Below are 236,431 nucleotides of genomic sequence, written 5' to 3'. Positions count from 1 at the left end.
TAGAAAATAATGCATCACCGTATAATCCGTCCTTCAACAGGAGTTTGTTGGCCCGTCGAAAACTGTTTCTTTCATAGGACAACTTATCATGTATTTGAATCGGTAACGCTTGAACTCCTCTGTATGGGAAAAAATAATTTGATTTTGCATGGTATAAAAACGAATACTTTTACGTCGAAGTACAAAGAAATGAAGGTTGTAACGCAATTTCAGTTTAAACATGTTAACGCTCTCTATACGTTTTTTTATATGAATTATGTAAATTTAAGTGTTCAAACTGGGATAGCGTATATGTACGGCCTTGAAAACTGAAGGACGCACATTTGATATGTTTCACATTTTAGTGACGTTGGTCAATTTCATAATTGTCAATAAACAAGGGCAGATCTAGAAGCCGAGCGAAGCGCGAAATGTTTGGACAATTTTATGTTACAAAATCGTTTAAAAATCGTAAAAACATGATGTAATAATCTGTTTTGGCCAATTAAGTGGACGTACGCTCTATTCGCCTCTTGGATCCGAAACTGATATATTATATTACATATCGTATACCAGCTTAAAGTTTTATAAGAAACGAGAAAAACAGAGACATCCGCCAAAATTAGATGTATGTGAATTGGATTAATTTTCAAAATATTTTGGTCTTGTCGGAATGCGAGACCAAGGGATGCCAATTCTTGGCGACTTAAACTATTTGTATAAAACAGCAAATAAATCCAGACTATTCATTGCTTTTGTTTAAAGCAGCTGTAACAGTAGATGAGTTTTCATGAATAAGCTCGTATATATTGAATTTCTTTCAACGGAAAATATTCAGATCCGTGTTAAAGTTGCATTCATAAATGGTTGGTTTTAAAAACTAAAACCGGGTTCTATAGAAAGACAAAACCGGGTTCATATGTAGCAAACAACATTGACAAAACCTGATTCTTCCATATTGACATGACCCATTTCTTCGATTCCCTGAGCATTAATACAAGCATTGAGATGCTCAAAGTGACTAGTCTTGCAATCTCCACGTTAATCATGTTAATATATTTCTTTCCGTACCTTTCTTTCGGTACAATGTGCACAATTTAACGCTTAAATTAAACAAATTCGAGGCATTGATTTACTCAATTCAACATTTTGACGTGTCTTTTTATTGATTTCTCCGTTGATCTAGAACGGTTGAAGAAAATATTACATCTCACAATCGAAAATAGTTATGTGTGTATTTATTTTCTTAAATATCATAAACGTAACAAATAACTAAACAGATATCATACCTTTTCTCTGTCTGTTGATGGTCCGTCACCGTACTGGATATTAGTAACCATTGAGTCCAAACATGTTTTGCCGGGGTAGTTTAGACACAGTACAGGTATTTATATCCAAAGTTAATGGAGTGACTTTTTATCACCTTTTTATTATTCTTCTGGCAATTAGGATATGTAGTAGAAGCTTTGTCAGCAGTACAGGACGTCTTAGGATTTTATGTTTTAAGTAATAAAAAAAAAGATATTTAATAAAAAAAAAAGAAACCAACTAATGTAAAATGGTTTTAATATGAACACTCGAATTACAATCATATATTTATATATATATAGTTCCATCATGCAAAAATCACTATTTAGGCATTACGGATTACTGCATTATCCTCGCAATGTGATAACATCTTATAAGATTATTGTACCCGAATAAGAAGTGTTAAAAATTAATTAACATTGAATGTATAAAAGTTGATGGTTCAACTTAATCGCATCCTTTATGAAATACACCTGAATTTCAAATGTCTGTAAACAAGGGTATGTGAAGAAGGTTTGTATATATTTTAATGAATATTTGGTAAATCTTACTTCATTTATCCATGTCAACATTATTATTATTGCAATTATGATTGTATTATTATCATTTTCATTTTTTATATTGCTTTAAATTTTATGAATATATTATATATAATATCTGTCCCATTGTACTGCGTTTTCATATGTCAGTACGTTAAACTCATATATGTCCATCCTCTACGGACATTATAAAGGAATTTCTCCTACACAAAAACTATTTCAACAGATTCATGTCGAAGAATGACAAATTTGGACAGTTCTATTGTATAACGGACCCTTACAGTTCTTTCATAGAACAGTTTTGCCAAGTTGATTCCTAGAAAAACTTCTGTCTTCTCAACACTAGAACAGTTCCAAAGTAGAACTGTTTATTTTGGGTTTTTTTCTAGCTTAGAACAATAATTTGAATGACAGATAATTATGACAGTTCTAAGGAGAGGTTAAAACTGGATCAAACTGTACAAAAACTATTATGCTGATATGACATGTGAAGAATATCATCTTTGTAACTACCTTTAAAAAGTGTAACAGAATTTGTTTCTAGGAATCTTAATGCGTGCACCAATTTTGTCATTTTTTGTTATATTTCTAATAATTTATCAAGAATAATTCATTCACCTAGAATTGAGTCAATCGTACTTGTATACTAGTACAGCACAATGAAATAAATTTGTTTATGATTTTACACTTGAATTTGATGGCGTGCATGCTACAATTTAATTGTTTTTTTTTCAGATTTAATCAGTTAATAAACTTGATTTATCCCATTATTATGTGCAAAATGATACCGATTAATAAAACGCTCCTTCAGCGTACATCGTATGGTTTAACATGCTTCGTTTCGTTGAGCGTACATCGTACTGTTTAGGATACATCGCTTCGTTTCGTGTACATCGGTTCATCTAGCGTGTATTGTAAATAGATACGAATTAATCGTTTTCTGTTAGAATCTGCAGCGATATGTTTTGCTAGGTAATCATAAGATAAGCGTTTATATTTGATGAATATTTCTATTTTTTTTTTTTGTCATCTTTCAATTAATTATAATTTCACTGGTTCATGCATATTCAAATTTTTATCAAAAGATAAACAAAACAACACTTAAATCAATGTAAATACAGGATATTTTAGTGATGACCTTAGCCTTTGAAATACGTACTCATATTTCACTATTCAGCCCCATTCTTCTATTAAGTCAGACGTCATGCGGTACCCTGATATACCCTGTCTTTTTTGTTTTGTCCCCTCATTTTGAAGGTAACGTATTTTGTTGGGTACTTGATACGGGTGGCGCTTGACGCCTTGAGCCGAACAGTTTTATCATTTTATCTTTTTACTTGATTCAATTTCTGTGTGCTGGTTCATATTCTGGACGCCAATCTTTGCTCCTTTCTATTAGAAATACGTATAAAAAAAATGAAACTCAGGAATGGAAAAATACTCAATACCAAACTTGTTCAAAGGTTATCTACACGTCTCAATCTTCAAAACCGCTTTTCTAAAAATACCACAATCGCTTATATTAATAATAATACAATTCGTGGTTGCCCTTCTATCGATAAGTGTCATGCCAAAAAATTACTAACATGTCCCCGTCTTTCCATCATCAATACGGTTAGGTCCACGTTTAATGGTCGCACATTTTTCTTAAATTTTGAAACTGATATCAATTGAAAAACTAAAGGTATTATCTATTTGCTTACATAAAACAAACCGTGATGCGGTATTCAGTACGTAGGTGAAACCGGATGCTGTTTATCTAAACGCACACACGAACATCTTTATCGTTTTAAAAGACCGTATCAATTTAAAAGTATCATTAGTCAACACATTAAGAAGCACAACCATTCTTTTAAGGATGTACTTAGGTGATCTAAGGTAAAATTAGATGAATCAAGAAATCAAAATTGATACTTTAAGCTGGAAGAGTATAAGTTAAGGATAAAAATAAGCTAGAAATATTGATAGGACATGGAACTCCTTTTCGAGATATTTGATTTATAAAATATGGCGGAAAAAGGCTGACGCGGAGTTTTACCTGATATTTGCATTAGTATTATTTGGGTCTCAAATCAAAAGAAAGGAAATCAAGAATCTGCTTAAATTTTGTCAAATGACCTTTTATGAGCTATTAAGTCTTATGCTAAAAGATAAATAGGTGTTATGGGGCAAAATGTTTTACCTTCTATAGTATGGAAAAACACCAAGAAGTCCGAACATTTGACACTTGTTCCAAAACCTCACCTAAGTACATCCTTAAGTATTAACAGTTCATCCTTTAGAATTAGTAAATAATCAACCAGGGGAATCTCATTCAAAATTTGTACGATCACGGAAAAAAATTAAATGAAATTGAATTAAACAAACACAGATAGTCTATCCTCTCGGTCTAAATGATAATATCATTGGAATTGGTAATGTATCAAGAAACGATTCTGTAAACATTTTGAATATAGTTTATAAAACTGATCGTAAAAACCGTTCTCATAGACGTAGAATAAATCGCAATCAGAGGAAATTTCGTACTAACAATACAAATGTTTCAGACCTAATTACTATTTCAAAACATAAAGGCTGACATTATCTGTTAACCAAGCTCTGATCTTTACCTGTTAATGAATTACATCAAATATTGAAGGGTTGCAACACAATTCAATATTGCAGACCCAAGTACGAAATCGTCCAAGTTATAATTGTATATTGTTATTCTAAACAGTTTCCCAAAATTGATCGCCCTGAAGACTACAAAAAATAATTCATTAAAATCCAATATAAGGTTTTATTTTGTAAATATGATCATTCCGTAAAAGAAAATTTATTAATTCTTATTTTGATAATACTGAGCTCCCTCTAATTTGTTATGATTATTAAAGATCTACCCTGAAATATGTGTTTAATTATAGCGAGGTGTGTAAAGATGTTAATATCAGTGACAATACACCTACGTCATGAAATTGTAGTCATTCCAAATACATTTATGGCCCAATTCTAATGTTATGACAGGAGACCTTAACAGTGTCCAGGACCGAGAGTTGAAATCATTCCTTAGTAAAGGACCTAAATATCGTCCCTCCGTGAATTATTAATTGAAATGATTGTCGTAACATCATCCACGACTTACCCCGTACTTATTGCACGAAATGGATAAAACGAGAAAAAGCTAGCAAAACATCCTTAGATTCGTTTTTTAATTCAGTAATGAACATAGTTGATATTCGTATAAAACATTTTAAAGAACATTTTACTCCTAACAACTATAATAGCCTAATTTCTCGTATCAAACATAAGCTAAAAGAACTCACCAAGGAATTTGTTTTGTCTCGGCTGATAAGGCTGCCAATAATATCATTATTGTTTAAAATAAATTTTACATTGAGGTTCTGCAAAAGGAAATCACGAAATCACGAATTCACCAACATTTAAACTGACTCCATTTTCGGAAAATGACATCTGTAACAAACACAAACTTTTAGCTATCTCTTTACAAGCAGAACCAAATACGATGAAAGTTCCAGCTATGTACTGGCCTCGGAAGCTGCACAAAACACCTTACAAATACAGATTTATTTCGTCTTCAAGCCATTCTTCCATTATTAAACTGTATATTCTACTTACTAGTACACTTGGTGCAATCAAAAACCTTGTAATAAATAGTTCAAATAAGGCCTTTGAAAAAAGTGTAAATAATTACATTTGGAGTGTCAAAAATTCGTTGGAAGAACTTGATAAATTGCATGCTTATATTGGTGACTGCGAATCTGATCAAAGTTTTGATTTTGCTATCCTATATAGCACTTTGCCTCATAATTTTATTAAGAAAAAAATCACACATCTAATTAAATGGGCATTTATAAAGTCAGAATGTGAATATATATGTTCAAACTCTTTTAGGTATTTTTTTAGTAATAACAAACAAAAGAACTATGTCAATTGTATTTGCTTTGATACGATAACTGCACTTGAAGTTTTACTAGAAAACATTTTTGTTCGCTATGGAGATTCCGTATATCGTCAAGTTATCGGAATTACAATGGGGACTAACTGTGCACCACTTATTGTGGACCTGTTTCTGTATTGTTATGAATTACAATTTATGACTAAAATCAGCAAAGACCCATCGAAACAACATCTGATACAAAATATGATAACACTTTTAGATATTTGGCTCTTAATAATGACGACTTCAGTATGTACACTAAAGAGATTTGTCCTTCTGAACTGACTTTGAGTAAAGCTAATACTAACAATGAACACTGCCTTTTCCTGAATGTTGATATTTATATCTTTAACGGGAAGCTGAATACCAAAATTTACGATAACAGAAATGATTTTTCATTTTCTATTGTTAATTATCCATTTTTAGATGCTGACGTTCCCTTGTCACCATCTTATGGTGTTTATATATCTCAGCTTGTTCGATTTGCTCGTGTATGTAACAACGTATTTGATTTTAACGAAAGAAATCTCTGTATTACTGCAGAATTATTACACCAGGGTTTTTAATATCACAAATTAGTCAAAACATTTACTAAATTTCATCATCGGTACAAGGACATCATTCGTAAATATAAATCAACATGCAGACATTTTATACGTTCAGGTATTTCACATCCAATCTTTTATGGTAATATTCTATACAAAGCACAAAAATGTCGTCATTCACTTTAAAAGCTAACTAAACCTTTCAACAGACTTATTTAGAAGGGTTATAGTTACGATACTGTTGTCAGGTCATTAAAGAAGGCAAATTTTGGAATTAAAATTGATTCACTCATAGGGTCTTTGCATCGGAAATAAACACATTTATTTTACAAACAGTTATTGGCATTATACGGGTTATGTGCTTTTCATATATTTTATGATGGTATGATACTAAACCCCTAACGGGAGGAATAGTGCTTGATTTTCATATGATGAAGACATAATCTTTCAATCAGTTTAGTTGAGGTCTAGAGCTGGCATGTCAGTAATTGCTAGTAGTCCTTTGGTAATTTATGTATCATTGTCATTTTGCTTAGTTTCTTCTGTTACCTGTTCCGACATCAGCCTCGGACTTCTTTTAAACTGAGTTTCACTGTGCGTATTGCTGTGTAATTGTTTGTTCTCCATTGGCTATATGTATAGGGGATGGTTGAGATCTCACAAAACATGTTTAACCCCGCTGCATTTTTGCGTCTGTTCCAAGTCAGGAGCCCCTGGCCTTTGTTAGTCTTGAATGTATTTTTTTTAGTTCTTTTATATGTTTCAGAGTCTAGTGTGACATCCATTTCTGAAATAGTACACATTTTTGTTTAAGGCAAGCTGAAGCCCGCCTCCGGGTGCGGGATTTTCTCGTTGTGTTGAAGACCCATTGGAAGCCTTGGCCAGTTTATTGTTCAATGGTCGGGTTGTTGTCTCTTTGACACATTTCACATTTCCATTCTCAATTTTATCAGTGAATGTGCTGGTAAAGCAAAGTCAAAAGTACAGATCAGAATATATTCGGTAAGAATTTTCTGGAAATAACCTAAAGTCAACAAATTCCTTTCACAAGCTTTTATTTATAATATGCAATAAGAATATTATAGTACTGTTTTTACGTGAAATGCGAATAACAAGTATTTTGGTGACAAACTTCACGTTCTATATACGATAATTAAACTTTTATTAAGAAATTTAATTTGTATCAGTCCGACATGAAACTCCTTTGAAAACATGCCCATATTCATATATTTATAACTCAGACAAAACGCTATACGATACAATAAACTATACGCTGAACGAAACGCTAAACAATGCCATATACCGTACTCTAAATGATAATATATACCATACGCTAAACGATACCATATACCATACGCTGAACAATACCATTTATATCATACGCTATTCAAATGATGTACGGATGATAGCCGAACGTTGAACGAACGCTATAGAATGGTTTACGGACAATACGAGAACGCCAAACAAACGATGACCGAACGATGTACGCGCCGTATATTCGAAAGCCCGAATTTGGTTATATTTTGTTCAGTTTTGGAAAGCAATAGACCGTCGATTATATAATTAAAAAGAAAAAAGAATACGAAATGCCTATGCTCGACTGATTAGATTGTTTAAGTGTTGATAATGTATGTGATTTCGAAAAACCCATATCATACACATATATTATACAAGAAAACAATGTTTTAATGAAGCCTGTTTAGTAAAAGTTTGATTAAGACTATAAAACCGCTACTAAAGCAAAAAAACAAAACCGAAATCCAAGGAATAGTCAAAACGGAAAGTCCCTTACCAAATGACAAAATCTAAAACTGAAACACTTCAAATGAATGGAAATGGAAAACAACTGTCATGTTCCTGACTTTGTACTGGCATAAAGAAAATATGTGGCAAATCAGTAGATCCGTTGCATTCGTCGGAAATTCATCTTTCCATTATTAATGAATCATTAACCAGTCAAAACAACAGTAAAATAAAGGTTCTGTATGGGTTGATAATACGTTCTAGTTTGTGCTTAAAACAACTAGCTCTATGTGTATAGTTTGCATTCTTTCTTATTGCTTTAAACTATCCAATATTTAAATTGGAGCTTTTATATACACATTTTTGTTTTGTTTACAGATATCAGTATGAATCAAAAAGATGCTATTTCCGCATGGATGAAAGATTTTATGCAAAGCGTTCACGACTTGCATGCAGTCCAATCAATACAGGAAAGCAGATACTTTTCTCCAAAACAAAGATTTTCTGTGACCACACAAATCTTTTATATATATATACGTTCAACCAGTTATCATAACAATGATTATAATATGACAAGTACTGTCATTAAAGCTTCTTTGGATCAAAGATTTCACGAAGAAATATGGACTTATGACAGCATACACTTGTCTTGGTATACTTGCATTTATAATGCAAGACATGTTCTTGGTCATCTTTCTTTCAAAAAAAAGAGAACTATGTGCAATATGGATGATGCTATGCTTTTGAGGTTTTTACACAACATATTCCTGGATGTCTACACATGCTTGCAACATGGTTAAAATTAGGACAATCAATACGCATGTTTCTTATTTTCCATAAGCCATTGCACGTTAAAATTATTCTTAGTAATTTCAAGATAATGCTTTATGTTCTTTTATCAGTCGTGATTTCTTGTATTTTAAGTGTTGGATCTTTTAAAACTCGAGTCACTTTCGAAAAAGTAAAATGATGGACAGAACAACAGGGCAGATCATAGAAGTCTGTAAGGATGAAAACTTCTTTAAAATGCAGTCAGAGGATAGCACGCGCTCCACACAAGCAACTGCTGTACAAATTTTGTTCGAGGTTTATAAAGGTATTATGCCGAGTTTAATCATGGTACTTCTCACTGGAGGAATTTTTTTCTTGCTAAAAAGACAAGAAAATTCACCAAGCGATATTAACCGACAACAAACAAACAGAAGAAGCAGATGAAAGGCTGGCTAAGGTGACAATTTTAGCTACTGTTACATACACAATAGTAGCCTTACCATTGCTGCTAGTTTATATCCTTTTCAATGTTCAGTCAGGTTCACAGACACTGCATTCCAAAACAATATATGAAATTATGTCCGTATTACACGAAGGTTTTGTAATACGCAATGTACCGATCACGTTCATTGTATATTCTTGGTTATCGAAAGATGTTAGAGAAACATTTTATAATCTTAAGAAACGTATTTGTAAATACCTTTAGACTAATATACCTCGTCGTCAATGTCCTGTCGTTGTCGACGACATAAACTTGTGACTCTAAAATGTCACTGCTCTTTTGAGCAGTGTAAATGCATTGACAGTTCATCTGTATATGGTATACAATTAATGATCGTATATTCTGTAACTACACATTTTTAACACAAATTGTTTTCCTTTGTCAATTGTAGACTGGTTCTATACCGAACAAAATTGACTGCTGCCAATGCAAAACATAATAAATTGCAAATGATATAAAGGCGTTGAAATCAAATCTCAGAGAAAAATAAATACTGATGTCAAAAGTGTTTAGCTTAACAAAAAATAAATGTTATTAAAGATTTGACAAACTTTTAGTCTTAGATACATGATTTTTTTTATTATTTGATATTGGCTTTGAACTAGCTGTCAGTAACTGCGAGTACTCCCATATCTGTACTTAGTGTCATTTTTGTTGTTAGGGATGAGGGATGGATAAATACCTTGCCACGTCCGGTCTGTGTTGTTGTTTTTCTGCTTTTTATCGATTTGATGAGATAAGCCTTGTTCAACTGATTTTTATAGTTTGTTCTTATGTTGAGCTGTTACACCACTGTCCCAGGTTAGTGGGAGGGTTAAGCGCTCAAAAACATGTTTAATCCCGCCACATTTTGTTTGTGTCTGTCCCACGGACTGTTGATGAGGTCTTTATGCTTAATCCGTTGAATGTGTTCTTGTTGAATCTTTAATCTTGGAAAGCCTGATTTTTTTTCCTTTGTTGTTGTTATTGGCTTTCGAGTAGCTTTTAGTAAATGTGTGGTGCACCCTTAGATCGGTATGTCGTGTCTTTATGGTAGTTGTTAATTGCTTATTGTGTTAACTGCCACATTGATGAGTTTAGTAATTTCCAATTGCTTTTTACAGTTTATTCTTTTGTTGTATTACAGCACTATCTACTGTTAGGAGGAGGGTTCGACGCTTACAAACATGTTTAACCCCTCCAAATTTTATATATGCCTGTCCTAATTCTGGAGCCTGACATTCAGTGATTAGCATTATTTTCTTTGTTATATTGTTTTCGTTTATTGTTTTGAAAATTATCAGGCTAATATCGTTAGCTGTTCACTTTTTTTATTGGTTCACATTTTGTCATGTCGGGGCTTTTTATAGCTGACTATACAAGTGCTTTTGTATTTGTTGAAGCCAAACGGGGACATATACTTACTCAAATCCTCCATTTTTGGACTATGCTTATAGTTGTCCAATTTGCAATCCTATCACAACCCCTTATTGTATACTGTTTAATACAGGAGTTCGCTTATTAAAGGCGTAAATTCTGTCTTTTCATGACAAATGCATACAGAAACCAGTCATAGAGTTGCACTTATGACAAGGAATTTGTAAAAGTAAGACACAATACATTTCAAATGTAACAACTAGGATTGATGTTTAGGTGCGTGCTGGCCAATCTTCACGCATCCAGATCTGTGTAGGTAAAAAGGGGATCTTTTCTATGTTTCTTTATGTCTAACGCCAATCGCTATGAGCAGTTTGCGGTTGTCAATTCAGGAAACTACCAGTGTTAATCTTTTAAAGAAATTTTTTACGCTTACTTTTTTAGATTGTAGTTAATTATTTTTTATGAAATTTATACAGTAATGTTTTAATTATGAATAAACTTAATTCAATTCAATGGTAGTTTCTCCTTGTGCTATATATGATGTTTGAAATCTACCGTTCCTCTATTGTTATCAATGTCTTTTAAAATGTATGTCATATCAAATGTAAAGTGTAATGGTCGATTAAATATTTTGTCAACTGTATTACCTTCTGAAAATTAACAAACTTATTCTTAACATTATTCCTATTATTTTACAACTATCAATATCAATATCATTACTATAATACTAAAATCAATACAACAAATTTTCACAATATGGCGAGTTATTAATCGTTCCTGTTACATTTGGGAATGAGTTTAACAGAGACAATCAAAGAAATGTCTTAAACCAATTACTTTAAAGGACGAGTGGTGTAGTTGGTCGTGTGGTCTACGTAGTCAAACTACTGCATCACTAGCCTGTCAACACTGTTGTTGTTAGGTCGAGTTTTACTATCGATTATTGGTGATTTTCTTCGGGAACTCCGGCTTCCTCCACCAATAAAAACTTACCGCAACGAAATAGCGCAATAGTGCTGAAAGAGGCGTTAAAACCAAGGAATCTATTAATCAATCAATTAAGAAATCTGAATGATAAAAACCATTAAGATATGACAAAGTACATTGTCTGACGATATTTTTGACGGGCATATGAAAATTTGTTTTACGAATTCCATTTTGAAATTAAAAGAAATATTTTCATCTACATCACATCTACTTCGTTTGAACTTTGGTGGATAGTTGTCTCATTGGCAATCATATCACATCTCTTTATATCTATATCATTTCTATTATATATCAATATAAATATCAATATTATAATTATGATACTATTATCAATTACATATTTACACAATATGTCAAGATATAAATCACACCTTTTCCAGATGATCATGAATTTGACAGAAACAATCAAAGGTCTGTCACTTAAAACTATTTCTTTACATGACAAAAACCATTAGGATACGACATGAATTAAGGCAACAGTAGTATACCGCTGTTCGAAATTCACAAATCGATTGAGAAAAAAACAAATCCGGGTTACAAAATAAAACTGAGGGAAACACATCAAATGAAAGAGGAGAACTAAGACACAACAGAAACACAACATTAGAATGTAACACACACAGAAACAAACTATAATATAACAATGGCCATTTTCCTGACTTGGTACAGGACATTTTAAGAAACAAAATGGTGGGTTGAACCTGGTTTTGTGGCAAGCCAAACCTCCCGCTTTTATGGCAATGTTAAATATAACATTAAAATGAAAACATTACATGAAACATTGTCTGACGTTGTTCCTTACTGGAGGTACCACGTCTTTTTATTGGCTGAAAGTGTTTTATCTATCAGCTCATAGACATACTTTTGTCATGTGACCAACGGGGGGATTTTGTATTGCTTATCTATTAAACTACAGCGTTTGCATTGCTGTTCATGGTCACAAAATCACAGTTTGCCATCATTGAGGAAGAAAAAACCTCCAACACACTGTAATTTCAGTTTTGTCAATTTTACCTGACCGAGGAGAAGAATCCTATGTTGATTATCACAATACATTTGTTCATAGATGCGAGGTAATATAAGCAAATGCAAAATCATATTTGGAGGAAAATTAACAAATATTTTCATAGATTTACGATGAATCATACCGTAAAATGGAGATATTTGTCTTTATAGTGCAAAAGTAAACCCCGACAGGTTATGCAAAACACAACAAATCAAACAAGGTACAAAGAACGTAACAATAAAAAAAAAAACGTGGCAACTAATACTGACAAAGAAACTAGAGATTCTAAAGACCATGTGTCTCACACCTAGGTCTATGTGGATCCTCAACAATGAACACTATTCGACATTGTCAACTAGAATATAATGCATGACAAACATCTTGATCTTGTTTTGTTTGCAGATCATTTTTTTATAGTTTATCTCTATCTTCTTTAAATATTGCCCAAACCACAAAGGTTAAAAAATAGTGAATTTAGGGCAATTACTCCTTCAAAAAGGCTTGCTGACAATTTCGACAATATGACATTTTTGTAAATATTAAAAGTGAGATGGAAACAGGGAATGTGTCAAAGAGACAAAAACCCGACCATAGAGCAGAAAACAGTCCAAGGCCACCAATGGGTCTTCAACATAGCGAGAAAATCCCGCACCCGGATGCGGGCTTGTCTTCATCATTTTTGCTATTTTAACTATCTATGTATCTTTTATAGCTTTCAAAAAAATATGTAAAATGGCAAACAAAAGGTAAAATTTGACAAAACAGAGCTTGAACTCAAAAAAAAGAGTCGATTGACAATTTCGGCATAACAGAGCTAGAACTCAAATAAAAGGTCGATGGACAATTTCGGCATAACAGAGCTAGAACTCAAATAAAGAGTCGATTAACAATTTCGGCATAACAGAACTAGAACTCAAATAAAGGGTCGATTGACAATTTCGACCATGTAACTTAGATCTTGTCCTGCTGATTATTTGTTTTTTATTCAAATTGTCTATATATCTTTTAAATTTTCAAGATAATTGGCTAACATATTATGAATTGTTCAAAATTGTCACTAAAGAAAAATAACTCCAATTAGGAGTTGACTGACAATGTCGGTCATTATTATCATTTGTAGATTCTATCTTGCCGAATGCATTTGCTTTTAAGGTCTCTCTTTATCTATTTATGTTTTTGAAATAAACATGATAAAAGGAAAAACACTAAAATAGTACAAAATAGTGACTAAAGACCAATAACTCCAATTAGGAATCGACTGAAAATTTTTGCCATTAGACTTATATGTAGATCCTATCTTGTTAATCACGTTTGCCTTCAAAAGTTCTTTTCATTTATCAAAGTTTTTAAGATTATAGGCTAACATGAGAAAAGAAATGATAAGATTCGTCATTTAAGGACAATTAATCCGATCGGAAGTCGAATGTTTGTTTTGCTGTTAACTCCAATCTCTCTTGTTGCCTCATTAACGTATACATTTTTGCCAAATGTATTAATGCCAACATCTGTAGCTATAGATGTATATCTAGATACATGTGTTTATTGCCAACATCAAATTGGAATAAAACTTTAATATTAGTAGATTTGTTCCATCATGACATATACATCTATAGCTACATGTGCTAATGCCAACATCAAATGAAATAAAGCTTCAATATTAGTAGATTTGTTCTATTATGACATATACATCTATAGCTACATGTGTTAATGACAACATCAAATGAATACAACTTCGATATTAGTAGATTTTTCTTTGATGACATATACATCTATAGCTACATGTGTTTATTGCCAACATCAAATTTGAATAAAACTTCAATATTAGAAGATTTGTTCTATAATGACATATACATCCATAGATACATGTGTTAATGTCAACATCAATAATAAAACTTCAATATTAATAGATTTGTGCAACTGTGACATAAACATCTGTAGATACATGTGTGTATTGCCAACATCAAATTAGGATAAAACTTTAATATTAGTAGATTTGTTCCATTATGACATATACATCTATAGCTACATGTGTTAATGCCCACATCAAATAGAATAAAACTTCAATGATAATAGATTTGTTCTATTATGACATATACATCTTTGGATACATGTGTTAATGCCAACATCAAATGAAATAATACTTCAATATCAATAGATTTGTTTTTATTATAACATATCCATCGGTAGATACATGTTTTTAATGCCAACATCAAATGGAATAAAACTTTAATATTAGTAGATTTGTTCCATTATGATATATACATCTATAGCTACATGTGTTGATGCCAACATCAAATGGAATAAAACTTCAATATTAGTAGATTTGTTCTATTATGACATATACATCTATAGCTATATGTGTTAATGCCAACATCAAATTGAACAAAACTTCAATAATAGTAGATTTGTTCTATTATGACATATACATCTATAGCTACATGTGTTAATGCCAACATCAAATGGAATAGTACTTCAATATCAATAGATTTGTTTTATTATAACATATACATCTGTAGATACATGTTTTTAATGCCAACATCAAATGGAATAAAACTTCATTATTAGTAGATTTGTTCTGTTATGACAGACACATCTATAAATACATGTGTTAATGCCAACATCAAATGAAAAAAAACTCATTATTAGTAGATTTGTTCTATTATGACATAACATCTATACCAAAATGTGTTAATGCCAACATCAAATGGAATAAACTTCAATATTAATTGATCTGTTCTATTATGACATATACATCTTTAGATACATGTGTTAATGCCAACATCAAATGGAAAAAAAACTTCATTATTAGTAGATTTGTTCTGTTATGACAGACACATCTATAAATACATGTGTTAATGCCAACATCAAATGAAAAAAACCTCATTATTAGTAGATTTGTTCTATTATGACATAACATCTATAGATACATGTGTTAATGCCAACATCAAATGGAAAAAAAACTTCATTATTAGTAGATTTGTTCTGTTATGACAGACACATCTATAAATACATGTGTTAATGCCAAAATCAAATGAAAAAAACCTCATTATTAGTAGATTTGTTCTATTATGACATAACATCTATACCAAAATGTGTTAATGCCAACATCAAATTGAATAAAACTTCATTGTTAGTAGATTTGTTCTAATATGACATATACATCTATAAATACATGTGTTAATACCAACATCAAATGGAATAAACTTCAATATTAATTGATCTGTTCTATTATGACATATACATCTTTAGATACATGTGTTAATGCCAACATCAAATGGAATAAATCTTCAATATTAATAGATTTGTTCTATTATGGCATATACCTCTATAGATACATGTGTTAATGCCAACATCAAATGGAATCAAACTTAAATATTAAAAGATGTGTCATATTATGACATATACATCTATAGATACATGTATTAATGTCAACATCAAATGGAATAAAACTTCAATATTAATTGATTTGTTCTATCATGACATATACATCTTTAGATACTTATGTTAATACCAACATCAAATGGAATAAATCTTCAATATTAATAGATTTGTTCTATTATGACATATACCTCTATAGATACATGTGTTAATGCCAACATCAAATTGAATCAAACTTCAATATCTATAGATTTGTTCTATTATGACATATACATCTATAGATACATGTGTTAATGCCAACATCGAATGGAATCAAGCTTCAATATTAATAGATTTGTTCTATTTTGACATATACATCAATAGATACATGTGTTGTTAATGCCAACATCAAATGGATTAAAACTTTAATATTAATAGATTTGTTCTATTATGACATATACATCTATAGCTACATGTGTTGATGCCAACATCAAATGGAATAAAACTTCAATATTAGTAGATTTGTTCTATTATGACATATACATCTATAGCTATATGTGTTAATGCCAACATCAAATTGAACAAAACTTCAATAATAGTAGATTTGTTCTATTATGACATATACATCTATAGCTACATGTGTTAATGCCAACATCAAATGGAATAGTACTTCAATATCAATAGATTTGTTTTATTATAACATATACATCTGTAGATACATGTTTTTAATGCCAACATCAAATGGAATAAAACTTCATTATTAGTAGATTTGTTCTGTTATGACAGACACATCTATAAATACATGTGTTAATGCCAACATCAAATGAAAAAAAACTCATTATTAGTAGATTTGTTCTATTATGACATAACATCTATACCAAAATGTGTTAATGCCAACATCAAATGGAATAAACTTCAATATTAATTGATCTGTTCTATTATGACATATACATCTTTAGATACATGTGTTAATGCCAACATCAAATGGAAAAAAAACTTCATTATTAGTAGATTTGTTCTGTTATGACAGACACATCTATAAATACATGTGTTAATGCCAACATCAAATGAAAAAAACCTCATTATTAGTAGATTTGTTCTATTATGACATAACATCTATAGATACATGTGTTAATGCCAACATCAAATGGAAAAAATCTTCAATATTAATAGATTTGTTCTATTATGACATATACCTCTATAGATACATGTGTTAATGCCAACATCAAATTGAATCAAACTTCAATATCTATAGATTTGTTCTATTATGACATATACATCTATAGATACATGTGTTAATGCCAACATCGAATGGAATCAAGCTTCAATATTAATAGATTTGTTCTATTTTGACATATACATCAATAGATACATGTGTTGTTAATGCCAACATCAAATGGATTAAAACTTTAATATTAATAGATTTGTTCTATTATGACATATACATCTATAGCTACATGTGTTGATGCCAACATCAAATGGAATAAAACTTCAATATTAGTAGATTTGTTCTATTATGACATATACATCTATAGCTATATGTGTTAATGCCAACATCAAATTGAACAAAACTTCAATAATAGTAGATTTGTTCTATTATGACATATACATCTATAGCTACATGTGTTAATGCCAACATCAAATGGAATAGTACTTCAATATCAATAGATTTGTTTTATTATAACATATACATCTGTAGATACATGTTTTTAATGCCAACATCAAATGGAATAAAACTTCATTATTAGTAGATTTGTTCTGTTATGACAGACACATCTATAAATACATGTGTTAATGCCAACATCAAATGAAAAAAAACTCATTATTAGTAGATTTGTTCTATTATGACATAACATCTATACCAAAATGTGTTAATGCCAACATCAAATGGAATAAACTTCAATATTAATTGATCTGTTCTATTATGACATATACATCTTTAGATACATGTGTTAATGCCAACATCAAATGGAAAAAAAACTTCATTATTAGTAGATTTGTTCTGTTATGACAGACACATCTATAAATACATGTGTTAATGCCAACATCAAATGAAAAAAACCTCATTATTAGTAGATTTGTTCTATTATGACATAACATCTATAGATACATGTGTTAATGCCAACATCAAATGGAAAAAATCTTCAATATTAATAGATTTGTTCTATTATGACATATACCTCTATAGATACATGTGTTAATGCCAACATCAAATTGAATCAAACTTCAATATCTATAGATTTGTTCTATTATGACATATACATCTATAGATACATGTGTTAATGCCAACATCGAATGGAATCAAGCTTCAATATTAATAGATTTGTTCTATTTTGACATATACATCAATAGATACATGTGTTGTTAATGCCAACATCAAATGGATTAAAACTTTAATATTAATAGATTTGTTCTATTATGACATATACATCTATAGCTACATGTGTTGATGCCAACATCAAATGGAATAAAACTTCAATATTAGTAGATTTGTTCTATTATGACATATACATCTATAGCTATATGTGTTAATGCCAACATCAAATTGAACAAAACTTCAATAATAGTAGATTTGTTCTATTATGACATATACATCTATAGCTACATGTGTTAATGCCAACATCAAATGGAATAGTACTTCAATATCAATAGATTTGTTTTATTATAACATATACATCTGTAGATACATGTTTTTAATGCCAACATCAAATGGAATAAAACTTCATTATTAGTAGATTTGTTCTGTTATGACAGACACATCTATAAATACATGTGTTAATGCCAACATCAAATGAAAAAAAACTCATTATTAGTAGATTTGTTCTATTATGACATAACATCTATACCAAAATGTGTTAATGCCAACATCAAATGGAATAAACTTCAATATTAATTGATCTGTTCTATTATGACATATACATCTTTAGATACATGTGTTAATGCCAACATCAAATGGAAAAAAAACTTCATTATTAGTAGATTTGTTCTGTTATGACAGACACATCTATAAATACATGTGTTAATGCCAACATCAAATGAAAAAAACCTCATTATTAGTAGATTTGTTCTATTATGACATAACATCTATAGATACATGTGTTAATGCCAACATCAAATGGAAAAAAAAACTTCATTATTAGTAGATTTGTTCTGTTATGACAGACACATCTATAAATACATGTGTTAATGCCAAAATCAAATGAAAAAAACCTCATTATTAGTAGATTTGTTCTATTATGACATAACATCTATACCAAAATGTGTTAATGCCAACATCAAATTGAATAAAACTTCATTGTTAGTAGATTTGTTCTAATATGACATATACATCTATAAATACATGTGTTAATACCAACATCAAATGGAATAAACTTCAATATTAATTGATCTGTTCTATTATGACATATACATCTTTAGATACATGTGTTAATGCCAACATCAAATGGAATAAATCTTCAATATTAATAGATTTGTTCTATTATGGCATATACCTCTATAGATACATGTGTTAATGCCAACATCAAATGGAATCAAACTTAAATATTAAAAGATGTGTTATATTATGACATATACATCTATAGATACATGTATTAATGTCAACATCAAATGGAATAAAACTTCAATATTAATTGATTTGTTCTATCATGACATATACATCTTTAGATACTTATGTTAATACCAACATCAAATGGAATAAATCTTCAATATTAATAGATTTGTTCTATTATGACATATACCTCTATAGATACATGTGTTAATGCCAACATCAAATTGAATCAAACTTCAATATCTATAGATTTGTTCTATTATGACATATACATCTATAGATACATGTGTTAATGCCAACATCGAATGGAATCAAGCTTCAATATTAATAGATTTGTTCTATTTTGACATATACATCAATAGATACATGTGTTGTTAATGCCAACATCAAATGGATTAAAACTTTAATATTAATAGATTTGTTCTATTATGACATATACATCTATAGATGCATGTGTTAATGCCAACTTAAAATGGAATAAAACTTCAATATTAATAGATTTGTTTTATTATGACATATACATCTATAGCTACATGTGTTAATGCCAACATCAAATGGAATAAAACTTCAATATTAATAGATTTGTTCTATTATGACATATACATCTATAGATACTTGTGTTAATGTCAACATAAAATGGAATAAAACTTCAATATTAATAGATTTGTTCTATTATGACATATACATCTATAGATACATGTGTTAATGCCAACATCAAATGGAATAAAACTTCAATATAAATAAATTTGTTCTATTATGACATATACATCTGTAGCTACATGTGTTAATGCCAACATCAAATAAAATCAAACTTCAATATTAATAGATTTGCTCTATTATGACATATACATCTATAGCTACATGTGTTAATGCCAACATCAAATGGAATCAGACTTCAATATTAATAGATTTGTTCTATTTTGACATATACATCTATAGATACCTGTGTTAATGCCAACATCAAATTGAATTAAACTTCAATATTAATAGATTTGTTCTATTACGACATATACATCTACAGATACATGTGTTAATGCCAACATCAAATGAAATAAAACTTCAATATTAATAGATTTGTTATATTATGACATATACATCTATATATACATGTGTTAATGCCAACATCAAATAGAATAAAACTTCAATAGTAGTAGTTTTTGTCTCTTTAACGTTAACATTTGTTGTACACACATTTATATTATAAAATGCGTACTATGTTTTTTTTTTTTTTATAAATGACAAATGTATCGGGCGTTATACGGTATTAATCTTGTTTATGTCATTTTAGAAGTTTTTTGCTAATTAATGAATTTGTTATTTCATGAATACTGACTACAAATTCCATATTTTGGAAATGTACTTTTCGATGATACACGATAACATCTTCTTGCACTATTCATGACGGTAGTGCATGCAGTAATCGACATATTACAACCATCAATTACCACTATTTCCTATATAAGTTAATGCCTGTAGCAAGTCAGTTTCGTTTCATGTGTTTGAGCTCTTTTTTTTTTTGCCATTTTAAAAGGGACTTTCCGATTTCAATGTTCCTTGGAGTTCTCTATTTTTGTTATTTTAATTTCTACTAGTATGTAAGAAATCATGATTTTTAAAGAAATAGTTTAGGTACTTTCATTTTGTCCAAAAATAATTCAGTGTTTTTGTTGGTTCTAGCCCAAAATTTCTTAATGTAAGGAGCTTTTCTCACTTGAACTAATTGTACTGTTTTAGTCCGTTTGTTATTCAAATGATCAAATTACATCTTGTTTCTGTTTGTAACACCACAGTCGTAATGTAAATTTTCAAATGATCAAATTACATCTTGTTTCTGTTTGTAACACCACTGTCGTAATGTAAATTACAGTTCTTACCTGATTTAATCATACTTTCTCAATACGTTTGTTTTTCTTATCACGTAGGTAATCTAGAACGGGGAGGCTGAGAAGTCAATACCTAGTGCAGCCCGCAACATGTTCAGGTGCATTTCTCAAATTGGAAATCTTCTTAAACATTGTGTTCATTTTTGTCAGAATTGTTCGATCCTTTAGGAAATTTGCTGGTTATGCAGAATTCGGTTGGTTCCAATTGAATTTATTCACATCTCGACCGAACGCATAGCCATTTAAGGGCATACGATGCAGAAGCAAATGCAGATCATAATGAATCCACATTTACTGCGTTGTTTTCGGAACGTTGGTATCGATAATCATCCAAATTTCGCAGACACATCAGTACCGTTATCAAATCTGTTAAGTTGATTTTTGAACGTTTTTGTACAAAAAATAAGAACAAGTACAGTTATGCACATTGAATCTATTGCTGGGAAGGACACTTCGATTCATATGACTTTTTACTTACCTATGACTAATATACTCGTATATGACAGAAAAACGTATTTCGTTTTGATGTACAGCGGGAATTACTGCATGCGGACGTTGCATTAAGAACACATTGCAACGTAATTTAGCACCTCAAAATGAAAATTACATCGCCAGCATTTGTAAAACGAAGTTTTCTATTTCAAACAACCAAAATGGATCCGTATTTTTTTTTTGTTGAAACCCCTTTGAACAGCTTCATGAATGTTGTATTAAAACTGCAATAAATAGACAACGGATTTTTTTTCTGTATGCACTGTATTAGCCACAAAATGGTTACTGATATTTTAAAGTACAAATAGTTGTATGATTTCGTAATATTTTCATCGTATTAAACCTTCATTTTATGAACTTAATAAAAAATAATAAATCAACTATTGATCGTTCCTGTATCGTATGCCCTTAAATTTTGACAAATTGTTTGTATAGCTTGACTCAAACTTCAAGAATTTAAACTATCTTAAATCAAAATAGATATAGTTTTTTTTTCAGATATTGTGGTTTTTAATTAAGCAATCCATAGAGTTGCGTGAGGTCCAGGTTGGTCACTTATCTCTGTACATTATAATTATCATTCTAAACATTGATATATGGTGTTGTTTTTACAATTTGTATGGCGGCTGTAATTAATGCACTGTATATTTAATTAGCTTGTGTTTTTTATAACGCGCCAGGATTTACATTTGCAATAAAGTCTTACATTTCGTCGTGTGAATCTCATAATGATGTATTTCACATAATAAAAATGGTAAACTTTTAGATTAAAGTTTAAAAGCGCAATATATTTTAATATTTGACTGAGACATAAAAAGCTATTTTATGTACACGAAGAGTAACTTTATGTTCGATTATTTCTTCTAATAGACAAGAAAGTAAGATAAATTAAGCACCCCCTCTCTAAGGATTGAACACTTCACTACAGACAATGTTGTTTTAGAAATTTATCCCTATATTTCTATTGGAGAGATTGCAAACAACTTAAGCATAGTACATGTACTACGAAGATAATTTTGATATCAAATTATTTTGCACCAAAAAAACTCGAACAATGGAGGAAATACAACACTATTTTAGTATTTTTCTCTGAACTAACTAGATGAATAAGCTAATATAATCCAACGGGAGTGTGGCTATAGTATTGTATTCTAGTTGTATAGGGAGATAGACCATTGTACTTTAATGTTAAATATATAGCTATCTTCGTTTGTATCAAAAGTGGACACATAACACTGCAAGATTCACATGACGATTACTTTCTAAATGTAGGCATCATCAGACCATTTAAACTCTATATTGAAGTGGAAATATTATCTTATTAAATCTGCTCACCATTAACGATCTGAATACGAAATTGTAACTTCATTTCAATGCAGTTAATTTCTTATCAGATCTTTTTTTATATCAGCTCAAGGATTGTGATTAAATGACAATTTTATCTAGTCAGAGTAATTCAGCATAATACTTTAAAACTGTTCTATGATACAACTGTCAAAATCGGTTCTCTAGTAGCAGAGCTCTAAAATAAAATGCAATGACAAAAAAACTCCAAGGTAAATTCAAAAAGGTGAAGTTCATAAAATCTGACAAAAACAAAACGTACGACCATATTAAAAATTAAGCAAAATATATCAAAGGGACATTCAAATTCATAAGTCGAGAATAAACAGACGACACCATTCCAAAAAAATAAAAAGACCAAAAGACAAACAATAGTACACAAAACACAACATAGAAAATTGAAGACTGAGCAACTTATACCCCACCAAAAACCGGGGGTCATCTCTGGTGCTCCGGAAGGGTAAGCATATCCCGCTCCACATGTGGCACCCATTGTGTTGCTCATGCAAGTACAAACCCGGTGATAAGTCTTATTCAGAAGGTCACATTACACATCTGAAAGACTAGAAAACAACTGTCTTGTTCCTGACTTGGTACAGGTATTTTTCGAAGAAACTTCTAGGTTAAGTTTGGTTTAACAACTTCCTGAACTTCCAACTTGGAAGGATAAACTAAAGCAGCTCTCTTGTGATGTTTTAAAACAGTTCTTTTACTAGTTTATGCGGTTGAGTGGCATGTACCCGGAATCTTCATTTAAAGCATATTTAAATATTAAATTCTTTGGTGAGTCTTAGTTCTGTTATTTCTTAAAGTATATGATTAATTTGTCATCATAATATGTTCATGTGTATACTAATTCTCGTGTAAACGTCAAAAATAAACAAATTACCTGTTTTAATCACGATGAGAGTAATATTTTGTTTAAACGAACAAAACCTAAATAAACAAACACACACCTGCATAGATAAATGAGAAAACAAATAAATAAATAAATGAATAAGTTAATAAATAAATATATAATACCAAAAAGAGAATATAAACAAATAAGAAACAAAAAGAATAAATAATGCAATTTAGTAATACTATAATTCATTGAATTGATAAATATTAAATCTTAAAATGAAACAAAAAAATAGAATAGATACAATGTATTTGAAAAAAAACCGAATAAAATATTACCAATCAAGTAAAATAAACTAAATAAAAAGAATATAAATAAAACAAATAAATTAGATAAAGTAAATAAAATTAATGAAAAAAAAAATAAATAAATAAAACAATAAAGTAAATAAAACAAATAAAATGAATAAAATAAATAAAATCAGATAAATAAACAAAGTAAATAAAATATAGTAAATAAATAAAATAAATAAAATAAAGTAAATAAAAAAAATAATGATTAAAATACATGTGTAAATAAATGCACCAATTGATAACTGATGTCAAAATCTTATAAATCGATTAATCAGTTTCATTCAACGCATCAATCTCATCGAACTTGAAATAAAGGATACAACAGATACAGTTAAGTCTGCCTCATATCTGACTAGGGGCCATCTTAAACTTGCAGTTAAGTGAGAGCTTTTTGCTCCGTGTTGAAGGCCTCATTGTGACTTTGAGATGGAGAATACCAATAAAAGCGCTGTTCCTTTGCTTTTTTGTGTGTTTTTTGCTGTGCATATACTCATTTTGTGTCATGGATGGATACCCCATATCCTTTGCTTTCTATTATATCTAGAAATTGACAAATTAGGTTCTGTTGAGAAAACACTACAGACAAAAAAGGTGATTACAGCTTCTTAATTGTTGACTTTCCATTTCTATGTAGCAACATTCCAGCAACGCCTGCTCATGGAGTATATATCTCATATAGTACGATATTCCAGGGCTTGAGTTTTCTATTATGATTTTCTTGAAAGAGGGTTACTGACCATGCGATGCCCTCTTAGGTAGGCAAGGTCGTTAACAACAACAACCCCTTTTTTTTAGTATCATAGATGTATGCTGCTCACATGGAAGCTATTAAACCAAAAGTTCAAAGTGGTGAACTACCCCACCCATCATAGCTGTTGTGTACGCCAGACGGTCGTTCCGTGTACAAATTATTCATCAGTGACGCTCAAATAAATTAAGCTACAAAGGTCAAATAAAGAACGAATTTGAAAAGCATTTATGACACAAATTTCCAGAAGGTTTTGCCGAAAACTGCAACATAGAAAACTAAAGACTGAAGATGAAATTATCCCTTCGAATATTTTACGGACGCCATCACGAGTTAGTTGATCGTTATGAAATATCTGTTTCACCGATGACGAACGATATGTTCCTATCGTCGTTACCACAATCCCGTCCTGCTTTCTCCGAATGTGATCTTTCTAATTAGACTTATGACCAGGTTTTTGTACTTACAAGCGCAACACGACGTATGCTAATCCTTCTGGAGCACCTGAGATCACCCCCGGATTTTGCGGAGTTTGTGTTGCTCAGTCTTTTATTTTCTATGCTGTGTTTTGTATACTATTGTTTGTCTTTTTGTCTTTTTTATGTGTCAGTTAATGTCTGACTTATGAGTTTTAATGTCCCTTTGATATCTTTCGCCTTTCTTTTAGACTAACAAGTATTGATCCTGCCACGTGCTCAAGCTAGTTTGTCGATTGTGTAAATGGATGGTCATAACTCTAGACAGAATATATATATATACATGGATTAAAATATACACATACATATACAAGGATTCTTCTCGCCTAGATTTCATGACTGCTTACTTTACACTCAAGCTTTGTCTTGTCTGTTGTAGCATATGTCTGTCCAGAGTCTACACTACAATTACTGCTCCTGGCATGTTACTCTTGTTTTGAAACTACGCTAAGTATGAAACGATCATTAGAAAATAAGGAAATGTGGTACGATTGCGAATGACATAACTATCCATTGGAGTCCAAAAGACTGTTATCAATCACAGGCCACCGTATGGTCTTAAATAATAGGCAAACACATATTTAGAAATGCGAGCTTTGCTTTATTGGTTGACATTGTTGCTTTCTTCAAATTCAGAATAATGTTGGTTTTCATAAAACTGCTTTTCTTTTCTTAATTGTTTCACACGTTGTAATGTCGGGGCCTTTTACAGCTTATATGGTATATGTACCATTTTTGAAGGCCGTACAGGTACTTCAAATTGCTTAAATCCTTATTCTTTGATCTCTACTTGTGGATAGTTCTCATTGGTAATCATACTACATCTTCTTAAATTTACTAATCACAGATTGTTAGACTTGGTCTAGTCAATTTAGTATATGCTTTTGTCTAGAATAGAAAGTTCTTCAATGGACAATGCGTTTATCAATCAACTTAGAATATGCTAGAAGTATCGCCATAAAAAAAGGCTGGACGAATATGCTTGGCTTTTTGTTGAACAATTATTCACTTATTATATTTAAAACCATATTTTTACAAACATTGACAGACTAAAGTCTATTTTTTCTACACATGTTAATGCACACATATCCTGTATAGTCATGTAACATATCTATTTTAAAGCAAAACATATATAAAAAAACAATATCTTATATACATTAAGGTGGTTTGATATGCTTGACGATGAGACAATTATCTACGAGAGTTTAAATGATGGGGACATAAACAGCTGTAATAGGTCCCCACAACAATTAGCAAAACCAATACCAAATAGTCAGCTATACAATTTTCGATACGACAAAATGTGGAACGATTAAAATGAGAATACTAACCGACTGATTTATGATAAACATCAAACGAAAATAATAAGACAGACAGACAGACAGCAACCAATAAAAACCACTGAAATGCTGGGTCCTGACTTTAAACAGACACATGAAGAATGTTTCAGGTCAAACAAGTTTGTTCGCGCTTCATCCCCCCTCCCTAACCTGGGACATTTTATGTCAGTTAATGTTTTGATTGATAGAGATGATTTTATTATCACGATGATCACCTTGCTTGCCATTTTACAGTTACTTGATTTATTATATCATATACAATACATCATTTGTAATATTTTACATCATTGTTTAACATAATTATTCTATTATAACATGTATAGTGTGTAGCAATTGTTCGAATATATTTGCGAGGATCATTATATCATTATGAACTTTAAACGTCATACATAATTCGAACTAATCAAAGCTGATTTATTTAAGGCAATAGGTGTGTTTATACATAGCGTAACATTATTACACTGATTTGACCAAACCTGAGGCAAAGGCTTAGTAAATCTAGTGCTATAACTTAAAAAGCTTAACTTTGTATATGCATGAACAAAATATATCTATGTATTCAAGTGCAGACGTAAGCGATTTACAGAGAGTTATGCACATACAATTAATCTCTAGTTCTTCAAAAGGGATTGACTAAAACAATTCAACCAATAGTTCTGCATTAATTTCACATTCATCAAATACCCGGATATTTAAACTATTTACATAATCATTTAAGGTTACCTTAAAGGGGTTTTTATTTATACATATAAGGTTGTATTGTCAAACAGATCTTCTATCTTTTTTCCTTCGTATTATGAAATAACCACAATACATTAATGTTAGTACGTGTTTAAGCTGGTGACAAACACCGTTTTTAAGATCTTACAAAGAAGAATTAACCGTATCATACATTGACATATTCAGCTATCAATGTCCAAATTGTTTTATAGTATGTGGTGTGGTTTAGTGACCTTCTCATCATTACACTGAACTTTATTATTTGTTTTTGTATAATTTGTCAATGTATTTAGCAGGTAACATTAAATTACGTATAATGTATAATCATATGTACGTGACAGTGTTGCATAAGTAATTTAGACATTCCCTATTGTTCTGTGTGCTTTACCTTTAGTTTTAATCAAGTTGTTGTTAACATGATCATAAAGACGATGAGTTTTTCTTCAATATTTGTTGTGTTGTTATTTCCTTTACTGTTTGTTTTAGGTAAGTGTATTATTTATATTTACACAAAAAATACATAAAAAAATAAACATAAAATTCCAAGTACAAAAGAAAAAACTACAAGCGCTATTCTTTTGCTTTTTCTGTGTTTTTTTGCTGTGCATGTTATGATTTTGTGTCATGGAAGGATAACCTATATCTTTTGTTTTTTCTATTAAATTGAAATAATGCGACAAAAAACTTAAATACGGAAATGATTTTAATCCATATATATATAAAATCTATTTTTTTTTGCAATTTAAAGTCATGCATAGATTTTTTAAGGCGAAGAATATATTTTGTAAGATAATGTGATTTCTTTAATTCTTAGCCGATTTCTTCTTTCCCTTGCCGGTTGATTAATTTTTGATGATTAATTGTTGATTCGTTTGATTGGTACAAATCAAATATGTGACCCTCCATGACATTTCAAGGCTGATGGAGGTATAACATCATTGTGAGAAAAACGATAAACATGACATCAAATTATGTATGGGGAAATACCAATTTATTTTCATACTGAATTTAAAGCCTCGATGCTTTTTAGAATGAAATATGAAACTTTTTTTTTATTTTTCGCTTAAACATTAGATATAATCATATTGTTCTGCAATATGAAGTTTGGTATTTTTTGCACATTTTACTTCATCTCCGTCTTTAATACGTGAAATTTTAGCAAAACATGTTCTTTTTTCAGTCCGTATTCTTTACATTAGTACATTGTACATAATATTTTCTTATTACCATCTATTCAATAACAGCCGACAATACTATAATACTATTTTATTCCAAAATCTGTTCATACTGTTTGTGTTTATCTTCTATTATTTTCAACGATTTAATAGTACACCATTCCGGTGATTATGACGTCAAATTGTGCTAAGTTCCTCTAAATTTGCCATTGTGACGCCAGACAAGCATTGCGAATTGTAAACTGTCCTGAGAAGGTTTCTCACTAACTATATTGTAATATAATCTATATTGCAATAATCAAATACAACAAACAATCTTAAAAGCCTTCCAATTTCGTATGCTAGACGCGCGGTTTGTCTACAAACGACTCATTAGTGACACTCGAATAAAAAAAACTTACAAGGCCAAATAAAGTACGAAGTTTAAGAGTAGGGAGGTCCCAAAATTATGAAAGGTTTTGTCAAATATAGCTGAAGTATTCTATTCCTGGAATACAAAATTAGTATTTGGAAAATTTCAAAGTTTAGAAAACAGTTAATATATGATTATGATCATATGAATGTTAATTGAAGTAAACATAGAAGTGTTGACTACTGTGAATATAATTACTAAAGGTTATTTCATATCGACTTAATTGATGTGTTCACCACGACCTACACTCACAACTTTTCAATCTTTGTTGAAAAAAGTTATTTGTTTTCATAGTGATTAAGGTTATAACACAATGTTGACTGCTGTACCCCAATTTTTGACCTTTTCACCTATTATGTCTATTTGTTTTGCTCACACATTGTTGTCAATATAATGGAATTTTATAAAACTGTCATACAAGTGTAGGGGATAGCTAGCTATAAAACCAGGTTAAATCCATCATTTTCTACATAAGGAAATGCCTGTACCAAGTCAAGAATATGTCAGTTTTCCATTCGTTTGATGTGTTTGAGCTATTGATTTTGCTATTTGATAAAGGACTTTCCGTTTTGAATTTTCCTTTGGAGATCGATATTTTTATTATTTTACTTTTCGTTAACAAAACAGACATAAGAACTTTATTCAGTTTGTGAGTGAGTCGGTCGAATTTACATATCAATATACTCCTTCAAAATAACTTTTATCACAATTATAATTCATTGTAATAAATATCGATTGAAGCATAGTCTGTATTCTAAAATCAATGGCTAAATTAGGAGCAACACCGTTTTTGTCAACCGTTAACAGAATCATAAGACTAAGGTTATATTAAATTATTATTTACAGCATTCTTATATATTGTTTAAATCATTGTTGAATTTAAGTTGTCCTTTATTTGTTTTTGTTTGTTTGTTTGTTTGGGTTTTTTTTTGTGGGTTATGGTATTGGTTGTATCTTGATTATAATTTGATAAAAAATTATACTGAAAGAAAAATAGTGGAAAAATCAAGTTTAATTAATGGAATTATGGAGAATGTTTTAAGGTGGCTTCAGAGCAGACGATACGCACCCTTCCATGTAATGATTTTTTTATCACATGTTTAGTCTATGAAATAGGAATGGGAAATAAGAATAAAGACTAAGTCTTAATTTCATTTGTTTGCTTTTATTTTTTTTTTTCTCTTCGTCACATTTTATAACAATTCGATAATTCCTAAGTAATTCCAGTAACCACACCTGGTCTCTGGAAATCAATAAATCTGTAATGTTTCTAGCAACAACATAATAAAGGACGTAACTTCAATAAAAAAGATAAATTCATTTCTTTGAACGCTTCGCTGTTCAAACAGTTTTATAAACGGCAAGGTTACAAGTAAGTCTCAAAGATTGTACATGAATCTCCAAAATGAAAGAGGATCGATATGGATTTTACACTTAAGGGCTAAAATGGCTCTGCCATTGAGATTGTATGTAAAGTCCATATTGGCCCTAGTTTTTCAACCGGGTTATATGACTTAGGCAATTAAGCGGCTATTATATTTCTAAATCCCAATGTGTTCGTAACAAATATGTGATAAATGTTTGTTTATCTATTTTGCATTTTTTCAGTTGATTCACTATGCAACTTTCCATGCTCTGTCCGAGAGAGACAAACATATACCAGCCAATATGGGACATTTAAATTTTGCCGCTATAATTCCTCATATCTTATCAGAGGTCGTGGAAATAACAAGGAAAAACAGGAATGTTACAGCAGAAGCGGACCATTCACTGTTCTAAGGTATGAATAGCATGCACAAAACTATTTTATGATATTTTATAAATTTTTAAATTACACCGTACACAAGACTTCCGTCACGATATTCCAATAGTACCTTCAAGTAGGATTAAAGACTAACAAACAAACGAACAAATTGGTAAGCCATGTACGGACGATACAATGAAAAGTGTAAGTGATAGATTATCTTATAAGAAGACCGCAAATCACACAGTTATCAACACTATTTCATTATAAGAACCTTGTATTTACAAACGCAAGTAATGTCGTAATGATGAGGGATAACTCATGTACAAATTAGGAGGCTAAATAAGGTAATTCGCAGATGAATGGTAGGGTTATTCACCTCTCATTGTAAATGTTTACGGTTATCTGTCATTTTTTACATTTAAATGCAGACTACCTTAATTATTTCACATCACGTAACTACGTTTAATAACCCTAATAATTGTTTATAGTCGAGTGACATTTATTTAAACAAACAGCTTAATTAACAATCTTAATGAACTTACAATACTTAAGCCTATTCAATCTACCATCCAAAAGCTTATAACCCGTAATGTCTGATTTGCCTTGTCAACATTAAATAGTGCAGTGCAATTACTGTTAAATCAATATCAAGGATGAACAAATATTTTGCATGCATTAAACAAATGTCCTTTTCTGGTTCTTGTGGGATAATTTTTCTTCTAAAAATAAACATAATTTGGTCTCTTGTGGAGAGTTGTCTCATTGTCTCATCTTCTTTTTTATATAAACTGTTTAGAACAGAATATGATAATATCAAATCGATTGCAACTTAAGAAGTTAATTTCGCAATGATTCCAAACATTGTAATTCTAATACAAATCCTGAAAAATATTGATAAAAAACATTACAGTAAAACCTGGATATTTCTTAGGAATGAATAAAGGCAACAGTAGTATACCGCTGTTCAATAGTCATAAATTGATTAAGCGAAAACTAATCCAGGTTACAAACTAAATCCGAGGAAAACACATTAACTGTAAGAGAAAAACAACGGAACAATAGAAACAAGTTTTTTTTAAGGGCAAGCAATATTTAACAGCATTCTAAACAGCAACAACAGGTATTCTAAATTGGTATTAATATATTAGCTTTTTCTATACGACATGGATTCTGAATAAAGCGGCATATTCACCCAATGAAAAGTGATTTTCAACGCACTGAGTGTGACGTGCTTTACATGTTTGATTATGGTAATATAAGTGATGTAAGTACAGTTACATTTTTAATAATTGGCTAAAAACTTATTTAATCTTCGAATATTGGATAAAATGATTATAGTCGGTTTTTTCCGGTAATTTGTTGATAGATTGAAATTTTAAAACAAACTGATATTCATCTCAGCAATCAATTTTCCAAAGGTCAATAAAATCACGTATATACATCATCAAAATACAGGTATTGTACAGTATTCCTTATTGGTGTCATTTAAGTAGGGTTTTACATATAAATTGGATTTTATATCAACCAGTATATTCACATACAGAAACGTTTACATGGTAAAATGTTTGATTTACAATTGGTTTTAGTAAAAATTGCTATACATTTCCCCCTTGGAATATGGATCATAACAATGTCTGTCATTTGTCATTTGTTTCTGTTGTGGTTTAACTGACTTTATAAAAAAAAACTGGTGTTGTTAAATCGAACACTTTTACCTAACCGACTACTTAGATATATTCTTTCGACCGATTGACTGGTTAAACGGTACTAAAGATGATGCCAAAAGACAACGATTGCAATACTTTACGAATACATTGTAATATGATACAATATGTTTGAAGTCTATCGTGACATCCTTTCCTAAGTCATTCGGTATTGTTCATTTCTACCTGTGACTGGTACCACCAGCAAATATATACACTAAATTTGCATTTCACAATTTTGAATTGCCATTTCGTTTTAATTATGACTTAGACTTGGATGTTGAAGGTTGACACTTTTTTAATATAAAATCAAAATGAATTATTGATCGTCTAAATCGTCAACTTAATTTTGATCAGATTGTAATTGTTCAATTTATTTTACACGCCGTACACGTGTAAATGATGTTTCCTTAATATTCGCCAATGCTGATGAACAACGTGTATTTGTGCTCATTAATTGTGTAAAATTGGAATGTTTTCATTGAAAATCAAGGAATTAATATACTGGATAATTGATTTCATAAAGTACAACAATGATCATTTTAAAATTTGATATTGCTGTTTATGATTTCAATCAGATTTACATCAAATTCATTAAAATTGAAAAACATTCGATTAACCGGTTCACGCTTTTGGTTTTCGATTGTTGGTCCTTACGACGGTTAATCGGTTATTCATTGATTATAACACCATATACAAAACGGATTTTTCAAAAAGGTTAACTGAAATAACGGTGAGTAAAAGATTTTGCGATCTATACACAACAATAACATTGACGGTACCAATTTTACTGCACAAGATGTGCATGTCCACAAACAATGTTATCTGAGTGATGAATAAGGCCAATGTATTTGAATTTAAAACCTAATAAGAACGTTGAAGAGCTGATCAAACCAAAAACGACTTACATTATAATCTAATCTGTACAAGGAATCAGAGCTTTTCATGAGGAAAATGTATTCCTTGATTTAAATTTATTTCAAATGTTTATGACCTCAAATTTCAGTCAAATAATATCCGTATTTCCATTCCACTACCGAAGTACTGGCGACTTAGATGGGTTTATCTAAGACTGCATCAGTAGAGGTATCAACGCAGTGGAAGTACTAACATTAGATCTTCCTATTCACTTTTGGGGTTCAATCTAAAACGCCAACAAGATCTGTCGCCTTCATCTGTGCCAAAATTGATATCAGTTACTTACTAATTGAAGCATTTAAGTGTCCATTGCATGATATCAACTTAGCAAAAAATATGCTCCTACTAATTTGTTTTAAGTGTTAGTCATGTTGACATGTTTAATCTCGTTTAATATTCGAATAAATACTATTTTCAACGTTAACGTGTCACAAATCCTTATTGTTTATGTAACCAATTTGTAGTAGTTTTCTTTTTTTTAATATAACTAAGGATTAATATTGTGAAAATTTGAAAATACTTCCTCCGTGACTTTAATCTCAATCGGCTTGCAGTAATGTTCTGTTTTACAGTGTTATCTTATTTTTTTTAACTGTTGTATCTGTGTGTGATCTTTTTGCTTTTGTAATAGCGGTATATGTCTTTCTCTGTCTTATGGGTTGAGATTGTCTCCTTGGTATCTTTTGCTTTATTCAATCAAATAATAAATAAAATTTTAAATACATGTAATAATGAATAAAATTTTGAATACATGTTATGATAAATAAAATTTTAAATACATGTAATAATAAGTTGTTACTATACATGGTATAGATTGCCACAAAAAGAGCACACGGAAGAATTTATTATGCTTCAAATACGCTTGTACGACTTTTAAAATATGTTTGTTGCGATATATCTTATCGTGTGATTTACTACATACAACTGTAACATTAAATTTTAAACATATAAAAACTATCAAATTATAATGTTGCTACAAAACAATTCCTTCAATCAACATATTCATGTTCTTGAGTTGTTCCTTTTCCTATTATTTATTACCGTTATTATAATTATATTAATACTTATTATTCTATCTATTATATTTTTTGTATATATATTAAACCAAATAAGATGTATTATTTTAATCTAGAAGAGGAAATAACACGCAACAAAATAAGGTTTGACAGTCAGAAGATTCGTCACCTCTTAATCGATTTACGATATTTGAACATCGTTAAACTACTAGTGTCTTTATTATTCTCAGACTAGTTTTTGGACAATTCTTAGTTATACCGATGTATTTTTAATATAACATAATTGCATATTTGAAATCTTTTGGGTGTGTCATGATCAAAATGATTTCAAGGCTCATAAGATTATGAAAATAATTCTTCCATTTGCCTTTTTCTTTGAAATCAATAGAAACATCTATTTTCTACACGTATTTAGTATTTCACCTGAACTTTAAGGTGAATTCAGTTAGACAATTTTACATGTGCGTCGTCAAGATCAGTTCTTGCCAAAGACAGGATTACAATTCTTAATTCCATTACAATATCAAGTCAACTCACATATTTAAAAGCATGAAAAGGCTCCACGAAGAAGCATAATGCTTTATCGATATAATTGTAAAGGAAAAAACAATTTTGATATACTGAGACAACCTTAATCAAGGACTTTGACGTCCGAAGTTTACTATAAATTTAAGAATTTATCATATCTTATCCACTTTCAAAAACATCACTCATGACTAGTACTTTGGAATTCATAATTTCGCAAATAAGAAGACTATGCCGTACATCTACCATATAAATTAAATGTAAAAGTGTGGCAAATATAAAAAACATGAAAAATAAGAAAATGTGGTATGATTTCCAATCAGACAACTATTCACCGGTGACTAAATTACGTAGAAGTTAACAACTGCAGGTCACCATACGGCCTTCAACAACAAACAAAACACATATCGCATAGAAAGGGTTCCTAAAGGTCAAATATAAAACGAATGCCCTGATGTATTTACAAGATAATAAACAACAAACAAAAATGATAAACAGCAAATTAAGTACTTTGGCCTCAAAATGTTAAAAGATATTTATCTTCAGCAACAGTTTTATTTATACAAATTGCTTTGCTTGCTTTGAAAGAGTAACATTAACATTTGAAAAAACTTTTGATAAGTGACTGTCAATTTTATGTTCTGAAAGTTCTCTTTTGTCGTACATTTTTATTATTATACCTAAGACAAACTATGCAATAACTGTCACAACCTAAAAAAAACCAAAATGGCTTTATTTAATTATGACAAATATTAAAGACAAATTTTAGAACTGTCATAGAAACGTTTTTTGTGCTGTTAATTAAACGTGTTATGAATTGGATGATGCACGAGTAGGAGACCCTTAATTGGTTCGTTACATTGATGAATCACTACTAATTTGACTTCCGAAATTTGAAAATCGATAAACTACAGTTGCCTTAATCATTAAACGATTATTCTTAAGACGAAACTAAGTTATCCGGGTGCTCAATTCAAAAGCATTCTTCCGTCTTCTAAATTGATATTATACATATTATTTACTTTAATAAAAGCTCTATACTCATCATTGATGTAATGTAAATGATTTATTTAACAATAGTAATGGTAATTAAATACAAATTAACGCCAAATGAAAAGTTATTTATCCTTCATTTACTTTTTACTATTTTTTTTTTTTTAAGTTTTGCACTTGACTTGACTGGAAGATATCCTGAATATTTGAAAACGGGCAAAAATGATAGTACAGTTGATATGATTTCGAATGTTTATGTTAGATGGGTGCACTAAAAATTAAATTTTCAATAATGTTACGCCAATTGTATTACTTATAATGAGTCACAACATATATTAACAGTATTATTTTTCAGTCGAAATGGCAACCAGTACCAATGTGTGAAGGAGGTATCACTTTCAGGAAAGATCACGTGGGTTTACGAGAGCAAATTTAGTACGTATCAATTTGAAGGAAAATTTCGACATGAACATCTTCATTTAGGCGCTTTTTTGAGTTATACTACTACATTCACTATTGTTGCAGGCATTTCTTCCATGTAGTCTAGCTGTTGTACAATGTAACTGTCCTCCTCAGGAAATAGTCTTATAGCTTGTAATGCGGTATGGGTTTTCTGTTTATTGTTGTGGTTACTTATAGTTGCTAACCTTCTACGGTACTTGGTCTCTGGGGGAGAGTTGTCTCATTGCCAATCATACCACATCTTATTTTTAAGATAATATGATCTACAGTAGTCGTAAAACTTAGTTCTAAGTTGATCAGTGCAACCCCATTTTCAGAACCTTCAATCAACAACGTAAAATAATTACATGCAATAAACTGCTTCGTATTTCAAACATGTTTATTTGTTTCATTTATAGATTTTTTTCTATTTTTACATTAAGATAATTTTTTGTCCCTAAATTCATGCTTCAAATTAATTTCTTGTATATGATATACGAAAATGATATATCATTTTCAATCATATAATATCATTTTTAATTCAATTTTACTCAGTAATGACAGATGAGGACGTACAAGCTAGGTAAGTCTTGCCTAGGCGGTATACTTTTCATGTAAAATTATAGAAATTTGTATTTTAACAGCGAGTACTCTTAATTCGGTGTTTTGTCAATTGCTTTTTGTAAATTGCTTTTTGTGCTTCGTACCGATCGTTTGTGATACGCCATTTACAACTGATTCTTACAGTTTGTTCTTATGATGTGCTGTTACACCACAGTATCAGGTTAGGGGAAGGTGGAGGGCTTACAAACACGTTTTACCCCGATATATTCCTAATGGGCCTGCCCAAAGTGAAAATCCAGTTATTCAGTGTCATATTTGTATTGAGGAAATACATCTTGCCGTTATTTTTCTCCTTTGAATTGATTCTCATTTTTCACGTCAGGATCTATATAGCTGACTTTACAGTATGGGCCGTACGGTGACGTTTCATTACATTCAACTTTGGTGGATAGTTGTTTCATTGGCAATTATCACATCTTCTTTTTTATATCCAAAGATGTTTAAACTTTTAGAACTTCATTTGCATCAAAACGAAAGTTTGAAATTTTTGCATACGCTTTTTTTTTAATGTTCACGGATTTCTGGTCAATCAAACAAATTTTAAGAATGAATATTTTCCAACGAAACACATTCTATATAGTCCCGGTCTTAACTCGTTCTGGTGGTTGATAAAATTTGATTTTGTCAGTTTTTATGAACTTCCCTTTTATTTAATATACATAGGAGTTCGGTATTTTTATTATACATGTATGTATACTTAGTTTGATATTTTTTGTTTTTTTTTTTAGAAAAATACAAATATCCTCCCACCATCTGTTCCATTTGTTCGCCAAAGCTCATGAGACCAGTAGTTTATGTAGGTTAGTATGTATAAGCTTCATGTTCTTAATTTCAATATACCTAAGTTTATGTCAGAACATTAAAAGTTACAATGACATTAACTGTTACGTAGATAATTACACGACATTCCTACATATTTGATTTTTAACGAACATAGAACGAAGGTCACAACCAAATCAGACTATGTTAACAAGGTTTAAGGATGTTCGTTCCTCTTGTTTTTTTTGAATTTTTGTCAGATATTTGGAATCCTCTGGTTTTAGTCATGTAGTGCCATTAAAAAAATTTGAGTGCTAACACCTACTTCTCTTTTCATAGTTTTATGACGTATAGTTTTAAAAGCCATATTTGAAAATCTTAAAAAGTCCTTGTTATTTCTTCATAGTTTTTGAAAGAAAACAGGTGCCAATGTTAAAGGTATAAAAAGTCTAGAGAGAATAATTTCCCGCAAAATTTTCAATGCCTTATATCTCGAAAACAAGTACACAGACCCTTCATTTTTTTCTGCTTTTTTAGTTCCTTTATTCATATACTATCAATTTATAACAAACTTCTGGAAGGTTTGATATTTTGAAACAGAGTAGCGAACATCCTTAACACATGAAAAACAAGAACAGGAAAATAAAAAGTAAATATGTTATTTTATTGATTCCTAAGGATTGATGAGGCAACTGAGGAAGGGGGAATTGGACGTGACACAGAATAATAAGAAATTTACTTATAATTGGCAAAGCAAATGCATATTTAGATAAACTCATCATAGATACCAGGATAAATATTTTGTGCGCAAAACTTTAGAACGAGACAATTTTAATGTTATATAAATATTAACCATGCGTTGTACTTAACCGACATACTATTCTGACTTAGAGCTGACCAGTATTTGCTATTACTTCTAAATGCCACATGTTTGGCACATGTTTGGCGGAGGAGCAGCAAATATTCAATTCTTAGTTTGACTTGGACGGAGATCGAACACATGACCCCGCGCACACCAGCAAAGCACTTTACATGAAGACAACCGAGAAGGTTTATCGACGTAACTGCGATCGGAAAGACAAATAAGTAGAATGTAAAAAGGCTGTTCCGGAAAAGTTATAAGAGAATGATTTCTACGAGACACAAGAGAAGGGGGAACGGTATCACTGTTTATTTCGTTAGTTTATTGGATAATGTTATGCTTACTATGTTTATCATCTTCAAAATGCAGTTGAAATAAATACAACGATCTAAACATTTTCTTTTTACATTTATGTACTGTATATTCAAAAATTATTCCTTGTATTTATCATTGCGATATTTGTGGAAAGGACAAAAATGCGAGATGAGTTATTGCAATTAATGGAAAATCTGCATACAGTTATATATATCTGATATCAGAATACGAGTTCTTATTATTGCGATACTCACTCATTCGCATTATTCGCATTAATAAAACCCCCGGAATAATTTCTGAATTTACAGTAATTTTTGTGTATGCTTACTTTTTTCACTTTTTTCTTTAGTTAAAGGAGTATCACGTGAGTACACTTTTTATGGTTATGTAGTTTGTACGTGTTTTATGTATGATAATAACATTGTTTATTATGAAGTTATTTGCATGGCGCTTAATGACAGTGTATTTATGATTGCCGTTCAGGATATTTATATATATTAGTCACTCTGTGTTGACAAGTCATTGACCAATAGTGTATTTATATATGGAACAATCTAAACGAAATTATACTAATTGTCGTTTGTTGGTGTGGTTCATAAGTGTTTCTCGTTTTTTATATAGATTAGACCGTTGGTTTTCCTATTTGAATTGTTCTACACTAGTCTTTTTGGGGCCCTTTATAGCTTGCTGTTCGGTGTGAGCCAAAGCTCCGTGTTGAAGGCCGTACTTTGACCTATAATTGTTTACTTTTTACACATTGTGACTTGGATGGATAGTTGTCTCGTTGGCATTTATACCACATCTTCTTATTTATAATTACAAACATAAGCCCGTTACAATATTTATCAACTCTTGAAAAAGGCGTTCTTAATTGGCAGCTTTTAACAACTCAGTTCGTTAGATACCTTTCAAGTTTCTTGGATGATTTCACGATTTCATCAAATTTAGTCATTTAAACTTAAAGTTTTGAAAAGAAAATTGGCCGTTTGAGCTAAACGGAAACATATATTAAACAAATAAGACATGTTAGATAAATGTTTACAGTTGACAATTGACAAATGAGTGTCGAGACTTGAGACATTTAAATAAAGAATCATCTCAAAAGTATGAATGTAATTTCAATTACATCGGTGCACTAGCGGTTTTTCTAACACTGCTACAAATAAATATAAAACAATTGTTAATGAATGTTTTTCTAACTTTTCATAGTTCTTTTTTTATGATTAAATGTATGGATTTCATCACGTGACAGGCTCTTACTATCGACTTGTTTTTTTGGTTAGTTTGGAGGTAAGAAGGTAAATGATTGATTGATTGATTTTTTTTTCCATTTTGTAAAGTTTGACGTTTTCACATTCAATAACAGATTAAACGGTTGATTTAATTGGTTGGTTGGCTAGTTGATTGACAGTGTGCACAACGTAAAGAGACGCAAATTTCATATTAAATAATTAATTGATTGATTTTTTTGTGTTACGCCAAGTGGTTCATATTTAAGGCACATCTTTTACTCGGTGAAACAGGTTAAATACCACTTCCCTCAAAAATAAGAGACAGGGCTTGGACCACTTCCTCGATTTAATACACGGGGTTGAGTCTTCAAGAACAAACCACAAAAGGAATCTTAAGATTCAAACTGGATAAGAAAATTGCATCATATATATTTATCTAAAAGTTTAGAAACAGGTAAAATTTCCCTACAAATGCAGAAAAACTGCAAGGTTAACAAATGAATAAAACATTACCTACAGTGGAATGAGGATAATTTATAATGGAAGATGCATGGAGATTGTTTAAATTTTACGGACGCCATCACGAGTTGGTTGACCGTTATGGAATAACCGTTTCACAGATGGTATCGGATATGTTTCTTTGTCGTAATTACAATCCACTTCCTTTTACTCACCACGAATGTGACCTACCGAATTAGACTATTTACCGGATTTGTAATAACATGAGCAACACGACGGGTGCGACATGGGGAGCAGAGTCTGCTTACCCATCCGGAGCACTTGAGATCACCCCCAGTTTTTTGTGGGGTTCGTGTTGCTTAGTCTTTAGTTTTCTATGTTGTGTCTTGTGTACTATTATTTGCCTCTTTGTCTTTTTATTTTTTAGCCATGGCGTTGTCACTTTTTTTTCGATCTATGAGTTTGACTGTTCCTCTGGTATCTTTCGCCCCTCATTTAGAGGAGATTGATTATCCCTGTATATTTCCATTGAAAAATTAATGAATGATAACAGTTATCATTTGGCCTCTGAAATTGATAAAATAGTAAAATTACTTAAGCCTTTCAAAAAAATGTTTACTAGTATGAAAATCGATGAGGTGGACATAATATGGACAATTTACAGCAGAGATATCACAGGCTTTGTACAATGCTATCTTAACATGTCGAAATTGACAATAGCAAGTCATGCCTGGACCAGGATATATATAGGGAGATGGTGTTAACGACGAGTAAAAAGGAATCGGCCAACTTTAATTGGTAACGAATTGACAAAAATCTCACCTGTATATTTAGTGATATATGTCTCTGCCTGAATGCAAGTTTTTTCGATTATTTGTTTAAGAGGTACGATGGAATGATTGAGATTGTGAGTCTGTAGTAGTACTCATATTCACAATTGCAGCAATTTTGCAAAACATAAGATAAGTGCGGAAAATGAGATTTAAGTGGTGAAAAATTCACTGTATATAAATGTGGTCAGCCGAGAGGCCCAATCAAGTGTACACGACAGAGTTAAACGAAGAAATGACAAAACAAATAATATTAAAAATAAAGAACATAAGACACTGCTGAGTCATGAAATTAACACGAAACATATTTTTCATTGATATCTATAAAGGTATTCCATTTTCACGGCGTTACAAAAATCATGATTTCCGTAGCTACTGCCTGTTTAAGTTTAATGATCAAAATGTATAGACATTATTCTGCACTTTAATGGAAATTTTGATGAGATATTTTTCTTTGATTTGAACCCTGTTTACAGTCAATCCGTACTTAGGTCTGACATATGTTCTATATCTAAGAAGTAAAACGTTTTCCATTTCAGATCAGTTTAAACATTTTTCCATAGCTCTTTTGTATAGTATTGAATTGTCTAGTTGCAAGAGAATGTCTCTTTCCTCGTCTCATATACATTTTCTTATGTTGATTTTTTAAACATCGTGGTCTATCTATGAATATAATTATCCTCCAACTTCTCGACGGAATTTTTTTTTAGCATTTTGTCAAACCCTGACCTTATTGCACAATGTTTAAGGCCGGCCGATCACAAGTACTTGTTTACATTTTCGTCCACGGTCTTTGGTAGATAGATGTCCTATTTGCGATCATACCACATATCTATTTTATTTGTATTCCAGAAGGGTCGTTTCTTTAGGCTGGCAAACAGTTTTATTGCATTATTCATGTAGTTTTAGTCTCATTTTCGTCCAATGTTATCACAACGTTTGTATTCAGCTATTCCTATATAAATCAAACTATATTAACATAATTCAGCCAATACATATTTGCTTTTTTTTAATTTTCAGTGGAATTAGCGAAATGTTGTAAGTATTTATTTGATATTTTTACTGATTTTTTTTTTTTCGACTGTCCACAAGGTTGCTTCCTATTTCGAACTTTTCATAAACCCACATGTGTCACAGACTATGTTTTATAGGTTCAGGGTCATTGCTAATTGATAAACTTGTTTTGCTTAAAAAGATTCTGCCAAATGGAAATTGCCTGCTGGTAATATTTTTTTTTAAAACTTATCGTATATGAATGTATATATTGTAGACTTTTAAAAATAATAACAAACAAATTTTATATATTATTTACAAGTAAATAATACTTTTTTTGAAATTTTTAGGACAACTGTTTTGCCCAAACATTTGTTTTCAAAGTTGAGAATGGATCATCTTTATTGTACTGTGATTTTATTTGATTTTTTTTTTTAATTTGCAGTGAAGCCACCACGTAAGTACTCAAAGCGAAAACAATGGAATTAGTATCTCAAAATATCTTAGAAGTGTTAATGCAAAACAGAAGTATCATTTATTTTAAAGTTTACTTTACAAACGACCAGTGAGGACATTGTTGTTGTTTAAATTTTCCATTTCAAAATGATATTTCTCATTTCAAACTTGACATTTCTTATTTCAAACTTGATATCTATAATTTTTTTCGGAAACGTAATTCTGACTGAGTCAGCAACACACATTCATTTGTTCAGTATGTCCCGGTTGGTTTGGAACTTGAGTACAACGTAATAAGATCTCAAAAACTGAATTCCACGATTCATATTTGGATAAAATCAGATAAAACAAGGCGTTTCGAGGTATGTGTTGTTTTATTTTCCATACTACTGTAGTAATCGATCATGTGTTGATCCACCAATTCAAAATGGCGGGTCACTCTTTAGTTACGGCATGACAACTGTGGATTTGATGGTAACTTTTAGCCAATGAAAAACAAATTTTACATATATTTTGCATTAGATTGTCTATTTTTCTTTGACTTGTGATATTTGATTGTCGACTTGGGATCTCCCTCTAATAATCTAACATAATTCTATGAACAAAATGTTTCTATCATATTTTTTTTCTAACAAATATCTCTAGACAAATCTTATTCCTGTAGTCAGCCCAAAAATAATATGATTACATAGGTTAGCAATCAGAAAATATAGCAGTCAGTATAAGTTGCTACGGTGGGTTGAGGATGACTGTCATAGGTTTTTATATTTAACCATTAATAATTATGACGTTTACTTTGAGAGATGTTCCGTAAATATTCGGCTAAGAGTGTGACTGGCTATAGTGTGAAGTAGGATATATCGTACATGCTTGAAACATAACTTGACGTGATAATGCATGCATCAATCCTAGCTCGAGTTTGAATTTCATATACTCAAATTAAAATTATATCACTAAGCTGAATATTGTATGCATTTGTGCATATTTCTTTTTATTTGTTTATATATATCATATATATTGGGTGTAATCGACCAATGAATTGTCTTGTTACTAATGTGTATATTTTTTTTATTTTCCTATTCCTTAGCAATGGGCTGTAATAGACCAATGAATTGTCCTATTACTGATCGCAGAGACGTTCCATGTAGTGGTTGCGAGAAGTACGATGATGGTCAGTGTTGTAGTGTACCACTACCACCACCAGTGCAAACATGGGCGTACGCCCATGCAAGTGCTGGGTCCTTTGGATTCAAATAAGAAGTATTGTTCGTAGTGTTTGAACATGTTGAAGAATGGAAGAAATATATCACACATTGTATATATACAATATGTTTCCTTTATGTAAGAAATGATACAGTGATGGCGTATACTTTTTCCGATTAGAAGTTCAAAATATAATCTTTTAATTAAAAATGGTGTCAGAGAAGTAATACAATTTGTGTGTGTTTTTTAAATCTTTAAAATATTAAAGATAGTGCCCTATAATTACGTAGAAAGGTGGGAATCAGCAACTAGACTGCACGTATTCAAAAGTAACGAGGGATTCAAACTGTTTTGTAAAATTAGGAATAAAACCAATGAGAGGAGATACAGAGTATACGTTAATAAGATAGCAACTTAATGACAGATATAATATAAAACATCTTTTTTTTTCAAAATACAGAAACCCCTTGTTAACAGTACAAGTGTACTGATGTTCTAATGGTAAGCAGTTCATGGTCCAGTTATGACTCACTTCTATAATTATGATATAATATATAGATAACAAGAAGAATGTGTGTTCATAGGACAACATGCAATGCTCGCAATATTACATCTCCATAAACTTGCACTCATCAATCCAGGTCAAAACTGTAGTAACTTCTGTAACACAATACAGGACGACGGATGCAAAAACTGGAAAATGCAGAAAACGTATTGCGGTTGGGAAACAAAACCAAAAACCACGTAAATGATGTACAATATCAAACTTTAATTACATGTAGCACGTGTAACGTATACATAGGTGTCAGCTACCGAATACCGACAATTACATCACTTCTGATGGAAAGAAGGTTGTTTTGTATATTTAAAAATTACATGTGACTCCTGAATCATAGGACTCTAATAATATTTTAGAATGAACACCTATACTGAAGTTTGAAACAGTTCTTCACTGCATTATACTGATAAGGACACTTGACAGATCGAACAATAAATACTGTTTCCAATGCAGACTTGCCTTGCTTTTGACGAATAATCATTGAACCGTTTCACTGATAAACTGTTCAACATCTTATTTTCTATGCTTTAAATGAAAGTCAACACAACATTATGATACCAGTTCTGTTTCTTGTGTATTACCTTTATATTATGTAACGTTATGAATATACATAAAAAACAAATGTGATGAAAAAAATATATGCATGAAAATAGAACTGTTCCAAAATTATTTAGGAAATACTTGTCTACATTTCTATTTTGATTGGTGCGTAGATGATTTCTTAGCATCCGTGTCTATTTTCATCTCAAATTACTGAAACCTTTTAACCTGTATGGTGTACCATGGCTTTTGCCATTAATCTATCCGTTAAAGGGGAATTCTCTTTCAAACATTTTCTTTCGACCAATAATTGTCTGAAAAAAATCAAGACTTTGCATCATACACTACACATATACAAGAATTAAATCTAAATGTGAGTGTATGTCGTATACTGTTTACACACAAATATGAACTCTTGAATAAAATCGTACGACACACTATACATATTAAAGTAAGACATCTTGACTGTAATTGTCGTAATCACAATCCTGTTCCCATTTTCCTTAATGGTGATAACACCATATAAGAATTATCAACATTTATCGGTTTGTTATGCTTCAACGCATTTTATCAACCTGTATTGACCAGTAAATGGTTTTATATATGGTACATTCTCTTTTCGGATACAATTGATGATAAATATAGATGAACCTTTATTACAATAAAATATTAGTTTCTTTGTGTAATTATTTTTGGTTGTTTTTTTTTCTGTTGGTAGCACTTTTTATTATCTTGAAAAAACTTTTTATAGTTCGTACTATATAACTTACCATTTATTTATAAAAAAAAAGGATCAATACATTATTTTCACTATCACACTACGAGAAAAGTAAGAATGTCAGTTTTAACGCGGTGTAAGTTAATCGGTAACATGCATATACATGTACATTGTCTTCTTTTACGTTTTGTATATCAATAATATAAACGTTTTCTTTTTGTTCGTTCATGTTTGGGAAAGTACACAATAAATTGTGTCTTCGAAATATTTCATTCATGAAATTCTGCAATAAAACAATTGCTCCAAAAGTTTGTTACAATCTATAAATACTATAATTGTGGGAAAAATCTTTACGCATTGCGGCAATACATATACATGTACATGTACTGACATGGTGCAGACAATTAGATATTTCCAAACTGATGGACTTAATAAATTACAAGTTAAATATAGAATATTCGGCATGTTCAAGTAAAGTAAAAAGTTATGATTTGATTTAAATACATTTCTATCATGGTCAATTTATCAGCAGTAGGAAAATATATTTAAACGGTGTGAACAATCAGAATTTTGTAACTTCGGGATGAAAATATTAATTGACTTGAGAAATAATTAATATGAGAACTTTTTTAAGATCCGTTTTAACTAAAGTAAATAAATCATAAAATTTAAAAAAAGTAGAAATAACTTTTTAATAAGCATGTACTTATTTCTGGTCCTTCCATTCTAATGTGGTATTTTAATACATATAGGCAATAAAACCAAGGTGTTAAATTGACACAAGTTGTCAATCCCTTTATAATTTAATTTATGACCGGATGTTATACACGTATATCGTACGTAGTTCAATTGATTGTCGATAGAAAATAGGTGCATATCATTTCATAAAATGTGTAATCGTTTTTTTTTTTTTCATGTGTAATATTAGACAAAAAGTCGCTTGGATTTTCGAGATTAACAATCAATGCCACTGATCAAAATTATAGTTATATTTATATACTGTATATATATTTATAACTATTATTAAGATGTAATTGATCCTTCATTTTTATTATTATCGGAAATACAAGAGACTATGTATGAACTTTTAAAAGGTTGTCTTCGTGGTAAACGTTCAACTCAAATTGTATAATGGTAAGAATAGGAATGAAAATAAGATTTTTTTTCACCAAAAAATAAAATGAAAACAAATTCGTAATCATAACCAACTGAATAACCTGAACACTAAACACCATACAAATGAGAAAAAAAAATGTCTTGAATTAGCTGAACCTGCCACTAGACGTTAAACCAAAAAATGAAAACAACACGTTATAAATTTCATGCATCCGAAGCTCTTTTCTGGATTTGCCTTCATCGGGAACGCTCAAAGCCGAATATTTGAAAGCCAACCATACATCCAACAACAAAGTCTATATTTGTATTTACGAAAAAGGTGATGCACGTTACGCTCGTGCATGTTTAAATAATCAGCTTTCACTAAAGGCAACATTTCCTGAAGCAGGATTACGACGAAGAACGACTGACACGTATTTTCAAGAGATTAATCAATGGTCATCATAACGAATTAGTTGACAGATACGATATTTATGTTCTAAGATCCTACGACGCTTGAATAATAGTGCAATATGAAAATGTACCGATTGGGTCCTAGAGGTCTAATTCAGTTTGAAATTCTTCGACTTTCTAACATTTTCGTTTTTTTTGTTCTGTTATGGTTCTTTTTGTTTATAAATGTCCTAACGTTGCAGCGTATATACACATCCCTGCCTTTGACTCGTTTATGTGTGAGCGTTCCCGATTAAAGTTAGTCCAGAAAAACACCTCGGACGGGTGGTGCATAATAAGATATCGATAATTATACCGTCATCCGAAGATGTCTGAAATAATTCGTGAAACATTTTTAGTGATGAATGACAGAAAGTGTGATCTATCATTAAAGCCTCTGTAGTGTAATATTCGGACATAAGACACTGGTGAAGTGGGTATGTTACTACTCAGGAAAGGAACTTTATTATTTGCTTCTTACATGATTTATAAGTGTCAATTACCTTGCAAGTTTGTTGTGTTCTTTTGTGTCTGATTTCATTGCACAGTGAATTAGAAACTGATTGAATATATCTCTCTGAAAACAAATAGTAGATTGATTGATTGATTGGTGTTTAAATATTGTGCTATTTCGTGTCGATTAGTTTTGATCGGCGAAGGAAGCCGGAGTGCCCGGAGAGAACCACCGACCTCCGGCAGGAATAACAAATAGAAGAAAGACCTTCATAAAGTTCATGTACTAATAAGAATATTCAAAATAAATCAGTTAAACTTATTTGATACCTTTATTTACATCATAAATAGTAATGCCTTTGTTTATTTCTTTAATTATGTCAATCATGCACTGAATATAATTTAAAAATTGATAATAACCATCATCACTGTAGGCTTTTAATTAGTTTATGTAAATACAATTAATTCATTAATTCATTCAAAAATAAGAAGAAACAAATACTTTTTTTTATTTTGATTTTTCTGATCCACAATGGAAACTTCATACTAAAGTTATCGAAAATGGAGCAATATTTCGTTCCCATTTGTCATTATGTGATCAGCGAAGTTCCTTTGATCTGACGTAGAATGTTCATACTTCCAAAACCCCGGTATGCATGTATCTGAAGTGAGGCCTTGGATTTCAAAACTCTTAATTTATGCTAAACTTGTAAATATTGTATCAAACATTTCTTTAAAACAATTACGAAAAAATGTACTTTTATAGATACCGATTTGGTACTCAAGTTAAACTGTATCTGTATAAATCATATTGGAAAAGAACATCAAACCTCAACTTTATTTTTATGTTGTTTAAATGGCTCCCAAACTAAAGGAAGATCCATGTAAACTTACATAAGTCTTTTTAAATGTTTTCTTTATAAGGTAAGGTCAATTTACCCTGTATTTGGGTCAAAATCTAGAAATTGTCAAATCAAATTGAAAATTGAATTTAAAAGATATGTGTACTGTAAGGTTCTAGCAATATAATTGCTGATTTCTAAATAGAACACCAAATTATAATCCTGAAGGTATCCTAAAACCTCAATTTGATAGATTTTTGCAAAATTTGATTATCTAATCCATAAATATATTAACAAAGAATGGAAGTAAAGTAATGTATTGTCCCTCGGATTCACATGCAATTATTTTGGTTTGCGACGTCCTTCGATGCAAAATTTGATAAACATATTTCTAAAGTGTTGTAAAATTCAATTTCCAGCAGGGCTTGAAAGATACATTCCATACATAAATATAACCTAACGATATAAAAACCAAAAGACATGTACATATATACATGGATATTGAAAACGTTCTAGCACAACTAAAGATAGCATACCGCGTAGAAATGTCGCTACCGGAATTAAGTCAGTATCAACCATATACGCGAGGGTTACAGTTTACAAATTCATAAGGATACCATCATTCAGAAAAATCAAGAGAAATGTTGACATTAGTTTTCGTCAAACCAGAAAGGCTACACAAACATACCTGAGCATGACTTCCACCAATCTTAATTGCTTGGTATCTGACTGGACTAACTAGGTCCACAGCCTTGCTATAGTCCCCCTTATCATAGGCTACTAACGCTTCACAGAGAGCAAGTCCAACTTCTCTTGTTATGGCACAATTGTAACCCTTTCCATTTCTGCAAAGTATTTTATCTTTATTTTTGCTTCATAGTTCATTGGGAATCATTGTTTCCCAGAATTATGTTATATGTCCATGATAATTATAAATAATTTAATTTTGGATGTAACTCGTCTTCTGATTGGCTGAAAGTTTTTGTCTATCAGCTCATAGACATAATTTTGTCATGTGATTATGACGTCATCAACGTTTTTTCATGATTTACTCCTTAAACATGGAATTTAGAATTAAGATATAAGGACTGACTGTAAAAAAAATTCTGTCTATTCGAAATAAACTCAAAAATGTGGTGCACGTTTTTAAATAAGCCGCTACGCGGGTTATTCAGTGTGCACCACATTTTTTATGTAATTTCTTCATAGAGAGAAAAAATATTACTATCATTCCTTAAATATTGCAATATCCTTTAACTTTACGTTCCGCTATATAAATAATACAAAATTTGGTGACTATGTTGAACGAATCTATCCCATCGAACTAGAGATAAAGGATACTACAGATACAGTTAAGTCTGCCTCATATCTTGACTTACATCTACAAATCGACAATGAGGGTCGGTTGAAAACAAAACTTTACGACAAAAGAGATGATTTCAGCTTCCCAATTGTAAACTTTCAATTTCTATGTAGCAACATTCCAGCAGCGCCTGCATACGGAGTATATATCTCCCAATTGATACGATATTCCCAGGCTTGTATTTCCTATCATGATTTCCTTGATAGAGGATTGCTGCTCACAAGAAAGCTATTAAACCAAGAATTCCAAATGGTGAAGTTGAAATCATCCCTTCGTAAATTTTACAACGCCATCACGAGTTGGTTGACCGTTACGGAATAACCGTTTCACAGATGATATCGGATATGTTCCTTATGTCGTAACTACAATACCCTTCCCTTTTCACGAATGTGACCTACCGAATTAGACAATTTACCGGATTTGTAATAACATAAGCAACACGACGGGTGCCACATGTGGAGCAGGATCTGCTTTCCCTTCCGGAGCACCTGAGATCACCCCCAGTTTTTGGTGGGGATCGTGTTGCTTAGTCTTTAGTTTTCTATGTTGTGTCATCTGTACTATTATTTGTCTGTTTGTCTTTTTATTTTTGGCCATGGCGTTGTCAGTTTGTTTTCAATCTATGAGTTTGACTGTCCCTCTGGTATCTTTCGTCCCTCTTTTATGATATTATATATAACCCTATGTAGATTACAAATAAGTCTTGTGGTGTCTAAGGAGAAAGCAGTATTTTAAACGATGTGTATACAACTTTAATGAAAATAAAGAATAGAAAAACATATAATTACACAAACATAATAAATAGTTTCAGTTTACTGACTGATTGATTGTTGCTTACTAACGTGTAGAGGCAATCATAATACTAAAGGTAAAGCCATGCATTTAAAAATTAATGTTTTGCTTGTAAAAACCGACTCTTGATACACAATTCTTGATAACAAACTATTATAAACATAAATATGGCCTTTAGTTTTCTGTTTTTAAACTGTTTCACGTTGAGTGACAGAGTCCTATACGGTATTGGTTTTGCTCATTGTTGAAGGCCGTACAACGCCCTATAGTATTGATTTTGCTCATTGTTGAAGGTCGTACAGCGCCCTATAATTGTGTATACGGTATAGGTTTTTGCTCATTGTTGAAGGCTGTACAGCGCCCTATAGTTGTATACATCTTTGTCAAACTCAAATGGAAAGTTGTCTAATTTGCAATCATAGCACATCTCCTTATTCTTGTATACTTTTAATCTAAGTCAAAGATCATGATTAGCTTATTCAATCAAGTGTCAAAAACACGTAGCAATATTTACTTAACAAAACTTCTCATTGATTCCAGCAACTTTTCTGTAGAAAGTTTATCGCCTGATCCTATGCAGGACATCATGCAATGAGCATCGTTGAACGCCAACACGTGATCATCCAGATGTTGTCTGCATACTTCCTGGATGTCTTTATATCTATCTCCAACGTTTACACCTTAATAATAATATGAAATAATTATCATTATTACTAGATTTTGCCGATTGTGACATTTTGACTGGGTGTTGATTATCATTGCGAGTGACAGGAGACGGTTACCCTGTCGACGCATCCGGTCTCGTTTCTTCCAGAGTTCATGGGATTCCCTCATTTTGAGTGTGTCACCTTGGTTTGTCTTTTAGTCGATTTGTGAAATTTGAACGTCGGTACACCACTGTTGCCTATGTAGATCTAGTTATAGAATAGATACTATTAGTTAAGAAGAGTTTTAATTTTATATTCTCTAAATTTACTGTTAATGAAACACGTGCATTAAAATTTGTTGGCTTCTTATTTGTTTCCAAAGTTAATTTACCGTTGTGTGTTCTTATAATTATGCTTATTCTCACCTTCAAGCTGTAATCTGTACAGCAATGAGCATGCGTCAACCATATCTAACATTGCGCCAGATTTTGCCGCTAGAGGTCCTACCTTCATAAGACAATATATTATGTTGTACCTTTCGCAAAACTAGCTCAAAGAAAATCATATTATCTATTGTTAAACAAAGTTAGTTTTATGAAGAACTAATCAGACGCATGCAGTATCCCAGGGTATTGTATATTATAAATAACACTCCAAAAACGATGATGTTATCTTTTGGAATTCATGACATGCAGTGCCACTTGAAAACAATATGAACTTAAAGAAAGTTTTAAACTTCATCAATTAAACAAATAAGTTGTTATCTTTGCTTACTTTGTTTTACTCATTCCAGTGTAAATGTATATGTATATGGTGTCTTGTTTTCATTCTGGTTTAAAAGTTTTATATACTTGACTTGTGCAGCCAAAATACATAGTAATATCGATTTTCATATAAACATTGTTACAAAATGTATACTGCAAAAGCTCCCTTTAAAAACAATATATATATGTGTTCATTTTCCATCATGTCCTGGGAAATATGATCTATATTAAGCTTTCCTCTCCGAGAAACTTAAATGGTATATATAAGTCCTACCTGAGTATCATACAATCCTACAGCATCAGAGTAGTTCCCCTGAAATAAACATTTAATGTATGATTCCATAATGAACTTAACTGTACAACAAATCAATTACTGTAACATATTTTACAATTAGAATGAAGAACACATAAAATAGAAAGATATGGTTGCAAATGTGATGACTTTTTGCTAGATCATAGGACTGAAAAACTTTAGACGAACGAATGGTCTTCAACAGGGAGGACGGATCAACACGTTCAGTGGCAAATAGTACATGCATTCAATATGGAGAATAAGTTAATTTGAAATTAACCCTGTTTGTACTAGACCGAAACACTGAGTCTGTTTGTTAATGTCACAGTCAGGGGACATGTCATGCCTACCGGACACATTATTACGACTCCGACCCATCAGTCTTTACTCTGGTATTTAAATGTGTGTGCTTGTTAGAACTCTTGGATATATCGTGGCGGCTGGTGTTTATTGGTGGAGGAAGTCGGAATAACCGGAGATAATCACCAACCTTCAATCGGTAGGAAAAATGGCAATATTATTCAATAATGATAGGAGGCTCCTGCCATGAGTGCGGATCGAACTGTCAGCCTTATTAGCATGATTAGTGACAGGCTTGTGTTAACTGTTGATAAACTAGTTAGACTATTTTGCCAGCGAGGCCCAGAATTAAAGCGAAAACTCATTTCTTTTAACATCAAGGAACAGCAACCCCTAGACAGCTAGTAATTGGCAATGTAGACATATTGAGGAAAGGGAACGGGTGCTAGTATACATTGTCGCCTTCGGTCAACCGCCCTTACTTTTGTGTATTAAAAACAAGCGGTAAAATCATTGAAATTATCTTTCAAATATGCATTTTATTTGTGACACAGGCTACCTCAAAGGAACAGCGTCAGCGTCATATTCAGTACGTGGGTTGACATTCCAAGGGTTGGTTACGTATGGAGATACAGGGGGACACGTTGAAACATTCAGTACACAAAATGTATGTATGTGTCATTTAATATAATGAACTTCAAAGGTTTAATAAAAAAAGTTCTAATTTCAGTCTTAACTTTAATAAACTTAAATTTGCATTGAACAAATACGGCCATTGTGTTAAAACGTATTTCCTCCGAAGAAATTAAAAAGTTTTTTTTTTTTTTTTTTTTTTTTTTTGCAATATGATAAGGGATATGTTGCTACACTTGTGGTTTCTTTCTTGCGTGTTTTTTTAAGAGTGACTCATAAATATTTGAACCTCGGTGAATATACATGTACATTGTGCATTGAAACTTAATCAATGTTCGAACAGTTTATTGTTGTTTTGACAATATATGGACATTTATAGTTTACGATGAGTGAATAGTATCAACTTATGTATCTACAAATGCTTTTCTGATTCTACCAAGCAGTTTTACTTTAGTCAGTTCTGATAAATATCATTTTTTTCGGGTTGCTCAATGTTATGTTTTCTGTGTAGTGTTTTATAAACTGCTGTTTGTTGTTTGCCTGATTTTCGTGAGACCATGACCTATTTACAATTTGTTTGACTTATGTTTTTTTACCACGTTATATTTTTTTGTCGTATATGATATATTTTATTGCCAGTCTTAGATATCTTGATGAAATTATAAATAGTATACAACAAATACATTAATAAAGACATAAGATACTGGAAGATCTAAGATATGTAAAAATCTTTCTTTAAATTGCTAAATTCATTTGAGAAATAGGTGAAAATAAGGAAACTAAAAAAGCTCAAAATGAATAAATATAAAAATAAGAAGTGGTATGATTGCAAACGCGACAACTCTCCGCCAGAGACCAAATGACATAGAAGTTAACAACTATAGGTCACCATACGGCCTTCAACATTGAACAAACCCATACCACATAGTCAGCTATAAAAGTCCTCGAAATGACAAATGTAAAACAATTCAAACGAGAAAACTAACAGCTTGATTTATGTACAAAACAATGAACAAAAAAAAAATATGATACACAGCAACAAACAGCAACCACTGAATTATACGCTCCTGACTTGGGATCGCCAACTACAGAATGTGGCGGGGTTAAACTAGTTTGCTGGCGCCAAACCCTCCCCCTATCCTGGGACAGTGGTGTAGTAGTACAACATTAGAACAAACTATAAAAAAATCAGTTGAAAAGGGCTTACGTCATCAGATCGATAACAGCTAACAAAAACATAGATCGGACGTGACAGGATATTTATACATCCCACAACAAAAACGACACTAAGTACAGATCTGAGAGTATTCGCATTTACTGCCAAACCTAATAACAACTAATAAAAAAATCATGCATCAAAGACTAACAGTTTGATTTCAGGTGTCATAGGAAAATAAAAACAAACTAACCATTACTAGTATATAACCAAAGAACGACAACAACAAGTCTGGAGAAGAAAAAAAAATAAAACGGGACCCTAATTCAGCGTACAATTCAGCAGTACCAATGTGATTGCACCAGATGAACATTTCAACAATTTCATTAATGGTTTGTCAATGGTGATGATGAACAGGGTCAATCTATTTGAAAATTATTCAAAATCAAATACAAACGTCTTTATCAAGAAGCATATTTTTTTTTCTAAATATATCTACCTTTTCAATATTATAAAGAGCGTAATGCCAGTAGTTATGACATGCTATCATTCCACAAATCTGAAACAAAACACATAAACGTCAATCAAATGAGGAATTAGTATTAGATAATAAAACTAGCTAAGTTATTGATCAGTTATGTCAGATTTTATCTTCTTTTTTTATATAGTTAAGAGAAAACAGGTCAATTTTAAAGAGGTAAGATCAATCTCCTTGTATTTATTTCACACAAGGGTAAATTTCTCCTGATTTTATTTCACACAAGGGCCAATTTAAAGATGTCCTTCAAATTTTACTTGGATTCACTTTTGTACAGCTGCGTGTTATGATGCATAATACATCATAATATCGCCAATTCCAAATAACTAAAGTTCGTCACAAATCAATAATCTATTTTGTCACTAGAATAAGTTTTATAATCTCGTATACAAGACAACTAAATACACTCACAAAATACGTTTGTATAAACTTTAGGAACAACATTCACGTATCTTTGTACTACAACTACTAACATCCCAATGATATACTTGTAACTCACACCTGTATCTTAGCGCATCGGCAATTAACATAACAATGACGTACTTGTAACTCACACCTGTATCTTAGCGCATCGGCAATTAACATAACAATGACGTACTTGTAACTTACACCTGTATCTTAGCGCATCGGCAATTAACATAACAATGACGTACTTGTAACTCACACCTGTATCTTAGCGCGTCGGCAATTAACCTAACAATGACGTACTTGTAACTCACACCTGTATCTTAGCGCATCGGCAATTAACATAACAATGACGTACTTGTAACTTACACCTGTATCTTAGCGCATCGGCAATTAACATAACAATGACGTACTTGTAACTCACACCTGTATCTTAGCGCATCGGCAATTAACATAACAATGACGTACTTGTAACTCACACCTGTATCTTAGCGCATCGGCAATTAACATAACAATGACGTACTTGTAACACACACCTGTATCTTAGCGCATCGGCAATTAACATAACAATGACGTACTTGTGACTCACACCTGTATCTTAGCGCATCGGCAATTAACATAACAATGACGTACTTGTAACACACACCTGTATCTTAGCGCATCGGCAATTAACATAACAATGACGTACTTGTAACTCACACCTGTATCTTAGCGCATCGGCAATTAACATAACAATGACGTACTTGTAACACACACCTGTATCTTAGCACATCGGCAATTAACATAACAATGACGTACTTGTGACTCACACACGTTTTTTAACGCATCGACAATTAACATTACAACGATATACTTGTAGCTCACGCACGTATCTAAGCGCATCGACACTTAACATTACAATGATATACTTGCAACTCACGCACGTATCTAAGCGCATCGACACTTAACATTACAATGATATACTTGTAGCTCACACACTTTCTAAGTGCCGCAATTACTTACATTATGATAAGATACAAAGATACATGTCACTCACTCGCGTATCTTAGTGCCGCATGCAGTTACTTAAATTCAAATGAGATATAAAAATCAAAGATACATATTACCTACTCAGGTATCTCATTACATCGGTTACTTACTCACATATCATAGTGCATCAGCAGCTTACAATCCATTGAGATACATGTAAGGCAGTCATAGATCATTGTGCATCGTAACTTATATTTTAATTAGATAAAATACAAATAACTCGTTCACGTATCATAGTATTATTTACTTACATTCCAATCGTTCTCTGTCGCTGACATGAATTGCAGTCCTTCATTTTGGCGCCCTCCCATCTCGAACACATGCGCCATAGCATGGGTAGCCCAAGCATCGTGTCTATTTATGTCAAGGCTCTATACATAAAAAAAAAAAAACTTATTTTCATTGTTTTCTTACTTTGTGTTGGAATTTATTTTTTGTTTTGATTTATAAATAAGAATTGAATGATCCTTTTGTAATCTTGTTGTGGTGTCAAAGGGTTTACTGAAGCACATTGTGTATGAAGCGCTAAAGCGGTTCGTACTAAATATGACCGCACAATCAACGCTTTTCAAGCCCTTAAAAATTACAAAAATAAGCATCCAATACTTATAACTACAGTTTCATGCCACAACCATAAAATTACGAAATTAAATCAAGCTTCCGTTTGTTTTTGTATACATTATTCTAACGTTGTCACAGAGAGTATGTGTAGTCATAAATGGTGCATTTAATACGGAAATAAAATATAACTTTTGAAATGCCTCGGCCAATTATATAACGAAATCGTATGGACCTTCTATGTAATGTGATTATTCATATTAAAAAACAAGACTAATACCGTGTCTAGACCTGTGTCGCTGTATGCAGTTGATTGAGGTGACATGTATACAAAAGCATATAACTGTTAATTTCCTTCCATTGAAGCCAAGAAAAATTGACAAAATATTATCTTGTACAGAGAGTGTTGTAAAATTTCAAAACTATAAGCAAACAACATGTGGTTGCACCGATAATGTAAAGATTGCACGTATAATCAAGCTCCATACCAAATAAAAAAATATTTCTTTCCATAGAAACCAAGAAAGGTTTTGACGAGAGTTGTTTGTCCAAAGTCTTTCGGACGGACGGATGGAGTGAAGCGGTTACTAGACCCGCGGTGCTTTCACCAATGTCAACGCAGATAATAAGCAATTGAGGTATATTTGCGACTATGATGAAACAACATATTACTGTCCACAGACAAAGATTTTAATGTATAACCACACCATATCTTTTCTTTTCATTTATAATGACAATATTAAGTTGCATATATCAAAATCCAGTACCCTTCTTGCCGTCTTTTCTGCATGATCATACAAATTTGTTTCTTCTAATCCAAAAGCATGCATCCCAAGTAGATACCTACAAAGAACTTATTCAATAAGTCTCTCTTTCGGCAGTCGATATATCAAATAATATGTTCAGAACAGTTATAAATCATTACAAACCAACAAACATTTTTTGCAAAAAAACATTTCATTCAAGCAATTAAGATACATGCACTGATATGTACTATAATCAGTCATTTGTAATTATATTTGTAAACACATGTAGATGCAACATATATTACCTTTAATGTCACTATTCACCAATAACTCAATCATTTAAAGATAATTCTGTATAAGTTTATTTTTAAAGTGTACTAGACACAGGCCTGAATTTTCAATCAATCAAAACGAATTGTATGTAAACCACTATGTAAAACTTGCTGTAGTGTCTAGACTTTTGTCATCTTAAGGAATGACTGTAATATTTTTGTTCTGTCTATGAAGAAATAACATAAAAAATGTGGTGCACACTGAATAACCCGCTACGTGTGCACCACATTTTGTTATGTTATTTCGAATAGACAGAAAAAATAGTACAGTCTTTCCTTATAATATAATTCTAAATTCCATTTGTAAGGAGTAAATCATGAAATAAACAGCTGCACCATGAGCGCATGATACGTCCGTTGCTTTTTCAATAGATATAAACCACTCACCAAAGTTTCATGAAACTGCTCAAGGCATTTTTGAGTATTTGTCTGAAAACTGGAAATTCCCCCTTTTTTAATGTATAAAACCCCATAACTCGGAAACGTAAAATCTAAAATTTATTGAATTCGAAAGGGAGCTCACATCAATAGACATAAAGAATTCACCAAATATTCATGAAAACTGCTCAAGCCATTTTTGAGTAATTGTCCGAAAACTGGAAAAGCTCCATTTTTTTAATGAATAAAACCCCATAACTCGGAAACGTAAATAAAATTTATTAAAATCGAAAGGGAGCTCACATCAATAGTTATAAACAATTCACTAAAGCTTCATGAAAACTGTTCAAAGCATTTTTGAGTTATTGTCCGAAAACTGGAAAATCCCCCTTTTTTTAATAAATAAAACCCCATAACTCGGAAACGCAAAATCCAAAATTTTTAAAAATTGAAAGGAAGCTTACGTCAATAGATATGAACAATTCACCAAAGTTTCATGTAAATTGGTTAAAGCGTTTTTGAGTTATTGTCCGACATGTTGACGACGGACGGACGGACAGACGGACGGACAGACGGACAACGGTATACCATAATACGTTCCGTAAACGGGCGTATAAAAACGTTGATGACGTCACGGTCACCGCGGCATGACAAAATTATGTCTATGAGCTGATAGACAAAACACTTTCAGCAATCAGAAGACGTGTTACATCCAAAATTAAATTATATGAAATTCGAAAATACATAGATGTAGCTTCATTATTTCCAAAATGAGGATCTGGTAACAAAATTTCATTTACATCACAATAAGTATTTTCCAAAGGGAAGCGACTATAAATAATCTTCATGGTATTTACATGTGGTTGTGTGTTATACCTTGATTTATAATAACTAAGTTACATCATTATTTGTATATACATAATGAGTTAACTTAATCCTTATACAGTTGATATGTGTAATTTTAAATAAGAGAAGTCCCCTTTCCAAAAGAATGTGTCCACATAAATCTAAACACCATCTTGGAAAGTTATTTCTATTGAACAAATTCAACACTAGAACATGCAGCTTTTTCTCTCGCTTTGGTGATAATGTATAGTATGTGGGATTTCTAGACAAAAGTAGACAAAAACTGTGGGCTGGTTTCAAAATTATACAAGTTCTTATTAGCTTTATTGCATACATGCTTGTACAACACGAATGCGCTAAATAAAAGGTTAAAAGCACGGGAATGAAACAATATGTGCTTTAAAAGTATGTGCTTTTTAAATATGTTTTAGTGCATTGGATGAAAGTGCAAAAAAAACGCATCCCATGCTTGATATTGGGATTCAATATAACAAAAATTGAATGCAGGAAATCAATAAGAACAAAAAATCTTAAGTAGAAAATACGACTATTGAAGATAGCTTCTGGTCACGAGGTACCTCCGTGGTCCTTTCCAGTTTACCTGTGGTTAAATATTTGACAAATTATAAATTGCAGCTGAAACACAAAAATTTAGTTGCATAATGGACATACATTTTCCATACTGGGAGCTACTTGGAGCTACTGCATGGGAGCTCTAACATGAACTGATAAATTGTCCGAAATGATGCATACATATCAGTCTTTGGTTTTCTATGTTGTTTTGTGTACTGTTGTTTTTCTGTTTGTCTTTTTCTATTTTAGCCATAGCGTTGTCAGTTTATTTTCGACTTATGAGTTTGAAAGTCCCTTTGGTATTCTTTGCCTCTCTTTTAACACAATCATCAAACATGTTTTCCGTCCTCAAACTTGACACATACCCGTATAACGGCATCGACTTTTTCCAGTATGGCATCACTCTTGCTATTCCATCTCTCATCTGTGGATGATACGCCAGATAGAAATAAGAGTCATGAGCAAACTTTAGAGCAAGCATATCAAGTGGATTGTCGAGCAAGATGTCCTCCCAAACATCACACGCTTTTGACGTCTCCCTGAAATACATTAGCAGAAAACAAGATGTTCTCCCAAACATTATAAGCTTTAGATGTCTCTTTGAAATACAAAATATTCGCTCAGACATCACAATAGATATAGGAAGATGTGGTATGAGTGCCAATGAGACAACTCTCCATCCAAGTAACAATTTATAAAAGTAAACAATTATAGGTCAAGGTACGGCTTTCAAAACGGAGCATTGGCTCACACCGAACAGCAAGCTATAAAGGGCCCCAAAAATTACTAGTGTAAAACCATTCAAACGGGAAAACCAACGGTCTAATCTATATAAAAACGAGAAACGAGAAACACGTATGAATTACATAAACAGACGACAACTACTGTACATCAGATTCCTCACTTAGGACAGGTGCAAACATTTGCAGCGGGATTCAGGGGCGTAGCTAGGTATCCAATAAATTGTAGTCACAAATTGCGGCCGGGGGTCTGGGGGCCGCCTAAGGCCCCCAGCAGGTCAAGGGCAGAGACGGAAAACGGTTTTCAGCATTTTAGTTGCAAAATTTTTATTTTTGGTCATTTTATCATGATAATAGACATGAAAAAAATGTCGAAAAAATAAACATAATTCTACAATTTCATCTGACTGATGAATTTACCGGCAGTACAATCGGAAATATAAAAGAAAATCAATATTTCCAATATGCATTGCCCAGCGTGGATCAGCGTAGCCCTTTATTAAGCAGCACAACCTGTTTCTAATTGAGTATAATTGATATATACGTCAATTGATAGTACATATTGACGATCCTACATTAAAAAAATAGGCACGTAAACACTGCATGAGACTACTACATAATAATACTAACTTTAGGACTACGCATCGACCATACATCTTTTAATTCTTAAACCTTCACCCTCCCCCGGCCACACAAACACACACACACACACACTCGATACGTCATGCAGAAGTTCTGATCTGTTCATACTATTTAACAAAATTCAAGAAATTTATATTTTTTTATATCCTGTACTGTAAAATCCCCACCTGCTTAGGAATTTGAATAATTATGTTCATTACACGTAGATCTGAGAGTACTCGAAGTTACTGAAAGCTAGATGATTGGTTGATTGATTGCTAAACGTCTAGTGGCAAATAGTTCATGCATGTTCAGGACTAAAACAAATAGGGGTCGTCCAGGATGAAGGTCTAGAAATTTGGAAATGCCATTAATTGGAAAATGAGGGTTTATTGGATAAGAACAGAAATTTGCCTTTCAGTAGACGACCTACGAACCCCTCAAAGAGTTGTTGCAAGTTTCTTAACGTGCAGAGAGCGTGGCATCCTCTCTACACTAGACATCGGATTGAACTTGGGCCAACAACAACTAATTAAAAAAAAATCGTTTATCTAATTTGAGGTTCATTCAGGTATTTGTTGATAGAAGTGAAATGATCTGAACCAATTAAAGTTCTAGTTTTTAGTTTCTATATAAGGTGGGATATAATGCCATACAGTTCCAATACTCCACTGATTCACTAAGGATGATACACTAGTGTACAAATGACATTCGATAGTTAAAGAGTTTTGACGACTTTACATGCATCTACAGATAACATTGTTTATTATTTTTCTTAATAAAAAAAATATTTGTGAAAAATTATGTGTAGGCACGTGCCTAAAGTGACTAACGGCAGCTACGCCCCTGGGATTAAACGTTTTAATGGTACTCATTAAAAAAACTAAATTGTTCGATAAAGTTTCCACAATGAGCAAACTCATTGTATATTTGCTGAGATTGTCAGGGAATAAAGACTTTAATACGCGTTAAACAGACTGAAATTATTTGGTGCTTTCGTTCATAAACAAGATTATTAGTTAGGTATGATGGTAAAATCGATAAAAATTGGTTATATTTAGAATAAACATCAATATGTTTACTGAATACTTACACATGTCTTATTTGTGAAAATCACTAAAATAATTTCATAATTAAAAAAACACCTTACGAAAACAAAACAGGAAAAAACAGTAAATAATGCAATGAATCAACTTAAAGTTTTCAAAGCTGATGTACATGTTGTAAATGGTTCCAAATGGTGAAGTTGAAGTCATGCCTTCGTAAATTTTACGGACGCCATCACGAGTTGGTTGACCGTTATGGAATAACCGTTTCACAGATGATATCGGATATGTTCCTTATGTCGTAACTACAATACCCTCCCTTTTCACGAATGTGACTTACCGAATTAGACTATTTACCTGATTTGTAATAACATAAGCAACACGACGGGTGCCATGCCACATGTGGATCAACACATATATGTCAATGTTGTGTAATTGTTAATGAGTTATAATGTGTTTCTTAAATATTTTCATTTAATATTTAAACAAACCCTTCTGCCCATAATTTCACTGCAGATACATGTTTTCGTTCCCTGGAAGAAACTTTCTGTTGTTCAGCAATTTTTCCCAAACTGTATATGTCTTTTTTGAAATCTGGGTCCAATTCGATTGTTCTACCAGTTCCGAGTAAATCTAATCCGTTCTTAATCACATGACCCATTACTGAAAAAAGCAGTCTTCATTAGACATTTAAAAATATAACACAAATATTTTATCAATCTCTCTTTTATGAAACTGGTACGCAGCTGCAATATCGTATGTATATAGGCTGTTCTTTTTCCCTTTCTTGTTAAAATAAGAAGATGTGGTATGATTGAACTATCCACCAGAGACAAAATGACGTAGATGTAAGCAACTATACGTCACCGTAGGGCCTTCAACTATGATCAAAACCCATACCGTATATTAAGATATAAAAGGTCTCGAAACGACCAAATGTAAAACAGTTCAAATGAGAAAACTAGCGGCCTGAAGTACATGACGATAAACGAGAAACAAATATGATAAACAACGACCAACGACAACCGCTTAATTACAGGCTACAGACTTGTGATTTTAGTGGGATTGTAATACGATGACACGAAGTTCTCCGTAGAGTTAATCCAGCAATTAAATAATTTGGGTTACAAATAATTTATTAGTTACCAAAGTTCAAATCGTAGGTATTCTGATTTGGGAGAATAACGTCCAACAGGAAGCAGTTCAGAACGATATAAAACTTGAACATCAAACGGGAAATTAAAGCTTTGATACAAACTGAGTAAACTTTCGTTAAGGTTTTACTACGAACTATTGTTCCTCTGCCGATGGATTAGAGTGTGTACAAAAAACTGGTTTTACCCCCGTCCCATAGTGAGACAGTATTAAAACTGATCAAAGACCTAAGTCAAACTATACTGGACCGTTTGTTGTTCAATGTTGTTTGTCATTGATTGTGTGTGATTTTTGTTTGTTTGTTTTTTTGTTGTTGTTGTTGTTGTTGTTTTTTTGTGTTTTTTTAGGGGGGGTGTGATGTTGGTGGTTTGGACAGTTGTGCAGCTTTACAACCCTATAAAATTACTAAAAGAGGCATACATTCCTTATGATTACATTTTTACTCTAAGACCATGAAAAAAAATGTTATCAAGTTTTTCTTTTATATACCTGTGCACTTTCTTGTGGAAGCACGTATCATTACGAATGTAACATTTCATTTTGATATGAAGGTTAACTTTTGAATGACGCGTGATTGTTGTTAGCCAATACGGATTCTCGTGAAACATACATGTAATGTAATTATTAGTTTTACATTTGGATCTTAAGAACATGTATATGTTTCATGATATGTATGTGTCTCATAAGCTGAATTATATGGCTAGGGATTGATTATTTTATGTATGTTTTAAAGTTCATGTGTAAAGTATACCAATTATTCATTTCTTTTTATATATCTATCAATATCAATATGGTCAACTAGTAACAAATAAAAAAAATATATATATACAAATTAATGATTACCAAAGTTAGGATCAGCTGCCATCATCTTATCTAAACTGACCTCAATACCACCCACAGAGCTCTCATCGTACCAGCCAACATACTAAAAACATAGTATATAAATAATAATAAAATTGTTCATATATTAGAGTCTGGATGGGGTTTACAGAATAGAGGATAATGGCCAAAAACAAAAAAATAATGAAAAGACAAATGAGCCCCAAAAAATTATAAAGAATAGAAAATAATGGTGTGTACATCCTATACAGTCACATAGACGTCCCACTTTAGCAAGGGTTTACTGTCTGACGGGAGAAGTACAGGAATGACTGTATGTCTATCCCCATTCAACCCATGGTCCATGGGGTTCAAGGCATTTATAGTTAGTCCTTTAAAACTTTCGGAGAATCATGTTTATCTGATATAGTTTCTGAGTGTTTTTTACTGAAGCATTTAATTAAAAGATGACAATTGCGATCGATTCTGACATTTTATTGACTAAAAGAATATGTGAATTATATACGTCAATAAGACAGCAATCCAACACATCAAGAAATGTTTAAGACTTTAAAATCTTGTAATATAAAGGGAAGTAAAACGGTGCGAACTTTTAACGTAATCAATGAATAGATCTTATATGAACACTTTTATATACACTTTCAGATAAGTTGGTAGAGTGGTAAATGGGTCTCGCACCCCGAAGTAAAATTGTGTTTTTCGCAAAGGATTTCAATTTTTCATCCTCTTATTGGTGCATATATACAAATGAAAAGGATTATTGGGTCAAACTCTTCAAAGGTGCGAGTGAAGAAATAACATCAAAAATGTGGTGCACACTGAATAACCCGCGTAGCGAGTTATTTAAAAGTGTGCCCCACATTTTTGACGTTATTTCGAATAGACATAAAAAAATATTACAGTCATTCTTTATAATTTGATTCTAAATTCCGTTTTTAAGGAGTAAATCACGAAAATAACGTTGTGACGTCACGGCCACACGACATATTTATCTCTATGATCTGATAAACTTTCAGCCAAATAGAAGACGTGTTACATCCAAAATTAAATTATAAAAAAACAAAAAAAAAAACATAAAAAAAACGAACATTAAAAAACTTCTATGCACTAAATTGTGTGGGTATACATGTACATATCATGAGTGTACGAAATAGCTACTATCACATGACTTTGGACCTTCAATGCAGGCTTTTGACTTTTTAATTCTATATAACTCTGTAGAACTATTGGTGTCGTTTTCATGTGTTAACTTTCGTGTCCTTAGTCGGCCCAGGAATAAACATGTTAATTTCTTATTATAACTGTCTTCAGTACAACGCATCAATGTATCAATAAAATAAATACTAACCTGTGTCAATACCGCATCGTACAACTTACAAGCTTCATCACTCGTTGTACTAACCTGTGTCAATACTGCATCGTACAACTTACAAGCTTCATCACTCGTTGTACTAACCTGTGTCAATACCGCATCGTACAACTTACAAGCTTCATCACTCGTTGTACTAACCTGTGTCAATACCGCATCGTACAACTTACAAGCTTCATCACTCGTTGTACTAACCTGTGTCAATACCGCATCGTACAACTTACAAGCTTCATCACTCGTTGTACTAACCTGTGTCAATACCGCATCGTACAACTTACAAGCTTCATCACTCGTTGTACTAACCTGTGTCAATACCGCATCGTACAACTTACAAGCTTCATCACTCGTTGTACTAACCTGTGTCAATACCGCATCGTACAAATTACAAGCTTCATCACTCGTTGTACTAACCTGTGTCAATACCGCATCGTACAACTTACAAGCTTCATCACTCGTTGTAGTTAGAGGTGTTCCGAAATCAATCCAGTCCTTAAAATAAATGAATGAAGAAATGAATTACAATTGTCTAGTGAATTAAACACATATGTGACCCGCCATGACATTTCCAGGCTTATGCATGGGGGTAGAACGTCATAGTTAGAAAAATGCCGTTAACTATTAGATATAAACGTTATGTAAAGGGGTAGGTCCGGTAAGACCCCTTTTTGGCCCCATAATATAGCGATTTTACAAAGTAGTTAAAAATGTCACTTGTAGCTATTTATTGGAAAGTAGAATACTTGTGTTACATAAATATGGGTTGTTTTTGACAATACAATGGACATGCATCATGGTACTAGCATCCTTTTTTCATGCAACAATACTGAAATCGTCACAATTTGTGTTAATTTTAAGACAGTTTTTGTCTAAAATGGAAGTGACCGCACTTGTGTTCAGTCTTAATATTTAAATATATGTTGTATTTAATGATAATACATAACATATATAAATGTTGAGACTGAACACGAATGTGGCCACTTCCATTTTAGACAAAAGCCATCTGAAAAGTGACGTTTTATGGCATATTTGATAGATTTTTTCATATTTAAGCTAGAATTTGAGCGTCTTTAATGACCAAATTGGTTAAAATCTTTAACATAGACTAATTGAATCGACTTAAGTTGACACTAGAGTGTTTAAAAAATGTCAAAAATCTTTTATCAGATGTACAATGTACTCTGAATTTTAGGCCGAAATTAGCCCTTATCGGACCTTCTCCTTTCGTATTTCTATTCTAAATCTATGTTTTGGATGTTTTTTACCATTGCACATGAAATTTATATAAGCTTTTAGCTAAAACAAGCAAACTAATCGTAAATTGATAACAATTTGGGGTCCTTTTTTCAGTTGAAGGCCGTACGGTGACCTATAGTTGTTAACTTTTACGTCATTTGGTTTCTGGTGGAGATTTTTTTCATTGGCAATCATACCACATCTTCTTATCTTAAAGTCATAGCCACTTAATAGCCCCCTCCCATCATTTATTATTTTAAACGCTCTTGTTTACATAAATTTGTCACGAACTGTAAAATATTGTAGTTTACATAAGAAAACAAGCTTCTGAAATGGATTTAACGAAACAAAATGCATTTATCTATACAAGGGACAGTCGGTTGGTATAAAACGATTGACGTGAATATATGCGATGTACAGTTACTCCATAGATAAGTAAAGAGACCAGACACAGTATTTATCATAAAAGTCCAAAGATGTCGTAAAATAGGTTTGCATCGTAAATTCAATTTATATTAGTAATTAACTTCTAGTTGCAGTTCAAAGATTTTGAAAAGGGTGGGGTACTATGACAACGTTGGGAGTGGCAAAACTTTATGATATACCATATATGTAGCTGCGGCCCAGCACCCCAAAACTTAATAAAAAAGAAAAGAAAAGAAATCTATATAAAAATCCGCCTCTGACTTCATAAGTTGAAGCCCTGTAAAACTAATATATAAATTGAAAGTAAATCAATCATTTACATATATATTTATAACTGTTTTCGGATGTTTCCTTTAACTTCCTCGAGATTCATTTGAATATTAAGTATTTGTGAAGAAGAGATAAACACTTTACCTTGGCTTCTTTTTTTTTGCTGGTACTGAACTATAAATCTGAAGAAATTTTAAGTTATCGTTTGAAGTGAAAAATATTTGAATCTACATACATAATTGATAAAAAAAATCTAAATTATTTGCTCTATAGATTTTCATAAATGGAGTCTAAAATATATCCATAATAAATGCACCGTATCAAATGCATACATGAGAGCAACTTCTTATAAACTGTAACGCTTCGTATGCTATGTGGTGTAGATACATGCATCATAAATCTAAGTTAAAAGACAAATCAAAAAAAATAATTCTAAAAGCTGTCTTTGACAAATTTGATACTAACTTCATTACAACAAGTTTAAATTACATTTTCTAAAAGAGAGCTAAGAACTGTTTGTATAGTAGTAAATTTAATTCATTTGAAATTTGTATTCAAATACGCTTTGGGAGATTACTAATCGCCAATAAAATACAATAATTTTGTATTTTATAGATTATTACCTTCAAAAATAAAAAAGTCGTCATTGAATAGTCTCATTATGCCGATATTCAAAAAGACTCGCTTCATTGTTATTACAACAAATAAGTCATAATAAGACGACAGAGTGTTTTGTTTCAGTATGTTGTAGATAAATATAAAAAAAGCAAATTTTTAGACAAGGTACCCCCATAAGCCTGCAAATGTCATGGCTAGTACCCCTGTATTAGTGTAGTAGAAAGGCCGATTGCAGGATAAAAAACCCATCCAGACCCTCATACATGTACAGATTAATCAATATTGGAATATCATTGTAAAATATAGCATTATTGGTTTAAGGGATAAACTCTTAAAATAGTAGTACGTTATCTAACACTTACGTGGTCTCATGGTAAACGTTTACTATTCTATATCTACCACTTTGGTGGTCTCATGGTGAGCATTTACTATTCTATATCTACCACTTTGGTAAAATTCTCATCTAACAAAGAAAGTCCAGGGATGACCATATTTCTATATCTCAGTCAATCCTTGGGGTATCGGTCAGACTAATGTATCCACGTTAGATTACATGTCTGTCTGCGTGTAATAGCTACCACAGAACGTAAAACGGCAATATATTCACTCACAATGTCAATTTCATCTCGGATCACTTTTTCCACAATCAGGGGTTCATTTAGGGATGTAGACAAGTTTATAATTGTGTTAAAATTTAAATAGCTTTCAATCTTTTAATTTAAGTTGCAGTATAAAAACAATATTTAGTTAATGTCAGAAAAATGTAAACTTTATTTTATTCCGCACAAAACTGGGGAAGGCCTTGGTAAAACCTCGCTCTTCTCCAGTTTCTCAGCATCTTACGAAAAAGTTTATATTTTTCTGACATGACATTGACCTAATATTGTAATTTAGACAGTATTCTTTAAAGCCTAGTTTTACACAGTCTATCACTCAAATCTAATACATCATGCATATCGAAATACACCATATTATACAGGAATGTCTCGTATTTGTATGTTATTCAATGTTTATAAAAAATGTATGTTGTAAATTATCTGAAAACAAGTAATTTATAGATTATTCAATCGAGTGAACAATCTTTCACCTGCCAAAGTCCATTGTTACCCCGACTGGTATATTGTCTCGCTTTATCAATGGTCCGTTAATAAACAGTTTATAATGCTTGTTTAAAATAAAATTAGCTTACTTCCTTGAAACATAGGTGTACGATAACATTAAATCCAATGGACCTCCTTAAATTTAACAGGTTTTAAACAAAATATAATACCTTACATCCTCTCCAATTAGATCGTTGATTCTTCATAGCTTGTATGTTGTCCTATATAATAATGAAGTGTGTACATGTATAAAATAATTATCTATAAATAGAGCTATACTCAACAACCAAAGAAACGTTCATTATTTAAGATCGTGTCAAAGAATTATACCATACCTTTGGGACAAATAGATTTTGGGGTATACAGATATGGGATTATCTAATACTGAGTGATACATTCTATTCTGCAAATCAGCAGCCCTTGATTTCAGTGGCGGATCCAAAAAGGGGGAGGGTGTGGGAGTGTTCCGGGGGTTGGAACCCCCCTTTTTGACGATCATTCAATGCTTTTGATTGGGGACATATAGTTGGAACCCCCCTCCATTTTAAAAATGGCTGGATTCGCCCCTGGATTTATACTCCTAAACGGCGATGAGCATCCAATTATAAATCAATCAAGAGAAATGATTAAGTATGTTAGTATACCGGTTCAGTAGTATACCATTTAAATCATAACGTTTCGGGTTACAGCATACAAACTTATTCATGCATAGAAATGCTAGTAGACATATGTAAACAAACTTCAGGTCATGCAAGGTCAAGTCAACGAAATAGGATTGATTAATTGATTGATTGTTATTTGCTTAACGTCCAGTGGTAAATATTTCACGCATGTTCAAGACGAGAACAAATTAACAATAAATACAATTGGTATTGCGGGATGAAGTTCGGGGTAATTTAGACTGTCACTGGAAAATGAGGGTATAAGGGTTAAGGACAGAAATTTTGCATTGCTGCAGGCCACCATCGAACTCCTAATAGAGTTGTTACAAGGGTTCTGAACGTGCAGAGAGCGTGGCCATCTTTCTCCACGAGGCAAGAAATTAAACGTCCACATTTTAACCTGGTTGTGTATTTATACATCCCGCACAGCCAAATGTAAAATAGCAAAAATACCAAATGAACGCCCCATTTTAGCAAGGTTTTACTGCCGTTCGGAAGAAGACCAGTAGTGACCATATTTCTAATTTCCAGTCACCCTTTGGGTCAACGAAATATGAAAACATGCATGAAACAAAACATGCAAGAATAAAATGAAATAAACATGAGCATTAGCATGAATTCTAAATGAATACCAAAATATATGTAACATTAGATTAGTGACAATCGGCTGAACAGGTGTACCCACTGGAGGTTCCTTTAAGATGTGAATTTAAGAATAAGTAAGTATTTGTTTATTAAAAGCAGAAAACGAATATCAAACAAAACGATTTTGACATACATGTACTCATAGAAAAAATAGATTTTTTTTCTCTCTCTAATATTTTGATGGTGTTTCTGTTTTATTCATGATGTTATGGTTGGTAAAATTACCTTTGTATATCTAAAACAAATGTAAACGACTGGTGTTCTCCAAACAAACAAAACACTCTTAAACCTTTGGCCTAGCTTGTATTTGATACATGTATCTTGTTGTGTGTAAAATTATCGAAATCTGTGAAAGTATTGGTAAGAGTCTCACATTTTTTCTATAGTTAGGAAATCTATATTTGATTATGTCAGTTTTCCGACAATGATACGGAACTTTTTCTTTACATCAAATATTCGAATGTCTTCTTTATTGCCACACATTTGTTCATTAATTACAATGATATTGTAAAATTTCGTCGTTGCTGAATGATGAATGCAAAGTGATTATCACAGACGCTATGGGCATGCAGGGGCGGATCCAGAACCTCGATATCTGGGGAAAGGGGGGGGGCACCATGAAACCAAAATTAAATATTTGTTAAGACATGTATGTATGTATGCGAGTGAGTGGTGATGGTGTGTGTGGGGAAAGTGGTTTTCTTTCTACTCTTTGATCTGCCAATCATTCTCTATATATTTGGCGCCCATTTTTCTTCTCCTACAATCTTTACTTTTTGAGCATTATTCTAATCTGTGAACCCCATTTATACCCTCATTCACGGTAACCCTTTTATACCCTCATACATCAGTGGTAATTGATACAAGTAAAACATACTTATATTACTGTATTATGATATAAAGTAGGTCTATAAAAGTAGCATTTTATAAATGATTAGTATTAGGCACTGATCATTCATATTTTGTGGAGGGGGAAGGTATTTTTATTAAAACAAATTGTTGGTTTCCATTTAAAATAAGGGGAAAAGAAACACGACATTCAGTTTTAAAAAATAAATGTTTCTGTATGTTAATGAAAAATGTATCTTGTTGTTTAATAAAGTCCGAGAAAGATATATTCCCCAGAAACCGTATACAATGTGAGTGTTTGGTAATAAAGGCATATCTCATACGGATACCAACATTATTGACACTAAACATCTATGTGTACCTATTCTTTAAAGACCGATTCGTTGGAAGATTTCATTTGTTAATCAAACCATGGAAGTATTCCTTTTACTTCCATGATCAAACTTAATCCCACTGCTTAATCCTGTAATATTGTATTAGAAACCAATAGACATATTCGTATTTCAAGCAGCATGTACATGTAGTTTACATAAATGCTTTTGGATATAGGCATTACACATAGGTGTCATTATTTACTCACCCATTGATAAGTTATTATAAATCACGCATGTTGAAGCTGGGGTTAATTAACGGCCAGTTGAGGAAGTCAAATCAAGCTGTAACTTAATCTCCGATCTAGATAAGAAGATTCAGTAGCAATAAATTTATGTTTGAACATTTTTTGGTGACCATGACTGGGGGAGGGCACGTGCCCCCTGCGCACCCCACCCCACCCCCGCTAAATCCGCTACTGGCATGGATCACTTTTTCGTTTCGTTTTTTCTTCATTATAACTGTAGACTGTAGATTACACAAAACCGTTTACGGGATGTATTATGGTGTAGCGTTGTCCGTCTGTCCGTCTGTCGTCGACATGTCGAACAATAACGCAAAAACGCTTTAACCAATTTGCATGAAACTCAGTTTGGTGATTTTTTTTTATATCTATTGACGTGAGCTCCTTTTCGATTTTCATAAATTTTCGATTTTTACTTTCCGAGTAATCGAGTTTTATTCATTTAAAAGGGGGATTTTCCAGTTTTCGGACAATAACTCAAAAGTGTTTTGAGCAGTTTTCATGAAACTATGGTGAATTGTTTAAATCTATTGACGTGAGTTCCCTTTCGATTTATATAAATTTTAGATTTTACGCTTCCATTTTATGGGGTTTTATTCATTAAAAAAGGGGGATTTTCCAGTTCTCGGACAACAAAACAGAAGTGCTATATGCAATTTTCGTGAAACTTTGGTTTATTTCTATTAAATTACCTCCTTTAAGTTTTCTTTTTTTTTTCATAAATTTCTGATAAAACATTTAAAAGTTATGGAACATTATTCTTTGAAAAAGCAACGGGCGTATCGTGCGCTCATGGCGCAGCTCTTAATTTATTGCTTTCTTTGTCACATCGAATCTTTCATCTATCTGAAAGTTTAATATGGGTTTTATGGAAATTATACATGCAATATTAACTTTCAACATATACAAATACTCACCATATTTCTAGTTCTGTATACACCCCGTTCGTATTTGATACTTTCAAAAAAAATATTTATTTTCCTACTAAAATTGTGGATCTCTTTATAGCGCCCGTAACGCATGTTTCGTATATTGAAGAAAAACGTGTCATATCAGTTAAATTTACAATTAGTTTAAACATATTTTATTTACTCAAAGTAAAATGGATTGGACACAAGTAAACCATACTTATGAAGTCCGCTCCGAATAACAATAAATTACAATACAATATTAATGTGAGCATGCAATAATTCAGAATATACAATACTATAAGAGTCTATCTATTGAAAAAAAAAGATAAAACAATAATAACGGAAAAATTGGTAATGATGATGAGGATGATGACGTGAATGTACCGCAAATACACTATTAGTATCATATAACAAGAAATCTCTCAGACCTTTTAATAAACTCGAATACATGTTTAAATATATTGACGTTTTGTTCATACGAAAGGTTTGGATTACCAGATGTTAGTAACTTAACATTTGATATAAGGTCATCAGGGAGCCATCTTAGATTGTTCATCAAAATTTCTCTCTGGTGTGTATATAAAGAACAGTCGAAAAGGAAATGGTGTACAGTCTCAATGTTGTATTTACAAAAACAAGATGGGTCAGAAATTATATTGACTCTAAACAAGTCATAGTTCAAGAAAGATGAATAGCATCTGAATTGTGTTAGAATCATATTTAGTTTCCTCGGTCCATATGAATAGTGCTTCGGTACATCTTTATTTATAGTATTTAGCCTTTTTAATTGGATTTTAAATTTTGAGATAGAGTCTGATTTTCGAAGGGACAAATCGGTATGATTCCATAGTCTAATAGTTGATGGTATAAAAGATTCTTTAGTAAGGGATAATCTACAAAAGGGAACAATAATATCATTGCCATTTCGCAAGGGATATACAGTTGTGCTCTGTACACTGGGTGGAACTAGATTACATAGATAATCCGGAGCATGTTTGTATTGAATGTTATAAAACATTTGTAATTTTCGTCTTTTCCTCCTGTCAGCTAAAGTTTCCCACCCAACTTCCTCATACAGATTTTCAGATTTTGTAAATATAGGCAAACCAGTAACTATTCTAGCAGCTTCTAGCTGCAGACTTTCAAGTTTATTAGCATATCCTATCCCACAATTATCCCAAACCTCAGTTGCATATTCAAAAATTGGTCTTATAAATACTATATAGAGTTTTTCTAAGTTTTTCCTACAAAGTTGATACTTGATTTTTCTCAGTATATTTAAATGTTTCGTTACACTAATAATCAAATTGTCTATATGGCTTTTCCACCGAGCATCAGAGCAAAACGTTACCCCAAGGTGTTTGTGACATTTTGTAATAGGAATTTCTTTGTTATTTAAGCAGAATTTTAGATCTGGAGCGTCATTATTTGAAAAAATCATTATTTCTGTTTTGTCTGGATTAAAGGACATAAATTTACAATCTTTTAACTTGACCTCGATTTTGAGGTTACTGTATATATTTCTTATTTCCTTTACCAGTTAATCTTCGGCATAATGAATTGTACGTTGGAAAAAGTAAATGTACTAACTGTTTTAATTTTACTGTTTTGTAATTGTGTTATTGGCAAGGATCCAAATTGTTCTGATTATAACAGTGTTGAATCTTTTAAGGGAGAATTCCTTGGAAACAAACAAGAGGCCCTACTGGAGAGAATACTTTAGATCGAAAAGCAACTTCAGACCTGTCAACATAACAATGCCGTTATGGAAGAAAGAATTCGCAAATTAGAGGATAATGAATATGGTAGATACTTTAAAGATTAGTTAAAAGTGTATGTATGAGTGGGACGTTAACAAAAAGAACAAACTTAAAACAAAACTGAACAAACAAAAACACAAACAAAATTGTTAGTTGTATTAAATAACTTTGTTATTTTCTTTAATTGCAATGGTTCTCATTGCTTGTCATGAATTATCGCTCCTTTGTTCTTTTGTGTAGTTTTATTTTTGTGTTTATCATAAAAAATACCAGTAGTTCAATCCACCATGTTTTACTGGCGTAACACAAAAACACGTGTATACCAATGCCAAAAAAGTCAAAAGTCTGTGTGGACCATATACCTATAAACCAATTTGCCACTGAGGTCCATAAAAAGTTGCACTGAGTTTATGTACATACAGATATCATTTTGTTTAAACAAAAAAATATATGTATTAAAAAACATTTCCGTATTACAAGTCGGTGAGAGGTCCTTTACAAATTCTACGTTTTACATTGTAAATTCAATGTATATATTACTGAAACAACGAGCAAAATAAAGAGACGCGGGATATTTTCCAATGAAACAACTAGCAACATTAGACCAAAGAAACAGATTTTTAAAAAAACAACAAAAAAACTACAACGTTCATTTTGCCCCCCTTTTTTTTCTTTGCTTGCTGTTTGACATTTCTTATTAAACAAATAACGGTTATACTGCATGACTTATATACATATTGACAGATTCTGAAAGAGGCCTTAACCGCCCTGTTCGTGCAACCACTCAAGTTGCTTTCCATGCCAGACTGAAGAATGACCTTACTTCTATTGGTATGAACCAACCAATTGTCTTTGATGACGTAACGCTTAACAATGGAAACGCATATAATTCAGGAGATGGAATTTTCATCACACCGGTAGCTGGAGTTTATGTTTTTGCATTGAGCATTATGGTGGTTCGAGAACATCATATTCATATAACCTTAGCGTCGACAGACGGCGTGATTGGTGACATATACGTAGATGACGGACAATTTACCTTCAACTCGGCATCAAATGTGTTCCTGGCCAGGTTGAATAAAGGTGTTCATGTATGGGCAAGGAAAGCCGAAGCGAACGGAAATTTTCTTCATGGCGGCTTTTCGACAATTTCAGGATTTTTGTTGTTTGAATAAATTGATCGCTTTTTTTTCATATTCAAAAGACTTTAAAATGCTTATGTATCTCTATTTATTTCACATACGACGTTTTTGAAAACATTGTTCAATATTGGAATGAAAAGTGGTATACTATAGTACATGTATGTCAGTGAGAAACAACAACACTAGTTCACCAACAGGACATTTCAATATAGAAATTAAATGATGTAGTATGATTGCCAATGAGACAGCAAACCACCAGAGATCAGGACGTAGATGTAATCAACTAAAGGTCACAGTACGGTGTTAAACATAGACAAACTGTTTAGACAAACTGTATAGACAGACTGTATAGACAAATTGTACAGACAAACTGTATAGACAGACTGAATAGACAGATTGTACAGACAAACTGTATAGACAGACTGTATAGACAGACTGTATAGACAAACTGTATAGACAGACTGTATAGACAAACTGAATAGACAGACTGTATAGGCAAGCTGTATAGACAGACTGTATAGACAGACTGTATAGACAGATTGTATAGACAGACTGTATGGACAGACTGTATAGACAGACTGTATAGACAAACTGTATAGACAGACTGTATAGGCAAACTGTATAGACAGACTATATAGACAAACTGTATAGACAGACTGTATAGGCAAACTGTATAAACAAACTGTATAGACAAACTGTATAGACACACTGTATAGACACACTGTATAGACAAACTGTATAGACAGACTGTATAGACACACTGTATAGACAAACTGTATGGACAAACTGTATATACAGACTGTATAGACAAACTGTATAGACAAACTGTATAGACAGACTGTAGAGACAAACTGTATAGACAGACTGTATAGACAGACTGTATAGACAAACTGTATAAACAGACTGTATAGACAAACTGTATAGACAAACTGTATGGACAAACACGAAATCGTCCAAACTCTAGTGAAGCAAATACAAAAAAGTTATCATTAAATAACTTCTTAAAAAATGTAAAAAAAAACCAACAAAAAACGACGAAAAACAATATGACGACGAGAATCCCAAACCGCCTAAAGGACTGGTATGATTACTACAGTGGGCCAACTAATTTTCCTGAGGATTAGGCTCTCCTTACATGTAGCTTTTCAGATTGTGAAATAACAAAAACGTACAAATAAGTCGAAAATAGGACAATGCAGAGATGAACATGATATCGTGTTAATGAATGCAAAGTTACTTAATACTTTATCTCGGTGCTGATTCGAAGTTCTGCTCTCATAGTGTGACATCGCTGATATGTTCTGCTAGCACATGTATTGTGACAGCGCCGAAAAATTCTGCTCTTACACTGTGACGTCACTAGAAAATTTTATCCTTACATTGTGACGTCGCTTATATTTTCTGTACTCATCAATTCGTTAAACGAGAAGTAGGGAGTATTGAACAAGATGATAAAGGTGCCGGAAAGTACGATAATGTGAAACACTTTAATATCAGCCTGTGAACTTCAAAGTAGATTCCATACAGTTACGCGAAGAATGAATATTGTCTTTATCGGTACTTACATTGATTTTTTTTTAATAAATTAAAACACATACATTAATACATATTGCTATACAGTTATGAAGGTTTATGCTCCTACATCAGGCTACGATGTTTTATTCTTGTATTACACAAGGTCGTGCTCTTCTAAAACTTTACACTAAATCCGTTAGATGTGTAATGATTGCTATTTAAGTCTGAGAAACTGTATATATTCACTAGTAGTAATTGGCTTTGAACTAGCTTTTGGTGATTGTGAGTACTTTGTCGGTACTTTGTGTCTTTTGTCTTTTTGTTAGTGTTCGATTATGTTTTGTGTCGGTCTAATAAGTCAAGTCATTTCTAGTATTTTTAGTTTTGAAATAAAACTGTGCACCGCTGTCCTATGTAGGCTAATTGGTGGAGATTTGAGAGTTCACAATCATGTTTGCATGTAATCCCGCAACATTCGGTAAGCCGGTGCCTGTGCAAATTAATTCAGGAGCCTGTAAATGGATGGTTGTCTTCTGTTGCTGCCTGCTACAGTTGATGTTTTGTTTTTCATTGTTTCACATTTTGCCATGCTGGGCTCGTTTATTGCTTTCCTTACTATGTATACGGTAAATGAGTTTTGCTTATTGTTGAAGGCTGTGAAGCAATCTATTGTTGCTTACATTCATTTCACTGGTCATTGCAGTGGTGGATAGTCGTCTCATTGGCAAATATACCATATCTCCTTATATTTACATGTGCTATTTAATATATACGTTAACGAGAATCTTACCAATGACACATAAAAAAGACATCTAGAAATTAGCAGATTATATTCCACAAAAGACAAGTGTATTCACAATATTTAGTGCCCCTTATGATCCTTATAAACAACAATGTGTCGTGTCCTTAATCACTATGAGTCTAGAAAAGTTACCAATGGATTGAACAGAGACTATCCTTGGACATATCTGCCATTAACACCAAACTCCGTAAAATAAATGAAAAGAAAATCAATATAAAAAAGGACAGCAGGGAACAGTAATTTTAAGCTTGCCTTTGAGATTTTGTCGAGCCGAAACAGTTACACTGTGTTTATACCAGCATTCATTCATTATCTTATATTACTCAGTAATACAGTGCATGACAGGTGTTATTAATGTGTTAACAATATATAGGAACATGCGATGAAATCTTGAGTAAATAAAACGGTGACGCAAGATGACATAACATGATGTATTAGTGATATATATAGTTTCATCACTTGATGCTTAAGTTAACTAATATCTTAAGCTTGTGATATGCGATGAAGTCTTGATGTATTAGTGATATAGTGACGAGTTGGTGTCTTAGTAATACGGTGACACCAGTTGGTGTCAGTAATACGTTGAAAGTGGTGTCAGTAATACGTTGAAAGTGTTTCCTACAGTTTCTCTGCATACAATTAGTGAAACTAATATCATAATCTCATGACATAGCGATGATGTTTTGAGTAGATAATACGGTGACACAAGATGACATAGCATGATGTTTTAGTGATATAGTGACACCACTTTATGATTTAGTAAACTAATATCATAATCCTGCGACATGCATGAGATGATATCTAGATAAAACAATGACACAAACAGTCTGATTAAAATCAGCCCCCACTATACACTTGCAGTTATCTCTTAATTCTAATGCAATTCTTTTGTATCAATGGTTCTGATTGGATGGGGGCTTTTACGCAAGTGTATAGTGGGGCCTGGTTTTAATCAGGCTGTGACACAAAATAATGTTTTAGTAATACCGAGACATCAGTTGATGAGATGATAAATTAGTGGTATTGTGACACTATCTGATGTATTAACAATATGGTGATACCAGTTGAGGTCTTATGTACAGAATCATATAGTTATTTCGTACCATAATCATTTCGTACCACCCATTTCGTACCATAACAAAAACCATTTCGTACCATAACCATTTCGTATCACCCATTTCGTACCATATGGAAGATTATAATGTATACCATTTCGTACCATATGGAAGATTATAATGTATACCATTTCGTACCATATGGAAGATTATAATGTATACCATTTCGTACCATATGGAAGATTATAATGTATACCATTTCGTACCATATGGAAGATTATTGTTTACCATTTCGTACCATATGGAAGATTATAATGTATACCATTTCGTACCATATGGAAGATTATAATGTATACCATTTCGTACCATATGGAAGATTATAATGTATACCATTTCGTACCATATGGAAGATTATTGTTTACCATTTCGTACCATATGGAAGATTATTGTTTACCATTTCGTACCATATGGAAGATTATAATGTATACCATTTCGTACCATATGGAAGATTATAATGTATACCATTTCGTACCATATGGAAGATTATAATGTATACCATTTCGTACCATATGGAAGATTATTGTTTACCATTTCGTACCATATGGAAGATTATAATGAATACCATTTCGTACCATATGGAAGATTATTGTTTACCATTTCGTACCATATGGAAGATTATAATGTATACCATTTCGTACCATATGGAAGATTATAATGTATACCATTTCGTACCATATGGAAGATTATAATGTATACCATTTCGTACTATATGGAAGATTATTGTTTACCATTTCGTACCATAAGGAGGATTATAATCTATACCATTTCGTACCATATGGAAGATTATAATGTTTACCATTTTGTACCATATGGAAGATTATTATGTATACCATTTTGTACCATATGGAAGATTATAATGTTTACCATTTCGTACCATATGGAAGATTATAATGTATACCATTTCGTACCATATGGAAGATTATAATGTATACCATTTCGTACCATATGGAAGATTATTGTTTACCATTTCGTACTATATGGAAGATTATAATGTATACCATTTCGTACCATATGGAAGATTATAATGTATACTATTTCCTACCATATGGAAGATTATTGTTTACCATTTCGTACCATATGGAAGATTATAATGTATACCATTTCGTACCATATGGAAGATTATTGTTTACCATTTCGTACCATATGGAAAATTATAATGTTTACCATTTCGTACAATTGTATGCTTTTTTTATATGTATTCATAATTCAGTACTGAAGGTTAGTTTTCTATGTTTAATTGCCTACTATTTGATAGAATGTGCGTACAGGAAACTTCCTGATTGGAGATGAGAAAAGAACCCGAATTTAGTTAAAACTAACAACATAAGCTTAAGAAATAGACATATACAAGTACCATTCTAAAACGAATTATCAGAGACTATTAAAATTATTATATACAGTATGCTTTACGTAATTTTAAAATATACACCAGTATATATAATATTTTATACATTTCATTATATATATACAACCATTTAATCACTAGACAACATATAAAAACACTAGATATATATAAAACATATTTATAAAAACGAACTGAGTCAGTATAAGGGAAATTGCCTATTAAAACAAAATTTTCAAAAAACAAATTCCATACTAATATTCCCATTCAAAACTGAATATTTTTCATGTACCAAGTATGATATGGTAAAGTTCAATTTTCATGTGGAACGAAATGATACGAAATGATACAGCATTTTTCCCATATGGTACGAAATGGTAAAGCATGTTTCCATATGGTACGAAATGGTAAATCTTTTTTTCCATATGGTACGAAATGGTTTATGTTCATGGTACGAAATGGCAAATTCAGGGTACCAAATAGTAAATTTTGGGTATGAAATGACTGGATACCGTTATACAGTAGCATGAGGTAATGGCATAGTAAAACAGTGGTACAGGATAATATTCTAGTATAATATGGTGACACCAGTTGAGGTGTTAGTAATACGGTGACACAAGATGCATTGATGATATGTGACGAGTTTATCTTTCAATAATATGGTGACACGAGATGTTATCTTAGTTATATGGTGACACCAGTTGATGTCTTCGTAACATGGTGACACAAGATATGTTGGTGATACAGTGACACGAATTTTTGTCTTAGTAACAAGGATATAAGAGTGATGTCTTAGTATTATGGTGACAAGATATGTCGTCTTAATAATGCGGTGACATGAGTTGGTATCTGAATAATATGGTGACACAAGTAGGTGTCTTAGTAATATGGTGACACCAGTTGGTGTCTTAGTATTATTGTGACACCAGCTGGTGTAGGTAATATGGTGAATAATTTTGTTGCTTCAAATGTTCTTTTTTAAAAACAGATCTATAAAGGTATGAAAAGATTGTCAAAAGCAGCAATTACTCCTATAAGTAATAGACTGGTATTTTCCCCCATGTTGACATTTAAGTAGGTTTTGCCTGTTGAACATTTATGTTTCCTACAATATTTCTGTATATAAAATAGTTGCCACAAAAAAACCCACAGATATGGGTAAAATCTTCATTGAAGGGCAATAATTTCTATAAGAAGTCAATTGACTATTTCAGCAATGTTGACTTATTTGTAGACAAAATTGACAAAAATTGTCATTCAAGGGGAAGTACTGTTTTAAAATATTAAATGAATTTGTCTGACATGTTGACTGATTAGTAGATCTTGCCCTGCTTATATATGCATTCATTTGCTCTCTATTAACTTTTAAAGTTTCTGTAAAAAACAAAACTATGGGTAAAAATTGTTAATAAGGTCAATACCTCCTTATTATAACCTGTAGCATGACAACTTCTGCAATGTCGACTGTTTTGTAGATTTTGTCTTGCTGATCTTTTTTTTTTATATTATCAAGTTCTCTCTCTATTTTATATAGTTCTACAAAAAAACTAAACAAATGGCAAAGTTGTCATTTAATGGCAATAACTCATTTAACATGTTTAAGGAGTCCACTGATGTCGTTTGCCATGTTGACTTCTTTTATTTAAAAATTGTTTAATCTGTTAAATATAAACATGATAAAGTCTATTATTAAATATAAAATATATCATTTTTTCCTAAAGTCAGCATACACTGAACCTACATTTCCAGTGGTCACAAAACTTGGCATGTAAAGAACATAGTAATAAAGCAAAGACTCTAATCAAGGAGCAAATAAAAAAAACTGATAGCAAAATTACAAGTTATTTCAATTTATTTAGTTCACTGGCAACTCCTCGTAGCCATATAGCTATTTCAGCAGACTGGTCATATTTGTCAATTGGTTCAAAGTCTTTACCAAACAAACCATTTTCCATTTGAATTGACAGTAAAAATTCACAAATTCTGATTGCCATTTCTTTATATTTCTCATTTTTTGTTTCTGTCGCAACCAGTGCAGCGGCATAGGCTACTTTATGACTAAAACTAAACGAAAATATGCTTTCGTGACAAGTCAGAGCAAAGTCTAAGATTTGAACAGCACTGTCAAGAAATCGTGTATCCTGTGTTGCTTGGTACAACTTGGTCATAAAAATACCATGGTAACCAAGAAAGAAATAAAGTTGATTTGGACTTTCCTTTTTGATTTTATAAAAAGGCTCCATATTGTCAGGAACAACTGTAAGCAAGGAACCAGTCTTAGCAGACATGCGTAGCAATAATTCTTTTTCAATGTCAGGCTGTGCTTTAATGAAATTAAGTAACGTTTCCCCACAATCTTTAGCAGTATTTATATCTGAAATATAAATTAATTGTTGGTAAAATGATCAAAGATCATACATGTGAATTCAATTTAATCTAATATGCTTAGAAAACAAATTTCCATTATCTAGTTTGCTTTGAAATATTTAACAGAAATTACCAATTAGATTGATTATAATTTATATATCAACCAAATATGTTCTGATTTATAAAATATAAATTATAATATGATGCTCTACATGCCACATTTGAATTTACAATCAGTTAATTGTTTTTTGCACAAAGTTGGGGATAAAGATGAATATTTCTATGGTGACTCTTTCACCTTTGATATTCTATAAAGAACAAATAATAAAACTTGAAGGGGAGAACACCAAACGACCACCATATACATTTCCATTTTGTTTTTCTCAATTATTTTACAATTAACTTTGTGAATTTAAATGCAGTTCCATGTTAGATAGCTTTATATTTGTTTGTCTGTTTTTTTAAGCCATGGTTTTGTTTGTTTTTTTAATCTTACAGTTTTTGACAGCACCAATGTCTCTTATTTATAGACTGTCCATGGTTTTAAAAATAAAGGGAGATTTTTTACTTCATACTCATTGTTGGGCTATGATATGTAGAACATGAGATGTGGTCAAGGCTATAACAGACAGGAGATGAGATGTAGTCAAGAATCTTCCCAGAGTTTAAAGACCATAGATAACCTGTTTATCACTATTTTCCATTCTCAGCCAAGTAGCTTGATTTGGAAATTATCACACAAAAAGATCAAAGCAAAATTTAAGAAAATAGCAATAATTTGTTTTATTATCAACAAGGGACGGAAATAAATATATTCAAGAGGTAGCCCAGCCAATATTCAAGAGGTAGCCCAGCCAGTATTTTTGGTAGCCCAGTGTAATATGATTACGAATAATAATGTGGAAAAAATTAGCAGCCCAGCTCAATTGATGGGACCACAGACTGCTAAGTGCCTGCAAGTTTCCTTCCCTGTAAACTATAACTGACAGTCAAGCCGACTAAATCTGGTATTAGCTTTTACAAGAGAAATACAATAAAAGAAGAATGTGTCTGTGGACAAGAATGCCCCTGCTCAAGCTTCAAACAAACGAAATCGGGAGGGACAGACGGAAAGTTGGAAGGATGGAAAGACGGACGGCCAAGGGTTACACTTAATGCCCCAGTCGCCTACAGCGGGGGAATAAAAAGAGGTTTATACTAATAAATGTTATCTATATCCTAACTTTACCTCCCATATAAAGTGAAAGTAGACCAAAATGTGCTGTAGACAGACAGTCCATAGTAGATTCCTCTGTAATCTCTGAAAACTTTTCTGTTACACAGACTGCTTTCTTTTCTGTGTTATAGAAAGTTTTGGAAAAATTATATGCTGGTACTGAAATATCAAATCTGGAAGGAGAAATAGAACAGTTCATTGTATTATAAAAATTTTTTTATTTTATATAGGCATTTTTTGCCATACTTATAAAAACAATGGACATAACGTAGAAATTATAATAATATCTATCATTTTAAAAGTTAGGTAACAATAAAAATTTTGATCACTGATTAGATAAAGCAGTAATTTCATATAAGCTTTAAATTGTCCTAAGTCAGGAATCTGATGTACAGTAGTTGTCGTCTGTTTATGTAGTTCATACGTGTTTCTCGTTTCTCGTTTTTATATAGATTAGACCGTTGGTTTTCCTGTTTGAATGGTTTTACACTAGTAATTTTTGGGGCCCTTTATAGCTTGCTGTTCGGTGTGAGCCAATGCTCCATGTTGAAGGCCGTACCTTGACCTATAATGGTTTACTTTTATAAATTGTTACTTGGATGGAGAGTTGTCTCATTGGCACTGTCATACCACATCTTGTTATATCTATTTAAAAAAACCTTAAAATATGATGCCAATAATACACATCAAACCTCCACCTGCAGGTCTCTGAACGAATGATACGTACCTAGATATGTAGCAAAAATATACAGAAGCACCTGATGTGTATTAGTTTAGTTTAAACCTTCATTGATTGTTTCATCAATGATTGCTGCTGTGAAAATGACCTTTGAACTTGTGTCTTCAAAGATAAAAGATGTTTTCATCATTACATTTGGCATTTTCATACCAAGTTTGGTAAACGCAGGACAGATGGTATAAAAGAAAACAAGAGTGCACACGCTGAAATGTCTCGCCTTCTTTACTAATCATTGATATTATGTTGATAGTCCTAAATATAAAGCTTTATTACAACTGTCACATAAACTTAACATTAACCAAGTAAACTAAACATTGACCAATGAACCATGAAAATGAGGTCAAGGTCAGATGAACCATGCTAGGCAGGCATGTATGGCTAACAATTCTTCCATACAACAAATATAGTTGACCTATTGCTTATAGTTTAAGAAAAACAGACCAAAACACAAAAACTTAACACTGAGCAATGAACCTTAAGAATGAGGTCAAGGTCAAATAAAACAAAAGTCGCAGGCTCGACAAAAATCATGAAACCAAAATCTGGCTGCTGTTTTAGTCTATCAATTGCTGCTGTGACCATCACCTAGGACTAAGAGATCTTAAAATTAATCAGCCTTCCTAACTTCCAGAGGTTTTATTTTTGGTAAGGATATTGTTTATAGCTAAGGAATTTTTTTTTGGATCCTTGAAAAGAAATGTTGGTGATGTCCTAATAACTACTAGACAGCTTGACAGAATTCATCATATTGTAAACCAAGTTCAACTCTGGCAAGGAAAAACGCATGTAGGTGGTATAGTATCTGATGGACACCTATACACTTGTTCTTACCTTCCAGATCTTTGTGCTCCCATTGCTATCCAGTTATTCATGTAAACCCAGAAGTGTGTCATTGGAAAAGATGAACTCTTTCTTTCTCTCCCCGACTTTTCAGGAAATGATACAAAATCACCATCATTCTGCGGATAAAGAATGTAATGTCATAGGTAAGGTAATTATTTATTTATTGTATGCAACAATTTTAAATAAGAAAGAAGGTGTGGCTTGAGTGGCCCTGAGACAACTCTCCGGCAGAGACCAAATGATGTAGAAGTAAATAACTATAAAGTTATCGTATGGTCTTCAACAATGAGTTAAGGGAACTACCATTTGATTTTTTATGGGGCTAGGATGAAAAATTTTGTCCTGCATTTTGTTTTTAGTTGTAATCTCTGTCCTGCATTTTTTTTTAGTTGTAATCTCTGTCCTGTCTTTTTATTTTTCTCTCTATTCGGGCCTGCCTTTTTTTATTAGTTTATCCTGACTTTTTTTACATAGATTGTCATCCTGCCTTTTTTTTTTCCAAGTTGCTCATCCTGCCTTTTCTTTACTCAAAACTCCTGTCCTGCCTTTTTTTCAAATTTCATCCTAGCCCCCATAAAAATCAAATAGTAGCTCCCTAAACCCATACAGCACATACAAATCTGTTTCAAAACAGCAGGTGAAACATTTCAAACTAATGTTTAGGAGCAGTACTGACAGTCATAAAGTATTTGACTTTTGTAATACCTGGGTAATTTTTATATCACTACAAAATTGTTGTATATTTCCATGGCTTTTCAATTTTTTTTAGCTATTTAGAAACTAAGCAATTCATTACTGAAACAATTTGTTCCTAAACATTGCTAAATATGAAAATGTGCAAGTTTATCTCATGATACGGAATTTTAAACTTTAAACTAGACCTTCAACTGGGTTTCAGCCTTCAGGATCCAACACTGGACAGTCTGATCCCAGAAGGTTTATCATTGAACATTCCTATTTTGAGAAGTCACGTATTCAAAGAACAGTACAAATATAGCATTAGTTTGTATATCTTTTATCCACTTTTTTTCATAAATTATAAGTACCTGAAGAAAATCTTTCTTTATCCTCTCCATTAACCTTTGACCTTCTACATTATGTCCACTAATGAGCAGAAGTGTGACAAGTTTGTATTGAGAACACAGGTCACCACTTACATTTTGGTCAAATAAAACACCATCTGGACCAACCTGGCTAGCAAGATACTTTGTGGCTTGGTCACTGGATTGCAGAAATTTTTCTAAACTCATAGTAAATTCACTTTTCTTCTTTGTCTATAAAAAATATAAAAATCTATAAATTTTAGATTGTATACAGAATTGGCCTACTCCAATGACAAGATGCTACATTTTATCCTGCAATCAGCCAACTATTGTACAAATAACATTTTTTTTGCTTTATTTGTACTAATGTTCAAATCAAGTCTCCAGTTTTCCAGCTTTCGTGTTGAGCATGTTGAGTAAGTGGTAATATGGATATTTCTTTTTGTGTAACAGTTCATTTTGGAGTCCTCTTTGCAGTCCGTGTTTAAACTAATATAAATAAATGAAGAATGTGTCTATGGGCCACAGATGCCCCCACTTGTAAATATGCATGAGTTGACTTCCACAGACAGATGCAGGATTAACATAGTTAAGATTGTTTTTGATTATAAGCATTGTTTATAAGTTTCATAACATTTGGTTGAGGCAAACTAAAGTTAGAGAATGGAAACGACAAATTTAGCAATTTTTCCATTTATAAAGGGGCATTACTCAAGAAAGGTAAAAGTGAAGCCACCAAAATTAAAACTTGATCTGTGTTTTGTGGTAATAAGCACTGTGTATAAGTTTCATAATATTTGGTTAAGGCAAACTAAAGTTACTGTGAATAAGTTTCATAATATTTGGTTAAGGCACACTAAAGTTACGAGAACAGAACTGAAAAATTCAGCAATTTTTATGTTTATAAGGGGCATAACTCATGAATGGTACAGGTGAAACCATCCAATTTTGAAGTTGATCTGTGTTTTGTGGTAATAAGCACTGTATATAAGTTTTAAAACATTTGGTTGAGGCAAACCAAAGTTAGAGAACGGAAACGAAAAATTCAGCAATTTTTATGTTTATAAAGGGGCATAACTCATGAACGGTAAAAATTGACGCCATCCAATTTCAAACTTGATCTGTGTTTTGTGGAAATAAGCATTGTGTATGAGTTTTATAAAATTTGGTTGAGGTAAACTAAAGTTAGAGAAAGGAAACGTAAATTAAGCAATTTTTATTTTATAAAGGGGCATAACTCATGAACGGTAAAAGTGACACCACCCAATTTTCGAATTTGATCTGTGTTTTGTGGTAATAAGCATTGTGTATAAGCATAAAAAGGAGATGTGGTATGATTGCCAATGAGACTACTATCCACCAAAGTTCAAATGAAGTGAATGTAAGCAATTATAGGCAACCATACAGCCTTCAACAATGAGAAAGTCGATTTCTTTGAAAAATCAAAGACAATAATTTGGATTTAAACAACTAAATTTTCAAGTGATGGGTGTAAATTGCAGGATAAAAACCAATATAAAATGTGTTTGTACTCCCTATGAAACAGTAGAAAAGCTCACTGAGTCTTACTTTCCATCCTGTTTATAAAGCTTGTACAATGACAAGATGCTACATTTTGTACATTATAAATGCTCTGTCTGTCATTTGTGATATGCCTACATAAGATGCTACATTATAAATGCTCTGTCTGTCATTTGTGATATGCCTACATGCATGCCTACATAATGTAATTTCTAACTAAAACATAAAACTTTTTATATTCCTTTCAAATAAAAAGGTAGAATGAGTACATTCAGCCTATATTATTTCCTTTTGGTCATTGTATTTACCATTGCCAGAATACTTTCAGTATTTACCGACATACATATATAAAACTGAAAAGGATGCTATAACTTTTTTGTAAGTCCTTATTACTGCAAAACAAACATTATTTTGCATGTAAATGTATCTTTAATGAGTTTTTTTATAAAGTGAAATAGAACATTTTTTGTTGAGCTTTTTAATATATAAATGGTTGACATTTACATCCAAAATAGGTTCTGATTACATTAGGGGACACAAAGAAACAAAAGAAGTGATGGTGATCCTCAATTAAGCCTTCCTATTCTATCTACAAATTATATTGAAGTGAACATTATATTAACATGGGTGGATCCAACCATTGTTAAAAGGGGGAGGGGGTCCCAACCCAGGATAAAGTGGGGAGGTTCCAACCATAAGTCCCCATTCAAAAGCATTGATCGTCAAAAAAGGGGGGTTACAACACCTGAGGACCCCCCCCCCCCCCCCCCCTCCCCTGGATCTGCAACTGATTAAAATGGGTCTTTTATGCTATACATTTCCCAAGCTTTATAATCATTCTTAGTTTAAGTTTTTTTTGTTTTTTGTTTTTCTTTAATACTTAGATTCTCTGCCTATACAATCTTCATACTAATACTCAACAACAGACATGACAGAAGAAAAGAACCACATCAATTAATTTCTTTGAAGTTAAAAATTCTATAGCATATAACTTTTCAAAAACGGAATAAAATAAGTCAAAAGTTTGACTCAACATTTCTGGCGTAACATGTGTTTATAGACATCAAAATAATGCTGTTGAAATGAAGATTTTGTTGTCTTTTACACCAAAAATTCTTCAAACCGAAAAAATGAAAAATGTTGCCAACTCAGTTAAAACTGAAGTCATGTATATCTCTTCATCTGAAAACAACAAAAATTACCATGACGTTCAGTTTCGTCTAATGGCTAATTCGAAATTGACTATATAGTCACGACTGCTTTTTAAAACTTTTTATTATGAATTCCCATTGTTGGCACTAAAATAAACAGATAAATATTTCTCTATAAACCATGGATTAATTTCAAGGTTATGTTTGAAATGTCAAAGACCTTTGCAATTTTTTTAGAAGAAAACCGGAAATTGTTTCACCATAAAAGAAACTAGTCTACTATATTTTGGTAGAAGTGGTGTGTTATTTACTTTGTGCAGTATATTTCCTTTCTCTGGGTGTTTTTTTTTTTTTAATATAGTGCATTTATGTTAAATTAGTTTCACTCTGTATGTCGATCAAAATGTTGATTGAGCTTATGTTATGTCATTGTTTTATAAACTATGCCGACTCTAAATATAGCTTATTTATCTATTTACAAAAATGTACTTACCTGTTATCAGTTGGTGAAGAAATGCTATTTTTAATCCGTGTATTTAAACAAAAATCAAAACCGGAGAAACCGACTATCTCGGAATTGCCGTATTTCTCATCAAAGCTGTACTACATTCCTGACCCTCATTCCCAGTGGCGGCTCCAGGTTGGGGGTTAGAACCACCTTTTTTTTGACGATCAATTTCAACGTCCTTGGGGGACTAATAAAGGACGAAATCGTTTCTATAATCTATTTACCGCTCTCAATATATTTGTGTGTGACTATCTAACATGCGGTGGGAAAGAGAGAGAGAGAAGGCATGCTAATAAAGGTGGCACGGTAGTATTTCCTGACCCATAAGGGATAATGATAGCCTTTTTTGAATTTTCACCACTTTCTAACACTGCTATAAATTCTACATTCACAGTTAACTGAAGTACTTTCATTTTACTATTCAGAAATGAATTTGAATATGTATCATGACCGTTTACTTTTTTTGCTATCTTTAAAGAATCTAAGGCCACCAGTGCTTTTAGGTCTTTTATCGTGCAGTGAATACAAAATTAAAAAAAATTCTCAAAAATTCATTTTCATCTGTATGTAAAATTATTTCATATTTTTCTACACCTGATTCATCCCTCAGTTTGGGAAAGTATGTTCAGTTGATACTGTATTTTTTGTCCAATCATAATGTTCAGATACATTGACTTAAGTAGGGTACACAAAAGAGCAACCTAAATTCTGGAATGCAAATACTACCGTGCTACCTTAACCAAGACATTTCAAACTTGAAATCAGTCATGACACCTATGATGCATAGCCTTCTTACTATGTAACATATTACAATAAAGAATACTAGTCTGCACTTATTTCTTACCAAAAAAAAATGAAAGATTACACCCCTACCCCAGCTTGCAGATTTTCATTTTTTTATCATCTTACCATTTTTACTTAAGGAGTGAACAAAATCCAAATATATGATGTTTCAAATCAACACAGAAGTCAAACATGGTGATTGAGGAGGAATTATTGGATTGCCAACTCTATTTATAGTTAATCTGACTGAAAGAAACAGTTTAAGCACCAAATCATGAAAAATGATATTCAAGTCCATTCCACATTTTACAGCATGCCTTACATTACTTTAAGCATTTCCAGATTATGAAGGCAACACAACAAGATTCTTTAGATGGCAGTTAACTATCATTCTAAAATCTTTTTGACAATATATGTACTAGAATATATCTCTAAGTTGACTGTTTGTATATTTCTCATGTATGCATTAAGTTAAATTATGTCCCCTTACATAATCATTTTACCTTTATTGTGCTTTTCATTGTCAGAAAATCAAAACAATTAATGACATTTGCATGGAAAATGAATAAACTATTTAATCTTGCTGATAAACAGTCATAATTACATTCTTTGTAAAAAAATGTCTTGTCAGTGTAAAGAAACCCCTATTGCTATCTCTATTTCAGTCAAATATGAGGGCTAAATGAATAAGTAAGGACCCCTTAACCACTTGCTGGTTCCAAAAAAGCTCATACTGGTGTCATGTTACCACAGAACTACAAATTAAACCTAAAGAAAACTAGTAAAGCTGTACTTGTGTGGAAAAAAATAAGAAATTATGCAATTTATTTATTTCGGTGAAAATAATAGGATGTACAGGCAAATAAAATATGTCGCGTCTCAAATTCCAGTGGTTGCACATGTGTCAGACACTGCGAAAAGTTATAGTGAGCATTTATAATTAAAAATGTATTGCAAGTTACATAAAAATAATGAAGTTCTACTTTCTAGGTAAATTTTTACTTTATTACCCACAGATCAGGCAAAATTTGCTGAATCAGCAATTTTCACTCCCAGGGGTGGAATTTAAGGGCTGTTTTTATCATAGTTGCCCTTAATCAACTTTTTATTGATAAACTTACAAATTGCATAGGTAAAAAAAATCCTTCATTGATTTAGTGTAAACATGTATATCCCCCTTAAGGTGGCACGGTAGTATTTCCTGACCCATAAGGGATAATGATAGCCTTTTTTGAATTTTCACCACTTTCTAACACTGCTATAAATTCTACATTCACAGTTAACTGAAGTACTTTCATTTTACTATTCAGAAATGAATTTGAATATGTATCATGACCGTTTACTTTTTTTGCTATCTTTAAGAATCTAAGGCCACCAGTGCTTTTAGGTCTTTTATCGTGCAGTGAATACAAAATTAAAAAAAATTCTCAAAAATTCATTTTCATCTGTATGTAAAATTATTTCATATTTTTCTACACCTGATTCATCCCTCAGTTTGGGAAAGTATGTTCAGTTGATACTGTATTTTTTGTCCAATCATAATGTTCAGATACATTGACTTAAGTAGGGTACACAAAAGAGCAACCTAAATTCTGGAATGCAAATACTACCGTGCTACCTTAACCAAGACATTTCAAACTTGAAATCAGTCATGACACCTATGATGCATAGCCTTCTTACTATGTAACATATTACAATAAAGAATACTAGTCTGCACTTATTTCTTACCAAAAAAAAAATGAAAGATTACACCCCTACCCCAGCTTGCAGATTTTCATTTTTTTATCATCTTACCATTTTTACTTAAGGAGTGAACAAAATCCAAATATATGATGTTTCAAATCAACACAGAAGTCAAACATGGTGATTGAGGAGGAATTATTGGATTGCCAACTCTATTTATAGTTAATCTGACTGAAAGAAACAGTTTAAGCACCAAATCATGAAAAATGATATTCAAGTCCATTCCACATTTTACAGCATGCCTTACATTACTTTAAGCATTTCCAGATTATGAAGGCAACACAACAAGATTCTTTAGATGGCAGTTAACTATCATTCTAAAATCTTTTTGACAATATATGTACTAGAATATATCTCTAAGTTGACTGTTTGTATATTTCTCATGTATGCATTAAGTTAAATTATGTCCCCTTACATAATCATTTTACCTTTATTGTGCTTTTCATTGTCAGAAAATCAAAACAATTAATGACATTTGCATGGAAAATAAATAAACTATTTAATCTTGCTGATAAACAGTCATAATTACATTCTTTGTAAAAAAAAATGTCTTGTCAGTGTAAAGAAACCCCTATTGCTATCTCTATTTCAGTCAAATATGAGGGCTAAATGAATAAGTAAGGACCCCTTAACCACTTGCTGGTTCCAAAAAAGCTCATACGGGTGTCATGTTACCACAGAACTACAAATTAAACCTAAAGAAAACTAGTAAAGCTGTACTTGTGTGGAAAAAAATAAGAAATTATGCAATTTATTTATTTCGGTGAAAATAATAGGATGTACAGGCAAATAAAATATGTCGCGTCTCAAATTCCAGTGGTTGCACATGTGTCAGACACTGCGAAAAGTTATAGTGAGCATTTATAATTAAAAATGTATTGCAAGTTACATAAAAATAATGAAGTTCTACTTTCTAGGTAAATTTTTACTTTATTACCCACAGATCAGGCAAAATTTGCTGAATCAGCAATTTTCACTCCCAGGGGTGGAATTTAAGGGCTGTTTTTATCATAGTTGCCCTTAATCAACTTTTTATTGATAAACTTACAAATTGCATAGGTAAAAAAAATCCTTCATTGATTTAGTGTAAACATGTATATCCCCCTTAAGGTGGCACGGTAGTATTTCCTGACCCATAAGGGATAATGATAGCCTTTTTTGAATTTTCACCACTTTCTAACACTGCTATAAATTCTACATTCACAGTTAACTGAAGTACTTTCATTTTACTATTCAGAAATGAATTTGAATATGTATCATGACCGTTTACTTTTTTTGCTATCTTTAAGAATCTAAGGCCACCAGTGCTTTTAGGTCTTTTATCGTGCAGTGAATACAAAATTAAAAAAAATTCTCAAAAATTCATTTTCATCTGTATGTAAAATTATTTCATATTTTTCTACACCTGATTCATCCCTCAGTTTGGGAAAGTATGTTCAGTTGATACTGTATTTTTTGTCCAATCATAATGTTCAGATACATTGACTTAAGTAGGGTACACAAAAGAGCAACCTAAATTCTGGAATGCAAATACTACCGTGCTACCTTAACCAAGACATTTCAAACTTGAAATCAGTCATGACACCTATGATGCATAGCCTTCTTACTATGTAACATATTACAATAAAGAATACTAGTCTGCACTTATTTCTTACCAAAAAAAAAATGAAAGATTACACCCCTACCCCAGCTTGCAGATTTTCATTTTTTTATCATCTTACCATTTTTACTTAAGGAGTGAACAAAATCCAAATATATGATGTTTCAAATCAACACAGAAGTCAAACATGGTGATTGAGGAGGAATTATTGGATTGCCAACTCTATTTATAGTTAATCTGACTGAAAGAAACAGTTTAAGCACCAAATCATGAAAAATGATATTCAAGTCCATTCCACATTTTACAGCATGCCTTACATTACTTTAAGCATTTCCAGATTATGAAGGCAACACAACAAGATTCTTTAGATGGCAGTTAACTATCATTCTAAAATCTTTTTGACAATATATGTACTAGAATATATCTCTAAGTTGACTGTTTGTATATTTCTCATGTATGCATTAAGTTAAATTATGTCCCCTTACATAATCATTTTACCTTTATTGTGCTTTTCATTGTCAGAAAATCAAAACAATTAATGACATTTGCATGGAAAATAAATAAACTATTTAATCTTGCTGATAAACAGTCATAATTACATTCTTTGTAAAAAAAAATGTCTTGTCAGTGTAAAGAAACCCCTATTGCTATCTCTATTTCAGTCAAATATGAGGGCTAAATGAATAAGTAAGGACCCCTTAACCACTTGCTGGTTCCAAAAAAGCTCATACGGGTGTCATGTTACCACAGAACTACAAATTAAACCTAAAGAAAACTAGTAAAGCTGTACTTGTGTGGAAAAAAATAAGAAATTATGCAATTTATTTATTTCGGTGAAAATAATAGGATGTACAGGCAAATAAAATATGTCGCGTCTCAAATTCCAGTGGTTGCACATGTGTCAGACACTGCGAAAAGTTATAGTGAGCATTTATAATTAAAAATGTATTGCAAGTTACATAAAAATAATGAAGTTCTACTTTCTAGGTAAATTTTTACTTTATTACCCACAGATCAGGCAAAATTTGCTGAATCAGCAATTTTCACTCCCAGGGGTGGAATTTAAGGGCTGTTTTTATCATAGTTGCCCTTAATCAACTTTTTATTGATAAACTTACAAATTGCATAGGTAAAAAAAATCCTTCATTGATTTAGTGTAAACATGTATATCCCCCTTAAGGTGGCACGGTAGTATTTCCTGACCCATAAGGGATAATGATAGCCTTTTTTGAATTTTCACCACTTTCTAACACTGCTATAAATTCTACATTCACAGTTAACTGAAGTACTTTCATTTTACTATTCAGAAATGAATTTGAATATGTATCATGACCGTTTACTTTTTTTGCTATCTTTAAGAATCTAAGGCCACCAGTGCTTTTAGGTCTTTTATCGTGCAGTGAATACAAAATTAAAAAAAATTCTCAAAAATTCATTTTCATCTGTATGTAAAATTATTTCATATTTTTCTACACCTGATTCATCCCTCAGTTTGGGAAAGTATGTTCAGTTGATACTGTATTTTTTGTCCAATCATAATGTTCAGATACATTGACTTAAGTAGGGTACACAAAAGAGCAACCTAAATTCTGGAATGCAAATACTACCGTAACCAAGACATTTCAAACTTGAAATCAGTCATGACACCTATGATGCATAGCCTTCTTACTATATAACATATTACAATAAAGAATACTAGTCTGCACTTATTTCTTACCAAAAAAAAAATGAAAGATTACACCCCTACCCCAGCTTGCAGATTTTCATTTTTTTATCATCTTACCATTTTTACTTAAGGAGTGAACAAAATCCAAATATATGATGTTTCAAATCAACACAGAAGTCAAACATGGTGATTGAGGAGGAATTATTGGATTGCCAACTCTATTTATAGTTAATCTGACTGAAAGAAACAGTTTAAGCACCAAATCATGAAAAATGATATTCAAGTCCATTCCACATTTTACAGCATGCCTTACATTACTTTAAGCATTTCCAGATTATGAAGGCAACACAACAAGATTCTTTAGATGGCAGTTAACTATCATTCTAAAATCTTTTTGACAATATATGTACTAGAATATATCTCTAAGTTGACTGTTTGTATATTTCTCATGTATGCATTAAGTTAAATTATGTCCCCTTACATAATCATTTTACCTTTATTGTGCTTTTCATTGTCAGAAAATCAAAACAATTAATGACATTTGCATGGAAAATGAATAAACTATTTAATCTTGCTGATAAACAGTCATAATTACATTCTTTGTAAAAAAAAATGTCTTGTCAGTGTAAAGAAACCCCTATTGCTATCTCTATTTCAGTCAAATATGAGGGCTAAATGAATAAGTAAGGACCCCTTAACCACTTGCTGGTTCCAAAAAAGCTCATACTGGTGTCATGTTACCACAGAACTACAAATTAAACCTAAAGAAAACTAGTAAAGCTGTACTTGTGTGGAAAAAAATAAGAAATTATGCAATTTATTTATTTCGGTGAAAATAATAGGATGTACAGGCAAATAAAATATGTCGCGTCTCAAATTCCAGTGGTTGCACATGTGTCAGACACTGCGAAAAGTTATAGTGAGCATTTATAATTAAAAATGTATTGCAAGTTACATAAAAATAATGAAGTTCTACTTTCTAGGTAAATTTTTACTTTATTACCCACAGATCAGGCAAAATTTGCTGAATCAGCAATTTTCACTCCCAGGGGTGGAATTTAAGGGCTGTTTTTATCATAGTTGCCCTTAATCAACTTTTTATTGATAAACTTACAAATTGCATAGGTAAAAAAAATCCTTCATTGATTTAGTGTAAACATGTATATCCCCCTTAAGGTGGCACGGTAGTATTTCCTGACCCATAAGGGATAATGATAGCCTTTTTTGAATTTTCACCACTTTCTAACACTGCTATAAATTCTACATTCACAGTTAACTGAAGTACTTTCATTTTACTATTCAGAAATGAATTTGAATATGTATCATGACCGTTTACTTTTTTTGCTATCTTTAAGAATCTAAGGCCACCAGTGCTTTTAGGTCTTTTATCGTGCAGTGAATACAAAATTAAAAAAAATTCTCAAAAATTCATTTTCATCTGTATGTAAAATTATTTCATATTTTTCTACACCTGATTCATCCCTCAGTTTGGGAAAGTATGTTCAGTTGATACTGTATTTTTTGTCCAATCATAATGTTCAGATACATTGACTTAAGTAGGGTACACAAAAGAGCAACCTAAATTCTGGAATGCAAATACTACCGTAACCAAGACATTTCAAACTTGAAATCAGTCATGACACCTATGATGCATAGCCTTCTTACTATATAACATATTACAATAAAGAATACTAGTCTGCACTTATTTCTTACCAAAAAAAAAATGAAAGATTACACCCCTACCCCAGCTTGCAGATTTTCATTTTTTTATCATCTTACCATTTTTACTTAAGGAGTGAACAAAATCCAAATATATGATGTTTCAAATCAACACAGAAGTCAAACATGGTGATTGAGGAGGAATTATTGGATTGCCAACTCTATTTATAGTTAATCTGACTGAAAGAAACAGTTTAAGCACCAAATCATGAAAAATGATATTCAAGTCCATTCCACATTTTACAGCATGCCTTACATTACTTTAAGCATTTCCAGATTATGAAGGCAACACAACAAGATTCTTTAGATGGCAGTTAACTATCATTCTAAAATCTTTTTGACAATATATGTACTAGAATATATCTCTAAGTTGACTGTTTGTATATTTCTCATGTATGCATTAAGTTAAATTATGTCCCCTTACATAATCATTTTACCTTTATTGTGCTTTTCATTGTCAGAAAATCAAAACAATTAATGACATTTGCATGGAAAATGTATAAACTATTTAATCTTGCTGATAAACAGTCATAATTACATTCTTTGTAAAAAAAAATGTCTTGTCAGTGTAAAGAAACCCCTATTGCTATCTCTATTTCAGTCAAATATGAGGGCTAAATGAATAAGTAAGGACCCCTTAACCACTTGCTGGTTCCAAAAAAGCTCATACTGGTGTCATGTTACCACAGAACTACAAATTAAACCTAAAGAAAACTAGTAAAGCTGTACTTGTGTGGAAAAAAATAAGAAATTATGCAATTTATTTATTTCGGTGAAAATAATAGGATGTACAGGCAAATAAAATATGTCGCGTCTCAAATTCCAGTGGTTGCACATGTGTCAGACACTGCGAAAAGTTATAGTGAGCATTTATAATTAAAAATGTATTGCAAGTTACATAAAAATAATGAAGTTCTACTTTCTAGGTAAATTTTTACTTTATTACCCACAGATCAGGCAAAATTTGCTGAATCAGCAATTTTCACTCCCAGGGGTGGAATTTAAGGGCTGTTTTTATCATAGTTGCCCTTAATCAACTTTTTATTGATAAACTTACAAATTGCATAGGTAAAAAAAATCCTTCATTGATTTAGTGTAAACATGTATATCCCCCTTAAGGTGGCACGGTAGTATTTCCTGACCCATAAGGGATAATGATAGCCTTTTTAGAATTTTCACCACTTTCTAACACTGCTATAAATTCTACATTCACAGTTAACTGAAGTACTTTCATTTTACTATTCAGAAATGAATTTGAATATGTATCATGACCGTTTACTTTTTTTGCTATCTTTAAGAATCTAAGGCCACCAGTACTTTTAGGTCTTTTAGCGTGCAGTGAATACAAAATTAAAAAAAATTCTCAAAAATTCATTTTCATCTGTATGTAAAATTATTTCATATTTTTCTACACCTGATTAATCCCTCAGTTTGGGAAAGTATGTTCAGTTGATACTGTATTTTTTGTCCAATCATAATGTTCAGATACATTGACTTAAGTAGGGTACACAAAAGAGCAACCTAAATTCTGGAATGCAAATACTACCGTAACCAAGACATTTCAAACTTGAAATCAGTCATGACACCTATGATGCATAGCCTTCTTACGATGTAACATATTACAATAAAGAATACTAGTCTGCACTTATTTCTTACCAAAAAAAAAATGAAAGATTACACCCCTACCCCAGCTTGCAGATTTTCATTTTTTTATCATCTTACCATTTTTACTTAAGGAGTGAACAAAATCCAAATATATGATGTTTCAAATCAACACAGAAGTCAAACATGGTGATTGAGGAGGAATTATTGGATTGCCAACTCTATTTATAGTTAATCTGACTGAAAGAAACAGTTTAAGCACCAAATCATGAAAAATGATATTCAAGTCCATTCCACATTTTACAGCATGCCTTACATTACTTTAAGCATTTCCAGATTATGAAGGCAACACAACAAGATTCTTTAGATGGCAGTTAACTATCATTCTAAAATCTTTTTGACAATATATGTACTAGAATATATCTCTAAGTTGACTGTTTGTATATTTCTCATGTATGCATTAAGTTAAATTATGTCCCCTTACATAATCATTTTACCTTTATTGTGCTTTTCATTGTCAGAAAATCAAAACAATTAATGACATTTGCATGGAAAATGAATAAACTATTTAATATTGCTGATAAACAGTCATAATTACATTCTTTGTAAAAAAAAATGTCTTGTCAGTGTAAAGAAACCCCTATTGCTATCTCTATTTCAGTCAAATATGAGGGCTAAATGAATAAGTAAGGACCCCTTAACCACTTGCTGGTTCCAAAAAAGCTCATACTGGTGTCATGTTACCACAGAACTACAAATTAAACCTAAAGAAAACTAGTAAAGCTGTACTTGTGTGGAAAAAAATAAGAAATTATGCAATTTATTTATTTCGGTGAAAATAATAGGATGTACAGGCAAATAAAATATGTCGCGTCTCAAATTCCAGTGGTTGCACATGTGTCAGACACTGCGAAAAGTTATAGTGAGCATTTATAATTAAAAATGTATTGCAAGTTACATAAAAATAATGAAGTTCTACTTTCTAGGTAAATTTTTACTTTATTACCCACAGATCAGGCAAAATTTGCTGAATCAGCAATTTTCACTCCCAGGGGTGGAATTTAAGGGCTGTTTTTATCATAGTTGCCCTTAATCAACTTTTTATTGATAAACTTACAAATTGCATAGGTAAAAAAAATCCTTCATTGATTTAGTGTAAACATGTATATCCCCCTTAAGGTGGCACGGTAGTATTTCCTGACCCATAAGGGATAATGATAGCCTTTTTTGAATTTTCACCACTTTCTAACACTGCTATAAATTCTACATTCACAGTTAACTGAAGTACTTTCATTTTACTATTCAGAAATGAATTTGAATATGTATCATGACCGTTTACTTTTTTTGCTATCTTTAAGAATCTAAGGCCACCAGTGCTTTTAGGTCTTTTATCGTGCAGTGAATACAAAATTAAAAAAAATTCTCAAAAATTCATTTTCATCTGTATGTAAAATTATTTCATATTTTTCTACACCTGATTCATCCCTCAGTTTGGGAAAGTATGTTCAGTTGATACTGTATTTTTTGTCCAATCATAATGTTCAGATACATTGACTTAAGTAGGGTACACAAAAGAGCAACCTAAATTCTGGAATGCAAATACTACCGTGCTACCTTAAATATGATACAGAGGATATAGATGGTTATACTACTTACAAACATCATCCCGGAGCACCCCTGTGATTCCGGTATGATATGTACTGAACTACGAATGCAAATCAAGTATATAACACAATGCATTTGAATGGGGACATATAGTTGGACCCCCCCCCCCTTTTATAAATGGCTGGAACCGCCCCTGCATTCCTGTGTTAAATTCAGCATATTTCGTTCAAAATCTAAGCCGATTGTTTTCTTCTATTTTACAGTCAAAGTTTGCAGAAGACAGTCGATTTAAAACGCGTACCTAGGAACGGTAAATTGGCAATTTCACAGATTTTGATAAACTTTAGCACAATCAACCATGGCCGTTTAACTATACCATGTACATACTGAAAAATGAAAAAAAAAAAACACATTTATCTCTTTTATTCTCTGAAATGATACTGAATTCGATGAAAATTTGTATAGAAAACACATGCAATTAGTAAAAAATGTTCTTCAATGTACAATGATGTTAAAAGCTTTATCTCATTACAGACGAATACCATTTAAAATACAGAAAATATAAGCTCTATTGAACCTTAAAATTGCCTCACAATCATCGAATCTCCATTTGTATATCCATACATTTTTTCTTAATAAATTATACTGAGTTGTTGCAAGGATTTGTATCGTTATAACTATACAAATCCTTGGTTTTGATACATGGAATTCCGTATTAATTACCTAAAATAGTCATGGGTCACCGATTTTTTTTAAACCGCCTCGGTGGTCTCGTGCCGTGGTAGCGTGTTCGCCTCGAGGAGGTCGTGAATTCGAACCCCAGCTGGTTCAAATCAAAGACTTTGTGATAAGCGGCTACGAAATAATAGGTCTCATGGTAAACGTAAAAACCGTAATCTACTTATTAAACATCGTATGAATTATACACTTGCTAATCTGTTATCTATAATAAAAAAAAATGGTAGACATCAATTATTATGCAAACTTGGTCATATACCAATAAGTAAACTATATGATATATTTCTGGTGTGTGATAAAATTTCATTTTTCAGCCCGCTGTTTGAATACACCCATATCATTACAGCCTTTTGTCATCACAGGCTGTTTCCTAGTATCGATAAACCTGAAAATCATAAACGGCATTTTCTTAAATTAAAATATGTAAATAGAGGTATTGATTTTATTAACTTATCTAGTATATTCAATGATGCTACCATCCATAGACAAAAACCTTCATATTTTGATAATACAGAACCACCTATTATTTCGTATTCGTACAAAAAACCCAGCAGAAGTTTTACTTTTAATTATACGTCAGTAACATCAGACGTCAATATAGAAAATAAAGCTCCTTCCACTTAAGACTGTGAAACATCTAGTTTTAGATATGTTCCCTATGGTCATGTCCTTTCAGGAGACCTCAACATCGTTGAAGACAGTGAGTTCAAAACTTTTCTTAAGAAAGGACCGAAATATCTTCCTCCTTCTGTTATAGATTGGAAACAGTGTCGTCAGGTCATTAAAGACGCTCTGTCTACCTACTGTAAAAATTGGTGTAAACGTGAAAAATCTGATACAAAATCTCTACACAATTATTTGAATAAAATTACTATACTATTGATATTCATATATATCACTTTGAAAACAATTCTGAAATTAATAATAGGGTTCATGATATACCCGTTTCTGGAATATAAAAAAAACTCCAGTAACTCGCAAAGCGATTTGTGTTCGTACCGGCAGACAAAGCAGCCACTAATGTAGTGGTGGTGTCAAGCATATACTACACGGAAGTTCTCCAAAATCCAGGTCCATACGCTCCAGAGAGTCAAATTGTAAACAAGCATATCTGCCACTACCCAGCTTAAAGCCTCTTACGAACATTTGAAAGTCCCAACTGTGTACTGGTTACCTAAATTACACAAACAACCATTTAAATTTCGTTTCGCTTCCGCATCTAGTAAGTGTTCTACTACTAATCTGTCAGTGCTTCTAACTACCTCCCTTACTACTATCAAAGAACTGGTTATTAACTTTTGTAATAAAGTTTATGAAAATAATGGTATTAATTGTTTTTGAAATGTTAAAAATTCTTTAGAGGTTTTAGATAAATTACGTGCTTTTGAAGGTCCTTTTAATTCTATTGACATTTATTATTTTTCTACTCTCTACACTACACTCTCACACAATCTTATCAAGCAAAAGTTTGCATATTCAATTAAGTGGTCTTTCGAAAATTTCATTGCAAATTTATTCGCTGGAACTCGTTTAAAGCCTTTTCTGTAACGAAAAAGGAAAGTATGCTAGATACACTTACTGGAAATGTGAAGATATGACTGAAGCTTTAAATTTTCTCCAGGACAACATATTTATACAGTTCAAATTTATTCGTTCAGTGTATGTTTACTTGTTTTTGTTTATATGTCTTTTTGATCGAGTCAAGCCATTTCAATTGATATATTATAGTGTGTCTTTTAAAGTTGTAACTTTACACTATTGTTTCAGGTTAGGGTGAAGGTTGGCGCCTGTTAACACATTTAACCCCGCTGCATGTGTATGCAACTGTCCTAAGTCAGGAGCCTGTTGTTCAGTGGTTGTCGTTTGTTAATGCGGTCCATAAGTGTTTCTCGTTTCTCGTTTTTTATATAAATTAGACTGTTGGTTTTCCTGTTTGAATTGTTTTACACTAGTCATTTTGGGGCCCTTTATAATAGCCTGCTGTTCGGTGTGGGCCAAGCCACAGTGTTGAAGGTCGTAATTTGACCTATAATTGTTTACTTTTTACATCACTACAAACCAGTAAAAGTCTGAAATGGCCTATATCTGTACTCGACTGTACTGATTTTTACTCGACCAGTCTGAATTGGTCTGAAATTTACTTGATAATACTCGACTGTAGTCTGAACCATACTTAACAGTCTGAACTTGTACTCGACCCTTACTCGACCAGTACTTAACCATTTTATACCCGTCTGAACCATGCTCGACCTAGTCTAAACCATGCTCGACCTAGTCTGAACCATACTCGACCTAGTCTGAACCATACTCGACCTAGTCTGAACCATACTCGACCAAGTCTTAACCAACCTAGACCCATTTTTTGTATCTATCTATTGTATTTCATCAATTTAGGAACTGATTTTAACAACAGCTATTTCCCCTGGCTAGAAATTTGAACAACAATTTGAAATTAAAAATGTATTCAATATAGCATTGAAACCAAAATTTCACCATAAACATAATATAACTTCATCACCATATTCATCAACACTTATATACATACATATAAATCACCTTTAAAATAAAAATAAAACAAGCTGATCAAATAATCTCAAAACTGATTTGTGACTAATATTTTCAATGTTATTCAAATTGTTTTGAATGTTTCAGATATATTTTATGGTTACTGGACAATTTTCACCATTAACTTAAGCCTTGTATAGATTTATGGTGTCAGATGAGTTTAGTTAATAATGCAGTGAACATTTTTTTTATTAAAATATATATAAAATAGCATATAAAGCAACTTAATAAATTTAAAAAATGACACCTTTGTTTTATTAAACCAAGAATTTAACATAATCATGATAATAGAACTTCCATAGTAATCCTGTGATAAACTTTTAAAAAAGGAAATGTGTTCCAAAGTTACAGTAAAAATTTATTTCAATTAAATTTAAATAATTTTTGTCAAAATTAAAGACATGGCATACAAGAAGCACTTTAATAAGGTTTAATTACCTCAGTACATGTGTGTTTTACAGGTAAAAAGAAAGCCCTATTTTTCTTAAATTCGTGTATTACTTATCTAAATATAAAAACATGTGTCAAGAAAGGAAATGAATTTTCCGAATTTTTTATATCTCACACAGGAGTAAAACAAGGTGAAAATTTATCACCTTTTTTATTTTCTTTGTTCTTAAATGATTTAGAAAGTTATTTTGTGGAAAATAATATAGAAAGTCTAGATAATATTTCAAATCTGTGCTTGGAATCATTACAAATGTATGTTAAATTGTTTATTATACTGTACGCAGATGATACTGCGCTATTGTCTGAAAGTGCAGAAGGATTACAAAAAACCCTTGTATGTTTTGAAGAATATTGTAAAAAATGGACACTAAAGATTAACACAAGCAAAACTAAAGCAGTGATTTTTAGTAAAAAGAAAGTAAAAAGAAATCAGAATTTTAGGATGTATGGAGAAAACATTGAAATAGTTGATTCATACTGCTACCTTGGTATACTTTTTAATTACAATGGCAGCTTTTGTACTGCACGAAAAAAACTTCTTGATCAGGCACAGAAGTCTTTGTATGCTCTATACCGAAAAATAAAAAATATATGTATTCCCGTCGATTTGCAGCTTAAACTTTTTGACTCATTGGTTAGTCCTGTTTTATTATATGCTTCAGAGGTATGGGGATTTGAAAGTAAAGATAGCATTGAGAAAATACACCTTCAATTTTGCAAAAATATTTTGAAATTAAGAAGCAGTACACCAAATTATATGGTGTATGGGGAACTCGGAAGATTCCCTTTGGAAATTATTGTTAAACGTAAAATGGTGATGTTTTGGAATAGTTTATTATTGGAGAATAACAAGTTATCTTCCATTATGTATAAATTAATGCTCAAATTACATTTTCAATACCCCACAAAATTTAAATGGATTACGTACGTTAAATCCATATTTGACGAAAATGGAATTAGTTTTATTTGGCAAAATCAACTTTCATTAGATAAACTGGGTTTAAAGAACATTATTTCACAAAAACTGAATGACCAATTTATCCAACATTGGTTTTCCAAATGAATAACTCTTCAAGAGGTGCATTTTATTTACATTACAAACAGGAATTTCGTTTGGAAACCTTTTTAATAAAGTTGAAGCTGTGTGACAGGATTTATATAGCAAAATTCAGATGCTCAAATTTAAAATTTCCTGTAGAAACGGGAAGATGGTCTAGAATACCAAAAAATGAGCGAATTTGTCATCTCTGTGGAAACCGGATAGGAGATGAATTTCATTATCTATTCAAATGTCAAAAACAGGAAATAAAACTGTTTAGAAATAAATATATACCAGAATTTTATACTGCAAATCCAACGGAGTACAAATTAAAACAGCTTCTAACATTTTGTCATGTAGAACTTAACAAAAACTTAGCAATATTTTTAAAAATACTTACACGATACATATGATTTATATTTGTCTTTTTTGAGTTGAATGTTATGGTAATTTGTAAATTGACATTTTGCTGTATTTTACCATGCATGCATGCATTATTATGTGTAGTGTAAATGTATTGAGTATAAAAATGTGTATACGTGTATATACGATGTCCTCTTGTACACCTATGTGTCTGTGAGGTTTAATAATAAAGTATTGTCTATTGTCTAGTGAATTTAAAAGGCCTTGTGATTTAAGTTTCACAGGTTGTTTCAATTTTGAATGAATGTTATTTAGAATTTAATACTCTTTGACCAGGTGTGATCTTTTTCATGAGTTTGCCCCAAGCAGGAGGTATTACTTTATACTTCACCACTAATCAGAAGAACAATTTTATTAATTTCTTTAATTTTTATCCCTTTTTGATATATATTGTATATAATACATCCCAAATTATAATAATAGATATATTTCTAAAATAAAGTTAAACAATTTCAGTGATTTTGTTCGCTGTTGTTACCTCATTAAAAAGATAATTATATAACTATTGTACATTTTTTGTATGTAACCATGAAACCTATGTAGTTTTTATTTAGGAATTTAGGAAAATTAATTTAAAAAAAAAACACATGCCAAACAAGAAGCAACTTAATAAGGTTTAATTACCCTTAGTATCGGTGTGGTTTTTAGGTAAAAGAAAATCTTTTTTTAACAAAACTCTAAAACTTTAAAATTAATATAATTAAATTATTATATAAGATGATTTGAATTAATTATCTCTATTCGATACATCTGAGAATCATGTAAGAATGTAAAAATCTGTTTTTATAATATATCTTTATTTTATTGTGGCTGTTGTCATGTCAGTTAAAAAGAAATTTATTTTAACAGTTAAAATTTAGAAAAAGTAGAGGCTATTTGGTCAAATATGGTTCAGACTGGTCGAGTATTGTTCAGACCTTTGGTCGAGTATGGTTTAGACTGAAAAAAATAGGTCGAGTACAGGTCGAGAATGGGTTAAGACTGTTTCAGACTGGTCGAGTAATAGTTCAGACTATTTTCAATGGCAAAGATAAGGGTCAAGTACAAATCAGTACAGTCGAGTATGGTTAAGACTGGGGTCGAGTAATGTCGAGTAAAATTCAGACCAATTCAGACTGGTCGAGTAAAAATCAGTACAGTCGAGTACAGATATAGGCCATTTCAGACTTTTACTGGTTTGTAGTGCATTGTGACTTGAATAGAGAGTTTTATCTATATATATATGCACTCATACCACATCTTCTTATTTCTATTTATAATTGGTCTTTGCTGCTTCTCCATTAAGCACGTGGCATTAAGGAGTAAGAGCAAATAAAGACTGGTCGACTAGGAGTCAAAATAATGTGTTCGGGTAAGGTGACATGTGCACTAGCACGTTAACAATCTGGCTCAGCGTGTTGGTCTAGTACAAAGAAGGGTTAATATTCATATTACATTAACATGTTCTCGACCTGAATGGATAATAATTTGCCACTGGAAGTTAAGTTGGAATCCATCATCGTCATCATTATACATTGATATTTGATATGAAATAGATGACATTCTATTTATAACATGTTCTTGTTTTATATACCCATTCCGATTGCCAGACTCACTACAGGCAGGTGAAAGCTAGAATTTGGAGTAACAGAAAACAGAGCACTAAAAAGATGTTTAAGACTATGCACAACGTTAAGGTAAGAAACAGATTACATCCAATACATTTTTCTCAGAGATTGGTTCAGACAATTTACCGTTTGATATAATTTTGTGAATTTCTTTTTTTACAATACCTTATTCACATGGTGAACTTTGACACATTCTATTTTATTTCTCCAACCAACTAAGGTTTCAATTTGCTCAGGCGAAGTTAACTGACCATAGACAGATTTGGCTATTATTTTTAGGTCCCTTTTGATCATATATATCTCTTAATTTTAACTGTTTCAATTCTTATGCATCTTTTGCTTTCAGATATTCGAATTTGATCGTTCCTGATGAAGGTAATCTATATTCAGAAAAAAATGCTTCGGACGCATGAATTTATAAAGTTTTGTTTTAACGTCAAATATAAAAATTAGTAGATGAGTTATGATTGCCAATGAGACAACTATCCACCAAAGGTCAATTATTGTGGCTGTAAGCAATTATAGGCAATCGTACAGCCTTCAACAACGAGAAAATTCCATATCGTTTAGTCGGCTATAAAAGGCCCCGACATGAAAAATATGAAGCAATTTAATTGTGAAACCTAACGGCCTAAAAGCATGTGATATACGAGGGTCTGGATGAGGATCTTCATTTCTGCAATCTTTTCTATTTAAGGCAATTTTTAGGTATTCTTTAAGTTTGAAGGCAATTTTTATCCATTCTTTATTTCTGCACATTATTCTCTATTTTTTCACAAACAGTACCATCTAGACCTTCACGCAAACGACTGGTGTTCTCCAAACAAACAAAAAACTCGTAAACCTTTGGCCTAGCTTGTATTTGATAGATGTATATTGTTGTGTGTAAAATTAACGAAATCCGTGAAAATATTGGTAAGAGTCTCACATTTGAAACCAAAATTAAATATTTTTGTTTAGACATGTATGTATGCGAGTGAGGGTGGTGATGGTGTGTGTGGGGATAGTGGTGGTGTGGGGAGTCGATTCTTTATTTCTAAATCTTTTTTTATTTTTTTTTTTACTTTTTCTTTCTACTCTTTGATCCGCCAATCCTTCTCTATTTTCATATCTTCACACCTTTAATCTGATTTCTATATATGTGGCGCCCATTTTTTCTTCTTCTATAATCTCTACTTTTTGAGCATTATTTTATCTGTAAACCCCATTTATACCCTCATACATGGTAATTGATACAAGTAAAACATACTTGTATTACTGTATTATGATATAAAGATGGTCTATAAAAGTAAAATAGCATTTTATAAATGATTAGTACAGACCTTCTAAAATTCAAACTGACCACACGCACAATACACGCACGCACGATACACGCACGGTGAATGCACGATACACGATACACGCACGATGAGCGATGAGCGTTACACGGAGGATTAACGAAAAATGAATGATGAATGATGAACGCACGATACACGCACGATGCACGATGAATGATGAACACACGATACACGCACGGTGAATGATTCATTGAGGAATGAACCTTAAGCGCTTAATACACGATTCTCAAAGCCATTTTATTTGGAATTGCATTTAAAATTGATGTATGATAATGAAAATCTATAAGGGTATACAAATTTTAGATATCTCGCTTTCTGTGTTGATTGGTCGACAGTTTTACTAAACACTCCATGTATTAAATAAATTTATTGTAGTATAGTATTTCCAATATCAATGAGTGTTGTCAAATTATAAAACTCATCGATTTTATGATTCTACTTAATATAAATAATTTAGAAATTGCTACGTTTTAAAGAGTGGCGATTCCAGCCATTTTTAAAAAGAGGGTTCTCAACCCAGGATAAAAGGGGTGGTTTTAACCCCCCCCCCCCCCCCTTCTATCTATCTGCCTAAATTTGTAACCTTAACTAATTAATTATCATATGTTTACGTTCCGAAATTTAGGAAATATTTGTATGTTTCGAAGTTTAGTATGATGTCCATTATCACTGAACTAAAATTCATTTTTGTTTAGGGACCAGCTGAAAAACGCCTTCGGTGCGGGATTTTCTACCCATTGGTGGCCTTCGACTGTTTTCTGCCTGTACGTCTAAACACTGCTAAGGACTTATAATATGCCCTTAAGGACTAGGAGGGACGTGTTACTTGTACTCTGTTTTCATACTATGGTAGAGGTAGATAGATTTTTATTACATAAATTCCAATTTTTAAAGAAAAAGAATCACCATTAAATGAGTAGTTGAACAATATTTGAAACGTGCCGGTTTTTCCTTGATATTGCCGAAAATCAGTGATCCGACTGACACGAGCGAACTTACATAACAACTGATTAAACAATCATAATCTCTTTTTACTTAAGTTACAATGTTCTTTATATTATCAGAATCGTATGAGTTAATTTAGAGCAAAATATATAATTTGTCAGAAAAATCTGATTCGTACAAATTAATTAGAAATAGCTAAGAAAATGAAATTTACCAAATAATGAGAAAATTTAAACATTTGTAATACCAAATACTTCATAATATACTTCTGAAACGGCTTTTCGTCCTGAATATGCATGAAATTTTTGCCACTGGACGTTTAAACAACCACTGAATAATCAATCAATCAAATTTTGCTCTCAGTAAAAATAAATTAAACAATATAAGCCACAATTTTATCCATCACTTGGTGTCTGTTGCTTGTTTGTACAGTAAACATACTGAATCTTTTTATATTCCTTATACAATTTCAAGTATGTAATAAAATTCATACATATTTTCAAACATCCTGGCACTTCAAATTTCTTGGAGGTGAGATTCTCGGGGTCTTACCTGAAACTCTTTGGGAAATGCAATTTTTAATTCAAATTCCAACAATTCCAAACTGTAAAAGATATCCCAAGGTTTTTTAAAATGCATTTCTAATTTGATAAGGAGATTTGAAAAAAAAAACGATCTCAATGGTAGTTGAAATTATTCAGTGCAATCATTTTGTGTCCGCCGTTGTCTTTCATACATATCAATTGGTGTATCCACTGTTTGCTGTTCGTTATCTGTTGTTTATGGCAGTCAGGCCTCGCGATCGGTCTCCAAATTTAAGCCCCCACTTAGGTAAATTAATGATCAATTATAAGGGGGGGGGGGGCTTTTTTCTCGGGACAAACATTATTTTCCTTCCTTAAAAACAACTTAACAATTTTCTATTTTTTTCATTTAATCATATATAAACCGATGAATATTAAATTATTTTTAAAAAATTAAAAAAAATTTTTTATTATAATATATCTAAATATCTGGGTTATTTTCTTATCCAAATAATTATTTTTTCATTTTTTTAAGGAAAAAGTGTTATCAGTTATGGCCCCCTCATTTTAGACATGACATTTTGCTTGATACTGTATGAAGATTATTCGTTGCAACTTTTATGAAGAAATTACCGACTTTTTTTAACTAGATAAATATACAACAGAAATACCGTTTTTTCTTCTTGTATCAATTTCTTTTCACAAAAATTAAATATTAACAAAGAATTGTTACACAAATGTAGAGCCCAATTTTATAACGAAGATATTCCTATTCTCTTTACCGAAATCCGCATATCTTTATCTTTTGAAACAAAAAAGTTAAGGATGTCTGTTCAAAGGGCAAAAATGTCCAAGAAACCGAAATGTTATAAGTAAAATTTTTTAATGTCGAATAATTCAAACCCATTTGTCTTTTAAATTTAGCACTTGAAGATATAATTTTTATTACATATACAAATTGATTTTGTATATATGTGAACTTTTGTAAAAAAAAAATCACTGTGGTTCTAAAACTGTATCACATGCCCATAATTGTCCTAAAGCTAAATGTCATCGTCAGATTATGAGGGTCTGAATAGGGATTCATTATTTCTGTATTCTATCATTTTAGGCAATTTTTTCTAATCGTTATACCTTTTGTCGATCATTCTTTATTCCATATATTCTAGTACCTCATCATTTTCTTTTCTATATATTTGTCTGGTTATTTTTTGTATTCTTTATTTTTTGGTCAATAATTTTCTATTCTATAAACCCCCATCCACACCCTCATGTATAATGGAAGACGATAAACATTTTAGTATACATACCACCCGTTGTCACTTTCACCTGACATACAAACCACAAATTGTTATTTTTACCTGGACACGGGACTTATATAATTACGTAATAATAACGGATATAGTAAATTCAGTGGAATATAACCTGTATCAACGCACTGGCTTGTTAAATGAATATTGATCTGACAACTGTTTATCATATTTTTAGTTATTTTAAAATTGAGAATGGAAATGATGAATATGTCAAAGAGACAACAACCCGAAAAGAGCAGATGACAGCCGAAGGCCACCATATTTGATAAGGTTTTAGTTTCTAATGAGACAGTAACCATCGTATTTTCAGAAAATCTCTAAACGGATAATGAGAGTTTAGCGACCTTGAGTGGCTATACAGCCCAAGCACGGTCGGTCTCTAAAAGTTGCCGAATTTAAGAGCCTATATCAAGAGATAGGCTTTACCTAGCTTTAGGTGTGTAAAAAATATCCATTTAAGAACCAAATGTGGCTTCTTTATATTTATACCAAAATTGAGTTCCAGGCAGTATTTTGTCGACGAGAACAATTACATAAAGTGCAACATGCGAGAAGAGGTTTCATTTCCCTTATTTATTTTTTATTGAAGTGAGTAATCTTTTGAGATTACTTCACGGAAATATATTTTAAATGAAAAGGTGCAACTAGATGCATCCCTAAAAAACAAATTTAAATATATATATATTACCTGAAGATCTGTAAAAGCAGTGAAAGCGCTAGTAAAAGTGATGAATTGAAACCGTTATTATCTTTTATTAATTTTCTTATAAGTTACCAGCATACGGATTCTACTTAACTTTTCTTTATATATATATATATATATATAATTTAAATTTGTTTGTTATATATATATAGAAAATGACGGATATTCGTCAATCAGACAGCAATCCAACATAAACACGAGTAAGTTACCTGACATCTAGAATAAGAGGTTTAAGCATACCCCCGCTGGTCAACTTTCTGAGTTGTGGGTAAAATTCAATATACATGTAGGACTGTGTTTTTACGTACGATGAAGTGTCATTCCCTCAATACATACGGGTCCACCGTGAAACTATTCTTATGGTTATATAACGGTAAATGATGATCTCATTAGAGGAACAAATTAAGTAAAGATACATGTCGAAGCAAGAATAATTTCCACATGCAAAACATCAAATAGGACGATCTCTAAATTAGTACGCGGCAACTTTAACTATTACATTCATAGACAATAACACTAGTAAATGCTTTATATACTGACATTGAAACAAATATACTGCTCATAATAATTGCACATCTGTAGACTTTAATCTAGGTATCCCGCGTTATATAAACCATCGCAAACCATCGAACAGCTCATCGCACTTCGGCGCAGACCAGCGCACTTCACGCGTGGCCATCAAACTTTATGATCTCCGTTGCACCTCCGAGTCATACACACATATATATTCCGATTTTCTAATAATGGTTTTTATTATTTTAATTCCCGTAGGTATTGCCCAAAGAAATAGGGTTTATTTAAGGGTTTACACATCTTCATAGCTAAAATATTTTGATACTTATATCACGAACAGATATCTATGACAAACATTTCTTAAATTGTCAGTATATAAATTTAGATTTTTTTTTTAAGAATCGTAGGTTTCAGCTACAGCAGACTAAATTGGCTTTTGATGGATTGAAGGCTTATGTAAAAATAAGAAAATGTGGTATAATTGCTAGTGAGTCAACTATTCAAGAAAGTTCAAATCAAGAGGAATGCTAGCAGTTATATCTATGCGACCTTCAATAATGAAAAAATACGGGAACTGTAACGTCGGTTATTAAAGGCCCCGCCCCGACATGAAAAAAATATGAAACAATTCAATTGAGCAAACTAACGGCCTTCTTTATTTCAAAGCTACATGTATCTTGCCACAAAAAAAAGCCCAAATACATGTATATAACAGAGTTGATGTTACGAAAACCACTGAACTACGTGCTTTTGACTTTGGACAGACACATAAATACACAGAATGTTGTGAATGTGTATAGGCCCTTTATTGGTCATATAGCTCTACACTCCTATCTATTTTATACATTCTTTGGCTTTCAAATATTTAGCATTGAGCGTTCCTAGTGAAAGTAAATCCAGAAAAGCGTTATAGATGCATGAAATGTGTTGTTTTGTGAGGGGATCAAAACGTAAGGATCGATGTTAATGTCTGTTTTATATGTGCAGTAATATCGGCCTTCTAACTTTAGTGAAACTCTGCAGTTGTTCAGTGACGGATCCAGGAGGAGGGTTCAGGGGGTTGGAACCCCCCTTTTTTGGACGATCAATGCATTTGAATGGGGACATATAGTTGGAAACCCCCCCCCCCTTTTTGCCCTGGGTTGGGAACCCCCTTTTTAAAATGGCTTGATCCGCCCCTGTTGTTTCATGTATTTGATATGCAAATTATCACAAAACTAAAAGGATAAGATGGATGAATTAATAGTTGATCGTTTAACGTCCAGTGGCATATATTATAGATTCATTATTAGGGGGAGTACAATAATTATGATATAATGATGAACATTGGCAATCATACCACAACTTCTTTTTTATAAGAACGTACATGTGTAGATTTTTGTCTTTTACTGTAAACGACAGTGTCCCCGGAGTCAAAGCCGAAATCAAACTTGTGTAAATTTCTGAAACATACATTTCATTATTTAACCCAATGTAAAGCAAAACAAATGATACCGTTTTGAGCTATAAAACCAAGGCAACCCTTTATACTAGTCAAAAGTTGCTGGATCGTGATAGATGCATACGAAACTTCAATTAATTGTTTGTATTTTTCAATCTTTTATATCCGATAAAGATGAACACAAAATCTATCGGATAAAAACTACCGATTTTTCTATAAGATAAAATTTATCCTTATTGGAGTCAAATTTGTCATATGGATTCATAAAGGACAAAAAAATGTCCTCAGTAACGGAACAAAAAATACCCCCATGGTAAAATAATCCGTCATTCTTTAATACAAAGTACTATTGTGAATTATTTTTTCGGATATTAATCTTTTAGACATACATTAAAAACGGTGTCCTTGATATGCAACCATGAACACAATGAAAAGTGAATCTGTGAAAGTGTTCCATGTTTATTCCATTTAAATAAAGACTTGTTTTGATAATACAATATATTTAACTATTTTATCAAAAAAATTAAATAAAAAAGAATATCTTAAACTCGTAAACACAATTTCAAGTTTAAAAAGTTCCTCAATTTAAAATCCTTCTTAAGGAATACGGGATATATTTGCGTGATCTTATACTTGTTTAATTAAAAAAATGCCTTCAAATACATATGTTTATTTGTATTCAATTTTCCACAAAACATATTTAGCTTATTTTAAATGAAAATAAAGAACAGAGAATAAAAACACTGTTGAAGAGAAAATACATATTCGTGTTAAATTCCCCTCAGTTTAATTTGTTAATTCAAGTTTGACATCTAAAATCTTAATCCGCAATCCACATTTACCCAAACTTGTATATTGTATTTTCTCAATGGAATAACCTTACCTGCACGTGACCATCAGAAACGAAGACAAAAATTATATTTGTAATGGTATTTATCAAACTTAAATGTTTGAATATTTAGTAGAATATGAATTTGCCAAATAAGCGAAGAATTATAATCTTGCATTGTTCAACATTGGAGAAATGACTCAAGTTGAACATTAATCATGTTTATACTGATTCAATATTTTATTATAGTCTCACCACATACAAACATAAAATGAGAATCACAGAAATAAACATAAAAATATTAAAACATTTGTATTGTATGTACCAATCTTAAAAAGAATAATGAGAGACTTTTAAGACACAATATATTTACTCATTTACATTTAAAATTTACAGTGTCCACCTGTACTGTATGAAAAAAAAAACATTTTTTCTTTGAGAACTAGGAAACAAAATGCCGTTTCTTTTCAATGAAATATTGTTGATGTTTTTGGCAACCATAGCAGCAACATTGCCGTTATTAAATAAAAATATAAATTTTTCGCTATCTGATAATAAAAGATTAAAATGTTCATTAAAATGTTTAGCTTAATGTATCATAATTTGTCTTAAATCTACATATAATGGGCATTTTAAAATGACATGAAGTTCATCTTCAATAGTAGAGCTACAACACATGTCATCTCGTGGACTTTTTTCTTTCATACTTTCCAGTTTCTATTTTAAGTGGAGCTACCCCACATCTAAATTTTGCAAAAGCACTGTTGTTTTTAATTGGCGGAATATTTTTTAACAAATAACAGTTGGCCAACAGTATATTTTTAAGCCCATTTCGCTCAGTTGAATAGAAATTCCAATTTTAACTGTTCTGTCGTAGAAATGTCATCATGTTATTGTTTATACGTAGAACATGTATCATTATATTAAAATGTGTCAGTCCCAGCCAAGATTCACTGAATAACCACGAAATGTTTACAGATGATAAATAAATTTTACACAAAACTTCATGAATCTGTATGAACGTTATGTACGATGAAGTTAATTAAGTGTTCACAAGAAAGTAAGTATGAATGTAAATTTTATTTAAAGTCGGAACATATATATACACTTTAACCCTGAGATAAAATATAAGCTTTGATGAGCTCTATAACCGACTATCATATAAAAACCGCAATGAATGAACGTTACCCGATTAGAGATGAACGTTTGACAAATGCACGTTATCTGATGTACACAGTTATACACGATTGACGAACGCACGATACACGGTCAAGAATGAATGATTGATGAACGCACGATACACGCACGATACACGCACCATACACGATTAAGAATACACGATACACGCACGTTACACGGAAAATACACGGAACGATGAATGATGAGCGCACGATTGGTACACGCACGATACACGCACGATGCACGCACGCAACACGCACGATACACGATGAACGCACGGAATAATGGTCAGTTTGAATTTTAGAAGGTCTGTATTAGGCACTGATCATTCATATTTTGTGGAGGGGGAGCACCGGTATTTTTTATTAAAACAAATTGTTGGTTTCCATTTAAAATAAGGAGAAAAGAAACACGACATTCAGTTTTAAAAAATAAATGTTTCTGTGTGTTAATGAAAATTGTATTTTGTTGTTAAATAAAGTCCGAGAAAGATATATTCCTCAGAAACCGTAAACAATGCGAGTGTTTGGTAATAAAGGCATATGACATACCGATACCAACATTCTTGACACTAATCATCTATTTATACCTATTCTTTAAAGACCGATTTGTTGGTAATTTCTTTCCTGCTCAGAAGATTTCATTTATTAATCAAAGTATTCCTTTTACTTCCATGATCAAACTCAATCCCACTGCTTAATCCTGTAATATTGTATAAGAAACAAATAGAAATATTCGTATTTCAATCAGCATGTACATGTAGTTTACATAAATGCTTTTGGATATAGGCATTACACACAGGTGTCATTATTTACACACCCATTGATAAGTTGTCATAAATCACGCATGTTGAAGCTGGGGTTAATTAACGGCCAGTTGAGGAAGTCAAATCAAGCTGTGACTTAATTTCCGATCTAGATAAGAAAATTCAGTAGCAATAAATTTATGTTTGAAAATGTTTTGGTGACCATGACTGTGGGAAGGCACGTGCCCCCTGTGTCCCCCCCCCCCCCCCCCCGCTAGATCCGCCACTGGCATGGACCACTTTTTCGTTTCGTTTTCTTAATCATAACTGCAGATTACACAAAACCGTTTACGGGACGTAATATGGTGTACTGTTGTCCGTCTGTCCGTCCGTCGTCGACATGTCGGACAATAACTCAAAAACGCTTTAACCAATTTGCATGATACTCAGTTTGGTGATTTTTTTATATCTATTGACGTGAGCTCCTTTTCGATTTTTATAAATTTTAGATTTTTACTTTCCGAGTAATCGGGTTTTATTCATTAAAAAGGGGGGTTTTCCAGTTTTCGGACGATAACTCAAGTGTTTTGAGCAGCTTTCATGAAACTATGGTGAATTGTTTAAATCTATTGACGTGAGCTCCCTTTCAATTTATATAAATTTTAAATTTTACGCTTCCATTTTATGGGGTTTTATTTATTAAAAGGGGGGATTTTCAAGTTCTCGGACAACAACTCAGAAGTGCTATAAGCAATTTTCATGAAACCTTGGTAAGTGGTTTATATCTATTAAAATAACCTCCCTTCAGTTTTTTTTCCCATAAATTTCTGATATAACATTTAGGAGTTATAAAACATTATTCTTTGAAAAAGCAACCGGCGTATCATGCGCTCATGGCGCAGCTCTTAATTTATTGCTTTCTTGGTCACATCGAATCTTTCATCTATCTGAAAGTTTAATATGGGTTTTATGGAAATTATACATGCAATATTAACTTTCAACATATACAAATACTCACCATTTTTCTAGTTCTGTATAAACACCATTCGTATTTGATACTTTCAAAAAAAATATTTATTTTCCTTCTAAAATTGTGGGTCTCTATATAGCGCCCCTAATGCATGTTTCGTATATTGAAGAAAAACGTGTCATATCAGTTAAAATTTACAATCTTTTAACTTGACCTCGATTTTGAGGTTACTGTATATATTTCTTGTTTCCTTTACCAGTTAATCTTCGGCATAATGAATTGTACATTAGAAAAGTAAATGTACATACTGTTTTAATTTTACTGTTTTGTAATTGTGTTATTGGCAAGGATCCAAATTGTTCTGATGATAACAGTGTCGAATCTTTTAAGGGAGAATTCCTTGGAAACAAACAAGAGGCCCTACTGGAGAGAATACTTTCGATCGAAAAGCAACTTCAGACCTGTCAACATAACAACGCCGTTACGGAAGAAAGAATATCGTAGATACTTTAAAGATTAGTTAAAAGTGCATGTATGAGTGGGACATTCAAAAAAAAAAAAAAAAAATAAAACAAAACTAAACCAACAAAAACACAAACAAAATTGTTAGTTGTATTAAATAACTTCGTTACTTTCTTTAATTGTAATGGTTCTCATTGCTTGTCATGAATTATCGCTCCTTTTTCTTTTGTGTAGTTTTATTTTTGTGTTTATCATAAAAAAAAATACTAGTAGTTCAATCCACCATGTTTTACTGGCGTAACACAAAAACACGTGTATACCAATGCAAAAACTGAATTTTAAGTCAAAAGTCTGTGTGGACCATATACCTAAACCAATTTGCCACTGAGGTCCATAAAAAGTTGCATTAAGTTGATGTACATACAGATATCATGTTGTTTAAACAAAAAAATATTTGTATTACAAACATTTCCGTATTACAAGTCGGTGAGAGGTGCTTTACAAATTCTACGTTTTACATTGTAAATTAAATGTATATATTACTGAAACAACGAGCAAAATAAAGAGACGCGGGATATTTTCCAATGAAATAACTTGCCACAATAGACCAACAAAAAAGATTAAAAAAAAAACTACAACGTTCATATTGCCCCTTTTTTGTCTTTGCTTGCTGTTTGACATTTCTTATTATACACATAACCTTACCGTTATACTGCATTACTAATATACATAACTCGTCGGAAGGACATGCACTTGATAAATTGCATGCATATATTGGTGATTTTGAATCGGTTCAAAGTTGTGATTTTTCTACCCTATATACCACTTTGCCTCATATTCTTATTAAGAAAAAATTCACACACCTAATTAAATGGGCATTTAAAAAGTCGGAATGCGAATACATATGTTCAAACTCTTGTGGTCATTTTTAGTAGCAACAAACAAAAGAACTATGTCAATTGGACATGCTTTTATACTATATGCCCTTGAATTTTTACTTGATAACATTTTTGTTCGCTTTGGAGATTCCGTATATCGTCAAGTTATCGGAATTCCAATGGGGACTAACTGTGCACCACTTATTGCGGACCTGTTTTTTGTATTGTTATGAGTTACAATTTATGACTAAAATCAGCATAGACCCATCAAAACAACATCTGATACAAAAATTTAACAATACTTTTAGATATTTGGATGATATGTTGGCTCTCAATAGTGACGACTTCAGTATGTATACTAAAGAAATGTATCCTGCTGAAATTACTTTAAATAAAGCTAATACTAACAATGACCACTGTCCTTTCCTAGATCTTGTTATCTATATCATTAACGGGAAGCTTAATACAAAATTTTATGATAAAAGAGATGATTTCTCATTTCCTATCGTTAATTATCCGTTTTTAGATGGTGATGTTCCATTGTCACCATCTTATGGTGTTTATATATCTCAACTTGTACGATTCGCTCGTGTATGTAACAACGTATTAGATTTTAGCGAGAGAAATTTATGTATTACTGAAAAATTATTACACCAGGGTTTTCGATATTATAAACTAATCAAAACATTTACTAAATTTTATCATCGGTATAAGGACATCATTTGTAAATATAACTCAACATGCAGATATCTTATACGTTCGGGTATTTCACATCCAATCTTTTATGGTAATATTCTTTACAAAGCACAAAAATGTCAGTATTCACCTCAAAAGCTAACAAAACCTTTAAACAGACTTATTAAGAAGGGATATAGTTACGATACTGTTGTCAGGTCATTAATGGTTGCATATTTTGGCTTTAATATTAATTCACTTATAGGGTATTTGCATCGGAATTAAACAGATTTATTCTAAAACCAGTTGTTGGCATGACACGGGTTATGTTCTTCTCATATATTTTATGACGGTATAATACTAAACCTCTAACAGGAGGGATTGTGCCTGATAGTCATATGATGAAGACATAATCTTTTAATCAGTTTAATTGAGGTCTGGAGCTGGCATGTCAGTAACTGCTAGTAGTCTGTTGTTATTTATGTATTATTGTCATTTTGTTTATTTTCTTTTGTTTCCTATTCTGACATCGGACTCGGACTTCTCTTATACTGAGTTTTACTGTACGTACTGTTGTGCGTTTGTTTTTTCTACATTGGCTAGAGGTATAGGGGGAGGGTTGAGATCTAAAAAAACATATTTAACCCCGCCGCATTTTTGCGCCTGTCCTAAGTCAGGAGCCTCTGGCCTTTGTTAGTCTTGTATCATTTTTCATTTTAGTTTCCTGTGTATAATTTGGAGTTTAGTATGACGTCCATTATCACTGAACTAGTATACATATTTGTTTAGGGGTCAGCTGAAGGACGCCTTCGGGTGCGGGAGTTTCTCGCTGTATTGAAGACCCATTGGTGACCTTCGGCTGTTGTCTGCTCTATGGTCGGGTTGTTGTCTCTTTGACACATTCCCCATTTCCATTCTCAATTTTATATCGACAGATTCTGAAAGAGGCCTTAACCGCCCTGTTCGTGCAACCACTCAAGTTGCTTTCCATGCCAGACTGAAGAAAGACCTTACTTCTATTGGTATGAACCAACCAATTGTCTTTGATGACGTAACGCTTAACAATGGAAACGCATATAATTCAGGAGATAGAATTTTCATCACACCGGTAGATGGAGTTTCTGTTTTTGCATTGAGCATTATGGTGGTTCGAGAACATCATATTCATATAACCTTAGTGTCAACAGACGGCGTGATTGGTAACATATACGTAGATGACGGACAATTTACCTTCAACTCGGCATCAAATGTGTTCCTGGCCAGGTTAAATAAAGGTGTTCATGTATGGGCAAGGAAAGCCGAAGCGAACGGAAACTTTCTTCATAGCGGCTTTTCGACAATTTCCGGATTTTTGTTGTTTGAATAAGTTGATCGTTTATATATTAAAGACTTTAAAATGCTTATGTGTCTCTATTGATTTCACATACGACGTTTTTGAAAACATTGTTCAATACTGGAATGAAAAGTGGTTTACTATAGTACATGTATGTCAGTGAGCAACAACAACAATAGTTCACCAAAAGGACATTTCAATATAGAAATTAAATGATGTAGTATGATTGCTTATGAGACAGCAGTCCACCAGAGATCAAAACGTAAGGATGTAATCAACTAAAGGTAAAAGTGCGATGTTTAACATATACAAACTGCATGGACAAACTGTATAGACAGACTGTATAGGCAAACTGTATATACAGACTTTATAGACAAACTGTATAGACAAACTGTATAGACAGACTGAGTAGGCAAACTGTATATACAGACTTTATAGACAAACTGTATAGACAGACTGTATAGACAGACTGTATAGGCAAACTGTATATACAGACTTTATAGACAAACTGTATAGACAAACTGTATAGACAGACTGAGTAGGCAAACTGTATATACAGACTTTATAGACAAACTGTATAGACAGACTGTATAGACAGACTGTATAGGCAAACTGTATATACAGACTTTATAGACAAACTGTATAGACAGACTGTATAGACAGACTGTATAGGCAAACTGTATAGACAGACTGTATAGACAAACTGTTTAGGCAAACTGTATATACAGACTTTATAGACAAACTAGATAGACTGTATAGGCAGACTGTATAGGCAAACTGTATATTCAGACTTTATAGACAAACTGAATGGACAAACTGTAAAGACAGACTGTATAGGCAAACTGTATATACAGACTTTATAGACAAACTGTATAGACAAACTGTATAGACAGACTGTATAGGCAAACTGTATATACAGACTTTATAGACAAACTGTATAGACAGACTGTATAGGCAAATTGTATATACAGACTTTATAGACAAACTGGATAGACAGACTGTATAGACAGACTGTATAGGCAAACTGTATATACAGACTTTATAGACAAATTCTATAGAAAAACTGTATAGACAGACTGTATAGGCAAACTGTATATACAGACTTTATAGACAAACTGTATAGACAAACTGTATAGACAGACTGTATAGGCAATCTGTATATACAGACTTTATAGACAAACTGTATAGACAGACTGTATAGACAGACTGTATAGACAAACTGTATAGACAGACTTTATAGACAAACTGTATAGACAAACTGTATAGACAAACTGCATGAAACAAACTGTATAGACAAACTGTATAGACAGACTGTATAGACAAACTGTATAGACAGACTGTATAGGCAAACTGTATATACAGACTTTATAGACAAACTGCATTGACAAACTGTATAGACAGACTGTATAGGCAAACTGTATATACAGACTTTATAGACAAACTGTATAGACAAACTATATAGACAGACTGTATAGGCAATCTGTATATACAGACTTTATAGACAAACTGTATAGACAAACTGTATAAACAGACTGTATAGGCAAACTGTATAGACAAACTGTATAGACAGACTGTATAGACAAACTGTATAGACAAACTGTATAAACAGACTGTATAGGCAAACTGTTTAGACAAACTGTATAGACAGACTGTATAGACACACTGTATAGACAGACTGTATAGGCAAACTGTATATACAGACTTTATAGACAAACTGTACAGACAGACTGTATAGACAGACTGTATAGGCAAACTGTATATACAGACTTTATAGACAAACTGTATAGACAAACTATATAGACAGACTGTATAGGCAATCGGTATATACAGACTTTATAGACAAACTGTATAGACAAACTGTATAAACAGACTGAATAGGCAAACTGTATAGACAAACTGTATAGACAGACTGTATAGACAAACTGTATAGACAAACTGTATAAACAGACTGTATAGGCAAACTGTATAGACAAACTGTATAGACAGACTGTATAGACACACTGTTTAGACAGACTGTATAGGCAAACTGTATATACAGACTTTATAGACAAACTGCATTGACAAACTGTATAGACAGACCGTATAGGCAAACTGTATATACAGACTTTATAGACAAACTATATAGACAAACTGTATAGACAGACTGTATAGGCAAACTGTAAATACAGACTTTATAGACAAACTGTATAGACAGACTGTATAGACAGACTGTATAAGCAAACTGTATATACAGACTTTATAGACAAACTGTATAGACAGACTGTATAGACAGACTGTATAGACAGACTGTCAAGGCAAACTGTATAGGCAGACTGTATACTATAAGGTAAACTGTATAGACAGACTGTATAGACAGATTGTATAGCCAGACTGTATAGACAAACTGTATAGACAGACTGTATAGACAGACTTCATAGACAAACTGTATAGACAGACTGTATAGACAGACTGTATAGACAGACTTTATAGACAAACTGTATAGACAGACTGTATAGACAAACTGTATAGACAGACTGTATAGGCAAACTGTATAGACGGACTGTAAAAAAAAGATTGTATAGACAGATTGTATAGACAAACTGTAAAGGAAAACTGTATATACAGACTTTATTGACAAACTGTATTGACAAACTGTATACACAGACTGTATAGACAGACTCTATAGACAGACTGTATAGACAGACTGTATAGACAGACTGTATAGGCAGACTGTATAGACAGACTGTAAAGACAGATTGCATACACAGACTGTATAGACAGACTGTATAGGCAAACTGTATATTCAGACCTTATAGACAAACTGCATGGACAAACTGTATAGACAAACTGTATAGACAGACTGTATAGGAAAACTGTATATACAGACTTTATAGACAAACTGTATAGACAAACTGTATAGACAGACTGAGTAGGGAAACTGTATATACAGACTTTATAGACAAACTGTATAGACAGACTGTATAGACAGACTGTATAGGTAAACTGTATATACAGACTTTATAGACAAACTGTATAGACAGACTGTATAGACAGACTGTATAGGCAAACTGTATATACAGACTTTATAGACAAACTGTAAAAAACAGACTGTATAGACAGACTGTATAAGCAAACTGTATATACAGACTTTATAGACAAACTGTATGGACAGACTGTATAGACAGAATGTATAGGAAAACTATATATACAGACTTTATAGACAAACTGTATAGACAGACTGTATAGACAGACTGTATAGGCAAACTGTATATACAGACTTTATAGACAATCTGTATAGACATACTGCATAGACAGACTGTATAGACAGATTGTATAGGCAAACTGTATAGACAGACTGTATAGGTAAACTGTATAGACAGACTGTATAGACAGATTGTATAGCCAGACTGTATAGACAAACTGTATAGACAGACTGTATAGACAGACTGTATAGACAGACTGTAAATACAGACTTTATAGACAAACTGTATAGACAGACTGTATAGACAGACTGTATATACAGACTTTATAGACAAACTGTATATACAGACTGTATAGACAAAGTGTATAGACAGACTGTATAGGCAAACTGTATAGACAGACTGTAAAGACAGATTGTATAGACAGACTGTATAGACAAACTGTATAGACAGACTGTATAGACAGGTTGTATAGACAAACTGTATAGACTGTAAATATCATTACATAAACTGCTTGATAAATGAATTAGGTATTGACAATTCACTTGGAAACTCAACATATACCCTCACGACACTTACCAAAGAGGAAATCCTGGATAATCATAGGTCTGTTCTATGTTCCTTTGGAATTTCAACCAAAGATGAAGAACTGGATCTTCCATCACTGTATTGGATACCTAAACTACATAAATGTCCTTACAAACAACGGTATATTGCTGGGTCTTCCAAGTGCTCCACGAAACCTCTTTCTAAATTATTAACATCTATTTTATCAGCAATCAAAGCCGGGTTCCAAAGTTATTGTGACACTGCCTATTCTAGAGGTGGCGTGAATCAGATGTGGATACTAAAAAATTCCAAAGATCTTTTAGAGTACATACAATCTAAGACTCTCTCATCTTGCAATAGTATTAAAACATTTGACTTTTCTACACTTTACACAAGTATTCCCCATTCCAAACTAAAAGACAAATTGAAAGAGTTGGTATTACTTTCTTTCACTCTGATTCAAACAAAAAATTCTTTGAAACTGACATTATCAAGATGCTTGATTTCTTGATTGACAACATATTTGTTACGTTTGGAGGACGTGTTTTTCAACAGACTGTCGGAATTCCAATGGGAACCAATTGTGCCCCTCTACTTGCCGACTTGTTTCTTTATTATTATGAGGCTGACTTCATACAGGAACCGCCATATAGATGATGTTCCTCCACTAAATAATACAAAATTTGGTGACTATGTTGAACAAATCTATCCCATCGAACTAGAGATAAAGGATACTACAGATACTGTTAAGTCTGCCTCATATCTTGACTTACATCTAGAAATTGACAATGAGGGTCGGTTGAAAACAAAACTTTACGACAAAAGAGATAATTTCAGCTTCCCAATTGTGAACTTTCCATTTCTATGTAGCAACATTCCAGCAGCGCCTGCATACGGAGTATATATCTCCCAATTGATACGATATTCCCGGGCTTGTGTTTCCTATCATGATTTCCTTGATAGAGGATTGCTGCTCACAAGGAAGCTATTAAGCCAAGAGTTCCAAATGGTGAAGTTGAAATCATCCCTTCGTAAATTTTACGGACGCAATCACGAGTTGGTTGACCGTTATGGAATAACCGTTTCACAGATGATATCGGATATGTTCCTTATGTCGTAACTACAATACCCTTCCCTTTTCACGAATGTGACTTACCGAATTAGACTATTTATCGGATTTGTAATAACATAAGCAACATGACGGGTGCCACACGTGGAGCAGGATCTGCTTACCCTTCCGGAGCACCTGAGATCACCCCCAGTTTTTGGTGGGGTTCGTGTTGCTTAGTCTTTAGTTTTCTATGTTGTGTCATCTGTACTATTATTTGTCTGTTTGTCTTTTAATTTTTGGCCATGGCGTTGTCAGTTTGTTTTCGATCTATGAGTTTGACTGACCCTCTGGTATCTTTCGTCCCTCTTTTACAGTCTGTCTATACAGTTTGGCTATACAGTTTGTCTATACAGTCAGACTGTATAGGTAAACTGTATAGACAGACTGTATAGACATTCTGTATAGACAAACTGTATAGACAAACTGTATAGCAAAACTGTATAGACAGACTGTAAAAATAGACTGTATAGACAAACTGTATAGACAGACTGTATAGACAAACTGTATAGCAAAACTGTATAGACAGACTGTAAAAATAGACTGTATAGACAAAATGTATAGACATTCTGTATAGACAAACTGTATAGACAAACTGTATAGCAAAACTGTATAGACATACTGTATAGACAAACTGTATAAACAAACTGTACAGACAAACTGTATAGACAAATTGTATTGACAGTCTGTATAGACAAACTGTATAGACATATTGTATAGACAGGTTGTATAGACAGACGGAATAGCCAAACTGTATAGACAGACTGTGAAGACAGACTGTATAGACAAACTATATAGACAGACTGTATAGACAAACTGTATAGACAGAACTGTATGGGGCAAACTGTATAGACAAACTGTATAGACAGACTGTATAGCCAAACTGTATAGACAAACTGTATAGACAGACTGTATAGACAAACTGTATAGACAGACTGTATGAGACAAACTGTATAGACAAACTGTATAGACAGACTGTATAGCCAAACTGTATAGACAAACTGCATGAAACAAACTGTATAGACAAACTGAATAGACAGACTGTATAGCCAAACTGTATAGACAAACTGTATAGACAGACTGTATAGCCAAACTGTATAGACAAACTGTATGGGACAAACTGTATAGACAAACTGTATAGACAGACTGTATAGACAAACTGTATAGACAAACTGTATGGGACAAACTGTATAGATAAACTGTATAGACAAACTGTATAGACAGATTGTATAGACAAACTATATAGACAGACTGTATAGACAAACTGTATAGACAAACTGTATAGACAGACTGTATAGACAAACTGTATAGACAAACTGTATAGACAAACTGTATAGACAAACTGTATAAACAAACTGTATAGACAAACTATATAGACAGACTGTATAGACAAACTGTATAAACAAACTGTATAGACAAACTGTATAGACAGACTGTATAGACACACTGTATAGACAGACTGTATAGGCAAACTGTATATACAGACTTTATAGACAAACTGCATTGACAAACTGTATAGACAGACCGTATAGGCAAACTGTATATACAGACTTTATAGACAAACTATATAGACAAACTGTATAGACAGACTGTATAGGCAAACTGTAAATACAGACTTTATAGACAAACTGTATAGACAGACTGTATAGACAGACTGTATAAGCAAACTGTATATACAGACTTTATAGACAAACTGTATAGACAGACTGTATAGACAGACTGTATAGACAGACTGTCAAGGCAAACTGTATAGGCAGACTGTATACTATAAGGTAAACTGTATAGACAGACTGTATAGACAGATTGTATAGCCAGACTGTATAGACAAACTGTATAGACAGACTGTATAGACAGACTTCATAGACAAACTGTATAGACAGACTGTATAGACAGACTGTATAGACAGACTTTATAGACAAACTGTATAGACAGACTGTATAGACAAACTGTATAGACAGACTGTATAGGCAAACTGTATAGACGGACTGTAAAAAAAAGATTGTATAGACAGATTGTATAGACAAACTGTAAAGGAAAACTGTATATACAGACTTTATTGACAAACTGTATTGACAAACTGTATACACAGACTGTATAGACAGATTCTATAGACAGACTGTATAGACAGACTGTATAGACAGACTGTATAGGCAGACTGTATAGACAGACTGTAAAGACAGATTGCATACACAGACTGTATAGACAGACTGTATAGGCAAACTGTATATTCAGACCTTATAGACAAACTGCATGGACAAACTGTATAGACAAACTGTATAGACAGACTGTATAGGAAAACTGTATATACAGACTTTATAGACAAACTGTATAGACAAACTGTATAGACAAACTGTATAGACAGACTGAGTAGGGAAACTGTATATACAGACTTTATAGACAAACTGTATAGACAGACTGTATAGACAGACTGTATAGGTAAACTGTATATACAGACTTTATAGACAAACTGTATAGACAGACTGTATAGACAGACTGTATAGGCAAACTGTATATACAGACTTTATAGACAAACTGTAAAAAACAGACTGTATAGACAGACTGTATAAGCAAACTGTATATACAGACTTTATAGACAAACTGTATGGACAGACTGTATAGACAGACTGTATAGGAAAACTATATATACAGACTTTATAGACAAACTGTATAGACAGACTGTATAGACAGACTGTATAGGCAAACTGTATATACAGACTTTATAGACAATCTGTATAGACATACTGCATAGACAGACTGTATAGACAGATTGTATAGGCAAACTGTATAGACAGACTGTATAGGTAAACTGTATAGACAGACTGTATAGACAGATTGTATAGCCAGACTGTATAGACAAACTGTATAGACAGACTGTATAGACAGACTGTATAGACAGACTGTAAATACAGACTTTATAGACAAACTGTATAGACAGACTGTATAGACAGACTGTATATACAGACTTTATAGACAAACTGTATAGACAGACTGTATAGACAAAGTGTATAGACAGACTGTATAGGCAAACTGTATAGACAGACTGTAAAGACAGATTGTATAGACAGACTGTATAGACAAACTGTATAGACAGACTGTATAGACAGGTTGTATAGACAAACTGTATAGACTGTAAATATCATTACATAAACTGCTTGATAAATGAATTAGGTATTGACAATTCACTTGGAAACTCAACATATACCCTCACGACACTTACCAAAGAGGAAATCCTGGATAATCATAGGTCTGTTCTATGTTCCTTTGGAATTTCAACCAAAGATGAAGAACTGGATCTTCCATCACTGTATTGGATACCTAAACTACATAAATGTCCTTACAAACAACGGTATATTGCTGGGTCTTCCAAGTGCTCCACGAAACCTCTTTCTAAATTATTAACATCTATTTTATCAGCAATCAAAGCCGGGTTCCAAAGTTATTGTGACACTGCCTATTCTAGAGGAGGCGTGAATCAGATGTGGATACTAAAAAATTCCAAAGATCTTTTAGAGTACATACAATCTAAGACTCTCTCATCTTGCAATAGTATTAAAACATTTGACTTTTCTACACTTTACACAAGTATTCCCCATTCCAAACTAAAAGACAAATTGAAAGAGTTGGTATTACTTTCTTTCACTCTGATTCAAACAAAAAATTCTTTGAAACTGACATTATCAAGATGCTTGATTTCTTGATTGACAACATATTTGTTACGTTTGGAGGACGTGTTTTTCAACAGACTGTCGGAATTCCAATGGGAACCAATTGTGCCCCTCTACTTGCCGACTTGTTTCTTTATTATTATGAGGCTGACTTCATACAGGAACCGCCATATAGATGATGTTCCTCCACTAAATAATACAAAATTTGGTGACTATGTTGAACAAATCTATCCCATCGAACTAGAGATAAAGGATACTACAGATACTGTTAAGTCTGCCTCATATCTTGACTTACTTCTAGAAATTGACAATGAGGGTCGGTTGAAAACAAAACTTTACGACAAAAGAGATAATTTCAGCTTCCCAATTGTGAACTTTCCATTTCTATGTAGCAACATTCCAGCAGCGCCTGCATACGGAGTATATATCTCCCAATTGATACGATATTCCCGGGCTTGTGTTTCCTATCATGATTTCCTTGATAGAGGATTGCTGCTCACAAGGAAGCTATTAAGCCAAGAGTTCCAAATGGTGAAGTTGAAATCATCCCTTCGTAAATTTTACGGACGCAATCACGAGTTGGTTGACCGTTATGGAATAACCGTTTCACAGATGATATCGGATATGTTCCTTATGTCGTAACTACAATACCCTTCCCTTTTCACGAATGTGACTTACCGAATTAGACTATTTATCGGATTTGTAATAACATAAGCAACATGACGGGTGCCACACGTGGAGCAGGATCTGCTTACCCTTCCGGAGCACCTGAGATCACCCCCAGTTTTTGGTGGGGTTCGTGTTGCTTAGTCTTTAGTTTTCTATGTTGTGTCATCTGTACTATTATTTGTCTGTTTGTCTTTTAATTTTTGGCCATGGCGTTGTCAGTTTGTTTTCGATCTATGAGTTTGACTGACCCTCTGGTATCTTTCGTCCCTCTTTTACAGTCTGTCTATACAGTTTGGCTATACAGTTTGTCTATACAGTCAGACTGTATAGGTAAACTGTATAGACAGACTGTATAGACATTCTGTATAGACAAACTGTATAGACAAACTGTATAGCAAAACTGTATAGACAGACTGTAAAAATAGACTGTATAGACAAACTGTATAGACAGACTGTATAGACAAACTGTATAGCAAAACTGTATAGACAGACTGTAAAAATAGACTGTATAGACAAACTGTATAGACAGACTGTATAGACAAACTGTATAGAAAAACTGTATAGACAGACTGTATAGACAGACTGTAAAGACAGACTGTATAGGCAAACTCTATAGACAAACTGTATAGACATACTGTATAGACAAACTGTATAAACAAACTGTACAGACAAACTGTATAGACAAATTGTATAGACAGTCTGTATAGACAAACTGTATAGACAGACTGTATAGACAAACTGTATGGACAGACTGTATAGACAGGTTGTATAGACAGACGGAATAGCCAAACTGTATAGACAGACTGTAAAGACAGACTGTATAGACAAACTATATAGACAGACTGTATAGACAAACTGTATAGACAGACTGTATGGGGCAAACTGTATAGACAAACTGTATAGACAGACTGTATAGCCAAACTGTATAGACAAACTGTATAGACATACTGTATAGACAAACTGTATAGACAGACTGTACGGGACAAACTGTATAGACAAACTGTATAGACAGACTGTATATCCAAACTGTATAGACCTACTGTATGGGGCAAACTGTATAGAAAAACTGTATAGACAGACTGTATAGCCAAACTGTATAGACAAACTGTATAGACAGACTGTATAGCCAAACTGTATAGACAAACTGTATGGGACAAACTGTATAGACAAACTGTATAGACAGACTGTATAGACAAACTGTATAGACAAACTGTATAGACAGACTGTATAGCCAAACTGTATAGCCAAACTGTATGGGACAAACTGTATAGACAAACTGTATAGACAGACTGTATAGACAAACTGTATAGACAAACTGTATAGACAGACTGTATAGACAAACTGTATAGCAAAACTGTATAGACAGACTGTAAAAATAGACTGTAAAGACAAACTGTATAGACAGACTGTATAGACAAACTGTATAGCAAAACTGTATAGACAGACTATAAAAATAGACTGTATAGACAAACTGTATAGACAGACTGTATAGACAAACTGTATAGAAAAACTGTATAGACAGACTGTATAGACAGACTGTAAAGACAGACTGTATAGGCAAACTCTATAGACAAACTGTATAGACATACTGTATAGACAAACTGTATAAACAAACTGTACAGACAAACTGTATAGACAAATTGTATTGACAGTCTGTATAGACAAACTGTATAGACAGATTGTATAGACAGGTTGTATAGACAGACGGAATAGCCAAACTGTATAGACAGACTGTGAAGACAGACTGTATAGACAAACTATATAGACAGACTGTATAGACAAACTGTATAGACAGAACTGTATGGGGCAAACTGTATAGACAAACTGTATAGACAGACTGTATAGCCAAACTGTATAGACAAACTGTATAGACAGACTGTATAGACAAACTGTATAGACAGACTGTATGAGACAAACTGTATAGACAAACTGTATAGACAGACTGTATAGCCAAACTGTATAGACAAACTGCATGAAACAAACTGTATAGACAAACTGAATAGACAGACTGTATAGCCAAACTGTATAGACAAACTGTATAGACAGACTGTATAGCCAAACTGTATAGACAAACTGTATGGGACAAACTGTATAGACAAACTGTATAGACAGACTGTATAGACAAACTGTATAGACAAACTGTATGGGACAAACTGTATAGATAAACTGTATAGACAAACTGTATAGACAGATTGTATAGACAAACTATATAGACAGACTGTATAGACAAACTGTATAGACAAACTGTATAGACAGACTGTATAGACAAACTGTATAGACAAACTGTATAGACAAACTGTATAGACAAACTGTATAAACAAACTGTATAGACAAACTATATAGACAGACTGTATAGACAAACTGTATAAACAAACTGTATAGACAGACTGTATAGACAAACTGTATAGACAAACTGTATAGACAAACTCGAAATCGTCCAAACTCTAGTTAAGCAAATACAATAAAGTTATCACTAAATTACTTCTTAAAAAATGAAGAAAAAAAAACGTCGAAAAACAACATGACGACGAGAATCCCAAAGCGCCTAAAGGACTGGTATGATCACTACAGTGGGCCAACTAATTTTCCTGACGATTAAGCTCTCCTTACATGTAGCTTTTCAGATTGTGAAATAACAAAAACGTACAAATAAGTCGAAAACAGGACAATGCAGAGAGAGACTAAATCTCAGCTACAATACTGCATTGTACATGATATCGTGTTATTGAATGCAAAGTTACTTAATACTTTATCTCGGTGCTGATTCGAAGTTCTGCACTCATACTGTGACATCGCTGATATGTTCTGCTAGCGCATTGTGACAGCGCCGGAAAATTCTGCTCTTACACTGTGACGTCACTAGAAAATTTTATCCTTACATTGTGACGTTGCTCATATGTTCTGTACTCATCAAGTCGTTATACGGGAAGCAGGGAGTACTGAACAAGATGATAAAGGTGCCGGAAAGTACGATAATGTGAAACACTTTAATATCAGCCTGTGAACTTCAAAGTAGATTCAATACAGTTACGCGAAGAATGAATATTGTCTTTATCGGTACTTACATTGATTTTTTTTTTTTTTTTTTTAATAAATTAAAACACAAAATGATATGTGTATTGCTATATAGTTATGAAGATTTATGCTCCTACATCAGGCTACGATGTTATATTCTGGTATTACACAAGGTCGTGCTCTTCTAAAACTCTACACTAAATCCGTTAGATGTGTACTGATTGTTATTTAAGTCTGAGAAACTGTATATATTCACTAGTTGTAATTGGCTTTAAACTAGCTTTTGGTGATTGTGAGTACTTTGTCGGTACTTTGTGTCTTTTGTCTTTTTGTTAGAGTTCGATTTAGTTTTGTGTCGGTCTAATAAGTCAAGTCATTTCTAGTATTTTTAGTTTTGAAATAAAACTGTGCACCGCTGTCCTAGGTAATTGGTGGAGATTTGATAGCTCACAATCATGTTTGCATGTAATCCCGCCACATTCGGTAAGCAGGTGCCTGTGTTAATTCAGGAGCCTGTAAATGGATGGGTGCCTTCTGTTGCTGCCTTGTACAGTTGATGTTGTGGTTTTCATTGAGGGGCGTAACGGGGGTAATCTGCACGGAAGAACGCGAAATAAAATAGCCATTTCACGATGAACGAACAATTAAAAAATTTCTTGCACGTTGATCTTTTTACCGATTTCACGAAACACGGTGAATAACGAGCCTTTTTCACGGTTGCACATGAAATAAAAATGGCAAAACACGTTGCACGAAAATAACCCTTTACCACCCTCTTCATTGTTTCACATTTTGCCATGCTGGACTCGTTTATTACTTTCCTTACTATGTATACGGTATATGAGTTTTGCTTATTGTTGAAGGCTTTGAAGCAATCTATTGTTGCTTACATTCATGTCATTTGGTCAGTGGTGGATAGTCGTCTCATTGCCAAATATACCATATCTCCTTATATTTATATGTGCTATTTATATACGTTAACGAGAATCAACACAATGACACATAAAAAAATACATCTAGAAATTAGCCGATTATATGCCACAAAAGACAAGTGTATTCACAATATTTAGTGCCCTTTATGATCCTGACAAACAATATGTCGTGTCCTTAATCACTACGATTCTAGAAAAGTTACCAATGGATTGAACAGAGACTATCCTTGGACATATCTGCCATTAACCCCAAACTCCGTAAAATAAATGAAAACAAAATAAAAATAAAAAAGGACAGAGAAACAGCAATTTTTAGCTCGCCTTTGAGATTTTGTCGAGCCGAAACAGTTACAATGTGTTTATACCAGTATTCAATAACTTATATTACTCAGTAATACAGTGCATGACAGGTGTCAATGTGTTAACAATATATAGGAACATGCAATGAAATCTTGAGTAAATAATACGGTGACGTAAGATGACATAACATGATGTATTAGTGATATGTATAGTTACATCACTTGATGCTTTAGTTAACTAATATATTAAGCTTGTGACATGCGATGAAGTCTTGATGTATTAGTGATATAGTGACGAGTTGGTGTCTTAAGTGATACTGTGACACCAGTTGGTGTCAGTAATGCGTTGAAAGTGTTTCCTAGTTTCTCTGCATATAATTAGTGAAACTAATATCATAACCTCATGACATAGCGATGATGTTTTGAGTAGATAATACGGTGACACAAGATGACATAACATGATGTTTAAGTGATAAAGTGACACCACTTTATGATTTAGTAAACTAATATCATAATCCTGCGACATGCATGAGATGATATCTGCATAAAAAAATGACACAAACAGTCTGATTAAAACCAGCCCCCACTATACTCTTGCGTAAACGCGCAAGTGGATTATGGAGGCTTTTACCCAAGTGTATAGTGGGGGCTGGTTTTAATCAGGCTCTGACACAAAATAATGTTTAAGTAATACTGAGACATAAGTTGATGAGATGATAAAGTAGTGGTATTGTGACACTACTTGATGTATTAACAATATGGTGACACCAGTTGAGGTGTTAGTTATACAGTGGCATGAGGTAATGGCATAGTAAAACAGTGGTACGGGATAATATCCTAGTAATATGGTGATACCAGTTGAGGTCTTAGTTATACAGTGGCATGAGGTAATGGCATAGTAAAACAGTGGTACGGGATAATATCCTAGTAATATGGTGACACCAGTTGAGGTGTTAGTTATACAGTGGCATGAGGTAATAGCTTAGTAAAACAGTGGTACGGGATAATATCCTAGTAATATGGTGATACCAGTTGATGTCTTAGTTATACAGAGGCATGAGGTAATGGCATAGTAAAACAGTGGTACGGGATAATATCCTAGTAATATGGTGATACCAGTTGAGGTGTTAGTTATACAGTGGCATGAGGTAATAGCTTAGTAAAACAGTGGTACGGGATAATATCCTAGTAATATGGTGATACCAGTTGATGTCTTAGTTATACAGTGGCATGAGGTAATGGCATAGTAAAACAGTGGTACGGGATAATATCCTAGTAATATGGTGACACCAGTTGATGTTTTAGTTATACAGAGGCATGAGGTAATGGCATAGTAAAACAGTGTTACGGGATAATATCCTAGTAATATGGTGACACCAGTTGAGGTGTTAGTTGTACAGTGGCATGAGCTGATGGCATAGTAAAACAGTGGTACAGGATAATATCCTAGTAATATGGTGACACCAGTTGATGTCTAAGATATACAGTGGCATGAGGTAATGGCATAGTAAAACAGTGGTACGGGATAATATCCTAGTAATATGGTGACACCAGTTGAGGTGTTAGTTATACAGTGGCATGAGCTAATGGCATAGTAAAACAGTGGTACAGGATAATATCCTAGAAATATGGTGACACCATTTGATGTTTTAGTTATACAGTGGCATGAGGTAATGGCATAGTAAAACAGTGGTACGGGATAATATCCTAGTAATATGGTGACACCAGTTGAGGTGTTAGTTATACAGTGGCATGAGCTGATGGCATAGTAAAACAGTGGTACAGGATAATATCCTAGTAATATGGTGACACCAGTTGAGGTGTTAGTAATACGGTGACACAAGATGCATTGATGATATGTGACGAGTTTATCTTTCAATAATATGGTGACACGAGATGTTATCTTAGTTATATGGTGACACCAGTTGATGTCTTCGTAACATGGTGACACAAGATATGTTGGTGATACAGTGACACGAATTGTTTTCTTAGTAACACGGATATAAGAGTGATGTATTAGTATTATGGTGACAAGATATGTCGTCTTAATATACGGTGACATGAGTTGGTATCTGAGTAATATGGTGACACAAGTTGGTGTCTTAGTAATACGGTGACACCAGTTGGTGTCTTAGTATTATTGTGACACCAGTTGGTGTAGGTAATATGGTGAATAATTTTGTTGCTTCAAATGTTCTTTTTTAAAAACAGATCTATAAAGGTATGAAAAGATTGTCAAAAGCAGCAATTACTCCTATAAGTAATAGACTGGTATTTTCCCCAATGTTGACATTTAAGTAGGTCTTGCCTGGTGAACATTTATGTTTCCTACAATTTTTCTGTATATAAAATAGTTGCCACAAATAAAAACCCACAGATATGGGTAAAATCTTCATTAAAGGGCAATAATTTCTACAAGAAGTCAACTGACTATTTCAGCAATGTTGACTTATTTGTAGACAAAAATGGCAAAAATTGTCATTCAAGGGGAAGTACTGCTTTAAAATATTAAATGAATTTGTCTGACATGTTGACTGATTAGTAGATCTTGCCCTGCTGATATATGCATTCATTTGCTCTCTATTAACTTTAAAGTTTCTGTAAAAAACAAAACTATGGGTAAAAATTGTTAATAAGGTCAATACCTCCTTATTATAACCTGTAGCATGACAACTTCTGCAATGTCGACTGTTTTGTAGATTTTGTCTTGCTGATCTTTTTTTTTTATATTATCAAGTTCTCTTGAAATGGCAAATTTGTCATTTAAAGGCAATAACTCATTTAACATGTTTAAGGAGTCCACTGATGTCGTTTGACATGTTGACTTCTTTTATTTAAAAGTTGTTTAATCTGTTAAATATAAACATGATAAAGTCTATTATTAACATAAAATATACCATTATTTCCTAAAGTCAGCAGACACTGAACCTACATTTCCAGTGGTCACAAAACTTGGCATGTAAATAAAATAGTTATAAAGCAAACTTTAAGACTCGTCAAGGAGCAAATACAAAAATTGACAGCTATTACAAGTTATTTCAATTTATTGAGTTCACTGGCAACTCCTCGCAGCCATATAGCTATTTCAGCAGACTGGTCATATTTGTCAATTGGTTCAAAGTCTTTACCAAACAAACCATTTTCCATTTGAATTGACAGTAAAAATTCACAAATTCTGATTGCCATATCTTTATATTTCTCATTTTTTTGTTTCTGTTGCAACCAGTGCAGCGGCATAGGCTACTTTATGACTGAAACTAAACGAAAATATGCTTTCGTGACAAGTCAGAGCAAAGTCTAAGATTTGAACAGCACTGTCAAGAAATCGTGTATCCTGTGTTGCTTGGTATAACTTGGTCATAAAAATACCATGGTAACCAAGAAAGAAATAAAGTTGATTTGGACTTTCCTTTTTGATTTTATAAAAAGGCTCCATATTGTCAGGAACAACTGTAAGCAAGGAACCAGTCTTAGCAGACATGCGTAGCAATAATTCTTTTTCAATGTCAGGCTGTGCTTTAATGAACTTAAGTAACGTTTTCCCACAATCTTTAGCAGTATTTATATCTGAAATATAAATTAATTGTTGGTAAAATGATCAAAGATCATACATGTAAATTCAATTTCATCTAATATGTTTAGAAAACTAATTACTATGGTAACAGTAATATAGTTATTCAGCTTTCCATTTCCAATATCTAGTTTGCTTTGAAATATTTAACAGGAATTACTGATTAGATTGATTATAATTTTTATATCAACCAAATATGTTCTGATTTATAAAATATAAATTATAATATGATGCTCTACTTTCACTTTGTAAACAAAGCCATGTTCTAATTTAAAAAAAAAACAACATTGTGTACAGATGCTTGATGCTACATTTGAATTTACAATCAGTTAATTGTTTTTTTAACAAAGTTGGGGATAAAGATAAAATTGAGAATGGAAATGGGGAATGTGTCAAAGAGACAACAACCTGACCATAGAGCAGACAATATTTCTATGGTGACTCTTTCACCTTTGATATTCTATATATAAAGAACAAATAATAAAACTTGAAGGGGAGAACACCAAACGATCACCATATAAATGTCCATTTTGTTTTCCTCAATTATTTTACAATTCACTTTGTGAATTCAAATGCAGTTCCATGTCAGATAGCTATATATTTGTTTGTCTGTTTTATTAAGCCATTATGTTGCTTGTTTTTTTAATCTTACAGTTTTTGACAGCACCCATGTCTCTTATTTATAGATTGTCCATGGTTTTAAAAATAAAGAGAGATTTTTTACTTCATACTCATTGTTGGGCTATAATATGTAGAACATGAGATGTGATCAAGGCTATAATAGCCAGGAGATGAGATGTTGTCAAGAAACTACCCAGAGTTTAAAGACCATAGATAACCTGTTTATCACTATTTTCCATTCTCAGCCAAGTAGCTTGATTTGGAAAATTATCACAAAAAAAGATCAAAGCAAAATTTAAGAAAATAGCAATAATTTGTTTTATTATCAACAAAGGATGGAAATAAATATATTCAAGAGGTAGCCAAGCCAATATTTTTGGTAGCCCAGTGTTATATGATTATGAATAATAATGTGGAAAAAATTAGCAGCCCAGCTCAAATTGATGGGATCATAGACTACTGGGTGCCTGCAAGTTTCCTTCCCTGTAAACTATAACTGACAGTCAAGCCGGCTAAATCTGGTATTAGCTTTTACAAGAGAATACAATAAAAGAAGAATGAGTCTGAGGACAAGAATGCCCCCGTTCAAGCTTCAAACAAACGAAATTGGGAGGGACAGACAGAAAGATGGAAGAATGGAAAGATGGACGGTCAAGAGTAACATTTTATGCCCCACATGCCTACAGCAGGGGCATCAAAAGAGGTTTATACTAATAAATGTTATCTATATCCTGACCTTACCTCCCATATAAAGTGAAAGTAGACCAAAATGTGCTGTTGACAGACAGTCCATAGTAGATTCCTCCGTAATCTCTGAAAACTTTTCTGTTACACAGACTGCTTTCTTTTCTGTGTTATAGAAAGTTTTGGAAAAATTATATGCTGGTACTGAAATATCAAATCTGGAAGTAGAAATAAAACAGTTAATTGTATTATAAAATTTGTTTTATTTTATATAGGCATTTTTTACATAAACAAGAGGCTCTCGAGAGCCTGAATCGCTCACCTGTATTTTAGAGGAGAAGATTTTTAAATGTTAGCAAACTTGATGAACAAATTGTGTAAAATTGTCTTTAAAGGTCAATAACTCCTTAAGGGGTCAATTGACAATTTTGGTCATTTAACTTTTTTGTAGATCTTACTTTGCTGAACATTATTGCTGCTTACAGTTTACATATATCTATAGTAATATTCAAAATAATAACAAAAAACTGCAAAATTTTGTTAAAACTACCAATTCGGTGGCAACAACCCAACAATGGGTTGTTCGATTCGTCTGATAATTTCAGGGCCGATAGATCTTGACCAATTAAAAAATTTTACCCCATGTCACATCTGCTCTAAAAGATTTAGTTTTTGAGATATAAGCCAAAAACTGCATTTGACCCTTATGTTCTATTTTTAGCCATGGCGGCCATGTTTGTCGATGGATACCAACTTCGGATATAATTTATAAACAAGATACTCTAAGGAACATTTATTTAAAGTTTGAAGGTAATCGGCACAGTAGTTTCAGAGGAGAAGATTTTTAAATGTTAGCAAACTTGATGAACAAATTGTGTAAAATTGTTTTTAAAGGGCAATAACTCCTTAAGGGGTCAATTGACAATTTTGGTCATTTAACTTTTTTGTAGATCTTACTTTGCTGAATATTATTGCTGCTTACAGTTTACATATATCTATAGTAATATTCAAAATAATAACAAAAAACTGCAAAATTTTGTTAAAACTACCAATTCGGTGGCAGCAACCCAACAATGGGTTGTTCGATTCGTCTGAAAATTTCAGAGCTGATAGATCTTGACCAATTGAACAATTTTATCCATGTCAGATTTGCTCTAAAAGCTTTAGTTTTTGAGATATAAGCCAAAAACTGCATTTGACCCCTATGTTTTATTTTTAGCCATGGCGGCCCTGTTTGTTGATGGATCAAAACTTCGGATACAATTTATAAACTAGGTACCCTAAGACACATTTAGTTAAAGTTTGAAGGTATTTGGCCCAGTAGTTTCAGAGGATAAGATTTTTTAAATAGTTTACGACGACAGACGACGACAGACGACGACAGACGACAACAGACGACGACAGACGACGACGACAGACGACGGACGAAGACGGACGCTAAGTGATGGCATAAGCTCACATGGTGCCCTTCGGGGCCTAAAAGTTAGATAACAATGAAAATTTTGATCACTGATTAGATAAAGCAGTTATTTCATATAAGCTTTAAAAAACTTTAAAATATGATGCCAGTAATACACATCAAACCTCCACCTGCAGGTCTCTGAAGGAACGGCACCTAGATATTGTAGCAAAAATATACAGACCTGATGTGTATTAGTTTAGTTTAAACCTTTATTGATTGTTTCATCAATAATTGCTGCTGTGAAAATGACCTTTGAACTTAAGTGTACTCAAAGATAAAAGATGTTTTCATCATTAAATTTGGCATTTTCATACCAAGTTTGGTAAATGCAGGACAGATGGTTTAAAAAAAAATCATGAAACCAAAATCTGGCTGATGTTTCAGTCTATCAATTGCTGATGTGACCATCACCTAGGACTAAAAGATCTTAAAATTAATCAGACTTCCTAACTTCCAGAGGTTTTATCTTTGGTAAGGATATTGTTTATAGCTGAGGAAATTTTTTTTGGATCCTGGATTTTTTTTTTTTTTTAAGAAATGTTGGTGATGTCCTGATGACTACTAGACAGATTGACAGATTTCATCATATTGTTAGCCAAGTTCAGCTCTGGCAAGGAATAAAGTATGTAGGTGGCATATTGTCGGATGGACACCTACACATTTATTCTTACCTTCCAGATCTTTGTGCTCCCATTGCTATCCAGTTATTCATGTAAACCCAGCAGTGTGTCATTGGAAAAGATGAACTCTTCCTTTCTCTCCCCGACTTTTCAGGAAATGATACAAAATCACCATCATTCTGCGGATAAAGAATGTAATCAATGTCATAGGTAAGGTAATTATTTAGTTATTGTATGCAACAATATAAAATAAGAAAGAAGGTGTGGCTTGAGTGGCCCTGAGACAACTCTCCGCCAGAGACCAAATGATGTAGAAGTAAGTAACTATAAAGTTATCGTATGGTCTTCAACAATGAGTTAAACCCATACAGCACATACAAAGCGGTTTCAAAACAGCAGCTTAAACATTTCAAACTAATGTTTTGGAGCAGTACAGACAGTCATAAAGTAATTGACTTTTGTAATCATTTTTATATCACTACAAAATTGTTGTATATTTTCATGGCTTTTCAATTGATTTTAGCTATTTAGAAACTAAGCAATTCATTACTGAAACAATTTGTTTCTAAACATTGCTAAATATGAAAATGAGCAAGTTTATATCAAGATACTGAATTTTAAACTAGATCTTCAACTGGGTTTCAGCCTTCAGGATCCAACACTGGATAGTCTGGTCCCAGAAGGTTATCATTGAACATTCCTTATTTTGAGAAGTCACGTATTCAAAGAACAGTACAAATGTAGCATATAATTTGTATATCTTTTATCCACTTTTTTCATAAATTATAAGTACCTGAAGAAAATCTTTCTTTATCCTCTCCATTAACCTTTGACCTTCTACATTATGTCCACTGATGAGCAGAAGTGTGACAAGTTTGTATTGAGAACACAGGTCACCACTTACATTTTGGTCCAATAAAACACCATCTTGACCAACCTGGCTAGCAAGATACTTTGCGGCTTGGTCACTGGATTGCAGAAATTTTTCTAAACTCATAGTAAATTCACTTTTCTTCTTTGTCTATACAAAATATAAAAATCTATAAATTTTAGATTGTATACAGAAATGGCCTACTCCAATGACAAGATGCTACACTTTATCCTGCAATCAGGCAACTATTGTGCAAATAACATTTTTTTTGCTTTATTTGTACTAATGTACAAATCAAGTCTCCAGTTTTCCAGCTTTCATGTTGAACATGTTGACTAATTGGTAATATGGATATTTCTTTTTGTGTAAAAGTTCATTTCGGAGTCCTCTTCGCAGTCAGTGTTTAAACTAATATAAATAAATGGAGAATGCGTCTATGGGCCACAGATGCCCCGCTTGTAAACAGCATGAGTCGACTTCCACAGACAGATGCAGGATTCACATACATGTAGTTAAGACCGTTTGTGATTAGAAGCATTGTTTATAAGTTTCATAACATTTGGTTGAGGCAAACTAAAGTTAGAGAACGGAAATGACAGATTTAGCAATTTTTCTATTTATAAAGGGGCATTACCCAAGAAAGGTAAAAGTGAAGCCACCAAATTTAAAACTTGAACTGTGTTTTGTGGTAATAGCACTGTGTATTAGTTTCATAATATTTGGTTAAGGCAAACTAAAGTTACATAATGTAATTTCTAACTAAAACATAAAACTTTTTATATTCCTTTCAAATAAAAAAAGTAGAATGAGTAAATTCAGCTTATATTATTTCCTTTTGGTCATTTTATTTACCATTGCCAGAATACTTTCAGTATTTACTGAAATACATATATAAAACTGAAAAAGATGCTATAACTTTTTTGTAAGTCCTTATTACTGCAAAACAAACATTATTTTGCATGTAAATGTATCTTTAACTCATATGAGAAAGTAAAATAGAACATTTTTTGTTGAGCTTTTTTGATAAATAAATGGTTGACATTTACATCCAAAATAGGTTCTGATTACATTAGGGGACACAAAGTGACAAAAGAAGTGATGGTGATCCTCAATTACTATTCTATCTACAATATATTGAAGTGAACATTATATTAACAGGGGTGGATCCAGCCATTGTTAAAAGGGGGTGGGGGTTCCCAACCCTGGATAAATTGGGGAGGTTCCAACCATAAGTCCCCATTCAAAAGCATTGATCATCATAAAAAGGGGGATTCCAACCCCTGAGGAACCCCCACCCCCACCCCCTCCCCCCGCCCCCTGGATCTGCAACTGATTAAAATTGGTCTTTTATGCTATACATTTCCAAAGCTTTGTAATCATTCTTAGTTTAAGTCTTTTTTGTGTTTTTTTTTCTTTAATACTTAGATTCTCCTGCCTATACAAATTTCTTACTAATACTCAACAACAGAAGAACAGAACCACATCAATTAATTTCTTTGAAATTAAAAATCCTATAGCATATAACTTTTCAAAAAAGGATTAAAATAAGTCAAAAGTTTGACTCAACATTTCTGGTGTAAAAGACATCAAAATAATGCTGTTAAAATTAAGATTTTGTTGATTTTATTCGATTTTCAAACCAATAATAACTAATTAGAAATTGACTATACAGTCACGACTGTTTTTTAAAACTTCTTATTATGAATTCCCATTGTTGGCACTAAAATAAATATTTCTCTATAAACCATGGGTTAATTTCAAGGTTATGTTTGAAATGTTAGACCTTTGAAATGTTTTAGAAGAAATCGGAAATTGTTTCACCATATAAGAAACTAGTCTACTATATTTTGGTAGAAGTGGTGTGTTATGTAAGTTGTGCAGTATATTTCCTTTCTCTGGGTGGTTTTTTTTTTAATATAGTGCATTTATGTTAAATTAGTTTCCCTCTGTATGTCGATCTAAAGGTTGATTGAGCTTATGTTATGTCATTGTTTTATAAACCATGCCGACTCTAAATATAGCTTATTTATCTATTTACAAATTCAAATGTACTTACCTGTTATCAGTTGGTGAAGAAATGCTATTTTTAATGCACGAGGATAAAAGCTTATGTGAACGGTTACTGCCAGTCACCACTTATAAAAAAGTAGTGCTGCATATACCTACGCGTATTATCATATACAATATTATAGGTGCCTGCAGGTCACACCATAATTTATCTGTACCAAATGTGCCTGCAGGTCACACAGTCTGACCAAAAAATATCTGTACCATTGGTGCCTGCAGATCACATCACTTAAGATCCGTAACAAAGCCTATCATTTGAGTTTGCAGGTCACACTGCTAATAATCTGTAACATAGCCTATAATATGTGCCTGCAGGTCAAATCTCCATAGATCTGCACCAAATGCTATTAAAGGTGCCTGCAGGTCATACGTTCATTTATATATCTATATGGTAGATGCCTGCAGGACACATCACTATAGATTTGCCCCATACATATAAAGGGAAGATGTGGTATGATTGCCAATGAGACAACTCTCCACAATAGACCCAATGACACAGGTATTAACAACTATAGGTCCCCTTACGGTGTTTAACAATGAGCAAAACCCATACCACATAGTCAGCTATATTAACGGCCTAATATAAGTACAAAATAATAAACGAAAAACAAATATGTAACACAGCAACAAATGACAACCACTGAATTACCGGTTCCTGACTTGGGACAGGCACATACAGAATGTGGCGGGGTTAAACTAGTTTGAAAGAGCCAACCCCCCCCCCCCCCCCCCCCCCCCTAACCTGGGACCGTGGTGTAACAGTAGAACATAAGAACAAAATATAAAAATCAGTTGAAAAAGGCTTAACTCATCAAATGGATACAAATAGAAATACAGACTAACAAAACACAAAGTGGACGTGGATGGGTACTTGTACATGCGAATAACAATCAAAAAACACTAAGTACAGATCTGAGAGTACTCGCAGTTAGCATAGGTGTCTGTAGGTTATTTCACTTATGATCTTAACCAAAGCCTATCATAAGAGCCTGCAGGTCACACTGCTATTTATCAGTACCATAGCCTATCATAAATGCACGCAGGTCACATCACCATAGATCAAAGCCTATTATGGGTGCCTGCAGTTCTCACAGCTTTTTTCTGTACCATAGCCCATCGTAGGTGTCTGCAGGTCACATCACTATAGATCTGTACTATAGTCTATCATGGGTACCTGCAGGTCTCATTGCTTATTTATCTGTACCAAAGACTATAATAGGTGCCTACAGGTCACACCACCATAGATCTGCACTATAGCCTACCATGGGTGCCTGCAGGTCACATTGCTATTCATCTGTATCTTAGTCTATTATAGGTGCCTGCAGGTTACATCACCATAGATTTTGCACCATAGTCTATTATAGGTGCCTGTCGGTCACACTGCTATTTATTTGTACCATAGCCTATTATAGGTGCCTGCTGGTCACATTGCCATATATCTGCACCAAATCCTATCATAGGTGCCTTCAGGTCCCACAACGTTTTATCTATACAATAGTCTATAGGTGAATGCAGGTCATACAACGTTTTATGTGTACCGTAGACTACTAGTATCATAGATGCCTGCAGTTCACACTGATATCTATCTGTTCTATAGTTTTTCTTAAGTGCCTGCAGGTTACTTTACTATAGATCTGTACCATAGTCTATCATGGGTCTATCATATGTGCTTGTAGGTCATTCACTATAGATCTGCACCATAGTCTATCATAGAAGCCTACAGGTCACATCGCTATATTTCTTTACTTAAGCCTTCCATAGGAGCCTGCAGGTCACACTGCTATTTATTTGTACCACAGCCTATCGAAGGTGCCTGTAGGTCACACAGCTTTATTTATTAACCAAATCCTATCATAGGTGCCTGTACCATAGTCTATAGGTGCCTACAGGTCTTGTAACTTTTTATCTGAGTCATAGCCTATCATAGGTGCCTGCAGGTCACACTGATATTTATCTGTTTTATAGTCTATCTTAGGTGCCTGCAGTTCACCCTAGCATAGATCTGTACCATAGTCAATAATGGGTGCCTACAGGCCGCATCACCATAGATCTGTACAATAGCCTATCATGGGTCTATCATAGGTGCTTGTAGGTCACTTCACTATAGATCTGCACCATAGCCTATCTTAGGTGCCTACAGGTCACATTGCCACATGTCTGTATCCAAGCCTTTCATGGGATCCTGCAGGTCATACTGATATTTATTTATACCACAGTCTATCATAGGTGCCCGTAGGTCACACAGCTTATTTTTATTTACAATATTCCATCATAGGTGACTGCAGGTTTATCATAAGTGACTCTAGGTCACACAGCTTTTTGTATGTCCATATCAAATCATAGGTGCCTGAAGGTCACACCGTTTTTTTATGTACCGTATCCTATCATAGTGCCTGCATGTTTATTACTAGTATATGTGCCTGTAGGTCACACCACTTTTTTATGATCCATATCCTATCATAGGAACCTGCAGGTCACACCAAAATGTATCTGTACCATCATTGCCTTCAGGTCACACTTTTGTTTATATGTAACGTTAGCCTATTGTAACTACCTGCAGGTCACACTGATATGTATCTGTACCATAGTCCATCGTATGAGCCTGCAGGTCACGTCACCATAGATCTGACCAATGGTGCATGCAGGTCTTATCCTCATCGATCTTTTCCAGAGCCCATCATAGGAGCCTGCAGGTCACACAGCTATGTATATAAACTCATCATAAATACCAGGATTGAAATTTTGCATTTTGCGCCAGACGCGCGTTTCGTCTACAAAAGACTTATCAGTGACGTTCGGATCAAAAAAGTTAAAAAGGCCAAATAAAGTAAGAAGTTGAAGAGCGTTGAGGACCAAAAATACCTAAAGGTTTAGCCAAATACAGCTAAGGTTATCTATTCCTGAGGTAGAAAAGCCTTAGTATTTCAAAACTGTTAAGTTTTGTAAACAGTTAATTTATAATCAATGATAATTCATGTCAACACAAAAGTGCTGACTACTGGGCTAGTGACAACCTCGGGGAATAAAAACCACCAGCAGTGGCATCGACCCAGTGGTTGTAAATAAACCCATCTATGTAACATAGCCTATCATATTTGCCTGTAGGTCACACTGATATTTATCTATTTTTTGCGGATTATAACAGCCTGCAGATACAATCACCATATAGATCTGTATCATAGGTGCATCAAGGTTGAATCCTATAATACTGTATGGATAAATAGCATGGTGACTTACAGGCACCTATGATAGGGAAAAGAAACATAGTGACCTACAGACACCTATAATATGACAGGGAAAATAACATGGTGACCTACAGGCACCTAAAAAGGATATGTTAAATAACAGGGTGACTTGCAAGCCCCTATAATATGATATGGATAAATACAATGGTGACCTACAGGCACATATGATAGGATATGTTAAATAGAAGGGTGACCTAAAGGCACCTATTATAGGATATGTACAGGCAACTCAGATAATTATGGTACAGATCAATAGCAGGGTGACCTACAAGCACCTCGGATAATTCTGGTACAGATCAATAGCATGGTGACCTACAGGCACCTGAGATAATTATGGCACAGATCAAAAACAGGATGACCTACAGGCACCTGAGATAATTATGGTACAGGTCAACAACAGGGTGAACTACAGGCACCTCAGATAACTATGGTACAGATCAATAGCAGGGTGACCTACAGGCAACTCAGATAATTATGGTACAGATCAATAGCAGGATGATCTACAGGCAACTCAGATGATTATGGTACAGGTCAACAACAGGGTGAAATACAGGCAACTCAGATAACTATAGTACAGATCAATAACAGGGTGACCTACATGAACCTCAGAGAATTATGGTATAGGACGATAACCATTAAACTGTCATTTGACGAGAAGAAAGACATCTGCATTTTTGGTGCGTTTTATGCAACGAATAAAGTAATTTTAGTATTTAGTGTCAACTGCATTATGCCTGGGCTGATGTTACAAAATTTAACATGTTCCACATTTATGAAGATGCATGTACTGTGATGCTGTTATCTGGTTGCTTCATCAATGTGCCTGGAAGTAACACTGGTGGTACATGTTAACCCGACATATTCATCAGTATAAAGCACAGAACAGAAAAGTTGTTTGGATCGGGCTATACAAGAGCCTTGATATAATGTAATTGTACACATGCAAATGTATTTCAAAACATATAGATGTAAAATTACAGAAAATTATATTGGCAGAAAACCAAAATCTAGTTATAATTATTAATTGAAAAAATAAAAGATCTGACACCCCACCGTACTAGTCATGCCCCGAACATTTCGATCAAAACTTTGGTGGACCTCCTAAGACACCCATTAGTAATTAAATATTCAACAAATTAGTTTACGACTTTTATGTACGTGTCGCTTAGACCCCTGCCATGTACCAAACAATAAAAAAGCAAAAATACGGAACTCCGAGGAAAATTCTAAACGGAAGGCCCTCAGGAAATGGCAAAATCAAAAGCTCAAACACATCAAACGAACGAATAACAACTATCATATTCCTTACTCAATACAGGCATTTCTTATGTAGAAAACCTTGGATTACACCTGGTTCTATTGCTAGCTAAACCTCTCACTTGTATGACAGTCGCATACAATTCCTTTATAAATTGATAACGATGTGTGAACAAAACAAACAGACATAATAGGTAAAAATGTGTTATAATCTTAATTACTATAAAAACAAACAAATATGTCAACAAAGAAAAAAAAAACAAAAACAAAAAGGCATATTGACAAAGCACATTAACAAAAACGATAGACAAGAATACACAAATTTACCATAGCACAATAACACATTGACGGGATGTATAAACCGAGTCACGTCAAATGGATATTACCAAAAATTGACTAAAATGTAAAAGTACTAATTTACAAAGACAAATACAAGAATACTATAACACGTTATTATTGATAAGATGATAAACAACGTCAGTGCCTAGAATCTTCAAAAACATCGTATTATTTGTGAAGTTGATACTATTCATATATGTTTATCAACAAGGTCTTGGTATCTTCCGATGAACTTTTTGTTAGAAAAAGGACGAGATCTGTGTAATTTGCTCCAAGCGATGTTTTCAAAATTGCAACAAAAGAAATTTCTTGGCATGACTAATTATCTACCTGAAAGAATATTAATGCCAATGAATTCCACACGTCAACACATACAAGTCCTCCTTTTAAATGAAACTACTGCAGGTTATAAAAAGATCTTCTATGTGGAATAAAACGGTAAGAAATAATATTTAAATAAATTTAAAAGTCCTTTATTCTTTAACACAACACCACTCTTTGACATCGTGAATTACCACAAAAATGAAAAAAACACTGCAACACTCAAGGAAGGAAATGGAACATATACTCCACTAACACAACATTTGAACTAAGACGAAGTTCACCTGTTGATTCAGTTAACTTCCTAAATATGCCCCTGTAGATTTTTTCTGGATTCCAAATTCGGTTGCTGTACAGTACATAAATACCTATTTACACGAAATAAATAAGTACACATTTGATTTTGTTGATTCTTTAAAAGTCCAAGGGCTGGTTTTCGATTCATCTAAAGGCAAATTTTATTACCATCTCATGACTATCATATGATATGTCATAGAATGTAAATCATATCTGTCATAAGATAGTCATACCAGGATGCTCTAATGACAGTCAAAAGTGAAAATATGTAACTATGAAAATAATAACTATTACCATTCTTATCTTATACGAATATTTCATATTTTTTTCAGTATAATGAACACGATGAACATGACATTATATATGAAGAGGGGTTAAAATCTGAGTTGACAATTTGTTTAAATTTGGTTAAAACTTCGCGTTCATGTTTTATTATAATGAAGTGTTATATTATTAGGAATACCTTTAAGATTTGGTACATAGAGTACCCGCTAAAAGAAATGCCCGTGCAAATACGTTAATTAACTACTATATAAAGAAAGAAATATTATAAATATTTATTAAAATTAATCATTACAAAGAAAAGGATTCCAAATTGTACGTCGCAGGAGATTCGGATTTTAAATGACGAAGTGGAGAAGAAAAAATCTTTACTATTTAGCAGATTAAACGACAGAACAAACAGTGCCAAAAAGAGAGTAAGAAAGGCTGCATGCAGAGACGGATTTTGCCGGAGAGGGCAGGGCTTCGCCCCCTATGGAGCTACATATATATATATATATATATATATAAACATTATGTATAGATTTTAAGCATATACCACAACAAACGATGCCTAGTTTGGGCCCCTTTTTTTCGAAATCCTGGATCTGCATGTTGCACGAGCAAATACAAAAAATGTGTGATGTCGTAACATTTATGACAATCATAAGACCATCATAAGTCATGTCACGAGGTGTCTTAAGTGCATGATAAAAGTTATGAATATCATGACTTGAGACCCTTTCGAATACATATATTATTATGACATGTCCTTTAACCATCGTAAAACAAGTGATATTCATAAGATACTTTCGAAAACAATGCTTCATGTTTTGTCTTTCAATTTCCTCCTTGTCCCTCATATAAATAATTGCAAATCCATGACACCCTACATGAACAAACCTACAGCATTTTAAAAGTTGGTGCTATGTAAATGTGATCTGCAGTCACCTATCATTTTTCCTGCTATTACTTTAAGTAGTATTATAAATATTTCCAATGAACAGTAATTTTCAAAGTAATACAAAGGGGATAATCAAAAGATAAAAACGGAAAACCTTAAGTTAAAATTAATGGACAAAAATGCATATTATAGAGACTGACAGACTTTATGATGTTAAGCACCAACTAAGTCACTTGGCATATAATAACATCGCCGATTTTAATCTCAATTTTTTGCCGGAATTAATATAACTTGTAAATCACAGGCTATTCTATTGATAATCTAGAAACCTTGCACTTCAATGCAATGAATTTATTGCAAATTATATTACCGCACATACATGCTCAATAATGTTTCCTTTTAGATATTTAGATCTATCGTTTTGGTTGGGACTACATTAACTTGCGTATACACTTTTCGTAGTGCACCGGTTTTGACGCTGGGTGACTGGCAGTAACCCTTCACATAAGCTTTTATCCTCGTGCGTCCGCACTTCTATCGAGTATGGCATGCCAAATAAACATTTTAGATAATAATTACGGATGGCGAAGATATAAATTACTGATCAATAACTTACATTGTAATTCAGACGACATAAGAAGACACTATGTGACAATTTTAATTAGTCAATTGTTTAAGTGTAACAGAGTTGCTTTTTTTCTTAGATCTACAAAAAAAAAAAAAACGCAAAAAAACGAACTGGATGTTTTTATATCAATATTTATGCAAGTAAATAATTTTAACCCGTTTTCAATATTAAAAATCTAAAACTTTTATTATTAATATAAATTTGATACAGAATTTAATACGATTAAACAATTATGCAAGTAGTCATAAACATTGCTCTGCCTAATGAGTTTAATAAATCATATTGCACAGGGAGAGAAGCTTGTAAATACTTTCTTTCATTAAAAATGAAATTACGACGTCGGCTGAGATGGCATGGTATATATTGTCCGTTACATTTATAAACAACACCTTGTACAAATATTCTTTTCGAAAATAAAAAACAGTTAAATAGAACAAACAAAACTATCCGTCACAATGATACATGAGGATATTGATTAGGGGGGAAAAAGGGGGGTGGGTGGGTTTTACATTTCTGCATTCTGTAATTCCTTTGGCCATTTTTCTCTATTCAGTAAGAAATATGCTTATTCTGTTAATTCTTGTGTTCAGACCGTGCATATGAAAATTTCCTGTTGCATCATGATTTTGACATGATAAGATCTTTTTGTCTGTATCAACGACATATAAATATTTAAATCTACATTTTAAATTGATACAAAAAATCAAAATTCTCTGATCTATAGATTTTCATAAATGGAGTCTAAAATATACCCATAATAAATGCACTGTATCAAATGCATATATGAGAACAACTACTTATAAACTGCTACGCGTCGCATACTATGTATAGAGACATGCATCATAAATCTAAGTTAAAAGACAAATTAAAAAAAGAAGGAATTCTAAAAGCTTTCTTTGACAAATTTTATACTTATTTCATTTTAACAAGTTTAAATTACATTTTCTAAAGTAGAGCTAAGAACTATTTGTAATGTTGTAAATTTAATTCATTTGAAATTTTTATTCAAATACGCTGTTGAAGATTACTAAGCGCCAATAGAATACAATAATTTTGTATTTTATAAATAAATTAGTGTCTTTGATAATGAAAAATTCGTCATCGAACAGTCTCATTATCATGTCGGTATTCGAAATGACTCGTTTCATAGTTATTACAAAAAAATAGGTCATAATAACATGACAGAGTTTTTTTTTTTTTTGCTTCAGAATGTTCTAGATAAATATACAAAAAAGCAAAGTTTAGACAATGTACCCTCATAAGCCTGGAAGTGGCTGGTCACATATAGTTAACGGCGTTTTTCTCACAATGATGTTCTACCTCCATAAGCCTGGGAATATCGTGGCGGGTCACATATAATCAATCCTTCTGGCTTCATAAATTTTGTTAGAGAGTCGGCTGAATAAAGACGTTATCTGATGAAAATTGATTAATTTCCTTCCGTGAAAATGCATCGCATGTACAAAAGAAATGAATCGCCTCTACAGTGAAAATGAAAGTCTAGTATCATTTTTCGATAGTAAACATGAATCGCATAACGAAAACAGCATAGTGGAATTTAATTCAATATCAACAAGCTGAATAACAAAACCTATTTTAAGTTATACAACATTAATAATTATGTTAAAAGGTACATTTTTCTGCAAATGAAACTTAACTGCTGCTTTTAAATCTCTTGCACGCTCTGTTCGTGAACTATTCTTAATATTTATCTATTTGTGTATCAATTTTACACCTGGATCGCTGTAGGCGCGATGAAAACCCGTCCGCATCTCATACCTATATCATGAATTTATAAAAACCGTCCACATTATATCTTATTTCTTATTCTATTCAAAAATCATGAATTTGTCGTCTGTTTATTTATCATTCTACATTAGAAATTCATAACGGATACAGTGAAAATGGTATATCAGGATTCGCACATTATATACACTGGTTTTGTTTATTTTTATTGGACTTTCTTTTAATTCTTTTTCAACGACAACGCATGCAGCTTCTTATTTCTTGTTTGAAAATTCTTCTCTTGGTCATAAATCTGCATGAAATATTTGCCATTGTACGTTCAGAAAACAGCAGTCAATCAATCATATCTCCTCTAAAATTGCAGTACTACAATAACTTTAGACATTATCAAATAATTGTTAAAAAATTGGTTTAATTCTTTGATCAGATATAAACACGTCTCGTCACTCTCCTATTATTTCAAATTTCCGATACAAAGAACAAATTTATTATTGAATATCAAAGGAAGTAACCCATCAAAGATACAAGGATTGTGTTTCGTCTACAAATGAAAAACATACGAACACACCCACTCACCTGGTTCGCTCGTCCTCAAAAATAAAAATATTTAAAATATAAAAACAATTATATACAAAATAAAGGATAAGGTCACCCCGGATGCCGCACAAATGCCAAGGCAACGAACGAGAAACCTGAAAGGACATACTTGGATTCCAAACCGATACCGCTAAATGCCCAGCTGTATTTCTGGTAGAGGAAAGCCGAAAATCCTACAATAAAGCATATCAGAAAGAAACTACCGATCCATCAGGGGAACAACAGCTAAAACCCTCAGACATCAAATAGATTGGTCTGATAGTTTCCCACATGGAAACTACAAATGGATTCCATCTGACCACATGTATCAAACAAACCTGAAAATATCTGCAGAAACTTTCCTCAACAAAAAAATATAATTCAAAACATAAAATATAAGATGTAAGGATAACAATAATTATCCATGAAACCAATTTGGCAAAATAATTTCAATGATGTTGAAGGATTCTCTCTGCAAACATTTTCACATCTGCTCTCATCGGCATGCTCGACTCGTCGATCTGTGAAAGAAGAGTGTGTCATATTCCGATGTAAATAAACTACGATTCACACCTCCTGTTTACAGCTAGAGTTCCGTTTTACGATACACATACGATGATACACAGTGCGTAACTTGCGATCAACTTAGTAGTCCTTTACGATGACTTTGTGAAACACACGTAACGGGAATGTAGAACCACACGTGAACGGATCGTAAAATGATACAGTGATCGTAAGTTAAGAAGGCTTTGTGAAACGGTGGCCTGGACTTTATGGCCTAGGACTGACACATTATGGACCCTGGTTTTAATTGTTTAATTTTTTAGTCAATCTTCTTACTATTATCAAGATCTTCAGAAAGACAAAAAATCCACTTATTTTCAGATTTATTCAAGAAGAAATCAAAATAAAACAAAGCTACATAACATGAAAAACACTTCTTAAGAAGAGTTTCAAAGAATAAACTTATTTTCAACATCTCAAGAAAACATAATATTTCCTGTGGGGCTTAATGTTACCACCCCTTCCTCTCCAAAACAACAACAAAAATACAAACAAAACAAAAACAAATATAAAATCAAGGCATTTTATACACAAAGCAAACAATACAAAGCAAACAGAAAAGATTGTGAAATACTCGTACTGCAATAGCTACTGTTACATGTGAATGTATGTGAATAGGCTTATAGAATGTGAAATACTCTTGCTTCTATAGTTAATGTTAAATGCATATATGTAACTGCACGTATGTGGGCTTATTTTGTCACAGACTACAAAAAAACAGGAAATTAAACGCAATATTTATGTTCTTGTTGTGCTCAGCAAAGCAAGTCCATATCTATTTTATAATGCTTATATATCGTTTATACATCTTGTTTATTTATTTTTTTTAACTATACAATTCGAATTTTTAATTGATTGAATGATAGTTGACTTTTAATGCCACTTTCAGCACTCTTGGCTATATCCTGGCCGCCAGATTGTGTTGGTGGAGGAAGCTGGATTGCCCGGAGAGAGCACATATTTTTTTGCTAGAAAACTGACAATCTTTTTTCGAACTCAAGATTGAAGACGAACCCAGATGCTTCGTGCAAGGTTCGAACTCACAATCTCAGTCATACAGTATAGGAACTACTTACACCAGTTGGCTATCAAGGTCTTTAGATGTGTGAGAACTACTGAATCGATAGCACTGAAAATATGAACAACAGACTGAAATTTTGACCAATTAAATATTTCAGGTCTTTTTTAGAAGAAAAAAATAATAACAGTACAATCTTAAATTCATTTAATTATCAGTATAATTACAATTAGGCTGAAGTTATATAGAATTTTGGAATGAAAATAATTAAATAATAGAAACATTATAAAAAAAATATACAATCGTTTATACTAATAATTTGTCATCACAAGTTATAAAGAATAAAGAAGTTTTAGGTAAATTCACGTAATATGAAAAACAGTCTAATCTCATTACTAGACAACACCATTTGAAGAAATGAAGGCCTTACATATGTTAAATGTAGACCTAAGGAAAACATACACATTTACTTGTTGATTTGATACTACTTGTAATATAGTGAACATAAGGCAATAAATGTAAGTAATATGTAAAGTGAATCCAATAAGTTAATAAGCCAAAATTTGAACATGATGAAGTAAAGGAATGCTGAAGCTGTATAAAAGATATACAGAAAAGAAATTACGGTGAGAAAAGAAAGCAAGTCTACACTATTAATACAAATAAATGTGATAACATTGAAACCGTTATTATCTTTTATTAATTTTCATATAGGGAAAATACTGCAGTATGCATTAAAATATCATGCAAAAAAGACTGCATAAAAGTCATGAAAACAGACATAAGTAAGGGATGGTATATGATTTTGACAAATTAAAAGATATGACAATTGCAAACCAACAACATTTTGGGAAAAGTCGAAATTAATAGTAGAATATAAAAACAAAATACTTAGACGGCACAAGGCTAGTAAGATGCACGTAGCACCACATTGTTCTAATGTTATGTTTAATTATTTGATATGCAAATATGATTTCAGGACGGGAAAAACTGCCAGAATGTTTAAAGATAGCAAAACAGTTCAACGAATCGTCGTCTGTACAAGGTAGAAGGCAATGATGATAGGTTCTATAAAAGTTAGTAACTTAGAACAATATAATATGTAAAAGTATAACTGTACTTACATTGTAAAAACGACCACAACTGGAGAAATCTGATCACACAACCGAACACTCGAAGGAAGATTTCGTAAATAAAACGTTGGTAAAGATGGAATGTTCAGCATAAACGCATGAATGGTGGAGTTATGTAACACATGTTTACTGATGATTCTGTGATTTAAGATGAAAAACATTTTTATCATTTTTTTTTTATTGCGAAATTTATTTATTAAATGCATATTATAGAGACTGACAGACTTTATGATGTTAAGCACCAACTAAGTCACTTGGCATATAATAACATCACCGATTTTAATCTCAATTTTTTGCCGGAATTAATATAACTTGTAAATCACAGGCTATTCTATTGATAATCTAGAAACCTTGCACTTCAATGCAATGAATTTATTGCAAATTATATTACCGCACATACATGCTCAATCTTGTTTCCTTTTAGATATTTAGATCTATCTTTTTGGTTGGGACTACATTGACTTGCGTATACACTTTTCGTAGTGCAACGGTTTTGACGCTGGGTGACTGGCAGTAACTCTTCACATAAGCTTGTATCCTCGTGCATTTTTAATCCGTGTATATAAACAAAAATCAAAGCCGGAGAAACCGACTATCTCGGAATTGCCTTATTTCCAATCAAAGCTGTATTACATTCCTGACCCCCATTCCAGGGGGGGGGGGGGGGGGGGTTCCGGGGGTTGGAACCCCCCTTTTTTTTGACGATCAATGCATTGCAGGAAAAAATTTGTGAAACGAAGTAAATATTCGTGCACCGAACAGTCTTAAAAAAACAAAAACATGGAGTGTTATGGATAAAGTATTCAAATTTTGAATGGGGACATATAGTTGGAACACCCCCCCCCCCCCCTTTTATCCTCAGTTAGGAACCCCCCCCCCCCCCTTTTTTTAAATGGCTGGATCCGCCCCTGCATTTCTCTGTTTAAATCTGCATACTTCGTTCAAAATCTAAGCCAATTGTTTTCTTCTATTTTACAGTCAAAGTTTGCAGAAGACAGTCGATTTAAAACGCGTACCTAGGAACGGTAAATTGGCAATTTCACAGATTTTGATAAACTTTAGCACAATCAACTATGGCTGTTTAACTATACCATGTACATACTGAAAAATGAAAAAAAAAAAACATTTATCTCTGTTATTCTCTGAAATGATATTTGAATATTTGAGTGTGTAGAAAGCACATGCAATAAGTTAAAAATGTTCTTCAATGATCAATGATGTTAAAAGCTTTATCTCATTACAGACAAACACCATTTAAAATACAGAAAACATAAGCTCTATTGAACCTTAGAATTGTCTCACAATCATCGAATTTCCATTTTTATATCCATACATTTTTTCTTAATAAATTATACTGAGTTGTTGCAAGGATTTGTATCGTTATAACTATATAAATCCTTGGTTTTGATACATGGAATTCCGTATTAATTACCAAAAATGTCATGGGTCACCGATTTTTTTAAACCGCCTCGGTGGTAGCGTGATCGCCTCGAGGAGGGCGTGAGTTCGAACCCCGAAAGACTTTGTGATAAGCGGTTACGAAATAATAGGTCTCGTGGTAAACGTAAAAACCGTAATCTACGTATTAAACATTGTATGAATTATACACTTGCTAATCTGTTATCTATAATAATAAATAATGGTAGACACCAAATATTATGCAAACTTGGTCATATACCAACAAGTAAACTATATGACATCTTTCTGGTGTGTGATAAAATTTCATTTTTCAGTCCGCTGTTTGAATACACCCATATTATTACAGCCGCTTGTCATCACAGGCTGTTTGCTAGTATCGATAAACCTGAAAATCATAAACGGCATTTTCTTAAATTATGATATGTAAATCTAGGTATTGATTTTATTAACTTATCTAGTATATTCAATGACTCTATCATCCATAGACAAAAGCCTTCATATTTTGATAATACAGAACCACCTTTTATTTCATATTCGTACAAAAACCCAGCAGAAGTTTGACTTTTAATTATACGTCAGTAACATCAGACGTCAATATAGAAAATAATGTTCCTTCCACTTGAGACTGTGAAACATCTAGTTTTAGATATGTTCATTATGGTCATGTCCTTACAGGAGACCTCAACATCGTCGAAGACCGTGAGGTCATAACTTTTCTTAAGAAAGGACCGAAATATCGTCCTCCTTCTATAATAGATTGGAAACAGTGTCGTCAGGTCATTAAAGACGCTCTATCTGTCTACTGTAAAATTGGTGTAAACGTGAAAAATCTGATAAAAAATCTCTAGACAGTTATTTGAATAAAATTACTATACTATAGATATTCGTATATCTCACTTTGAAAACAATTCTGAAATTAGTAAATGGGTTCATGATATACCCATTTCTAGAATATAAAAAAAAACTCCAGTTACTCGCAAAGCGATTTGTGTTCGTACCGGCAGACAAAGCAGCCAATAATGTAGTGGTGGTGTGACGCATATACTACACGGAAGTTCTCCAATATTCAGGTCCATACGCTCCAGAGAGTCAAATTGTAAACAAGCATATCTGCCACTATCCTGCTTAAAGCCTCTTCCGAACATTTGAAAGTCCCGACTGTGTACTGGTTACCTAAATTACACATACAACCATTTAAATTTCGTTTCGCCTCCGCATCTAGTAAGTGTTCTACTACTAGTCTGTCAGTGCTTCTAACTACCTCCCTTACTACTATCAAAGAGCTTGTTATTAACTTTTGTAATAAAGTTTATGAAAATAATGGTATTAATTATTTTTGGAAAGTTAAAAATTCTTTAGAGGTTTTAGATAAAATACGTGCTTTTGAAGGTCCTTTTAATTCTGTTGACAGTTAGGATTTTTCTACTCTCTACACTACACTTCCACACAATCTTATCAAGAAAAAGTTTGCATATTTAATTTTAGTGGTCTTTCGAAAAAATTCATTGCAAATTTATTTGCTGTAACTCGTTTAAAGCCTTTTCTGTAACGAAAAAGGAAAGTATGCTAGATACACTTACTGGAAATGTAAAGATATGACTGAAGCTTTAAATTTTCTCCATGACAACGTATTTATACAGATCAAATTTATTCTTTCAGTGTATATTGACTTGTTTTTGTTAATATGTCTTTTTGATCGAGTTAAGCCATTTCAATTGATATTTTATAGTGTGTCTTTTAAAGTTGTAATGTAACACTATTGTTTCAGGTTAGGGTGAAGGTTGGCGCCTGTTAAAACATGTAACCCTGCTGCATTTGTATGCACCTGTCCTAAGTCAGGAGCCTGTTGTTCAGTGGTTGTCGTTTGTTGATGCGGTCCATAAGTGTTTCTCGTGTTTCTCGTTTTTTATATAGATTAGACCGTTGGTTTTCCTGTTTGAATTGTTTTACACTAGTCATTTTGGGTCCCTTTATAAAAGATTGTTGTTCGGTGTGAGCCAATCCACAGTGTTGAAGGTCGTAATTTGACCTATAATTGTTTACTTTTTACATTGTGACTTGAATAGAGAGTTGTCTCATTTGCACTCATACCACATCTTCTTATTTCTATTTATAATTGGTCTTTGCTGCTTCTCCATTAAGCACGTGTCATTAAGGAGTAAGAGCAAATTAAGACTGGTCGACTAGGAGTCAGAATAATGTGTTCGGGTAAGGTGACATGTGCACTAGCACGTTAAAAATCCGGCTCAGCGTGTCGGTCTAGTACAAAGAAGGGTTAATATTCATATTACATTAACATGTTCTCATCCTGATTAAATAATAATTTGCCACTGGAAGTTAAGTTGGAATCCATCATCGTCATCATTTTACATTAATATTTGATATGAAATAGATGACATTCTATTTATAACATGTTCTTGTTTTATATACATTGTACCCATTCCGATTGCCAGACTCACCACAGGCAGGTGAAAGCTAGATTTGGAGTAACAGAAAACAGAGCACTAAAAATATGTTTAAGACTATGCACAACGTAAAGGTAAGAAACAGCTATAAGATAAGATATATTACATCCAATACATTTTTCTCAGAGATTATTCAGACAAATTACCGATTGATATAATTATGTGAATTTTTTTTTTTTACAATATCTTATTCACATGATGAACTTTGACACCTTTTATTTTATTTCTCCAACCAACTAAGGTTTCAATTTGCTCAGGCGATGTTAATTGACCCTAGACGGAATTGGCTATTAATTTTAGGTCCTTTTTGATCTCTTACTTTTAACTGTTTCAATTCTTATGCATCTTTTGCTTTCAGATATTCGAATTTGAGCGTTCCTGATGAAGGTATATTCAGAAAAAATGCTTCGGAAACATGAATTTATAAAGTTTTGTTCTAACGTCAAATATAAAAATTAGGAGAAGAGGTATTATTGTCAATGAGACAACTATCCACCAAAGGTAAAATAATGTGGGTGTAAGCAATTATAGGCAACCGTACAGCCTGCAACAACGAGAAAAACCCATACTGTATAGTCGGCTATTAAAGGCCCTGCCATGAATAATAGGAAACAATTCAATTGAGAAAACTAACGGCTTAAAAGCCATTTTTATGTATTCTTTAAGTTTGAAGGCAATTTTTATCCATTCTTTACTTCTCCACAATATTCTCTATTTATTTCACTGACAACACCATTTAGACCTTCACGCAACGACGAAAGACAATTATTACTGAGATTCTAGGCATCGTATTGTAAAAATTAATTTCAAGCCATTTTATATTGAATGCAATCCATATTCTTTTGACGTTCCTGTATTATTATGCACATTTGTAATTTTGTCTTTTTAACATGTACATGTACATGACGGTACACCTCTACCTCTTTTTATTGTAATGTTACATATTGGAAACTAGTCTGTCACACACACAATGCATACTATGCAAGTAGTAATACGAAATGTAACCTTTATCTTCGGTTTTTAACAAGGATGAATATTTGTAAAATTTCCATTAAACTGCATTCACTGATCATTATCTGTACATATGTTTGAAAAAAATGAGTTTAATTCGTTTTCCCACTGTTTAAAACTCTTATTATAACATTTTTTTCTAATATCGCCCCCCCCCCCCCCACCCCCCCCCCCCCCCCCTTCCCTCCCTCTCCTTTTCGTTCGCTTGGATCGAAGTAAATGCAAAAATGTTATACTTGCATAGAACTAGAAATTAAGCGAAAATAAAAATATTTTCCTGTACAACCGGTATATTTTGCATTACAGGTGTGTATGATTAAGACTGATTACGGTATCCAAATCTGTAAAATACTCCATGTTAATGTTTATAGGATATCCAATTCTATAAAATATCCCATGTTAATATTTAGAGGATATCCAATTCTGTACAATATCCCATGTTAATGTTTATAGGATATCCAATTCTGTACAATATCCCATGTTAATGTTTATAGGATATCCAATTTTGTACAATACCCCATGTTAATGTTTATACGGTATCCAATTCTGTAAAATTTCCCATGTTCACGTTTATAGGATATCCAATTCTATAAAATATCCAATGTTAATATTTATACGGTATCCAATTCTGTACAATATCCCATGTTAATGTTTATAGGATATCCAATTCTATAAAATATCCCATGTTAATGTTTATAGGATATCCAATTCTGTACAATATCTTATGTTAATGTTTATAGGATATCCAATTCTGTAAAATATCCCATGTTAATGTTTATAGGATATCCAATTCTATAAAAATCCCATGTTAATGTTTATAGGATATCCAATTCTGTACAATATCCCATGTTATTGTTTATAGGATATCAAATTCTGTACAATATCCCATGTTAATGTTTATAGGATATCCAATTCTGTACAATATCCCATGTTTATGTTTATAGGGTATCCAATTCTGTACAATATCCCATGTTAATGATTATACGGTATCCAATTCTGTACAATATCCCATGTTAATGTTTATAGGATATCCAATTCTATAAAATATCCCATGTTAATGTTTATAGGATATCCAATTCTGTACAATATCCCATGTTGATGTTTATAGGATATCCAATTCTGTACAATATCCCATGTTAATGTTTATACGGTATCCAATTCTGTGAAATTTCCCATGTTCACATTTATAGGATATCCAATTCTATAAAATATCCAATGTTAATGTTTATACGGTATCCAATTCTGTACAATATCCCATGTTAATGTTTATAGGATATCCAATTCTATAAAATATCCTATGTTAATGTTTATAGGATATCCAATTCTGTAAAATATCCCATGTTAATGTTTAAAGGCTATCCAAATCTATAAAAATCCCATGTTAATGTTTATAGGATATCCAATTCTGTACAATATCCCATGTTATTGTTTATATGATATCCAATTCTGTACAATATCCAATGTTATTGTTTATAGGATATCCAATTCTGTACAATATCCCATGTTAATGTTTATAGGATATCCAATTCTATAAAATATCTAATGTTAATGTTTAAAGGATATCCAATTCTGTACAATATCCCATGTAAATGTTTATAGGATATCCAATTCTGTAAAATAACCCCATGTTAATGTTGATAGGATATCCAATTCTGTACAATATCCCATTTTAATGTTTATAGTATATACAATTCTGTAAAATATCCCATGTTAATGTTTATAGGATATCCAATTCTATAAAATATCCCATGTTAATGTTTATAGGATATCCAAATCTGTACAATATCCCATTTTAATGTTTATAGAATATCCAATTCTGTACAATATCCCATGTTAATGTTTATAGAATATCCAATGCTGTACAATATCCCATGTTAATGTTTATAGGATATCCAAATCTATAAAATATCCCATGATAATGTTTATACGGTATCCAATTCTGTACAATATCCCATGTTAATGTTTATACGGTATCCAATTCTGTAAAATATCCCATGTTAATGTTTATAGGATATCCAATTCTGTACAATATCCCATGTTAATGTTTATAGGATATCCAATTCTGTACAATACCCCCATGTTAATGTTTATAGGATATCCAATTCTGTACAATATCCCATGTTAATGTTTATAGGATATCCAATTATGTACAATATCCCATGTTAATGTTTATAGGATTTCCAAATCTGTAAAATATCCCTTGTTAAAGTTTATAGGATATCCAACTCTATATTGTTTATAGGATATCCAATTCTGTAAAATATCCCATGTTAATGTTTATAGGATATCCAATTCTATAAAATATCTAATGTTAATGTTTATAGGATATCCAATTCTGTACAATATCCCATGTTAATGTTTAAAGGATATCCAATTCTGTAAAATATCCCATGTTAATGTTTATAGGATATCCAATTCTGTACAATATCCCATGTTAATGTTTATAGGATATCCAATTCTGTAAAATATCCCATGTTAATGTTTATAGGATATCCAATTCTATAAAATATCCCATGTTAATGTTTATAGGATATCCAAATCTGTACAATATCCCATGTTAATGTTTATAGAATATCCAATTCTGTACAATATCCCATGTTAATGTTTATAGAATATCCAATTCTGTACAATATCCCATGTTAATGTTTATAGGATATCCAAATCTATAAATTATCCCATGATAATGTTTATAGGATATCCAATTCTGTACAATATCCCATGTTAATGTTTATACGGTATCCAATTCTGTAAAATATCCCATGTTAATGTTTATAGGATATCCAATTCTGTACAATATCCCATGTTTATGTTTATAGGATATCCGATTCTGTACAATACCCCATGTTAATGTTTATAGGATATCCAATTCTGTACAATATCCCATGTTAATGGTCATACGGTATTCAATTCTGTAAAATATCCCTTGTTAATGTTTATAGGATATCCAATTCTGTAAAATATCCCATGTTACTGTTTATAGGATATCAAATTCTGTAAAATATCCCATGTTAATGTTTATACGGTATCCAATTCTGTATAATATCCCATGTTTATGTTTTTAGGATATCCAATTCTGTAAAATATCCCATGTTAATGTTTATAGGATATCCAATTCTGTAAAATATCCCATGTTAATGTTTATAGGATATCCAATTCTGTAAAATATCCCATGTTAATGTTTATAGGATATCCAATTCTGTACAATATCCCATGTTAATGTTTATAGGATATCCAATTCTATAAAATATCCCATGTTAATGTTTATAGGATATCCAATTCTGTACAATATCCCATGTTAATGTTTATACGGTATCCAATTCTTTAAAATATCCCATGTTAATGTTTAAAGGATATCAAATTCTGTAAAATATCCCCTGTTAATGTTTATACGGTATCCAGTTCTATAAAATATCCCATGTTAATGTTTATACGGTATCCAATTCTATAAAAATATACCATGTTTATGTTTATAGGATATCCAATTCTGTATTATCTGGGTTGATTGTTGTTTGCTTAAAGTCCAGTGCCAAATATTTCATTCATATGCAGGAAGAGAACAATTTTAGAATAACTGCATATTAATTTAGTAGGTTTTGCAAGGTAGGATTCGACCGGAATGAAGGATGGGAAATTTGGACTGCCACTGTAAATGTGGGTACTAGTATGCTAAAAAGGGACAGCCATTTTGCCTAGCAATGGGGCAACAGCCAAAGAGTAACTGCTGTAAGGTTCTGTAACGAAGCATAAGATTAGGCTCCCAATTCCTTTCAGCAAAACGGACGCACCACTCTAATAACTGTTTTACATCCGGACGGGGGAAGTCAAGGGATGACTGTATTTCTATACCCAACTCCACCCTTGCGTTGCTTGATTTTTTAGACTGGAGCTAGATCTGTTGACGACTGAATGTTGATCTCTCTATATATTACTTGGTTATGTGTGTCGTTGGGTTGCTGTCTTATTAACAGATGCCCATACCTTTTATTCAAGTTAATTTTTAGAGTCATTATTTCTTTTTATTCAAACAAAGAGTAGGGTACAGTTATGCGTATTTGATTTAAAGACACAAAAAGAATAAAAGAAAAAAAAACTAGACAGCACAACATTCCACACCTACAAGAATAATACTAAGGGAAGTCGGTACTGCATTGTTGTCATATACGTTACTTACCATGATCAGCGACATCGAAAACGTGTTTAATCATAATGACATTCTGTACACTGGTATAGTTTGAAAATTGTGTCTTCCAACTCTTTTAATCAAGTTGCTGTGTGAAATCGATATTACGACAGAAATTGCAAATAGACAAAAAGGGTTCTATATATTATCTAATACTCCGAACACGTTTTAATTAATCATTCTTTAACATGGTGTTTTTTTATTTATCTATTGTATTACTTGCATATTGTACATGCATCTGTGTTTTTGCTGTCATTTATACCGGTGTTGTAGATGTAACTAAAGTGCCTTTTATAGTGTAATTTTATCATACGTTCTTTTATATATAAATAAGAAGATGTGGTATGATAACCATGGGAACGGACAGGCCCTATTTTTACCTATCTTTGTTTAACACACAGGGTCAAAATCTGCAAGTGACCAAATCCTGCTTTGAATTTGAATATTAAAGAGTATATAATTTTATTATGTTTTACAAAATAAACAATTTGAATTAATATATTTTAATGAAATCAAATGCTATTCGGATACAGAATGGCAATTTTCACACTTGGTGAGATACTGTGAATTTGAGTTAAAATTGAACGACTTCTTAAAAATATTCATAATGCTAAACAAATCCATAGGAAGAAAAAAAAACAATACATATATCTATATATAGATAATATTATATGGCTTTCTCAATATCACATCCGTATCAACCCGAGACACCAATATAAACCCAAGAGCTCTGCATGGCTGATACAGCACGATTGCCATTGATCGTATTACACATACAATTTACTTGTATTTACTACTAAGTATATAATAAGTTGAAATGGTTGATGGTTGTACAACTTTAAATTCTATCCACACTGATTTTGAAAATGCAAAGTATTTCCGCAATTAACCGACCTGATATATGAAATCATAATGATATTTAATTCATTTTTGTCGTTCTAATATCACATGAAAATAAATTTTTAAGTGATAATGATTTAAACAATAATGTCCGGCACTTATCAAAATTAAGTTCTATCATTGAAAAATGAAGTATTCTTGAACAACAAAAAGTATATCCGTATTTCAATGGAACTTGAAAGCCGATAACGTTTTTGACCACTACAACTTTCATCACTTTAATCAATGATTTGTACCACGTACGTATTCTAAATCCGCTCATATAAACACATTTTTGACGTCCCATATAGGAGGTGCCCAACAAGATCTAAATGAATCAAGCATTGATGTAGCAATCTGTATGCAGCTTATCCTCCTTTTGTCGTTAAAAAGGCAATCTACAATTGAGTCATCTCATGTGCTCTATAAGGGTCAACTATTCCTGCTTCTCTAGTGACACCTGTAGTGAAAACGTTGCTCAGGACAACCAAAAATACAGTGACAAGTCGTATTCGACGAAAAAAAAATCATTCACCAGGAGAAAAGGACGGTATTGCTGTTTCGATAAACAGAACATTTATTTCTAAAGAGATTAGCCAAGGGTTTTTATTTACCATTATAAATAAAGTCATACAAGTATATAGATGTATTTACTAAAATAATGGATTTGTATGTACACAGTTTTGTCAGTGAGGAGTTTTGAATGTAATGAATGTTGACCTTGAATTTTAGGTCGAAAGATGCATAAAACTTATGTGTCGTCGATAGAGGACACAATCTAATATGTTTGAGAAGAAATATCGAGTGACATGATTCAACATTGTAAAGCGACAATGGATAGAACATCAGGTGAAACTTACGTGTGGTAACGGACAGCAAAATGTAGAAACAAGAGAATGCACAAGTTGATCTTTTATCATACAGTTTATTATTTGTCTTGAGCGGCCCTATCCAACAAACAGCTGTAGCTCCCTCAGCTAGCATCCTGTAGTATAGTGAGCATATTTTGAGTTCATCTTAATATATATACAAAAATTGATACTCCAAGTCTAAGACATCCATTTTATATTAATCAATATCTTAAAATACCACATTCCCAATACTAAATCAACTACCACATGCACACATATTACCTTAAATTAGGATAGAGCGAAGCATTCCACAGCTTTTTAGAAAGCTCAAACTTGTATATATTTATAATTATATTAAATGTATGTTTCATTAGAATATTTAATTATGATTTGCTGACCACGTTCACGAGGCACTCCAACATCATATTTTATTTCCGTATGAAATCAACAGTAATCACTGCACGTGCTATCCGTTACGATTTTCAAAAACGCATAGATCAACAAATGAATAGCTTGATATAACTCTTAATCTCATAGTTGTAGCATAAAAATATAATGTTATGAATTGAATGCTTCTTTTTATAATTTTATAGGGTGGTAAAAGCGTTGATCGTGTGCATATTTTCATTTTTCGCGCTTCGGTCAACCCAAATCCAATTATAAAAAGAAACATGCAATTGTTAAATGTAGCATGGACAGTCAAAACTATAAAACTATATTACAGGCAAAGAAAAGTTAACACGTCGCATAGCAAATGTGATTCAATAAATTCAATAGCATTTTCATTAACCAATGAAATCAATTCTTTATCAAGAGCTTTATAATATTAACCGTATTGATGTTTCCTTCTCTGTTAAATAGAATGATCAACTCTAGTGATGACTAAATGAGTTTCCGTATAGGTTCCATTTACGGACACACGCATGCAGTGTATGGATACTGACCTGACTATTAAACATATATCCAGTGATTCAGGTAAGTTTTGTAAGCAATTCGATCTAAAATGTCAAAGCTGATAACATCACAATGAAGATGGAGTTATGGTAATTTGTTTTATGAATCTAACAATTCTTTTATACGGGGTTGGAATGCTTAACAAATATCAACTATAAAAACATAAAATCTTAAATTTGCAGAAGGACAATAAAACAGTGTTATTTAAATTATAAAAAATGAAAGCCATAACAATGTGAGATTTGTATCGCTAGTATTCGGGATAACCATGCACCAATTGGTAGCAAGTCATTTCGCACCTTGACCTTTCGTACCCAACCTTTACCATTTCGTACCCACGATAGGAACCATTTCGTACCCTATGGGCTAAATGCATCTACCATTTCGTACCTCATTGTCTAAGTACATGTTTACTATTTCGTATCATATATTTGTAAAAGTTTTCATTTTTTTTAAGATATGAATCATTTTGAGATGATTTTAATTTTTTTTAAATATAACAATATAAAATCCAACTGTAGAAATTTTATAAAGATCCATGATTGGATTTGATTAAGCAGCACTTGTAAACTTAAATAGTTTTGATTACACTTTGTTTGTTAGCAGGATTCTGATTGATTCATCCTTAATTAATTTTTCAACTCTAAAAATATGAGGTTGTTTAACCAACAATTAAATAATAATCTGCAACTGTTTTTATAGTTATTAACAGTTGTGTTTGTCAGGAAATGCAATGAAAAGGGACACATGCATAAAAAAGTTTGCATAAGAATTTGCACACTTATGTGACCAATCAAAGAACTTGCTATGACTTTTTCAATTTGAGAAATTACAAGTTCATTTATTTTGTATCCTTATATCTAATCTTATAAATTTCAAAAACGTTTGGTAAATATCTTTTTTTTTTGTGTGTATTGCATGTTTTCTAAAAGTATTATTTAAAAAACAAATCCATAGACAATAACTGTATAGTGTCTTTAAATATCAGCTGTATTTGTACGAGGCTAAGAAACAGGTGTAATGCGAGCTTCATCGAGCTATTACTCCTGTTTCGAGCCGAGTACAAATACAGCTGATATTTAAAGACACTATACAATTATTGTCTTTATCCTGCAATGAATTTTGTACATTTTTTTCCATCCCAATCGTTGAATTTGTTTTTGAAAGAAATCGACATGACTTAAACGCGGACCGCGATGAGGACCCCAAATTGACCTGTAACGTAAACAGTAATTTGACATAACCGTTCGCTCGCAACAGAAGCAGGATACCAGGAGACTGTATCCGTCTAGTATACGTATATCACTTCGTGTTATCTGTACACCTGTATTAGTATAGTAGAGAGGTCGATTGCAGGATAAATGCATATAATGTAAACATTTAGGTTCAACTACACCTTACGATAATCAATATATCCTAATATTTAGGCACACGTCGCAATTTCAAATGGCACGTGTATTCAATAAATATTTTTAATCCAATCAGATAAAATGCTACCTTTTTAAAACAATATGCTAGTACGGCGCGTCTTTAGTAACAAGTTCATACAAAAGTAACAAAATCAATGTTATCGGCAGAAACGTGAACTGTTACTAAAGCGCTAGCTAACATTTGAAATACATATCATAAATATATAGTTTTACAAATTTAAAAAAAAAATCGTTTATTGACTTTATTCCTATATAATATCTCATAGGTGCTTGAATTTTAAATTTTAGGCATTTCTCGTGAAATCTACCGCCTTACAGTAAAAGGTCAACGAGACTGTTTTAACCAAGAAATGAAACACATCTAAATCTTCCACGAGGTACGAAATGACATGCATACAAGCCTTCCACGAGGTACGAAATGACATGCATACAAGCCTTCCACGAGGTACGAAATGGTATACATACAAATCTTCCATGAGGTACGAAATGGTATACATATAAATCTTCCATCCGGTACGAAATGGTCAAGGTACGAAATGGTCAGGGTACGAAATGGTTTTTGCCAGGGTACGAAATGGTTAGGGTACGAAATGACTGTAACACCAATTATGCATGTTCGAACATTAGAAACAAATAGTAGTTGCGGATCTAGATGGAGGCTTCTTCATTTCTGTATTCTTTAAACTTTTTGGCCATTTTCTCTATTCTTTATAAATTTCGCCCATTAATTTATTCTTTATTTTGAAAAGGTTCCATATTTTAGCACCTCATTACTATCTAATCTATGTTTGGCCTGATTTTCTCTGTTCTGTAAACCCCACCAACCTTCAAAACTGATGCTAACTGAACATAATTATGTCTTATTTTGCTAAGTTAAATAAAAAATCGTATTAGCTATAGCAAATTATGGAAAAGTTGTGTTTTCTTTTTTTATACTAGTAGTTCAAAACCAATAAAGCAATACTATGAATGAAAATGGCGAATTGTTGAAATGAGAAGGCCGAAAACAAGCAAATGGATATACTATTCGTACAGCCATAACAAAATTACGTGGATGTTAACGTTACAAACAAGATTTTGTGTGATAAATTCATTAAAAAAATATCTTAATGTAAAATCATAGGCAACAGTAGTTAACCAATGTTAAAATTTCGTCAATTCATTTTAAATATACAGTCAGAGTGAAAACAGACAAGTAAATCACGTGAGCTCCAATTAGAACGAGACCGGGTGTTCTGAAAAGGTAATCCTCTGCTACTATGCATGAATTATACCCGTTCAGTAACCCACACTCAGTCAAAAATCACGATAGGAATCGGTCACAATCGTAAAGATGAAGAATATACGACTATTCTGTATAAGTGTAGTATGGCTATAATACGGACCATTTCAATTTGACTGCACCTATAATGTAATTGCAAAATAAAATTAGACAAAAAAATTATCTGGATTTCATAAGAAATTGTAAACCAAGAGCGAAATCCTGTTATATCTTTGACTTATTATCTATTATGTACAATGTTGTAATACAAAACATAAACAGGATAACGAGATCATAAAAAAATAATGGTCAGAATCATTACAACAGACCATGCACGTCAAACACCAACTTCTTCTCCTCCGGAAAAAATCCAGCACATATCAAAGCAACAACAAAGGCCCACGTACATAGCCTGAATTAGTAGAGGCAATAAAAGCGCTGTTCTGTTGCTTTTTGTGTGTTCTTTGCTGTGCATATACTGATTATGTGTCATGGATCATGAATACCCCATATCAGCAATTAACAGCATATAACAAGTATATAATACAAAACCTGCATTGTGATGTTACACTATTGTTTCAGAAAAAGGGTGAAGGTTTGGTACCATTAAAACGTGCATTTGTTTGCACCTGTCCTAAGTCAGGAATCTGATGTTCAGTAGTTGTCGTTTGTTGATGTGGTTCATAAGTGTTTCTCGTTTCTCGTTTTTTTATATAGATTAGACCGTTGGTTTTCCCGTTTGAATGGTTTTACACTAGTATTTTTTATAGCTTACTGTTTGATGTGAGCCAAGGCTCCGTGTTGAAGACCGTACTTTGACCTATAATGGTTTACTTTTATAAATTTTGACTTGGATGGAGAGTTGTCTCATTGGCACTCATACCACATCTTATATATATTTATCAAAAAAGGTGATGTGGTATGATTTTCAATGAGACAACTATCAACCAAATGAAGTGGATGTAAGCGATTATAGGCAACCGTACGGCCTTCAACAATGAGAAAAACCCATACCGTATTTTCTGCTATTTAGAGTATATATACCAACATCAGATGATTGAGGCAGGTTGTACTTTAGGTAACAATTTTCATTTAAATGAATATATAAAAAAAATAATGATTACTGTTTTCAGTGCTCAATGAAATCCGGAAATGAAAAACTTTGTTCCTTATTGATTTCTTTATGACAATGGTGAGTTTTGACTTTATTATTTTATTCCTCATTTTATTCTATTTTATTTAATTTTATATTGTTGAATTACTTGCTTATTATTTTTTTGAATAAGGAGAATGTAAATCCAAAATATGCACATCTTATTTCATACAGCTTTATACAAACACTTTGAACTCTAGATTGAATAAGTAATAATTATGATCTTCTATTTATTTCACGATTTAAGCTCCGTAGTTGTTTTTCTTTCTACTGTACTTACAAAAATGAGTCGCAAAAACTTATTTTGAAATCGGTTTCACGAATTTATATTACGACAATGACTATATGTTTTATTATTTTCGCTAATTTCATATCTGATTAATTCTAAAATCACAAATGCATCAAATAGTTAAATGTTATAATAAAAAAGAAGACAATAACAAATAACCAAAAACAACCAAAAGGCCAAAACTAGAATATTTATCTCAGACAAGTTTTAAGAATAATGATGTATATTTTTGTAGAATTGATTTTCGTTACAATTCTTCGAAAAACTTTGTTCTTTCAGGGTACTAAAAAGATATTTCTTATTTTATTCATATTTCTGAATGGTAAGTTCAAATTGAATTACGATTACCATATTCAAAGCACTGACTGTTTTCAAAACTCTTTTGATTTCTCCCAATATGCCACGCATCACGGTGCGAACCTACTAAATCCATTGAATATGCTATAAAAAAAGATGTGGTATGATTGCCAATAAGACAACTCTCCACAAGAGACCAAATGACACAGAAATTAACAACTAAAGGTCACCTGACGGCCTTCAACAATGAGTAAAACTCATACCACATAGTCAGCTATAAAAGGCCCTGAATGACAAATGTAAAACAATTCAAACGAGAAAACTAACGGGCCTGATTTATGTACAAAACAATGAACGAAAAACAAATATGATATACAGCAACAAACGAAAACCACTGAATTACAGGCTCCTGACTTGTGACAGGTACAATCAGAATGTGGCGGGATTAAACAAGTTTGAAGGCGCCAACACTCCACTAACCTGGGACAATGGTGTAACAGTACAACATTAGAACAAACTATTAAAATCAGTTGAAAATAGCTTAACTTATTCAAAGATACAAAGCAGAAATACATCTAACAAAGATACAGAGTGGACGTGACAGAGTACTTATACATCCCCCCAACAAAAAGACATACTCGCAGTTACTGGCAGCTAGTTCAAAGCCAATAACAACTAATAAAAGAATCATGCGTCTGAGACTAAAATATCAATCAGTACACATCCAACACCCAACACCCAATGGAATTAGTGTAAAGACGCCATTAACATTTAGAAGAAAAAACATGTCATTGACCTTGTGCCATGCCAAGATAAAGGTATCGACAGATTGCAGAGAAATGAATGTGCATAAGTATATAAAAATAATATTAAGTTTGATTTTAATATACTGATAACATATGGGTTAATGATGTTTGAAAATCAAGATCATTGTGTTTAAAGTGGCAGAAATGAATATATCCTACTCGATTCATCCTTTATCGATTGTTAAAAAAGGCAACAATTACAAACTTCACGTTACATTGAATCATGACCTTATGCAATCTTAGAATGTTTATAATTTCATTCATTATCAGGTTTATAATATAATATACTGTATACCTGTTCTGTGGAACCAAAGGGGACTGATACTTCAACAACCGTGATAATTATATAAGTTGGTTTGCCTATTCATATTTAAGAAATATTCAATATTCTGCAAATCTCTAAAAAAAAACTCTATTTTTTCAAAAGTTCATTTACATACACGACGGATACTCAGCTTTTAATATTTTATTAACAAAGTAGTTGTATGAATAAATAAATCTATAAGTAGCATGTGATATTTATTTGTGTATGCCATGTAACTAGTTATTGCTGTTACATTATTTCAGGTGGACTTTGCCTTCCAGGGAGAAGAGGTTGGAGAAGACTAGTGTATACCACACCAGGATCATACTTACAAATTAATGTCAGTGATTCAGAGCAATCTATCAAATGTAAATTCAACTCCATAGATATAAATTCAGAGAGTGAAGTAGTAGATACACTTAGAAAATATCAAATCATTACAAGGGAGATAACAACAATGACTATTCAGGCACCACAACAACTAGGAAGTTTTTACCTAAGGTTAACAAAGGATCAAACGAGAAAACTGATTGACAATGGTAAGTATTCAGGCACCGCAACAACTAGGAAGTTTTTACCTAAGGCAAACAAAGGATCAAACGAGAAAACTGATTGACAATGGTAAGACGCTGTTAGAGTTAATTAGGTATGATGGTAGAACATATAAATAAACTTGAGAAAAAGTAATGCTACTGTACCAAAAAGCAAAAGTAATTTTACCGCGAAATAATGAATAAACTACGATCAACAGAACTATCTGTTACGCAAGGGAATAAAAGTTAAATAGCAATCTGATATCAAATGGGACAAAACTAATAAAGTTAAGTTTCTCAGTTATCTTATAGACATTCTGTAGTCAGTTGTAAACACGGTTCTGCCAAGACATTTCACTTGTTGCCAATTAAGGAAATGTGTAAAGCGTTGTATTTAAACATATTAGATCTCTTAAAAAATATTGAATGCTAGTAAGTTAATTCTCCTCTGCTAATTGCCAAATTATGTTTCTATTGATCATTGATATTCAATTGCAGACACACTACTTAAGACAGATGACGAGATTTATAGAATGAAAGGGTCAACAATAGATCTAACGTTTACATTTAATGTATCTCTCTGGTCAAAGGAATATGAATATCCTTCCGTTGATAATGGTTATGAATTTCAACTGAGGATAACAAATGTTTCAACAACTGATATTGGCTATTATACATGCTCTGTAGATGTCCCAATGGAGTTCCGGGTATCCCGTAAGTACTTATGCTAATAACGACAACTGCACATTCATTGTTATAGAACACGATAAAGGAAATTTCAATCTGTGCGTTATTTTAAAAGAGAAAAGGAAGATACTAAAAAGATATTTCCAAGTGGTGAAGTTAAATTATCCCTTCGTAAGTTTTACAGACGCCATCACGAGTTGGTTGTCCGTTATGAAATATCCGTTCCACAGATATAACGAATATGTTCCTAATGTCGTAACTACAATCCCGTCCCCTTTTCCCGAATGTGATCTACCGAATTAGACTTATTACCGTTGTACTAACTTGAGCAACATGACGGGTGCCACATGTGGAACAGGATCTGCTTACCCTACTGGAGCACCTGAGATCAACCCCATTTTTTTGGTGGGTTCATGTTGCTCAGTCTTTAGTTTTCTATGTTGTGTTTTGTGTACTATTGTCTGTCTGTTTGTCTTTTTCTTTTTTAGCCATGACGTTGTCAGTTTATTTTCAACTTATGAGTTTGAATGTCCCTCTGGTATCTTTCGCCTCTCTCTTAAACTCATAAGTCGAAAACGAACTGACAATACCATGAAAAAAAAAAACAAAAAACAAAAAACAAAAAACAAGAAAAACAACAGTATACAAAACACAACATAGACAGTTACGAAAGACTGAGCAACACGAACCCCACTTAAACAGGGGTGATCTCAGGTTCTTCAGGGACCGGTAACAAGAAGCGGTCTACTGTCTTACGAACGTCTAAAGAGCGTCTTACGATTTAAGAGTGTAACAAGACCCAACCTCAGACCTATCTTAGAATGATTGACAGCCCTTAATGTTTTGTAAAAGTGCATGATTTAAGAACGATTCTTAAGTCTACCTTAAAGCGATCTTACTAATTCCGATTACACAAAATCATTCTTAAATTTTGGTCAGTTATTAAGTTTTCTTAAAACAAACTTAGCGACTTAGAGGTGTACCAAGAACAATTCGCAATAGCTTCTCTTGATATTTTTTTGTGGTCCCGACTACTCTTAGCTGCACATTCACTCGTTAATAATCGAATAAAATGGTGTTGTTACTAATGTACAACTGAAAAAACGTGTACAACAGCAAGAGTTCACAAGAAGATTGTTCAGAGATTGAACAAATTCATCGGATTTTATGACAGACCAACAAATAATAAAGTCTTATCTTTAAAGTTTATATGTTTAAAGAAAATAAAGAAAACCGAGAATCTGTCACCCTCTCAGCTATGTGTTATTTAATGTATTATACTGAATGTTCCATCATTATTGTCTTTAACTGTTAGATTCTAAATTGAAAGTAGTTGATTTGACTATGACGTCACGTACATAACAACGTTACACTTATTAGAAAAACAACAACTAGAAGTAAAGCAAAATGTTTTTTTTATTTCTAATATTTTGGCAGTCTATGAAAAAGTTCTGAAGCCAAAACTTAGAACTTTGTCTTTAATTTGTCGATGTAAATTCAATTCATTGTCCTTTAACCCTTACAATGCCAAGACCAAATTTCAAAATTGCCAAGACGTTAGAAACGTAACAATACTTCGACGTCACCGATAAATTTCAGATTTTCAACGTTGACGTTCCTACCGCATGTGTTACTCTTCTTCATGCATAGGACGCAGACTATTTATTTATTGCATGCTGTGGCGGTTAATGATGGTTAAGGATATTTAGGGGGAGGAGCTCTCAATAGAACTCTTGTGTCCAGCTCCTGCTCCACATGTGTCGACCGTTGTGTTGCTCATCTAAGTACAAACACGGTGATAGATCTAATTTGGTAGGTTACATTCGAGAAAAGGAGAAAGGGATTATAGGGACGTTGTTGATCTGCAGATAGTACTATTGACATAATTTGCCAATTTGTATTCAAATAAATGTAAGTATTTGAAACAAAGAACGAGATAAAATAATAGTTAAACTTACAGAACTGCCAAAAAGAAGTGCACACTACAAAATGAAGTGTTAAAAAAGTAGTATAGAAAAAACTTGTATCAAAATAAGGAAATGTTGTACGACAACTATCGTCAAAAGAACAAATAACGTGGACGAAAGCAACCGTAGGTTATATTACGGCCTTCAACAATAGGTATGCATTACCTCTTTCTTATGTTTTTCACAAATTGTAGATTTTTGATGATTTTCCCTCAGAAATATTAAGGTATATACCGATTAGTGATTCAATGGATTATGTTATGATGTCCTCACCAGTAGATATGTCTTGAGTTTTCAATTCAATACAATATATTTAAGACCTTACTACTTGTTCTGATTTTGCAAAAGCTGTGAACTGATATAAAATCTCATCTAAAGCTACATGAAAGCCTTTCTTTTAAGCTGAACAGATGGCTGTAAAGAAAAACTTATTTTCATTTTATCTTCACAATGTCCAGTACTTGGATGTTAAAATCATTGTTCAGATGACGTATATACCCTTGCATTAACATTTGAGCACAAATAGCACATCACTTAATGACGGCGTCTAATTCCCACATGTTAAACTGAACTGAATACCAAAAGTCGAGTGCCTTAAGTGTTTGCTCTGAAATAAATAATATTCTACGAAAACAGTTCTCATTTTTTGGAATTGCAGTACACAAGTAGTATAGTCCGGACAGTACAAGCCTCAAACCTCGGACGCCGGACGCCGACGCTATATTTGTGCTTAGACGCCGACGCCATATAACTCCCTGAAATCGGGACGCGAACACCATATCTTAGGGTTGGACCATATACAACCTGACATCGGGACGTCGACGCCATAATTGGGCCTAAAACCTGGACGCGGACGCCGACGCCATAATTGGGCCTAAAACCTGGACGCGGACGCCGACGCCACATTTGACACTAAAATCGGGACGCGAACACCATACTTTAGAGTTGGACCATGTGACCTTGAAATCGGGACGCCGAATCCATATTTGAGCCTTAAATCGGGACGCGGACACCACACCCTAGTGTTGACAAGGATACCATCTGAGGTGGACACTATTAATGACGTCACACTCTTGAATGTGGATGCGAATTCTTCTAAGCTAAACGCTAACCCTTTAAACCCAACCCCTGGATAATAAGTCTGATAATTCTGAAAAGGAATAATTTCCACATCAACCTGGCGAGTTTCCATACACCACTTCCTTCGCCCGCTTAAGTTACACAGTGTCTTCGTACCAGAACAAGCTTTACTTTCATGGAAACTGTTCAGAGTAGACTTCAATGAAATTTAAACCACTTTAATAAGTAACTACTAAGACATGCTTATAACAACTGTAAGAATTCTCCAAGATACAATATTTATATTTAATCAGTTAATCAAATAAACTGTCACTCAATCCAGTAGGCGGTACTTCGAATAGATGCACGTGTTAAGATAATTGGATTAAAATGTTTGATATGATTTCATAAAATATGTTAAAAGGCATTACATATGCTACTTCAAAGAACTTAAGCAAAAAAACAAATTGGAAACAGGTTTATGAAATACATGTATTTTTAATTGTGCTGACAAATAGTCAGCAGTTAACTTAAATAAGCAATGAGAAGAGGCTGGTTGTTTATCTCTTTAATAATAAGTCTAAAAAAATCGTAAACATTCCGGCACACTATTGCTTTCGACTTCTTTGAAACACTTAATTAATATCATATGGTCATGATTAAAATTACACCCCCAAATAATTAGATAAAGAGATAAAGCACATCTGTTGGTTTAAAATAAGATATCCTTATACATTTTCTTTCATTGCTTGTATGCAGATGTGTACTATTTTAGCTAGTCCTACAATGTAATTAACGGACATAAGCAAGTTATAGAAATATTGTCTGTGTGACAAGTCTGCGGTCGTAATTGATTTTTATATTTAAAAATGCACGAATAATACAAAAATATTAAGAATAAAGAAATACGGGGTGCAAAAATATAAAGAAAAGAGAAGTTAAAATTCAAGAGTTTGATTATTCTGAAATGAATCTTCAACAAACTGATACATATATAAGTGTATATAGATTCTCGATCAAAAAAGAATGAAAAGTAGTTATTACTATAACAAAATACATGGAACACATTCATTCATTTATGTCAACTAAAAATTCAATTCAGGTAAAAACAGTAAATAGACAGACATCAACCGTACTTGATTAATATTAAATTGCTTAAAAAAGCACACATGAAAGTTGAAATGAAGCACTGAGAACAAATACTGTTCAATACATCAAGTTTTAATTGTTTACATTGTCATTTTGGAGGTGCATTTCTTTGGGATCCTGGATGAAAAGATCGTGCCGCTGTAGTATTGATCACACAGGGTTCATATAGTCGGTCCTGGGTCTGCCTATTGTGTGATGTAAAATCAGCAACTAATGATATATCAATCATCAATAAATTTATTTTTCGGAAGAAGATTTCAACGTGCAAAAAGTCCTATGAACTTGGGCGGAACTATAATCAACTGTCATACAAGTGGAAGTTTTGCGTCGGCAATAAAACCAGGTTTAACCCACTATTTTCTGCGGAAATCAGGAATATGACATTTGTTTACCATTCGTTCCGTTGGGTGATTAAGTCTAACAGATGATTTTGTCAGTTTGTATTGACTTCCACTTTTTTAATTTACCTTGGAGTTCGGTATTTTTTGTTATACTTTTTTATTTAACACTTCAATCGTCAAATCTAACAAAAAAAAATGTTATTTAGTCATAACTAAAAAGTCAAATAGTACAGTGAGAAAACGACATACACCAGAATATACAGTTTTATTTTTTGAATGATACTAACGCAGACTGTTTCTTCTCTTCATGTGATATTAAAAGTTCTTGAATATGCAAACCCCCATAACTTATCCTAGGATGATTCTATTTCAGGAACATTGAAAACTTCAAAACAAATTAACAGAAATTAACACTTTCCGAATTGACCTTCATCACGAAAACAAGATATGATTGGTTGATTGAATGTACATATTGAAAAAGAAACCAATTATTGAGTCAATACAAGACATTAAACTTTTGGGGATATGTTCTTCTGGAAAGGGCAGAGATAAAACAGAAAGCGTTGACATTTGAGTAACATTAATAGTAAAATAAATATTCTCATTCTTGAAATTTGTAGCAATACGATTTCTTGACCAGAACGACGACAATATCATATATGGACAAGAAGGAAAGACTATGAATATATCATGTGCTACTATAACAGGATACGACGTCCAGAAGATGTTAATAGAAGAAAACTTAATCATATTAACAGAAAGTAACAGTAACATGGTGACTTTCTCTTTCACACCGGATAGACAAGATAAATCCAAAGAGTTTGTATGTAAGAGTAAACCAAACTGGTTATATGTCAGGGTTAATGTGCTAGTCAACTGTAAGTATCATATGCAATAGTCTAAATACATTGATATATTATCCCTAATTGTATTAAACGATGTAACAACTGATTTATTTGATAATTACACTTACCTTTAAAAGCTTAAAGCTTGTAGAAAATTCATTTCGTTCTTTTGCATTTTTAAGGGATGGCATACTTTAAATTTATTCATAATGGTAAAATTCAATGTCAATGCTCCCTGCGCATATGTTTTCTAACTATTGTGTAAGGAACGCTCGAGATATAATTTTTTCAGTTTAGATTCATATGTGTGATTTCCAGGATGATTAGATGATATAACTGAATATCCAATTTGATATTATGTGTATTGAAAAGTCAAGCACACAAAATGTTTAAAGGAAAGAATCTTAATGAAACTGTCATCAACGATCATTTTTGCCTAAATTTGTTTTTAAGAAAATAGCAACATTTGGGAAGTATAAAAATTGTCAGACCACTTTTAAAACGAGATAATGTCACTAAATGATACTAATGTTTTAACGATATTGGATAGTACGTTAAAAAACTAAATGGATATAGATAAATCGTAAACAGCGATAATGAACAGCCGGACAAGATGTACAAATAATTGGAAATATTTAGTTGATTCCTGATAGAAGTATTGGTTCTTTAGAGATGATTTGTACCATTTTGGTCGTTCTTGGCTAAGTCAATCCTTGAAACTATAATAGAGAAATAGATACTGTTATAGAAACAGTTATTGTCAAGACAAGAGGTATAAAAAGTAATACGGTCGGATTTGTGACGTTCATGTGAAAAGCGGCTTGTGTAATTGTCGAACAGGAATATAAAACCCCGACGCTTGTTGTTTTTATTATAAATCTTAACCACTACAATTAGTGTCTTTTACTGATATTTGTAATTTTTTTCGGGGAAAGGGGGAGGGATGGAGCGGTTCCCATAAATTGGTTATCATTCTTCCACTGATAATTGTTGTAATTGCTCCATTATATCTACCTTCTTTTTTGACAGTTCTTACTCTGACGAAGTAACGCCCACTCTAATACGTTACATGTATGTGTTTGAATATATCTCAATGATGTTTCATTTTAAAACCTCTTGATTTGCATTTTATTCCTAGACATACTTATATATAGATGGAAATTTTCTTCACTTATTAACTTTATGTCTGCACTTTATGAATGTAATTGCATTGTAGATTCACCTGATGTAGAACTGTTAATCGGAGTAAATAGAATTGACTGTTTTCCTGACGGTTTCCCGGACACGTACACATTTTACAGATGGGAACATCAATCAGAACTAGGAGAACACATTCGTTTCATAAACGGCTTAGGAAATGGGACATTGATTCTTCAGACACTTCCACAACGATATCAGATTAGCGGTATATATGTTTGCACTGTTAGCAACGGTATACCTGATACGAATGGTAGCAAGTTTCAAAAAGGTTTTACAAGTTTCAATTATGAAGGTGAGACAACTACACGGTTTACAGGAAGACGTTTTTTTATTTTTCTACCCCGATATTCATACATTCAAACGTGCTATAAGGGTCACCTCTAGTTAGAGAAAGAATGCCTTGTCGGGTAGTCCTCCTTTTCTCCTGCTGTAGTACAACCTAAAAATTTTGAACGTCATCTTGAATGTCACCCATCTAACATCATGTATAAGTTCAGAGTTCACTAATCTTGATGGTGAACTTTCAACAGAGTTTGACTACTGTCATTCGAAAAGTAATAAAATGGAAATGACATACTTATACTTATAGCAACAAATATTATGTCAATGACACAATATAAGAGTGAAAATTAATTCAAATGTGTAGCACATTGTAAGAAATTTTGCCTTTTAATTTGAAAGATCATAATGCTTTGAGATATAAATCTATATTTGATTAATGATAACAAAAACAATGTTTATCCAATATTAGAAAAAATGATTTTGAGGAGTATTGGTCTGTCAGCCTATGATATTATTAAAGTGTGTACTTCACGTCACAGCAAAATAGATAATGTCACCTATTTTTGTAAGATTTTGCATACAACTGTGTTTTGTTAAGCTAGAACTAAAAAGAACATTATCATATCTGTGAAAATTTTGGAAAAATGAAGAAAACACCATGATGTAACATTTCAAATTTTTATTGAGAAATTCAAAAATATAAAAACTGCTGTACTTTTGAGTCTTTTTATTTTTGCGATGAAATTTTAAGTGGTAATGTGAAATTTTTCAATGGATTTCAAGTTACAATTTTGAAAACAATATTAGAAATGCTACAATGGTAATGAAATAAGTTTTGTTTACTTTCTTTGACGATAAATCGAACAAGATGTTTAAATATGCACTGTTTGAATATGCATTTTGTATAAAATAAAACAATATTCTGTAAAACTTTCACTTTTCTTTTTTCAATTTTTGTATCAATGTTAAGAAATGACCTACATTTTATATTGACTTCTTTTCAAGTTGTCTAGCTATTAAAGTAAATATAACTGTTCCAAATTCGTTTTTTAATCTTCCAGTTAGTACTGATATATGGAAATTTAAGGATTGTCCAAGTGTTCTTTTTATAGATGTACGAACACTTTAAATTATTGAGCAATTCTAAATGTTCCATTTCGACAACAAGAATAAAATAAGTTTGGCGTAATAATACACGGTTTATTTTGACATATTTGTGGTGCTGTACATAATAAATATAACCCATTGCTCATGGTTTATACAAAATATCGTTCATTTTGAAAACATGTGTCCTTTTCTGCTTGCTTTTCTGATTATAATACAGACGTTGAAAATTATTGTATTCCATCCCCCTAATTTCGACGATTAAATTCTGCTGTTTTGATTTACAGGTCCACCTCTATTTGTTCCCGAAAACAGAAATGTTAAGTTTGTCGAACTGTATCAGCCTATTACAGTGACATTTCTCATATTCAGTAACCCTATTGTAGACGAAATATGGATTGAAGCTGTCGCTGCTCGATATACGATAAATGAAACAATACATGATTTTAGAATTTCTGAAATTGAGCTGTCTTACTCGGAATTTAAAAACAGAGGAAATATCAAAGGCAATCAAATTGCATTTGATTTCAAAATGTTCAGCAATGAATATGAAATGTACAAAATATGGACAAAAAATGGACAAGGAGAAGATTCTTTTAGTTTCAATATCCAAGCTGTTGGTAAGATAATCCTAAAGATGTAATTTGAAATAATGAAGTCATTGATTTGTTTGACCTGGGATGTATTTTTAATGATTTGAACAACCATACCTGAGAAAATTTCAAACATAAGTACCAAACGGTCAATTTAAGTGAAATGTCAATACGCAAGTCCAACTCAACGAGAAATAGTTGACCTAAGGTTAATTTGGCATTTCATACAATTCATATAGCTCCTCAAGTATTTTAGAATCCTTCATATCTTTTTTCTTCATTGTTGCCTTAAGGCATTCCAGTAAAAGTGATTTAGATACACCAAATTGATATATAAAGTTTTAGGTTGATTAACATAAGAAATATTGCTATTGCTATTTCTGCAGTAAATTTGATATTGAGATTAGATTTGACCAATTTAGGAAATTTAACTCATAGAATTCTAAATTGATATTTGATACAGGTAAATGTAGCAACATGTACCTCACAAAACATTCAAAATAAACTAGGTGCTCTAACAGTGCAATTAGTCCCTGTTTAAAACACGTATTCGGAAAACGATATGCAATGAAACAATTAGTGAAGCACGATATAAGAGATAATCCAGGATGGAACAGTTATGTATGGAGTTCCAGAAATGAAGTTATGCAATCAAGATTGAATTTTGTTTAATATATCTTCTGTCTTCTTGAACCTCAAAATGCCTAATATGTCTATAGTAAACATAATAAAAGCATCGCTGACATTATCTGTTGGTACATGTGTATATTTTGGTCATTAAAATAAGCCCTCCTATTATTAGTTTACTAATTTTTCCCATCTCACTGTAAAAATGTATGGCATATTTACTATTATGTTCTGCTCATAAAATGAAAATGAAAATTGAAATATCCAGAAACTTGCAGACAGAAATAATCAATGTTTTGAATATCTCTTTCTTTTCCAAATCATAATTAATAGTATCCCCTGTGTCCGCGCGGTTGGTGTTATCGCACATTTCATGATTTCGTCATATCCGTTATGTTACATAAAAAGAATCATTCTTCTACTTGTCCAAGCCTTCCGAAGGGACAGAAAAAGATTAAAATTGATAAGTTCAAGCATAAATGTATAACTGTATTCCCATGATTAACCATATTTAACCATTTTCATAAAAATTATGACATTATTAGAAAAAAATGGATTCATTTAACTGCAATTTGTATCAAAGTGTAAAAAACTTTTTCTCCGCATCCTTGGCAGTCTGTTTGGTTCTAGAACAGTACATGAAAGGTTTCATCAGTTCTGTAGCCAGTGTTTTGGTGTTTACATAATTTATAACATATCTTTTTAGATTCTCCCTGGCTAACTACAGAAATTATTGAGAAACTATGATTCCATCTCACTTAGGTAAAGCTGACCCTAGATTGATCTATCTATTCATTTTGCACCAATTTGGTTGCACAGTTCCTCGCGTTTTCAAGTAGTACATTAGAGATTTTCTAATTTTGGATTGAGTGTTCCTTTTGAAGATAAATCGAGAAAAACGCTTCAATCGCACCAAATGTATAGGATATAAGTTTCCAATCATATAAAGTTCCTATAAAGGCTACCAAAGGGGAACTTAGTTTAACAAAGGACCCTATGTAAAATACATACAAAAGTCTTCTTTTGAAGAACCACTTAATGGAATGAAACCAAACATGGCATGAATGTTCCTTATGAGGTGCTGACCAAGTGTTGTTACTTTGTAGCAAATTCATAAACCAAGATGGCTGCCAGTGGGGGGACTTAGTTTAACAAAGGACCCTATGGGAAATATATACAAATGTCTTCTTCTAGAAAAACCGCTTAATGGATTGAAACCAAACATGGTATGAATGTTTCTTTAGAGGTAATGACCCAGTGTTGTTACTTTGTAGCTGATTTGTCATCCAAGATGGCTGCCAGCAGGGGGAGTAAGTTTAACATAGGACCCTATGGGAAATACATACAAATATTTTCTTCTAGAGAACCGCTGAATAGAATGAAACCAAACATGGCATGAATGTTCCTAATGAGCTGCTGACTAAGTGTTGTTACTTTGTAGCCGAACCATCATCCAATATGGCCACCAGCAGGGGACTTAGTTTAACATAAGACCCTTTTGGAAATACATACCCCCAAGATTTTTTATTAATTACGGGGCCAACATTAAACCAAATTTGGCCTCAATCATTATTAGGGTATCTGTTATGATTTAAATCTATTTTTATATGATTTTCAAAACCAAAGTAGAATCAGGTGAGCCTCTAGTTAAATGTGTTTTCCTCTTTCCAATAATCATTAAATTTATCACCAATAGTGTTTATCATTTCATCCTTTCATGTAGCAATTCTAAAACAAAACCTTGAGCATGTTCAATTTTATTGCAGGTGCGCCAATATTTGTACCTGAAAACAGAAATGTCAAGCATGGTAAGCTTGGTGAACATTTAACACTGACATTTCTCCTATACAGTGATCCTCTGGTAGATGACATATGGATTAAAAGCGTCGGAACTGATCGTAACCAAAGTGGAACAAAACATGAGTTCAGGATTTCAAACACAAATTTGTCGTATACGGCTTCTGGAAACAAAGGAAATATCAGTGGATATGAAATTACAATTGAAACAAACATTTTGAACAGTAAAGACTTCTGCGTGTATAAAATATGGGCAGAAAATAAATTGGGAGTAGCTTCTTACAGATTTGAAATCATAGCAGTTGGTAATATAACTTTAACAAATTGTTTTAGTAATTGCAGATCTTTCAGTTACACTCTATGTAATATAACAAAGGAGGTGCGGTATGATTTAAAGACAACAATTCAACAGAGTCCAACGGATTTAAGCAACTAGAGGTCAATGTAAGGCTCAGTGTAAGGCCTTCAAAAATGAACAAAGCCAATGAATGAAAATATATGATATGGTTTTCTATATATGCTGTGTTAAAGAGAACAAAACATACTGTATGTTAAGTTGTTAACAAATGTATCTAACGTTTAATTTTTGTCAATAATTGCAAAATGCATTCCTTGTTATAACCGATACAAATACCCCCAAAGCCATCTAAGGGGCAACTCCTCATCTAGAAAAGTATTTAATGAAATTTGACAAAATTGTCATTTTTTACCCGAGTATTAATATCTTTTGATTGTTTTAATGATAGTTTATTTCATACCAAAAGTAATCCAGAATATAGGTATATAAGAAATATGTACATGAACATTATAACAGAAAATTTAAAATACAATAAAAGTGATAGTTTTTGAAGGATTGAGCGCCTAAACAATCTGCACATGATTGTTACCATATCTCTTTAGATGTTGAATATTCCCGTTGATGAGGCTGTAATAAACAGAAACACATCCCAGTTCCAGGATTTCGTATGGCTGATCTCGCCATTATCATTTAATGGAGTTATTTTTGTGTATTGAAAGGTCGTCTTTAGTGACTAATATGTCTAGTCTCGAACGAAGTTTAAATAATTCAGAGGATTGTCATGAACACATTGTAGCTCTGCCGAGTTTCAATATCATAGTTAAAAACTTACATTTTGTTCATCAGTTATTGTTTTCTTTTCGAAAGGTCACCAAAGAAGTTTTTTCTCGCAAATCTATATTTAAAATGCTTATACTAATGTCATAATGAAATTATCTATCAAAATAAGTCGTTAAAAAAATTTCTGTTTCAAATGTTGTTCTATTTGTTTTTTAGAATCTCAAAAATGGAACGAAATAAACAATAACGACAACTTTAAGGAAATAACTCGATTTATAACAATTAGCACCATAGCCACCTGTTTGTTGGTCTATATAGTCGTGAATCACATCTGCATTTGTGTCCGACAGAGAACAAAACGAACCAGGCGAAGTAATGTACCAGTGTCCTTGCTTGAAGACATGTACGATGAAATAGGAACCATTTCCTATCAAGCTGCCAACATTAGTCAGTTAGCTACTGAGCAACCAGAACGGATCCAGCAATTCAGAAGGATTCGTAGTCCTCAACCAGAATCAAGAACAGCAAATTTGAACAATCAACTTTCTATGGACCGTACTTTTAATACATCTTCACGATTATCCGTTCAAGAATATCAGGTTAATGCATTGCATCCAAACAATATGTTTGGAGCAACAAGTAATGTGTCGCCTGTGTTAGCTACGGAGGATATTGTTCACATTAACGGAAGCTACGATATTGATCCGTCAGGTGAATCATCCCAGGAATTTCAAAGTGGAAGACATCAATATGAGCATTCGTCAAACAGTAACAGAACAACAACAATTTCATCAAGCAGTGACGAATCAAGAATTGAATCAAGTGGTACAACACTAGTGGGTTTAGATATCGATGAAGGATACGAAAACCCATACCAAATAGTAATACGAGAAGAACAGGACAGTCATAAGTATAGTTATCTAACCAAGCAGTCCGAGACAATTGATAATGATAGCTCATTATCTGACACTGCGGAACTATCTAGAAATAATCGCGACTATGTCAATCTTCGATTGTAATTGTAAAAAATGAATTTCATTCGTCCAAAGCGATTTTCTAAATTGATTATCATCAAGAACACCAATACACAAGTATTTAAAATCAAAAATAAGGAATTCAAATTCTATTAAGTGTACAATATATATGATATAGTTTCTTTAAAATGACTTCAGTCAAAAGAAAAATTAAGATAATTGTACTCTTATTATGAATAATTACGATTTAAAATTAAGTCTTTATGACTAACTATTATGTATATATTGTGTTAATCACTGCTAGCCTTACGGTGACTCATATTTGTTTACATCATTGTATTAATAGCTATCCCATTGACAATCCTTCAACATATCCTTTTTTTCTTATTTTGTTTAGCATCGAGGTTAATACAGGTTTATTTCAAATACAGTAAATCTTTTATTTTATATTGTGTGAATTATATGTTTTCTATTTTGAATTTTACAGGAAAGTAGATTCCTTCAGATTTATTTTCGTTGTATTACATTTGATTTAACCAATTGGTTTTTTCTGAATAAAAAAAATCTTTAAATTTGTTATTTTGTCTTTTTTTTTCAATTATAAACTAGATAGAATTAAGATTTTTTTTGTAAAGTACCTGTTCACAAATTGTTGCAAATAAATGAAATGCTGCAATGTTGATGCTTTCATATATAATATTCTCCTAATACACCCAGAGCCAGATAGGGTCAAAGATATATAATAAACAATGGGCTGTATTCTATTTAGTGGATTTATGCTTGAAGTGAAAAAAAGGATATGTTGTACCAATTTGATTGAAATCACCACACGCACATAAAATACAACAAAAATATCAAAGTAACGGCATGTTTACTGATGTCCTTCATCACCAATTGTCACGAATGATAGAAGAACATAATATGAACGTTTGATGCCCATTATCATGCCCATAGAATTAGTTCATTCATTTTTTATGATACCATGAATTTTGGGAATGAAATGCGTTGAATTTATAATGATCGGGACAGAAAAGACTTGAATGGAACAATTAAAATTAAAAGACACCTTTATGCTATGGAGTTGTAATTAATCGACACATAAAGAAAAACAACAAACAAAATTATGTATTGCAGTTTTAACGATAATTATACCAAATTTGTAAGTTGCTCATACCACATATTTCCGTATATATGAATCAAAGTACATTTAAGGAAAACGTCAATGCGACATACATAGATTAATTTACCATCTTTAACAACTGCAATTACTTTTAGTTATATCTACTTACATGTACAAACGTTTATTTGCTTACGAACTTGCGATCTGATGTCTCACTTAAGGTTGCAGTTCTGTAAATATAAGCAATGCAATTTCCCAGGAACTCCTTTTACGGCTAAAACTGTGCCCCTTTTACTATGTAGTTTCGTAAAAAAACATATCCTAGAATGGGAAGTTCATATGCAGAACTATTTGTTCAACATTTATATGCCTCGAGCTTCTAAGAGTTTAAACTTATACTAAAATTCTGTACTACTCCTCTCTTCACTTTGGGTCTCCCTCAGAATTCAATTTGGCCGCTATCAAAGTGTATTTATACTGGTAACATTCCCAAGTTATTTCTCTATGAGACGAAACATTGAGATCATATATGGGAACCAGTATATTAACAAAACAAAATATCTATGAATTTTATATATCTCCCCAAAAGAGTCGTGGTTTGCGAAACAGTTGTATGTACATAGTGTAATCTTAAAGGGCAGGCAACCTTTAAAAATGCTATCAACAAAAAATAAGATCAGTTAAGAACGTAAACTGCACAAACTTCTTAAAACTGCCCTGGTGTCATGAGGCAATTTAAAACATGACCTTGTGACCTAATTAGTAGTATGGATAAAAGAAGATGTTGAAATAACGTTAAAGTGGTATTCAGCCAACAACAACAATGAGCATAAACCATTTAGACGACAACATACAGTTATCGACAATATCCAGTTGTTTAAATAATATGCCAAGCTCTAAATTGTCCAGATGTATTTTATATTCTATAAAATATATAAAAGTTTTGAATAATTTAAAAAGAAACAATCAAAGATCTGCTAGCAATACGTAAGATCCTAATTTATGAACAAGCATTTTCATTTACAAAGTAATAGGTGTTCCGTATTAGCTGTAGCAGTATTTGAAACTATTGATAGATTGATTGTTGTTCAACGTCCAGATAAGTTACTTGCGGCTGATTTCAAAAATATATGGTCACTTATGGTCACTTCCGGTTGTCATTTTCAAGGTCATTTGTATTCTTACCAAATGCAAAGGACCCTATGGCTTTATCATATACCATGTATCAATATGAAGTTATAACAAAGGTCAAAATCCATAAGACAAATTAGGCTGTGACCTTAGCCTTAATTTAAAGGTCATATAACAAGAACCTTAAATAAAAAAACCTTGGTTCTCTTCTGTGTATGGTAAATGATATATATCCCCATCAAGCTAATTTGAAGCATGAGAGGGGGGAAAGCTCTATAAATATTAACGTACCCTTTCAGCGAATACTTATAAGCTACGACATATCGCAGCTAAACATTTAGTAAACAGATTTTGTTAATATCTTATACGGTTTCCACCGTGAGTAGCGATACTGAGCAAAAGTCTAAATTTAGACCATTACCTTAAATCTAAATACCTATGGTCTCTATCACTTACGTTTTATCAGTTACATTTATATATCACTTATGTCAAATACAGAAGAGTAAATAACTCTCATACGGAGTCTTCGTATCGCTTCTAACATAATTGAACATAACATCCTGTAGGTTTAAAGAGCAATTTGGAAAAATAAAATTGTTGATTTTTTTTTGCAGTTGCGAACAAGTTGTGCATTCAAGACAAACAGTGTAAGGGAAGATAACTCTTACAAACAAAATTGTTCGGTTTAGCAGAGTCAAAATCAAAAGCGCATAAAATGTACGATAACGCATACCAATAAATCGAAATGAAAAAATTACACGCAAGATAAAAATTTGGCGGAAGAAAACAAATATTATAATCAGAACAAAATCAAAAGGTCTTTCCAGGTAAATGTGGAAAGACCCAATGAACCGTTTAGCACAAGTTTTCAAGAAATGATACAATTTTCCAATTGTATTTAGACTTTTTGTCCTGTCTGATCATGTTTGGATGATAATTTAGTTTTTTTAAGAGTATCAGGTTTACTGTAAAGTTCAAACGAAATTAAGTCAATGCTAGATTTTTTTCCTAGACGTTAGTACAATCACGATACTCCCAAATACATAAAAGAAGTTATATTAACACAAATAAAGGCAACAGTAGTATACCGCTGTTCGAAATTCATAAATCGATTGAGAAAAAACAAATCCGGGTTACAAACTAAAACTGAGAGAAACACATCAAATATAAGAGGAGAACAAAGACACAACAGAAACACTAAAATGCAACACACACACAAACGAACTATAAGATAACAATAGTCATTTTCCTGACTTGGTACAGGACATTTTAAGAAAAAAATGGTGGGTTGAACCTAATTTTGTGGCTAGCCAAACCTCCCGCTTTAACGGCAATGTTAAATATAACACTAAAATGACAACATTATATGACAGGACTACAATACAAATAATGGAAGAACATACAGGACAGAAAAACACACAAATAAACAATACAATAGAACATTACGACAAGCTAATAGTTATCAAAGGTGCCAAGCCTAAAGATGAAGAGCATTGATGACCCAAAATTCCAAAAAGTTGTGCCAAATACGGCTAGGTTATCTGCCTGGGATAAGAAAATATTTAGTATATAGAATGAATTATATTTTTGAAAACAATAAATTTATAAAATGAACATATAATTGATATACATGTTAACACCGAAGTGGTGACTAATTACAGAATAAAAACGAATACGTAAAACAACCTTGATCAGCACATAAAAACAGCACAGCCGAACAACGCATTGTATGTCAGCCGAATAGATCGATGCACAAAAGTGACGTCACAGGTAAATTTTTAAAAAATTCCAAAAAATAGGATAGAGTTCAAGATTATGTTTGTAATACTGATATTACATGTATTTAATAACAATGAAAATTACAATACTGATTAATATAAAATTGTGTTAGTAATTAGATAACTAATTGTATATTCTAGCTATGTCGGTATTTCTTCTAAATCAAACTGAAACCAAATACATAGTGTAAGTTTACTTGACCAAAACTAAAATCTAATAAATGAACTGGGTGATAAATTATCTTTACACTCACACACGAATAGAACAGAAAAACGTATGAATTACAACTACAAACGATAAGACATTTGACAATAGCAAATATAACATCAAAACTAAATACAAGAATTTTGGATAGCAAAATAAAATACCGTGGCGCGTCTTATAGCAATGCGAATTCACACTCAGCAAAACCGTCACAATCGGGAATAGGTCACGTTCGGTACTTAAAACATCAGACGACATAATGGCAAACCACAATCTAAGACGTGGTAAAAATGTCCTTAGTTAGTTTGGACAAAGACACATCGTATGGATCAACCAATTCGTGATGGTGTTCATACAATTCACGGAGTGTCATTTTTAATCTTTCCTCCTCATAACTTTGTTGGAGCAGTTTCTGCGTAAGGAGCAAACTCCTGTATATGAAGTCCACAACACTGTTAAAAAATATATATCCATGTATCATTATTTTTGGCCATTTGGTCTTAGAATATCAGATGTCTCAATTGCAATCAGAAAACATCTCCATATTTTTATATGTACACTGTAAATACCAAAAACGCAGTACAAGTTGATAACCATAAAACTATAACAGTTGACCCCCATACCACAATGAAAGAAAACTCCACTACCACAATACCTGTGCACATCCATATCCACAATAAGACAGGACAAACATAACCGCAAAACCAGTCAATATCTGTGCCATAATAATTAATAGTCAACACCCAAATCCATAATAGTGGACATCAATAGCTGCAATAACATCGGGCACCCATACCAATAATACAAGTTGACATCCATACCCAAAATAACAGTTGAAACACATACCCAAAGTAACAGTTGAAACACATACCCAAAGTAACAGTTGAAAAACATACCCAAAGTAACAGTTGAAACACATACCCGCAACAACAGTGGACACCAAAACTACAATAAAAGAGGGACGAAAGATAGCAGAGGGTCAGTCAAACTCATAGATCGAAAACAAACTGACAACGCCATGGCCAAAAATAAATAGACAAACAGACAAATAATAGTACAGATGACACAACATAGAAAACCAAAGACTTAGCAACACGAACCCCACCAAAAACTGGGGGTTTTCTCAGGTGCTCCGGAAGGGTAAGCAGATCCTGCTCCACATGTGGCACCCGTCGTGTTGCTTATGTTATTACAAATCCGGTAAATAGTCTTATTCGGTTCAATAAGAGTGGACATCCAAATGTGTTATATATATATAAATATTTTTTTAATTTCAAAACTTTTTGAACAATTTTTAAAAATGTCCAGCAATTATGGAATTCATGAACGAACAATCCTCAGAAAAAAAGTGTAGATGTCGTAACAGAAATATCATACATTAATCTTGTCCATCGTAATGGAAATTTACATAGATATTTCCGACTTCTAATTATAGAATATTGTATTCGATAAAAACAAAATAAAAACTCAAACTATTCTGCGAGTAAGATAATTGCACGATAACAATAGACCTGTTTCATGTATAAAACGAATACAACTCTGACTGTTTATAAGCATACAAAAAAAAATCGAGAATGTCATACGTAAAGGCCATGCGCTATACATATAAAGTGTTACTACTCGTTACCTGCAATATTTGCTAGATATTTCAAATAAAAAAAAATTTAAATAGCATAAGGCCATTTCAATTGGATTATAAAATGAACTTTAGTTTGTAAATGTCATATGTTCAATTTTTATTTTTTGTTTAATTCTATAAATCGTTTTAATTTTCTGATGATAAGAGCACAACTATTGTTTTGCCAGGAATTTTGCTATAGAGTTTAACCAATTTTGAAATTAGATTATAAAACATTACTATATTAAAGATTTTGTTCACCAGTATACATCAAGTGAAGACAAAAACAATCGAAGGCAAAATTATGATCTTATATGGAATTGGCTATTCGTTTTTTTGTTTTTTTGTTTGTTCTTTTTGTTTTAAAGCTGACCACATTAAAAACAAGAAACTTGTACATGCTTGGCTTTCAAATGTTTGAGGATTTGAGCATATCTGATAATGGTGAATTTAGAAAAACACTTCGGGAGCACCAAATTTTAGAGTGTTATTTTTTTTTATATTAATTTTGTGAAAGAATATACGAACTAAAAATTCAAATTAAGCGTACAAAACTATGAGAATATAAGTAAATATGTAAAGGTAGAAAAGAAACAGAAAAAAAAAAGAAAAAAATCAGCAAAACTATAACAGAAAAATGCGGCAAACTGTTTCTCGTTTAATTTTGGATTTACCTTAAATTGGAAAACAAATCACGATTTATAATTTAAAGACTGAAAAAGATAGAATACTTGTCATTTATTTTTCAATGTTTAACGATTTTTTATAAAAAAAGAAGAAGAAAAAATCTGCTCATGAACCGCTTAATAAATTTTGTGAAACGTTCACAGAATGTTAACCACATTATGTTATTTGGCACGTTCTATTTCAATTCTTCACCTACAATATGTTGGGTGTTCTCTTTAACATAACAAAGATATTGTTATGTCCAGTCACTGGCTTCGTTTGGTTCTCGTTTTGTATCCCCTTCTCCAAAGAAAGACCCAGTTACTGGCTTCGTTTTGGTACTCGTTTTGTATCCCCTTCTCCAAAGAAACACCTGATTATACTATAATGAACATTTTCACAACCTTATCAAAATTCAGATCCATGGAAACTCTTTATAATTAAATTTAATAGACTTTTTTTTAGAATCTTCATATGGCACCTATTGTGAAATGCATTCTTAATTAAGGATTGGCGCCTTCAAACATTTAACCCCACAACATTCTTTATGTGAATGTCCCAAGCCAGGTGCCTGTAGTTCAGTTGTTTCTTTTTTGGTGCATGTCTGTCACATCTGTTTTTCGTAAATTATTTTCCTATAGATTAGGCCGTTAGTTTTCTTAATTGAATTGTTTCATATTTTTTTTCTGTCGGGGCCTTTTAAAGCTGACTATACGATATGGGGTTTTCCCATCGTTGAAGGTCGTACGGTTGCCTTTAATTGCTTACATCCACTTCATTGGAACTTTGGTGCATAGTTGTTTCATTGGCAATCATACCACATCTCCTTTTTTTTATATTCAATGCTTGATACAACATGTACAATTAGAAGCAATTTCGACCAATTTACAATACATATTTTGAGTAATCTTTTTATTACTTTTTTGTTTTTTGTTTTTTTGCCACGATTTTGTCAAGCACTCTTCGACTTATTAATGCTTTGATTCTCCCTTTTTACAAAATGAAATCACTAGTATAACAAACAAAAATACCGAGCAGAACATCACAACAAAGGAAAGAAAAATTATAAATAAGAACGAATTTTTTAAAGCTTCTTCTTAATTTATCCACACCTCCATAGACTCAAATGTTCCATTTGTGCGAAATGGTATACATATAGATAATCCATGAGGTACTAAATGGTCAAGGTATGAAATGGTTTTTATCAGGGTATGAAATTGTTTTTGTCTAGGTACGAAATGGGGGGGGGGGGGGGTACCAAATGGTTAGGTACGAAATAACTGTAATTTGGCACTTAAAATGTAAAATTACGAAAAAACCGAACTTAAAGTAAATTAAAAACGAGAAGTCCCTTATTAAATGCCAAAATCAAAAGCTCAAACACATCAAACGAATGGAAAACAACTGTCATATTCCTTACTTGGTACAGGCATTTCCTTTTGTAGAAAATGGTGTATTAAACCTGGTTTTATAGCTAGCTAAACCTCTTACTTGTATGACAGTCGCATAGAATTCCAATATAAAGACAACAATGTGTGAGCAAAACAAACAGATAACATAATAGGTAACAAGAATGTGTACATAGTACACGGATGCCCCACTCGCACTATCATAAACTCATATCATATGGAATATGTGTACTAAGTTTCAAGTTGATTGGAATTCATCAAAATCTACCTTGACCAAAAGCTTTAACCTGTAGCGAGACAGATAAGATGATAAACTTAGAGTCTATACTTCAAGACCATCATGTATTATTTATGAAGTTGATCCATAGAAGAGGGACGAAAGATACCAGAGGGACATAGCTTAGAAAAGATTACATATTAACGAATACAATCCGGCAAAAAAACCATTGCATTGCATCTTGTGGATGCATATGCGACTCTTTGTTTTTGTCAGGTGGTGTATATAGAATTTTAAGAAAGTTGTTTTATTAGGTATAATGAAACTCTTATTGACTGGTTATGAGGATAACAGCAAATGTGTTGTCCTTTAAATACTAACTTGTGACGTCGGCTTCACCTTGAGCAATAGTTAGTATCTCAGGGACAACAAACTTTTTAATACCCTCATAAACCAGTCAGTAATTGCAAAATTTTACACTTTCCGTAAGAATATTCTTGAAAAATCCATACCATTTGTCGGCACAGAGTTTATATATTCCGGGAGATGCGTTCAGGAAGGTCTAGCCATCGCCCTGTGCCCTTTTATCTGAATTTTTGACGATTTTTAGCTGAAAAGTGATAGTTTAAGCCCTCCGTAGATATCGAAGATGATATTTTTCAGGGAAATCCTTTTGAAAAGATCTGTATATATACATAGTCTAACAGATCATTCAATTTTATGGACATTGAAAGAACAGGAGGATCTACCCGTCATTTAAGCGGTCTCCGGTAGGTTTTCACTATATAATTTGAATATCAAACTGGCACTTTGAGCCCACCGTAAACATAGAAGACAAGAAGTTTACCCAAATTCCTTTTGGTGTCATTTGTATCTTTATATGAACTAAACTATCTACATATTATTGTGAAGATTGAGAGATCAGGGAGGTCTAGCATCTTCCTGTGCTTTTTTACCTGATTTTTCTACGATTTTTTGCTTAAAAGTGATAATATCTTATTGGTTTTTTTTTTGGCTTTACATAATCATTACTATTTATATTTTTAAATGTTACTAGACATGCTAGACTGATCGTTTCTAGAAATATCATATATTAAAGTACATCTTTGATTGCATCAAAAAATCTGTATTTCTTAAAAACAAACATGTGATTTATATAACGGTTTATATTTGGTATGAAATTAATTTTGTCTAGGTACGAAATGGGGGGGGGGGGGGGGGGGGGGGGGGGAGGGGGGGAGAGTGGCTGGAGTATGAAATGGTTCGGTACTAAATGACTATAATTTGGCACTTAAAATGTAAAATTACGACAATACCGAACTCCAAGGAGATTAAAAACGGGAAGTCCCTTATCAAATAGCAAAATCAAAAGCTCAAACACATCAAACGAATGGAAAACAACTGTTATATTGTTGACTTGGTACAGGCATTTCCTATGTAGAAAATGGTGTATTAAACCTGGTTTTATAGCTAGCTAAACCTCTCACTTGTATGACAGTCGCATGGAATTTCATTTTATAGACAACAATGTGTGAGCAAAACAAACAGATGTAATAATAGGTAACAAGAATGTGTCCATAGTACACGGATGCTCCACTCGCACTATCATTTTCTATGTTCTGTGGGCCGTGAAATTGGGGTCAAAACTCATATCATATGGAACATGTGTACTAAGTTTCAAATTGATTGGAATTCAACTTCATCAAAAACTACCTTGACCAAAAACTTTAACCTGTAGCGAGTCAGATAAGATGATAAACAACGTCATTACTTATAGCCTTTAATTCAAGACCATCATGTATTATTTATGAAGTTGATCCATAGCTTAGAAAAGATTATATATTTACGAATACCACCCGGGCAATAAAACCTTTACATTGCATCTTTAGGATGCGTATACTCTTTGATTTTGCCAATTGATGTATATAGAGTTTTAAGAAAGTTGTTTTAATAGGTATAATGAACTTCTTTTTTCTTTTTTAATTTTACATACTTTATTGAAAACTTTCACATTTGTTAGTTGGATACAGAAAGTTCCGGTACCTTACACCGGCTTCGTTAAACATTATCTTGTAAATTTAGATAGAAAATAGTTATTAATTTTTAGTATTAAAAATTATAAAATATATACACTATATTATTATGTATCCATTATTTCCATATTGTTCAATAAAGAGAGAATTTTATTTCATAAAGAAAGAAAAGAGAAAAGAGAAAATAATAAATGAATAAAAACAAAAACAAAATAAAAGCAAAAAAAAAAAAACTAGAAAAAATAAATTCAGGGAAATTTGGATTTTTGGCAGCAGTATTTTGGTCAAGACTAGCGTGTGTCTTTAGATATAACATTAAATAAATTTGGCAAAGTTGGTTTTCATTGTAAAAAATTCATACAAACACAAACATGACAAAATAGATATTAAAAAACGTACACGTGGTGTTAGGCACAAAACAAGAACAAAAAACAATAAACAAACATATAACAATATATTATATAAAACATATATGGTGGTGTGGAGAGGGCTAAAACAATATACATAGTAACATTACATAGGGTAATGCTAATTTGTTAAGTTTAAATTATTCAAGCAATGGAAGCCAGGAGTCCCAGTAGAGGTTGGCAATGTGAAGAGGCTTTGTTTTAAAAAATATATTCTTTTCTAGTATTAGATTTTCTTTTAGATAATTTTTCAGCCCTGAAAAACTAACTTAATTTTCACACAGTTTTGTTCTATAAATAAAGAATTTTGATAATAGTATTATTAAATTTTTTATTTCATTATTTTCTGTTTCCTAAATTTCCGAATACAATTATATCCATGTTAAACGGAATAATTATTTGTGTTTGGTTATAAATCCAGTCACCGAGTCTTATCCACAGATCTGCTATTTTATGGCATGTCCAAAATATGTGTTCAATATCTTCGGTAACTTCATTGCAGAAAATACATTTATCGCTTTGTTTTATTTTTATTTTAAATAAAATTTATTTGTGCCCAAGATTTTGTGTATTATTCTATACTGAAACCATTGAAGTTTTGAGCTTTTTGTGGAGTAAAAAGACATACTATGCACGGTTTTCCAATCAAAATTTTTGTTCAGTGTTAAGGACCATTTGTCTTCACAGTTAAGTTTAGTACTGTTTTTTTTCTAATAGACCATTATACATATCTTTCGAGCCTATTTTTGATCAAACAAATATTCTTATATTATATGGAATAATTGGTCCTTGTGTTTTATTAAGATTGTTTATGAATATATCTTTCTTGAGCGCTTATTTATATGATTTTATTGATGAAATTACCCCATTATAAGTAAGAAAGTTTGACTTAATTTTATAAATGTTTTGGAATTGTTGAAAAGTCATTTTGTCAGTACTTTCTAGTAGTTTATTTAGTTTTGGGTTGTTTTTCAACAACCGTCTAATCCATGTTAGTTTCAATCCTTTTATATATTTGTCAATATCTATCATTTTCAGCCCTCCTAATTTCTGCTCAGAACATAATATTTCTCTTTTTATCTTGTCAGGTTTGTTTTCCAAAATAATTGAATAAATTTTGTCAGTTAGTTGTTTTAAAGTATTTTTGCATGGTGTTTGTAATGTTAAAAACAGATGGTTCAATTTTGAAATAATTAGTGTCTTGATGATTGTTATTTTTCCTACCGGTGTAAATGTTTGTTTAGACCAAATTTGTGTTATATTTTCAATTTCCTTAATTCTTGGACCATAGTTCAACAATTCCATTTCATGCAAATTGACAGAAAAGTTTATTCCTTGTAATGTAAACCTACTGGAACCCCATTCCAATCCCCATTTTACACACATGGTGTCTTGACTATATATGTTTTTGCCTATCCACACCACCTTTGTTTTGTCCAAGTTCATATGGAGACCAGACATTTCAGCATATTTTTGTAGTAAGCGAAGAGATGCATCTAGAGATTTGGGAGTACCGTCAAGTATTATTGATGTGTCATCTGCGTATTGGGAGATAAGATATTCTGTGTCATTAATTTTAATTCCTTTAATTTTTTTGTTCTTTCTGATAAAAATTCCTAGAATTTCAGCACATAAAAGAAAGATGTAAGGTGATAAAGGATCCCCTTGTCTACAGCCTCTTTGAATCTCAAAGAAATCTGACAGAAAACAGTTTTGGGATACTGATGAGCTTATATTTGTGTAAAAGGTCCTTATCCAATGTTTTATAGAGGGTCCAAAGTTGAAAAAGTCTAATACTTCATTTATGAATTTCCATGATACGGAATCAAAAGCTTTTTTAAAATCTATAAGAAGGAGAAGACCTGGTAAATCATTTACTTCTGTATAGAATAAAATATCATATATGAGACGAGTGTTTTCTCCAATATATCTTCTAGGAATGAAACCTGTCAGATCATTGTTAATAATAATGGATAGAACAGATTTTATACGCTCTGCCATACAGCTTGATGCTAGTTTATATGTTGTATTCAAAAGACTTATTTAATATAATACTAACTTGTGACGTCGGCTGCTTCATCTTGAGCAATAGTTAGTATCTCAGGGACAACAAACTTTCTAATATCCTCATAACCAGTCAGTATATGTATAATTTTACACTTTCCGTAAGAATATTCCTGAAAATCCATACCATTTGTCGGCACAGAGTTCAATTATTCCGGGAGATGCGTTTAGGAAGGTTTAGCCATCGCCCTGTGCCCTTTTATCTGAATTTTTGACGATTTTTAGCTGAAAAGTGATAGTTTAAGCCCTCCGTAGATATCGAAGATGATATTATTCAGGGAAATCCTTTTGAAAAGATCTGTATATATACATAGTCTAACAGATCATTCAATTTTATGGACATTGAAAGAACAGGAGGATCTACCCGTCATTTAAGCGGTCTCCGGTAGGTTTTCACTATATATTTTGAATATCAAACTGGCACTTTGAGCCCATCGTAAACATAGAAGACAAGAAGTTTGCCCAAATTCCTTTTGGGGTCATTTGTATCTTTATATTAACTAAACTATCTACATATTATTGTGAAGATTGAGAGATCAGGGAGGTCTAGCTGTCTCCCTGTGCTTTTTTACCTGATTTTTCTACGATTTTTTGCTGAAAAGTGATAATATCTTATTGGTTTTTTTGGATTTACATAATCATTTCTATTTATATTTTTAAATGTTACTAGACTGATCGTTTCTTTTCGTTTCTAGAAATATCATATATAAAAGTACATCTTTGATTGCATAAAAAATCTATTTTTTTTAAAGACAAACTTGCGATTTACATAAGGGTTTATATTGGGTATGAAATTGTTTTTGTCTAGGTACGAAATGGGGGGTACGAAATGGTTAGGTACTAAATGACTATAATTTGGCACTTAAAATGTAAAATTACGAAAATACCGAACTCCAAGGAGATTAAAAACGGGAAGTCCCTTATCAAATGGCAAAATCAAAAGCTCAAACACATCAAACGAATGGAAAACAACTGTCATATTGTTGACTTGGTACAGGCATTTCCTTATGTAGAAAATGGTGTATTAAACCTGGTTTTATAGCTAGCTAAACCTCTCACTTGTATGACAGTTGCATAGAATTTCATTTTATAGACAACAATGTGTGAGCAAAACAAACAGATATAATAATAGGTAACAAGAATGTGTCCATAGTACACGGATGCTCCACTCGCACTATCATTTTCTATGTTCAGTGGGCCGTGAAATTGGGGTCAAAACTCATACCATATGGAACATGTGTACTAAGTTTCAAATTGATTGGAATTCAACTTCATCAAAAACTACCTTGACCAAAAACTTTAACCTGTAGCGAGTCAGATAAGATGATAAACAACGTCATTACTTATAGCCTTTAATTCAAGACCATCATGTATTATTTATGAAGTTGATCCATAGCTTAGAAAAGATTATATATTTACGAATACCACCCGGGCAATAAAACCTTTACATTGCATCTTGAGGATGCATATACTCTTTGATTTTGCCAATTGGTGTATATAGAGTTTTGAGAAAGTTGTTTTATTAGGTATTATGAACTTCTTTTTTCTTTTCTTTTTTTTTTCTTTTTTAATTTTACATACTTTATTGAAAACTTTCACATTTGTTAGTTGGATACAGAAAGTTCCGGTACCTTACACCGGCCTCGTTAAACATTATCTCGTAAATTTAGATAGAAAATAGTTATTAATTTTTAGTATTAAAAATTATAAAATATGTACACTATATTATTATGTATCCATTATTTCCATATTGTTCAATAAAGAGAGAATTTTATTTCATAAAGAAAGAAAAGAGAAAAGAGAAAATAATAAATAAATAAAAACAAAAACAAAATGAAAACAAAAAAAATTAAACTAGAAAAAAAAAAAAAAAAAATTCATGGAAATTTGGATTTTTGGCAGCAGTATTTTGGTCAAGACTAGCGTGTGTCTTTAGATATAACATTAAATAGATTTGACAAAGTTGGTTTTCCATTGTAAAAAATTCATACAAACACGAAATAGATATTAAAAAACGTACACGTGATTTTAGGCACAAAACAAGAACAAAAAACAATAAACAAACATATAACAATATATTATATAAAATATATATGGTGGTGTGGAGAGGGCTTAAACAATATACATAGTAACATTACATAGGGTAATGCTAATTTGTTATGTGTAAATTATTCTAGCAATTGAAGCCAGGAGTCCCAGTAGAGGTTGGCAATGTGAAGAGGCTTTGTTTTAAAAAAATATATTCTTTTCTAGTATTAGATTTTCTTTTAGATAATTTTCAGCCCTGAAAAACTAACTTGATTTTCACACAGTTTTGTTCTATAAATAAAGAATTTTGATAATAGTTTTATTAAATTTTTTATTTCATTATTTTCTGTTTTTCCTAAATTTCCGAATAAAATTATATCCATGTTAAACGGAATAATTAATTGTGTTTGGTTATAAATCCAGTCACCGAGTCTTATCCACAGATCTGCTATTTTATGGCATGTCCAAAATATGTGTTCAATATCTTCGGTAACTTCATTGCAGAAAATACATTTATCGCTTTGTTTTATTTTTATTTTAAATAAAAATGGATTTGTGCCCAAGATTTTGTGTATTATTCTATACTGGAACCATTGAAGTTTTGAGCTTTTTGTGGAGTAAAAAGACATACTATGCACGGTTTTCCAATCAAAATTTTTGTTCAGTGTTAAGAACCATTTGTCTTCACAGTTAAGTTTAGTACTGTTGTTTTTCTAATAGAGCATTATACATATCTTTCGAGCCTATTTTTGATCAAACAAATATTCTTATATTATATGGAATAATTGGCCCTTGTGTTTTATTAAGATTGTTTATGAATATATCTTTCTTGAGCGCTTATTCATATGATTTTATTGATGTAATTACCCGATTATAAGTAAGAAAGTTTGACTTAATTTTATAAATGTTTTGGAATTGTTGAAAAGTCATTTTTTTAGTACTTTCTAGTAGCTTATTTAGTTTTGGGTTGTTTTTCAACAACCGTCTAATCCATGTTAGTTTCAATCCTTTTATATATTTGTCAATATCTATCATTTTCAGCCCTCCTAATTTGTGTTTAGAACATAATATTTCTCTTTTTATCTTGTCAGGTTTGTTTTCTCAAATAAATGAATAAATTTTGTCAGTTAGTTGTTTTAAAGTATTTTTGCATGGTGCTTGTAATGTTAAAAACAGATGGTTCAATTTTGAAATAATTAGTGTCTTGATGATTGTTTTTTTTCCAACCGGTGTTAATGTTTGTTTAGACCAAATTTGTGTTATATTTTCAATTTCCTTAATTCTTGGACCATAGTTCAACAATTCCATTTCATGCAAATTGACAGAAAAGTTTATTCCTAGTAATGTAAACCTAATGGAATCCCATTCCAGTCCCCATTTTACACTCATGTTGTCTTGACTATATATTTTTTTGCCTATCCACACCACCTTTGTTTTGTCCAAGTTCATATGGAGACCAGACATTTCAGAATATTTTTGTAGTAAGCGAAGAGATGCATCTAGAGATTTGGGAGTACCGTCAAGTGTTATTGATATGTCATCTGCGTATTGGAAGATAAGATATTCTGTGTCATTAATTTTAATTCCTTTAATTTCTTTGTTCTTTCTGATAAAAATTCCTAGAATTTCAGCACATAAAAGAAACATGTAAGGTGATAAAGGATCCCCTTGTCTACAGCCTCTTTGGATCTCAAAGAAATCTGACAGAAAACAGTTTTGGGATACTGATGAGCTTATATTTGTGTAAAAGGTCCTTATCCAATGTTTTATAGAGGGTCCAAAGTTGAAAAAGTCTAATACTTCATTTATGAATTTCCATGATACGGAATCAAAAGCTTTTTCAAAATATATAAGAAAGAGAAGACCTGGTAAATCATTTACTTCTGTATAGAATAAAATATCATATATGAGACGAGTGTTTTCTCCAATATATCTTCTAGGAATGAAACCTGTCTGATCATTGTTAATAATAATGGATAGAACAGATTTTATACGCTCTCCTATACAGCTTGATGCTAGTTTATATGTTGTATTCAAAAGACTTATTTAATATAATACTAACTTGTGACGTCGGCTTCACCTTGAGCAATAGTTAGTATCGCAGGGACAATAAACTTTCTAATACCCTCATAACAAGTCAGTAAGTGTATGATTTTACACTTACCGTAAGAATATTCTTGGAAAATCTATACCATTTGTCGGCACAGAGTTCAATTATTCCAGGAGATGCGTTCATGGAGGTCTAGCCATCGCCCTGTGCCCTTTTACCTGAATTTTTGACAATTTTTAGCTGAAAAGTGACAGTTTAAGCCCTCCGTAGATATCGAAGATGATATTATTCAGGGAAATCCTTTTGAAACGATCTGTATATATACATAGTCTAAAAGATCATTCAAGTTTATGGACATTGAAAGAACAGGAGGGTCTAACCGTCTTTAAACGGTCTCCGGTAGGTTTTCACTATATATTTTGAATATCAAACTGGCACTTTGAACCAACCGTAAACATAGAAGACAAGAAGTTTACCCACATTCGTTTTGGTGTCATTTGTATCTTTATATTAACTTAACTATCTACATATTATTGTGAAGATTGAGAGATCAGGGAGGTCTAGTTATCTCCCTGTGCTTTTTTACCTGATTTTTCGACGATTTTTTGCTGAAAAGTGATAATATTTTATTATTTTTTTTTTTGGCTTTCCATATTCATTTCTATTTACATTTTTAAATGTTACTAGACTGATCGTTTGTTTTTGTTTCTAGAAATATCATATATAAAAGTACATCTTTGATTGCATAAAAAATCTATTTTTTTTAAAGACAAACTTGCGATTTACATAAGGGTTTATATTGGGTATGAAATTGTTTTTGTCTAGGTACGAAATGGGGGGTACGAAATGGTTAGGTACGAAATGACTATAATTTGGCACTTAAAATGTAAAATTACGAAAATACCGAACTCCAAGGAAAATTAAAAACGGGAAGTCCCTTATCAAATGGCAAAATCAAAAGATCAAACACATCAAACGAATGGAAAACAACTGTCATTTTGTTGACTTGGTACAGGCATTTCCTTTTGTAGAAAATGGTGTATTAAACCTGGTTTTATAGCTAGCCAAACCCCACACTTCTATGAAAGTCGCATAGAATTTCATTATATAGACAACATTGTGTGAGAAAAGCAAACAGATATAATAATAGGTAACAAGAATGTGTCCATAGTACAAGGATGCCCCGCTCGCACTTTCATTTTCTATGTTCAGTGGACCGTGAAATTGGGGTCAAAACTCATACCATATGGAACATGTGTACTAAGTTTCAAGTTGATTGGAATTCAACTTCATCAAAAACTACCTTGACCAAAAACTTTAACCTGTAGCGAGACAGATAAGATGACAAACAACGTCATTACTTAGAGTCTATACTTCAAGACCATCATGTATTATTTATGAAGTTGATCCATAGCTTAGAAAAGATTACATATTAACGAATACCACCCGGCAAAAAAACCTTTACATTGCAACTTGTGGATGCATATGTGACACTTTGTTTTTTCCAGATGGTGTATATAGAGTTTTAAAAAAGTTGTTTTATTAGGTATAATGAAGCTCTTAGTGACTGGTTATAAGGATATTAGCAAATGAGTTTTCCTTTTTATACTAACTTGTGACGTCGGCATCACCTTGAGCAATAGTTAGTATCTCAGGGACAACAAACTTTCTAATACCCGCATAACCAGTCAGAAAGTGTATAATTTTACACTTTCCGTAAGAAAATTCTTGGAAAATCCATACCATTTGTCGGCACAGAGTTTAATTATTCCGGGAGATGCGTTCATGGAGGTCTAGTAATCGCCCTGTGCCCCTTTTACCTGAATTTTTGACGATTTTTAGATGAAAAGTGACAGTTAAAGCCCTCCGTAGATAACGAAGATGATATTATTCAGGAAAATCCTTTTGAAACGATCTGTATATATACATAGTCTAAAAGATCATTCAAGTTTATGAACATTGAATGAACAGGAGGGTCTAACCGTCATTTAAGCGGTCTCCTGTAGGTTTTCACTATATATTTTGAATATGAAACTGGCACTTTGAGCCCACCGTAAACATAGAAGACAAGAAGTTTACCCAAATTCCTTTTGGTGTCATTTGTATCTTTATATTAACTAACTATCAACATAATATTGTGAAGATTAAGAGATCAGGGAGGTATAGGCATCGTCCTGTGCCCTTTTACAGGAATTTCGACGATTTTTAGCTGAAAAGTGACAATATCTTTTTGGGTTTTTTTTTTTTTGGCTTTCCATTATCATTTCTATTTATATTTTTAAATGTTACTAGTACTGATCGTTTGTTTTTGTTTCTAGAAATATCATATATAAAAGTACATCTTTGATTGCATAAAAAATCTGTATTTTTTAAAGACAAACTTTGATACATGTATAAGGGTTTATATTTGAGGACAGCAAGAATTTACGATTGCTTGAAGAGGTCATAAAACGATTTTCTACATTTATATTTTACTCCTTTTAACTATGACAACATGCTTTCAATTTTTCGAATATCTAAATTTTTATTATTTTCGACTCAGAAATTTAAATATCGAACCGACTGCTAGCAGCCAGTTGGATATTGAATATCGAATAACGAACCGGCCGCTAACTTCACATACATTTCATCTTGTGTTATTTAATTCATTACACTGAATGTTCTGTTATTACTGTCTAATAATTAAATTTTGGATGTAACCTGTCTTCTGATTGGCTGAAAGTTTTTTGCATATCAGCTCATAGACATAATTTTGTTAAGTAACCTTGACGTTATCAACGTTTTTTTTCATGATTTACTCCTCAAAAATTGAATTTAGAATTAAATTATAAGCAATGACTGTAATATTTTTTTCTGTCTATTCGAAATAAGTCATTTCTTCATAGACAGAAAAAAACATTACAGTCATTCCTTAATTAAATTTCAAATTTAAAGTAATAAACCATACTAACCATCCGTATTTAATAAAAGAGGGACGAAAGATACCAGAGGGACAGTCAAACTCATAGATCGGAAACATTTTAAAGCGCACACTTGCGTCTCCGAAAAAGATAATAGAGTATTTGCCATGGGATAGAGTAGAATATCTCCATTGTATTAATCTGGCATGAAGTATAATGAACAGAACTATCCAATAATCATAGTATACAAGACACATTGTAATAATCATAGTATACAAGACACATTGTAATAATCATAGTATACAAGACACATTGTAATAATCATAGTATACAAGACACATTGTAATAATCACAGTATACAAGACACATTGTAATAATCATAGTATACAAGACACATTGTAATAATCATAGTATACAAGACACATTGTAATAATCATAGTATACAAGACACATTGTAATAATCATAGTATACAAGACACATTGTAATAATCATAGTATACAAGACACATTGTAATAATCATAGTATACAAGACACATTGTAATAATCATAGTATACAAGACACATTGTAATAATCATAGTATACAAGACACATTGTACCCTATGGTACATTGCTCTCCCAAGATTTTCGAAGATTTTCAATACGTCCACAACAGTTACCATGATGTTATTTATTTCAAATTCAAAATTGTATCCAGGTTGGTTTATGGCATATAAGAAGTAAAGAAAACTTAAATGCAAAACCAATAGCAGGAACTGTCAGGACATTATATACATCATGTACATGTATGATTATCTGTTAAAAACAATAATGACAATTGCTTTTTAATATTTGAAAATAATTGTAAAATTAAACATAATGAATAACGGTTTATATATACAGAAAGGTTTTTTCATCTATAACATATATTTTCAAGGATTGCTTCAAGACAAAAGACAAAACAATACAACGTATACATTTGGAACATTAACCATCCTCTCAATAACGAAATTTTATACATAAAACAGACAGTGTTTAACAATTATTTTACTTTAAGTATAAAAATATTAATGGAAAGAAAACAATGTAAAATGCCACACTTTTATTAATATTAGTGTTTCAAAAAAAACAAATAATTTAGAAAAATATTTTTAGAAAACAATTTACACAAAAAAAATAATATAGATATCAGTATTCCTATGTTAGATTATTGCGAATACAATTATAAAAACAGATAAAAATGCATAGTAATTAAAAAAATATATTAATTATAAACAAAAATATTATATAAAAGAGAGGCTAAAGATACCAAAGGGACATTTTTACTCATAAGTAGAAAATAAACCGACAAAGCCATGCCTTAAAAAAGAAAAGACCAACATACAAACTGTTACAACAGTACACAAAACACAACATAGAAAACTAAAGACTGAGCAACACGAACCCAACCAAAAAATAGGGTAGGTCTTAGGTGCTCTTGAAGGGTAAGCAGATTCTGCTCTACATGTAGCACCCGTATACCCATAGGAGACTATGACCCGTTCATAGTATCAAAGTCCATGTATAGTGAACCGAATCTGGCTAACAACCCTTACTGGTGTATATTTTCTTAATGTTTTCATCATAATGAACTTGTGTACTAAGTTTAAAGTTGATTTGATCACAACTTGATTGTAAGCTATATCTTAAACATAATTATTCACCAACTTAAAACCAAAACTGCTACCAAATACAGAACACAGGAACGGACTAACGGTAACACAATTGGATAAGTGAACATTTAGATATTAAACACTGCATTTTAACAATATAACATTGTTCATTTATAGATAAAACTTGCTCTGCTAATAGGAATTTTGGTCTAGAAAGTACCTAGATACGTTGGTACTGAAATAGCTCAAAAATTTGTGACGTAGGTTTAAAAAAGTTTCGCTTAATACGGACACGCTTGAAGAACTACATAAAACCCATGCGTAAACGTACATGTTGGATTTGACCAACCTGCGCGAAATCTTTTATTTGAAGTAATATAACATGCAATGTCATACGAGCTGACGGATTTAACACAACGAACATATGGTAGTAAATTACTCTAAAAGCTGATTTCTGATTTCTGGACAGACGGGTGTTAAAACTGTATTGGTCAACAACTTAGTTAGGTAGCTATCATATTGTGTTAACAAGAAAGAATACATCTATATGTATTTTCCTCCTGTACTAGTAACTGAATTAATCAAGTCTAAATAGTTTCCGCATACAAAACAGAGTTTTCCAAAGAAGACACAATTCTAGTCTCATTCTCAAAAAGACTTCTAACAGCTTTGATATATTCTTAACGAACTGTTTGAAAAAGACAGGTCACGTGATAAAGTTCTAAAATATATGCCAAATAAGGGTTGACTTATATTTTGCAGTTCACTGAACAAAGAATTGAATAGTTTAAGCGTGGAGATGGTGCCCTTAAGACTATAACCTTGTTTATACTGCAATCAGCAAACAAGTGTACAAATAACAGGCATTGTTTTTATAGTGTGTTGTTTATCCCCTGTCCGAGGTTAGGGGAGAGGGTTGATCGTTCACAAACATCTGTAACCTCGCGACATTATATATATGCCTGTCCCATGACAGGACCTTGTCATTTAGTGTCTGTCATTATTTTTTGTTTTCTTATTTTTTTCACTATTATTTTTTTATATGCAGTTTGATTCTTGCTTTCAAGTTAAGTATTCTGTTTACCTGGGGTTTTTTTCCGGTCATTCGAGATTTAATTAAAATTGAAATATTCGGATATTAAAACTGAACGTTTTAAATAAAGTGCACACATTTAATACATATTTAATTAGAGGATTAATTCAATATTCGTAAATTGTTGGTATATATCAATCGAAACTTTAGACTAGTTCCCTGTCCTTTATCTGTTTGGGTCGGAAACCCGTATGTTGCAAGGGAGAAAACTTGCCTATCGGTACTTATAATGTCGCTAAAAATGAGAGTTAAATAAAGATGTTTCACAACGGTTCACAAATATAGAGGAAAAAAATAGACAGAGACCATAAATCACGGTCAAGATAAAATTCATTTCTTATTAACAGTCAGATTTTTTATCACGTGAAAATTAACGTGAATAACTCCCTTATCTTGATGAATATGATGAGTTTTCATATCCATAAATGGATCATCTGAGAGTGAGGAATCGGAAGATTGTCTGCAATTTAGTGATTCAATAGAATCCCTTTCATACGTAGCCCTCGCTCCACTCGCTCCTTTATCATTGGAACCAGCATGGTGGCATGTCGGGAGGGAGATCATACTGGTTGCTTGTACATTTAGGAGTGTTGTTGGATGAAAGTTGCCAGGATTATATCTTTTACCCTTACTATAACAGGTTTGTGCTTTTAAGTCTGGATCATTATTTGTAGACAATATGTTCCATGAAGAACTAAAAGCGTCTTCATATTCTGGTTCAGTTTCCGAAGAAGTATCACCATTGTCCTTGATGTTATCTTTTGTTTGGAAACCGTTACGTGGAATACTCTTCTGAGCAAGTTTTTGGTTCATTTCAGTGATCAGTTGGTCACGCTCTTTATTTCCTTTCCCATTTTGGTTATCATCTACAGATATGCCAGTAGTTGGTTTGTCGCATGACAAATTTGAATTGTCATACAGCTTTTTTGCCGTCCCTATAGCTGTGTCGTTCGTTCCGTTGTCATCTGCGAATTGTTTGTTAATATAACAACGTTCATGGGAATTCTACAAGTAAATAAAATGTTCAATATGATGAGCTCAAAATATAACTATAGAAAATTTTTATCATGGCAAGATAGATAAATTCCAGTACAATCCCAGCATGCGTTTCAATAATAAAAGTACACCATCTCCTCTTTAAGGTGGTACCCAACACCTTCACTAATATTAATTTGGCTCGTTTCATTTTCATAAAATTTTGACAAAATGTTTACTTTGACCCTTTGACAAAAATATAAAAATTTCAAAAAATTTGAACCAACCACTTTATCAGAAAAATTTCGTTAGTTATATAGCAGTTTGACAAATACTAATTTTGATCATTGAGAAGCTTAATATTTCCTTAACAATACAACGTGATTAAAACGTTTAGCTGATTTTTACAGAGTTATCTCCCTGTAGTGTTAGGTACCACGTTAACTAACTTTTTTTATTTTTTTATTATATCATGCAGCCTAGTTCATTGATTGAAAGTGTTCATACTATCATATTTTTATATCAATAAACCAGCGTCTAGGCCATCTATTCGGTTCAACCTAAATGCTTTTGTAATGGAATATCATATAGTTTACTAGTATATCACTTCAAAAACGTTGAGGAATGTAGATAGAAAAAATAGACACACATGCACACTGCTATCAATTGAAACGTTTTCATTTATAGCATATAACGTTACATTGTTAATTTGATTATACATGTATTTAAAGGGCGTTGAATCGTACGTTTCTAATTGAAAAAATATATAAAAGTTTTTTTTTATATACTTGCCCAAATCATTTGTTTTTGTAATTCTCCCTTCATATCATGAACGTCAACATAGTCATATTCAAAAGTTTTCTTCGACAGGTTCGAAGCGGTTTGCTGAAAAAAAAATGACTGTACTTTAATACACTACATACATGTGTACACTAATTGATGGCTTTCACTGAATATTATAGTTTTGAGGTAAATCAGGTAATTTTTTTTACAATCAACTTTAGAAAAAGGATATTTCAACTAAATTTCTGGTTTTTGAAGCTTTAAGTATCCTAAATGCTACTAAGACTGTACATGAAATATGCATACGATAGTTCAAATAAGAGTGCTTTCAGGATGTTCGCTACTCTGTTTTAAGATAACAAGCTTTTTAAAAGACTGTTATAGATGGATAGTATACAAATAAAGGAACTAAAAAAGCACAAAAAAATGAAGGGTCCGTGTTCTTGTTTTCGAGATATAAGCCATTGAAAATTTGGCGGGAAATAATTGAAGACCCATTGGTGGCCTTCGGCTGTTGTCTGCTCTTTGGTCGGGTTGTTGTCTCTTTGACATATTCCCCATTTCCATTCTCAATTTTATTCTCTAGATTTTTCGTACATTTAACATTGGCACCCTTTTTCTTTTAAAAAATACGAAAAAATAACAAGGATTTTATAGGATTTTCAAATATGGCTTTTAAAACTATATGTAATAAAATTATGAAAAGAAAAGTAGGGGTTAGCGGAGAAAATTTTGTAATGGCACTACATGGATAAAACCAAAGGATTCCAAATATCTGGCAAAATTTTAAAACAAGAGGAGCGAACATCCTTAAGATGGATCATTGGTATATATTTCCTCAGATAGCATTTTCTTATACTTTGCCAGAATGTAGATTTTCCCATGTTTTTTTTTCAAAAATATAATAAAAAGTATGGGTCACCGTGCTATATTTCAAGCTAAAGTCGTGCAACAATTGCCCAACTTTGCATAGATTGTCCATGAAAAAACACTTTTTTGTGAATAAAAAGAAATCTGTGAGATAGAATTTTGAAATGAAATATGATAAGATTGGTTTTAGAATATGCTTTAAGAGAATAAAAAGAAAAAGAAAAATGGTGTCATCGACCTTGTTTTCTTGCTACAAGTAAAAACTGAAAATTTCTCTATCATCCTATATTCAGTCTGAATATTGCAATAAATCACTTAATATATTTTTCTCTTTTCCAATAAACAGTTTAACAATTAATTGTCAATCTGCCTCAAAATTTTCTGATTTAAGCAAGAACTAGACTTATTGTGAACTTCTATTTTACAATCCAAGATGGCGGTATACAGTTATTCTACCTAAGACTGGCATTAGTTAAACCTATATTCTATTTAAAACCAGTATTTCTTTTTCAATCTTTAAAAAATATTTAACTATTAATGTTCTATAATATTTTAATCAGATTGCCTTAAAAATTTCATTTTGTATTTTATTTTAAAAGGAACTAAAAATTCTGATAGTTACAAATAATGAATTTTTGACAACTTTGGCAAATTATTTACATTTATCTAAGCATGTATAAAAAAGGCATTCTTTAACAAACAGAAATTATGTTACAATTATATAATATATTGAAATATATACTGTTACGATTCCCTAGAAGAATGAAAACATTGGGAAATATATTGAAATCATGAAGTGATGCTATTACTGTCGAGCATTACTGTCGTTCCGATTTTTCTTATTTACGACTTAATAATGTTTATTGTATGAAAATTAATTCCGTTTGGTTGAATTTTGTGAAAAGAAGTTAAATCTGCAATATAGAATCAGCATATCTACATGCCTTTAATAGCAGCATTTCGCTCTGAATAGCAGTTAGTTCAATTACATTGTATATTAAAAAAATAGTTTCGTTTCAAGTACTACTTAATATTCCAATTGGTGTAGGATTAAGATATTTACCCCGTGAAATAAATACAGGGGAATGGAGATCTATCTCTTCCGAATGTTTTACTTAAGCATCTGTTCTGATCCTATATGTAATAAAGCACATATATCAAGTTCAGTAGTTTACAGATACCAGTCTTGCAAAGATATTTCTTGCGCCTTTTCGACTCAGGAAATGTTACTTTTTTATCGACTGGTATTTGTCGCTAACAAGCTTCCTGTTAATGATATATATGTTAAATATATAAACTAAAGTTAATTAAAGAGGTAATATGTAAGGAGGCTAGTTGTACCATGCATATGGTAGGTGGTGCTACTTTAGAAAAAAATATGCTGGCTTCAGTCTTAGGGAGCTAGGGCCGAATAGAGTGAAAAATAAAAAGGCAGGACAGAGATAACAACTAAAATAAACAAATGCAGGACAAAATCTTTCATCCTGCACCCCCATCCCCATAAACATCAAATGGTAGCTGCCTTAGTTGAAGAAAAATTACACAATCATTATATAAACATTTTTACTATTTCATGCAAATAGTTATTCAAGTGTAGTATATAAATTGTCGATGAATAGTTAAGATATCAGTTAGTTATAACATAATAAGTCAATATTTTCTTACATTAATATCTACCTGTTTTTTTCGACCATCGCTATGACAACTTATATTACATGATTCGGCATAAGCGTAGGGGGATGCCGGAAGTCTTTTTTCCCTCTGAAATAAAAGGATAAGTCTATCAGTTTTTTTTTTCAGAAAACTATGTATATTATATTTTCAACTGGTAAAAAATACTGGGAATGAATAATTTACTAGTTCGATGACATTGCGATCAACTGATTAACATGTACTAGCAAAATATTCAAGGGAGACATAAACAATTCTATTTTGTTTTTCAATTGAAAAAAGCCCGTCCCACAGAACTGTAAACTAACATTAAATGAAGCTAGCAATCATACACTAGGAAGAAACAAAATCGACGAATTAATCAAAAACACAAAATAATAGACATTGGTAAACTAACGACACTCCTCAATGAATACATACAGTTACGGTACTGTAAGAACACCAACACCGCAATGATATAGGACACCCTGACCGCAGTAACAGTAGACAGATACATCGCAATAACATAAGACACCCTCACTACAATAACATTAGACACCATACTACAATAACATAGGACACCCTCACTGCAATAACAGTAGACACCATACTACAATAACATAGGACATCCACACCGTAATAACAGCAGAGACCCATACCGCAATGACAGAGGACACCTTACCAAAATAACAGTGCATATCAAAACAGCAATAACACATGCCAGCACCAACGCAATAACAGTGGACAACTTTACTGCATTAACAGTGCACATCAACACAGCAATAAAACAGGATAGCACCAACACAATAATAGTGGACACCCTTACCGCAATAACAGTGAGCAACATCTACGTAATAACACTGGACCGCAACAATGGAATGATAGTGGACACCCATTCCAGAATAACAGTGAACAGCAACACTACAATAACAGTGGACAGCAACACTGAATTTAAAGTGGACAGCAACACGACAGCAACACCGCATTTAAAGTGGACAGCAACACCGTAATAACAGTTGACAGCAATACCACAATAACAGTAAACAGCAACACTGAATTTAAAGTAGACAGCAACACCACAATAACAGTGGACAGCAACACCACAATAACAGTGGACAGCAACACTGAATTTAAAGTGGACAGCAACACCACAATAACAGTGGACAGCAGCACTGAATTTAAAGTGGACAGCAACACCACAATAACAGTGGACAGCAACACCACAATAACAGTGGACAGCAACACTGAATTTACAGTTGACAGCAACACCGCAATAACAGTTGACAGCAATACCAAAATAACAGTAAACAGCAACACCGCAATGACAGTGGACAGCAACACCGCAATCACAGTTGACACCAACACCAAAATAAAACTGGACAGCAGCACCGCAATATCAGTGGACAGCAACACCACAATAACAGTGGACAGCAACACTGAATTTACAGTGGACAGCAACACCGAAATAACAGTTGACAGCAATACCAAAATAACAGTAAACAGCAACACCGCAATAACAGTGGACAGCAACACCGCAATAACAGAGTACATCCTTACTGCAATAACAGTTGACACCAACACCGAAATAAAAGTGGACATCAGCACCGCAATGACAGTGGACAGCAACACCGCAATATCAGTGGACAGCAATACTGCAATAACAGTTGATAGCAACACTGCAATAACAGTGGATAGCAACACTACAATAACAGTGGACAGCAATACTACAATAACAGTGGACAGCAACACTGAATTTACAGTGGACAGCAACACCTCAATAACAGTTGACAGCAATACCACAATAACAGTAAACAGCAACACCGCAATAACAGTGGACAGCAACACCGCAATGACAGTGGACAGCAACATCACAATATCAGTGGCCAGCAACACTGCAATAACAGTGAATAGCAACACTGCAATAACAGTGGACAGCAACACCGCAATATCAGTGGACAGCAATACTGCAATAACAGTTGATAGCAACACTGCAATAACAGTGGATAGCAACACTACAAAAACAGTGGACAGCAACACTGAATTAACAGTGGACAGCAACACCGCAATAACAGTTGACAGCAATACCACAATAAAAGTAAAAAGCAACACCGCAATAACAGTGGACAGCAACACCGCAATAACAGTGGACAGCAACACCGCAATGACAGTTGACAGCAACACTGCAATAACAGTGAATAGCAACACTGCAATAACAGTGGACAACAACACCGAAATAACAGTGAATAGCAACAGTTGCAATAACAGTGGACAGCAACACCGAAATAACAGTGAACAACAACACCGAAATAACGGTGGATAGCAACAGTTGCAATAACAGTGGACATCAACACCGAAATAACAGTGGACATCAACACCGAAATAAACAGTGGATAGCAACAGTTACAATAACAGTGGATAGCAACAGTTGCAATAACAGTGGACAGCAACACTACAATAACAGTGTACATCACCAACCCAATAGCAAAGGACGCTCTTACCGTAATATCAGTGGACAGAAGCACCGCTATAATATGGGAAACCTATACCGCAATAACTGTTCACACCTTGACCGCAGTAACAATAGACACTCTTACCGCAATAGCAGTGGACAGCAACACTACATTAATAGAGGCTATCAAAACTGCAATAACAGTTGACGCCAATACAGCAATAAATGTGGACAACACCAACGTAATAACAGAGGACAACCTCAACGCAATGACAGTGCAAATAAACGCCGCAATAACAGAAGACTCCCTTAACGCAAAAACAGTGGACAGCAGCACCGCAATAACACAGGACATCCTTACCGCAATAATATTGGAAACTCATACCGGAATAACAGTTAACAGCAGCAACGCAATAACACAGGACATCCTTACCGCAATAATATGGGAAACTCATACCGCAATAACAGTTAACAGCAGCACCGCAATGACACAGGACATCCTTACCGCAATAATATGGGAAACTCATACCGCAATAACAGTTAACAGCAGCACCGCAATGACACAGGACATCCTTACCGCAATAATATGGGAAACTCATACCGCAATAACAGTTAACAGCAGCACCGCAATGACACAGGACATCCTTATCGCAATAATATGGGAAACTCATACCGCAATAACAGTTAACAGCGCCACCGCAATGACACAGGCATCCTTACCGCAATAATATGGGAAACTCATACCGCAATAACAGTTAACAGCAGCACCGCAATGACACAGGCATCCTTACCGCAATAATATGGGAAACTCATACCACAATAACAGTTAACAGCAGCACCGCAATAACACAGGCATCCTTTCCGCAATAATATGGGAAACTCATACCACAATAACAGTTAACAGCAGCACCGCAATAACACAGGCATCCTTACCGCAATAATATGGGAAACTCATACCGCAATAACAGTTAACAGCAGCACCGCAATGACACAGGACATCCTTACCGCAATAATATGGGAAACTCATACCGCAATAACAGTTAACAGCAGCACCGCAATGACACAGGCATCCTTACCGCAATAATATGGGAAACTCATACCACAATAACAGTTAACAGCAGCACCGCAATAACACAGGCATCCTTACCGCAATAATATGGGAAACTCATACCATAATAACAGTTAACAGCAGCACCGCAATAACACAGGCATCCTTACCGCAATAATATGGGAAACTCATACCACAATAACAGTTAACAGCAGCACCGCAATAACACAGGCATCCTTACCGCAGTAATATTGGAAACTCATACCGCAATAACAAAGTGTGATTATGATCACAATCTTACCGAAATAACAGTAGACACCCTTACCGCCATAACAGTGGACAGAAACTCTGCAATAACATAGGAAACCCTTACTACAATAACAGTGGACAGAAATACTGCAATAACACAGGAAACCCTTACTACAATAACAGTGGACAGAAATACTGCAATAACACAGGAAAACCTTACTACAATAACAGTGGACACAAATACTGCAATGACAGTTGGCAGCAGCACCGCAATAACAGTAAACAGATCCAACGCTATATAACGCGACAACGTTACCGCAATAACAGTAAACGGATCCAACGCTATAACGGGACAACGTTACTGCAACAACAGTGGACAGTTAAACCGCAATAACAGAGGATGCCCTTACCGCAATAAGAGTGGACATCACTTCTGCAATAACAGAGGACTGCACCACAGCAGTGATTAACAGATCACACCCTTACAGTAATATTATTGGAAAGTAACACCGCAACTATCGTAGATACTTATATCCGTAATAGCAGTGGACGTTCGTACCGCAATAACATTAGAGAATACCGCAATGACTGTGAACACTCATTCCTCAATGACAGTGAACACCGATGCCACACTTACTGTGAACATCCTTTTTTCTAATCTACATTTTTTTATATTTCAAAACTCTTTGAACAATTCTTAAAATATCTTTAAACAATTCTAAAAATATTTTTGAAAATTTCTAAAAAGTATCACTGCAATAAAGGAAAAAACGATTCACAGAATTGAAAGTTTCGAGAGTCATGGTAATATATAAAAAATATAAAATATTGTCTATAGAAATGGAAATTCCAATAATCATTTCACAATATCTAATTATAGAAGTGTATGTTAAAAGGTATAAAAAAAAATAAAAGTCGCACCCTCATTTAAGGAAGAATTTTAGAAACAATAGAAATGTTTCCCGTAATATAAATGCGGGCAATATAAATAACCACTTTAAAACAAATAGTTTATATATTCGTTTTTATTTGTTTTTCAACAAAGGTTAACGATGTTCTTTGATAAATGAAAATTCATTTAACATTATTTAAGCTTGAACAAAATGTTTATGTGGTGAACATAAGACGGTAATGACATAATTTTGTACAATGATATCACAAACTTAACAGTCTTTTTGATAATGTTCAATTTCAAAGTCACTAGCTTCGTTATTATTTTGTACTTGTTATGTTATACACCAGTATTGATCCTATGAAGTTATTTAGTTTTTATATGTTTTATGTGTCGTTTGGTTGCTGTACGATTGACATTGACCAGTATTGATCCTATGGGTTACTGCACGATTGACGTTGAATATTCTTCTGTTCACTTTTGTCAAGCAATTGTTCTTTATCATTCAATACTTCATACCTGATTTAGCAAGTCTTTTTCAAGACAGAGACCGTATATATAAATATATCAACATAATAATGTTACGAAATAACAGACTATCATTTTCAACCTGAGATCACCCCCGGTTTTTGATGGGCATGTGTTGCTCACTCTTTAGTATTTAAAAAATATTGTGTTTTTTTACTATTGCATGTATCTTCATTGTTTATCTTTTTTTGCCATGGAGTTGTCAGTTTGTTCTCGACTTATGAATTTGAATATTCCTTTGGCATCCTTCGATCGCCTCTCTCGTTTACAAGATATAATAGTAACATAATACAATATTGTAAATTGTTATACCTAAAGTGATCTTAGATACGAAGATTAACATTTTCTTAAAATTTTGTCCTCCAGACGCGTCCACAAAAAACGCAATGTTGTCGGTTGATTCAAAAAAGTTAAAAAGGCCAAATAAAGAACGAAGTTAAAAAAGCATTGAGTACCCCTAATTCCCAAAGTTTTTGTCATATACAGCTCAAGTTATTTACATCTGGTGTCCAAAATAAATCCTTCGTATTTCGAACAAAATAATCAAAGTTATAAAAAATTCTAAAATTCAAAGTAACTAATATAAATTACAAGAAACAAAGAAGAAGAAAGAGAATTATTTTGATTGTGCAATAAAAAAAAAGAGATGTATGTTTACTAAATCAATTTCTATCATAACATAGGAAATACATCATAACATAGGAAATACATCATAACATAGGAAATACATCATAAACTGAAGAAGCATAATAAAGTAGACAAGATGTACAATGCTATGACGTCATAATAAATCATTGGTACATTTCATTAACATAAAAAAATGCTGATTATCGAATACCTAGTTTTCTTCAGTAGTACGGGAAATTACACATTGAAAATTTAACTAAGGTTGAAAAGCAATATATTAAAAAATACAGGTTTAATTCCAATAAACACAGGTTAAATAGCAATTTACGCAAGTAAAATGTCGACAACTTTGTTTTTCAAATTCATTAGCAAAAAAAAACAGGTCAAACTTATAGAAACGGGATATCAAATCGTACGTTTTACGTTTATGCTGTTTATAAAGCCCGTACGTTTATAAACAATCCGCGTAAACTTATCGATCCTAAAATAACTTATTCTAAAAGGTTATCAATTCAACTCAACACTGTAATAAGATCTCAGAATATTACTTTTATTGGTACAGACATTAATTTTATTAAAACATAACTAAATATTATTGGTATACAAGAATAAACACTTATTCACAATTCTGTCGAGACGCACATTTTGGCATTGCACAAAATCAAATTTTTCCTTGACTGTAAATAACGACGAAATACTAAATCGATTGGGAGTGTACAGATTGAAACCTAAGTCTTGGTCACATGACTTTTTAGTCTTGTTTTTGGCTTTGAATTAGATTTAAATAGCTGCGAGTAATCTCAAATTGAAACATTTGTGTTTTAAGACTCTGTGTGTGTTACCCCACTTTCCAATTTTAATGGAGGCTGTGGTGCCCTTAAACTGTGTTAACACGTCACATCGTGTATGTACCGTCTCAAGGCAGATTCCTGTAACTAAATGGTCGTTTGCTGTTGCATATCATATTTGTGTTTGGTTAAATATTTTGTCCATCAATCAGGCCATGATCATTCTCATTTGAATTGGTTAACATTTGTTATGTCGGACATTTCATAGCTTGCTATGCGATATTCGTTTAGCTCATTGTCGAAGGCCGTACGATAACCTACACTTTCTAAAATCTACTTCATTTGGTTTTTGGCTTTTAGCTTCCTCAAACCAACAACACAGGCCACCAAAACTTAACGTAAATAACTGAAAGAGGCATTAATCTAGAACAAATAAACAAATCGACACAATAACAGAAGATGCTCGCATTATTTTATTCCTTCATCCGATCACGTGTTTGTACGTCATGTACTGTCATGTTCAATCTTTTTTTTTTGTTTATCAATCAGGCCATGATCATTCTCATTTGAATTGGTTAACATTTGTTATGTCGGACATTTCATAGCTTGCTATGCGATATTCGTTTAGCTCATTGTCGAAGGCCGTACGATAACCTACACTTTCTAAAATCTACTTCATTTGGTTTTTGGCTTTTAGCTTCCTCAACCCAACAACACAGGCCACCAAAACTTAACGTAAATAACTGAAAGAGGCATTAATCTAGAACAAATAAACAAATCGACACAATAACAGAAGATGCTCGCATTATTTTATTCCTTCATCCGATCACGTGTTTGTACGTCATGTACTGTCATGTTCAATCTTTTTTTTTGTTTATCAATAATTTGAATTTGAACAAGACCATATTGTATGTGAGGCCATTGACATTATAAAATATATTTAATTCAAAATATTTCTTTTGGTAATTAGATAGGATATAAAAGTTCAATGTTCTTTAAAAACAACAGAATCCGTTTTAAAGAATCCGAAATTATAATTAAAAAGTAATAACTATAGAAAATAGTGTTTATCAATTTATTAAATTTCCATAACCAAATGTAAAAGAAAATCTAACAGAATAATAAATATATTCAGTTATAACTTTCCATTGGAAAAAAAAACCCTCTCAGCCACATCCCCGAACAAAACAAAAACCAACAACAAGAAACCAACAAAAAATGGCAATCATCTTTTATGAAAAAGACTTCAAAGCTTTGAGCATTCATGATGAAGTTAAATCTAGAGAGGCGCTTCGGACGCATGACAATAATAGTGTTTGTTTTCAGTTTTTAAAAGGCTATATTGAAAATATGTAGAATCCGACATAAACGCGAACCTCTTCCCGGAAAGAAAAATTTAAATCTCCTTTCTTGAAAAGAATACTATTAATAAATTAAAAACCAATTGTTCAGAGAACAATTGAAGGTCTTTCCACTTCTTACGATTCATTTTGATATGAAAATATAAAATTCGGTTGAAAGTGTCATATGTACAGTGTCAATGATACCTTAATGTACGCTGATTCCAATCAAACTTTACGTGTTACGACATGTCGGAACTAACAATTTAGTAAAAATAATTTGTCGATATCTTATACGGTTTTTGGAAAGAAGTGAAAATAAGCCAAAATCAAAATTTAGAACAACCTTTGACATTATCCTTATTTTCATTTTTTTGGACCAAGGACCTCAAATCAAGAGACCCGAAGTCTCTATCACTTATGGTTTACCAGTTAGAAATGCATATCACTTATATCAAATGCATAAGGGGGAATAACTCTCATATGGAGTCTCCGGATAGCTTCGATCCAAATGGTCATCCTAATCCTGAAGATGTAACGAGCAATTTGTCGTAAACTTTTACGGTTGCGAAGGAGTAGTGGCCACAAGAAAAACAGTGTTTGGGGAGATAACTCTTACAACGTAAAGTGTTCGGTTAAGCAATGTTAGTTTCAAAAGCGTATAAACTGTACGATATCATATTCCAAATATATAAGCGACATCTTATAAAACAAGAACACAACGAAAGAAAAAAATTAGGCGGAAGAAAAAAAAAAATCAGAACAAAATCAAAAGGTATTAATTTCCACGGAAAAGTGGAAAGACCTTACAAGTGCCTGTTGCATCTTTACACAGAATTTAAAGAATCCTAATCTGAAATTTATCAGTACTTGATTTTGCTTACGTGAGTAGGATCCTTATCATAACGTTGTATTTCTTCATATTGTGGCTCCTTGTTATTGTAAAATACATCAGATCCGTAATCCATGCTAGGATTTTCTTTTCCATTATTAGTACAGTTGACCTCCTCCTCCTCCTTTACAAATGTTTGATAGCATATGTTTATAAAATTAGTGTATGGTCAGTTTGTAGAATTTTAGCACATGTATTACAACAGAATGCATTGAGTGTGTAGGTAAAGGTAGAATCTTTGGTTAGCTTGCTTGTTAGCTGAACCGAGAAGTCATTATTAGGTCAGGTATACTACCCTTCTTTCATAGTAGTCTAGTCCTACAGACATATATGTTGGTTATCTGTAGTTTTCCCAACCTAATAATGACTTCACGGTTCAGCTAGCAAGCGATCTAACCAAAGATATTTACCTTTACCTACACACTCAATGCATTCTGCTGTAATTGATTTTCTTACAACTGGATATAGTAAATGTAACAAATTAACTGTGTTCTGATAAATCATTTAATTTTACAAATAGTTTTTTAGTCAATTGATAGGTTTAAAACGTTAACAGATCTTATAGATAAAAGTTGTTCTTGTTTAGAAAATACATAAATTAATTCAATGTACATGTCACAACGCCGGAAATTGAATTTACTAAAATTATATCATAATTCAAATATTATTCAATATATTTAATGTTACCTGTGATTCAAAATACGATATAATACGTCTAGATCTTTTACAATATGCCACAAAACACACAACACATGATACGAAGAAGCAGACGATACCAATAACGCCAAAAACAAAAGCTCCAAGTCCACAAATAACAGGGTTGCAGAAGTCATCTAAGGCAGTCGAGTTATTAGTCAACATATTCGATTGCGTGTCGTTAAACGTTTTCTGGTTCACATATGTATGATTTCTATCCACCATCACACAACTAATAAAAGCATATTATAAATAGACGAATTTTCAAAACAACAACCTGTGCATTTATATCATTTCAAATAGATCTTTACAGTCTTTGTTTATATTTGTAAAATACTTAAAATGAATATTCCCCTTTTCATACCAGCATACAAACAATTGATCTAAATATAAACGATGGATTTTTCCAAAAACCAAATTTCCATATAATTTTACATATATAACGTTGTGTTTATATATTAAAAACCACAATTTTTCTGAAGTGGTTTATTTTCAAGGATACCATTAACGTTTGATGTGAATTATTTTATTTCCGTGTTTGTGTATCAATTGTTTTCAAGGTTCATTTCGTGAGTTTTACTTAAACATTCACGTTGTATATGTTTTTTTGTTTGTTTTTTTGTTTGTTTTTTTGTTTGTTTTTTTCATTCTTCAAGTTAATAGTCAGCTCGACCATGCTTTCAATGAAAAGGATTCAATGAATTTTGTACATGTATCACTGATTTCCTTGCAGTACACTTTACATTTATGTCCCTTGGCTGCGAGAAATATGAAGATTTAATCACTGAAAAAAATCCATATTATCCGAGCCCATCGCCCGAGGAAAATATAACCTTTCTCGTGTGAATATTTTGTTAATATCTCCCTTAGCTAAGGCAAATGTATGTTTATTCCACTGATTATACCTTTTTCCCTTCCTTAACATAGAATTCTAATGTACAGTTATCACATTTAGTAAAGGGGCCTCGGTGGCCGAGTGGTCTAAGTAGTTACTACTGTAATCACTAGCCATTCAACACTGAGGTTGTTAGTTGGAACCCCGCTCGTGCTGGTGCACTCGACTCCAATCCTAATTGACTAGGATTGTCAGTTTTCCTATCGAAGGTCGGTGGTTTTCTCCGGGCACTCCGGCTTCCTCCAAAAATAAAAACTTGCCGCCACGAAATAGCCCAAAAGCGGTGCTTAAAAGTGGCGTTAAAACACTAAAAATCAAATCAAAATCAAATCACATTAAATAATTCACCACGACATATATATTGGTAAACAATACAGATTAAAAGTTAATTATTTCTTCTATGAAAAAAATGTTTTTTATGTTTTGTTTTTACGTCTGTGTAGTATGTTCAATCTTGAATTTTTTCAAATATTTGAATTGTATTTAATCTTTTGTTAAGCTCAACAATCTTTATACCAATGGTTATTGTTCGTAGAAAATTTCCAATCTTGAAGTTCAAAGGTCAAGGTTAAAAATAAATATAAAATATAATAATTCATATGGCTTCTGTATTTACTTGCCTTCTTGATATTTCAAAACATATTACATGTTCTCAACAGTGGATCAGATAATGCCAAATGAAAGACAAAAGATTAAAATGGCTTTGTGTCAGTTGTTGAAAGATCAAGGTAAGTTACCAAGGTTAACAGTACGAATTCATGTTAAATATTACAAAACTGGTTCGTCTCCACCGATATCCTTGTGAGCAATGGATTATAAATGTATTAAAGATATTTCTACAAACGAAAAAAAAAGATGTGAATAATATTAGCATGTGAAGCTTACCTTTCAAAAGCACCCGAGGACCTATGGTAATATGACATATAAGGTAAATAGTTTAAAGGTCAAGGTCAATGTAATGTAGCAGTTTTAATCTTAATAAATAAAATGTTGAAAATAGACAAAAATATGACTTGAGGGTATAAAACCTGATTATGTTTATCTTTATTTGGTTTATAGCAAACATGTGATACAATATGTGAATTTCTTTTCAAATCAAAGTTAGGGCCAACATCTTTTAAGGTCTTGATCGATCACAAGCTAAAGTAATATACTATACACTGTCCATTATCTTTTGTTTGATACATCTTTCATTCTTTTCCTCTTCAGCAGATCTGTAATCTTCAGGGGGTTAGTCTTTCAATCTTTCAATGGCAACCTTAAACTATGCTGCGTACGAGTACTGACTACCACATGTATCTATGCACGTGTATACATGTTTGATTATTGTTGGACTGCATCTTAACCTTTGTCACTGTATCCTAGGAGATAAAATGCATATAGCATATATCTATAAAATGTAAAAAATAAATGTCTTAATGTCTATTTGATGTTGTTTTATAAAGTCATATTTGCCTCAACTGCTTGTGCTAATTAGCAAAAACAATGCCATTTCCATTTTGTTTTAACAGGTCTTATAATAAAACGATTCAGATATTTTGTTATATTTGCAGCTTTTCACATGTGGCCATTTAGAGCTTTAAAATGAAGGTATACAGTATAAACAAAGACGGACTGTTGTGGCTTTCTCTTTCTCTACTCTTTGGATTTGGTGTAAGATTTGTTGTCTTACTCAATGACGACTACCCCATATTATTGTAATTAAACTAACCTGCACTAAAAAGGGTGATTGAACTTTTATTTTTATTCAAATGGTATTGAAATATGAACACTACATGAAGAAATTTTTAAAACTTGAAGAGCCTCTTTGGTATTTATATGAATTTGAACTCCCACATCTGTCAGCTCCTTTCTCATCACTAAAATCTACATTTTTCGTATGTGCTATCTGAATAAGATAACTTTATGACAGTAACTATTTTTTCTAATTGTCCTCGGTATTTGATTTCATATAGTTATGTTTTACTATTGGTATTTTTTTTTTGATGAATTACTTGATTGGCTGCATATGACAGGACCTTCTTATCATCCAGAGCTACTTAGTTAACCATTGGCCTTGGTTTCAAGAAGGACTGAGTTATTTAATTTTTAGTGTTCTGTTTTATGCTTTCTTTTTTCAGATAAAGAATCAAATCTACCATAAAGGCCTAATGAAATAATACTCATGTTTCTGCTAACATGCTGAAAAAGTGATGGTAAGTATGTAGGTAATGTGAGACTCCCGCGTTTGCACCTCTTTTGACCTTCATTTATTTATAAGCAACAGACAAACATTTCCATCCTGTACTTATTTTGTAGATGTATCCTTATTAACTGCATATTTCCATACATTTTATTTAAATTCATGATATTGAATCATAAACAAGAGGCCCCAACAGCCTGAATTGCTCAAAGGGTAAAAAATATATACTATTTTGATATTAATTTTTCCCTTTATTGCAAACAGTTATGTTTGCTTATTTGTAGATATTTTTGTAGGTCTTGTTATGGTGACCCTTTCCTGTAAATAGTTTATAGGTCTATCTATTAAAGTTGTTGAGATTTAAAAAAATATTCAATGTCAATAAATTCTATAACTATTGAGTAGTCTGACAATTTGGTAATGTAAAACTACTTCTAAATTCCATTTTTGTTATTTTTTTGTTTTTTAAAGTTTATCTTTAACTCCTATCATGCCTACAGTTTTCGACAAAAATGAAAAAAAAAAAAAGAAAGAATGGATGAAAATTATCATTCAGGGAGTTTATTGAGTTAAACATTTTTCTATTGTACTATTGTTTTTTTATGCAACATTGGTGCAATTGGGTAGTTAGATCAATTTGAGTACAGTTACGCTGGGCAAATATATTTTTTTTCTAATCTTTTTGACTAGTTTTAACAGTGGAAACAGTCTGACTTAAAATGCTGCTTGTTTAAAAAAAACCAAAAAACTTTAAGGTAGGCAAGATAAGGCCTAAGTGACAACCTGTCTAATTTCTTGTCATGTACCCTTATCATATTGTTGAAATCTCATATACCTCCATTTAAAGGTCACATCTAAAATTTTTATTTTATTGTCCGGAAGAAAATTTATAAACATATGAGCAGGTGTTTCAAATATTGGATGTCAGTGGTATTTTGTCCGGCCCCCGCTCGACGCGTTGCAGGAGACATAGAAAAACCGGGCACCCGTCCGTCCGGTCTTGTTAGCGCTCTCACGTGTACAATTCTTGCCAGATTTTTATAAAACTTATATCATAGGTTTGTATCAGCAATGTCTCGGACAAGTTCGAAAATCAGGGCAAATCAAATATTTTTCAAAGTGTTGTGTCCCTTGAAAATATCCATTATATGACAAATTTCATTGTAAGTGCTCTCCTGTGTACAATTCCTCCCAGAATTTTAAGAAACTTATATCATAGGTTTATATCTTCAATGTGTCGAACAAGTTTGAAATCAGTGTCGATCTTTTTTTTTTAAAAAGAGTTATGCCCCTTGGAAATATTAATTATATGGAAAATTGCATTGATAGCACTCTCATGTGAACAATTCTTGCCAGATTTTTATCAAATTTATATCAAAGGTTTATATAAAAAATGTCCTAAACATGTTCGAAAATCAGTGCCGATCAAATATTTTTTTGTAGGAGTATAAAGTGCCCCTTTGAATTATTAATTATATTGGAAATTGCATTGCATTTGCTCTCAAGTCATCGTTTCTCTAAGAAATTAGTAAAAAGTTTAAAAAAACAAAAAGCTTCAGTGTTTCTGTAGTTCATGATAAGCCCGTTTTTTTCAGCTGCTTTTCAATGAATAAAGTTCCATAACTTCTCAATGTCATATCAGAAATTGATAAGAAAACTAAAGGGAGCCTAACTTAATAGATATAAATCAATCACCAAAGTTTCATGAAAACTGCTCAAAGCATTTTTGAGATATTGCCCGAAAAATAGAAAATCCCCCCTTTTAGGAAGAAAATCCCATAACTCAGAAACGTAAAATCTAAATGTTATATAAATTAAAAGGAAGTTTACATTAATAGATATAAACATTCACTAAAGTTTCATGGAAATTGGTAAAATAAGCGTATAAGAACGATACAACCATGTTCCCAGTTTATCGGTTGTAACATGTAAAAAGCAAACCTGTATATATTTAGGTATCCTTTGGCCTTATAATACTAACTAGAATACTTTTGAACGGTAATAGTGTTGCCTTAAAAAACTACCAACAATATAAAATGCTATATAATATCCTGTATGAAAATATTTCACACTACCTTAGACAATGATAATAATATTGTAGGGTCTGCATCAAGAACTTATTTTTATCACCGGAACTTTATCAAGTTCATCTGTTATGCCTAATTACAAGAGATTTCTGTAGTTTGAAAAGATAACATTTTAAAATTTTACAAGCACCTAAATTTTATCAATTTTATCTGATATGCCTAATGACAAGAGTTTTCTGTAGTTTGAAAACATAGCTGTTTAAAATTTTACAATGATATACTCAGTTGATTTATGTAATATCCTTACCCAATGTTCTGATACATATTAATAGTGAAAGTTGAAAGAATATTTTATATTAAAAAAACAAAACAAGAATGTATCCATAGTACACGGATGCCCCACTCGCACTATCATTTTCTATGTTCAGTGGACCATTAAATTGGGTTAAAAACTCTAATTTGGCATTTAAATTAGAAAGATCATATCATAGGGAACATGTGTACTAAGTTTCAAGTTGATTGGACTTTAACTTCTTCGAAAACTACCTTGACCAAAAACTTTAACCTGAAGCGGAACAGACAGACGGCCGGCAGGACGAACGGCGAACAAACGGACGGACGGACAGATGAACGGACGCACAGACCGAAAAAACATAACGTCCCTAGGTGGGACATAAAAAAAAAACAACAACAACATGTATTATCGGAAAAACAGTCATTCTGAATTTTCAGTTAACATTAATTATTAGCACCAAATCCATCGCCCCTGAAATTTTTTTTACAAACATGAACAATCTCTTGAATTCTTACCAGTTTTATAAGTCTGATTTCTTATGTTGTCTTTTCATGATAAGTAAGCACAAAAATACATGATATATAAACATTTTTTTTTTCATTAGTTATTGAAGTTAATATGACAACAGTCCTTTTTGCAAACTAATATAGCCACCAATTTAATTTATTTGCCTAATGCGGGAGTCTAGGAATTTAGGTTGAGTAAGAAATTGTTGTTTCACACATATAAAAGGCAAAAATAAAGGCAATATTAACAGCTATGGGTGTTTTAAAAATATTTATATTCTTCAAATGAATAATATGAAACAAAGAAAGAGTTGGATTATAAATGTGAACATTTTTCTAGCATCCTAGTGTTGACCAAACACAAAATTATTGTAGACTGATGTATGGTAAATAGAAAATCTGGAGCTAAAAGTCCATGCATTCTTGTTAATTATAGAACAATTTTGTCCTTTAATCCTGTTACCAGTTTTACTTGGCACAAAATTACAGTCACCTTGCCAGTGAGTTAGTAAACCAACATTTATCATATTTATTCCATACAGTGAAAAGACGTATGATGGCAAATACCGAAAAGACGTATGATGGCAAATACCGAAAAGACGTATGATGGCAAATACCGAAAAGACGTATGATGGCAAATACCGAAAAGTCGTATGATGGCAAATACCGAAAAGTCGTATGATGGCAAATACCGAAATCATCATGTTAGAAACTATGAATCAACGACTAAGCAATATAGTGGGTAAATAATAGTTCCATTATACATAATACAAAATTTCAAAAGAAAACCTTTACAGTCTAGTAATTTCTAAGACAATGAGAAGTTATGACCTTCAATACATATAAGCATTACACTCTGTCCAATCGCTCAATTAATTCAAATAGATTATATACAATACTCATTATCTGAAAATTTCTTTAAAGGTACTTTTGTTTTATCTATATATATATAACATCATACATATTCATTATAAGGTTAAATCCTAACTACCCTACTGCCTGTCGTTACTTTTATTTTGGCAGTGCACAAGTCATATCTTCTTTGACTGTCCACTGCGTTAATACAATAACTCCCTGCCTGGGATGTGTTTTAATTAATTTTAGTCTCTGGTGCATGATTTTTTTATCATTAATTGTGTTTGGCTTTTAATTAGCTTTCAGTAACTGGGAGTACTCTCAAATCGTACTTTCGTGTTAATTTGGCCTGTTGACACAATTTGTTATGCATTTCTGTTATTCAATGTTCACTTATTTTATGTTATATCTCGTCTTACTATTTTTAATATGTACCACCTTTGTATTTAGTATGACGATAAAGTTTCACTTCTGTACTCGTACTGTGAACAACAAAATAATTTTGTAAAAAATGTTTCTGTACTCCTTACAACAAAATTATTATGCTTAAATTTACCTGTGTGCGCCATTTTGTCCTAGTTTAAGTTGTCTTTTTGACATTGATACATTTTTTTAATTTCTATTGTATTTATATTGTGTCATAGATCACGACTTTTTTTTTTAACGACCTTGACTACCCATGAGGTTCTTGCACGGTCATAGATCAAACTTATTCGATCAGTGTATATTTACTTGTTTTTGTTCGAGTTAAGCAATTTCAATTGATATTTTTTTGTGTGTCTTTTTATGTTGTAATGTTACACCACTGTCTCGGATTATGGTTAAGGTTGGCTCCTGTTAAAACGTCTAAACCCGCTGCATTTTTGTGCACCTGTCCTAAGTCAGGAGCCTGTTATTCAGTGGTTGTCGTTAGTTGGTGTGGTTCATAAATGCTTCCCGTTTCACGTTTCTAATAAAGATTAGACCGTTGGTTTTCCTGTTTGAATTGTTTTACACTAGTCATGTTGGGGCCCTTTATAGCTTGCTGTTCGGTGTGAGCCAACGCTCCGTGTTGAAGGACGTACTTTGACCTATAATTGTTTACTTACACATTGTGACTTGGATGAATAGTTGTCTCATTGGCACTCATACCACATCTTCTTATTTACTTTTAATTTGCATACTAAAATACAGTTTTTGCAAATATTGCAATAAAAGTAACTTTAAACAAACAAAATGTTTATAAAAATGTCGATAATCTGTTATGCAATAAAACACTCGGAAATATTTTATTTTACAATGTTAGGCAGGCAGAAGTATAGGGACTTAGTTTATTAGTTTTTTTTTTTTTTTTTTTTTTTCAGGGTAGGTAATTTATTTTACTATCTATGAAACCATAGGATCAAAACTATTTCTTCAAACATCATCCTTACAGATGTAAAAAAACCAAGGCTCTTGTAAAGTTAGAAAATAAGCTGTATCTATTACTATACTTACGGGTTCCTTTGGCCAGTACAATGTCAATGCTGCTGTGGATCTTGAGCATAGTATCCTTGTTTACATTTATTTCAGCCCTAGTAATGGTCTTCTTATTGTTTGTAGGCAGTGCAGGGACAGCACATTGAACAGATTTACGCTTTGACAGGTTTAATAATATTTAAAATTTTGGCGAATGTGTATTGCAAAATAAAAAAGTTTTTGTTCTGTGGCAAAATAAAATGCATATTACTAAGATCTTCTGACAATAATATATCTGTAGTTTCTCAGCAGTTTTTGGCGCAGGGGTGTGCCATTTTTTCCCCCAAAAACGTACCCATTTTAATATGGCATTCACTGAAATTCGGTACCTACAGTTATATAAATATTTAATAAAGAATGACCTATACTTATGTACAATATTTAAAATATGACCCATGCTTATATAAGCACCAATTGACCAAATCTATATCATCACTCATAATTTATAAATATATAGCTACCCTTAAGTTATTATATATTGACATCGTTTGGTGCACATATAATTTAATATAATAATTGACCATTAGCGATGTAAGATTCTCATTAGCATATTTATATATGATATGTAGATCATAACCCCAAGGATGTATAATATGTACATTGATACAATATCAAACATAAATACATTTTAATATAGGATGTCATTAAAAAGGAGGGTCATTTTCATACAAAATCTCGCAAAATTATGACCCATTTTTTTGGCACTTCACCGTATACCCAATAATAGGAAGTTATTCCCGGTGAGTTTCTCTGTCTTTGTCATAGAGGTTTTTACTAATGACCCTACAACACACAGATGTGTTGACACAACTGAAAGTACAATTCATCTGATATGTATTTCTAAATGAGATACGTAACCATATAATCTTTTCAGTTCTCTGCCATGTTTTTGATATTACACATGTATAGTATGGTTCCTTGCAAGAAAAGGTTATGAAAGGGATGCTACTCTCATACTAAAATGGATGATTATATGAGAGATTTCAATGCTCATTGTGAAATAAGTACTGTTTACCCCCACCAATGTTATGTTCTAAAATGATAATCATCACTAACTCATTTAAAATATCTATACTATTATTAATGATTTCTGGTGCAATTTATATAATTTTTATGTAAAATTGCCATAAATTTGAAAAACAGGAAGTGCCTCTAATTATTGAGCTATAACTGTATTAATTCAACCTTCAAGGTTACAACAAGACCACTTTAATAGTATTTATTTCATAATTATGCATATAATTCTAAAATGACTATGGAATTTGGATCTATTCTTTAGAACACTGCTGAAATTGACTATTTGATACTATTTGTAATGGTTTTTTGTTATATAATGTTAACATGGATCTTGTCTATATACCAGTTTTGATTATTTGGAATTACTACAAATTTTCACTTCTTCGTACTATGAACATCAAAATTATTTCATTTCTCCTTAAAAATGTTCTTGCACCTGTACAGGAGGTTTTATCTAGCACTAGTTGTATAGTTTTATTGTTGATATTCACCCCATATGTACCAAGTGTTAGATTAGTTTTATTGATATTAAAGAAATTTCTTGGTATCCTAAATGGAAGATTTTATACACACGGAAGAAGAAATATACTTAAAAACAAAATTATTTTCATTTACCTGTGTATAATATGACGCAGGTTTTTTTCAAAAGTGATAATTTTCTAAAAAATGTTTAACATTTCACAGTGGTATCATACTTTAACTTTGTTTAAACCTGTTTATTTACTTTTGACTTTCATTATTTATCCCTTATAATTTTTATTAACTATGTTTTTGCATTCAGGTATCACAAATCAAATTTATTTGTTCATTGTGTGTTAATCTACGTTTTTTGATTAAGGTTAAGCCTTCCAATTGATATTTTATAGTGTCTTTCTATGTTGTGATGTTATACTATTGTTTCAGAAAAGGGAGAAGGTTTGGTGCCATTAAAACGTTTAATCCCGCTGCAAATGTTTGCACCTGTCCTAAGTCAGGAATCTGATGTACAGTAGTTGTCGTCTGTTTATGTAGTTCATACGTGTTTCTCGTTTCTCGTTTTTATATAGATTAGACCGTTGGTTTTCCCGTTTGAATGGTTTTACACTAGTAATTTTTGGGGCCCTTTATAGCTTGCTGTTCGGTGTGAGCCAATGCTCCGTGTTGTTGGCCGTACCTTGACCTATAATGGTTTACTTTTATAAATTGTTACTTGGATGGAGAGTTGTCTAATTGGCACTCATACCACATCTTCCTATATCTAAAACAGCTTATTCAAAATATGACATGCTCTTTCCATAGCAACATTCGTAACTATGTCAGATGACTGCACATTTTTGAAACACGTATGACATATGAAGTGTTCCTACCTTCCCCCCTTTTTATAGTAAACCTGTGTCTGTATAGTTTCTTGAAATTATGGAGAATAAGGGGTAGATGTTTATTAGAGGTCCAACATTGGAAATAATATAAGAACTACAATTGGTTATTTTTGGCTGTTTCAAGGTGTGATAACTAAAACACAGTAGATTTGTGCATGTCAGGAAGTTTTGTTTCACGTACGGCCTCCATATTTTCTTTGTATCATTACGGTAAATGCTCGCCATACTTGTTTATGACATAATAAACAGAATATCCACGTTAGTTTGCTAAATTGGTATCTGCTATAAAAATCATCAAAACTAAACGAAGGACTCGTGCAGAGATTGGTTTGTTAAAATAAAGATTGACAATTGCTCCGTGGGATTTAAGTCTCATTTGCGCACTTAAAATATTAGCACCAAAAGAAAATATTTGCATTTTTTAGTTACCTGGTTTGCCAATTAACCCAGACTAATCTCTTCTAATGATCTACTAATAAATTTAAAGCCGAAACCCATCTTTATTGATGAAGATCAATCCATG

At 32.4% G+C, this 236,431-nt stretch overlaps 4 protein-coding genes and 1 long non-coding RNA gene across 12 annotated transcripts; 2 read left to right on the top strand and 3 right to left on the bottom strand.

The window, feature by feature from the left end:
• The first annotated feature begins 28,134 nt into the window (after positions 1-28,134).
• LOC127723090 (uncharacterized) lies at positions 28,135-44,674 on the top strand. Its single transcript, XM_052229537.1, has 8 exons — positions 28,135-28,263; positions 30,973-31,144; positions 36,622-36,701; positions 38,060-38,131; positions 39,617-39,631; positions 42,809-42,826; positions 43,227-43,238; positions 44,325-44,674. The coding sequence occupies exons 1-8, from the start codon at positions 28,194-28,196 to the stop codon at positions 44,492-44,494; spliced, it is 609 nt and encodes a 202-aa protein (XP_052085497.1). The 5' UTR covers positions 28,135-28,193; the 3' UTR covers positions 44,495-44,674.
• A 515-nt stretch (positions 44,675-45,189) lies between these two features.
• On the bottom strand, positions 45,190-70,125 carry LOC127723084 (tetratricopeptide repeat protein 38-like). 2 transcript variants are annotated; one of them, XM_052229519.1, is made up of 14 exons: positions 70,041-70,125; positions 66,635-66,712; positions 64,858-64,939; positions 63,351-63,522; positions 60,818-60,991; positions 58,345-58,420; positions 57,271-57,390; positions 55,547-55,606; positions 52,941-52,979; positions 52,328-52,409; positions 51,770-51,935; positions 49,789-49,945; positions 48,309-48,382; positions 45,190-45,853 (listed from the first exon to the last, which is right to left on the bottom strand). In XM_052229519.1, exons 1-14 carry the CDS (start codon positions 70,074-70,076, stop codon positions 45,763-45,765), a joined length of 1,407 nt encoding a protein of 468 aa, XP_052085479.1. In that variant the 5' UTR covers positions 70,077-70,125; the 3' UTR covers positions 45,190-45,762. The 2 variants fall into 2 exon arrangements, with proteins under 2 accessions (XP_052085479.1, XP_052085481.1); XM_052229521.1 differs by having other exon boundaries at positions 70,046-70,124.
• A 12,658-nt stretch (positions 70,126-82,783) lies between these two features.
• Positions 82,784-157,662, bottom strand: LOC127723087 (uncharacterized). 7 transcript variants are annotated; one of them, XM_052229533.1, is made up of 6 exons: positions 157,597-157,662; positions 143,316-143,399; positions 87,441-87,584; positions 86,383-86,510; positions 84,825-84,985; positions 82,784-83,603 (listed from the first exon to the last, which is right to left on the bottom strand). In XM_052229533.1, the coding sequence occupies exons 2-6, from the start codon at positions 143,373-143,375 to the stop codon at positions 83,071-83,073; spliced, it is 1,026 nt and encodes a 341-aa protein (XP_052085493.1). In that variant the 5' UTR covers positions 143,376-143,399; positions 157,597-157,662; the 3' UTR covers positions 82,784-83,070. The 7 variants fall into 7 exon arrangements, with proteins under 7 accessions (XP_052085493.1, XP_052085490.1, XP_052085492.1 ...); XM_052229530.1 differs by lacking the exon at positions 157,597-157,662 and adding an exon at positions 145,306-145,378; XM_052229532.1 differs by lacking the exon at positions 143,316-143,399 and having other exon boundaries at positions 87,441-87,668.
• A 23,346-nt stretch (positions 157,663-181,008) lies between these two features.
• On the top strand, positions 181,009-189,335 carry LOC127723082 (uncharacterized). The gene is made up of 5 exons (XM_052229517.1): positions 181,009-181,518; positions 182,702-182,977; positions 184,359-184,691; positions 187,058-187,393; positions 188,383-189,335. Exons 1-5 carry the CDS (start codon positions 181,320-181,322, stop codon positions 189,183-189,185), a joined length of 1,947 nt encoding a protein of 648 aa, XP_052085477.1. The 5' UTR covers positions 181,009-181,319; the 3' UTR covers positions 189,186-189,335.
• A 23,927-nt stretch (positions 189,336-213,262) lies between these two features.
• On the bottom strand, positions 213,263-225,629 carry LOC127723095 (uncharacterized). Its single transcript, XR_007991854.1, has 4 exons — positions 225,268-225,629; positions 224,573-224,704; positions 215,795-215,878; positions 213,263-213,349 (listed from the first exon to the last, which is right to left on the bottom strand). It is a non-coding gene; the product is annotated as an uncharacterized LOC127723095 (long non-coding RNA).
• Between the last annotated feature and the right edge of the window lie 10,802 nt (positions 225,630-236,431).

The sequence above is a fragment of the Mytilus californianus genome, unplaced genomic scaffold, assembly GCF_021869535.1.
Source record: "Mytilus californianus isolate M0D057914Y unplaced genomic scaffold, xbMytCali1.0.p SCAF_13, whole genome shotgun sequence".
In the NCBI taxonomy this organism is placed as follows: domain Eukaryota; kingdom Metazoa; phylum Mollusca; class Bivalvia; order Mytilida; family Mytilidae; genus Mytilus; species Mytilus californianus.
This window is presented reverse-complemented; position numbering and strand designations above follow the sequence as displayed.

Bases quoted from the DNA above. Each gene is read 5' to 3' on its own strand.
- LOC127723087 (XM_052229533.1), bottom strand. From the start codon at position 143,375: ATGAGTTTAGAAAAATTTCTGCAATCCAGTGACCAAGCCGCAAAGTAT. The intron at 84,986-86,382 runs GTAAGAACAAGT...TTCTCCTTCCAG, and splicing joins GGAGCACAAAGATCTGGAAG to ATTTGATATTTCAGTACCAG. The intron at 83,604-84,824 runs GTAAAGTTAGGA...TTTATATTTCAG, and splicing joins ACTTTCACTTTATATGGGAG to ATATAAATACTGCTAAAGAT.
- LOC127723090 (XM_052229537.1), top strand. From the start codon at position 28,194: ATGATCATAAAGACGATGAGTTTTTCTTCAATATTTGTTGTGTTGTTA. The intron at 28,264-30,972 runs GTAAGTGTATTA...GCATTTTTTCAG, and splicing joins TCCTTTACTGTTTGTTTTAG to TTGATTCACTATGCAACTTT. The intron at 36,702-38,059 runs GTACGTATCAAT...TTTTTTTTTTAG, and splicing joins GGTTTACGAGAGCAAATTTA to AAAAATACAAATATCCTCCC.
- LOC127723082 (XM_052229517.1), top strand. From the start codon at position 181,320: ATGAATATATCATGTGCTACTATAACAGGATACGACGTCCAGAAGATG. The intron at 182,978-184,358 runs GTGAGACAACTA...TTTGATTTACAG, and splicing joins TACAAGTTTCAATTATGAAG to GTCCACCTCTATTTGTTCCC. The intron at 184,692-187,057 runs GTAAGATAATCC...ATTTTATTGCAG, and splicing joins TTTCAATATCCAAGCTGTTG to GTGCGCCAATATTTGTACCT.
- LOC127723084 (XM_052229519.1), bottom strand. From the start codon at position 70,076: ATGAAGAATCAACGATCTAATTGGAGAGGATGTAAG. The intron at 51,936-52,327 runs GTGAGAATAAGC...ATTATTATTAAG, and splicing joins GTACAGATTACAGCTTGAAG to GTGTAAACGTTGGAGATAGA. The intron at 49,946-51,769 runs GTAAATATTGCT...AATACTTTGCAG, and splicing joins TCAATGAGAAGTTTTGTTAA to AAATGGAAAGGGTTACAATT.